General features: G+C 42.5%; 1 protein-coding gene across 1 annotated transcript; it reads left to right on the top strand.

Annotated features, from left to right (window-relative positions):
- The first annotated feature begins 57863 nt into the window (after positions 1-57863).
- HCRTR2 (hypocretin receptor 2) lies at positions 57864-251061 on the top strand. The gene is made up of 7 exons (XM_073589446.1): positions 57864-58329; positions 136738-136916; positions 188353-188596; positions 235322-235437; positions 240887-241110; positions 245667-245788; positions 250445-251061. The coding sequence occupies exons 1-7, from the start codon at positions 58113-58115 to the stop codon at positions 250669-250671; spliced, it is 1329 nt and encodes a 442-aa protein (XP_073445547.1). The 5' UTR covers positions 57864-58112; the 3' UTR covers positions 250672-251061.
- The last annotated feature ends 37297 nt before the right edge of the window (positions 251062-288358 follow it).

Raw genomic sequence — 288358 nt, 5'->3', positions numbered from 1 at the left:
GCAAAGCATTAGCCTGAGCAAGATGCTGGGACTGACATCTCTGCTAAGCAGGAACCTCTGCAGCTGAAGAAGAATGGGAGACTGCAGAGGACATGGCTTGAGATTCCCCCTGTGCAGTGGCAGGAACTCGACGCCTAACACTCACCTGCAGTGTAGTGTGCAATCTTCCAATTTCGCTGATATAGGCTGGGCAAGCAGTTCATCAACCTGGAAAGCCCTGAAGGCAAATATTTGTTTGGGATGTCTGTAAGCAGCTTTAGGGTAGTTAGGTGCCACCTGCAGGTCATTTTTCCTTACTGCAGGTTTATGAAAATTAATGTTTAAACTGTATTTTGTGATCAAATCGTGGATGTGTGGTTTGTTTGGCTATTTTCCTGCTGAAGGGGGCAAGTTTTCCCTTCAAATGGTGTATCATTTATGTGTGTGGGTGCAGTATGAACGGAGATACAAAGTAATCACCGAAGAACAGTGTTTAGAAATAATAGAATAGATTCAGTTCTATTTGACTAAATTTGCTCCTGTTTCTTTAGTTTTTATGCCACCCCACTATTTGAGTGAGTCTGCAAATTTTTTAACAGTTGCAATAAAGCTTTCTAAAAACATCTGGACTACAGTTGAGCAAACCTGTGAATGTCCGTGTTCGACTGGTTGGTGCAGCATTTTTTTTAAAAAAGTCAGCTTTTGGTCGCGAACGTGACCCGAACATGACCACAGACCCTGAACCCCATATACAGTAAATCAAATACAATTGCCCTGCATAAAAATGTGCAAAGGGAAATTACTTAAAGGGCTTATTTCACCATAGCAATCATGGTAAAATAGGAAGTAAACGAATAACATAAAAATGTTAACAGTGCCCCCACAGAGACTGAGGTTTCCTATATCTAATCCAGTAAAAAATATCACCCACAGAGCATTGGCAAGAGTATCCCCACAGAAGCAGATCACAAACTTCATCCCAAAAAAAACGGAGAACAGTACCTTCACAAAAGATGACTCAAATTTCGCCAACAGTGAAAAAGGAACAATACACTCTGTAGGGATTTGTACTCACTCAGCTGTGGTTGAGGTAGGCACAGGAAGTGGTATTGCTGAAATGTCCAGGCAAGTTTATTAAAACCCCTTTCTGACATCAGATGTACTATCCCGTCCATGTGCCTTGGGACTTACTGCCTATGGAAGGGATAGTATGTCATGTGCGATCGGCCGTGCTCACGGGGGGAGCGCAGCTGATCGCAGCCGGGTGACAGCTGATTCTCACAGCTGACACCCGGCATTAAGTGCCAGGAGCAATCATGGACCATTTGTGGCACTTGAACCCCAGAACATTCCGGGAGCTGGCAGAGGGGCTAACAGAAGAACTTTCCATGGTACCCAGATGTTGTCATGACATCCGAGTTACCAGAGCTGAGAGACTTCCTGTCATGCGCAGTGCATGCCATATAAGCGTTCAGCCTGCACAAAATGAGTGTCCCATAGTGGGACAAGTGTAAAAGTAAGAATTAAACTAATTTTTTTTTAATAATTGTAAAAATATTTTTTTTAAATAAGAAAAAATAATAATAAAAAATCAATATTTATTCCATCCATAAATAAATATTTGAATAAAAAATTCTAAAGAATAAAAGTACACATATTTAGTATCGCTGCCTCCGTAACTACCCGACCTATAAAACTGTCCCACTAGTTAACCTCTTTAGAGAACACCATTATAAAAAAAGGCAAAAATACAATGCTTTATCATCATACTGCGGAACAAAAAGTTGAATAACACGAGATCAAAAAGATGGATATAAATAAACGTGGTAAAACCTAATCTTGTCCTACAAAAAACAAGCTGCCATATAGCGCCATCACCGGAAAAATAAAAGTTATAGCTAGAGTAAAATGATCTAAAAATAGTTATTTTTATATAAAATAGTTTTTATTGCATAAAAGTGCCAAAACATAAAAAAATTATATAAATGAGGTTTCCCTGTCATCATACTGACCTGAAGAATAAAACTGCCTTATCAATTTTACCAATCGCAGAAAGGTATAAGCGCCCCCCAAAAGAAATTCATGAAGTGCTGGTTTTTGTTCATTCTGCCTCACAACAATTAGAATAAAAAGCGATTAAAAAATGTCATATGCCTGAAAATGGTACCAATAAAAACATCATCTCATCCCGCAAAAAACAAGACCTCACATGACTCTGGGGGCCAAAATATAGAAAAATTAAAGCTCTCAAAATATGGTGATGCAAAAACTATATTTTGCAGTAAAAAGCATCTTTTAGTGTGTGACAGCTGCCAAATATAAAAACCTGCTATAAAAACCTGCTATAAATAGTAATTCAAATCTCCCTTTATCACCCCCTTAGTTAGGGAAAAATCATAAAATAAAAAAATGTATTTATTTCCATTTTCCCATTAGGGTTGGGGTTAAGGTTAGGGTTGAGGCTAAAGTTAGGGTTGGGGATAGTGTTAGGGTTTAGGTTGGGGCTAAAGTTAGGGTTGTGGCTAAAGTTAGGGTTCAGTTTGGGGCTAAAGTTAGGGTTAAGGTTGGGATTAGGGTTAGGGTTGGGATCAGGGTTAGGTTGTGTTAGGGTTAGGTTTGTGGTTAGGGTTACGGTTAGGGTTGTGCTGGGGTTAGGGGTGTGTTGGGGTTAGGGTTGGGGTTAGATTTGGGGGGTTTCCACTGTTTAGGCACATCAGGGGCTCTCCAAATATGACATGGCGTCTGATCTCAATTCCAGCCAATAGTGCATTGAAAAAGTCAAACGATGCTCCATACTTAGGATAAATTGCACAACAACTTTTGGGGTCGAATTTCTCCCATTACTCTTGGGAAAGTAAAACATTGGGGGCGAAAATATCATTTTTGTGAAAAAAATATGATTTTTTATTTTAACGGCTCTACATTATAAACTTCTGTGAAGCACTTGGGAGTTCAAAGATAGGGGGTATACTTTCCAAAATTGTGTCACTTGTGGGGGGTTTCCACTGTTTAGGCATATCAGAAGCTCTCCAAACGCGACATGGCGTCCGATCTCAATTCCAGACAATTTTGCATTGAAAGGTCAAACAGAGCTCCTTCCCTTCCGAGCTTTACCGTGCACACAAACAGTGCTTTACCCCCACATATGGGGTATCCACATACTCAGGACAAATTGTACAACAACTCTGTGGGTCCAATTTCTCCTGTTACCCTTGGTAAAATAAAGCAAATTAGATCTGAAATAATTTTTTTGTGAAAAAAAAGTTAAATGTTCATTTTTTTTTTAAACATTCCGAAATTTCCTGTGAAGCACCTGAAGGATTAATAAACTTCTTGAATGTGGTTTTGAGCACCTTGATGGGTGCAGTTTTTAGAATGGTGTCACTTTTGGGTATTTTCTATCATATAGACCCCTCAAAGTGACTTCAAATGTAATGTGGTCCTTAAAAAAAATGGTGTTGTAAAATTGAGAAATCGCTGGTCAACTTTTAACCCTTATAACTTCCTAACAAAAAAAAAATTTGGTTCCAAAATTGTGCTTATGTAAAGTAGACATGTGGGCAATATTACTTATTAAGTATTTTGTGTTACCTATCGCTGTGATTTAAGGGCATGAAAATTCAAAGTTGAAAAACTGCAAAATTTTCAAAATTTTTGCCAAATTTCTGTTTTTTTCACAAATAAACGCAAGTCATAACAAAGAAATTTTACCACTATCATGAAATACAATATGTCATGAGAAAAAAGTGTCAGAATCACCAGGATTCATGGAAGTGTTCCAGAGTTATAACTTCATAAAAGGACAGTGGTCAGAATTGTAAAAATTGGCCTGGTCATTAACATGCAAACCACCCTTGGGGGTAAAGGGGTTAAACTTCATAAACCGTTCAAGATATTAAACAAAAGAATAGTCTTTTCCAGCACAAGTTGAAAACCTAAAGTAAAAAGTCCATACAATACAGTGGGTCTGCCTGCTCTGGATAGTGTCCCGTTCTTTAGATCTTAGCACAGACCAACACACAGGAGAGCCACACATCTCTGTGTCTAGACACAGAATGAGACACTAGGTCTTCACTTTATCTGCCAAACTATGCCTCTGGGGTAGGGCAGCCATCCCCCCATCTCTTATGACTGTTCATACACATACTACATGTGCTGGAGCATGATTCCGAGTGACACATCATTGCAGCTAATAACAAAGATGACACATATCTCCCCTCAAGGACCCATGGAGTGGCCATCTTACACCCCACATAGGATTATTAAAAATTTCAGCCTCAGAGCATGGGGAGCGATACCCCCACAGAAGATTTCAACAAATTTCAGGCTCAGAGTATGGGGAACATGGAGAAACCCCCACAGACACTGATTCAAATTTCACCCCAATAGGCAATGGGTTCCTGAAAATTTGTGCCTTAAAATGGTGGTAGTAAGGGGTAGGGTGCTGCAAAAGATGTATAAGAGCAGGACAATTGCCCTGGAAGTAAATGTGGATATGGAAATTACTTAAATAGGTTCCACTGTGAGGGGGTGAGCGAAGGTTCTTTCACACATCTACAAACAGGACATTGACTTAAAATAAAACAAAAAAAATAATCTTGAACAAGGAGGCCGAGATTCAAGTGGTGGTGGAGGTGGACGTGGTGATGTATGTGTAAGAGGCAAAGTAGGAGGTAGCCATCAAAGTTTTATTTTTTGCTATTTTGTTATTTTTTAAAATTTTTTAAAGGGGAACTAAAGGAAATAACAGAAAATAAAATACAAAACTAAACAATTATCTTGAACCAGGAGGCCGAGGTTCAATTAGAGGATGAGATAGACGTTGTCATGTAGGTTTAAAAGTCAAACTAGGTGTTATCCAACACTGTTTTAATTGGGGGGGTTTAGTTATTTTTTTTTTATTGTATTTTTTTAATTTATAAGGGAAACTAATTAAAATAAAAATTAAAAACAAAAACAAAGCATTATCTTGAACCAGGAGGCCATGGTCCAAGTGGAGGAAGAGGAGGAAATGGAGATGGATGTGTCAGAATGGGAGGAGGAGGTATCCCACACTTTTTTATTTTTTGCTGGAGGAGGCTCCAAAATTAAGCAAATAGAGTCTAGCAATGGCTTAGTGTGGCTGACATAGTTGTCTAGCCAACCAAAGTCACGGCGAAGTCCTTTGTGATCTGATTCATTTTAATAAATGTGTGATTGGCCACGTTGGCTGTGGACAGACGAATGCTCCTGTCTGTGATGACACCCCCTGCCGTGCCAAACACATGGTCTGACAGTACACTTGTGACAATACAGGACGTCACTTCCAAGGCATAAAGGGCAAGCTCAGTCCATGTGTCCAATTTGGAGAAAAAAGGTTGTTGTTCCAGCATCGGGTAAAATAATTCTTTCTTTATTTCAAATCCATTAAAACTTGCAAAAATTACAATGGTTGCATAGTTAAAGCGGGGGAGCAAGACACGTTTCGAACACTCACTTGCGTTTTTTATTACAGCTTGGCTACATAATCAAAAAAATGTACTAAAATACTAAAGATGTGCCAATGAAAACAGTTGGAAAAAGTCACATGACACAATTCTATCAATGAATACATTCATTAAGCAACAGGTGCATGAAAACAGTCAATAGAGATACATGGTTTCTCTTTTTAGATTAAAAACATTAGGGCTTCTTGAATCGAGATTAAAAATCCAATACGCTTCTTTTGTCAATAATTTGTGTTTAATATCTCCGCCTCTTGCATGTGGAAATAGTTTTTCTATACCTAAAACTTGCAAAGAAGACATGTCACGATTGTGCTCAATAATAAAATGTTTTGCCATAGCAGAAACATTTCTACTAGTATTATTTGTATTACTGTATTTTTCAGACTTTAAGATGCACTTTTGTTTCCCCCAAAGTGTGGGGAAAATGAGGGTGCGTTTTACAATCCGAATAGTGAAAAAAATAGGGGAAAAAAGTGAAAAAATCTTTCTTACTGAGGAGCTGGCGGCGGTTGTGGTGGCGGCTGCGGAGCAGCTCGGTAGAATGGCAGGGTCTCTGGTGGGGCAATGCAGCAGGCCTAGAGCTCAGGGTGTCGATACGGTTATTGGCGGTATGTGGCGACGTAGTGCAGGCCAGCACCATTTCACTTCCGGGATCAAAATGGCCGCCGAACCAGCGCATGCACACATGGAACTCTCGGTCACTGAACTCTTGATCTACGCATGAGCTGCAGTAGTTATGGCAAACAGCTGGCATCAGGCAGAATTCTGGGCTCTGCTGCACATGGAGACCTAAAGCAGAGGAGGGAGAGAAGCGTGATTCTCCTCCTCTGCAGTGATGGATATTGATTGACGGAGGGAACTGTTGCTGAGCTGCCTCCACCAATCCGATATCTATCCCTGCTCAATGTATAGTGTAGCACTTCTCATTTACATTAGTCTGAGATCCTTGGGTAAGGTGAGCACACAATGAAGGGAAGTTTTAATGGATTTTAAATAAAGAAATAATTATTTTACCAGATGCTGGAACAACAACCTTTTTTTTTTACCTTGAGCACATTATCTGGTGTGGATCCACCTGGTTCCATGAAAACTGGACTTTAAGTACTAGGTGAGCTGGCTTTCTTTTTACTATATGTGAGTCCAATTTGGAGACCAAAAAGCTAAATGCAGCAGACACATCGGTTATAATGGACAGCTACACTTTGATTATTTTGTGAAAATGCGGCATGCTAATGATATTGACCGTATTAGATGGTGGTACCAGATGTTGTGGCATGTGGAGATAGTGTTTCCTCATTTTGGTCATGCTAATCCTGCCTTCCAAGGGGTTGGCGGTGCCCCAGCTGCATTGATGACTTCCTTCTCTGCCTCTGCCATGTTCTTTCACTGAGACCCCGCTGTCAGATAGGAAGCCATCAGTAGTATCTCTATCAGTGTGTGCTAGTATTCACGCATTTTGTGATCCCTGTCCAAGGACGGAAGTAAGGATGGTATATTGTGCTTAAAGTAGGGATCCAATAGGGTGGCAACCCAGTAATCAGAGCTGGTAATAACACGGTCAAGTCGGCTGTTGTTGCGTAGGCACAGAAGCATGTATTGGTTCATGTCATAGGTGGCAGGCTGTGCAGAGTCAACAACAAATTGTTCTCTGTGGGAGGTACAGTGGGGCAAAAAAGTATTTAGTCAGTCAGCAATAGTGCAAGTTCCACCACTTAAAAAGATGAGAGGCGTCTGTAATTTACATCATAGGTAGACCTCAACTATGGGAGACAAACTGAGAAAAAAAATCCAGAAAATCACATTGTCTGTTTTTTTTTCATTTTATTTGCATATTATGGTGGAAAATAAGTATTTGGTCAGAAAGAAGCAATCAAGATTTCTGGCTCTCACAGACCTGTAACTTCTTCTTTAAGAGTCTCCTCTTTCCTCCACTCATTACCTGTAGTAATGGCACATGTTTAAACTTGTTATCAGTATAAAAAGACACCTGTGCACACCCTCAAACAGTCTGACTCCAAACTCCACTATGGTGAAGACCAAAGAGCTGTCAAAGGACACCAGAAACAAAATTGTAGCCCTGCACCAGGCTGGGAAGACTGAATCTGCAATAGCCAACCAGCTTGGAGTGAAGAAATCAACTGTGGGAGCAATAATTAGAAAATGGAAGACATACAAGACCACTGATAATCTCCCTCGATCTGGTGCTCCACGCAAAATCCCACCCCGTGGGGTCAGAATGATCACAAGAACGGTGAGCAAAAATCCCAGAACCACGCGGGGGGACCTAGTGAATGAACTGCAGAGAGCTGGGACCAATGTAACAAGGCCTACCATAAGTAACACACTACGCCACCATGGACTCAGATCCTGCAGTGCCAGACGTGTCCCACTGCTTAAGCCTGTACATGTCTGGGCCCATCTGAAGTTTGCTAGAGAGCATTTGGATGATCCAGAGGAGTTTTGGGAGAATGTCCTATGGTCTGATGAAACCAAACTGGAACTGTTTGGTAGAAACACAACTTGTCGTGTTTGGAGGAAAAAGAATACTGAGTTGCATCCATCAAACACCATACCTACTGTAAAGCATGGTGGTGGAAACATCATGCTTTGGGGCTGTTTCTCTGCAAAGGGGCCAGGACGACTGATCCGGGTACATGAAAGAATGAATGGGGCCATGTATCGTGAGATTTTGAGTGCAAACCTCCTTCCATCAGCAAGGGCATTGAAGATGAAACGTGGCTGGGTCTTTCAACATGACAATGATCCAAAGCACACCGCCAGGGCAACGAAGGAGTGGCTTCGTAAGAAGCATTTCAAGGTCCTGGAGTGGCCTAGCCAGTCTCCAGATCTCAACCCTATAGAAAACCTTTGGAGGGAGTTGAAAGTCCGTGTTGCCAAGCGAAAAGCCAAAAACATCACTGCTCTAGAGGAGATCTGCATGGAGGAATGGGCCAACACACCAACAACAGTGTGTGGCAACCTTGTGAAGACTTACAGAAAACGCTTGACCTCTGTCATTGCCAACAAAGGATATATCACAAAGTATTGAGATGAAATTTTGTTTCTGACCAAATACTTATTTTCCACCATAATATGCAAATAAAATGAAAAAAAAAACAGACAATGTGATTTTCTGGATTTTTTTTTCTGTTTGTCTCCCATAGTTGAGGTCTACCTATGATGTAAATTACAGACGCCTCTCATCTTTTTAAGTGGTGGAACTTGCACTATTGCTGACTGACTAAATACTTTTTTGCCCCACTGTATATGGTCTGGGTCTTCTGAATCTCCCCAGCTATGCTTGAATGATTCATGTGTGTAGAATGAAGTGCCACCTTGCTGGAAACAAGGTTCCTCAATGACCTTTGCAGCATATTCAAAGTGGAGTTCCACCTTGTTGTTACATTACATATGAGATGATGAGGCAGAAGGAAGATGTGACACTGCAACACAGACAGGCGAGCAGCAGAAGAGTGAGAACTCCTAAGGCGCGCACAAACTGCACACACTCTCAGCAGCAAATCAGACATATTTGAGTAGTTCTTCAGGAAGCTAAGTACCACCAAGAAAAGAACATGCTCAAGGCAAGTGATGTCAGTTTAACATGCAAGGCACATAGCTGCTACCAGATCTCGCCCATTATCGCAAGCCAGGCTTGAGGTTCATGAGCACCAACCACTCATCTGTATGTTGCATGATCTCCATCCTCAACTTCTGTGTATTGTGGGATATGTCCCCCAAACAAAAGAGTTTCAGAACAGCCTGTTGGCTTTACCTCATGGTGTGCTGAAATTGGTGGTGCAGGGCTCACTGTGACCGGATGAAAAGGTGGTGGAGGAAGCAGAGTAAGAACAATCCTCGGTGGTGGCATAACATTTGCTGGAACATCTTCCAACTCTGTCCCAGCTACAACTACAAAGACCCAGTGGGCAGTTATGGAGAAGTAACGTGCCTGCCCGTACTTACTGATCTACATATCTATTGCAACAATGACCTTGCCAGTGATGGCATTATGCGGTACACATCTTATCTAGTCAGAAATGTGTGTGTGCAGGGCAGCGATGACCCGCCTGACAAAGTATTGGTGGCTGGCAAAAATATCCTCCGGGACAGCCACTGACATCAGTTTTCTTTAAACTGGTCTCCACCCGATGGTATAGCAGCATTTCAAACCCCAGTAATTTAGAAATGCTCACATTCAAGCACATGGCTCAAGGATGTTTAACCTCTTAATGACCAGAGGTAATTTTGCTTTTGAATTTTCATTTTTTGCTCCCCTTCTTCAAACTCAAAGAGACATAACTTTTTTATTTTTTGGTCAAAATGGCCCTGTGAGGGCTTGTTTTTTGCTGGACAAGTTGTAATTTTGAACAAAACCATTGGTTTTACCATGCCTTTTACTCAACAACGGGAAAAAATCCAAGTGCCGTGAAATTGCAAAAAAGGTGCAATCCCACACTTGTTTTTTTTTTTCACCATGTTCACTAAATGCTAAAACTAAATATGCCATTAGGATTCACCATAGGTCTTTATGAGTCCATAGACAGCAAACATGTCTAGGTTATTTTTTATTTAAGTAGTGAAAAAAAAATTTCAACGTTTGTTAAAAAAAATTGTGCCATTTTCCGATACCTAACCCGTCTGTCCCACCATTGGTGAAAATACCGGAGAACAGAAACAGCACAAATTGATAATACTATAAAAACATATTTTTATTAATCAAATATTAAAAATGCCAAACATAAGAACAAACTGATGAAACCTCCATTGTGGAACACAGACAAGGCTATATATTCCCCTAAACACACAATTAGTATATGAATAAAGATATAATTTAGATGAAATTCATATGTATGGGGCAGAGGCATAGCTAAGGGTTTAGCTCAGGGGGGTGAAACATCTGAGTGGGCCCCTAACCAAGTAACCCTGATTACAACTATAGTGGCACACCCTAATTGTCGGCATAGGGAACCACTGCTGGTGACCATGGTATTGCTGAATATAAATCTCTGTAAAAAACACTGTTATTACTGCCATATGGTGCTAGATCCCACTACTACAGAACATACAGGAGATTACACTACAGTTATAAATAGTGACTTACCGCTGACATTTCTTTCTGATGGAATCGTTCACTTTTCCCATCTTTTCCATGTGGCCCAGACCGACATGACAACTTCTCCAGCCAGGACTTGGCTGCAGAGATTACAACAAAGACACATGATTTGTCACTTTTCCAGCACTGTTCCCATCTATTCCATGCCAGCACAACTTTCCTACTGATATTGCCACCTTTGACAGTCACAAAGCTTTGAGTGCCCCTATAACAATAGTGCTTCCTAAGTGCTTGCTTAACATTTAAAATGGTCCCGAGTCCCCAAAATGTACAGCTCCCCATACACAGTATGAGGGACCCACAGCTCCACTATACACAGTATATTTCCACTACAGCTCCCCTAAACACAGTATGAGTGGCCCACAGCTTCCCTCTCTTGTGTGACATGCACATAAGGAACTGTCTTGCACTACGTGCCCATGCTAGAAAGCGCCTGTCTTAATCCTGCTCATTTAGACGCTGTTCATGTGTTCAGGTTTTAAATACATTAGATAGAGACTGCTTCAATATGGGTTACCTTGGCGAGGTGGAGGAGCTTGGCATACATTTTTTTGAAAAAAAACGTATCAACTAAATACCCTGTATTTGTTATTACTTTTTATCAGCACTTGCTGATTACTGTCATATGTCTTACTGCAAGGTATTTTTGCACATTTGTCATTCTGTGCTCTTTGTTTGAGCTTCCATATATACAGTATTATGGGCCCCACATGTGCCCTATACACAGTATCATGGGTCCACAGCTCCTCTATGCACAGTATGAAGAGCTCAAAGCTGCCCTATACATAGTGGGAGGGGGTCCACAGCTCCTCTATGCACAGTATGATGGTCCCACTGCTCCCTCAAACACATTATAATGACCCCCACAGTAAAAGCCACACTATATAATGGCCTCCACACAGTCTAATGGCTCCCACAGTAGCCCCAATATTATATATTGGCCCTCACACTTTTTATGTTAGGCTCTAAAGTAGCCTCCACACTATATGATGACCTCTAAACTGTAGAATGGACCTCATATTAGTTCTCACACTGCATAATGGACCCACAGCAGTCCCCACACTTTATTTTGGCTCCCACACTATATGAGGGCCCCCTGAAACTTTATTCACATTGGACTAATTGGATTGTGAATATAATGCAATTCTTGTTACATTCCTCTCTTGAGTGCAGAGTTCTACTTATATTAAGATTTAATAATGGCCCATGAGTCACCCCATGTACAGTAATAGTGGTCCATGAGTCCCCCATGTACAGTAATAATGTCCCATGTGTCCCCCCATGTACAGTAATAATGTTCCATGAGTCCCCCTTGTATAGTAATAATAGCTCATAAGTCCCCCATGTACAGTAATAATGGTCCATGAGTCCCCTCATGTACAGTAATAATGGCCCATGAGTCCCCCATGTGCAGTAATAATGTCCCCTGAGTCCCCCCATGTATAGTAATAAGGTCCCATGAGTCCCCCCATATATAGTAATAATATCCCATGAGTCCCCCATGTACAGAAATAATGTCCCATGAGTCCCCCATGTACAATAATAATGTCACATGAGTCCCCCATGTATAGTAAAAATGTCCCATGAGTTCCCCCATGTACAGTAATAATGTCCCATGAGTCCCCCCTATGTACAGTAATAATGTCCCATGAGTCCCCCATGTACAGTAATAATGTCCCATGAGTCCCCCCATGTACAGTAATAATGCACGGAAAGGACGGTCCACCTCAAAAGGGTAAAATCCAAAACATTTTATTTAGATATCCATAAAATAGGTATGCAGAATACAAAAATGCATGAACCCGACCGGAAAACCAGAGGGAAGGTTGAGGAGACACTGTATGCGTTTCAAATGAAAAGTTCTTAAACTCAGTATAGCTCCAAGTGAAGGGGTGTGGGAATATAACTAGTACACACAGGTGGCACCAATTAACATGTGATGCACATTTAAAACCACCAAGTAAAATTAACACAATCAATAATGCAACATGAGTTCTTTCCGTAAATTCAATCCCGTAGTTGTTTTTCTCTATTTCCTCCACGAATGTGTTTCTTTACCTGTTCAATAGCAAAAACATTGAAAAACGACAAATCTCTTGTGTGACATAATAAAGTGTTTGGAAGCATTAGATATGCTGCACACCATAGGATTAATAACATCATAGATGTGTTCTCGGACACGTTCCTTTAATTTTTTAATGATGGAACCTACATATTTTAAATTGCATTGTTTGCATTCTATAATATACACTACATGATCTGTGTTACAATTCAAATAATCATTAATAAAAAAAACCTTATTGGTTAAACAATTAGAAAAAGACAGCGTTTTAGTCGAATGAGAACAGGTTTTACATGGAAGATGACCGCATCTGAAAAAACCCTTGGTTGCCAGCCAATTCTTTTTGGTGCACTTATTGGATCTAAGAAAACTGGGTAACAGAAAATTACCGAGTGTAGGACCCTTCTGGAAACAATTTGAATCCCATTTGCTAGAATTTTGTCCATAGTGTCATCACTTCTGAGTAAATTTAGACTGCGAGATACTATATCTGAGATGGACTTAAAAAAAAGTGCTATAAGTAAACACTAAAGCAGGGCTATTATTTTTAGACCTAGAATTAGATCCAGAATTAGATCTATTTCCTTCATTAGACAAAGATGCATCATGTGATCCTGGTTCAACATTTATAAGGGAATCACGCCTTTTTTTTCCACAATTTTGTGCGCTCTTTGGAGAGACCATTTGGGATAATTGCGATTCCTCAATCTATTCTGGATGCAGACACTTTCCTGTTCATAGGAGAGAGAATTACTGCAATTGCGTTTTGATTGAATAAACTCACCAACAGGAATTGATTTGATAGTGTGAATAGGGTGGAAACTGTCTGCATGCAGAATGTTGTGTCCTGCAGTTTTTTTTGGTAAGTGGATCTGGCAATAGTACAAGAAGGTATTCCTACTAAACACAGATCCAAAAAACACATAGTTTTACTGTCAAACGAAAACGTAAATTTTAAATTAAAAGGATTGAAAAAACAAAGATGGAAAGCGCACATAGGGTGTATCGTCTAGAAGAACCACAATAGCAAGCAAGCCCAATCAGTTAGACTCACCTGCTGAAGTTGTGTGAGTCACAACAAACTGGGAATCGCTCATAAAGGTCCCGTCGTCGCTGGTATCCCGCTGGTAGTGAATGAAACAAATCCAAAATGAAAAAAAATCCAAGGTGGAAAGAAAGAGCCGGGCTGAATAAACCGCGCTGACCAGAAAAAAACGCACCTTCGGCAGTCCATATAATAAAAAACGTCTTTAATAAGCCTACGCGTTTCGTGGCAAAACCAGCCACTTCATCAGGGCATAAAGAACAATCACAAATTCAGGATATAAATACAATCTCAAACTGTTTCAATACTCCTTTCTTTGACATCATTTCCTGTGGAAACGCCGATATATCATATAAAACCATGTATATAAATAAAAAATGCTTAAATATTGTGATTAAAATCCAATAACATTTCTATCAATATCATGGAAATATTATACACCAAAATAACAAAAAATATATATTATAAAATAAAATGCAAAAAAAATAAACTGGAACCCACCACTTCAGAACAACGCAAAAATGTAGTTGACATGTCTTAGCCCACTAGACAACACCAAATCCCGGTAGAATCTCTGAGATAACTTCCCAATCGTTTTACAGAGTTGTTCATAAACGAATCAACATAGGTGGCTAAATTAGAGGTTAATGAATTAATCCCTGCAATTGATTCCACTGATTGATAAGCAGAGTCTTATTTTTTTGGATCTCATTGTTCATGTAGACAATTCTGGAAAGGTTCTTACTAGTAATTATTTTAAAAAGGTTGATGCCAATGGCTATGTTCACTATAATAGTGGCCATTATAAGCCTTGGCTTAAAAATATTACCCACAACCAATATACTAGGATTAGAAAAAAATGCTCCTCAGATATAACCTTTGAGGAGGGGAGCAAAGTTTTATTAAATAGATTTCAAGAAAAAAATTATCCTTCTAGACTGATAAAAAGAGCATATAAATCAGCAAAAATTTGACTCAAAAGGATTTAATTTATTCTCGTAAGACTGATAGAGGTGTGGATAATTATGATGCAAATTTTATAAGCACTTTTTCTGTGCAGAATTCTTAGATTCATAACATATTGGAAAACCACTGGAAAATTGCTTTAAATTATCCAGTTCTGAATAAGGTGGTGGATCAGAAGCTGGGGTTGATTTTTAGGAGGGCTCCCACCATTAAGAATATTTTAGCCCCTAGTGTTATCTCCTCAAGGGATATTTTACTAAACAGCAGTATACCACATGAGAAAAAAGGCGCTTTTCAATGTAACAGGAAGGGCTGTCAGTGTTGTAGATCTATAATTGATTCTACTGATATATTTCACTCCCTTAGTTATCCCAGTGGGGAATTTAGGATCAGATATAGGATTACATGTATGACCAGTTTTGTCATCTATCTGATGCGATGCAACTGTGGGAATCAATATGTAGGTAGGACATCTCAACCATTACATAAGAGGATTAATTCCCATAGATTTAACATTCGGAAGGGATAGATGAAACATGGTTTGTCTCGTCATTGCGCAGTGTTCCATCAGGGTTCTGTGACTCTGACGGTGCTTCCCATAGATCATGTATCCAAATAGAATACAAAATTTAAAAAGAAAGGAAACTAATTGTATATAGAGATTAAATACACTCCAACCGATGGGTTTAAATGAAATTAGTGACCTTTTTTAGACACATTCTGGTGAAATAAAAAAATGAGTGGGGTATTTGTTAATTATATATGAGGACCTAAGGAGGTATGGGTATTTGGTGTTGTCTAGTGGGCCAAGACACATGAACTACATTTTTGAGTTGTTCTGAAGTGGTGGGTTCGAGTTTATTTTTTTGCATTTTATTTTATAATATATATTTTTTGTTATTTTGGTGTATAATATTTCCATGATATTGATTGAAATGTTATTGGATTTTAATCACAATATTTAAGCATTTTTTATTTATATACATGGTTTTATATGATATATGGGCGTTTCCACAGGAAATGATGTCAAAGAAAGGTGTATTGAAACAGTTTGTGATTGTATTTATATCCTGAATTTGTGATTGTTCTTTATGCCCTGATGAAGTGGCTGGTTTTGCCACAAAACGCGTAGGCTTATTAAAGACGTTTTTTATTATATGGACTGCCGAAGGTGCGCTTTTTTTTTCTGGTCAGTGCGGTTTATTCAGCCCAGCACTTTCTTTCCACCTTGGATTTTTTTCCACTTTGGATTTGTTTCAAATTAAAAGGATTAGAATTTAAATAATCCATGAGAAAATGTATGTGGTTCACGTCTCCCTTCCAGATTAACATGTCATCTCTAAATCTGGAATAATATTGAATAGAATCTGCAAAAGGATTAATAATGTTGTAAATGTACAGCTCCTCCCACCATGACATCACAAAGTTTGCAACAGAAGGGGAGAATTTCGCCCCCATGCAAGCACCTGAATTCTGTAAAAAAATGTGTTATTGAAAGAAAAATAATTGTGAGTAAGAAGAAAACTCAAAACCTCAAAATAAAATCAGAAAATTCATTTGTAAAATGACCTTATTTCTGTAAATGAAATTTAACAGCTGTTAAAGCCACATAATGAGGTATACTGGTGTACAATGCAGTTACTTCGCAACTAAGCCAGGACCAAGTTTTATCCCAAGTAATGTTGTCAAATAATTTCAGGAAATCACTGGAATCTTTTAAGAAACCAGGTGTGCATCGAACCAAAGATTGGAGAATAGAATCTAACCGTTGTCTCAGGTGTTCGCCCACAAAGCCGATCCCTGAGACAATGGGGCGCAGGGGAGGAGGAAAAATTTGTTTGTGTGTCTTTGGCAGGGCATGTAAAATAGGAATGATAGGTTTGGCTACAAAAAGAAAATCCGCTTGTTTAGAGGAAAGAAAACCTTTACAAACACCGGTATCAATGATAGCTTTTCAGTCCTGTAAAAAATGTGAAGTGGGGTCAAAATCCAGCTTAGAATAAATATCATCTTGCATCAATATATTATCAATGGCAGTTACATAATCAGTAGTGTTCATCAAAACCACTGATCCCCCCTTATCGGACATTTTGATGGTTAAGTCCGAATTCCCTTTCAGAATTTCAAGTGCTTCTTTTTCTGATGTAGACAAATTAGATTTAAAAGGGACAGAATGTTCTGCTAATTTTTTTATGTCCCTTTCGATATTTCCTTGGAAGCGGTCCATGGCTTCAGTGCGAGTATTCACTGGATAAAGCGAGGGATTTTTAATACATAAAGAAAATGACAAATTAATGGGTTCAGTGGTGTCCATAGTAGAATCCAAGTCTGTAAGATGTAACAAGCTACATTGTTCCTGGAAATTTTTATTTGAGAAAAAAAAATTTTCTGATAAAACATTGGAACAAAAAGAATTAGAGTCCTCGCATTCAAAAAAATATAAGATCTCTTATAAATTTGTTAATGTCCTTTAACGTTGAAAAGACATCTAATCGACAATGAGTAGGAATGAAATTCATACCACGAGAAAGAAGTTTGGTTTCTGCATCCGAAAGAACATATGAGGATAAATTGACCACATTCAATATTTGCTCTTGTTGGAACTTCTCAGTCTGCTTTTGAAAAAGACTGGCACTTCTGCAGTGTTTCCTCCCCACCCTCCTTGATCGTTTTTTGGATTGTGTCTGCGTGGTCGACGATAATAGTCAGACTGGGCCTGCGTACCAGTATTCCCACTATCATGATCCGATAATGAAGAAACATCCTGTAAATTATCTGTAGATACATCAGATGAATCCTGGTCAGAGGAGGAAAAGGTGACTTGTTTTTTCTGAGGAAAAAAAGTGCGGGTTCGTTTTTTCAAAATAGATTTGAGGAAAGAACCAGGTCTCTCCCATCTGCCGCATTCATAAATTTGATTATTTGCATAGTCGAATGCATCTCTGTTAAAATTTTTTCTTTTTTAGATTTAATACAGAATCCTCTAAAGATTGGACTTTAGTAATAACTAGCTGAAGAGCCCGGCGCTGCCCGGGCATAGTAACTAACTGTGGTTAGTTATAACAAATTATAATTATCCTCCATCCCATAGTCCTGTGCCCATATACCCATCATACATATCCACGATTCCATAGGCCCGTGCCCATATACCCATCAAACATATCCTCCATCCCATAGTCGAGTGCCCATATACCCATCACACATCCTCCATCCCATAGCCCCATGCCCATATACCCATCATACATATTCGCCATCCCATAGTCGAGTGCCTATAAACCTATCACACATCCTTCATCTCATAGTCCCATGCCCATATACCCATCATACATATCCTCCATCCCATAGTCCCGTGCCCATATACCCATCATACATATCCGCCATCCCATAGTCCCGTGCCCATATACCCGTCATACATATCCTCCATCCCATAGTCCAGTGCCCATATACCCATCACACATCCTCCATCCCATAGTCAACCATTATGACATCATAATGAGCGGTGGGGCTTGCAACCTATGATGACAACAGTGTCGCCATGGCAACCATTATGACATCATAATGAGGGGCGGGGCTTGATATACACACACTTTTTCCCCATTATGTAGATAGGGGCAAAATTGTTTGGTGAATTGGAACGCGTGGGGTAAAAATTACGCCTCACAACATAGCTTGACGTGTGACTGTGCCAAATTTTGTGGCTGTAGCTGCGACGGTGCGGATGCCAATCCCGGACATACACACACACATACACACACACATACATACATACACACACTTGAGCTTTATATATTAGATGTAAACTAATAATGTCCCATGAGTCCTGCCATGTACAGTAATAATGTCCCATGAGTCCCCCATGTACAGTAATAATGTCCCATGAGTCCCCCCATGTACAGTAATAATGTCCCATGAGTCCCCCCATGTACAGTAATAATGGCCCAAGTATTGGTGATGTGTACTGGTGGTCATGTGACCGCAGGTATACAACTTGCAGTCATGTGTCGACTACACTTTTTCGGCTTCTCTCAATTATTTTTAATTGAAAGAAGCCAAATGTATCTAGGTGGCTTGTGCAAATAGCATACATGAGCTTGCATGACTTGCTGATCGCACCAGATCAGACTCATGGCAGCAGGCGCACTGCACCTTGTCATGATATCGCAGTCTACAGTCACATAGATTGACTGCAGACTTTTATCCCAAGTCTGGACTACCCCTTTAAAGGTCTCCTGACATGTGATACAGGCTGCTCAAACCATGTACAGCATGTATCAGCACCGGCTGTAGTCTCTCACCAGGTATGAATATCACTGTAACGCTGTGGGGTTTGAGAGAAAAACATACTAATAGCTGAAGGGGAGCGAGCGGCGCTGTGCACTAGTCCTACAGACTAGGTCCCTGGCAGCTTCTCCTGCCCACTAACAGTGACTGACAAGTATCATCCTACGTGTGCATATAGCAGAGACTTGTCAGTCACTGTCAGTGGGTGGGAGAAGCTGCCGGACACCTGTCTGTAGGAGTAGTGCACAGCGCCGCTCGCCTCTGTCATGATCCAGTGTTGGATCTGGCGGTATTAAATGCATTAAGTGAACTTTTTTTCCTTTGGTTCCAAAGTGTGTCGTGATTGCCCCCGGTGGCCATTAGAATTATCACGTGGTGTCGTTCATTCTAAGTTGCCCGGTGGTGGGGAATGGTATCGCACCTTAGGTTTAGGTTAATGTTCACTTAATTATGGATCAGGTGTGACACCCTATAAAGGTGTGCTCAGGGTGTTCACTCACGGCCTGTGATAATGTCATGGTCACGTGTGTTATGGGTCCGCCTTGCGGCATCATCTGCGACCTGACACACGTGACCATGACAGCTCCCCAGCAATTAGTATGTTTTTCTCTGAAATGCCGCAGCTTTTGGGTAGGTGCACACAGTCAGTAATTGGCAGCGCTTTGGACACAGCACAAGGCCGCTGTGTCCAAAGTGATGAAGCCTATTGAAAGCACATGATTCCACATGTGATCATTGAACTGTGCGGAATCACCACATCCAATACCTTGTGGGGGGGGGATTTATTTTGCGGAGACTGAGCATCTCCATGAGATAAATTGACATGCAGCGGTCTGGAAAGACGTGCTGCATGTCCGTTTCCGTGGGTGATCCGCGGATGTCTCAGCATGCATAGTGGGCATGGGATATCCACTATGGCATAACATCTGGACGCTGCGGGTTGGATGCTGTGGATGTACACAGCATCAAACCAGCAGCATTTACTGACCGTGGGAGCATACACAGCTGGGACACTACAGCCACTGCTGATAGACACTGCACAAACCATGAGCGTCCTGTATCACTGGTCAGGAGAGGTTTAATAATGTTAATGTAGTAATAAGTCACTTACTGTTACATGCCATGATTACTGTATGGGGGCTTGTTATACTCACAGGCTGGGCTTATAATAAGACCCCGGCTGCAAGAATAATAAGCCCCCTACCTCCCCATCAGCCCCCCAAACAGCACATGTGCTGTAGTGCATGTAGTGCAAAACAGTAAACACTAATAATAATAACCTATTGGAAGCAGCAAACCTAAAAATCAATATTGAACATTTTTCTTGCCTTGCCACATGACTTAGAAAAAAAGCTAGAGCAGCATCTCAAGTTTTAGGGTGTTGCCCCTCCTCAGTGCAAAGCATTGGATCTGATTTGGCTGTATGAGAGGCCTCTGACTGGGATCTACCTGGTAACTTTTCTCATTACGGAGAGTGACATACATGAAATGTCAGCTTAAGTAGTTTCATAGGCCGTGCAATGCTCCTATTGTAATTTAAATATGCAAATTTTCTCTTCAGAGACGAAGAAGACAAAAACTTTAGTGTCACTATTGGAAGTAGCAATCCTAAAAGAGATAATTTACATATTTTTTCCAGAAGAGCATTGCATTTCCTATAAGCCTCCTTACTTGACATGTGAATCTCCATATGGATCTAAGGAGTAATGTTTCTCCTTGTGGAGAATGACTAGCCAGGCCTTGTGGAGAATGACAAGCCAGGCCTGGAATATCACAATGAGGAGACTTATAAGCCATGAGTGCTCATGTGGGAAATTAAATATGCAAATGGCCTCTTCAGAGAGGAAGAGGACAAGAACTCTAGTTTCACCTATTGGAAGTTGCAATCCTAAATGTCCATATTGACATTTAATGAGCCTTGCAATGTGACTCACACCAGAATCTTGATTTGAAGATTTGATTTTACTAAGTGTTCTGTCCTCACTAAATGAAGCAGAATTCATGTAGCTTATATAGGCAGCTAAACCGCTATACCGGGTCCAATAAGGAGACTGTAGTTGAATCTGTGCTTTATTGAACGTGATGGTATATTGGCGCGGTGAAACTACAAGCAAAACATATACATACACTCAGTCAATACAGGGTACATCAGAAATACATATTATGCATAGTACATATGTAATCAACATCTGCACTAATAGCTAACCAGGGGAAGGACTAATTAACCAGGTTAATATGAGACAGGAATTAGATACAGGAAGCATAAATACATAACAGTGATGCTATCACAAGGGGAGAAGAGAAATTAGATGCTTCCTGAATGCAGGCAGAAGGAAAATGGAGAACTGGAGGGAAATGGAGGCTGAACTAACCATAATCCTTTGCAAAGGCTACCAGGATGCATTGCAAGCTTACCAGAATGCACTGCAAAAGCTTACCAGAATGCACTGCAACGGAGGGAAAAAATACGAGCATCAAAAGTGAAAGTAAAATAACACAATAACACTGTGGTTATGACTCTGGTCACTAGAGGGAGCCAGAAGCAATAAAAACAATAGAATCTATGGAAAACTGAACATTCTATATATTCTCCAGTAAATCACTGTAAATATAAACAAGCAGACAGTCAAAGGTTATGAATAAGATGTTGGAGAGAGAACACTAAGTGAGAGGCTTAAGACTGGGATCTAATGGGAAAAGCTTTTCCTTGAAACTGCAAGGTACAGTAAATTTGAATCAAACTCGAATCTTCACAGATCCACCCTCTCATTTCTTTTTTTAATCAAAGTAATTTTTATTAAGATTTTCAATACAAAAAGGAAAAAAGAAAACAAAAACCCACAATAGAGGTACATAAACCTCTAACCCCAATCTCCCCTTCCCCCCAGTTTACAATCCCCAAACAAACAATGTTTATATGATAAAATTATACAGCTGATTACATATAGTGCTGCTCCCAAAATTGTTACAATCGTACAATGGAAGATTACAAAAGCAGGTTAATGTAAGTCTCAGTTAAAGAGCTAAATATCTGAAGTCGCCCGTTGCATGCCATACAAGATCGCAATATAATAATCTCTGTCGGAGTCAAATCTTGTTCCATCCCCATGCCATTGTATTAAGATAAACGCAAATGGAACCTGGTCAGTTCTCTTGATGCAAGACCAGAATGATCAATCCAACATGCCCATATTTTTTCAAATTTGAGAATAGAGTTTCCCTTGTGATAGATACCTTTTTCTAAATTGACTAGCCCGTTAATTTTGATTACATATTCTGCAATTGTGGGGGTTTAGTGGGAAATCCAGTGCTGGGCTATCAAATTTCTATCCATAAAAAGCATTCTAGATACGGCTAACTTCCCGACCTCTTCTGTTGGCAAGTCTTCTACATATCCTAAGATACATACAAAAGGGGTTCTGCTCAGTTCGACCGAATATACTCTATTAATTATCCCTATTACTCCTCTCCAGAACACTTCAAGATTTGTACAAGACCATAACATGTGCAGTAGGGTGGCTGTGTTTATTCAACACCTTGGACAAAGAGGATCGGGCCTAACTCCAATATCGACTAAAAACTTGGGAGTGCGATAGACTTGATGAATTACATATAAATGTGACAGACGATGGGCTTCTCCCAGTGAGGGACCGGGAACTCTTTCTAATATTTGTGACCATAAATTGTCCTCTATAGGACCAATATCTCGCTCCCACCTCTCCTTCGCACGTACAGGATGATTCAGAAGCACCAACTACAGTATGTTCCAATATAAATACGAAATCATTCCAGCTGTTCCTGTGGATTTTTCAATATGCTATATAATCTTATTCTGTTGTATGGATCTTCCTGCAGTGAGGCTTTTTGCTTGGTATGCACGTCTAATGTAAATACTTGTAAAATTCTGAATTCTGAATCCCAAATTCCATTTGTAAATAAGTAAAATCTCTAATTCTAACTCCCTCCAATATATGTTCAAATCTATGTATCCCTCTTCGGGCCCAACTTTCAAAACCCTCCAAGTGGCTAAGATTAGAACACCCTCTCATTTCTAATTATGAGCTTGTGATGATGTATGATGATAGCTGAATGAAAACTGAATTTATCATCCTTCTCTAAATAAATGAAGTAATTGTTCAATATCTCTTAGGAAATACAGTGTTACTGTGAATAGTGAAGGGAAAATATATAGCTGGAGCCAGTCATTGAGAACAAATAAGTCAATAGATGGCATTTTTATGGAGAGAATAACCTTGAGTAACTAGGTCCTGAAATATCTCAGCAAAGACAGGCTGTCAATCGAGTAAATGAAAGTAGTATGCTTTGCAAGCCAATAAAAATAATCATGTCTAAATCTTTGCTGAATGTGTGGGCTATCTATAAGATTAGCAATTTCATGAATGTCAGTGTTTAACTGTTGTTGAGCTGAGGAGCATCTTAAAGCAAGCCTGAAAATTTATTTAAGGTTGAATTAATTTAAATCCCATCATTTGCCTCCCATCTTGAACTTAAAGAGAGATGCTAACAATGTGTTGCCAAGAATGATATTGAACTTACATCAAGTGTAAGGCTGTGTGCACACGCTGCGGAAAAGGTGCGGATTCATCCGCGCGGATTTTGTACAATCCGCAGGTGAAACCGCAGGTCAAAAGACCTGCGGTTTTACCTGTGGATTGCTCTGCGGTTTTGCCCTGCGGTTTTTCATCTCCTCAATGGAGGAGATGGCAAACCGCAGGAGAATCCGCAGAAAGAATTGACATGTCAATTCTTTCTGTGGATTGAAAACCGCAGATAATCCGCGCGGAAAATTCCGCACCGTCTGCACTGCGGTTTTTGATTCCCATAGGGAATCATTGTACTGTACACCGCAGCAGAAACTGCTGCGGGTCCGCAGCGGCCAAAACCGCTGCGGAACCGCAGCAAAATCCGCAGCGTGTGCACACAGCCCCTTTTTTCATACACTACCATTGAAAAGCTTAGGGTCACTTAGAAATTTCCTTATTTTTTTTAAAGAAAAGCACAGTTTTTTCCAATGAAGCTAGCATTAAATGTTTCAGAAATACACTCTATACATTGTTAATGTGGTAAATAACTATTCTAGCTGCAAATGTCTGGTTTGTAATGCAATATCTTCAGAGGTGTATAGAGGCCCATTTCCTACAACCATCACTCCAGTGTTCTTATGGTACTTTGTGTTTGCTAACTGCGTAAGAAGGCTAATGGATGGCTAGAATACCCTTGAAAACCCTTGTGCAAGTATGTTATCACAGCTGAAAACAGTTTGGTTGATTAGAGCAGCTATAAACCTAAACCTTCCTTTGAGCTAGTTGAGAATCTGGAGCATTACATAGGTTGGTTCCATTAAACTCTCAAAATGGCCAGAAAAAAAGAACTTTAATGTGAAACTTGACAGTTTATTCTTGTTCTTAGAAATTAAGGCTATTCCCTCAGGAGCTCATCCGACTATTTATTTGGAAAGGTAAAAAAGCAAGAATATCTGCAGACTTGATGTACAAAAATAAAAAACATGGGGGCGCAGGACTGCCCAACATATACGCTTATTATCAGGCCTCGCTCATTAAACAGAGCTGGCACTGGTTTACTGAAAACATGACGCATCCAGCTTGGTATGGCTTGGAGAGAGATGCTAGTGATAGAGGTTCCATTCAAAAACTTTTCTTTCACTTCCTTCTGCAAAAGCCCAGTGCGAACTCATCTCATCCTATATTCCGGCCAATAATCTCAGCCTGGAGGGATCTCATTAAGCCGACTAAAAATATCAAAAAAGCAGAGCAAATCTTAAAGTTGCCTCTATCTTCATTGGCACTGATGGATGATCTCCCGATACCAGAGGTTTGGGGGAAATCTGGAATTAAAAGGGTGGGGGATGTTTTTAGTGGAGTGGAGTTCCTGAAATTCGGTGAGATCAGGGTTAAATATAATTTACCGTCATCTGAGCTAGTCTTTTACACCATGTTGAAAGACAGAATTTGGAAATTCAGAAAAGGGAAGACTTTGAATTATGAAATGCTATCTTCACTACTGTGCAACCTTAAAAATAAAAACCTCTGGAGTCTGCGTAATTTGTATAGATCTGTTGTCAAAGACCTAACGAGCCACAAAAACATATACATGAAGAGATAGGAGTCCGATTTTGGTGCTGATATCCGTCTCGAGAACTGGAACGATGCCATCAAAAACACTTACAATTCCAACATATCAATGGGTCTTCATGAGAGTTATTTCAAATTGTTAAATAGATGGTACTATACCCCGACGAGGTTATCGCATTTTAACACAGAGCTATCTTCCTTGTGCTGGAGAGATTGTGGACACCAAGGGAACCTCTACCATATTTTCTGGGGTTGTTCAAAAATCAAAAACCTCTGGCTTCAAGTCACACAGCACATTAACCTCATTGCTAAGGACTTCATAATTACACCCGAAAGAGCACTTCTTTCTTTAGACATGGAACAATTTGATGATTCGGTAAGACACATTATCATACACATCCTCTTAGTGACCAAGACCATGTTAGCACAATGGTGGAAGAAAGCAGAGGTTCCCAAGTTTTCAGACATACTTGACAAGATAGGCCAACACAGCGATTTAGAACGCAGATTTGCAATTAACAACAATCACATTCACAAATACTCAAAAAATGGAAGACCTGGAACAACAAATTTCATATCAACTAGACTTAACAAGAGGCACTATATTTTGAAGTTTAAACCTGGGCGCTTTAGTACGGGGAGCTGTATCTCCTTCCAAGAATGTTACCCCATAATAAGGATTGTCGATTTTTTTTCTTTTATGTTGTTATTCGATATATGTTATTCTATGCCTGTTTGTGGGTTCTCTAGTTTTTAATTTTTTTTTCCGTACCTGTACAAGGTTGTTTATTCCCCACTCCCTTCCCTCCCTTCCTACCTTCCTTTCCCTACCCTGTTTATTTCCAAAAAAAACAATAAAATTATTTGAAAACAGAAATTAAGGCTATTCCATGCAAGAAATTACCACGAAACTGAAGATTTCCTACAGCGGCGTATACTACTCGCCACAGAGGAGAGCACAAACAGGCTCTAACAAGAGTAGAAAGAGAAGTGGGAGGCCCCGCTGCACAACTGAGCAGCAAGACAAGTACATTAGAGTCTGTAGTTTGAGAAATTGACACCTCATAGGTCCTCAACTGGCAGCTTTATTAAATAGTACATGCAAAACGCCAGTGTCAATGTCTACAGTGAAGAGCCGACTCTTGGATGCTGGCCTTCAAGGCAGAGTGGCAAAGAAAAAGCCATATCTGAGACTGGCTAATAAAAGGTAAAGATTAATTTGGGCAAAAGAACACAGAAATTGGACAGAGGAAGATTGGAAAAAAGTGTTATGGACACACAAATATAAGTTTGAGGTGTTTGGATCACACAGAAGAACATTTGTGAGATGCAGAACAACTGAAAGATGCTGGAAGAGTGCCTGACGCCATCTGTCAAGCATGGTGGAGGTAATGTGATGGTCTGGGGTTGCTTTGCTGCTGTTAAAGTGAGATATTTGTTCAAGGTAAAAGAGATTATGAAAAAGGAGGACTATCACTCCATTTTGCAATGCCATGCCATACCCTGTGGACAGCGCTTGATTGGAGCCAATTTCATCCTACAACAGGACATTGACCCAATGCACACCTACAAATTATGCAAGAACTATTTAGGGAAGAAGCAGGCAGCTGGTGTTCTATCTGTAATGAAGTGGCCAGCGCAGTCACCAGATCTCAACCCCATTGAGCTGTTGTGGGAGCAGCTTGGCCGTATGGTATGCAAAAAGTGCCCATCAAGCCAAACCAACTTGTGGGAGGTGCTTCTGGAAGCATGAGGTGAAATTTCTCCAGATTACCTCAGCAAATTAACTGCTAGAATGCCAAAGATCTGCAATGCTGTAATTGCTGCAAAGGGAGGATTATTTGATGAAGGCAAAGTTTGAAGGAGAAATTTATTAGTTCAAATAAAAATCTTTTTTTCGAACCTAGTCAATGTCTGGACTAGATTTTAAATTCACTTGGCAACTCTTTTGATTAATAAAAGTATGAGTTTTCATGGAAAACACAAAATTGTCTGGGTGACCCCAAACTTTTGAAAGATAGTGTATGACATGCATGTATGGGGCAGGTGTATGCAGCAGTCTCTATGCAAACTACTAGAATCAACAAATGTGAACATGGACGTATACCACTGTCTAGTGCACAACATAAGAACCAAGATAACAATTGAGTTCATTTACAAATTCATATTTATTAATATATTTGAAATTAATGAACCAATTTTACATATAATTATATAAGGTGCCTCACAAAAAATGGAAAAAGTCCACTTAAGCACAAAAAATAGATAGAGTTTTTTTAAGGAAAATATCCCCCCTGAGGAAGGAATAGCGAAACGTGCGTTGGGGTGGGAGAGGACGCCACCAGCACTACAGCACTTTACTGGACCCCCGTGTACCACTGTGAATTTGATCTCCACATAGGTAATATGCAATATATTTCATTTGAACCATTTATAGGTTTCCAATAGATAGTCATATGGGGAATTTTGACTGAGGTATTTATACCTCTTCCCCTATGTATATGTCACATTAGAACATGAGTTCTGCTTTCACATATATTAAACGATTGCTATAGTGGGCACTTTGTAACTCTCATATGTTTTTCAATGGATTGTCATATGGGTTTCTGTGATTAAGGTATTTATACCTCCCCCCATATCTCTATGTTATATTGAAATACAAAGTTTTGTTTATACTTATGCCTGAATGATCATTATAGTGGGCACAGTGTAATTCTATCAGTGGTCCAAACTGGGATATTTTCCGTAAAAAAAAAACTCTATTTTTTGTGCTTAAGTGGCCTTTTTCCATTTTTTGTGAGGCACCTTATATAATTGCATGTAAAATTGGTTCATTAATTTTAAATATATTAATAAATATGAATTTTTAAACAAACTCAATTGTTATCTTGGTTCTTATGTTGGGCACTGGACAATGGTATATGTCCATGTTCACATTTGTTGATTCTAGTAGTTTGAAATTGAACCTTATATATATTGACTTTACTCATGTTGATATCAAATATATCAATATTGTCCTTAATTAATTACTAGGCTCTGGCACTTTCAAAATACATATACGTACTGAAACTATTTCGGACTTACATATACCCTTGTCGAAATAAATAAAGAGATCCAGAAAGAGTTAAAATATCATATTTATTAGATGCAATTAAATATAAATCACTAAAAACTGCCCAATAGGATGCGTAGTATGCCCAAATAACAATTACAGGTAGTTAAATTCAAAGCCACAAAAAATTATTTTCCCAGAAATACCAATTTATGAGATTACATATAGCGGTGACAAGATCTGCCAAATGCTCCCTATATCCATATTGTGCCGAAAAATAAAAATAGCCAAAACTGAATGAGCTTCAAAGCAGATCATAAATTACAAATTATATACCCATGGAGATATAGCGGCAACATGACTAGCCAGTCTAAGTCCACTAAACCCTCCTAATGAATAAACCGCTCCAATGTGAGAAGGAATATATAAGGAATAACAATACCTGAATAATATGGATACCGTGAACGATGGGCACCACAACCTCCTCCACCCCAACGCGCGTTTCGCATTAAGCTTCTTCCGGGGGCAAAACGCGAAGCTCATTCAGTTTTGGCTATTTTTATTTTTCGGCACAATATGGATATAGGGAGCATTTGGCAGATCTTGTCACCGCTATATGTAATCTCATAAATTGGTATTTCTGGGAAAATAATTTTTTGTGGCTTTGAATTTAACTACCTGTAATTGTTATTTGGGCATACTACGCCTCCTATTGGGCAGTTTTTAGTGATTTATATTTAATGGCATCTAATAAATATGATATTTTAACTCTTTCTGGATCTCTTTATTTATTTCGGCAAGGGTATATGTAAGTCCGAAATAGTTTCAGTACGTTCATGTTGATATCAGTCTCTATGCAAAGCATAGAACATCTTACTGTACATAGTGGATCAGATCAGTCTCTGACAATTGCATAAAAGTGGTTCAGTCCGGAATGATGGTGGTTGTTGGTGTACACAGTGCCTAGAATTTTTTAGTTTCCATGTTAAGGTGAATTAGTAGGCACTCACATGAGATATCACGACCAGTAAATATTACCATAGAGGTTGAAATCTGTTCATCTTCTTTCAAATGATAGCTATTTTTAATTATACAAACAATTGTGACAAACAAGTCTGACAGACAAATGTACCAATGGAAGGCAGTCATTGAAAAGTAATTTATGCCAAATGAAAAATATGCATCCCAGTGATAGTAGCCAAGACCAGGTAAAAAAAAAAGCAGAGATTAATTGACAATTTTTTATTTTAACTTAAGTCATTGTCATGTAGAACAAGAATGCTCACAGAAAATGCACATGCAACAAGTTATTTAGAAAACTGCTTAATAAAATCACTGATCTATTGCAGGGCAATATTTAATGTAATTAAAATTTAGATTTAGGGAAAAATATAGAAAGTGTAACTTAGATACAACAATATCTCTTGTTTAAGGTTATGCATAACTCAAAACGATGCATTGTAATTGACATGGAAAGAGGGAGGCATAACTAAAGAAGAATATAATGCTGTCTGCAGAACCTGGAGGGCAGAATCAGATTATCTAAAGCTGACAATGAATTAAGGCTTGCAAGAGACATCAAAAGCAATAATAAAGGATTTTGGGGATATGTCAAAAGTAAAAGAAAAGTCAAAGATGCTATAGGATTTCGACAGGATGAAAATGATGAAATGGTAAGACATGATGTTGAGAAGGCCGAACTTTTAAATTCCTATTTTGCATCTGTTTTCTCTCAGAAAGGAAATGTAACATCAACTATTCTTCACTATCCTATTAAGGGAATAGAAGAATCCAGGATAACTATAAACAGAAATATAGTGAGGAAACACTAAGCTAACCTAAATGAATTCAAGCCTCCAGGTCCAGATGAATGACACCCCAGAGTACTGAAGGAGATAGCAGAAGAAATTTTTGAACCGCTCTCCATAATCTTTGAAAATTCGTGGAGAATGGGAGAAGTCCCAGAAGACTGGAGAAGAGCAAATGTTGTTCCTATCTTCAAGAAGGGGAAGAAGGTGGACCCAGGCAACTATAGGCCAGTGAGTCTGACTTCTATACCAGGAAAGATCTTTGAACAAGTTATTAACCCCTTTCTGACATCAGACGTACTATCCCATCCATTGGACCCGGGCCCCTATGCCCATGAATGGGATAGTACGTCTGGCGTGATCAGCGGCGCCCACGTGGTGAGCGCCGCTGATAGCGGCCGGGTGTCAGCTGATTATCACAGCTGACACCCGGCACAATGTGTCGGGGCGGTCACGGACCACCCACGACACGTTAACCCCTTGCACACCACGATCAAACATGATCGCGGTGTACCGGGGGTTAAAGGGAAGCATCGGCAGGGAGGGGGCTCCCTCAATGCTTCCCTGAGCCCCCCACGGCAGCACAATGTGCAGCGCTGCTGCGGGGGGCTCCTTCCCTGCAGGCCCCTGAATCCAAGATGGCGACGTGGGCCTTCGGGGGCCTGCAAGGAGCTGACTTCCTCACTGCCTGCAAAGCGCAGGCATGAGGAAGTCTGCAGCAGTGCCTGTGACAGATTGCTGATCTGTCACAGTGATCTGTGATGTGACAGATCAGCGATCTGTCACAGGACAATGATGTCCCACCTGGGACTATGTAACAAAATTAAAAAAAAAGTGTTGAAATAATTTTATAAAAATCGCCAAATAAATTAGAAAAAAAAAAAATTCCCCCAATAAATCCATTTTTTGTAAATAAAAAAAAACAATAAAAGTACACATATTAGGTATTGCCAAGTCCGTAACGACCTGCCCTATAAAACTGTCCCATTAGTTAACTCCTTTAGCGAACCCCTTAAAAAATAAAAATAAAAAACGAAGCAAAAAATGATTTATTATCATACCGCCAAACAAAAAGTGCAATAACGCGCGATCAAAAAGACACATATAAATATCCATGGTACCGCTGAAAACATCATCTTGTCCCGCAAAAAACGAGCTGCCATACAGCATCATCAGCAAAAAAATAAAAAAGTTATAGCTTGCAGAATAAAGCAATGCAAAAATAATTATATTTTATATAAAATAGTTTTCATTGCATAAAACCGACAAAACATAAAAAAATGACCTAAATGAGGCTTCGATGTAACCATACTGACCCGAAGAATAAAACCTCTTTATCAATTTTACTGCACGCAGAACGGTGTAAACGCATCCTCCCCAAAAGAAATTCATGAAACGCTGTTTTTTGTTCATTCTGCGTCCCAAAAATCAGAATAAAAAGCGATCAAAAAAGGTCATGTGCCCGAAAATGGTACTAATAAAAACATCAACTCGTGCCACAAAAAATAAGACCTCACATGACTCGGTGGGTCAAAATGCGAAAAAATTATAGCTCTCAATATGTGGTGATGCAAAAACTATTTTTACAATAAAAAGCATCTTTTAGCGTATGACAGCTGCCAAACATAAAAACCCGCTATAAATAGTAAATCAAACCCCCCGTTATCACCCCCTTAGTTAGGGAAAAATAATAAAATTAAAAGAAAATGTATTTATTTCCATTTTCCCATTAGGGTTAGGGTTAGGGCTAGGGTTAGGGCTGAGATTAGGGTTAGGGGTGTGTTGGGTTTAGGGTTGGAGTTAGAATTGGGGGTTTCCACTGTTTGGGCACATCAGGGGCTCTCCAAATGCAACATGGCGTCTGATCTCAATTCCAGACAATTCTGAGTTGAAAAAGTCAAATGGTGCTCCTTCCCTTCCAAGCTCTGCCATGCGCCCAAACAGTGTTTTACCCCCACATGTAGGGTATCAGCCTACTCAGGACAAATTGCAAAACAATTTTTGGGGTCCAATTTCTCCTGTTACCCTTAGGAAAATAAAAAAATTGGGGGCAAAAATATCATTTTTGTGGAAAAAGATTAATTTTTTATTTTCACGCCCGGGCGTTATAAACTTCTGTGAAACACTTGGGGGTTCAAAGTGCTCACCACACATCTAGATAAGTTCCGTGGGGGGGTCTAGTGTCCAAAATGTGGACACTTGTGGGGAGTTTCAATAGTTTAGGTACATCAGGGGCTCTCCAAACACACATGACACCCGCAGACCATTCCATCAAAGTCTGCATTCCAAAACGTCACTACTTCCCTTCCGAACCCCGGCGTGTGCCCATACAATAGTTTTCTCCCACATATGGGGTATCAGTGTACTCAGGACAAATTGGACAACAACTTTTGGGGTTCAATTTCTCCTGTTACCCTTGGGAAAATAAAAAAATTGGGGACTAATTGATCATGTTTGTGGAAAAAATACGATTTTTTTATTTTCATGCCCGAGCATTATAAACTTCTGTGAAGCCCTTGGGGGTTCAAAGTGCTCACTGCACATCTAGATAAGTTCCTTAGGGGGTCTAGTTTCCAAAATGGGGTCAATTGTGGGGGGTTTCCACTGCTTAGGTACATTAGGGGCTCTCCAAAGGCAACATGACACCCACAGACCAATCCATCAAAGTCTGCATTCCAAAACGTCACTACTTCCCTTCCGAGCCCCGACGTGTGTCCATACAGTAGTTTTCTCCCACATATGGGGTGTCAGCGTACTCAGGACAAATTGGACAACGACTTTTGGGGTTCAATTTCTCCTGTTACCCGTGGGAAAATAAAAAAATTGGGGACTAATTGATCATGTTTGTGGAAAAAATACGATTTTTTTATTTTCATGCCCGGGCATTATAAACTTCTGTGAAGCCCTTGGGGGTTCAAAGTGTTCACCACACATCTAGGTAAGTTCTTTAGGGGGTCTAGTTTCCAAAATGGGGTCATTTGTTGGGGTTTCCACTGTTTAGGTATATTAGTGGCTCTCCAAAGGCAACATGACACCCGCAGACCATTCCATCAAAGTCTGCATTCCAAAACGTCACTACTTCCCTTCCGAGCCCCGACATGTGCCCATACAGTCGTTTTCTCCCATATATGGGGTATCAGCGTACTCAGGACAAATTGGATAACAACTTTTGGGGTCCAATTTCTCCTGTTACCCTTGGGAAAACAAAAAAATTGGGGACTAATTGATCATGTTTTTGGAAAAAATACAAATTTTTTTATTTTCACGCCCAGGCGTTATAAACTTCTGTGAAGCACTGGGGGGTTCAAAGTGCTCAACACACATCTAGATAAGTTCCTTGGGGGGTCTAGTTTTCAAAATGGGGTCATTTGTGGGGGGTTTCTACTGTTTTGTTACATCAGGGGTTTTCCAATCGCGACATGTTGTCCGATCTCAATTTCAGCTAAAAAGTCAAATGGCGCTGCTTCCCTTCCGAGCTCTGCCATGCGCCCAAATAGTGGTTTACCCCCACATGTGGGGTATCAGCGTACTCAGGACAAATTGCACAATAACTTTTAGGGTCCTGTTACCCTTGGAAAAATAAGAATTGAGGGTGAAAAGATCATTTTTGTGGAAAAAATATGATTTTTTAATTGTACGGCTGTATGTTATAAACTTCTGTGAAGCCCTTGGGGGTTCAAAGTTCTCACCACACATCTAGATAAGTTTCTTGGGGGGTCTAGTTTCCAAAATGGTGTCATTTGTGGGGGTTTCCACTGTTTTGGTACATCAGGGGTTTTCCAATCGCGAAATGATGTCCGATCTCAATTCCAGCCAAAAACGTCAAATGGCGCTGCTTCCCTTCCGAGCTCTGCCATGCGCCCAAATAGTGGTTTACCCCCACATGTGGGGTATCAGTGTACTCAGGACAAATTGCACAATAACTTTTAGGGTCCTGTTACCCTTGGGAAAATAAAAATTGTGGGGTGAAAAGATCATTTTTGTGGAAAAAATATGATTTTTTAATTGTACCGCTGTACATTATAAACTTCTGTGAAGCCCTTGTGGGTTCAAAGTTCTCACCACATATCTAGATAAGTTCCTTGGGGGGACTAGTTTCCAAAATGGGGTCACTTGTGGGGGGTTTCCACTGTTTAGGTACATCAGGGGCTCTCCAAACGTGACATGGCGTCTGATCTGAATTCCAGCCAATTTTGCATTGAAAAAGTCAAACGGCGCTCCTTCTCTTCTGAGCTCTGCCATGCGCCGAAACAGTGGTTCCCCCCCACATATCAGGTATCATCGCACTCAGGACAAATTGCACAATAACTTTTGCTGTCCAATTTCTCCTGTTACCCTTGGTAAAATAAAAAAAATTGAAGTATGGAATGGACAAGGCAACTGTTAGGTGGATTCATAACTGGCTTAGTGATCGGACCCAAAGAATGGTTGCAAATGGCTGCACATCCAGTTGGAAGAATGTCTCAAGTGGGGTACCCCGGGCTCTGTCCTGGGCCCTGTATTGTTCAATGTCTTTATCAACGATTTAGATGAAGGAATTGAGGGTAAATTGATTAAATTTGCTGATGACACAAAGCTAGGCGGGATAGCTAATACTGGAGAAGAGAGAGAGAGGATTCAAAAAGATATAAATAAACTGGAGCAGTGGGCAGCAACTAACAGAATGGTTTTTAACAGGGAAAAATGCAAAGTACTACTTCTGGGCAATAAAAATGAAAAAGCATATACAGAATGGGAGGAATAGGGCTAAGCAACACCATATGTGAAAAAGACTTGGGTATACTAATAGATTACAGACTGAATATGAGTCAACAGTGTGATGAAGCAGTAAAAAAGGCAAATGCAATTCTAGGATGTATTAACAGAAGCATTCAGTCTAGATCATGTGAGGTCATTATTGCCCTCTACTCCTCTTTGGTCAGACCTCATCCGGAATACTGTGTCCAGTTTTGGGCACCACATCTTAAAAAAGACATCAATAAACTGGAGCAAGTTCAGAAAAGAGCGACCAGAATGGTGACCGGTCTGCAAACCCTGTCTTATGAGGAAAGGTTGCACGATTTGGGAATGTTTAGCCTGCAAAAGAGAAGACTGAGAGGAGACTTAATAACTGTCTACAAATATCTCAAGGGCTGTCACATTGCAGAAGGATCATCTTTATTCACATTTGCACAAGGAATGACTAGAAGCAATTGGATGAAACTGAATGGGAGGAGACACAGATTAGATATCAGAAAAAAATTTTTGACAGTTAGAGTGATCAATGAGTGGAACAGTCTGCCACAAGAGGTGGTGAGTTCTCATTCAATAGAAGTCTTCAAACAGAGGCTGGACAGATATCTGTCTGGGATGATTTAGCGAATCCTGCTTTGAGCAGGGGGTTGGACCAGATGGCCCAGGAGGTCCCTTCCAACTCTACGATTCTATGATAATTGACAGGAAGGTAGTATTCTTTCTTGTCATTCAGAACGAAACATGTGACAGATGAAAGATGACTTTTCATTGTTTGTTTTATTGGAAAATGGAAGCACAATTCTGAACAAACACAGTTCCTTTACAACAGAAGGAAGCATGTCAAAAAGAACATGACTAGAAAAAGAAACATGCTTATTGGGATTACATGGCAGGAATAGCTTTATGAACTGACAATTTTTAATTTATCAACAACTTTAGAAGAAAAACTGTTTAAAGGGAATCTATCATCAGTTTTTTGGTAACTCATCTGAGACCAGCCTGATGTAGTCAAAGAAAAGTTGAATCCAATGATGTATCACTTAGCTTACTGGGTGGAGCCATTCTGACACAATCAGAGATTTTAGATTTAACAACGCAGCCAACACCTGGCTCTGTATATACAGTGTTTATAGGCAATGAGCTGCCTATCACAGGAGGGGGCGTTTCAGACCAGGAGCCACACTGTGACAGCAATGATAAGCTTACATCAGCATTTCACTAATCAACTAGATGTGTATTTCCTGAAGGAAGTACAGATAGTGCTTTGAAATGGTGACTGGGCTGCCCCTTTAAGAGAGACTTGCCTGCTGCCCCTGCAAGACTTTAAACTCAGGATCTGTTTTAACTGTGGGTGCCTATCAGGGGCCACTTTGGTCTCAGGGTCCGATTTGGTGGGTGGGGCCCCTCAGGGTCCAATTTGGTGGGCGGGGCCCCTCAGGGTCTGATTTGGTGGGCGGGGCCCCTCATGGTCCGATTTGGTGGGCGGGGCCCCTCAGGGTCTCATTTGGTGGGCGGGGCCCCTCAGGGTCTGATTTGGTTGGTGGGGCCCCTCAGGGTCCGATTTGGTGTGCGGGGCCACTCTGGGTTCAATTTGGTGGGTGGAGCCCCTCAGGGTCCGATTGGTGGGCGGGGCCCCTCAGGGTCCGATTTGGTGGGCGGGGCCACTCTGGGTCCGATTTGGAGGCCAGGGTGGCTCAGCCTGCGATTTGTAGGCCAGGGTCGATCAGCCTCCGATTTGGAGGCCGGGGTGGCTCAGTCTCCGATTTGGAGCCTGGGGTCACTCAGCTTTCGATTTGGCTCGCCGACCCTTTAAGACTCATTTCGGTGCCCCCTTGCCTTTAAGAATCACTTGGGCGCGTCGGCCCTTTAAGAGCCAGTTTGGCTCACTGGGCTTCTAAATCCACTTTGGAGCACATTCTCTCTCAGGGGCATGCGTCATGTGATAAAGCGAAACCCACAGCACAAATGCAAATCTAGCTTCAAGAGCTGATATTATGTGGCAGAAACTCTGTCCTGGAGAGGTCATGTATAGTTCGTAGAAGTTGGCATAGTAACTGGGTGTGCCGTAACGTATCAATGAGCTTAACTGCCATTTGAATCGCCTCAGGGCATGTTTTCCCTGTGGCAACATTTTCCCATTGAAATGCATTGAGGAAAATGTTTTTTCAAAAGCAAATTGGTGTCTGGCAAAATTACTATAGTTTTAAGCCACATTTCTATTTTCTACCATACCAAAAACTACATTTTTTTTAAGATAAAGTGATAGTAGTTTAGCAGTCCTGATTTGTGATGAGCGAACTTGAACTGTAAGGTTGAGAATTGGTACCGGACTCGAACACTGACTTTTATAAAGGTAGTGCAGCCAATCAACAAGATTTTAGGCTGTCTTTGAGTACTTCTAGCTCTTTCACAGCAATGCTAAGTAATGTTCTCATTCTATTTCTTGTGCGCTATTAATGTGGCTCTCTGTGCCACATGAGCCTCGTGTTGTGTGCCATATAAGCTTCGCGCTTTATGCCGCCTGAAAAGCCTGTTCCTGTGTGCCATAGCAGCATTGTGTAGACTGCCCTAAAATCCTGTTCCTGTGTGCCATAGCAGCAATGTTTAGTCTGCCCTAAAAGGATGTTCCTGTGTGCCACACCAGCATTGCCTTTACAATCTGTGCAATAAAAGCCTCATGGTCTGTGACTAGTGATGAGCGAGCACTAAACTGCTCGGGTGCTCATTGTTCGGATCGAGCAAATTGTAATACTCGGGTACTCAACCCGAGCAACGAGCCCAATGTTAGTCTATGGGAAATCCGAGCCCCCCCCCGGAGGTGTTTCTAGGGTATCAAAACATCAGAATTGTATGGGTACAGTGCACAAACGACATGGGAACATCATGGGGACTGCGCATAGGTGCATTTCTGACTCCTAGGATACAGCTGTGATCAATGTTGTCAAAGTGTGTCACCACTTTTACAGGCACACACAAACACACACAAGGACGAAACCAAAATGGATTTTACAGGTAAATATGTTAAGGGACATCCATTCCAGGGTAATAATTTGTATGTAAGGCAAAAGAAATAACCTCCCAAAAAATGCTCCTCCACCACTTTTGCTATGTTCTCATGTAGCGTTTTTGATGCATTTTTCAACGTTACCATTGCTTTCAACTAATACAAATGCATTTACTGGGAAATGTCATTGTAGCATTTAACACCCTTAGCTGGTCATATGGTGTGTGACACATCATCAGACACATCTTGTTTCATTTATGAAGGAGTGACTCTTAAAGTCACAAAGCCTATTTTTATAGAGGCATCAGTCAGCATTACTATTTTTAAAGGGCCATTATTAAACAGTGAGTCTCCTATAGAGTTATTGCCTACGCATTGAGTGTCTGAGCTGCCAAAAATTAGGATGCACCCCAATACCCCTTTCAACAGATGTACAGGAGGGCCTCCTGAAAAAATGTTCCCATTATAAGAAAGTGGGTCTCCTATAGTGTTTGCCTATACATTCAATGCAAGGACTGCCTTGCCCCAAAGTTACACGTACCCCAATAACCTTTGGAAAAGATGTCCTGGATGGCCACATAAATAAAAAGCTCCCATTATTTTTCATTTGCTACTGCCATACTGTTAGGGCCCCGTCACACATAGCGATCTTGCTAGTGAGATCGCTGCTGAGTCACAAGTTTTGTGACACAACAGCGATCTCATCAGCGAGATCGCTGTGTGTGACAGCGATCAGTGACCAGCCCCCCTGCCGGTATCGCTGATCGCTGCAGGAAAGCCCTGGACATTTCTTTGATCGCTGGTCTCCCGCTGGCCAGCACGCATCGCTTCGTGTGACAGGCGGGAGACCAGCGATCAGCTGGTAACTAATGTACACATTAGGTATCTAAGGGACGTGCGTCACTTAGAAACCTGATGTGTACCTTAGTTACCAGCACGCTGATGCATCAGCGCGCTGGTAACTAATGTACACTGCGACGCCGCGCGCTCAGCATCGCTGGTGCTGATTGCTCGTGAAGCTGTCTATTTGACAGCTCACCAGCGATCATGTAGCGACTCACCAGCGATCCTGACACGTTGATATCGTTGTCTGGGTCGCTGGTGAGTCGCTATGTGTGACGGGGCCTTTAGTCTATGCATTGAATGCAAGGCCCGCCCTGCCACAAAGTCACATGCACCTCAATAAGCCTTTGAAACCACCTACTGGGTGGCCACAGGAAAACCAAGTTCACATTATTCATTTTGTACTCCCATAGTGTTTGCTTATGAATTAAATGCAAGGTCTGGGCTGCCCCAAATTCACATGCACCACAAAATATCCTTTGAATCCACGTACTGGATGTCTACAGGAAAATAAGCAAGTCCCCAGTATTCTTTTGGTCATGCAAAACTGTTACCCTATGCATTGAATGCAAGGTCAGGCCTGCCCCAAAGTCACACGCACCCTAAAATATCCTTCGAAACCATGTACTGGATGGCCACAGGAAAAACAAGTTCACATTATTCATTTTGTACTCCCATAGTGTTTGCTTATGCATTGAATGCAAGGTCTAGCCTGCCCCAACGTCAAATGCACCCCAAAATATCCTTTGAAACTATGTACTGGATGGCCACAGGAAAAACAAGTTCACATTATTCATTTTGTACTCCCATAGTGTTTGCTTATGCATTGAATGCAAGGTCTTGCCTGCCCCAAAGTCATACACACCCCAAAATATCCTTTGAAACCACATACTGGATGTCCACAGGAAAAACAAGTTCACAGTATTATTTTGGTCCTGCCATACTGTTAGCCTATGCATTGAATACAAGGTCTGGCCTGCCCCAAAGTAACACGCACCATAATAATCCTTTCAACAGACGTACTTGAGGGCCTCATGACATAAATGTTCTCTTTAGAAGAAAGTGTGTCTCCCATAGTATTTGCCTATGTATTGAATGCAAGGCCTGACCTGCACAAAAGTTGCATGCCTCACAATAACCCTTGGAACAGACGTAGAAGTGGGCCTCCTGAAAACAATGTTCCTGTTATTAGGAAGTGGGTCTCCCATAGTGTTTGCCTATGCACTGAATGCAAGGTCTGCCAAAAATTTGGAGGCACTCCAAAGCCCCTTGAAAGAGACATGGAGCAAGGTCTCATAATCTTTTTTTCCCATTATAAAGGAGGGGGTCTCCTTTACTTGGAAGGCCCATACACTAAGTGTATGGGCTGACAAATATTTCCCACTGTGTAGTACATATTTTTAAAAATTTTGGAACGGGCATCTTAAAGACCCTTTCAACAAAGTAGACTGGCTGGAGCAGAACTAAACACAGTCACCTTCATGTTCTAATGGTGGTGGTCTGGTGGATGATGAGTACGAGGAGAAGGAGGAGGATGACACCAAATAGCCCAAATCAGGAAGCATATACCCATGTGTGGCTGTGAAGAGGTGCATGGAATGCACCTTCCAAAAAAGACACTGTATTGGAGGTTATGTTTTGCTGTTATCATTCGGTGGTGTAGAGAAGTATGGTCCTATCCAGCCCTGGTTCATTTTTATAAGAGTCAGCCTGTCTGCATTTTCAGTTGACAGGCGAATGCTCTTATTAGTTATAATTCCACCAGCGGCCAAAAAACCCGCTTTGACAAAACATTAGCAGCAGGACAGGCCAGGACCTCCAAGGTGTAGAAAGCCAGTTCATGCCACGTGTCCAGCTTGGATACTCAATAATTAAAAGGCACAGAGGAATCATGGAGGTAGCAAGGTACTCCCTCAGTATCTTTGCAAACATTCCATTCCTTGTGACATTACTCCACGCCTCTGGGCCAGGGCAATGGGAGGGTCTGGATGGCCTCATTCCGGGATTCTGGGAGGCTTCTTATAGCCTCATTGTGGGGGCCATTCCCTGTTGCTTATACTCTTACCCTTGGCTGAGTGTGTTTGACCCTGTTGTGCCTGTACCAGTGCTTTGTGCCTGTACTACATTACGTCTGTCTGGTTCTGATTTGGCTGTGTCCCTGTTACGGGTTTTGCCTGCCCCTTTTGTAATGTGCTGCCCTATCTGTGTATGACCCCTTGGCTACATCTTGACTACCCTCTGCCTGCTTTTCTTGTACTGCACTGCCCTCTCTGTGTATGACCCCTTGGCAATGTCCTGACTATCCGTTCTGTCTAATCCTTTGGTACTGTCATGCTATCTTGTGCTTTGACCCTGGCCTGATCTGGTTTATGTCCCTGTCTATTCCCCTTGGTAACTCTGTCCTGTAGTTACCCTTCTAGGAGTTTTCCTTCAGCTCCAAGCTCTCCGAAGCATAGGCCACACCCCAAGCAGTCAAGTGCTTCAGGTCCTGTTTGTCTGAAGCATGCATCTTCACCACTGCTGCCCCACTCCACAGGTATCTTTGGGCACAGTTTGTTTTACTCAGGACACTAGGACTGGCTCAGTCAGCAAGTGCAGTGCAGTGTTCCTGACAGTTGGACAGCCAAGGAGTACAGGCGAGAGAGACACAACTCCAATCCAGCACAGGCAGGGCAACACTGGCAAAGTTCTGGGAGAGTTTTTCTCATGTTTACCCTAGAACCACCTAATCCCAGAAACTCAGCAGACCATGACATCAACGAACTGTGATGTCTGTCGCCAGCATTTTCAGAAGGCAATTTTTTAATAATTCCGCAACAAGGGCCCTCTGGTACTGCACCATTTTAATAGACCTGTCTGCCTCTGGAAGAAGACATTGAAAGTTCTCTTTGTAGCATGGGTCTAGAAGTGCCACCAATCAGTAATGAGTGTCACTGTAAATGTTCATAATGCGAGGGTCACAGGAAAGGCAGCGCAGCATAAAGCATGCCAGACAGGTAACAGGCAAGTCTTCCATGTCCTCATCAACAGGACGACTGACCATGGTGTCCTCCTCTTCCCTATCCTCAAGCCATCCACGCTGAACAGACAGCAAGACAGATGTGCTTGTAGTACTGCACCATCTATAGCGCATGAAAGTATCTCCTGTTCTTCCTCCTCCTCAACCAATCTACATTGTGATGACATGAGGCTGGGCCGGGTATAATTACCCTGTATGCTTCCTTGCTTCATGTCCTCGTGTCTGCAATGCATTCTCTTTCATTGTGAGCAGAGAGCTTTTCAGAATGCAGAGATGCAAGATGGTGACGCTTATTATGGTGCCTTTGCCGCTCACCATCTTGGTGGAATCCTTAAAGTTTTGGAGGATGGTACATATGTATGACATCCATGTCCACTTCTGAGGTCTTATGTGTGGAGTCTGACCTGAATAACGATGGCCTTGTTGATGCTGGTAGTCAACAACTGCCCTCTCCTGCTCACAAATCCTTTCCAACATGTGCAGTGTAGAGTTCTAACGCGTGGGAACATCACACAGCAGTCATTGAGCCAGAAGCTGCAAACGCTGCTGAAGCATGGCAAGGGCGGGGGAAGCTGGAGTTGACTTTCTAAAATGGGCACACAGGTGGCGTACTTTAGCAAGCAGATCTGACAGATCTGGGCAGATTTGAGAAACCGTTGAACAACGAGGTTAAGAACATGGGTCAGGCATGGGACGTGTGTCAGTTCGTCTTGCCTCAGATCCGCCACGAGGTTCCGGCCATTGTCACACACTACCAGACCTGGCTGTAGGTTCAGCGGAGTCAGCCACACATCTACCTGCTCTTTCAGAGTTGTCCTCAACTCTTCAGCATTGTGCAATTTGTCACCTAAGCATATTAGCTTCAGTGCAACCTGCTGACGCTTGGCTGAGGCAGTGCTGCAATGCTTCCAGCTTGTGACTGATGTGCTCATTTCGGAGATGGAGGCTGAATAGGAGGATGAGGAGAAGGATGTGATGCAGGAGCTGTAGACTGTGGGGGCAACCCTAATTGACATAGGGCCTGCAATCCTCGGCGTTGGGAGGATGTGTTCCATTCCAAGGTCCATCTGGGTCCTGGCTTGCACTGTTAACATTTTTTTAATAATTCCGCAACAAGGGCCCTCTGGTACTGCACCATTTTAATAGACCTGTCTGCCTCTGGAAGAAGACATTGAAAGTTCTCCTTGTATGCTACAATAGTCTAGAAGTGCCACCAATCAGTAATGAGTGTCACCGTAAATGTTCATAATGCGAGGGTCACAGGAAGAGGCAGCGCAACATAAAGCATGCCAAACAGGTAACAGGCAAGTCTTCCATGTCCTCATCAACAGGACGACTGACCATGGTGTCCTCCTTTTCCCTATCCTCAAGCCATCCACGCTGAACAGACAGCAAGACAGATGTGCTTGTAGTACCATCTATAGCGCATGAAAGTATCTCCTGTTCTTCCTCCTCCTCAACCAATCCACATTGTGATGACATGAGGCTGGGCCAGGTATAATTACCCTGTATGCTTCCTTGCTTCATGTCCTCGTGTCTGCAATGCATTCTCTTTCATTGTGAGCAGAGAGCTTTTCAGAATGCAGAGATGCAAGATGGTGACGCTTATTATGGTGCCATTGCCGCTCACCATCTTGGTGGAATCCTTAAAGTTTTGGAGGATGGTACATATGTATGACATCCATGTCCACTCCTGAGGTCTTATGTGTGGAGTCTGACCTGAATAACGACGGCCTTGTGGATGCTGGTAGTCAACAACTGCCCTTTCCTGCTCACAAATCCATTCCAACATGTGCAGTGTAGAGTTATAACGCGTAGGAACATCACACAACAGTCATTGAGCCGGAAGCTGCAAACGCTGCTGAAGCATGGCAAGGGCAGGGGAAGCTGGAGCTGACTTTCTAAAATGGGCACACAGGTGGCATACTTTAACAAGCACATCTGGCAGATCTGGGTAGATTTGAGAAACCGTTGAACAACGAGGTTAAGGACATGGGCCAGGCATGGGACGTGTGTCAGTTCGCCTTGCCTCAGATCCGCCACGAGGTTCCGGCCATTGTCACACACTACCAGACCTGGCTGTAGGTTCAGCGGAGTCAGCCACACATCTACCTGCTCTTTCAGAGTTGTCCACAACTCTTCAGCTTTGTGCAATTTGTCACCTAAGCATATTAGCTTCAGTACAACCTGTTGATGCTTGGCTGAGGCAGTGCTGCAATGCTTCCAGCTTGTGACTGATGTGCTCATTTCGGAGATGGAGGCTGAATAGGAAGATCAGGAGGAGGATGAGATGCAGGAGCTGTAGACTGTGGGGGCAACCCTTATTGACATAGGGCCTGCAATCCTCGGCGTTGGGAGGACGTGTTCCATTCCAAGGTCCATCTGGGTCCTGGCTTGCACTGTTAACCCAGTGTGCCATCAGCGAGATATAGCATCCCTGCCCACAAGCAATTGTCCATGTGTCCGTAGTTAGGTGGACTTTCCCAGTAACAGCATTGTTCAGGGCATGGGTAATGTTGAGGGACACGTGCCTGTTTAATGCCAGGATGGTACACCGGGAGAAATAGTGGCAGCTGGGAACCTAGTACCTTGGGACGACAGCCGCCATCAGGTTGCGGAAAGCTTCCATCTCCACAAGCCTAAAAGGCAACATTTCTACTGCAAGCAGACAAGAAATGTGTGAATTTAGTACTGTAGCCTGTGGGGCATTGGCTGCGTATTTCTGCTTGCGTTCCAATGACTGGGGTATGGACAACTGAAGGCTGTGCTGGAACAAGGACGTGAACGTGCTTAATGCTGGTGGTAGTTGAGTGTGGGCAACAACAGGTCCAGGGCAGGAGGCATCTTTGCATGCACCAGTGACAAAGAATTGGCTTGCACACACAACAGTGGAAGAAGCAGTGTTTTCACCCACAGACACTGTTCCTGGAGCCTGTGGTTCGGCCCACAACTCTTGTGCTTTGCTGCCATGTGCCTGATCATGCTGGTGGTGGTCAGGCTGGTAGTTTTGTTGCCCCTGCTGATGCGGGCATGGAAGGTGGTGTAAATGGCCTGTTTGGGGTTATCGGCACAGTCTTTAAAAAAAACAACCAGACTTGGGAAGACCGAACAGTTGTACTGCCAACTTCCGTGTTGCTGGTGTTACGAGGAATGGTTGCCCACCTTCTGTGTGCGGCCAACGCACTGCTTCTTCCTGCCTGTTGGGGTGCTATGCCTCCCTCCCCCTGTGCGCTGCTGTCCTCACTCTGCATGTCCTCCTGCCCGGTTGGGTCAGTTACTATAGCATCCACTACTTTGGATTCCACTTCCGCACCCTGGTCCTCCTCCTAACTTGCTGGCAATTGTGTCTCATCATCGTCCACCTCTTGTGACATGTTCCCACCGTCGCCTTCAAGTGACCATGGCTGCTCAAATATTTGGGCAGTGCTACATGCGATCTCATCTTGCCCAGCTTCAAGTGGTCCCGGCGAGAGGCTCAAATCTATAAATGGAAAAGCAAACAGCTCTTCGCTCTTCAGAGTGTCCAGGTGTGGGATCAGTTGTCTCTGGGCACTTGGCATGGTGGGAAGAAGGAGGATCAGGGTGAGGAATATGTGGCCCAGACTCATAATTACTCAGACTTGACAGTGTGGAAGACAGGGTGGTGGAGGTGGTGGCAACCAACAACCGTTTCACACTGCTCTGGTTTCAATAGTGCTGTCCTGCTGTGGTCCCCTAGTAATTGGGTCAGGAAGGTCATGCGAGAAGACATGGGTGTTTGTTGTGGCAGACATTGGGCTTGGCCATGGCCTCGGTCTTGGCCTCTGCATGCAAATTCACCATCACATCCACTTCCTCATCCTTTGCCACGCACCTTGCCCATTTTAAATGGACTACAATATTTTCCATGTTCACTACAAATGGCTGAATTGGGAGCGAACTTGTATGTCATCCGTGGTGGGAAAACCACACTTTAAAATATGTGGACTGTAGGTAAAAATTTATTTTTGGTTAGCAGTGGTGTCAATAACTAGGGTAGGACACAGCAAAAACGGTAGAATGGAGGCCTGAAATGCCACAATTTGTATGCCACAGTTAGATCTGGCGTTTGACGGATATACCAGACTGTTGAATTTGTGGTCTGTATTTATACATTTTGAACCCCAAAATAGTGTATAGAAATAAGGTCACAAAGAGTAAATACACTGGAATGTAGCCCTGGAATGGCACAATATGTAGACCACAGATTAATATGTACCACTATCCTAAAGTACAATATGTCAAAAGAAAAAAATCTCATAATCACCAGGATACATTGAAGTGTTCCAGAGTTATTACTTCATAAAGTGATCAGAATTGTAAAAATTGGTCATTAAGGTGAAAACAGGCTTTGTCTCAAAGGGGTTAAAGGGCACTGTGCTGTAGTTGACTGGGGAAGATGGAAGTGTAGAGAAACAAGTTGTGGATGTAAAAAGTCATCATGATGTCTGGATGAGATGGAGAAGAAAATCAAGAGAATGACTACAATCAGAGAAGATGTCACCTATAAGATATATGGAAGTAAATGTTTTTCTGTCATAATGACAAGGTATCATCAGTATTTAGGTTCCTGTATGGTCTACAATGACAAAAAGACTGACTGGCGCTTTGAAGATAATATGAACAGTTACCAACTAGTAGTAGCTACCTCCATATACAATAAACAAAAACAGAGTTGCACTCTGTAGTGCTAAAGCACGCCAATGTGAAATATATGAAATATGAATAGCAATATGGCTTCTGAACACTAGGAAAAAATGAGACGCTAAGCACATAATTTGGCCAATTCATGCATGCCCATCAATCAACGGCAAGGTGGTCTCAAAACTGATGAGTCCTAACATATCTAATGCGAATACCTCTCTAAGACGGAAGTCTGAATTCCTTGGTAAATGTGAATACCTCGTTTTCAAGTCTGATTTTATGGGTAGGCAGGACCGTGCTACAATTAAAATCCACCACATGCTGAGGGGTGGAGTGCTTGGTCAGTAAGCTAATGTACAATGACAAAAAGACTGACTGGCACTTCCAAGCTAATGGGAACAGGTGCCAACTAGGAGTAGCTACCTCCATATACTATAAACAAAAAAAGAGTTGCACTCTATAGTACTAAAGCATGTCAATGTGAAATATATGAAATATGAATTGTGCCATCTGAATCTAAAGATTACTTTTTTTTATATTTATGTTAGGAACATTCATTATAAAATTAAGCACTGTAGCATGCTAAATCCTAAAAGACTCTGTAATATACTCACTGTCAGAATTTGTCTTAGCTTGCTGACAAAATCAGTCTTCGCATGACCAGTCATGCAATTTTCATACTTTAATACTTATTGTCACTTCTATTTTCCATTTTTCTATTGCGGTTTAAAACTCTCCTCATCTCGGCATGGTTGACATGTCACTTTCCTTCTTGGATCCCATACTTATGATCAAATTTCAACTAGCTTCTCTTCTTTCTTATCTAAAAGAAGCAGGGGATGAAGTTTTCATTGCACATTAAGAGACTTCAGAAGATAAGTTATTCAGCATGCGACTATAAGTTTGCAAATCGCATATGAGTGGTCACATACAGTAACAACTACTCAAACTACTCAATCTGTTTAAAGGATGAGGCACCAAACTGAAATTTTACTCAAAGAACAGTAAAATTTAGATTTGTCTCTTATGACACTAATGTTTTTTTGTCACACATAATGTCTCATTATCTTATACTTTCTTCTATTAATATTAAAACTGTTAATACACTACATTCTTCTAAACTACAGGGTGGGCCATTTATATGGATTCACCAGGGTGGGCCATTTATAAAGCTGGATTCAAAATGGCCAACTTCAAAATGGATGCCATGTTCACCACCCATCTTGAAAAGTTTTCCCCCTCCCATATACTAATGTGCCACAAACAGTTAGTTTATATCACCAACCATTCCCATTATATTTAGGTTTATCTATATAAATCGCCCACCCAGGTATATCCATATAAATGGCACACCCTATAGTTATGAGCAGTATGATCTCAGAGAGTTTGATGACCACTGGAGATGAGTGAATCTGAACAGTAATGTTTGTGGTGCGTACTGAACACCTAGTCTTCTTGCATGAACCCAGAATGCAAACTTCTCCAGGAAGTCCATGTTACTGTTTGAGTTTGGCACCTCGAACGCTGGCTGTTTACCACACTGTCATCTATGTGACAGCACAAAATATACCGGTAGGTCTGGTCAGTGGTAAGATCATTACCGCTGATCAGAGAGCAGCGATTCCCATGCTGTCAGATAACAGCATGAGCCAGCAACTGTGACCATCAGTAAAAAAGGGTACCATCAGTTACAGGCATAGACAGATGAAAGAGTACTGCTCTCATCAGCCTACGCCTGCTGTTGCTAATAACAACAAGAGCAGACACCACTGATGGGAGTATTCATTAGCCGGCGCCTGTGCTATAAATTAATGAATAAAAATGACGTGGGGTCGCTTCTATTTTTGATAGCCAGTGCAGGAAAACTGACAGCTGCAGGTTGCAACCCTCAGCTGTCAGCTTTATCATGGCTGGTTATCAAGAATAGAGGGGTCCCATGGCGTTTTTTAAATTATTTAAATAAATAATTAAAAAAAGACAATGTGGGGTCCCCTTTTTTTTACAAGCAGCCAAGCTAATGCAAACAGTTGGAGGCTGGTATTCTCAGACTGAAAAAGGGCCATGGATGTTACCTCCACCCAGCCCAAAAATAGCAGCCCACAGTCATCCCAGAAAAGGCGCATCTATTAGATTTGCCAATTCTGGAGCTTTGCCCAGCTCTTCCGACTTGCCCTAGTGTAGTGGATAGAGGTGTAATAGTTGTGGGGTTGAGTCATCTGTTTTATGGCGACTAACATCAAGTCCACAGGTTAGTTATGAAGAGGCATCTATAAGACGTTCCCATTACTAACTCCTTAGTTAGATTATTAAAAAAACACAGCCCAAATAAAATCCTTTAATTGAAATAATGACACAGACTCCATTATTTGAAATAAAAATTAATAAACACAGTAATACTCACGAATGGAGATTCAGTGGCGCTTGTGTATGAGTGTAATTCCAGCAGCAAACACTAAGACACCTGTCACAAGGGTGTCAAAGAAATAAGGTAAAATAACTCATAATATTAGTGTGCACTTGGAACACTCATAAAGAAGAGGGAAATCTAAATTAGGTGGTTATAGAAAAAAAACAAAAAAGAAAACCTCTTATAAGTGCTCTTTATGTAGCTGGATAATAGCGAGAAAATAGCAATTAGAAATAGACAATTGTAAGACCTCAGAAGAAGTGCTTAAGGGAAAAAAAAATATATATATATATATATAGATGCTGGTGGCAATCTACAGTATGTTCCAACCTGAACAATCATTAAAAACTAAAAAGGCATGAGTGAGGGTAAAGACCTGAAATCACTGAACAGGTTATACACTGCAGGGTACTTCTCCCTGATAGCAGCTTTAAAAAAAAAAAAAAGTCAAAGTCAGGTTTTTTTTTCTATAACCACCTAATTTAGATTTCCCTCTTCTTTATGAGTGTTCCAAGCGCACACTAATATTATGAGTTATTTTACAGTAATACTTACCTTTACACCTAATCCATTGAAACCCATGTCTCTTGGAAAAAACAAATAAAATAAGCAACCATAATATTCACTATTTTGCCTAATTCACTGAAGCCCATGTCACCGGTAAAATAAGAAAATAATAAACAATCATATGCCCATCTGTCCAAAGTGAAGAAAATCCATACTGTCCCATGACAATCCAGATTATTTGGAGAGCAGTCACATCAGTGAACACCCTCCTTGCAAGCTGGCTCACACTGAGACAGGAGTGTAATCAGTATTTTCTTTTAAGATCTCTATTTTCTTTAAAAACTTTCTGAGAAATACTTGCAGTAGCTTGCTTGACTGAGTCTGTGACTTTGGACCGACAAGAAGTTTCCCAGGCCTTTAAGTCCATGCTAAATTTCGAAGACAAACTGTTAAAAAACAGCAAAATTAAATTAATCGGAACGATCCGTTAAACACAAAAAAGCATAAACCTCCAGCATATCAGACATCAGCACAACCCAGGAGACATAGTCTCGAGATAAGAAGGCACATAAGTAAAATTAAAAAGTTCAATTTTTTTTTAAAAAAATTCTATTAAAATATATGATTATATAACAGGGATTTCCACTTGTAGCAAGTTGATAGAAACCAGATCATGGTACAGGTATAAACACTACAGTATAATATCACAACAACAATGTCCCAATGTAGATACAGTCATATGTTAAAGTTTGGGCACCCTTATTAATGTTAACCTTTTTTCTTTATAACAATTTTGGTTTTTGCAACAGCTATTTCAGTTTCATATATCTAATAACTGATGGACTCAGTTATATTTCTGGATTCAAATGAGGTTTATTGTACTAGCAGAAAATGTGAAATCTGCATTTAAACAAAATTTGACCGGTGCAAAAGTATGGGCACCCTTATCATTTTCTTGATTTGAACACTCCTAACTACTTTTTACTGACTTCCTGAAGCACTAAATTGGTTTTGTAACCTCATTGAGCTTTGAACTTCATAGCCAGGTGTATCAAATAATGAGAAAAGGTATTTAAGGTGGCCACTTGCAAGTAGTTCTCCTATTTGATTCTCCTATGACGAGTGGCATCATGGGCTCCTCAAAACAACTCTCAAATGATCTGAAAACAAAGATTATTCAAAATAGCTTTTCAGGGGAAGGATACAAAAAGTTGTCTCAGAGATTTAACCTGTCACTGTGCATCGGTCAACAATACAGTGCACTTTGCACAAGGAGAAGCTGTAAGGGAGAGTGATGCGAAAGAAGCCGTTTCTGCAAGCACGCCACAAACAGAGTCGCCTGAGGTATGCAAAAGCACATTTGGACAAGCCAGTTAAATTTTGGAAGAAGGTCCTGTGGACTGATGAAACCAAGATTGAGTTGTTTGGTCATACAAAAAGGCGTTATGCATGGAGGCTAAAAAACACAGCATTCCAAGAAAAACACTTGCTACCCACAGTAAAATTTGGTGGAGGTTCCATCATGCTTTGGGGCTGTGTGGCCAATGCCGGCACCGGGAATCTTGTTAAAGTTGAGGGTCGCATGGATTCAACTCAGTATCAGCAGATTCTTGACAATAATGTGCAAGAATCAGTGACGAAGTTGAAGTTACGCAGGGGATGGATATTTCAGCAAGACAATGATCCAAAACACCGCTCCAAATCTACTAAGGCATTCATGCAGAGGAACAATTACAGTGTTCTGGAATGGCCATCCCAGTCCCCAGACCTGAATATCATTGAACATCTGTGGGATGATTTGTTGTGTTCGGCGACCATCAAACTTAACTGAACTGGAATTGTTTTGTAAACAAGAATGGTCACAAATACCTTCATCCAGGAACTCATTAATAGCTATAGGAAGCGACTAGAGGCTGTTATTTTTGCAAAAGGAGGATCTGCAAAATATTAATGTCACTTTTATGCTGAGGTGCCCATACTTTTGCACCGGTCAAATTTTGTTAAAATGCAGATTGCACATTTTCTGTTAGTACAATAAACCTCATTTGAATCCAGAAATATAACTGAGTCCATCAGTTATTAGATATATGAAACTGAAATAGCTGTTGCAAAAGCCATAATTGGTATAAAGAAAAAAGGTTAACATTAATAGGAGTGCCCAAACTTTAACATATACATAACTGTATATTTACCAGTCAAATGAAATACTTGAAGGATCAAAAAGATATTAGAGTAGACTAAAGGTACTTAAACCAATATCCTCATGAATTACTACCAAGAAGTGTGTGTTCAAAATCTCTGCCTAGGACTATAGACACTGCTTTAATGTTTGTTCATCTAAGTGACTTTCTGATCAATGCTCCATTTTACTAATAGATTAACATAATATGTGTTTTATGGGCTAAATATACTCTTCATTGTCTTGGTTGGTGTTAGTTTTTTGAGTTTTTGCCTAATACGCACTACCGTTGTTGAATGGGGTTCTCCACTTGAGTTGTCATCTAAGTATGTCTCAAGGTACCCTACTATAAACTGGGCCCTCGCTTCAGCGGTCCATTTGAGATTTTGATACAGATAAATCATGGGGCCAACATGCTCAAACTGCCAAGCTATTTACAGATTCGCAATTCTTTTCATGTGTTTCTCCTCAAATCTGTTGTCCTTTCTTTAAAAGTAAAAACTTTTTCTTGTTAAAGGGAATCTGTCACCCGCTTTTTCGACTATCAGCTGCCGGAACTGTCATCGCGTTCCGGTCCGGCACCTCCCATCTTCTAACAGTGACAGAGTAAAGTACTGCAGTGCGCAGGCACCGGATCTCTCTGACCTTTCCCAGCACCTGCGCACTGCAGAACTCTGCTCTGCTCTCAACAGGGCAGAGCGGTGCACCTGCGCAGGAGCCACAACGGGAAGAAAAGAAGAGGACGTCACCATTAGAAGATGGGAGGTGCCGGACCGGACCGCGACACCCATCGGACCAAAACTGGACCCGGACTGCCCCTGTGTGAGTATAACCTAACTCGTTTTTCTTCTCTTTCAGGTTACATCGGGGGCTTATCTACAGCATTACAGAATGCTGTAGATAAGCCCCTGATGGAGGTGCTGGGAGCTGATAGATGAAAAATGGGGTAACAGATTCCATTTAATTGAAAGTGGTTTGGTCTTGAGGAGAGGCCCTGGGAGCCCAGGGATAACATCCATGCCCCTCTCCTCCTGGAGAGGTTTCTTAAGGATTTGAAGAAGAGGCGTAAAGGTGGGTGTAGTGGTGTACTGTAACTCTAGCATCTCTCCATCCTCTTCCCTGGCAGATATACTGATGCTCTCACTGCCACAGCCCCACACCTTCCTCTCCTCATTCTGGCATTCCTGCCATGTCTCTAGCATCTGTGCTCTCTGCCTCCCACCCTCAACAGAGACGTCGACATACTCTTCACCGCGGTCCCACACCCTATCCACATCCTTCTGTGGCTGCCCGGGGTCTGCGTGCTGTGTGCAGATTCCCAGGCACAGTGCTTAGGGTTTGCATGTGGTCTCAGTTTCTTAAAGGGACAACACATGCTGTCCTAAAGTGTCCCCAGCCAATGGTGGGGGAACACTTATTATTTAAGGCACCTCTACCACGTGGGAGGTGCCTCTGCCTCATTGCAAGTTTGTTTCTTGACAATATTGTTAGTTATCAGGTCCCAGTGCTCTTATCCCATATACATGCCTGCTTATCAGCTGTTGTTGCCAACCTGTATCACCCATGCCCACCTGCTTGTCTATCTGCCCATCCTGCTGCACCTGCCAGTGCTCATCTCTACATCTGTAGGACCTGTTGCACCTGCCAGGCACATCTCTACATCAGCTTGTCCCATTGCACCTGCCAGTGCTCATCTCTATGTCAGCCACTCCCACTTCACTTTCCAGCTCTCATCTCTGCGTCAGGTGGCCCTATCTGCATCCGTGATTCCTGTGTTCCTTCAGTGCCTGTCTGCATCTACCATACTTTCCATTGGGTTGTCCCAGCTACCCGTTTCTAGGGAGTCATCTGCCATCTACCCAAGGTTAGTCCTTGTGTAGTATCTGGTCTACCTCCTTGGTCTCTAGTATGTCACTGTGTATCTGAGGTCAGATTAGGTGAGGTTCTTAGTTCCACCCATCCAGGCTTTCCTTGGTCCATGGCACAGTGGTTCCCCCACTCAGCACGTCGCAAAAATCAAATGTCATAGGACATGCACTGATTGCACTACAAATTTAAAAGAGAGTAACTGTGGCCATGTATAGTGCAATATAAACAATAATAATACACTAAATATCAAAAAAAGTCTGCATTTGTAAGGCCCTTAGAAAGAGTCAGTCTGTTATCAGTCATGTATATTGGTACTTCTCGTGTTTTTTTCTTATTTCTTACAAATTTTCCAGGCAAGCAAAATCTGATAACAGGATTTCGAATTGTGGATGGTTGAGGGACATAGCAAAAAAATCAAATGGATTTTTCACCATAACTTCAGACTCCCAGGTGGGGGAGGGGTGAGGAAAAAGAACGCTATCAAAATGTCAGCTCTAGTATAACCAAGGAGTGCAGAAGAAATACAAGTAGATTAAAGGATCCTTTAGAGCAGCCAGAAGGTATATTACAGATATCAGCATAGTTTAAGTGTTTAGAAGACTCTGGGAATACACACATGCATGGTTCTCTAATTCTTCAGGATCCCAAATCGGAGTAAGACACCAAACAGGCTTCAGGACATGGACATTACAATACTGTAAGAGCACACTTAAATCAGGTATCAGAGCATGCAAATCTATAAGAGCAGAATCAACAATAAAAAGTTAGAAACAAAAAAACGGAGTTAAAACACACACTTTTTTAGGATGTATTGCTAAATGAGAGCAGTATGAAGATTCATAACTTCACAGAAAGGCACTAAAACCCACATTTTCATTAAGGCCCTGTGGGGCAAGTGTTCCTAGTCTGTAGATTGACTTGCTCTCTGTCTGGACCAGTATTCTCCCAAGATCGACCCCCTAACACCTATATTAATTTGATCTATAACTTTAATTTTAAGGCCAGATGAGTTGCTACTATGGTATAGCTTGAAGTGTTTAGGTAGAGTTTTGAGGATACTTATGTCTTCTATCGAAACACACTTTTTAATGTCCCCCACGTGTTCGCTCACTCATACTTTTATTTCACTTGCGGTTAGCCCCACATAGACCTTACCACAAGGTTAAAATAATCACTAAAGTTACCATTATCCAAATCATCTGGATCTTCATGGGAAAGTATGGATTATCTTCACATCGGACAAGTGAGGTATATGTTTGTTTATTATTTTCATTTTTTTCCACATGACATGGGCTTCAATGGATTAGGCATAAAGGTGAGTATGACTTTCATTTTTGCTTTTTATTTAAAAAAAGGAATCTGTGTCTTTATTTCAATTAAAGTATTTCATTCTGGCTGTGCTTTTTTATAATCTAACAATGGGGTTAGTAATGGGGCATCTTATTGATGCCTCTTCATTACTAACCTGTGGGCTTGATGTCAGCGGCCTTAAAGCAGCTGACATCAAACCCACAATTAATACCTCACTTGCCACCACACCAGGGTAAGTGGGAAGAGCCAGGCAAAGCGCCAGAATTGGCACATCAAATAAATGAGCCTTTTCTTGGGCGGATGTGGGCTGCTAATTTTTGGCTGGGTGGGGGCAATATCCATGGTCACTTACCTGTCTGAAAATACAAGCCCCCAACTGTTTGCTTTAGCTTGGCTGGTTGTAAAAAATGGCCATGATAAAACTGTTGTCAGTGACGCCAGGCGTAAGTTGATGAGAGTAATACAGACATCGGTCATTAGCCGATGTCTGTGACCAACAGTAACCCTTTTATTGCTGGTCACAGCTACTGGCTCATGATGTCATCTAACAGTGTGGGAAACAAAGATTTCTGACTGGCGGTAATGATCTTACCTCCAATCATGTCCTCAATACATCTGTTAAAGTAAAGATATTGTGGTCGGTCCAGGTAACTCATTCTGCAGTCAGTAATAGACACTGCTCTTGTTAATATGTCCCTCCTATCCATAAAGTGGTTGATTATGGACAAGTATGTGACCAGACCCATCCATCAGCTTTGTTGAATTTAAAAAGATCACACATGAAAGCTGGTTTTCTATTGGAGGAGACTGATGGACAGCTCTGGTTACATACTCCACTACCAGGTGTTATTGTATGGAAGGTAGAGCTGCACTAACAAGAGCAGGATAAGAAGTGGTCATGCCTATATAATAGTAAAGATCACAAAATCATGTCCTCAATACATCTGTTAAAGTAAAGATATTGTGGTTGGCCCAGGTAACTCATTCTGCAGTCAGTAATAGACAGTGTAATACAATGCACTGTAGGAGTGCGCTCTCTTGCCTGCTCGTCACTTCCCATCAGAGCCAGCAAGGGAGCACACTGTCACCGAACATTAAAAAGAATATTTCACAATAACAAGACATACTGAGTATATGTCAAAATTGCCAATTGACGCCTGCTCAGTAGAGCAGTGATAAGGCTAACTCCTGAAACAGATGTCACTGATGACTCTTCATTTCAGGGTGGGGTCAGAGCCTGTGGTAGTGATGTCCTGTTTTAATATCCCAGCTTTCACTGGGGGTTCTCAAACAAAGCATCATCAAAAAGGAAGTAAGTAAAAAGACTTAATAGATAAAGCAGTTAGAGAGAGTAGAGAGGGAATGATAGTCCCTCAGCCTATCTCCGGTTTATGAATGACAGATCAGTGCTGAGATTTCAGAAAAGATAGGTCATTCAAGCCTGGAGGAAGGAAGAGGGGCGGGGGAATCATAGACACGGAGGAGGAGACTTAGTACACACTCCAGCCCCTGGGCGCCAACATATACTGTAATTAGCAGAAAAATTCAAATGGTGATTAATGAAGAGAAACAAAGCGGATTTCTTCACCAAAGGTATCAATTTAATCTGTATTACAGTGACATTATAACCATGTTTTTACCTTACATTTAAAAATTGTACTGACAGGTTCTTTTTGGGTGCTAATCAGAATTATACTATTAAGTGGTCAGACTGCTTGTGTGCCAGTAGTGTGTGGTATAAGGCTAGGTTCACATTGCGTTAGAGCAGTCCGTTCAACGCATGCTTTAAATGGACTGCTCTAACGCAACTTCTTTTTATGATCGCGTTATGTGATCCTGATAGCGCAGATGCTTCATCTGTGCTAGCAGTGATGGACCCTCGGACGCTGCAGACCGCGTCCGAGGGTCCGTCACAGAATGACGGCACATCACTAACGCATGCCGATTATGGCATGTGTTATCGATGCGCTCATCTATTGCAGTCTATGCTAACGCATCCGTTACATAGCGTTAATGCCGCTATGTAACGGATGCGTTAAATGCAGCTGGGGAACTCAATGTGAACCCAGCCTTAGTCAAATCCACCAAAAAAGTATACACAAATATGAAAAAGAAAGAACACTCCAAATAGCAAGTGAACTTCTTTATCCTATGTCACACATATCAAGATCGACCACTTATACCATGGTAGAGATGCTTTGAGTGTAAGCCGTTCCGGAGTCTTGAGGAAAACCAATGGTAACTGTCACTTTCACATTGGTGAAGGGCACAGAAATATATTAATGATAAAATAAAGCATAAACTGAGAAGCAACAATAAACACAAACTTCAAGAGTTGCATAATAGACAGCTGATGTTTTTAACCTGTGGAACATTGCCCCCTGGAAGGAGGGATTATATTCTGTCCTGTAAAGTACACAAGTGCAGAGTGCGATCATGTGCTTGGTTTACATTGATGTAATTTAAAGATTATTATTATAGATATATGCAAACTTCTGCTTCTAAAGGCCTCTTTACATTTAGTGATGCTCCAGTGATCCCGACAACGATTCGACCCTGTCAGGATCGCTGGTGCATCACTAAATGGTCACTAGTGAGCTGCCACACAGGCAGATCTCACAGCGATGCAGCAGCGATACAACGGTCGTTACTTACCTTTCAGACATGGCGATCCTGACGTCCTCCCGTCCTCCCGTCCGTGTCCACGTGTCACTAGTCGGTGCCAGCAGGAAGCCCAGCAGGAAGCACCTGATGAGAAATGGAGCTGCACGATCTCACGCGATCAGCGACGGACAGCGGGGCAGGCGGTCGGAGGTAAGTATCACACATAGCGATATCGCTGCTGCGTCACCAAATCGGTGATGCTTTAGCGATATTGTTAGCGATATCGCTATGTGTAAAACCCCCTTAAGATTCCAAAGCTAATGAAAAAATGCAATTAATGATTTGTGCATATGTGCTTCATGTTGCCTTGTTGTCTTCAATGGATATAGAGACAGAGTACAAATGTCTTCTATATGTACTTGCTTTTGTTTCTCTGCTTGGAAACATTGTACCATGTCCTGCAGCTTTCAGCCTTAAATTATGTTATTATTCTTCACACAACCCCGCAAGATATAGGAATTAAACAAAAGAGGAATACAATTAGTGTGGACCTGTGCTAGAATTGCACATTAACCTCTTACCATTAATCATTATTCATTTCCTGCTAAGTTATGATGCAGAGAGCAAGAAAATGCATTTTGCAATGTCTGAATTGATAGGGGACGACCTCTTCCTACAGCTACTATAACATTTACATTGTATGGAAGGGGATGGGCTGGAGGCGCGAACGAGAGCTCCTGCACTTGGTGCCAGAGTAGCACTGACAAAGGAGAGAGCTTTTCTCTTCTCCCAACTGTGATTATTTCTTTTCATTTCCTGCAAGCAAACAGGGTACAATGTTCAGCAAATTAATGGCATGTGCACAGCTGGCTTAAGGGAAAAAGTTACTGTGTCTTTAACATATCAGAAAAACGCTTCGCAAGTCGTCTCCGGAACAGATTGGAACAGTTATAACTGGATGCTTTTGTTTGCACCTATATAAGTTGGGCAGTCCGCAGCAATTCATCCGTGCTTCATGTATTTTATCATCACGGATAAAGGTTACACACTTATAACTGGAAAAGCATGCCAGGAACAAAACTTGATGGATTTATCTATAGGAATTGGTCTGTTCATGATATAAATGTGACCCAGGAGCCACTTTTGAACCCATCTTCTGACTATGATGATGAGTTTCTGCGCTATCTCTGGAGGGAATATTTGCATCCTAAGCAATATGAATGGGTGCTAATTGCAGGGTACATTGCAGTATTCATTATTGCTCTGATTGGAAATATTTTAGGTAAGTGACCATACAAAGGATCCATTTCATAAGTGAATGGTACTGTATACTGTTTAATGGGCAATTAGTGTTACATTAAGGTGCATGTGGTGCATGACTCTTTAGCAATGTAACAATGTGCTCATAGCCGTCAGTGACTCTTTAGCAATGTAACAATGTGCTTCTTAATATTTATTCTTGTGACAGTAATGTTTGATTTCCCATGTATAGTAAGTAAAAATCAAAGCGTGCTGTAAAATGATATGTAAGTAAAAAGTCACCTTTGTACTGTACATCTTACATAATGGTTTCATAAATTGATTTTTAAAATATTGCTGATTGTATTTGTGAAGTTTATATTTTCTTACTATCAATGCAAATATGCAGTGGGTATCACTGTACATTACAGGTGTATCATTGCTTTCCTCCCCACATCATTTGGATCCATAATACTAATATACTCCAATCTAGCCCATTCTCCGAAAACGTGTTAAATAGTAAATTAAAACGTCTTATCCCATTCTAGAGGTTATATGTCAATTTAAATGCCCTTGATATACTGTCAGTCTGTAGATTGTCTCTACAAACTTGGTTATTATAATAATAGGGTTTCTAATCACTGTGTTATATGTGTATAAACCATTACTTACTAGAATGTATCACTATGTGATTGTCCGGTAGGTTTAATCTTACAGAAACGGTATACTATATTCAAATAATAACTGCATTTGGATTATATACTTGTTTGATTTACAGGATATATGGATATTTATAACAGCTTTTGGGTTCTTTAATTTTCAGCATAATTAAATGTAAATGGACTTCAATATTTGTTTAAGATGGAACTGTCTATGATTTTGTACTGCATGTGTCAATTTGACACGTGGGTTAATATGCAGCGGCTTACTTTTAATACATTCATGATAGTACAGGGCCATCTAGTGGACTTTTGATGCAACAAGTTTTTTAAAAAATATAATGTATTACACTATATAATTATTTTTTAGTTATTTTGTTTTAATGTATAAAGTTTTCATTAAACTTTAAATAAAATCAATAAATGCAAATAAATGACATAAAATGTAAATTACAGTACAGCTGACATTTCAAATAAAATAAACAAAAATTATACAAGTCAGAAAAAAGTATAAAGAAAGAATATGGAAAATTGATAGAAATGACACATATATTGCATTACAGAATAATACACTAAGTTCACTTAAAGAGGTATTTAAAAAGCCAAAAGCAGAAAAGTGTTCAGCACCACTGTGCCGCCTATACCCCCAATTGTTCCTATAGGGTTAACCACACTAAATAATGAACAAATAAAAGCCTCCAATACAACCACAGCAGGTGCTCAATCCATGTGAAAAAAACATGTAGGTAATCCACAGTGAGCAAGAAAATGAAGGATGGCACTCACCATGCAGTTTCAACTTGCTTCATTCAATGCTGTGCTGCTCAGGCACGGGAGACATGTGCAAGGTATGGACTATGGCTGTTTCGCACTTCAGCGCTTCAATGGGTCCTCATGTTTTTAAATTGCTTTCCTTATTTAGACAGTCTGAAGATAAGCAAGTTTGAAATTGACCTTTGATTTCTGTCTGCTGTGAATCTCCTCCAATTAAGGTACTGTCACACTTAGCGATGCACCAGCGATCCCGACCAGCGATATGACGCGGTCAGGATCGCTGGTACATCGCTAAGTGGTCGCTAGTGAGCTGCCACATAGGCAGATCTCACTAGCGACATCGCTGGGGACGGGGATCGCTACTTACCTGTCACACTAGGCGATCCTGTGTCCTCCCGCCCGGCTCCAGACGTCGCTCGTCGTCACAGCAGGAAGCGCTGCAGGAAGCTGACGACGAGAAACAGTCCTGAATGTTCTCGCGCAATCAGCGATAACTAGTGGGGGAGCCGGTCGTAGGTAAGTATCAGACATAGCGATATCGCTAGCAATATCGCTATAACGTCACTAGTTATAGCGATATTGCTAGCGATATCTCTTAGTGTGACAGGCCCTTTAGAGCTATTATCTTAGAGAGTGTATAGGTTGTTGACATTGAGATCGACAACCAAAACCTGGATGATAATGCTCAGCGGTTACATTCTAGGCTGAGGGGATAATCCTTGAGATTATAACCAGCTCTTTCCTTTTTTTTCTACACAGCAATTATCTGCTCACGACCCTCTCAATTCCTTTCAGTTTCTGACCAGCTGATGCTATCAGTCCTGCAATATCACCAGTCCCCAGCATCTGTCTCTTCTAGAGCAGTTCTTCTAATCAATGCTCCCTTGTTGAATAGCACTGTTATCTCTATTTGCAACTGTAAAGGCCCATTACACATAATGATTTCCCAGCAATCCCATCCGACATGGATGGGAACTCTGGGACATCGTTAGGCTGATCGCTGGTGAGCTGTCACATAGACAGCCCCTCCAGCGATCAGGACCAGCGAGCAAGCTGGTTTCTAATGTAAACATCGGGTATCAAAGAGCCGCGCGGCTGCTGGATACCCGCCGTTTACCTTGGAAACAAGCGTGTACGCCGGTATCAAAGGTAAACAGCGGGTATCCAAGAGCCTTGGCTCCTGGATACCCGATGTTTACATTAGAAACCAGCGTCCAGCGTCGCTGATCACTGGTCTCTCGCTGCCACACGCAGCGATGCGTGCTGGCCAGCGGTAGACCAGCGATCAAAAAATGTCCCAGGCCGATCGAGCGCAATCAGTGATACCCAGCAGGGGGGCTAGTGGCTGATCCCCGTCACACACAGCGATCTCGCTGGCGAGATCGCTGTGGTGTTACAAAATAAGCAAGCTCGCTAGCGAGATCGCTGTGTGTTACGGGGCCTTAAGAACAAGCACTGACAGACCAGCAGAAAAAACTGCCCACAACTGTCATTCAAAGATAAGTGCATGAACACATCCATCCCCAGAAACCACTTTTGTGGTGCTCAAGATATAACTTGATAATAAACCTTTACGGAAATGAATGTTCCACTTTCAACAAAGGGAACCTCAAACATTTGCAGTCATGTAAAATAAAAAAGCTAGATGATACTTTCTTACTCCAGGTCGAGTGCTGGTTCTCCACTGCCCTTTTGTCTGTGTTATGACTGCAAAGGCAATGTCTTAATTACAGCCCACATAACCACTTAAGTCAATCACTGAGCTCAGTAGTTCTGTTTAACTTAGTGATAGGCTGCATTAGTCATCTAAGCAATTAAATTGACATCACTGCTGCACCCAAAACATAAGGCCCCATCTCACATAGCAAGATTGTTAGCGAGATCACTGTTGCATCACCGATTTTGTCACGCAACAGCGATCTCGCCAGCGATCTCGCTACGTGTGACACATAGCGGCGACTGTATATATAAGAAAAAGGGCGCACTATTGATGTAGCAAATGGAGGGAGGTGTAAATTGGTAGTAAAAATATATGCTAAAAAGAGAGAGTGCTCTTTTTAGCACATAGCGGCGACCGGCCCCCCAACTGGATATCACTGATCGTGCTAGAATGTCCTGGGCCATTTTTTGATTGCTGGTGTCCCACTGACCAGCTTGCATCGCTACGTTTGACGCCGACGAGTAACCTCGTTGGCGACGCAGAACTCACGGACGCAGGCGGAAGTCATCAGAATAGCTGCTGTGTGACAAGGTATCAACGACCGCCGAGGTCGTTATATGGATCGCTGGATCATTGCTGCGTCGTTGAGTAGATCTGTCTGTTTAATCGCTTACTAGGAACCATTTAGCGATGCACCAGCAATCCTTATCAGGCCGCATCATTGTCGGGATCGCTGGTGCATCGCTTAGTGTAACGGTATCCATAGAGACCAAAGAAGAGAGGAGGGTCAATAAATTTGCCGCAGGAGACAAATATCTTGTTAGCAAGACTTTTTGGCTTGCTGACTTTGTCTCCACCTCACCATGTCTGTAGTTCTTGGTCAACACAAGAGCTATAAAATCCTTTTGAATCTTTATACCCTTACCACTAAGGATGTCTATGCCTTCAGACTGACTATATCTTGCCATTTTTTATATGCTTTTTATATTTCTATATCTAATACCTCTTAGTTTGTATATTTCACTAAAATGACTTAAAACATTCAATAGCCTCTTCAGAAATAGATCTCTAAAAGTAACTTTGACATTTACCAGAAAATCTGAGGACAGCTCATAGGTTTCATTATCTGCTTTTCGGGGAGAATATGTTAATTTCCTCTGTAGGCAGAGGTATAACTGGGAAATTGGTACAGGGGCAGGGGAACACATGTAAGGCTAATTTCACATTTGCATTTGGAGGCGCAGCGAACGCTCGCTGTGAAGCTCCGCCCCCTGCTGCAACTCCTCCAGTCAGCTCCGCCTATGGGCGCATGCCACTGAATGCGGCCTGCATACCCTATCTTTAGCATTGGGTATGCAGGCCATGCGCAGGTATGCTTTTGCCGCCGCGTGCATCCCTATGACGTGTGGCGGCCGCACTAAAATGCAACACGTTGCGTTTGATGCAGGTCGCCCCACTGTCAAAAGGACGCATTCAGCTGCAAAAGCATACCTGCACACGGCCTGCGCACCCAATGCTAAAGATAGGGTATGCAGGCCGCATGCAGCGGCATGGGCCCATAGGCGGAGCTGACCGGAGGAGGTGCGGCAGGGGGCAGAGCTTCACGGCGAGTGTCAGCTGCACCTCCAAATGCAAATGTGAAACCAGCCTAAGGGGGTCGACAAGTCAGATAACATGTTTTCAACTGTAGGGGTGCAACTCAATTATAGTAGATGAAATGGATACCTCAGTGCACAGCTATGCTATTACTGAAACATTATATGAAGACCAAGGTCAATATCACCACTATGCCATGGTAGATTTAGATGGTGCAGAGCAATTAATTGTTTACAATACAGAAAAATCTAATGACTTATAAGTAATGTTCTCACTGACTGGATTGTTCACTTTTTCCGCCATTTGAAACTCGCCCACACCACACTAAAAACTTCTTCCAACTGCACCTCATTTGAGTCATCACATTTCCTGCAATGTCTTCACATATTACCAATCTACACTCATTTTACATCTTGTGGCTACCTCCATTCTATGGAAATGGCAGCTGCTACTGATGAGATTCTATCTAGATAGAATGGAGAGGAGGAGGGAGGAGCTCTGTCTCTAGCTCCTCCCTTCTCCAGTCTTCATAGCAACTGCCATCTCCTATCTCAGTAATGGGAATGTGTGTCTTCACTGAATACAGATTTTACCTAAGAATTGAGAATTTTGATAATGACTGATCAATTTTGACAGAGAAAGAAGTAGATTTCTCTGTTGAGATATTTTATAAAGTTACTTATTTTCATGTCTACTATTGATATATAAAATAAAAATTAAAACAAAAGTTATGCTTTAACTAAAGCTGATTCATTAGGTGCAAATACTTAGATTTCTAATATCTTTGCAATGGAGTTGAAAAATTAAATGTAAGCAAAAATGTTTTATTCCACTCCTCAACCGCTGTTAGATCGTGTGTCAAGTTCAAAATGAAAAGAAATTAGTGAAAGGTTCATTTTAATATCATATAACGATGTGATCTATGGGTTGCCCTCCAATATTACAATGTGGTGGCCCTCACTAGATCAACCTTTACTTGCTTGTTTTTGGCTGCCACACAGTCTGATACACATTCATCAAAGAAGTGATGTGTTCACTAGGGTGACCGGATCTCATATGGGGGGAAAAAATGTCAGAATCTTGTTCGTCTGGACCCCACAAAACGATTCCCCTTTCCAGATATTGAGAGAGCCAAAATTTGAGCTCGATCAAACAACGTTAACCTGTGCCGCTCGTCGCTCAAAGTTTGAAAAAAATCCAAATTGAGGTATTTTAAGATTTAGGTATTTTGCATAGTCTGTTAGACTATAAAGAATGTGACAACAACATTGCAGAAATAGCCCTGACCAAATTTTCGAACCATTTGTGGTATTTGAATGCAGTGTTGGTGGGATTATCGTTTTTTGATCCCACCATTACAGACAATGAAAAGTTGTTAATGGCTAATAAATTGCTCAGTAGCACAGATGAACCATCAGAGCACGCTAACCTACATGAGTTGATAATTTTACATAGTTATCTAATCTATTCTAGAGCTTTTGTTAAAGTAGTTTTTGAAACGTCAGAATATAATGCTCGGCATTTGCTTACAACTTGCAGGACATATTGCTTTTGTTCTTCATCTTTTGTCAGAAGGTCGTTAAAGTCAGTTACTTCCTACCTCTTTTAATTTTTCTTTCCTAACTTTTGGATTTACAACCCTAGCGTGCTCTGATGGTTCATCTGTGCTACTGAGCAATTTATTAGCCATTAACAACTTTTCATTGTCTGTAATGGTGGGATCAAAAAACGATAATCCCACCAACTCTGCATTCAAATACCACAAATGGTTTGAAAATTTGGTCAGGGCTATTTCTGCAATGTTGTTGTCACATTCTTTATAGTCTAACAGACTATGCAAAATACCTAAATCTTAAAATACCTCAATTTGGATTTTTTCAAACTTTGAGCGGCACGGGTTAACGTCGTTTGATCGAGCTCAAATTTTGGCTATCTCAATATCTGGAAAGGGGAATCGTTTTGTGGGGTCCAGACGGACAAAATTCCGACATCGATTTTTTTGCGGTCACCCTAGTGTTCACTTACAAGAATTAAAATTCAGAATGGATGGAATTATGATAAATTAAAGATTGTCAGGCATTTTATTATATACATGTGACAAATTTGTTCAGATCTGGACACCATGGGTCAAATATGCTTACCCACATTTGCCTATCCTCCAAGTTGCCCTGACATCCTTTCATTTTATCATACAAGTCTTTGCTGCTCATTAGAATAATCCCCACCTTTTACTTTTTATTGCTTTCTTGTCTACATCCTCTCTTATTTTTGTCTACCCCCATTACATTTTGTTACAGGTAACTCAAGCACTGTTCATACAAAAACCCTTAGGGTAAGTGCACACGTAGTTTTTATGGTGTGCGGATTTTGCTGGAAAATCCGCAGGACAAAAGTCCTGCGGTTTATCTGCGGATTGGCCTGCGGTTTTGCCCTGCGGTTTCACACCTCATAATGATAAGGTGTGAAACCGGAGCGGAAACCGCACAAAGAATTGACATGCTGCAGATTGTAACCTGCAGCAAAACCGCACGGAAAAATCCGAAGCATGTGCACTGCATTTTTTTTCCCATAGGAAATAAAGGTACTGTACACGCAGCAGAATCTGCTGCGGACCCGCAGAGCCAAAACCGCTGCGGATCCGCAGCAGAATCCGCAGCGTGTGCACATACCCTTAATGAGCCATTTGGCTACAAATGGAAAAAAAAGTGTAATATTTGTTGGATTAGTTTTCTGTTACTACTTCTGATTCAGTTACATCAGACATCCCTCTACCCATGTTATATATTATGTTTTTTGACTATTGCCAATTTCAAACTGCATTTTAAATGTACCTTTTATAAAATCATGAAAAGGTATTGCATAAAAATGGATCCATGAGATCAGTCTATGAGACAAAGGACAAGTCCTATTCTCATCCATTTGCGAATCAGGATTGTTCATAAACCCTTTAGTGACAGAGTCAATTTTAACCTTAATGACCAGGCCAAATATAGGAAATCTATCCAGTGTCACTTCATGTCGTAATAGTTCTGGAACTCTTTAACATATCTCAGTGATTATAATATTGTTTTTACCTACTACATTGTACTATATGTGAGTGGTAAATTTAGGTCCATAAGTTTTGGCCATATCTATGTTGGAAAATTGGTAAAATTTTGAAAAATTCACAATTTTCAAACTTTATATTTTTATATCCTTAACCCCTTTATCCCTGATGGTGGTTTGCACGTTAATGACCAGGCCAATTTTTACAATTCTGACCACTGTTCCTTTATGAGGAAATAACTCTATAATGCTTCAATGGATCCCAGTGATTCTGAGAATTTTTTTTGTGACATATTGTTCATCATGATAGTGGTAAAATTTATTTGATATGACTTGCTTTTATTTGTGAAAAAAATGAAAACTTGGCAAAAATGTGGAAAATTTTGCAGTTTTCCAAATTTGAATTTTTATGCCCTTAAATCACAGAGCTATGACACACAAAATACTTAATAAGTAACATTTCCCACATGTCTATTTTACATCATCACAATTTTGGAACCAATTATTTTGTTAAGAAGTTATAAGGGTTAAAAGTTGACCAGCGATTTCTCATTTTTACACCATTTCTTTAGGGACTGCATCACATTTCAAGTCACTTTGAGGGGTCTATGTGATAGAAGATATCCAAAAGTGACACCATTCTAAAAACTGCACCCCTTAAGGTGCTCAAAACCACATTCAAGACATTTATTTACCCTTCAGGTGCTTCACAGGAATTTTTGGAATATGGAAAAAAATAACATTTAACTTTTTTTCACAAAAAGTTTACTTCAGATCCAAAATTATTAATTTTGACAAGGGTAAAATTTGTTGTGCAATTTCTCCTGAGCATGCCGATATCCCATATGAGGAAGAAAACCACTGTTTTGGCACACACCAGAGCATGGAAGGAAAGGAGCGCTATTTGACTTTTTGAATACAAAATTTGCTGTAACAATTGGAGGACGACATGTCACATTTGGAGAGCCTCTGATGTGCCTAAACAGTGAAAATCCTCAAGATGTGACACCATTTTGGAAACTAGATCCCACAGACGTGTGGTGAGCACATTGAACCTCAGGTGCTTCACAGAAGTTTATACCGTTGAGCCGAAAAAAATTAAAAAAAATCAAATTTACCCCACAAATATATTTTAGTCACAAAATATTGCATTTTCGTAAGAGTAAAAGGAGAAAATGCACCATACAATTTGTTTTGCAATTTCTCTTGAGTACGCCAACACCCCATATGTAGAGAAATACTACCTTTGTGGCACAGTGCAAAACTCAAGGGAAGAGGCGCCATATTGGAGTTCAGATTTTGATGGAATGGTTTGCGGATCCCATGTCACATTGGCAGAGTCCCTGAGGTGCCAGACCAACAGAAACACCCTATATGTGAACTTATTGTACAAACTACACTCCCCAATGAATTCATCTAAGGGTCCAGTGATCATATTAACACCACATGTCCCTTACAGAGTTTTATACCACTGAGCGGTGAAGAAAGAATAAATTACATTTTTACCACTAAAATTTTGTTTTAACCTCAAGTTTTTAATTTTTCTAAGGGCTAATAGGAATTTCTTTACAACAAACTGAAGTCTATTTTTCCTGAGTGTGGAAATACCCTACCTGTAATTGGGAAATATTTTTCAGGCACAGTGCAAAGCTTAGAATGCAAGAAGCGCCAGATTTTACTCTTATGGTTTGCAGGGTCAGGACCCACTTGGACACTGGGAAAGTCCATGAGGTGCAAGAACAGCAGAACCCCCATAAGTAACCCATTTTATAAACTACACCTCTCAATGAATTAATCTAGGGGTGCAGTGATCATATTGACACCACAGGTGTGTCACAGAATTTTATACCATTGGGCAGTGAAGACAAAATAACTACATTATTACCACCAAAATTTTGTTTTGGCCACAGATTTTACATTTTCACGCAAGTGGGTAAAATGCCACCAAAATTTGTCCCACAATTTCTACTAAATGTATAATGCCCCAAATGTGACTGTACAGTAAAACTTAGCCATACGGAGAGACTGGAGGAATGGAGCTCTATTTGCCTCCTGGAGTGCAGGTTTTCCTAGAACAGTTTGTGGACTCCAAATACAGAGCACCTAATTACTTGAAGAGCAGAATTTCTCTTCAAGTGACCCCATTTAGGAAACTATATCCCTTGGGGAATTTATCTGCAAAAGTCGTGACGATTTTGACTCCATGAATGCTGCCAAAGTGAAAATTGAAAACTGCCATTGTATGGAAAAGCACGCTGTCACCAGTACATTATGCACAACCCGTGCTTCTGGAGGCATGCGCCTGTAAGTTAGGCAGTTTCTTATCACTTCAGAAGTGCTAAACATGGATGTAAGATGTAGTTTAAGTACACTGTAGGGATCATAAGGGAGGGGGGCATTTGGATTTGGGATCAGAGAATTTTCTGAATTTCTTTTGGTGGGTGATGAGTAGTGTTGAGCATTCCGATACCGCAAGTATCGGGTATCGGCCGATACTTGCTGTATCGGAATTCCGATACCGACATCCGATATTTTTTCAATATCGGGCATCGGAATCGGAAGTTCAAAGTTGATTGACAGCCAAAATGACGTCATCATGATGCGCGGTGTGTGCGCATCATGATGCGCCATCATTTCGGGCCTTCTGGGGGTCTCTGCCGGCCTGCCGGGGGGCTGTGTGGACTGCCCGGGGTCTATACCGGCCTGCCGGGGGGCTGTGCCAGCCTGCCGGTGGTCTGTGCACCCTGTGGGGGACTGTACCGGCCTGCCGGGGGGCTGTGCTGATGTCCGGGGGTCTGTGCAAGCATTGTCCGATGGGACTACAAGTCCCATCTGGCGATGCCTGCTACCATGACAGTGATTGACACATTAGCCAATGATGGGACAGTAGTAGTCCCATCATCCGGCTAATGTGTTAAATGTTTAAAAAAAAAAAAAATACTACATACATACTACATGCATGCTACATACATACTACATGCTACATACATACCACATATATACTACATGCATGCTACATACATACTACATGCTACATGCATGCTACATACATACTACATGCTACATACATACTACATACATACTACATGCATGCTACATACATACTACATATCATCAAAATTCCCTGTCTCAAAATTCCCACACAGCTTTTACCATAAAGTGAGACTAGGGACTTTTTTTTTTAAGTGGCGGAGGAATACAGTGTGGAAGGATACCTACCTTCCGTCATTGGATTCCTGCAGCCCGTAGAGAGCGGCAGCATCAGCTGATGCTGCAGTTCTCTACCCAAGATCGTCGTGGGACACACTCGTGGACTGCTTCGGATCATGGGAGAGTATTTTTGTGGTTTGTTATGTTAATATTTATTCCGTAGACGACAATGGCTTCGGGGAACAATGTGACAAGTATTGGTAAGTATGTTACTCTATGTTATATGTACTGTATGTCTATGTATGTATTGTATGAATGTATTGTATGTAGCATGCATGTAGTATGTATGTAGCATGTATGTAGTATGTATGTAGTATATATGTGGTATGTATGTAGCATGTAGTATGTATGCAGCATGCATGTAGTATGTATGTAGTATGTATGTAGCATGTAGCATGTATGTAGCATGCATGTAGTATATATGTGGTATGTATGTAGCATGTAGTATGTATGTAGCATGCATGTAGTATGTATGTAGTATGTATGTAGCATGTAGTATGTATGTAGCATGCATGTAGTATATATGTAGTATGTATGTAGCATGTAGTATGTATGTAGCATGTAGTATGTATGTAGCATGCATGTAGTATATATGTAGTATGTATGTAGCATGTAGTATGTAGCATGCATGTAGCATGTAGTATGTATGTAGCATGCATGTAGTATGTATGTAGCATGCATGCAGTATGTATGTAGCATGCATGTAGTATATATGTAGTATGTATGTAGTATGTATGTAGTATATATGTAGCATGTAGTATGTATGTAGCATGCATGTAGTATGTATGCAGTATGTATGTAGCATGTAGTATGTATGTAGCATGCATGTAGTATATATGTAGTATGTATGTAGCATGTAGTATGTATGTAGCATGCATGTAGTATGTATGCAGCATGCATGCAGTATGTATGTAGCATGCATGTAGTATACATGTAGTATGTATGTAGTATATATGTAGCATGTAGTATGCATGTAGCATGCATGTAGTATGTATGTAGTATGTATGTAGCATGTAGTATGTATGTAGCATGCATGTAGTATATATGTAGTATGTATGTAGCATGTAGTATGTATGTAGCATGTAGTATGTATGTAGCATGCATGCAGTATGTATGTAGCATGCATGTAGTATGTATGTATGTAGCATGCATGTAGTATGTATGTAGCATGCATGCAGTATGTATGTAGCATGCATGTAGTATATATGTAGTATGTATGTAGTATGTATGTAGCATGTAGTATGTATGTAGTATGTATGTAGCATGTAGTATGTAGCATGTAGCATGTATGTAACATGCATGTAGTATATATGTAGTATGTATGTAGCATGTAGCATGTATGTAGCATGCATGTAGTATGTATGTAGCATGTAGTATGTATGTAGCATGCATGTAGTATATATGTACTATGTATGTAGCATGTAGTATGTATGTAGCATGCATGTAGTATGTATGTATGTAGTATTTTTTTTTTTTTTTAACATTTAACACATTAGCCGGATGATGGGACTACTACTGTCCCATCATTGGCTAATGTGTCAATCACTGTCATGGTAGCAGGCATCGCCCGATGGGACTTGTAGTCCCATCGGACGATGCCTGCACAGACCCCCGGAAATCAGCACAGCCCCCCGGCAGGCCGGCACAGCCCCCCGGCAGGCCGGTACAGACCCCCACAGGGTGCACAGACCCCGGGCAGTCCGCATAGCCCACCGGCAGGCCGGCACAGACCCCCGGCAGGCTGGCAGAGACCCCAGGAAGGCCCGTACAGACCCCCGAGAGGCTGTACAAGGGCAGGAAAGGGTTTTTCCAATTCCGATACCGGAAGTCTCATAGACTTGAATGGGACTTCCGGTATCGGCATCGGCGATACCGATACTTTTTTTAAAGATCGGCCGATCCATTCCGATCCGATATTTTGAAGTATCGGACGGTATCGCTCAACTCTAGTGATGAGCCATTTCCCTTTTCCAGAGCCTTTGTTCTACCAGTAACATGGAAGCCCCCTAAATTCTGTTAACAGATGACAAAATTGAGTGGGGACTTGCTTTTTTGTGGATTGAGTTGAAGCTTTTATTGGAAACATTTTATATTACATTTATGATCACATTTATACGGCGCTCTATGCTGACCACTTACTTAGGGATTTCCATCTAAATCTCCAAGTGACTTGATTCAGATGAAACCCCTGAGAGCCATTCATTATAATGAGGCAGCAGAGTTACTCTGGACTCTGTCTGGCCTCTGTTCAGCGGTGTCCTTCTTTTCAGAAGTGCACAAAACTGTAGCTGATGGTATATGCAATCCTGAAAAGACAGACACCGCCAGATTATAGGTAAGACAGCATCCACAGTGCCTCCATCTGCCTCATTATAGGTAATTTTCTGCCAAGGGATTCCATCTGAATCACTTATTTCAGAGATTTACATGGAAACTGTGGTGCAAGCGCTCAGCGCAGAACACAGGATAAATGTGCGTCAAGCCTTATTGCGATCTTTGGGAGGCAGAATGAAAGAATCAACAGCATGTGAAGAATTGGTTTTATTTATTTTTTACACTGTTCCTTAAGTAGTATAAGTGATTAGGGACTTAAAACTGCATGATGCAATTACAGCGATATCAGATTTATATCAGGTTTTAATGTTTGACTGCTGTCACACACTAAAGGATGCTTTTTATTGCAAAAAATAGTTTTTGCATCACCAGTTTTTGAGAGCTATAATTTTTCCATGTTTTGGCCCACAGAGTTACGTGAGGTCTTGTTTTATGCAGGAGGAGCTGATGTTTTTAGTGGTACCATTTTTAGGCACACAACATTTTTGATCACTTTATATTTTGAGTTTTTTGAGGCAGAATAAGCAAAAACCCAGCAATTCAGAAACTTCTTTTGGGGTGGAGGTTTATGCTGCTCTGTGTGTGGTAAAACTGATAAAGCAGTGTTATTCTTCAGGTCAGTACGATTACAGCGATAACTCATTTATATAATTTTTTTATGTTTTGGCGCTTTTATACAATAAAAACTATTATAAAGAAAAAATTATTATTTTTGCATCGTTTAGTTGTGAGAGCTCTAACTTTTTTATTTTTCTGCTGATGGAGCTGATTGAGGCTTGTTTTTTGCAGGACAAGATGACGCTTTCACAGGTACAATGATTTTTTATATCCATCATTTTGATCATGTTTTATTCCACTTTTTGTTTGGCAATATGATAAAGCATTGTTTTTTGCCTTTTTTATAGTGTTCACTAAAGGGGTTAACTAGTGGGACAGTTTTATACTTTGTCATACTATGGGACTAACATTTTTTGGTGACTGATTGCTACTACAGCATGGAAATGCAGCAGTATCCACATGCTGCAGAAACTGTCAGCTCTGCACTGACAGACAAACTTGCTGATCATGCTCTAGGCAAGATCAGCAAGTTTGCTAGGTCTGGTGACCTGGATGTCATCATGACGAAATTGGGTCACCATGGCAATGATCAGGACCTGTCATCATGCCACGTGGTCTCTAAATCAAAGGCATAAGGGCTGTCAGCACTCTGCCAGCTTCCGGAATGCTAGGATCATGTTCGATTGCATCATTTCAGGGGTTAAAGTGCTGGGAGCGGTCTGTGACTGCTCCTGGCACTTAGTGTTAGGTGTCAGATCGCGCGGCCATAATAATTCTTCCCTGGTCAAGTAGGCCCAGGGCACATGGACAGATTATTACGTCTGATGTCTGAAAAGGGTTAAACCAGTCAGTCATGATGTACTAAATAATTAATTAATAAAATTTACTATATGTCTACTTTACATCTGTATCTTTTTTCAAACTTCATTTTAATTTGTTAGGATGTTAGAAGGTTTAATATTTGAGCATCAATTTCTCATTTTTTCAAGAAACTTACAAAACCTGGTTCTTTAGGGACCCATTCAGATTTAAATGGACTTTGAGGGGTTTATGTATTGTGAACTATAGTCATATGAAAGCGGGGATGTATAAATGAACCAAAATACAAAAGGTATAAAATATATACAGATTTTTATTATTACATGTAAATTCAGATAATAAAATGTTAAAATATTAGTCCTCACAATGAAAATCAAAATTTAGCCGCAAGATGGCGCCATAATTAGTAAAAAGCACAATAATACACAGCGTGATGGTAACACAAAAAAAAATAATGAACGTGAATATATATAAAAATATCAACAATTGTGTATATATATATACAGAAATAAATCACCTTGTACAATAAGGTGCATAAGTTAGCAGAAATGTGCAATACAATCAACAATTGTGTAACATTAGCAACTGTGCAAAATAAGCAGTGAAAAAAAGTGGTGTGCACAATGTGCTACCAACTGCTCCTTTAAGGACATGTGTAACCATGTGAACACACTGCAATTGAAATGCAAATAAGCTGTGAAAGGGTCAATACCTACAATATAACAGTAAAAGAATCGTGTCCACAATGTGCTCACAACAGCTCCTTTGAGGGAGTGTGCAAATAAACAAGCAAAGTGCAGATAAAGTGCAATTAGGCTGTGGCAAGGACAATACCTACAAAGTGCTATGGTGCCTGGCTTCCCTATGTACGTTTCGGCGATGATTGCCTTCTTCCAGGGGAGTGTGCAGAGTGTCAGAGCTGCATCTATTTAAGTGTATGGCTGACCAATGAAAGGAATTGCTCACAGATGCAGATTGGCCGATTGGTCAGCCATACACTTAAATAGATGCAGCTCTGACACTCTGCACACTCCCCTGGAAGAAGACAATCATCGCCGTTGCCACAGTGACTATACACAATATCGCGATGTGTACTCCTCCCTATGATGAATCACCACCGGCGTCGCGTCCACCCCTGATGCTTTTGGGATAAATTACCCCCACGAACCCCCAGATTGATTATATCAATGCCATGGACATGTAGCAATGAACTATCACATCCATGTTCAAGTTTAAAATGCCGCAGTAGCTTCCTAAGTGTGGTTGGGTCATCATGACCGACTGCCGCCTGTATCCCTGTATACATGTTCACGAACCTGTGTCTTCAATTGACGTGTAGTCATACCAATGTATATTAGATTGCACGGACATAGTGCAAAATATACTACATAACGTGAAGAACAAGAAATACAACTTCTGATGTCAAAAATCCTGGTCCCTGATGAATTAAAAAATGTATTTGTTTGATCAATATTGGGGCAGGCGACACATCGGCCGCAAGGAGCACAACCACACCTAGGACAGCTTACATTTAGAAAACAAGATCTTGGTTCAGGCTGGTAATGACTATGGACTAACTAGTCCTTAAGATTCCGAGAGCGTCTGATAGTGACACTTGGTACTGGCGGGATAAGCTGATTAAGACTAGGGTCAGTTTGAAGTATGGGCCAAGCCCTTTGAAGACAACTTTTCATACGTGCAAAATGAGAATGGTAATTCACAATAAATCTTATTTTGTTATTAGGTTTCACCTCCTTCTTCTTATACAATAAAGACTGACGAGTAGACCATCTTGCACAATTATAGGCTCTCTTCATGGCCCGCCTGCTATACCCTCTTTCCAGGAACCTATCAGAAAGATCCTGGGCTTGTAGTGCAAAATCGTGATCATTAGAACAGATCCTGTGGAGACGCAGGAACTGTCCTACAGGGAATTCTATCCCTGTAGGACAGTTCCTGCGTCTCCACAGGATCTGTTCTAATGATCAATGGTTGGGGATGAGCTGAGGAAGCATGTAAGAGCATATTGGTAGATGTTTCCTTCCTGAAAATGCTAGTTTGAAGAATGTTGTCAGCATCCCTCCACACCGTAACATCGAGGAAGCTGACTTTAGTCACATCATGTTGATATGTGATGTGAATATTCATATAATTGGAATTAACCCCTTCCATAAATTTAGATAGCTGTAATGAATTCCCCTGCCAGACCAGGAATATGTCATCGATGTACCGCACCCAAAAGGGGATGCGGTCCATCGACAGACATTGGTCAGACAGGGGGAGGTCCCTCTCCCACAACCCCAGGAACAATTTGGCAAAGGATGCCCCCATCACTGTACCCTGGAGCTGCAGGTAGAAGGACCCCTTAAAAGTGAAAAAATTATGTGTCAGGGAGAACTCAAGCAATTCAAGGATCAAGGAAACAAATTCATCTGGTAAATTAGACATGTTGAGAAAGTATCTTGTGGCTGTCAATCCATCTGTGTGCCGAATGCTGGTGTACAGGAATTCAACATCACCTGTCACCAGCATAGTGTCACTACCAACATGAAGACCATCTACTAGTTTTAGGAACTCCCCCATGTCCAACAAAAATGAGGGCAAGCTCTCTACTAAGGGGTGTAACTTAGAGTCAACCCAACGATTGACTCTTTCCAAATAGCTACCTGAACCCGAGATGATAGGATGTCCCGGGGGGGCCTCAAGATTTTTATGTATTTTAGGTAACAGGTAGAATGTCGCGATGGTAGGTTCCTGTACCTGAAGTGCCGAAGCCAGCTCCATTGTGATAACACAGTTTTGAACTGTTAGGTTGAGGATTTTATTTAACTGTGTCACAAAGGATGCAAAGGGGTTAAACGTAAGACGCTTATAACAGGTTTTGTTATTTAGTTGTCTGAATGCCTCTTTCTCAAAAAGAGACTTAGGCCATATTACAATGCTTCCCCCCACATTTGATATTGATATCTGTGTGGACAAACAGCAGAACTTGGTAAGGAACGAGAACAATTTGAATTTTGGAATACAAATTTGTCTGAAATAGATAGCGGGCACCATATTCTATTTGCATGATCTCTAAAGGCGCTTAATCAGCAGTACCCCTCCATAAGTGGCATTTTGTAAACTACAAGTTTTATTCTGGGGTATAGTGAGCATTTTGAACTCACAGGCATTACACAGAATTTAATAACATTAGATCGTTAAATGGTCAATTTTTTTCATGAAAATGATGCTTTAGCCCCAAATGTATTACTTTTGCAAGAGGTAACATGAAAAAGTGGACTCAAATGTGTCATGTGTTATGTGTTCCATGTGTCAGAGCAAACTATCCTTTGACATTTGAATTAAATGAAATGCTATGGTGGGAGACTGAGGAGGTGTCTGCTGACACAGAGGCATAAAAAGCTAAACAGCAGTTTGCAAAAACGTATGTAAGTAAGCCAAAATTATTCTAGGAAAGCGCCTTGTGCATTGATGAGATCAATAAATAGCTTTTTGGTAAAGCACATCATTCTACTGTTTACCGAAAACAGAATGAGGTCTACAAAGAAAAGAACACAGTACCCTCAGTCAAATATGGTGACAGTTCAAAGATATTTTGGGGTTGATATGCTGCCTCTGGCTCTGGGTGCCTTTACTGTTTGCAAAGCATCATGAAATTTGAAGATTACCAAAGGATTTTGGGTCACAATGTAGTGCCCAGTGTCAGAAAGCTGGATTTGCATCCTAGCTAATGAGTCTTCCAGCTGGACAGTGACCCCAAACTTACTTCAAGAAGCATCAAGAAATGGATGAAAAGATAGTGTTTTACAGTTCTGTAATGGCCAGAACTTATCTGGATCTAAATCCCTTTGAACACTTGAGGAAAGATCTTAAAATTGCTGCTGGGAGAAGGCTCCCTTCAAATATGAGAGACCTTTAGCAGTTTGCAGAAGAGTGGTCCAAAATTCAAGTTGCGAGGCATAAGAAGCTTATTGTTATCAGGCTATAGGAAGAGATCAATGGCAGATATTTATTTGAGGATGAGGGTGCCAATAATTTTGCCCAGCCTATTTTGGGGGATTGTGTGAAAAGATGTCTAATTTTCATTTTTTTTTTCTGTAATTTTTATGTTGCTCCAATACACACAAATGAAATAAGCATGTGCATAGCAAGCATGTAATTGGAATAATTTTCTGGGAGAAATACTTCATTTTCTTGAACAATTTCAAAGCTGCCAACACTTTTGGCCATGACTGTATGTTTGTGCACTTGTGGGTTTTTATAGATTGTTGTATATGATAATTTCAGAACACAAACTGATGTAAAATGCAGTTTAGTATTTGAAGATAATGGTAAAGTGAAACTTTGTGCAATATGATTTTCCCACCAAGAACATTTTGATTGTTTTTGAAAGGAGGCTGAGTTATCTTTGCAATAGAAATCCACATGATCATTATTACATGCAGTCAGAAAATAATCCAGAACATGTTTTCCTCCAGGTACATCTTCTTCTCTACATAGGGGTTTTTATTCACAAATATGGATTTGCAAAACATCGGAAGAAATTTCTGTAATTTAATAGTAATTCATGTAAATAATACAGCCACCAAATAAAGCCACTATACTACCGTAGCAACAGATATAAGCACCATACAGGATATCAAGGCCAATTAAACCAACAATGCCAATATACAAAGGAAAAATAATAAAAATCTTTTCAGCAGGCCTTAACACACAAACAGCTTTGGCTTACTTCATTTTCTTTCCACTATTTTTTCCCCTCTACACAAACTCCATACTGCTACAACCATCCATATTACCGTTTACAGTAATCCTGCCCTCCCTACATCTCACACACAGTATTTGTTGTGAATGGTTAAAGGTATGCATTGAAAAGCAAGGACATTGGGGCACATGGCCTGAAGGAGCAGTGTGATGGTCACATTTTTCTGAAGTTCTGCCTGTTTGAGTCTGTAATAGAGATTTAAAGTAGAAAAAGAAGACCTGGAAGCAAACTTTCTTCTAGGAAGCCTTTAAAAACTTCCCTGGATCACTTTGGATCATTTTTGAGCCATTTGGCTTTCAATTATGCTTAATAATAGGAAAACAGAGGAGCCTGGTTCCCAGCAGACATCGCCGCTGAAGGAACACAGTTGCGCAAAAGTTATTTCTCCTCTCAAGTCTGAGACTCCTTCAAAGAGCTGTATTGACAGCTAAGAAAATGTGGTGCCACCTAACCAAGACCCAAGGGGTCCTCTGTCAGCTGTCTGGAAGAAAGAGCCATTACCTCAGAAGAAAAATCCTGTCACTGCAGGAGGAGCTGAAGACCCTGCAAATGTAAGAATGTAAGTAAAATTCCTTTACCTCAGTGCAGCTGCACTTGCACTGGGAGTGACACAGAGTGACTTGCTGGACTTTGCATGGGCGGCTCTGCTGTCTCTCACACCACAAGGAGTCCTCATCTCAGTGTTTGGAAAAGTTCCTGTTTCTGGAAAATTCCCTCAAGCAAAATCCCTCACACTGACACAGACTGCAGCAGATTCCCAAGTACATAGAGACACAGAGGCTATTACCAGGGCCAGATTATAGGAGCCATCATATAAAAAGTAGACACCCAAAGAGGCAACTATAGATATCGATTCCAATATATCCTTCATTATACATGAAGATCCCATTATGAGAAACAAAAGGAACAGTTTGGCTAGTAATAACAGCAATGCTAAAGGGGCTGCAGCATCTTTTCAGCCTGAGTCAGATGAGGACTATTCACCTAATTTAACCCCTTACAAACAACGCCCCAGACTGGACAATATGAGTGCACCCTTACAGACACCAAATCTAGTTAATAAGGACATATCTCATGCTAATTCAGTTTGCCAAAAAGGAAATCTGTCAGCATATGAGAAATATTTATCTGAATTCTTCACCTCTTCAATTCAACAATTCGACATTAATGTTAATAAAAGGTTTGATAACCTGCAAATTTAATTTGAGAAAAATGAACCAAAAAATAATTGCTACTGATATTAAAGTGGAAGTTGTTTCCTTAAAACAAAACTCTTTAGAAAAAGAATATACAACTCTTAAAGACAAAGGATCTACTCCACAAAACCCTCCCGTCATCTAATAATTTGGATTTGATAATCAACAGAGCACACAGGCTCCAGAAACCCAAGTTCCTACCAAAAGAAATCCAGAGAGATGTCATTCATTTTTTCCATACTAAAGATTGCTTGATTATCTAAGGAAATACAAAAATCTGCCTTCTCCATATGAAGCCATTAAAATGTATGCAGACTTTTAAAGGGAGACATTAAAATCCTTTGTAGAACTCACTATAAATCCTAAGACATAAAAACATGCCATATAAATGGTGTTTTCCTACAAAGTTAATCATTTTCATCAACAGAAAACCGTATTCGATTCAAGATTTAACAGAAGACCAGAAATTTCTAAAGGAACATAACAATTCAGGGAAAGAAAATAAACCTACAGTGGGGAAAAAAGTTTTTAGTAAGACACCAATTGTGCAAGTTCTCCCACTTAAAAAGATGAGAGAGGCCTGCAATTGACATCATAGGTAGACCACAACTATGAGCTAAAAACTCAAATTGGCATAATTGCTTTCCAAGAAACAAAACTATCATCTATTAATCCACCAACATTTTCTCATAAGAGTTTCCCTTATATTTTTAGATCCTCCTTAGCCAAAATGGCAGGACTGATAAACGCAATCAGAGATGCTGTCTCTTTTCAATTATTAGAGGAAATTACTGATACTAATGGCCGATTCCACATTCTTATCTGTGTAATCGATACGATCACTTCTACTCCAGGTTAATTTGCACGCTCCTCATCATGGGCAAATCACATTTCTAAACAAACTAATGAAAAAAGTCCAAAAACATCAGAAACAGGATTTAATTCATTATTGTGGGGAATTTTAATATTATTTCTGACCATGGAATGGATGCAACAGCCATACCCAGAGGTAAAATATTCACATTTAAATACTGGATCATCAAACAGAAACTGTTTGATGTGTTTAGATGTATGAATTCTTCATCTCAGGAATTTACATACTATTCTGACAGTCATCAAACTTTTTCGTGAATTGATTTTGTTTTAACCAATATCACTTCTCTTCAGAAATATAAGGACATCAACATAGGGAACATTTCATGGTCTTATCATGCACCAGTACATTTTTCAAAGAAATCAGTTGTCAATGGGAACAACTCTAGGATATGGAAGGAGGAAATAGAAAAAAAAACATTTTTTTTTTATTTCCAGGAAAATACTTCTCAAAATATTTCCCTTCTTTGTATTTAGAAAACCCACAAGGCATTTATTAGAGGTGTTCATATTCAGTTAAATGATCAACTCAAAAAACAAACTAGGGAAATTATTCAAAATATATCACAAAAGTAACAGAAGAAGGGAAAAGACAACAAATAAATCCCTCTGAAGAAACATATTCTAAAATTTTAAGAGCTTAAAACCACAACCTAACTGTAATGAAATTAACCAATTCGTCACTAATATTAGTCTTCCCCAACTCAATTTAGAACAAAATAATCAGCTACATTCTCCTTTTACCACATATAAAATAAGTTCAACAATCCATAAATTAAAGGAAAATAAGTCACTTAGCCCAGATAGGTTACCTAACGAATACTATAAGTTATTTAGTCAACATCTCTCATCTCCATTAACTTCCATGTTCAACCATGCAGTCAAGGAGACTTCTTTTCCCCAATAATCTCTCCAAGCCACTATAGCCGTGATTCCAAAACAAGGCAGCAATCCCTCATCGGTATCAAGTTATATGCCAATCTCATTGCTAAATTCAGCTATAAAGATCTATGCTAAAGTGATTGCCCAGAGACTGCTAAAAGTTCTTCCGGGGCATATACATTCAGACCAGGTTGGCTTTGTTAAAGGAAGGCAGGCATCTGATGGAATAACAAGAAGTTTGAATTTGCTATCATTATCCATAGAGGTGAAAAGAACCCCCTCAATTCTATTATCACTGGATGCCGAAAAGGCGTTTGACTGAATAAACTGGAACTACACATTTGCCACCCTTGAAAAATTTGAATTTAAACGGCAAATTTTAAGAGCCATCTCTGCTTTGTACTCCTTCTCATCAGAAAAAGTATCTGTTAATAGTAATTACTCTAATTACTTCTCCATATCTAACACTACTCAGCAATGGTGCCCATTATCAACATTACTCTTCACCTTGATAATGGAGCCTTTTGCTGAATCTATTAGGTCTAATCATGTAATAAGATGTATTGTTGCAAATTCTAGACAGCATTAAATAGGAATCTTTGCGTTTGATACACTAAATACCCTTTCAGATCCTATAAATTCATTACGAGCAGTTTCCTCAGTGTAAAGTCCTTTTCCTTGGTTTCTTATTATAAAATAAATATAAAGAAATAAAAAATACTGGGCTTTTTCATAGGTTCCAGCCTAAGGAAATTGCTGAAAAAGGAATTTCCTTATTCATAGGAACATTTTGTATTCCTTATTTGGGAATAGAAAAATATTCAGGATTGAGAGTCCTCAGTAGTTGATACCTTTTAATGGCTAACTGAAAAGATGGTAATACATTGCAAGCTTTCGAGACTACTCAGGTCTCTTCATCAGGCTAGACTAATACAAAATCTGAAGTCACATATTTATGCACAATACAGCCTAGAAAAAATGCAATAGATAAGACAAGTGACGTGAAGCAGAACTATCAATATGGGAGAGGGAGAAACATAAATATAAACATTGGACCAGTTCATAGATAAGGAGTCTGGATGTTTTATGGTCCTCTGATTGGGGTCTAGTTCTGTGTTGCCCCGCAAGGTTTTAAAAGGAAATTCCTTAATTGATTTAAAAAGACATAAATCCATGCGACACATTCATTCCAGCACTGAGAGTGTCAAAGTTCGTCATAAATTTGTACTCCCAAATTTATTTGGGAATAAAAATTACTAATCCAAGCTCTACAATGTTTTAGATGAAAATTTCCGTAATATTCAGAAATTCATACAAGATGACCTTGACAGCTTTGATAAATCCGATACATCTTGGTTAGGCAGGATCATTCTTTTTAAGATGATGATCCTTCCTAAGCTCCAATGCATATTTCGTACTAACCCCATCCAAATCCCTGACTATTGGATAAATAAACTGCATAAACAATTATCCAATTTTATATGGCAATTTAAACCCTTGAGGACCTCAAAACATTCACTGTTTAAACATATAGAAAAATGGTGGCATCAGCCTACCTTATACCTTATATGTCTACCATGCTTCTAATATCATTCTTCAAAGTAGATACTGGGCCCTTGAAGTTGACAAGCCTGGATAGACAGAACTTAAAAAAACTTCTAATAATAATTCCTCTTTATCATCATTTATCAATTTATTTACGTAATTATTATTTGATGAAATCTATTATCTCACTTTGGAAAAAGTTATATAGTAACTTAAAAACTTATAATTGTAACACTAATCCCAACAAACTGTTCTTCGCTTATACTGGGGTCTAAATAAGACTTGATTATAAACTTTCAGTCATTAAAGTTGCTATACAATCTTCCTGATAAAGAATTTTATAATTTTCTGGAGTTAAGAAAATATATTAGAAATAAATTATTTTTACCTTTGACCTTTTCAAAAGAAATTGACACTCTTTTAGAGTATTATATGAATAACTCAATTTGAAATATGAAGAATTTCTACTCAATTTTTGATACAGGAAAGATGTATATCTTTGTACTGTGTTAGCCAGTAGATAGAAAAATATTCAGGATTGAGAGTCCTCAGTAGTTGATACCTTTTAATGGCTAACTGAAAAGATGGTAATACATTGCAAGCTTTCGAGACTACTCAGGTCTCTTCATCAGGCTAGACTAATACAAAATCTGAAGTCACATATTTATGCACAATACAGCACAGAAAAAATGCAATAGATAAGACAAGTGACGTGAAGCAGAACTATCAATATGGGAGAGGGAGAAACATAAATATAAACATTGGACCAGTTCATAGATAAGGAGTTCGGATGTTTTATGGTCCTCTGATTGGGGTCTAGTTCTGTGTTGTGAAGCCCCCACGGTTTTAAAAGATAATTCCTTAATTGATGTAAAAAGACATAAATCCATGCGACACATTCATTCCAGCACTGAGAGCGTCAAAGTTCGTCATAAATTTGTACTCCCAAACTCGTCTCTCTCTCTGAGAATTGAAGTTACCTTTCAATACCAGTAATTTCATATCCACGCTGCTGTGATCAGGGATACAGAAATGTTTTGCCACAGGTAGATCCATTCTTTTTTCTCTTATTGTGTGACGATGAGCATTCATCCTTGTTCTAAGCTTTTGCCCTGTCTCCCCCACATACAGACCCCCAGTTGGACATTTAGTACAAATAATTAAGTACACCACATTAGATGTAATGCAGGTGAAAGTACCTGGGATCTTGTAGTCCTGATGTGAGTTGGGGATCTTTATCTTGTCCGTGGTCATTATAAATGGACAGGTTTTATATTTTTTCTGGTTGCAAGGAAAGGTTCCTGCAGCTGTTGGAGAGGACAGGGAGCTTCTGACAATGATGCTTCTTAAATTTGGGGGCTGCCTAAAACACAGCAGTGGGGGGTCTGGAAAAATGGATTTTAATCGGGCATCTTTTGGTAATAAAGGTTGTAATTTCTGTGCAGCTCCCCCATTTATAATGACCACGGACAAGATAAAGATCCCCAACTCACATCAGGACTACAAGATCCCAGGTACTTTCACCTGCATTACATCTAATGTGGTGTACTTAATTATTTGTACTAAATGTCCAACTGGGGGTCTGTATGTGGGGGAGACAGGGCAAAAGCTTAGAATAAGGATGATTGCTCATCGTCACACAATAAGAGAAAAACGAATGGATCTACCTGTGGCAAAACATTTCTGTTTCCCTGATCACAGCAACGTGGATATGAAATTACTGGTATTGAAAGGTAACTTCAATTCTCAGAGAGAGAGACGAGTTTGGGAGTACAAATTTATGACGAACTTTGACACTCTCAGTGCTGGAATGAATGTGTCGCATCGATTTATGTCTTTTTACATCAAATAAGGAATTTCCTTTTAAAACCGTGGGGGCTTCACAACACAGAACTAGACCCCAATCAGAGGACCATAAAACATCTGAACTCCTTATCTATGAACTGGTCCAATGTTTATATTTATGTTTCTCCCTCTCCCATATTGATAGTTCTGCTTCACGTCACTTGTCTTATCTATTGCATTTTTTCTAGGCTGTATTGTGCATAAATATGTGACTTCAGATTTTGTATTAGTCTAGCCTGATGAAGAGACCTGAGTAGTCTCGAAAGCTTGCAATGTGTTACCATCTTTTCAGTTAGCCATTAAAAGGTATCAACTACTGAGGACTCTCAATCCTGAATATTTTTCTACTCAATTTTTATCTCTGATGTCTCTATTCAAAAGCTGAATTATGTGTGGAGATGGGAAAAAGAGCTAAATAATAATTTCCTCCTAGATAAATGGGAAAAAGTGGTGGAACTAGCGTACAAATCTTCTATTAGCGCAAATTTATATGAAAATTATTTTAAAATTTATCTACGTGGTTCTATACTCCTGCTAGACTTAAAAACATTTCCTAATCAATCTGATTTATGCTGGAGTAATTGTGGTCAAATATGTAATCGTCCCATATTCTGGGAATGTCTCAAACTTTCGATACTTAGGAAAGATGTGTCTTTTCTATAGAATAAAATAAATGAGTCTCCTATCAAAATTTCTCCCCAAAATGGCTCTCCTTTTTCTGGAAGCAGATGACCTCCCTGAAAAAAGTTAGACACGTTTATTTACATATTTTTTTCAGTCATAAAAACTTTTATTGCATCAAAGTGGAAATCAATGGATATTCCCTCTATTTATGACATAATTGATATTATGTTCTCTCACATCTCCTTTGAAATGTCCTTAGCTTTAAGGAATATATCTTTCCCTAAATATAATTCCAAATGGTCCTTTTGTAATGTAATTTTTTCTCCAAGCAAGACAAGCCTCTTTATATGATGTCTTATTACTTTTCCAGAATTCTTTTAATCTATACTTTATTTTACGTTGTTTTTGCACTTAGTATGTTAATTATTGTGGTGCAACTATGTTAAGATGATCTTCATTTTCCTTCTCTCCTCTTCCTCTCTTACCCCTTTCCCCTTTTCCTTTGTTTGGTTGCCTTCCTTTCCCTTCATTGCTTTCCTTACCCATTATCCCTTATACTGTTTTACAGTATACTCCTTTACTTTACTCCTTTAATAAAAAGATTTTTGAGAAAAGCAAGGACATTTATTTACTACATTCACAAATCAACCAGGGGAATATTGTGAGGAAAACAATGCTAAATTCACTTTATTGAACTTACTCCTCTATAAAAATAAGAAAAGTTGGAGTTGTGAAATAGGTATGTAGAAAAAATGTATCTGACAATAGCAAAACTCTGAGAGCCCTGTCAAATTCAGGCAAGACACATGAAGGTGACTCAATGTTATGGACTAACCAGGGTTGGAGTAGTGGTATTGCAACCACTAGGGGCAGCACTGGCAGGTAGCGTAGTCAGGAATAGCCAGAGGTTGGAATATGGGTGCAGCAGTACAGTCTTGAGGATAAGCTACAGGTAGCATAATCAGTAATATCCAGAGGTTGGTACAAGCAGTAGCATAGTCTTGAGGATAAGCAGCAGGTGGAAATTGAGCTTGACTAAAGGCTGAGAGCTCAATAATCTTTCAAGGAAAGAAGTGCAATGCAAGATTTAAGTAGGGTGTTCAATCAGAAAATCACAGGATGGAGCTAATCAGAAACTAAGGGCAGAGACAATCAGGAACAACATAGATACAAATATATTGGTTAGTAAGGAACTGTTCAGCGAGCTGAATAGCTCAGAGGTAAGAGCTGCCTCCAAGTGCACAAGAGCTGCTGGGTTAGTGTCCTGACACCCAAACTGGAGTCAAAACATGTAAAAAAATTAGGAGCAGACAACAATAAAGTGTCATCAATTTCCTCAGAGTAGAATTAGTATAATGGGGCTCTGACACCCCTTTCACTACAGACCACCCACCAGATGGAGACCCAACTTGGAGTCTCCACTTTTTAAAAAATTGTTAGTAACATTATCAGTAGTAGAAACAGCAGTCACAGAAGCCATGACAAGGGTGTCAGACTGCAATAAATCAAGATCAGAGCAGCACAATAAATATTATTTTATCGCATAGTCTCCCCCTCCCACCGGCAGAGACACTTTTGCGTACTATGAGGGGCCCTGTGCCAGTGCCGTCGCCCATGAGTATGCCCCCCCACCAGCTCAAGGAACCTGCACTTTCATCTGCACCTTCCTCTTTGTCACCGTGTAAGGTGGTATAGTATGCGGGAAGGGGAACCTGAGTTTCCTCTGGGTCAGATTCTGGCTGTGTAGAGTGTGAGGGGAATGTAGTGGTCTGGGTCAATGTACCAGCAGAATCATCTAGCAGTGGCTGGGCATCAGTGCACTTGTGGCGAACCCAGGAGTACGGTCGCCACAGTGACATTACCTTCCTCCTAGGGAGTGTAATGTCATGCTTGGGAGCAACAAAGGTTCTCTCTAGCAGTTAAACCAACACACAGCACATTTCCCACTCCACGCCAGCAGGGAGACCTCTGAACATGACTGCTGAGGAGCTGCTCTCTGTGGTCGGGAGGAGGTAAGTTAGGCCATTCTGTTAAGGGAAGGGGAAGTGTGTGGACATGAGAAGGGGAGCTGGAGGATGAGCAGAGTTAAGGCTCACTTCTAGCTGGAGTGCATGGTCCGGATGCCGGTCTCCGAGTTTGTAGGGACACTGACGTTCCTGCAGCAGAATCCGGAGGAAGTAGCAGCTGTAAATGCTCTGTACCCAACTGAGGCTCGGAGGCCCCAACATCGACGTGTGTGAGCCAGAAGGAAAAGGCTACGACTGCCAGCCATACGAGAAAGTTCCAAAAGAGAGTCAACATGGGGAACTTTATTGAACTCAGCACTGCGAGTTCCTCAGATAAGCGCTAGAACGGAGGCCACACTACCTATCTGCAGAGAGAATAATCCAAATTGGCTTCCAGGCTGACCAACTCCTTCTCCATCTGTACTCTGGGTCCTGGACAGCACCTACCAAGTACAGGTAAAGGAACTGCATGACTGTGTCTGTCATCTTTCTCCTGCGCCTGGTGCACGGCTCTGCTACATCCTGCACTGCACACCATCTCCCAACTCTTTCATCTGCCCTGCAACTACGGGCCTACTTGTGCAGGTCTTCTACATCTTAGCTGCACAACAACATCTGTCCCACAGAAGCGACACTGCAGCGCTGGTCAATCTAATCAGAAACAGAGGTGGCGTCACGTATCATTCACCTATAAACGTAATTCACCCCTTTGCATGGACGCCCAGGGCCACGGAACGGGTCACCACCACCGTGACACATCCCTGTGAGACACCGGCCTGGTACCGATTAACCCCACTGCCCTGGCAGGCCACCCACACTCCATGTCAGATTCATCTTGGACTGGGGAATTGACGATTTGGCTTGATAACCCAGGCATGGTATCATAGAAAGAGCTACATGGACTAATGTGATGTGTGGCCTGCTGCCTCATTCAGTTTGTGTGGAGGTGCAGGACACAAGGAAAGGGGTTCTTCCTGACCAGGAGCCAGCACTTGACGACTCAGTGCTTGCATTTTTTGAAACTTCAGAAGAGGCGGGCATATTTGATGGAGTCTGTTTCAGCAATGTAAGCCAAAACCAGTTCCTCATGCTCTGCCTTTAAAAGCGGTTAACCTACTCCCAGAAAAGGTATCATTCCAGACTTTCCAGAGCCAGACCATGACGCAGGCTCAACACCTCCTGCCTTAGCTGCTATTGTGCTTTTGCCACTACCAGCAGATGCACCGCCACCATCATCACCAGCTGGCCCCCCCGCGCCCACCTCCGTGGCCTCTTCCACCAAACTTCAAAATTTTGCACAAAATAGACACAAAATAACATCAGATATATGGCACTGTATCAGAAATGTACAGCTCTATTAAGTCAAAGGATAATTGTCAATCTCCATTTAGATTCCATCAGTCACACAGAGACGCTCACAGGCTCAGTATGGATTAGACAAGAATATAAAAAGTAGACAAAGTGTACAGTATCATCAGATAACAGGTATATAAACATAGTTTAAACATTAACAATGTACGTCTGTATATCAGGAGTAGTGTTGAGCCACCACGCTAGTGTTTTGGTTCGTCACACAGGAGGCAAGTTCGTCGAATGTTCGTCGATCCCCAGTGAAAACAATGGCAGGCAAACACAAACACATACAAACACATAGAAAACAATTACAAAACACCTTAAAAGGTGTCCCAAAGCAGAGAAAATGCTCAGAAGACAAAAATTACATATGGAAAAGGGCAACTACATTTAGAAAAGAGGTGGAGGAGTAAAAGGAGGAGGTGGAGGAGACACAGATATAGGCTTGTCATTCCCTTATGAAGTCAAGAAAGGCTGGAATAAAAATGTAAAATACAAACCAAAAAAAAAAATTCTGAAATCGAACACGATCATATACTGTCGGACTTCCCACCCATAAATTATGCCAACTGGCGATCGGGCGAACCCTCGAACCTCCAAACAGCATCCATGAAGGCAAAGTGTTTGCTTTCCGGGGGCAGTATGATTGCAAAGCTGAACCTTAAAGGAATGTCCAAAAAAGGCACCACCAGGAGTGGAGCCTGCGGCTTAATTGGACTCCACCCGGGAAACCACAACCATGCCACCTCAAGAAAAGATGCACATATTGAAAGCTTTGTCAATTGTGTGTGTGGTGTGGTATGTCCGTTTGTAGTTGTGCTAGCAATTTGTCAGCTTTATTCCGTTAGCGAACGAGACTCCGGCATGCCCCCGCGGTACGCGTCAAGCTTACTAGAGGGATACGCGAGTCTCTGGCACTATCATGGTCTATCATGGCGTTACATGTCCGGGGCTGCATGCGCGCTACACTGAAAGGACCAGCTTTTGTCTCTTACAGGTGCAGATAACCAGCAGAACACCGTTAGTGATGGGGATCTGTGATTCCAATTATTCCCCGCGAACGATGATTTCCCAGTAAGTGCAGGTCAACCGCAATTCCTGAATTAGGCCTAACCGGCATTCCTGAAAAAATGCAAAAAATTACGTGTCCAAACCACAGTTGCTGTAGCTTGCTTAACAGCTCGGCAGCCGTTCTCAGGCCCAGTATGGATTCGACAAGATTCTAGAAAGTTGATAAAGGGTACAGTTTCACCGGGTAACACGTATATATGTAGCATAGTTTACACATTAAAAACCTATGTCTATAAATCAGGATGCAGGCTCAGACGGTCTCAGGCCCAGTATGGATTAGACGTGATTAGACAAAGGTGAGAAAGGGTACCGTATCACTGGATAACAGGTATGTATAGCATAGTTTACACATTAAAAACATATTTCTATATAACAGGAGGCAGGCTCAGACGGTCTCAGGCCCTGTATGGATTAGACTTGATTGGACAAAGGTGAGAAAGGGTACCGTATCACAGGATAACAGGTATGTATAGCATAGGTTACACATTAAAAACGTAGGTCTATATAACAGGAGGCAGGCTCAGACGGTCTCAGGCCCAGTATGGATTAGACGTGATTGGACAAAGGTGAGAAATGGTAACGTATCACCGGATTACAAGTATGTATAGCATAGTATACACATTAAAACCTATGTCTATAGATCAGGAGGCAGGCTCAGATGGTCTCAGGCCCAGTATGGATTTGACCAGCTTGTACAAAGTTGCGAAAGGGTACATTATCACTGGATAGCAGGTATATATAGCATAGTTTAAATATTTAAAATCTCCATGTTCTCAGTATGGATTAGACAACAATCTAAAAAGTAGAAAAAAGGAAATGTATTTGAAGCGTACACCAGTATACACTTTTGGTGGTATTTTTAAATCTTCATATATATTTCTGTCTCAGTAAGACAGTCCAGACTCTCCGCAATAGGAAATGAGATGCATACAATTACTGACATAAATTCTAGTGATTGCAGAAATCTAGGAATTCCTATTCACGGGATATACTTCCATCACAATTCTCAGAGGCGATGCAGACCCTCAATTAATTAGTGTGTGGAGACAGCGAAAACCTTTCTTTGTGAAGAAAGTGTTGCTGTATCGCAGTACCATTGGTCCCATCGCCATTACTTATATCCATATAATTTTGATCACAGGGAGAGATGTAAACATGGTGCTCACTGCCTATCATGCTCTGTCACGTAACTTTGGAGTGCAAAAGACAGAAGCCACAGGCCGTAGGCGATTCACTTGGATTGGCATGAGAGGGCACATTTAAAAATGTGCGCTGGAATGTCACACGTCTGTGGGTAGGAAAACTGTGAAAGCTGATGAGAAATCACCACTGCATCTCATTGTGAGTCAACGTCCATAAGAAATGGAAGCTATTGATCATCTGAAGCTAGATCCCGGCCAGCGGGACAGGGGATAGCTACGTTTTAACCATCATCTTCTATCAGTTCACCAAATTTGTAGTGGCAGTCCCAGTGAAGGATTTGACAGCCCAGACTACACAGCGGAGGAGCAGGGTGAAGGTAAACATTGCAAATGCTGGGGCCCTGCCCAAGCAAGGGGGGCCCAATCATGTGCGTCGGTAATTGCACTGGGCCCCTCACAGTACGGCGGTGTGTCTGATGGCGGGTGTGCACCCCCACCGTCAGAGGCACTTGATTGTACTATGAGGGACCCTGTGCCAGTGTCCGTGCCCAAGAGTCGGCCCACCCACCAGTCCAGGGCAACGGCACTCGCACAATTGCGTGCGCTAGGTGGTGACCCCGGCCATGGGGGGAGGAGGCAGCCCAGTTAGGGAGGTTTACAAAATGGCATATGTTGATGTGGGACATTCACCTGCTGCTAAAGGCGAAATTGGTCAAGTCCCAGGAAGAGGCAGACCAAAGAAAGCCATTTTTCTGTCAACCTATGTGTCATCAGGGGAAGGTGGGACAAAATCCTTGGAAACCCATGCATGGTTCATTTTAATGAAGGTTAGTACATCCACATTTTGTATCAACAGGCAGGTCCTTTTTTCTGTCAGGATTGATCCAGCAGCACTGAAGACTCTTTCCGATAGCACACTTGCAGCTGGGCAAGCGAGCTCCTGTAAGGCATATTGTGCCAATTCAGGCCAGGTGTCCAGTTTAGCTGCCCAATAGTCAAATGGGAATGACCTGTGAGGGAGAACATCGATATGGGAGGAAAAGTAGTTTGTAACCATAGTTGACAAGTGCTGTCTCCTGTCACTTTCAATTGATGCAGTATTACCAGTCGTGTGAGCAGGACTTGAAAAATCAGTCCACAACATGGTCATGAAACCCCTGTCTCCAACACCACTTCTGATGTGTGCACCACCAACACCTCTTCCAAGTTGCCCCCGGCCCCTATGGCTCGTGTGACAACCATCACCGCTGCTGTGTGCTGGGAATACCTCAACCAACCGGTTTACCAGAGTTGCTTGTTTGTTAGCCAATATTAGGTCAAGGTTCTCCTGGGGCATGATGTTTTGGAATTTGCCTTTATAGCATGGATCCAGGATGCTGGCCAACCAGTAGTCATCATCGTTCATCATTTTGGCAATGCGGGGGTCCTTTTTAGGATCTGCAAGGCATAATCTGACATGTGGGCCAATGTTCCCGGTGTCAATGATGCACTGCGAGTGCTGGTTGGAGGAGCACTTTCTGGCAAATCCACATCCCTCCAGTCATGCACAAACCCAGTACCAGACCTTGCCATGCCAACATTTTTTCTTGCCCCACGAGAAGCATCCTCCTCCCCTAAATAATCATCCCCATCATCATCCTCCTCCTCCTCTTTTTCCTTCACCTCGTCCACGACAGTTCCCTGAACAGACAATGGCTGACTGTCATCAAGGCTTCCCTCCTCCTCTTCCTCATCATCCTCGGCTGCAGACACCTGCTCCTTGATGTGCGTCAAAGTTTGCATGAGCAGACGCATAAGTGGGATGCTCATGCTTATGATGGCGTCATCTGCGCTTACCAGCCGTGTGCATTCCTCAAAACATTGAAGGACTTTACAGAGGTCTTTCAGCTTCGACCACTGCACACTTGTCAACTCCATGTCTGCCCTCAAAGTGCCTGCCCGTGTATCCTCCCACAAATGCATTACGGCCTGCCTTTGTTCGCACAGCCGCTCAACCATGTGCAGGGTGGAGTTCCACCTTGTTGCATCGTCGATAATTAGGCGGTGCTTGGGAAGGTGGAGCAATCGCTGCAGCTTCTGCATATGACTGGAGTGTACCGGCGACCGGCAGATGTGCGAGCACAGTCTTCGAACCTTATGGAGCAGGCCTGTTAACTCCGGGTAATTAGTGAGGATGCACTGCACCACCAGGTTCAAGGTGTGAGCCAAACAAGGTATGTGTCTGAGTTTTGAAAGGGCTATGGCTGCCACAAAATTCCGGCCGTTATCACTAACTACCTTGCCTGCCTCAAGATGTAGACTGCCCAGCCATGACTCAGTTTGTCGCTGAAAGTAGTCAGCCAGTACCTCCGCCGTGTGTCTGTCGCCCAAACACATCATCTGCAACACAGCCTGCTGACGCTTTCCACTAGCTGATCGATAGTGGGACACATCGTGTGCACTACTGTCAGCTGCGGATGCAGTGCTCGTGCAACTGCGCTCTGTGGACGAGCTTTCGCTTCTGGAGGCAGGTGGAACGCCTACAGCCAACTGTTTCCTATACCATGGGCTAGAGAGCACTGTGCCATCACAGCTGTCCCCTGTGGACCCTCCATCCACCACATTAACCCAGTGCACAGTGATGGACACGTAACGGCCCTGGCCATGCCTACTGGACCATGCATCAGTTGTGAGATGCACCTTTCCACTCACTGATTGCTTGAGTGCATGGACAATGCGGTCTTTCACATGAAGGTGGAGGGCTGGGATGGCTTTGCGAGAAAAGGAGTGGCGACTTTGTAGGTCATAGAGTGGTACTGCGTAGGCCATGAGTTTGCGGAAAGCTGCGCTTTCAACCAACCGATAGGGCATCATCTCTAACAAGATTAGTTTGGCAATGTGGGCGTTCAAACCCAGTGTACGCGGATGAGAGGATGAGTTCTTTCTTGTCCTACTCATAGTCTCTGGTAGGGTGAGCTGGACTTGAGAGCTGCATATGGTGGAACTAGCGGTGGACATGGCGGACTGAGAGAGGGTTGATGATGGTGATGGAGTTGGTGTTCTTTCTGATGGCCTAGATTCAGTCTTTCGTTGCAATAACAGTGTGATTCCCTGACTGATTTGCCCTTGTGACGACAACTCAACATTTGCTGCTGGTGGTGTGCTAACCGGTAGACTTACAGTGGGGGAAACAATGTAGCATTGCTGACTACCTTCTTTGGGAGCAGTAGCACATGTGGTACGTGAGTTTTGGTAGTCCGTCCACGCTGGCAAGTGCATGGTGGTTAAATGTCTTAGAATGCAACTGGTATTCAAATTTCTCAGATTTTTCCCACAGCTAAAGGTCTTTGCGCACTTCTTACAGATAACCTTTTCCTGATCATTAGGATTTTGTTCAAAAAAGTGCAACACTGCACTCTTCCTACTATGGAAGACATTTTGAGGCCTTGCACGCTGTGCTATTTTGACCGTCTGGCCAAGCTGTCCTGCAACTCTTTTGGTTTTTGTAACCCGTTTTTGGACTGCTCCGGGCCTGCCAGATAACAGCTGTTGCGATGTCGATGCCCGCTGCAGATGCTCCTCCTCCTCTTCTGAGCTATTGGCAGCGGCACCCTCTACCCCCAATGGATGCCAATCTGGGTCAACAACTGGGCCATCCATCACCTCCTCTTCAATGTCATGTGCACCTTCCTCTGTGTCACCGTGTATGGTGGTATAGTATGCTGGAAGGGGCACCTGAGTTTCATATGGGTCAGATTCTGGCTCAGTACACTGCGAGGACAATGTAGTGCTCTGAGTAAATGTACCAGCAGAATCATCTATCAGTGGCTGTGCATCAGTACACTCCATGTCAGATTCATCTTTGCCTGGATAATTCACGATTTGACTTGATAACCAAGACATAGTATGTGAAAACAGCTCCATGGAGTAATCTGTATTGTGGCCTGCCGCATCCTTCAATTTTGGTTGGGGTGAAAGACACAAGGAAAGGTGTGGTTCATGAACATGAGCCTCCAATGATGACTCAGTGCTTTTATTTTTTAAAACTTCAGAAGAGGAGGCGATAGAGCTGGAGGCTGAGTTAGCAATGTAAGCCAAAACTTGTTCTTGAAGCTCCGGCTTTAAAAGCGGTTTACCTACTGCCAGAAAAGGGAGCCTTCGAGGCCTTGTGGAGCCAGATGATGACGCAGGCTCAACACCTCCTGCATTAGGTGCTATTTTGCTTTTGCCACTACCAGCAGATCCACCACCAACACAAACACCATCATTATTAGCTGCCAACCCCCGCCCACTTCCACGGACTCTTCCTCCACACTTCCTCATTTTTGGGGAAAATGTACCCAAAAAACCACCAACTATATGGTACTGTAAAACAAGGTACAATGTGTATATAGTAGTGTGGAGAATTGGAATCTCTGTAGACATCAGAACACAGTTGGATTCTGTCAAGCCCTGTTTATTTTACACCACAATGTGACAGGCAGATTCTGGATGGTGTAATAAAGGTGGATAGTGGACTGTGGAGAATTGGAATCTCTGTAGACTTCAGGACACAGTTGGATTCTGTCAGGCCCTGTTTATTTTACACCGCAATGTGACAGGCAGATTCTGGATGTTGTAAGAAAGGTGGATAGAGGACTGTGGAGAATTGGAATCTCTCTACACTTCAGGACACAGTTGGATTCTGTCAGGCCCTGTGTCTAAAACACCGCAATGTGACCAGCAGAAATTGCCTAGTGTATGACAAACTACAAGGTGTATATAGAATTGGGCAGAATTGGAATCTTACAAACCTAGAGTCTATGTTTGTAAGAACGGACAAACTGCTCGGCTTTTCCTTACAGAGTCACACACTTAGCTTCAATTTGGCTGTGATAACAGCCGTTACACGGTACTAAGAGAGGAGCGTGCACGTACACCGCTGTACGGTGTATGTAAAATTGTCAAGCTCCGTGTTTTTGTATATGGACTGACACACGCTGTCCATTCTCCAAGATGGTGGTGACCGCTGCCTATGTCATCACGTTGCCCACAGTGTCTGTTCTTCCTGATTGGCTGAAAAAGGGCGCTAAAGCATCTTTTGAAACGCGACTTTGGCGCTAAAGTCGCCGACCTCGTGGCCGACCGAGCGCTAAGGTTGGGTTTCGTTTCATGAAACCCGACTTTGGCGAAAGTCGGCGACTTTTGAATTTTTCGACCCGTTTCGCTCAACTCTAGCCAACAGATTGCATTGGGTAACCAATTATTACAGAGATCACATATTGGGAGTCATGCAGAACCATCCACTGTGATCTTTGGAGCAAAGAGACCTCAGCTGGCCCCTATTGTCCAAACAATTACACGATTGGATGATGATCAACTGAGGAGGCCGCAGGCTGTTTACAATAATTATTTATTGGAAAACTAATAGTGAGAGTACGGCATATACACTTCCTGATTAGAATGCATGGAATATGTGTATATACCACCGTACGATCACTGCTAACTCCACGATAACCCCACACTGCTCACTGCCCTGACCAATCCTGCTATTAAATAAATAAATACAGGCCAATTGAATGCCATTGTTCTTTTGAGGGTCACACCATCAGGGTATTCCATCCCCTCTCCCTCAGAGTAGCAGTCATTTACCATCCCCCAGGCTTGCAGCCAAACTTCATGTCCTCGGAATTGCTAGCCCTAATAAAGTGGAACTTTAACAGCCCCACCGCCCCAACTGCATCCCAGCTTCTATCGCTACCCACTTCTCGTGGCCTCCCACAACTTTCAAACTCTGAGACACACAAAGATGGTAACACCCCTGATGTAGTGTTTATCCGGCTCTGTTCAATCTCCAACCTAGATAACTCACCTTTTACCCTTTCTACCCCATGAAACACTAACCACAACTTACACATTTTTAGGAGTTCCCGCAAAATACATCTGTTTAGGATGGCCTTCCCTAATCAAATTGTTTTTATATATAGAATATTGTCTACTTCTCTGAACATAATTCACCATCAAACTCAACTATACCCAAAAGCCTTTTGCAGGCTTTATCTAAATGTAAATAAGGACCTGTACATTGTGTCACCCCACGTCATAGTAGATTGTAAGCTCTGAAGAGCAGGGCTGTCATTATTTTTGCTTTCATTGTTTGATTATCGCTAACTTTGCAACTTATGACTGTTTTATATGAACTCCTGACTTATAAAGCTCTGCAGAGTATTTTTGCGCTATACAGTATAAATAAACATTATTATTGGCCTCTTTGGCCAACCTGGTTATGTCTTTTTGGGAATCAGAATTCATCTATTCTGTTTCCAATCCTTTTCTTGATCATATCCAATGGTATGGTAGATACATTGATGATACCCTAATTATATGGGATGGAGATGTATCCACCATACCAAGTTTTGTCCATTATCTCAATTCTAATAATTACAATATCAAGTTCACTTATAAATATGATCTTAGAAATATATCTTTTTTGGATTTGAATCTAACTGGAGTAGAGGGTCAGATTATACCTACAAAAACACATCACAAACCGCTTAGTGGGAATAATATATTACATGCCACAAGCAGCCACAATAGGCATGCTATTAAATCTATCCCAGTAGGGGAATACACTCGTATCCAATGAAATTGCAGTTCCAGCTGTGATTTAAAACAAGAATTTGATCTGGTCACTAATAAACTTAAAAATCGAAAGTATCCTCACTGGACTCTCAATAGAGCGCAAAAGATTGTTCAGCATAAAAACCGCAGTGAATTAATTACGACATCAGGCAGCCATAAAAAAGTGTCTAATATAGAGAAAAAACAATACATTTGTTTCCGATACAGCCCACAATTTTCGTGTATCAAAAAAATTATTAACAAATATTTACCAATTTTATATGAAGATGATAAATTGGCACAAATTCTCATGTCGGGTATTAACATAGTTTCCAGAAGAGCCCCATCGCTGGCTAATAGTCTTTCACCAAGTTTATTCCCTTCGGATCACAATAAAAAAACTCAAAAAAAATGGTTAACATGTATTGATTTCTACAAATGCGGTGCTAACAGTTGTAAAACATGTGAACATGCACATATTTCAAAGGAATTCAGTAACAGTGATAACACAGCAAAGTTTAAAGTCAAACACTATATTTACTGTAACTCCAAAAATATAGTATGCAAAATAGATTGTATCACATGTAATTTGTCTTATATTGGCTGCACGTCCAGAATTCTCAAAACACGGATCAAAGAGCACTTATATGACATTGGTAATACCAACAATTTCGGACGAAATATCTCAGCAGCAGCTAAACATTTCATGCTAGAAACACCTCATGTTTCCGAGTGCAGGGAATTGAACAGGTTAAATTACCATTTAGGGGGGGAGATGCTAGGCGGCATCTCCTAACCCGAGAAGCTTTTTGGATTTTCCAATTAAATACTAGATCTCCCAGTGGTCTTAATAAAAGGCATGATTTGATGTTACTTTGCTGTTGAACATGTATTCTCAGTGATTTTACTTAATTTTCTCTTTTCAGTCTTTTACTTTTTCACTTGTTTTTGTATGTGATATCTGTATATTTTCTTATTTGTTTGCAAAGGACCTTCTATCATGTATCACATGACTTTGCTGAGCTTTTCTATTGGTGAGTTTTGTCTATATAGATTCTTATGTATGGTGCTCAGTATGGCTTTGACAAAGACCGCACAGGTAGAAATGCATAGCCTCTGTCAGGCGTGTGGCTATCATGTGGAGAGTTCATTCATTCATTTGATTTTAACATGATTTAATAAAGAAGAAATTTTACGCAGCTGGAACTATCCAAAGAATCTTTTTCCATTATTGCATTGACGTCTGCCTGCAGGGAGTTCCGAGGTTCTGCGGTGGTTGCTGGTGAGCTGGCTGATTTTCTATATATACCTCAATCAGGCCCATCCTCAAAACCTCCTCCCTTGACCCATTCTTTATTTATAGCTATCGTCCCATATCACTTCTCTCCTATGCCTCAAAACTAGTTGAACAACACGCCCATTTTGAATTGTTCTTAAATGTATCCTTCTATCCTTCTGCTCCCTCTTTGACTGCTTACAATCTGGCTTCTGACAGCACCATTTCACTGAAACTGCCCTGTCTAAAGTCAACAATGACCTACTAACCGCCAAATCCAAGCGACCCTACTTTGTCCTCCTCCTGGACCTGTCATCTGCCTTTGACACAGGGGACCATTTCCTATTACTACAGACTCATCTCTTGGCATCACAGACATGGCCCTCTCTTGTATTTCCCCATACCTAACAGACAGGACATTCAGTGTCTCTCACTAACACATCACCTCCACATCTCGCACCCTACCTGTCAGTGCCACCAAGTATCAGATTTAGGACCCCTGCTCTACTCTATCTACACCTTGACCCTAGGACAACTCAGTGTCTCACAGCTTTCAGTATCACCTCTATGCTGATGACACACAGATATCACCTCCTTACTCACCAGAATCCCACTATGTCAATCCTCTATTTCATCTTTCCTCTTTGATAGGTTTCTAAAATTTAACATTGATAAACCGAATTAATCATCTTTCCACCATCTCATTTAACCCCCCAGAACTGACCTATCCATCAAAAGCAATGGCTTGACTATGATCTTTACATCAAATCTAATATCCAGGCCCTTTCCCCTTCCTGGCAAGTCCAAAACAAAAATATCTCTTGAATCCGCAGCTTCCTCAACCATGCACTAAATGCTGGGCTAGATCCTTATACCTTATGCATTGCTCCTGGCTGACTGGCTGACTGCTGGTGTTACTCTTACATTTTCTATCAATATTAGTCTATAAAACTGATATTTGTGTCTTCTGAGTGTGGCTGAATTAAAAAAAAATGGAGGTGTTGCATCAGGTATGAGATCTCATACCTCATTGAAAATTCAATTCAAAGCTGTTAATGCTGGGCCAGAGACTGATACCTCATTCATGGCCCATGGCTGACTGTCTCTATGACATAAACATTAAAAATATTTTACCAGTACAAAAATGGAAACTTAAAATCAGCAATATGATGCTGTCATTATACACAGTCAAAAGGACAGTGGCATTATTAATAAAGCAATATTACATCTGTGCACAAATTTAAATTCGTGGGATGGGTGGTCTCCATCATCAGGATCCAATGGGTTTCTCGGCTTAGATTTTTAATGTTTGTGGGTGTGGAAAATTTGAGCCATGTGATGGGGGTGTGTTTTTTTTTAATCCATGGTTAATTTAAAGCCCTGACTCACTGGTATAACACTAGGTTATGATTAAGGGGCATATTTAGCCTTGAAACCGGTAAACCGATGTCTGGGACCTCTCCTATCTCTGCCATTTTTTTCTGTCAGCTGTCCATGTTTTTATAAAAAGATTTTGGAATAAAGTTCATTGGAGTGCAACCTTTTGTTGCTGGATTTTTTTTTACTACTGATTAGATAGTTTAGATATCTAGTGTCATGTGTGGCTGTGAAGTCTACCTTCCAGCAGATTTTTTTTTGTGCCACAAACAAAGACAGTAGGACACATTTCATAGAAGTGTGCTGTGCACTGCTTATATTCTGCTCCATGTAGGAGTAGATCTTTCAAAATCTCATTTTTTTCAGTTGCTCAACATGACACAGCATGCCATATCCCACCTTGTCATGTAGTGGCAGTGAAATTGTTCTATGATTTGACCTGTTGCACAGTAGAAAAAATATTTTTATCAGTTGCTAACATGATTCAGCACGCCATATCTCACCTTGTTATTTAGTGGAGGTGAAATTGTTATATGTTCAGAGCTGTTGTACGTTAAAAAAAATATTTTTTGCAGTTGCTTGTGTGATTCAGCACACCACATCTCACTCTGTCATTTAGTGGCATTGAAATTTATCTTTCTGCACAACTGTTGCACACACACAAAAAAAAATCTATTGCAATACGTGATACAGCTGGCAATATCCCACCTTGTCATTTAGTGGTGGTGAAATTGTTCTGTGATTTGACCTGTTGCACAGTAAAAAAAAAAATTTTGGCAGCTGCTAACGTAATTCAGCAAGCCATATCTCTATAGCTAAACATGATACAGGCAGTCATATCCCACCTTGTCATAATGGCGATCAAATTATTCTGTGCGCAGAGCTGTTGCACAGTAATTTTTTTCTGTGACAAACATGATAAAGCAGGCTAGATCAGAGTTTGAAATTGTTTGGAGCATATCTTCTAATTTAAACAGGCCTCATCCACACTAAAAAAATCTTTCTTCTGTTACTAAAGGGCTTTAATAGGGGAGATCTCAGTTGGAAACTGTTTGGAGCATATAGTCTATGATATACAGGCCTCAGCCACACACAAAAAAGCATTTCTTCTGTTACTAACGTGATACAGTAGGGGAGATCTTAGTTTGAAATTGTTTGGAGCATATTTTCTTTGTCATACAGGCCTCATCCACACTGAAACAATTCTTTCTTCTGTTACTAACGTCATACAGTGGGGAAGATCTCATTTTTATAATTGTTTGGAGCATATCTTCTTTGATATACAGCCCTCATCCACACTGAGACAATTCTTTCTTCTGTGACTAACATGTTACAGTAGGGGAGATCTCAGTCTGAAATAGTTTGGAGCATATCTTCTTTGTTAAACAGGCCTCATCCACACTGAAACAATTATTTCTTCTGTTACTAAAGTCATACAGTAGAAGAGATCTCATTTTTCTAATTGGAGGAAATTTTCTTTGTTGTACAGGCCTCATTCACACTGAGACAATTCTTTCTTCTGTGACTAATGTGATAGAGTAGGGGAGATATCAGTATAAAGCTGTTTGGAGCATATCTATACAGGCCTCATCTAAACTGAAACAATTCTTTCTTCTGTGACTCACACGATTCAGCATGCCATATTTCATCTTGTCAATTAGTGCCGCTGAAATTCAGCTGTGTGCATAGCTGGTGCAGAGTAAAAAATCTAATTTTTTTTATTGCTAATAACGTGCTCCTGTCACACTATCTTAGCAACATGACTGTGAAAAAGCAAGGTTGTGGTGGAAGGGGGATTAGGTTCGGTGTTCAAGATGAACGTGGGGTATGTGGAAATGTTAGTGAAAGCACTAGTGAACCAACAAATGTCATGTCCTATACAAACACAACTGACATCTTTTGTTCCTGGACACACTACTCCACTACCTTTAATTGTCAGCTGCACAGCAATACACCTTATTAATAAGGCCAAGAAAGAGCATGTGCTCGAGTGGATGGCAAGCCCAGCTGCATGTGGCCTCTCCTCCTTTTCCTCCATCTCAACATCACACACAGTCAGGGTGAAATTCAGCCCTGGCATCTGAAATCACATACGCCCATGCTGTCCCCATCCCCAAGCATCAGATGGGATAAATTACCAATATTACCCTGCATGGAGGAAAGCAAGATTTACTACAAGACAAATATTTCTAATGATACCTCTGTCACAACTCTTAACAGTATGGGTGTCTAAAGAACACCGATTCTGTTAACAATGTAGCAGACAAGGTGGCCCACAACCAGACTGGCCCTTCTGACATTTGCCAGAATTGCCAGATTGCCAGTCCAGCCCTGCACCCAGTACAGTCCACAGAGGTGGCACCCCAATTACCCTTGCTTCCCCCGCATCACAACTCTCCAACCGCACAACTTACTGTTGGGAACCACAGATGAGTGAGTCTGCTGAGATATTCACACATTATATGCCTTAAAGCTTCACAGAGTCAAGAATAGAGATGAGCAAGCGTCGTCGGCTCCCTCCTTATTTGGCAAGCTATAGCTCATACTGAAGAAGCTGCATCGGGAACCTGGATACCTGGAGCACTCCCAATAATCAGCTGTTTGGCGCCGCATCTGCATGTGTCGCAGCTGTGTGATAGTCACAACACACAGGCTCTCCATGCTTGCATCCATTCGGTAAGCGCTATAGCTTGCCGAATAAGGAGTCAAGGCAAAAGATGAAATAATCTGCACCGATGCCAAACATTTCTTTAGCTTGGATCCGAGGCAGGACAAAATAGGGTCCAATCAGCAGACACCCATCACCAGATGTTAACCCCTGGGGAGAGGTGCTCCTGATGAGACTCAGATATCTGAAGCTTACACGGACTGTACTGTGCTGTCAGGCAGGAGGAGGAGGAGGGTTACTCTCAAGTCAAGGAATGTGATAACACAGAGGATGAGGTTGTAGATTGCACTTGGCACGAACACAGAATCATGCAGCTGAGTATGTCATCTGAGGAGGTGGAGGAAGACGAGGAGATTACATTGCGCTGCATGATGCAGACATGAAGTGATCCAGCCACGATGAGCGATGCATCCTCAGCAATATCCTTAATGCTACTTTGATGGTGTTTGCCACTAATTGTTTGAAATGGGAACACTCCTGGTTAGCTCTACATCTGCTTGGTTGGCTGTAGTGGAGGAAGTGTCGGTCCCTATTATACTATTTCTTCTCTGGTGAAATTGATATCACTTCGGTGGTGTCAGGCCCTAATTTTTTGAATCTTGAAGACTCCTGATTTGGTCTCCATCTGCTGGGTTAGCTGCACTGGAAGAGATGTCGCTCCCCATTATACTATTTCTACTCTGTGAAATTGATGCCACTTTGGTGGTGTCTGCCACTGGAAGAGATGTCGCTCCCCATTATACTATTTCTACTCTGTGAAATTGATGCCACTTTGGTGGTGTCTGCCACTATTTGTTGGAAATGTGAACATTCTTGGTTTGGTCTACATCTGCTGGCTTGGCTGTAGTGGAAGAGATGTCGCTCCACATTCTACTATTTCTGGTGAATTGATGTCACTTTGGTAGTGTTTGCACCTAATTATTTTAAATTTGAAGACTCCTGGTTGTGTCTCCATCTGCTGGGTTGGCTGTTATGGAAGATGTGTCTGTCCGTATTATACTATTTCTACTCTGGTGAAATTGGTGCAACTTTGGTGATGTTTGCCACTAATTGTTGGAAATGTGAACACTTCTGGTTGGGACTACATCTGCTGGTTTGGCTGTAGTAGACAAAGACTATAGGAGAGAAGAAGCGCATATAGGGTCTTATCCGATAATTTAAGAATCTGTTAATCAGAAAAATTGCTCACCTGGTGCCCCTTCGTTAGGCACAAAAACGTCAGCTGCCACAGATTCATGGGTCAGAGATTGACTATATCAGGAACCATATAAAAAGCTCACAAAATCATTATATGGCTTGGCTGTAGTGAAAGAGGTGTTGGTCCCTATTATACTATTTCCACTCTGGTGAAATTGATGCCGCTTTGATGGTGTCTGACACAAATTGTTGGACATGTGAACTCTTCTGGTTGGGTCTACGTCTGCTGGGTTGGCTTTAGTGGAAGAGATGTCGCTTCCCATAATACTATTTCTACTCTGGTGAAATTAGATCCACTTTGGTGGTGTCTGCCTCTAAATATTTTAAATTTGAAGACTCCTTCTTGGGTCTCCATCTGCTGTGTTGTCTTTAGTGGATGACATGTCCTTCCCTATTATACTATTTCTACTCTGGTGAAATTGATGCCGCTTTGTTGGTGTCTGCCACTAATTGTTGAAAATGTGAAGACTCCTAGTTGGGTCTACATCTGCTGGGTTGGCTGTAGTGTAAGAGATGTTGCTCCACATTATACTATTTCTATTCTGGTGAAATTGATGCCACTTTGGTAGTGTTTGCCCATAATTATTTTAAATTTGAAGACTACTGGTTGGGTCTCCTTCATGTGTGTTACCTGTAGCAGTAGATCTCTGAAATCGACAGGCCTCCACCCCCTGTAAGTCAAATCCCCATTTTACTATCCTTCCATTTTTCTGACAGTAGTAGTCTACGAAACTGATATTTATGCCACCTGAATGTGGCTGAGCATAAATGCAGGTTGAGCTGTTGTATGTGGTATCAGGGCTCCTAGCACAGCAGGCCTACACTGATGCCTCACCCACATCCTCATTGAAACTTCAATTCCAAGCTGTGAATGCTGGGCCATAAACTGATACCTCATGCATGGCCCTTGGCTGACTGCTTGTGTGCCATTAAAACAAGTTCTAATGTGGGTCAATTGATCAGTCAACTACCTATATTATTATTCTTACATTTTTCTATCAGTAGTAGTCTGTGAAATGATGTTTGGGCCATCTGAGTATGGCTAGAATAAAAAATGGAGATGTTGCATAAGGTTTGGCCCATGATTGACTGCTGCTGTGCTAGTTGCAAATTTCTACTGAGGATCAATTGATGCCACTTTTTATGGTGTCTGCCCTAATTTTAGCGGTTTGGGAACCTTTTTGTCATCCCTTAATGTGTTGTCTATGCATTTGGTTTTGCCTCCCATTAAATATAATGGCGTTTGGGTACATTCATCAAACCGTTCGGCGAACTGTTCGGCAACTGGAGGCAAATAGCACTCGGTCCCTCCCGAGTCTCTCTGTATTGCTAAGCAGTACTGTACAGCCACATAAGGGGGTATTGTCATGTTCAGTAGACATTGTGGGACAAATTATGGTGCCATTTTTACCCACTTATTGTGTGAAAATGTAAAATCTGGGGCTAAACAAAATTTTGGTGGTAAAATGGTAGTTATTTTTCCTTCACTGACCAATGGCATAAAATTCTGTGACACACCCATGGTGTCAATATGATCACTACACCCCTAGATTAATTCATTGAGAGGTGTAGTTTGTAAAATGGGGTCATATATGGGAGTTTCTACTGTTCTGGCAACTTAGGGGCCCTCCCAGTGGGGCATGGCACCTGTATACCATATAACACCAGTCTGCCCTGTGTATCACATAAGTATGTATCATACAAGTGTGATGCTCAGAATTAATCCAGAATGATGTCTACAGACTGTGCCCTGCCATCTTCCACCATCACACTCTAATCAGCATGTCCATTTATCTTTTCTCCCTACAGGTACGTAACCCAACTATCCACACAGACTTTTCTTACCTCTGCTGCTAGCATTCACTCGGTACATAAGCCAACTTTCCACAAAGTCTTTTCTTACCTCTGCTGCTAGCATTCACTTGGTACGTTTCAACTAACCCCTGCTTTACCCTAATATTATTTATGAGCTTGTTTACACTGCCTTGATCATATGCATCTGGCGCATTCTTCATTATCTGACCAAGATGAGCACAGACCACTCCTTTTTACTTCACACCTCAATGCACTACTTTCTAGCAAATATATTGCAGACCCTGAGTCTGCAAAGACTTCAGTCTGCCACATGTACCATACAAATGTGATGCTCCGAATTAATCCAGAATGAAACCAGAAGTGAACTAAAGGTAACTGGATACAGTTACTGTAAACAATGTTTCTGTTTGTTTTCACTCTCCCCCTTATAATCCTTCATTTTCTGATAACCCCCCTACTCCCTACACCTAGTAAGGAACTGTTCATCTCTCCCTGCATCCTCCCCATCCATCTCACCTCCTCCTCAGAACTGTTCCTCAGCATACAATCCTCTGTCTCCAAACACAGACAGCCCCCTCATGCAATATCCTGCTCCCACCTGCTAACACTTTCTCTGCTCATCCTCACTGCTGGTGATATCTCTCCAAATCCTGGTCCTCCTCACCACATTCCCACAGTCATTTCTACCTCCCATCCACGCTCTATCACAACTTTCCGTAACCTCTCTTACCTTATAAACATTCACCAAGCCCCTGCTTCCCCAGTCCCACTAACAGGAGCTTTATGGAATGCTCGCTCTGCCTGCAACAAACTTTCCTACATCCATCATCTTTTCATTACATACAAACTTTCCTTCCTCGCCATCACTAAAACCTGGCTCACCTCCTCTGGCAAAGCCTATCCTGCTGAACTTTTGTATGGTGGATTCCACCTTTCCCACACTCCCTGCCCCAGCAGCAAGCATGGCAGAGGAGTTGGTTTTCTCCTGTAAGATAACTGCTCCTTCACTCCAATCCCACTGCCACCCTCTGTTACTCACCTTTCCTTTGAGGTGCACTCTGTGCACATCAACTCCCCCTCCAACCTCCAACTGGCTGTTATTTACCACCCACCAGGGCTAGCCCCCACTTTCTTTGACCACTTACACCCCTCCCTACTACATTTCATTTCCACTGACATCCCCACTATCATGGGCGACATCAACATCCCCATTGACACTTCCCTCTCAACTGCCACTAAACTTCTATCTCTCACTTCCTCCTTCCGTCTCAATCAATGGTCTTCTGCAGCCACTCACAAAGATTCCACACACTGGACCTCATTTTTACCCGCCTCTACTCCCTATCTAACTTCTCTAACTCACCTCTACCTCTTTCTGACCACAACCTACTTAAATTCTTTTCCCTCTCCTCTCCAGATCCACAATCTCCACCCCACAAACTTGCATAACGTTGTAGAAATCTTAAAAACCTCAATCTAGACTCACTGCCTGAATTCCTCCTCCCTCTTACATAAGTTCCCTACACAATGTGTATGCTGCTTCCACTCTATATAACACCACAATAGCTGTAGCTTTGGAATCAATTGCCCCTCTCACACATACCAAAGCTCACAAAATCAACAGAGAGCCCTGGCACACCAGCCTGACCAAAGAACTGAGGCGGGCTTTCTGGGTTGCTGAGCGGAGATGGAAAAGATCACACTCCAACAAACATTTCATTGCATTCAAACAGTCCCTCACTACTTTCAAGGCCAAACTGGCTGCAGCAAAACAAACCTACTTCTCATCTCTCATATCCTCCCTGTCTCACAACACTAAACAGCTATTCAACACCTTCAATTCTCTCCTGTCCACCAGCACCTGCTCATCTCAGCTAAAGACTTTACCTCATTTTTCAAGCAGAAGATTGATAACATCATAGACAGTTTTGGTTGACAACCCCAGAGCCCTTTCTCCTCACTGCCCAGTCCTCCTCCTCCAAAACCAACTTCTCCACCATTACAGAAGATTGACTATCCACTCTACTCTCAAGATCACATCTCACCACCTGTGCACTTGATCCGATCCCATCCAACTTTATCCCAAACCTCACCACAGTCTTCATGCCAACCCTAATCCATCTCTTCAACCTATCACTAACAACTGGTGTTTTCCCCTTATGCTGCAAACATGCCTCAATCACACCTATCCTTAAAAAGCCCTCTCTTGATACATCCTCTGTATCTAGGTATCGCCCTATATCACTTCTCCCCTATGCTTCAATTTTACTGGAACAACACGTCCATCTTGAACTGTCCGCCCACCTCTCTTCTTGCTCCCTCTTTGACCGCTTACAATCTGGCTTCCGGCTGCACCACTCCACTGAAACTGAACTAAGGTCACCAATAATCTATTAACCGCCAAGGCCAAGCAACACTACTCTGTTCTCCTCCTCCTGGACCTGTCCTCTGCCTTTTACACAGTGGAACATTCCCTATTACTACAGACCCTCTCATCTCTTGACATCACAGATGTGGCCCTATCTTTGATCTTGTCATACCTAACAGACCAGACATTCAGCATCTCCCACTCGTACACCACCTGCTCACCTCGCCCCCTATCTTTCAAAGTCCCGCAAGGTTCGGTCCTAGGGCCACTGCTCTTCTCCATTTACTTCTTCAGCCTCGGACAGCTCATAGAATGTCAAGGTTTTCACTATCACCTCTATGCTGATGACACACAGACCTACATTTCTGGACCAGATATCACCTCCCTACTAACCAGAATCTCACAATGTCTGTCTGCTAATTCATCTTTCTTCCCAACTAGATTTCTAAAACTTAATATGGACAAAACAGAATTCATCATCTTTCCCCCATCTCACTCGACCCCCCAGTGGACCTATCTATTAAAGTAAATGGCTGCCCACTCTCCCCTGTCCCACAAGTTCGCTGTCTCGGGGTAATCCTTGACACTGATCTCTCTTTCAAATCACATATCCAAGCCCTTTCCTCTTCCTGCTGACTTCAACTCAAAAATATTTCATGGATCCGTACATTCCTCAACCAAGAATCTGCAAAAACCAATAATCCATGCCCTCATCATCTCCTGCCTTGACTACTGCAACCTCCTGCTCTGTAGCATCCCCTCCAACACTCTCACACCCCTCCAGTCTATTCTAAACTCTGATGCTCGACTCATCCATCTGTCCCGCCACTATTCTTTGGCCTCTCCCCTCTATCAATCCCTGCACTGGCTCCCCATCATCTAAAGACTCTAGTTCAAAACCCTAACCATGGCATACAAAGCCAATCACAACCTGTGTCCTCCATACATCTGTGAACTTGTCTCCCGGTACTTACCTACACGCAGACTCTGATCCTCACAAGATCTCCTTCTCTACTCCCCTCTTATCTCCTCTTCCCACAATCGCATAAAATATTTCTCCCACGCATCACCCCTACTCTGGATCTCTCTACCACAACATATCAGACTCTCACCTATCATGGAAACCTTCAAAAAGAACCTGAACACCTACCTCATCTGACAAGCCTACATCTTGCTGTAACCACCAATTGACCAAGCCACTGCACATCCAGTTCTACCCTTGCCTACTGTATCCTCACCTATCCCTGGTAGATTGTGAGCCCTCGCAGGCAGGGTCCTCTCTCCTCCTGTACCAGTCATGACTTGTATTGATTAATATTAGTTTTCTTATTTTTATTATGTATACCCCTTTTCACTTGTAAAGCGCCATGGAAAAAATGGCACTATAATAATAAATAATAATAATAACAGTAAAAATTGCACTATAGTATGGCACTCGTTCCCATCTGAGCTTTGCACTGGAAATGAAAAATATTTTCAAATTACATGTAGGATATTGGCAAACTCAAAAAAAATGTACCTCAGTTTGTTGTAAAAAAAATTTCCCATTAGTCCTTAGGCAAATTTAAAACTTGAGGCTAAAACAATAGTTTAGTGGTAAAAATGTAATTTATTCTTTCTTCACCACAAAATGATATAAAGTTCTTTGAGGCACATGGGGTGTCAAAATGATCACTGCACCTCTGGATGAATTAATTGAGGAGTGTAGTTTGTAAAATTAGTTCACATATGGGAGGGTTTCTGTTTTTCTGGCACCTCAGGAGCTCTGGCAAAGTGACATGGCATCATCAAACCATTCCAGTAAAATTTGAACTCCAATATGGCACCTCTTCCCTTCTGAGCTTTGCACTGTGCCTCAAAAGTAGTATTTCCTGTCATATGGGGTATCGTCAAAGTCAGGAGCATTGTATGGTGCATTTCCTTCTGTTACCCTGTGAAAATAAAAAAATTTGGGCTGAAATAGCATTATTGTCGGGAAAATGTGATTTTTTTATTTTCATGGCTTAACGTTATAAACTTCTGTGAAGCACCTGGGGGTTCAAAGTGCTCACCACACATCTACGTAAATACATTCCTTAGAGGTCTAATTTCTGAAATTAGTGCCAGTACACAATGTCCCTGAAGTATTTTGCTGTGTTCCAGGACATAGTGTACCGGCGCATGCGCAGTAAAGATTTTTGGCTTTGCCCGCAGTCGGGCAAAGCATACTGCGCGTGCGCGAAGCAAGATTGCTTTGCGTACGTGCGAACTATGGAGTAGAACTACTAGAATTCTGGAAAACATCGCGAACAGGGGCCATGGATGGGGTGGAGAAAAAAAGAAGGAACACCGCCCATCGGACCGGACACAGGCTATTTGCATAAGCCGCCAACTTCCAGTGACAGATTCCTTTTAATCAAATTTTGCGTTCAAAAAGTCAAATGACTCTCCTTCCCTTCTGAAGCCTGCTGTGCACCTAAACAGTAGTTTTCTCCCTGATATGGGGTATTGGCATACTTAGAAGAAATTGCACTACAATTTATATGGTGCAATTTTCCCCTGTTACCCTTATGAAAATGCAAAATTTGAGGCTAAAAAACATTTTTGGGAGGAAAATATGATTTTATTATTTTCACGGATCAACGTTATAATCTTCTGTGAAGCACCTGAGGGTTCAATCTGCTCACCACACATCTATATACATTACTTGTGGGGTCTAGTTTCCAAAATATCATCATTTGTGGGTGATTTTCACTGTTAGGTACTGTACATCAGGGGCTCTCCAAACATGGCATCTGCTAATTGTTCCAGCAAATTTTGCATTCAAAAAGCCAAATGGTGCTCCTTCCCTTCTAAGCTCTGCGCCAAAACAGCATTTTTTCCCAAATATTGGGCATCAGCATGCTCAGAATAAATTGCACAACAAATTTGGTTGTCAATTTTTTCCTGTTACCCTTGTGAAAATAAAAAAATTGGGTCTAAGTAATTTTTTTGTCAAAAAAAGTTAAATGATCATCTTTTTTACATTACAAAAATTTCTGTGAAGCACCTGAAGAGTTAATAAACTTCTTGAACGTGATTTTGAGCACAGATTTGTAAATTTTGTTGGAAAAAGGAGAAATCACTAGTCCACTTTTAACTCATAACTTCCTAACAAAAATACCTGTTTACAAAATTGTGTTGATGTAAAGTAGACATGTGGTAAATGGTATTTACAGTATTAACTATTTTTTGTATCTCTCTCATTTAAAGGCATAAGAATTAAAAATTTGAAAATTGCTAAATTTTCACCAAAATTTCCATTGTTTTCACAAATAAACGTAAGTCACATTGAATAGATTTTACCACTTTCATGAAGTACTATTTTACGAATAAACAATCTCAGTATCATTGGGATTTTTTGAAGTGTTCCAGAGTTATTACCTCATAAAGTGACACTGGTCAGAATTGTAAAAATTGGCCCGGTCATTCATTAACGTGCAAACCACCTTGGGGTGTAAAAGTGTTACATTTTGTTTTAAATTAAAATCTTGCTCTCACATGAAATATTGAGACACAGTTTTTTTATTTACTTTTTTACTTACATTGTATTCTTTTCATGGTAACTATGGATTTTTGAAAGTCAGAAGAACGTTTATAAGAACACTACAATTCTAAAACAGAATCTTGGTACATTCCAAACCAGGTATTTTCTAGGCAGGCCACTGCTATATTTACTTTTCTACCTGACATATTTTTATTTGTGGAATTTTATTTCCGAAGAAACTGTTATATGATGAGAAAGATGAAAATAAATATCCTATGTGCAGCAACTATATTCACTATTTACAATAGGTATAAAAGTCACAATTGCATTAGAAAGCATTCAGAACATTTTTCAGTATAATTTATGTCAATCTTTAGTGAATTGATGACATGTTTACATTGCATACAAAATAATTACACATTTCTAACAACAAACATTCTATCTTTCTGGTGTCATGGAAGGAGATAACACTAAATTTGCAAAATAAAGTTGAATTCATATTCCATTAAAAGAGAAATGTAGTTTCTTTTAAAACAATGAAATTCCTTGTCAGTTTTCTCTGACAGATCTATGTAATTTTGTGTCAAGGTGTGAATAACATTTCCTAGGACTTTTTATTATTTCCTGATGCATCTGTACCATTCCAGTGCATTAAGGACCAGAGAGACATTATTATTGCAATAACTGTAATTTACAAACTTAACAGCTAAACTAAAAAATAGTATCTTTACCTAACGAGTCTGTAACTACTATGCTGAAAGTCATTTTATGTCATTTATGAAATGGTAAAAAGGTGTACATTTTATTTTAGCACATTTCTACCTTAATTGGTAGTTTTCACACTACTCAATATTTTCTATAGGGCTGGTCAATTTATTTAACAGTGAAATGAACAACTTTTCACTTCATTTTGTTTTTATTCTATTTCAAAGGTGTTTATTAAAAGTGGAAAAATCAATTAGGTACAGATCTAACAAATATTCAATTGACTCAGATGCAACAGTACTGGGATAAAAAAGTATAATTCTACATCAAACTTATTATCAGTCAATGGCTTGTGCAATGTTGAAATATCTTAAGCCTCTGAAGTGAATTATCTTTCTGTTACAAGTTATCAAGATGGCGTACTATGAGTCACAGATGCGTAGCTAGGGTTTTGATTCAAGGGAGGGTGAAACTTCTGAGTGGGCCCCTAACGGGGTAACTTTGATTACAACTGGGTGACAAACCCTAATAGTGGATGTAGGAGAACCTCAGCAGATGACTGCGCTGTTGCTGAAAATCTCTATATAAAGACCAACATTGATATTACCTCTATATGGCTACTGAAGACACCAGTCCTACAGAAAATATATAAGATTACAGCACAGTTATAAATGGTGACTTACAGCTGACATTATTTCTGATGGACCCGTTCACTTTTCATGTCTTTTCTATCTGGCCAAGACCGACATGATAACTTCTTCCTGCCATGACTCAGCTGCAGAGATTACAAAAAAGACACATTTTACTTCTCATATTTTCAGCACTGTCACCATCTATTCCCAACCTGCACGAACTCCTTATCCTGCTACTACCCCAATGCTGAGCCGCTGCTGACGTATGTACTGTATCCTTATTACTGTACCTGCTGTGTGATTCTCTGTGCCCTCTAATTCTGAAGCAACCCTCTAAAATATAGTAATGCCGTGTGCAAGAGGCCTAGAAAACAGTGTGCACATTTTGTCCCCTAGAAAGTAATAATTCTCTGTGTGCCCCATTAACAGTCACAATAACCTGAGTTCCCCTATAACAAGTGCCCACTTTGCATTTAATAATGTCCCAAGTCTACCCTGTATATCTCTCCTACACACATTATGATGCTCTCATACACAGTATAGTGCCCCCTCACTGTATATATACTGACCTGTTAGTATCACCTAAACTGTTTGATGGCTCCAACACCATATGATGGCCCATCACTGTAATCTCCACACTGTATGATGGCCCCTTAGATAGCCTCCATATAGGATAATGCACCAGATAGTCCTTAATATAGTATAATGCACTCCCCATAGGCCTCCATATAGTATAATATAGTCCCCATAGGCATCCATATATCGTAATGCACAAGATGGTGCTCAATATAATATAATGCACTCCCCATAGGCCTTAATATAGTATAATGCACTCCCCATAGGCCTCCATATAGTATAATATAGTCCCCATAGGCATCCATATATCATAATGCACAAGATAGTCCTCAATATAATATAATGCACTCCCCATAGGCCTTCATATAGTATAATGTGCTTGCCATAGGGCTGCATATAGTATAATGCCCTCTCCATAGGCAGACGCTATATTGTATAATGCACTCTCCATAGGCAGACTCTATATAGTATAATGCACTCCCCATAGACAGACTCTATTTAGTATAATGTGCTCCACATAGGTAGACACTATATAGTATAACGCACTCCCCATAGGCAGACTCTATAATATAATGCACCTCCATAAGCAGACTCTACAGTATAAGGCACCCTCCATTGGCACAATCTATAGTATAATGCAGCCCCCCATAGGGAGATTCTATGGTATAATGCACCCCTAATAAGGAGACTCTATAGTATAATGCACCCCCATAGGCAGAATGCATAGTATAATGCAACCCCATAAGCAGAATCTACAGTATAATGCATTCTCCATAGGCAAACTATATAGTATAATGTACTCCCCATAGGCAGACTCTATAGTATAATGCACCCACCATAGACAGACTCTATAGTAAATTGCACTCCCCATAGGCAGACTTTATATAGTAAAATGCACCACCCATAGGGAGATTCTACAGTATAATGCACCCCCATAAGCAGACTGTATAGTATAATGTCAAAGTCACTGAAGAAAATCCAGCTTCTGGAGCACGGATAGCACCTGGGCAGGGTACAACATCCAATGAAGAAATCAGAAAAATGCTTCTCACAGATGATGTTCTAAAAAGTGCATTTTATTTTCCAAGGTACATGTAGCAAAGATTAAAATTGTGTGTTCACAAAAAAGAGAAAACAGGCCTGGCTGGTTATCAAAAATATAGGGGAACCTACACCATTTTTTTAAATTATTTATTTACATCACAGGAGCAGCTGATGATGGCTGGCTTCACACTACTGTAAAATACGGGCGAGTACTATGCGAGAAAACATCACAAAGCACTCGGCCCAGTGTTAATCTATGGGTCAGCTCACATCAGCGTTTATTTTTTGTCGTATTCGGTGTGCGTGTAAAATAGCAGCATGCTGCGATTGTCACCAAGACTCGTCCAACAGTCACCAAAGCAAGCCTATGGGTGCGAGAAAAAAATCTGCTCTCCAGAAGGTCTGCTGTAACACTGTGAAATACGGTTTCAAAGAGCATGTAAAGACAGGACATACAGTGAAGGAAATGACGATTTGATCCCTTGCTGATTTTGTAAGTTTGCCCACTGACAAAGACATGAACAGAATATAATTTTAAGGGTAGGTTAACGTTAACATTGCGAGATAAAATATCAGAAATAAAATCCAGAAAATCACATTGTATAAATTCTATAAATGTATTTTGCAGTGAGAAGTGTTTTATGTTTTGCAGTGTTTGATTCTCTACCAACCATTAAGAGTTCTGGCTCCTACACACCAGTTAGACGCTGCTAATCAGCTCGATACCTGCATTAAAGATAGCTGTCTTACATAGTCACCTTTATAAAAGACTACTGTCCACAGACTCAATAACTCAGTAAGACTCTAACCTCTACAACATGGGCAAGGCCAAACAGCTTTATAAGGTTGTCAGGAAGAAAATCATATCTGCACAAAGCTGGAATGGGCTACAAAACCATAAGTAAGACGTTGGTTGAGAAGGAAACAACTGTTGGTGCAATAGTAAGAAAATGGAAGACATACAAAATGACTGTCAATCGACATCGATCTGAGGCATCATGTAAAATCTCACCACATGGGGTATCCTTGTTCATGAGGAAGGTGAGAGATCAGCTGAAATTACAAGGGGTAACTTGTTAATGATCTCAAGGCAGCTGGGACCACAGTCACCAAGAAAACCATTGGCAACACATTACGCCGTAAAGGTTTAAAATCCTGCAGTGCCTGCAAGGTCCCTCTGCTCAGGAAGGCACATGTGCAGGCCCTTCTGATGTTTGCCAGTGAACACCTGGATGATGCTGTGGTCAGATGAGACAAAAATTAAGCTCTTTGACATTAATTCAACTCGCCGTATTTGGAGGAAAAAAATGCCTATGACCCAAAGAACACTGTCCCCACTGTCAAATGTCAATGGGAGAATGGATGGAGCCTCAGGCAAAACATTAAAAATGGGTCGTGGCTGGGTCTTCCAGCAAGGCAATGACCCAAAACATACAGCCAAAGCAACAAGGTAGTATCTCAAAAAGAAGCACATTAAGGTCATGGAGTGGCCTAGCCAGTCTCCAGACCTTACTCCGATAGAATACTCATGGAGGGAGTTGAAACTCTAAGTTGCCAAGCGACGGCCTCAAAATCTTAAAGATTTAGAGATGATTTACTAAGTGGAGTGGACCAAAATTCCTCCTGACATGTGCACAAATCTCATCATCAACTACAGAAAACATCTGACTGCTGTGCTTGCCAACAAGGGTTTTGCCACCAAATATTAAGCCTTGTTTGCCAGAGGGATCAAATACTTATTTCTCACTGCAAAATGCAAATACATTTATATAATTTATACAATGTGATTTTCTGGATTTTATTTTTGATATTCCATCTCTTAATGTTAAAATTAACCTACCCTTAAAATTATAGACTAATCATGTCTTTGTCAGTAGGCAAACTTAAAAAATCAGTAAGGGATCAAATAATTTTTTCCTTCATTGTAACTGGGAAAAGGAAGATTTTCTGATCATTTGAAGAGGAGAGAGAAAGAAAACTAATTGAGCTGTGCCTGTCTGATCAGCTGGGCCTGACAGAGGGTAAGGAAGACTTTAAGGTTACTGGAGTTTCCAGCCGCTGGGACACCGGGAGGCTGTGAACTAAGGTAACATTGGGTGTATATTTTATTGTACTTGTTAATAAATAAATGATAAAAATTAATATATGTAGTGCAGTGCCCCCTATTTTAACAACCAGCTGAGGAAAGCAGACAGCTGTGAGCTGGTGTGATTATTTTGGTAAGGGGCCAATATCCATAACGGTTCCCAGCCTATTAATAACAGCTGGTAGTTGTCTGTGTAGCTTTTACTGGTTATTAAAAATGGGGGACCCCTATTTTTAAAAACCAGCAACTGCTAAAGACAGCTGTGGGCTGATATTCATAGGCTTAAAAGAGGTCATGGATATTGGACCCTTCTCATTCTAATAACACCAGCTATTAGTCACCCAGGAAATGGTGCATCCATTAGATGCGCCAGTTCTGGTGCTTAGCCTTGGCTCTTCTCTCTGGCCCTGGTGCATTGGCAAGTGAGGTAATGGTTTGGGGATTGATGTCAGCTACAGTATGTAATGAGTTTTGACATCAATCTCAAGAGTTAGTAATTGGGAGGCATTTACAAGAAATCCATTACAAACCCCACAGTCAAATGTAATAAAAACACACTGAAAAGGCCTTTAATCGTACAAAATACTCCTCGACCCTTTTATTCATTTATTACCGTTTAAATATAAAATAATCCAAAGAGATCTGCCATAAATCTATTCCACTTCCAATAACAATCCCAGACTCTGCTACATCCGGAAGCGTATGAATCCGGCTGCAGTGAAGAGTGATGATGTCACTAAGGTTATTGCAGTTCACAGCCAATGAACGTTGGTAACTGTACTGATGCCACCACTTGTAGCATGAGAAATTTTTCATGTCATTAAGGTCTCCTAAGTTCATTGCGGCTGTTCTCACGCTGCGCAGCACCAATGTCAGACTGATGAATGACTGTGAATCCAGCACTTGGCTCTTTGGCACTCATCTGTCATCTAGAGCCTTTAAGGTTACCTGAGTTCTTCTGGCAGCTGTGAGACCTGGAAACCTTAAGTTAGCCTTTAAGGGAGACTTTAAGGACACTGGAGTTTCCAGCTGCTGGAAAACCTGGAAGCTTTGAACTAAGGTTACCTTGGATGTGTATTTTACTGTATTTTTTAATAAATGAATGAAAAAAATGACTTGGGGTCCCACCTATTTTTAATAAACAGCCAAATTAAAGCAGACAACTGCGGACTGGTGTTATTATTGTTGGAAGTAGACAATAAACATGAAGCTTCCCATGCTATTTCTATCAGGTCACAGTTGTCTGCATAGCATTTGCTGGTTTCTAAAACGGGGGGACTCCCCAAAAAATTACATTGTGATTTTTAACAACCAGCAAAGGCTAAATAAGCTAAGGGTTGATGTTGATGGACTGGAAAGGGGCCATGAAGTCACTTCTGGTCACAGCTGCTGGGAATTGCAGACCGCTGCAGGTTCCCACACTGTAACACAGGGGACAGAGTATGAGCCAGCAGCTATGACAAAAGTTTACCACTAGTTAGGAATCCGCAGATGACAACTACTCTCATCATTGTGTGCCTGGTCTCGCTGACAGCAGCGAGAGCAGATGGCGCTGATGAGAGTATTCACCAGCTGGCACCTCTGCATAGTAATAAATGTCAGTTACTGGGTTAGTAATGGGAGTGTATGATAGATGTGTCTCCATTAGTAATGAGGGAGTATGCTCGTCACTACTCGGTGCTCGCCCGAGCATCTCACTGCTCGAGATGCTCGGAGCTCACCGAGTATTTCTGAGGTTGGTTGGCGGGAGCTCAGGTCCCTGTCCGGCATGTTTGGCACTCTTTAGAGAGCCAATGTACATGCAAGGATTGTCTGCCACACACTGTAGTGCTGCAGCCATGTTGGTTGTGGCATTAGTGACTGGCTGGCCGCACTGCATCATCAGGTCTATATCAGGCCTGGCAGCGCCATGCTCATCTCCAAATTCTGCCATTTGTAGTGAACGTGGAAAATATTGTCCTCCATTTAAGACAGACAAGGCTCGTGGCAAGGGACGGGAAACTGGACGTGATAGTGATAGTGCATGCAGATCCTGAGGCTAAGGCTGTGGCCGTGGGCAAGCTGAAATTGTGCCACAACAAACACCCACATCTTGTCGCTCGACCTTCCTCTCCCAATTACTAGGGGACCACAGCAGCACACCACTATTGAACCAAGAGTAGCGTCAAAAGGTTGTTGGTTGGATAGCAGATAATGCTTCCAGTCACTTTGCCACCCCCATCACCACCCTGTCTTCCACACGACAAGTCTCAGTAGCTGTGAGTCTGGACCGCATATTCCTCACCCTGATTTTCCTTTCTCCCACCATGCCGAGTGCCTGGTGCCCGGAGACAACTGATCCCACACTTGGACACTCCATATATAGTTTCGGGCCTCTTGCCCGGTCCACTTGAAGCGGGGCAAGAGGAGATTGCATGTAGAGATGCCCAAATATTTGAGTAGCCACGGTCACACAAAGGCAATTGTGGGACAGTGGCACAAGAGGTGGACTATGATGAGACACAATTGCCAGAAAGTAAGAAGGAGGAACAGGGTGTAAAAGTGGAAGACTAGGTGGTGGATGATATAGTAACTGACCCAAGCTCGCAGGAGAACATGCAGAGCAAGGATAGCAGCACACAGGGGGAGGGAGGCGTAGCACCCCAAAAGGCAGGAAGCAGTGTAGTGGCCTCAGACAGAAAGCGGGCAACCGTTCCCCGTAACACCAACAAGACAGAAGTTGCTAGTCCAACTATTAGGTCTTCCCGAGTCAAGTTGCTTTTTAAAGACTCTGCCAATAACCTCAAAAATGCCATTTGCACCACTTGCCAGGTCATCATCAGCAGGGGTAGCAAAACTACCAGCCTGTCCACCACCAGCATGATCAGATACATGGCAGCAAAGCACCCGACTTTGTGAGGTGAACCCCAGGGTCCAGCACAGTGTCTACAGGTGACACCACTGCTTATTCTGCTGTTGTGCATGCAAGCCAATCCCCTGTCCATGGTGCAGGGGAAGATGCCTCCATCTCTTCACCCAATGTTGCACACACACAACTAGCCCCATAATCAATCACATCCACATCCTTGCCCCAGCACAGCGCTCAGTTGTCCGTACACCAGTCCTTGAAATGCAAGTGCAAATACGCAGCCAAGGCCCCACAGGCCACACTACTAAATTCACACAATTCACAACTGCTTTCACTCGAAATGTTGCCTTTTAGGGTCATGGAGAAGGAAGCTTTTCACAACCTGATGGCGGCAGCTGGCCCTCGGTACTCAGTCCCCAGCCACCACTTTCTCCCAGTGTGCCATCCCCTCATTACACAAGCACGTGTCCCACAATATTAGCTGTGCCCTCAGCAATGCAGTTACTGGGAAAGACCACCTAACCATGACCAAGTGGACTTGTGCTTGTGGGCAGGAACGGTACATCTCTCTGACAGCACACTGGGTTAACATAGTGGAAGCCGGGACCCAGTCAGATATTGGGATGGAACACGTCTTCCGGATGGCAAGGATTGCGGGCCCTACGTCAATCAGGGTTGCCCCCAAAGTCTACAGCTCCTGCACCTCCTCCTCATCTTCAGCTTCCATCTCCAAACTGACCACATCAGTCACAAGCTGGAAGCACTGGAGCATTGCCTCAGCCATGCGGCAACAGACTGTGCTGAAGCTAATATGCTTAGGTGACAAACCACACAATGCTGAAGTGTTGTGGATACCTCTGAAAGAGCAGGCAGATCTGTGGCTTACACTGCTGAACCTACTGCCAAGCGTGGTCACGTGTGACAATGGCCAGAAACTGGTGGTGTCTCTGAGGTGAGGCGAGCTCACACGGGTACCATGCCTGGCCCATGTGGTTAAGCGGTTTCTCAAAACCTACTCGGAGATGATGGATCTGTTTGTCAAAGTAGGCCACCCGTGTGCCCATTTTAGAAAATCAGCTACAGCTTCCGCGACCCTTGCCGTGCTTCAGCAGCATTTGCAGCTTCCGGCTGACCGACTGATGTGATGTCCCCACGCGTTGGAGCTCTACACTGCAGGTGTTGGAAAGGATTTGTGAGCAGAAGAGGGCAGTTGATATTCAGTTTAGACTTCACACATAAGACCTCAGGACAGACATGAATATCAGACATATGTACCAACCTGCAAAACTTTGAGGACTCCACCAAGATGGTGAGCGGTGATGGCGCCATATTTAGCGTCATCATCCTGCTTCTCTTTATTCTGAAATGCTCTCTGCTTACAATCAAAGATGATGTATTGTAGGTGGAGCACAATGAGATGGAGCAAAGAACCATACAGGGTAAATACATAAAGCCCAGCCTCATCTCATCCCAACATGGATTGGGTGACAATGAGGAAGAGGAGGAGGAGGAAGAACACAGGAGCTACTTTCATGTGCTATAGATGGTACTACCTGCACAATTGTCATACCATCTGTTCAGCATGGATGGCCTGAGAAAGTGTTACGATCATGGATGCAGTGTGGCTTACCAGCCAACGCTCCCACGTCGTCGAGCCATAACAATGACGGGGTATGCGTCTCAGGTGATCGTGGAATTTGAACCCCTTGACCACAGAGGGGGACCTGTGCCTACCCAGACTAGGGAGGGGTAGCATCCGGGGTCTGTGGCAGCTGAGCTAGTGGACAAGATGGCCATATGCAGAACTAAAAAGATAAAAGAAACCACAAAAGCGCGCCCATAGGGCTTTACCAGATATAATAAGTAAAAATAGAATTGTTCAGGGTACTCACCCTCAGAGGTTGTGTAATGCCACAACTACTAAATACGCTCAATCCCATATAATGAAGCTGCAGCAGGAGGGTGTAGACAGACAGCATCTGCTTCCGTTAATCAAAGAGAAGATCCCAAAAGGGAAAAAAAAAAAACACCTGGTTCCCGCGCTGCTATACTTCAACCCTCAAATGGAGGAATTCCAGTAGATTCTAGGAGTAGGTTCCAATATCAATGCTTTATTTCATAGTACATACAAAGACAACGCGTTTCGAGGTCCATTCCATGACCTCTTCCTCAGGTCGGATGTACACAATGTACAGGAATGTACATCCGACCTGAGGAAGAGGTCATGGAATGGACCTCGAAACGCGTTGTCTTTGTATGTACTATGAAATAAAGCATTGATATTGGAACCTACTCCTAGAATCTACTGGATTTTCTCCATTTGAGGGTTGAAGTATAGCAGCGTGGGAACCAGGTGTTTTTTTTTTTTTTCCCCTTTTGGGATCTTCTCTTTGATTATATGCAGAACTAAAAGACACCGCACAACTTCATTTATGAAGAAACATAAAGTTCACTTAAATAAAGCAAAAGACATCTAAACACCAGGTTCTGGATTACGCACATCAGGAAGGAAACAGATCTCAGGTTAACAGGGGAAGCAAGAGGTCATCACTGGTAGACGCAGTCCAGGGTCATCTGGCACGGGCATTCTAAGAGGATCTTTCACTTAGGTCTCAGGAGTGGCACAGGCACAGCAGGAGAACATCAGACACCGACCTCGGACTAGCTTCAGACGATGGCAAGAGGTCATCACGGGTTGATGCAGTCCAGGGACATCTGGCACGGGCATCCAGGAGGATCTCTCTCTTGGCCCACAGGAGAGGCACAGGCACAGCAGGAGAACATCAGACACCGACCTCAGGCAGACTTCAGTTGATGGCTAGGGTCATCATGGGTTGATGCAGTCCAGGGTTATCTGGCATGGGCATACTAGGATGGCCTCTCTCTCAGACCTCAGTAGTAGCACAGGTACAGCAGGAGAACATCAGACACCGACCTCGGACAGCCTTCATACAATGGCAGGAGTCATCACGGGTAAGACCCCAAAGTACCGGCAGGACATCAGAACATAAGCAAGACATGGATAGCACAGGTCCAGGAACGTTGGCACTACAGCATTAGGCATCAGCTGGTTAGGTCCAGGGCTCACTGATGGGACTGTCACCAGGGAACAGAGTTGGAGACTCCTGGAAACCACGGAGGAGAAATCCATCCAAAAACACAAGCGGGACCGACTCAAGAGCACAATTTGGACCACCAAAACCACGGACTGGACATCTGGACACAGGCTGGACATCGGAACACGGACTGAACATCGTAACATGGATGGGACATCGGAACCCGGATGGACATCAGGTCACAGGCAGGACATCATGACACTGACAGGACATCAGGATTCAGATAGGACATGAGGATATCAGGACTCAGGAAGGACATCAGGACTTGAGCCGGATATCAGGAGACCAGGGCACTAGCCAGACATCTAGACATCAGGTCTCAGGCAGGACATCTGGACATCAGGACATTAGAGCACCAAGCGGACATCAGGATATCAGGTCTAAGGCAGGACATCTGGACATCAGGGCTCCAGGCAGACATCAGGACATCAGGTCTCAGGCAGTACTCGGATCTCAGATAGAACATCAGAAAACTGGCATCAGACTCCAGACATCTGTCAGTGATCGACAGGCTCCGGACATCAGGCTGAGGACATCAGTCTCCGGACATGAGGCCGCAGTCATCAGGCTCTGGACTTCTGGCAGTGATCAGCAGGCTCTGGGCAACAGGCAGCGAAGGAAAGGATCCTGACATCTGACTCCGGACGTCAGGCACCGGACATCTTGGAGCGGTCGTCAGACACCGGACATCTAGCCGCGGTCATCAGGCTCCGGACAGGAGGCCACAGACATCAGGCTCCATACATCTGGCAGCGACCTAAAAAGGAACTCAAGCGGTCTGGTGCAAGCACCGCCAGACAGAACTGGAGTCGGCCAGGGATTGCAGCGGATAAGAAGCTGAGCACAGAGTAGCAGAAACTCAGCAGACACACCAGACTCCTTCTTCAAAGATGAACCCAGGTTGGATCACAGAAAGTCAGTTAGCAAAGAGTCACATTTACTGGGTACAGGGTTCAAGACACAGAAGGACTTCAGGAACATAACACAGCAGGAATCAGGACTAGGACTTCAGGAACATAACAGCAGGAATCAGGACTAGGACTTTGGTACCAACACATAAACAAGGCAAGTCCAGGAACTCAGACATCAGCTGTCCCAAAGCTGATAGCAGACTGAACAGAAACTGATCTGAGTACTCTGCCCCCAGAGCAGGTGGAAAACAGGCATCAGCTCACCTAGGACTGCAGGCAGGTAGAACAGCTGGTGAACACCAAACACACATAACAAGACTCAGAAACTTAATGCAAAGCTCTGGCAACGTCCCACAGGGCAAGGGAACTTTATATAGGAGCTACACCACAGCGATAGGCTAGGAGCAGCAATTCAAGCACACACCCATTCCTCATAAAAGCAGGGGAGGTGTGGCCGTGCGCACCCTAAGCACAGCCAGAAACAAATCAGCATAGCAAAGGACACCTGGCAGCGGCTGCAAGCCTAGAAACACATGGTAAATCATGCACAACTGCAGAGGACCTAGCAACCTGTGGGTGGCTTCCACAGCAGCAGCCAGGGACCGCACATGCGGGTGGTCATGCAGCGCAGTAGGGACACTCACACATGCACAGCTATGCAGCGGAGCAGGGAACCGAACAGCATCCATACAGGTAACTGACAACAGCATTCCAGCTCATTAGAGGGAAAGGAGCGAAGGGTTAAAGCAGAGATATGCAGAGTATCACCTGGTAAACAGAGTACAAACACAGCGGCGTTACAGAAAGCATAGAAAGTCATCCTCTTGGTGAGGACATGGAAGTCTTGCCTGTTAGCAGTCTGGCATGCATGGCTGAGTTTGTTACACTGCCTTTCCAGTAACTCTCGCATTCTCAAAATTTTGAGTGACAGTCATTACTGGTTGGTGACACTTCTAGATCCACGCTACAAGGAGGACTTTCTATCTCTTATATCCGAGGCAGACAGGTCTACTAAAATGGGGCAGTACCAGAGGGCCCTTGTTGTGGATTTGTTAAAAAAAATTCCCATTTGAAAATGCTGATGGCAGAGGTCACAGTTTGTTGGACAACCAATGAGTACACAACTTCATTCCAGCAGAGGCAGGGGAACACTGGCAAAGTTCTGGGAGAGTTTTCTCAGACCCTCCCCATCGCACAGGTACTGAGCCACAGGGTACTCTCACAAGGAGTGAAAAGTTTTGGAAGATGCTGAGGGAGTACCTTGCTGACCTTACCAACATCCTCCATGATTCTTCTGTGCCTTATAATTATTGGGTATCCAAGCTAGACACGTCACATGAACTGGCTCTCCATGCCTTGGAGTTCCTGGCCTGCCTGCCACTAGCATTTTGTGAGAGCAGATTTTTAGTGCTGCTAGTGGAATTTTAACTGATAAGCGCATCCGCCTGTCAAGCTGACTCTTATAAAAATGAACAAGGGCTGGATTGGGCCAGAATTCTCAACACCACCAAATGATAGCAGCGTAACATAAACTCAAATCCAGTGTCTTTTTTGGGAGAACTATTCCCATGCACCTCTTCACACCAACACATGGGTATACACTTCCTGATTTTGGCTATTTGCTGTTGTCCTCCTCCTTCCCCTCATCCTCAACCTCCACCACCATATCACCAGAGTGACCGTGGTCCATGATGCAACACCCACATAATTTTTTTAAAGGGTGTTTATGATGCCCATACCCAAAAAAATGGTTATACAGTATGTTGACATATACCCCAGGGGTAAATGTTTGTCAGCCCTTACACTTTCTGCATGGGCATTACAAGTATAGGACTCGCTCCTTTCTAATGTGAACCATTTTTCTGAGGCCCTCCTCAACGTCTTTTCCAAGGGACATTCGACTGCCTCCAAATTTTTGGCAGCCCTTACATTCACTGCATAGGCAAACACTATGGGAGACCCACTTCCTAACAATGGGAACATTTTTGTTCAGGAAGCCCTCCTCTACATCTCTTCAAAGGGGCATTGTAGTGGCTCTAAATTTTTGTCAGCCCTTGCGTTCACTGCATAGGCAAACACTATGGGAGACCCACTTCATAATGGGAACATTTTTTCATGAGGCCCTCCTCTACATCTCTTCAAAGGGGAATTGGAGTGGCTCTACATTTTTGACATCCCTTGCATGCACTGCATAGGCAAACACAAAGAGAGCCCCACTTCTTCATAAGGGGAACTTTTTTCTGAGGTCCTCCTCTACATCTCTTCCAAGGGGCATTGGAATGGATCTAAATATTTGGCAGCACTTGCATTCACTGCATAGGCAAACACAATGGGAAACCCACTTCCTAATAATGGGAACATTTTTTCTGGAGGCCCTCCTCTATGTATCTTCAAAGGGGCATTGTTGTGGCTCTAAATTTTTGGCAGTCCTTGCAATCACTGCATAGGCAAGCACTATGGGAGACCCACTTCCTAATAATGAGAACATTGTTTTCAGGAGGCCTTCCCTTACGTCTCTTCAAGGAGTATTGGGGTGCGTCTAAATTTTGGCCAGGCCTTGCATTTACTGCATAGGCAAAGAGTATGGGAGAACCACTTCCTAATAATAGGAGCATTGCTTTCAGGAGGCCCTCTTTTATGTGTCTTCAAAGGGGTATTGGGGCATTTCTAAATTTTTGGCATGCCTTGCATTCACTGCAAAGGCAAACAGTATGGGAGACCCACTTCTTAATAATGGGAACATTGTTTTCAGGAGTCTCTGCTGTACGTCTCTTCAAAGGGGTATTGGGATGCATCTAAATTTTGGCCAGGCCTTGCATTCACTGCACAGGCAAACAGTATGGGAGACCCACGTCCTAATAATGGGAACATTGTTTTGAGGAGGCCCTCTTGTATGTCTCTTCAAAGGGATATTGGTGTGCGTCTAAATTTTTGGCAGCTCTTGCATTCACTGCATAGCAAACAATATGGAAGAACTACTTCCTAATAATGGAAACATTGTTGTCAGGAGGCACTCTTGGATGTCTCTTCAAAGGGGTATTAGGGTGCGTCTAAATTTTGTCCAGGCCTTGCATTCACTGAATAGGCAAACACTATGGGAGAACCACTTCCTAATAATGGGAACATTTTTTCATGAGGCCCCCCGCTACGTTTCTTCAAAGTGGAATTGGAGTGGCTCTAAATGTTTGGCAGCCCTTGCATTCACTGCATAGGCAAACACTATGGGAGACCCACTTCCTAATAATGGGAACATTATTTTCAGGAGGCCATCCTCTATGTCTCTTCAAAGGGGCATTGTAGTGGCTCTAAATTTTTGGCAGCCCTTGCATTCCCTGCATAGGCAAACAGTATGGGAGAACCACTTCCTAATAATGAGAACATTGTTTTCAGAAGGCTCTCCTCTATGTCTCTTCTAAGGGGCATTGCTGTGGCTCTAATTTTTTGGCAGGACTTGCATTCGCTGCATAGGCAGAGAGTATGGGAAAACCACTTCCGAATAATGGGAACATTGTTTTCAGGAGACCCTCCTGTACGTCTCTTCAAAGCGGTATTTGGGTGCATCTACATTTTTGGCAGCTCTTACTTTCACTGCATAGGCAAACAGTATATGAGAACAAATTTCTAATAATGGGAACAATGTTTCCAGGAGGCCCTGCTGTACATCTCTTCAAAGGGGTATTAAGGTGCGTCCACATTTTTGACAGCTCTTGCATTCACAGCATAGGCAAACAGTATGGGAAAACCACTTCTTAATAATGGGAATATTGTTTTTAGGAGACCCTCCTGTTCTCTTCAAAGGGGTATTGGGGTGCGTCCAAATTTTGGGCAGCCCTGCCAGTCATTGCATACGCAGTAACAGTATAAGAGACCCATAATAATGGGAACAACAAATCATAGCTGGCTGATGGCTTTCTAAGAATAGTGAGGGCCGACTGCTGGCCCTTTAAGAATAGTAAAGACCACCTGATGGCCCTATAAAAATAGGCTTTGTGACTTTCAGAGTCCCTCCTTCATAAATGAAACAGGATGTGTCTGATGTGTCACACATAGGGATGAGCTTTCTGATATTGAAATATCGGAAATCGGCCCGATATTTGCGATATCGGAATTCCGATTTCCGATTCCGATATTTTTTTCACATCGGAAATCCCATAATCCTTCAGCCTCTGAGCGCTCCGTGGAGCCAATCAGGAGCTGAAGAATTGCTGACAACATTGTGTAACGCCCCTAAGCTTGGTAGGAGGCGTCCAAACTTGCTAGCTAGGGGCTGTGCTGCGATTGACTGATTGGATGGTGTGATCAGGCAGTATAAAAGGCTGCGCCTGCCATTTTAGCCTCACTCTACTGTGAAAGCAGATAGGGATAGGTTGCTGTTGGAGATAGGGAGAGATCTTGGATCTAATAGCGATACAAATTGTTTTTCAGTGACTGTAGCAGCCCCTGTGTGTTACAGAAGCAGTATTTTTCCTCACTGACCCCACTCAGTTTCATTTTTTGTGCTGTGCAGGCTCAGTGAGGTGCTTAGTGAGACAGTGCAGAGCACATTCACTGCATCTGCTGCAGCTCCTCTTGCTGCAGCACTGTGTGGTGCGTGTCTCAATGCCTTTTCACAGCCTTTTCTTTTCATCCCTTAAATCCCCTTCCCCTATTTTTTCCTAAAAGTGTAGCATCACCATCCAGTACATTTTGGTGAATGCTCTATAGGGATTTTTCAGTGAGGGGTCCCCCCCCCCAATCCCTTACCCCCATTTATCACTCAATTTTCGTGGTTCTCGGGTGCGCTTTGCACAGTTTAGTCACCTCCGCTGCGTAGACCGCCTGTGTGCTTTTTTTTGGGGAGTGCAGCACCCACTAGGTCAGTCTTTGTAGTCACATCAGACTGCAGAACCCCTAGTGCGGCCTGTTCTATCGCTCACCACCAAATTTTTCACCAGTACATTCACTCAGTGCCCCTATAAGTGTTACTTTACCTCACAGCATCTATTGAGGTTAAAGTTAAACACTATATAGGGATTGTACTGTGAGGGCCCAAACAACCTCTGTGGCTGGTGCCACACAGCACTTGGCCCAATCCCCGAGAATCCATTTTTTTTTTTTTGGTATCACAGCAGTGTCATTTACTACGCTGTGACATCCGACCGTAACGTGTACACCAACACCACAGACACACGTTACTTTGTATAGGCCACACTAGATTCAAATAAAGTGTAGCAGACACACCATCATACAGTGCCATTAGTGTTTCTTATACCTGTTTGTAGTCCTACTGGAATAAGCACACTAATCCCTAATTATTACTTTCTTGCTGTTCTGGATCCATCGATAGAGATGAAGAAGGCAGGGAGTAAGGGATGTCCCCGCTGCGGCCGCGGCAGAGGTGCATCAGCAGCTAGACATGGTGCACATCCAGAGCAAGCAGCAGACCCAAGTCAATCAGCACCTACTTTCACCCAGCAGGAGTCATTTATGTGCAGCTTGTTAGGAGCGCAGAGCCATAGGCTGATAAGAGAGGATCAAGTAGAAACCGTTGTTGGTTGGATGGCAGCTGAGGCATCCACCTCAATGAGCGCAGCATCCTCCCAGGACCTCTCCACCACATCGGGTCAGGCCACTGAAGAGCAGCACCCATCTGCTTCTTCACCACCCACTAAATTGCCCAGACATTCAGAGGGCCAGGAGCCAACCTTAATCCTCTTCTCAGAATCTGTTGGCTTCGAATCTGTGTGCCAGCCAGATAGAATTCCTGCAGCTGAAGAAGAGGTAGTGTGCACAGATGCGCAACCACTGTGTGCGTCTGAGGAAGAAGTGGAGGGTGGGCCAGTGCCCAGTGACCAGACCCCAGTCAGCAGATGATGATGAAACTCAGCTGCCAGTTTCTGCTGACGAAAGTGTATTGGATGACGAGGTCCTTGACCCATCATGGCATGCTGAGGGGCAGCAAGCAAGTGGGGATAGCTCAGAGGAAGAGCTTGCAGGTGTGGCGCAGCGTGGCCATCCACGTGGGAGAGGAAGAGGGGAAAAATTGGTTGTTGGCTTCCTCAACTTCAGCACCCGTTAGGAGCAGGGCTCTTTTAAAGAGCACAAGGGGTGCACCCAAGAGTTGTGGTGCATGGGCCTTTTTCGACCAAGTAGGAGATGACGTTACAGTAGTCATATGCAAGCTTTGTCGACAAACTGTGCGGAGAGGGAAGAACGTCAGCAACCTTAATACCACCAATATGTTGACGCATGTCAGGAAGAGGCACCCTGTGGAGTGGCAGCATCACACCCAAGATGATTCGCCATCTGCAGCTGGTCCCCCACCTTCCACCTCTTCTGCCACAGTGGCCACCTCTTCCTCCAGCTCGCAAACAGCTGCTCCCGCTTCCTCGCCAGAATGCCAGGGTGCATCTGCAGGCAGTGTTGTACGGCGGCACACTGTCTGTACTTCGTCAGCATCAGCATCCCAATCGCTGGCATCCTCATACTCCCAATCCAGTGTGCAGCCATCTGTCACACAGGTGTGGGGGAAAAGGTGCCCGTACTCGGCAAACCACCCACGAGCACAGGGCATGAATTCTCGCATGGACAAACTGCTTGCAGTGGAAACACTACCATTCTGGCTGGTGAGCAAGCCAGCCTTTATCAATATGTTGGGGTTTGCAATACCACAATAAAGCATTCCCAGCTGCTTCTACTTCAGCAGGCAAGCCATCCCCGCCCTGCAACAGCATGTGGAGCATAAAATTAAGCATGCGCTACAAAATTCAGTTAGTAGCAAGGTCCACCTGATCACCGACGCGTGGACCAGTCAGCATGGCCAGGGACACTACATTTCCATTACTGCCCATTGGGTAAATATAGTTGAGCCTGGAACTGAAGTAGACAGTGCAAGTATGCGGGTCCTGCCAACTCCACAGATTGCAGGAATCTCCTCCGTACAAATTGACTCCTCATCAGACTCGCCTGCACCCAGACGTACCACAACAACCGATTTCAGCACTGCATCGGCCAAACATCAACGGGCCATGTTGAAATTGGTTTATCTGGGTGATGTTAGCCACACCGCCACCGAGCTGTGGAACACGCTCAAGGAGCAGAGTGACATGTGGCTTGCGCTGCTCAACCTCCAGCCAGGTATGGTGGTGTGTGACAACGGCCGAAACCTGGTCGCGGCTCTGGGCCTAGGTTGTCTGACTCGCATTCCCTGCCTTGCCCATGTTCTAAACTTGGTGGTGCAGAGTTCCTTAGGAACTATACTGACCTTGAGGAGCTGCTGCACAGTCAGGTATGAGTGCTCTCATTTGCGGCGTTCAAGCATGGCTGCATCACGCCTTTCAGCCATGCAGCGCAGATTGGGCCTGTCCGAGCACTGCATCATTGTTAACTTCCCCACCAGGTGGAATTCAACTTTGCATATGCTGCGTAGGTTGTGTGAGCAGCAACCTGCAATTATGGAGTTGCAACTGCATCAGGCACAAAATAGGCGACACACATCTCAGCCCTCCCACTTTACAACCACAGAGTGGGCATCCATGAAGTACATATGCACCATTTTGAAGTGCTTCGAGGACTCCACTCTGATGGTGAGCGCCGATGCTGCCCTACTCAGCCTGACTATTCCCCTTATATGCCTTATAGAATCATCACTTAAAGGACTAAGGGATGAGGTTTCTCAGGAGTAGGAGGAGTATGATGAGACACTTGCATCAACCAGGCAATCTTCATCGGCCCGGTTGGTACAAAGCTCTGTGGGTGCCTCAAAAAGGTCCAGGCAGGACACGGCAAGCGAGGAGAATGAGGAGGACTATGAGGATGAGCCAGAGGAGGAAAGTACACAGCGCTCTACTAGTAGTCACCAGATAGAGCGTGGATGGGGTGATGCAGAGCAGCAAGAGCACATTCCTCCAGCTGGTGACATCGATGCATGGCCACTTGGCAGCCTTCAGCACATGAGTGACTTCATGCTGCAGTGTCTGAGAAACGACCCACGCGTGGCTCATATTCTCCACACAAATGACTACTGTTAGCCACCCTCTTAGATCCACATTACTGGGACAGCCTTCAAAGCCTAATTACACCATTGAACCGGGCTTGTAAAATGCAGGAGTACCAAGACCCACTGGTTAATTCACTCATGTACTCTTTTCCACCACATAGCAGTGATGCACGTGCACTAGCAGGCACCTCAGTGCGTCCTGGGCCCAGTGGAATCCATTCAGGAGCCGGTAGCAGAAGCAGTACATCTGCTAATGACAGGTTCAGTATACCCAAACTGTTCCAATGATTTCTGAACCCGCAAACAGTTCTGGCACCATCAGCACACAGTGCAACGCACTAGGAGGAAACATTACCTTGACACGGTGGCACAATACCTCTCCACCCCTGTCAGAGTGCATCTGCGCCCTTCAAGTTTTGGGTCTCCAAGTTGGATACATGGCCTGAGCTTAGCCAGTATGCTTTGGAGGTCCTGGCTTGTCCTGGTGCCAGTGTGATTTCCGAACGCGTCTTTAGTGCAGCTGGCAATGTACTAACAGACCAACGTACCAGACTATCGGCTGCAAATGTGGACCGGTTTACATTCGTAAAAATGATCCAGGCCTGGATTTCTGGTGACTTTAGCTGCCCTGGGCCAGAGTAGACAGGTTACATGCATGGTTGGTAGCAGTATGCATGCTCTGTCATGTGCCTATGTTGCACACAGCGTCTTCTGTTATGCCCATGCTCTGGCCTCTACTACCAACATCTAGTTGGTTCTGTGACTGACTCTTTCTCCTCATACTGTTTTCCATGGGCTCTAGTACCGCCAGCTAGGGCCCATTTCCGTGACTGCTGATTTCACAGCATGCCGTGTTTCTGGGCTCTAGTACCGCCAACTATTGCCCATTTCTGTGACTGCCACTTTCACAGTATGCCGTTGTTCTGGGCTCTAGTACCGCCAGCAAGTACCCATTTCCATGACTGCTGATTTCACAGCATGCTGTGTTTCTGTGCTCTAGTACCGCCAGCTAGTGCTCATTTCCGTGACTGCCACTTTCACAGCATGCTGTGTTTCTGGGCAACAGTACTGCCAGCTGTACCTCATTAGACCAAAGTGGAAAAGAAGGACGACAGATACCAAACACCTATAGGCAAAAGCACAAGAGACAGGATCCAGACACGCCAGCTCTTTCCTGGCAGTGAAGTGCGGACACAGGTGCCTCCTCCGAGGGGTAAACCGAGTTCCAGCATCGCCAGCTGGTTCTCAGGAGTGCCCAAGGGCATGGGTACGTCCTGCTCCAAACCGTGTTTCGACAACGCTCGCTGTTACACGGTTGTGTCCGCCGCACTGTTCCACACCCCTGCCGTACAACATTTCGGCTCAGTTTGCTGTTATCCGTGGTGTTGACAGTGTAGGAGCCCCCTACATGGACTCAGGGACCTGGCGCTCAAGGCTGGTCTCGACAGTGCCAGTAGGCCCTGCTCCTCCCCTGCTGCGACTGCTGAGTAAAGAAGACTGTGTCCGGGTTGCAGGGGCAAATGTGGCTCTTGCACCTTCTGCCGAGAAAACATTACTCTGGTAGAAGACCCAAGACCGGAAGACAGATGCAGAAGACCCAAGACAGGAAGACAGATGCAGAAGACCCAAGACAAGAAGACAGATGGAGATGTCCCCGGACTCCTGTCATTTTGCTCTTGAACTTGCATCTTTGTGGGGGTTTTCTGGGCTTCTTGGCAGTGCTTTTGGCTTATGTCACTACTACATTGTGGTAACCAGGCTACAGTAATGTCAGCTGTTACCCAGTACCTTCTGCTGCTTATCTGGGTTCCAGTAACGTCAGCTGGTTCTCAGAGTCAATGGCTTAGGTCCCTGCTTTGGGGTATCCGAGTTCCTGTAACGTCTGCTAGTCCTTGGCAGTGCATTCTGGCACAGGTACCTCCTGCTTAGTTAATGGGCTCCGGTAACATCAGCTGGTGCCCGTTAGTTCCATTGGCTCTTATGCTGATTTCTGCTGCCTATACGGGTTCCAGACTCACCAGCTGGTTCTCTCAAGTTCCTGTGCCTACTGTTACTTCTGCGTATTTCCTCTGGGTTTGGGACATTCTGCAACCAGCCAATAGCAGAATAACCATAGACGGAGGTTTAGGAAGCAGTAGGAGCAGATGTACATGAACCAAAAGCAGAATATCAATATGCAGAATTACTGAATAACAGCTATATAATCAGCAGAAGAAGACTAAGCATGGTTTAAAGGGAGTTTATCCGTTGCTCCACGTGGTGCTCCTGGAAACTCCCTGCAAAGCAAGGTGAGCTGAATGCGGACACATGTCAGTCAAAGGGCATATTGACACCACCACCGGCAGTTTTAATTTAATAATGTAAAATCCCTAACCCTAACTATCCCTTAACCCTTAACCCTACTAACCCTAAACCTAAGCCCTAACCCCTAACCCTAACCCTACTAATCCTAACCCTAACCCTACTAACCCTAACCCCTAACCCTACTAACCATAACCCCTAACCCTAACCCTACTAACCATAAGCATAACCCTGATCCTAACTAACAATAACCCCTTACCCTTAACCTAACCCTAACCCCTAACCCTTACCCTAACCCTTACCCTACTAACCATAAACCCTAACCCTACCCGAACTAATCCTAACCAAAGAAAAAACACAGCTGTTAAGAAGATGGCGACCAGTTTTTCTGCTACAGCTTTCGCTCTGTGCATTTTTCTAGTGATTTTTTTGCTCCTCTGCCTCTGAAAACTTCTTTCCCCATTATCCTGAGGTGTTTCCCCTCCATTTTATCCATTATGTATCACTATAGTGGTCATTTTGTAATTCCAATTTTTTTTCTCCCATTGACTTGCATTGATATCAGAAATCGGAAATTCCGATATCCGATATTTTCCAATATCGGAAATCGGAATTCCGATACGATATTGGGCAATATCGCTCATCCCTAGTCACACATAACATGGCCAGATAAGGTTGTAAAATGTTAAAATTACATTACCCAGTAAATGCATTTGTCTTGGTTGAAAGCAATGCTAAAGTTGAAAAACGCATCAAAACCGCTATGTGTGAACATAGCCCAAGATGTGGAGGAGCATTTTTGTTTTTGGTTATTTATTTTGCCTTATATACAAGTCTTTACCCTGGAAAGGATGTTCCTTAACTTATTTCTTAGGAAAATCCTTTTTTCGTTTTGTTTTTGTATGTTTTATTGTGAGTCTGTAAAAGTGGCGTAAGACTCTGACAACATTGTTCACAGCTGTGACTTGGGAGTCAGAAATGATTCCAGGGGTCTTCCCCATGCTATTCCCTTGCCATTTGAGCACTATTCCCATCGATTTCTGCAATTTCTAGTCCCTCTAAAGACCCCCAGAGGGGCTGCTGGAAAAATGCTCAAGTTTCCCATAGACTTCATTGTGAAGAGAAAGAAAAAATAGGATGGCACTCACCGTTCATGTGAATCAAATCACTTTATTTCACATACACAAGGCATAGGCACGGGAGCAATGTGCTGGAAGACGGACAACAGCCGTTTCACGCTCAATACGCTTCAACAGGTCCTGTGAGTGCCATCCTATGATGAACGGTGAGTGCCATCCTATTTTTTCTTTCTCTTCACAATGAAATGTTCTGTTTTTTTCAACATGGGATTGAGCACCCGTTCCAAGTGGGATTAAGGTGTTTTTTTATTAATGTGAAAAATATATGTGCAGACATCCAGGGTATTTTTCCACACAACGGTGCCGGATATCTATTTTCCCATAGACTTACATTGGTCTCGTTGCTCGGGTTGAGTACCCGAGCATTTCAATTTGCTCGACCCGAGCAATGAGCACCTGAGCATTTTAGTGCTCGCCCATCACTACTCTCCATTACTAACCTATGCATTTGATGTCAGCTGAGATTACAAAGCTGACATCAATTCCATAAACTATTACCCCTATTGCAACACAACCAGTGCAATTGAGAAGAGCTGAGGCTAAGCATCAGAATTGGGGCATTCGATGCATGCTCCATTTCTGGGGCTGCTGAGGGCTGCTACTTTTAGGCTGGGAGGGGCCAATATTCATGGCACTTCCCAGCCTATTAATATCATCCTGTAGCTGTTTGCCTTGCCATAGATTGTTATCAAAAATAGGGAAGAATTCACATCATTTTTTAGGGTTCCCCCTATATTTAATAGCCAGTTAAGGGAAATCAGACTGCTGTGGGATAACAGTAGGCTAGGTAGCTGCATGGATATTGGCCCTTCCCAGGCTAAAAATACCAACTCACAGCTGTCTGTTTTCCCTCGGCTGGTTTTAAAAATGAATGGGACCACATATCGCTTAGTATTATTTATTTACTGTCAGGCTGGTTCATGTGTTGCAGAGGCCAATCACAGCCATGCCATTACTTGACATAACTGTGATGGAGCTGGAAGTGCCCACAGTCCTAAAGCTTGTTGATTGGCTTTGCTGCAACCTTTCAAAAAGCTTTATTAGACTTCTGGACCCAAACAGGAAACTGGACACACAGTAAGTATTCTGTATTTGGGGTTCGGTACTGGATACTAGATGTCAGGTACGAATTTCAAACTTTCCAGTTCAGGTTTGCTTATCCCTAGTTTTAATCACTAACAGCTAACTATCTTTCACTATGAGTGGTTGTAAATATGAATAACCTAATCTACTATAGTGCTTTACACATTGGGTAAGTGACATAGATAATAAAAAGATTCATATTCATACTACATTTCTAATTGGAGGAATTTCATAGTATTGTTATTATCATACCTACTACATATTTGGATAGGATTATGGTGATAGGAATATCCCTTTAAGCATTTAAGCATAATTAACATAAGGAACAATATAAGGTTCCTGCAGTTGTCCAGTGGAGCACCACAGAAGAAAGAAAAAAGCCAAAGAAACTCAACTCAAATCCAGTGGCCGCATACTAGAAATATGAGGTCCACAAAGCACACCAAGATTGCTCACAAAACCATCTTCAAACAACAGGAGGAATACGGTTGTGGCTGCACAGCACAATATACACTTATACCCCTCAAACAGATGTTTCATCCAGTTCATACAAGTCTATGGTTTCCTTTGATTTCACTAGCTTCACACAACAGTCAATGGCCCTATATCTCTGGAATATTAGGAGTGAACATACTTATCTTCTAATGCACAAAAAGTGAATGCATTTGTGAGAGTGAAAGCATTCTCATATTCTACAGAAAAGACATCAATGCCTGTTGCATTAAACTTTGAAAGGAAACACCATACTTGATTAAGCTAGACAGAACATTTAGTTGAGGAGAACAAGTGTATAATGTGCTTAGCTATGTCTTTCCTTGCTGTGACCTAAAGGAATGGAGAGTATCTCTCATTTTTTTTTTGTTTTTGTTTATACGCTAACAGCAATCAAACATAGTGGTCTACCAAAATACTATGAAGACTTTGCTCACATTGACTCTCTCAACTCTGCATTTAATTGAAGCTATAACGAATCCTATCAAGTTATAATTTTGTCTGCAGTTCTCTTGAGGATTTGATAATTTTGACACCAGCAATACATGCTTTTGCTGTAAAAAAATATAAAATAAAAAAATCCAACAGAAATCTGTAATGCAAATGTAACCAAAGTATTTCCTATTCTTTTACCTATTACCTTTTTCCATTACGGTTAGTATAGCTGCTACTGAACTAAAGAAAGCAGTTATAAAAAATGACAATATATGACTTTATGTAATCTATTGGACTAATCATACAGTATTTATTTACCACTTTTATGTAATTTGCATTAAAATATGAATATATTTTTAGTTTGTGTTGCAGTTTGGAAGAATCATCACATGAGGACTGTCACCAACTATTTTATAGTCAACTTGTCACTTGCAGATGTGCTTGTTACTATCACTTGTCTTCCAGCAACATTGGTAGTTGACATAACCGAAACTTGGTTCTTTGGGAAAACTCTTTGCAAAGTAATTCCTTACTTTCAGGTACAGTCACCTTGTTGTTCTACAATGTGTTTATTTACCATAGCCTTCCACTAAAACATAATAATATATAAAAGGTGTTGAAAAGTACTCGGTACAAATCACCATGTTCAAGCTAGTTAAAGAAATATGATACTCTTGTCATTATGATCAGGAAATAATGCTGCAATAGTTATACTTTTATTCTAGATATGGTTTTATTATACTTAGGAATAAATGGAAAAGTTAATTAATTACAATGCATTCTATAGTAAAGCGTAATACTGCAAAGGAAACAATGCAAATCATGAATATTACATCAGCGTGTTTATTAGTGGGCACCCATGAACAATGTTGTATCCTCACATGCTTCGCCGTTTAAAGGAGAATTTATGACTGTTAGATAACAGTAAGAACGAGAAAGGACAGTTAAGTTCAGCATTATGGTACTTTTATTGTTCATTAGAAAAAAAAATCAATCGAGGGAATTTATGAAGTTTGGCATTCTTTATTCAAGACTTACGATAATAACAAGCATGCTAAAGAAAGATGTGCATAATTTGTCAAGAAGCAAATGCCTTGCAATAAGTCATGTACAACACTTGCAGTTGTGAGCACTAAAATCAAATTTAGACAAGCCATAAAGTTGTGCTATAATTATAAATGGGAAAACCTGAACAGTAAAGTTCAGGGTCCATATGGACCCCGTACATGGACTTCTCCACGAAGCTCATGTTACTGTTCAGATTTGGCACCCCAAATGCTGTTATCTGCATAAAAACACTGTCATATGCATGAAAGTGCAAGAAACACTGGCGGCTTTTATGGACGGTAAGATTATTACCACTGGGCAGAGCGCTGTAGCTCCCATAGTACTGATAACAGTGAGAGCACACGAGCACCTGAGCTATAAATAAATAAATAAAATGGAGTGGGGTCTGTTCCATTTTTAATAACCAGCATGACAAAACTGACAGCTGCGGGCTGCAACCCCCAGCTGTCAGCTTTATCATGGCTAATTATCAAGAATAAAGGTATCCTCATAACTTTTTAAAAAAGTATTTAAATAAATAATTTTAAAAAATGGTGTGGGGTCCCCCCCTACTTTTGACAACCAGCCAAGCTAAAGAAGACAGCTGGGGGCTAATTTCCTCAGGCTGTTAAGGAGCCATGGATTTTGGCCACACCATCCTAAAAATAACAGCCCATAGCCAATCCAAAAAAGGTGCATATATTAGATGCACCAATTCTGGCACTTTGACAGGCTTGTCCAACTTGCCCTGAGGCGGTGGCAAGTGTGGTTAATATTTTAGAGGTTGATGTCAGCTGTTTTATGGCCACTGGCATTAAGTCCAAAAGTTAGTAATGGAGAGGGGTCTATAAGACGTCTGTCCATTACTAATCCCATTGTCAGATTGTAAATAAACACAGAGCCAGAATAAAGTCCTTTATTTGAAATAAAATACACACTGTTTTACTTTTCTAATTAAAAATAACAAAGTTATACTCACCTTATGCCTATTCCATTGAAGCCCTTGTCCCCTGTAAAAAACAGAAAATAATAATCAACAATAATACTCACCTATCGCCCATTCCACTGAAGCCCCCTGGTCTTGTGTAAAAAAATACAAATAAAAAAACATATCCCTCATGTGTCTGACATACTGTCCCACACCATAATCCATTTCTGCGGTACATGGTTTTTAACCTGGATGGTGCCAAGATGCGACCCTTCAGGCTGACAACCATGGGAGAGTGATCTGCTGCAAATGCAGCATCAGTGACTAGCGGTGACATCATCAGGTTACCGCAGGTTACTGAGGCTACCATTCCATCTCACTTCACTGTACACCAGGTCCCTGAACTGTGGTGACTAGAGTTGAGCGATACCGTCCGATACTTCAAAGTATCGTATCGGATGGTATCGGCCGATCTTTAAAAAAAGTATCGGTATCGCCGATTCCGATACCGGAAGTCCCATTCAAGTCTATGGGACTTCCGGTATCGGAATAAGAAAAACCCTTTCCTGCCCTTGTACAGCCTCTCTGGGGTCTGTACGGGCCTTTCGGGGGGCTGTGCCGGCCTGCCAGGGGGTCTGTGCAGGCTCCGGTGGTCTGTGCCGGCCTGCCGGTGGTCTGTGCAGGCTCCGGGGGGCTGTGCCGGCCTGCCGGGGGGCTGTGCCGGCCTGCCGGGGGGCTGTGCCGGCCTGCCGGTGGTCTGTGCAGGCTCCGGGGGTCTGTGCAGGCATCGTCCGATGGGACTACAAGTCCCATCGGGCGATGCCTGCTACCATGACAGTGATTGACACATTAGCCAATGATGGGACAGTAGTAGTCCCATCATCCGGCTAATGTGTTAAATGTAAAAAAAAAAAAAAAAAAAAAAAAATTACATGCTACATACATACAACATGCATACTACATACATGCTACATTCATACTACATACTACATACATGCTACATTCATACTACATGCAACATACATACTACATATATACTACATGCATGCTACATACATACTGCATGCTACATACATACCACATATATACTACATACATACTACATGCATGCTACATGCATGCTACATGCTACATACATAACACATATATACTACATGCATGCTACATACATACTACATGCTACATACTACATATATACTACATGCATGCTACATACTACATGCTACATACATACTACATATATACTACATGCATGCTACATACATACTGCATGCTACATGCATGCTACATACATACTACATACATACTACATGCTACATACATACTACATATATACTACATACATACTACATACATACTACATGCATGCTACATGCATGCTACATACATACCACATACATAACACATATATACTACATGCATGCTACATACATACTACATGCTACATACATACCATATACATACTACATGCATGCTACATACATACTACATGCATGCTACATACATACTACATGCTACATACATACTACATATATACTACATGCATGCTACATACATACTACATGCTACATACATACTACATATATACTACATGCATGCTACATACATACTACATGCTACATACATACTACATATATACTACATGCATGCTACATACATACTGCATGCTACATGCATGCTACATACATACTACATACATACTACATGCTACATACATACCACATATATACTACATACATACAATACATTCATACAATACATACATAGACATACAGTACATATAACATAGAGTAACATACTTACCAATACTTGTCACATTGTTCCCCGAAGCCATTGTCTTTCCGGAATAAATATTAACATAACAAACCACAAAAATACTCACCCACGATCCGAAGCAGTCCACGAGTGTGTCCCACGACGATCTTGGGTAGAGAACTGCAGCATCAGCTGTTGCTGCCATTCTCTACGAGCTGCAGAAATCCAATGACGGAAGGTAGGTATCCTTCCACACTGTATTCCTCCGCCACTTAAAAAAAAAAAAAGTCCCTAGTCTCACTTTATGCCATTGCTGTGTGGGAAATTCCCACGCAGCAATGGCATAAAGTGAGACTAGGGACTTTTTTTTTTTTAAGTGGCGGAGGAATACAGTGCGGAAGGATACCTACCTTCCGTCATTGGATTCCTGCAGCCCGTAGAGAACGGCAGCATCATCTGATGCTGCAGTTCTCTACCCAAGATCGTTGTGGGACACACTCGTGGACTGCTTCGGATCGTGGGTGAGTATTTTTGTGGTTTGTTATGTTAATATTTATTCCGGAAAGACAATGGCTTCGGGGAACAATGTGACAAGTATTGGTAAGTATGTTACTCTATGTTATATGTACTGTATGTCTATGTATGTATTGTATGAATGTATTGTATGTATGTAGTATATATGTGGTATGTATGTAGCATGTAGTATGTATGTAGTATGTATGTAGCATGCATGTAGCATGTAGTATGTATGTAGCATGCATGTAGTATATATGTAGTATGTATGTAGCATGCATGTAGTATATATGTAGCATGTATGTAGTATGTATGTGGTATGTATGTAGCATGTAGTATGTATGTAGCATGCATGTAGTATATATGTAGTATGTATGTAGCATGTAGTATGTATGTAGTATGTATGTGGTATGTATGTAGCATGTAGTATGTATGTAGCATGCATGTAGTATATATGTAGTATGTAGTATGTATGTAGTATGTATGTGGTATGTATGTAGCATGTAGTATGTATGTAGCATGCATGTAGTATATATGTAGTATGTAGTATATATGTAGTATGTAGTATGTATGTAGTATGTATGTGGTATGTATGTAGCATGTAGTATGTATGTAGCATGCATGTAGCATGCATGTAGTATGTATGTAGCATGCATGTAGTATGTATGTAGCATGCATGTAGTATGTATGTAGCATGCAGTATGTATGTAGCATGTATGTAGTATGTATGTAGTATATATGTAGTATGTATGTAGCATGTAGTATGTATGTAGCATGTAGTATGTATGTAGCATGCATGTAGTATGTATGTAGCATGTATGTAGTATGTATGTAGTATATATGTAGTATGTATGTAGCATGTAGTATGTATGTAGCATGCATGTAGTATGTATGTAGTATTTTTTTTTTTTTTTTTTTAACATTTAACACATTAGCCGGATGATGGGACTACTACTGTCCCATCATTGGCTAATGTGTCAATCACTGTCATGGTAGCAGGCATCGCCCGATGGGACTTGTAGTCCCATCGGACGATGCTTGCACAGACCCCCGGACATCAGCACAGCCCCCCGGCAGGCCGGCACAGCTCCCCGGCAGGCCGGTACAGACCCCCACAGGGTGCACAGACCACCGGCAGGCCGGCACAGCCCCCCCGGCAGGCCGGCAGAGACCCCGGGCAGTCCACACAGCCCCCCGGCAGGCCGGCACAGCCCCCTGGCAGGCCGGCAGAGACCCCCGGAAGGCCTGAAATGACGGCGCATCATGATGCGCACACATCGCGCATCATGATGACGTCAGGCCGTCAATCAACTGAACTTCCGATTCCGATGCCGAATTCCGATATTGAAAAAATATCGGAAGTCGGTATCGGAATTCCGATACAGCAAGTATCGGCCGATACCCGATACTTGCGGTATCGGAATGCTCAACACTAGTGGTGACCTTAGCGAGATCACTGGTAGCATTATGAGAACAAGTCTCAATGTGCAGCGGTGACCTCAGCGAGTTCACCGCAGTTCACCTTGTGAAGTGAAATTTCAAGGCTATTTTCTTTACCTATTATAACTGGAAAGTTTGCTGGCATATAAATATATACCTAATTTATAATGTGCAAGGCATGCAGTAAGGGGCTGAGTCCATGGGCTAGGTGAAACTGTCAATGCAGAGGGAGCACAGCAAACATGCTCATCCACAACACCTATCTTCCTGTCCCACTTTACAGTTGGGCAGGAGACATCACTCTTTAAGCCAGAAAAGTGCAAAAAGATGTATATTGAATAGCAGATAATGCTTCTGGTATGTTTTCCAGCACCATCCTCTCTTCATCACGGTCCAGTGTCACTAGCCAAAAGTCTGAACAACATAATCCTCACCTTGATCCTTCTTCCTCTTACTGTGGCGAGTCCCAGGAGACAAGTGATCCTACACTCGGACACTCCAAGGAGCTCTTTACATTTCCATTTATTAATACTGGCCTCTCATCCTGCATTGTTTCAAGAGGAAAATGAGGAGCTTATGTATAGTGATGCCCAAATATTTGAGCAACCATGGTCAGAGGAAGATGATGGTGAAGAATGGCAATTAGTGCCTGAAGAGGTAGATGATGACTTTACTAGTCTAGGAGTCCTACTCCTTAAAAATAGGAAAACATGTTTTCTGAGGCCCTCCTCTATGTGCTTTCCAGCATGTATTGCAGTCCCTCCTTTTAATTTTTGGCAGCCCTTGTACTTAGTGCAGAGGCTTTAACGGTTTCGGAGTCCCACTCCTTAAATTTGTGAAAAAATGTTTTCTGAGGCCCTCACCTACATGTATTCTATGGTGTATTGCAGTTCTTCCTTCTTATTTTGAAAAATATTTGGACATAGTGCATAGGCTTTATGATTATAGGACTCTCACTACCTAATAATTTCAACAGAATGTGTATGAGGCCCTACTTAATGTCTAACACAGTTCATATTGGAGTCCCTCTTTCTTCTAATTTTTGGCAGTTCTTGCATAGTACTCATATATGTTATGAGTTTCAGGGTCCCTCATTCATAAAGTAAATAGGAAAACACACCACATGCCCAGTTAAGGAAGTAAAATGTTAAAATTACATGAGTTAAAATTTAATTACTCATCTGTTACGTGGTCTGTGGTACATTTCAGTATTATATAACAGTCCAAAAATGCATTGAAACATTTTTCTGTATTCAATTACTCATCCATATACTATTACTTGGTCTGTGGTCCATTTCAGTGTTATATAAAAGTCCAAAAAAGAGTTGAAATTTTTTTCTGTGCTCAATTACTCATCATATACTTTTACATGGTCTGTTTTAAATTTCAGCGTCATATACCACTCCCAAATAGTGTTGACACATTTTTCTGGATTAAATTACTAATCCATGTACAATTACATGCTATGTGGTTCATTTCGGTGTTATATAATACTACAAAAAAGCGTTCAACATTTTTTCTGAATTAAATTACTCATCAATCAGCAGGTAACTTTTTTTTAAACTAAAAATAAACTTGGTTTTAAGAGACCTAGCAATAAGAAAATGCATAAGGCGTGTGGCAAGGGACAGGGAAGTGGACGTGCTGATAATGATGCACTCATACTACGAGGACCTGGGGCAGGTTCGACTATGTCTGTTGCTGGAGCACAAGAAACATCCCATCCATCCAGGCCATCCACATAGGTTCCTGTCCCAGTTTGCATAGAGACATGGTACATCATTCTGAAGCCTGAGTAGTGGCAACAAGTGGTTGGATAGATAGCAGATAATGCTTCCAGCATGTTTGGCAGCACCATCCAGTCTTTCAGATGGTTCAGTCTCACCAGCCAACAGTCTAGATTACTATATTATCATATTGACCCTCCTTCCTCCCACCATGTTTAGTCTCAGGAGAATAGTGATCCCACACTAGGACATTTCTTGATTGCGGCCTTTCACCCTACATGTTCCAAGAGGGAAAGGAGGAGATGCAGTTTAGTGAAGCACAAATGTTAGAGTAGCCACAGCCACAAAAAAATTTCTCTGGGGATCGACAATTTCTGTCTAAGGAAGAAGATGATGATTAGACACAGTTGGTAAGTCAGGTTGTTGTTAAGTCACCAAGTCAGGAGGACCATGGTGAGCAGGTGGAAGACAAGGTGGTGGATGATGAAGTCACCTACCCAACCTGGGAATCTGGCAAGCAGAAGGAGGCCAGCAGTGCTGAGAGGGAGGGATCGGTAGAACTGAAACAGTCAGGAAGAGTTAGGTGTTCCTCAGTCTGGGAATTTTTTAAAGAAAGTTCTGACAGAAAGAAAAATGGTCATTTGCAACCAATGCCATGCCAAGATCAGCAGGGACCTGACCACTTTGAGCCTAACCACCACCAGCATGATCAGGCACATGTCAACTAAGCACCCGACTCGGTGGTCCAAACACCTGGGTCCATGATTGGTGCCATCTGGTGACACAACTGCATCGTCCCTTGTGCAGGGTGCTATCCAATCCCTTTCCAATGATACTGACACAGATACCTCACACCCTGAAACTATCCTTGCACATTCTGAGGGGCCATCATAAGGCACTTACAAAAAAATCATCCAACGACAAAATTTAAATGCCTATCCACCACCAGCATGATCAGTCACATGTCATCTAAGCACCCAACTCAATGGACTGGATGCATGGATCCACGATTGGTGCCAGCACTGCCAGCGGGTGACATAACCGCCTCTTCCCCTGTGCTAGGTGCTTCCAAGACCCCAGTCCATGACACTGGTGCAGCAGTCCCCACCCTACACCTGTTCTTGCACATTGGGATGCACCATCATCAGGGATTTCCAAATCCTTGCATAGGCAATGTTGTTCCGCGTTGCGACTAGCATCTTGTCTGAGAGGGGTTTTAGTGCTGCTGGGGGGTAAACAAATAAAGACAGAAACTGCTCACAGGCTCACTCTAGTATCAATAAACAAAGCCTGAATTAGACCCCACTTTTCCACACTACCAGATGACAGCAGCACATAAAGTGTTTTTAATATTCAAGATTTGAATAAGGCCCTCCAGTTATTGCCTTCAAGGGTGTATGGATGACCATTCCTTATACATTTTTCAGGCTTTGCACTTTGTCTAAAGCTTTTATGAGTGAAGGAATATAGGATTACATCAACTACACTTTAGAAATATTTGAATAAGGACCTACATTTGTTGCCTTTCAAAGAATGACAGCATGACTCCATATAATTTGTTCTTGGCTTTGTGTTTTCTGAAAAGTCTATATAAGTGTAGTACAGGAAAGATGCATATCTTTGTACCGTGTTAGCCATGTTAGCAAGCTTTCGAGACTACTCAGGTCTCTTCTTCAGGCTAGACTAATACAAAATCTGAAGAGTCACATATTTATGCACAATACAACACAGAAAAAATGCAATAGATAAGACAAGTGACGTGAAGCAGAACTATCAATATGGGAGAGGGAGAAACATAAATATTGGACCAGTTCATAGATAAGGAGTCTGGATGTTTTATAGTCCTCTGATTGGGGTCTCCTAATGTGTTGTGATGCCTCCACAAGGTCTTGAAATCAAATTTCTTAATTGATGTAAAAAGACATAAATCCATGCGATACATTCATTCCAGCACTGAGAGTGTGAAAGGTCGTCATAAATTTATACTCCCAAACACGTCTCTCTCTCTGAGATGTGAAGTTACCTTTCAATACCAGTAACTTCAGATTTTGTATTAGTCTAGCCTGAAGAAGAGACCTGAGTAGTCTCGAAAGCTTGCAATGTGTTAGCATCTTTTCAGTTAGCCATTAAAAATGTATCAACCACTGAGGACTCTCAATTCTGAATATTTTTCTATAAGTGTAGTAGTACGCTAACTACACTTTCAAAATAATTACGTTCCAATTTTTTCTCTGGATTCAATTAGTGATCCATACAGTTTAAAGTGGTTCTTGTTGCATTACAGTGGTATGTAAATCTCCAAAAAAGCTTTGAAAATGTTTTCTCGATTCAGTTACTCACCCATAGAGTATTACATGCTTTGTGGTGCATTTCTTTTATATAGAACACTCCAAGAAAGCATTAAAAATAGGTCTGGAATCAATTAGTCATAAATGTAGTACATGCTGCTTTTTGTGACATTTTGGTGTTATATAACACTACAAAAAAGCATTTAAAATTTGACTGGATTCAATTAGTCATTCATACAGTATTTGTTGATTTCTGTAAAATTTCAGTGGTACATAAGACTCCAAAAAGTGTTGAAAAAATTGCCTGTATTCAATTAGTCATCAATAAAATATTATGTGCTCTCAGTTACATTTCAGTGGTACATAAGACTTGAAGAAAAAGTTGAAAATTTGTCTATATTCAATTAGTCATCCATAGACTATTGGAGGCTATCTGTTACATTGGTGATACAGAAGTCTCTAAAAAAAAGCATTCAAAACTTTGCCTGTATTCAATTAGTTATCCATAGATTATTAGTTGCCTTCTGTTTCATTTCAGTAGTATGTAAGACTCCAAAAAAGTTTTAAAAAATTTGTCTGGATTCCCTAAGTCATCCATGTAGAATTTGGTGCTCTCTGTGACATTTCAGTGGTATATAAGACTCCAAAATGGTTGAAAATTTGTCTGGATTCAATTATTCATCTATAGAGTGGTACATAACACTTTAAACAAGTTTTAAAAACATTGTTGGTATTCAATTAGTCATCCATATATTGGTTTATGTCTTTATGTGACATTTTTGTGGTATGTAGGGCTCCAAAAAAGTATTTAAAAAGATTATCTCTATTCCACTACTCACTCATAAAGTATTACATGCTTTGTGGTACATTTCATTTCAGTTAGTCATCCAAGTAGTATTTTGTGCTTTCTGTGACAATTTGGTGGTATATAAGTCTCCCAAAAAGCATTTAAAAATGTGTTTAAATTTAATTAGTCATCCATACAGTACTTGGTGTTTTCTGTGACTTTTTGGTAGTATATAAAACTCCAAAAAACAGTGGAAAAACTTGTTCATATTAAACTGTTCATCCATAGAGTATTTTGTGCTCGCTGTCAAATTTTGGTGGTACCTAATACTCCAAAAAAGTGTTTAAAAATTTGTCTTCATTCAATTAGTCATTCATATAATATTTGGTGCTTTCTGTGACATTTCGGTAGTATATAAAACTCGAAAAAAGCATTGAAAAATTTGTCTGGATTCAATTAGTCATCCATTCAGTATTAGGTCCTTTAGTGTTTTGGTGGTATATAAGACTCCAAGAAAGTATTGAACAAGTCGTGGGTATTCAATTAGCATTTCATAGAGTACTAGGTGCTCACTGTTACTTTTCAAAGATACGCAAGACTTCAAAAAGGTGTTGAAAAATTTATCTGCATTCAATTAGTCATCATAGAGTGTTAGGTGCTTTCTGTAATATTTTGGTGGCATATAAACCTCCAACAAAGCATTGAAGATGCTGTAGGTATTCAATTTGTCATCCATAGATCATTAAGTGCTCACTGTTACATTTCAAAGGTGTGTAAAGCCCCCGTTACACACTGCGATATCGCTAGCAATATCGCTGTAAAGTCACCGATTTTGTGACGTTGCAGCGATATTGCTAGCGATATCGCTGCATGTGATACTTACCTCCGACCGGCTCCCCCGCTGGTTATCGCTGATCGCGCGAGAAGCTGCTGGATCATTTCTCGTCAGCCACTTCCTGCGGCGCTTCCTGCTGTGATGACGAGCGACGCGTGGAGCCGGGCGGGAGGACGCAGGATCGCCGTGTCTGACAGGTAAGTAGCGATCCCCGACCACTGCTATGTCGCTGGTGAGATCTGCCTGTGTGGCAGCTCACTAGCGACCACCTAGCGATGCACCAGCAATCCTGACCGCGTCATATCGCTGGTCGGGATCGCTGGTCCATCGACAGGTGTAACAGTACCCTAAGACTTCAAAAAAGAGTTAAAAATTTATCTGGATTCAATTAGTTATCCACAGAACATTAGATGCCCTCTGTTACATTTCATTGCTACATAAGAATCCAAAAAAGAGTTGAAAAATTAGTCTGTATTCAGTAAGTCATCCATATAGTATTTTGTGTTTTCTGTGACAATTTGGCAGTGTATAAGACTCCTAAAAAGCATTTTAAAATGTGTTTAAATTTAATTAGTCATCCAGACAGTATTTGGTGTTTTCCGTGACATTTTGGTAGTATATAAAACTCTAAAAAACAGTAGAAAAATTTGTCTTTATTAAATTAGTCATCCATAAAGTATTTTGTGCTCTCTGTCAAATTTTGGTGGTAACTAAGATGGCAAAAAAGTGTTTAAAAATTGTCTTCATTCAATTAGTCAATCATATAGTATTTGGTGCTTTCTGTGATATTTTGGTGATATATGAGACACAAAAAAAGCATTGAAAAATTTGTTTGGATTCAATTAGCTATCCATATAGTATTGAGTGCTTTCTGCAATGTTTTGGCGGTATATAAGACTCCAGAAAAGCATTGAAAAGTTTGTCTGTATTCAATTAGTCATACATATAGTATTAATAATAATAATATTTATTTCTATATATAGCGTTCACATATTCTGCAGCGCTTTACAGTTTTTGCACACATTATCAGTATTAGGTCCTTTAATGTTTTGATGGTATATACGACTCCTAGAAAGCATTGAAAAAGTTGTCTTTATTCAATTAGTATTTCACAGAACAGAGTACTAAGTGCTCGCTGTTACTTTTCAATGAAGCTTAAGAGTTCAAAAAGGTCTTGAAAAATTTGTCTGCATTCAATTAAGGTACTGTCACGCTTAGCGATGTACCAGCGATCCCGACCAGCGATATAACGCGGTACAACGCTAAGCGGTCGCTAGTGAGCTGCCACACAGGCAGATCTTACCAGCGACATCGCTGGGGACGGGGGTCGCTACTTACCTGTCACATCAGGCGATCCTGCGTCCTCCCGCCCGGCTTCACGCGTCGCTCGTCGTCACAGAAGGAAGCGCCGCAGGAAGCTGATGACGAGAAACAGTCCTGTACGTTCTCGTATGATCAGCGATAAGCAGCGGGGGAGCGGGTTGTAGGTAAGTATCACACACAGCGATATCGCTAGCAATATCGCTATAACGTCACAAGTTATAGCGATATTGCTAGCGATATCGCTTAGTGTGACAGTACCTTTAGTCATCATAGAGCATTAGGTGCTTTCTGTAATATTTTGGTGGTATATAAATCTCCAAGAAAGTGTTGAAAAAGTTATCTGTGTTCAATTAGTCATCCATAGAGAATTAGATGCTCATTGTTACGTTTCAATGGTAAGTAAGACTTCAAAAAACCATTGAAAAATGTGTTTTCATTGAATTAGTCATCACAGAGTATTAGTTGCCTCCTTCCTGTTATATTTTGGTGGTATATAAGACTCCCAAAAACATTGAAAAATTTGTCTGGATTCAATTAGTCACATATACAGTATTAGGTGCTTTCTGTAAAATGTTGGTAGTATATAAGTCTCAAAAAAAGTGTTAAAAAAGTTGTCTGTATTCAACAAGTCATCCACAGAGTATAAGGTACTCTGTTACATTTCGGTGGTACATAACACTCCAAAAAGTCTTGCAAAATTTCTCTAGATTTAATTACTCATCCATACATTATTACGTGATTTGTGTTAAATTTCGGTGGTGCATTACACTAAAAAAGTTTCAAAATTTTATGGATTCAGTTAGTCATTCATAAAGTTTAACATGGTTCTTGTTAACTTACAATGGTATATTACACTGATGAAAACCCTTCAAAAAGTTTTTGTTGATTAATTATTTATTCAAACAGTTTAACATGGTTCTGTTCAGGCACAGACCCAAACACGGACTTCTCCAGGAATAACAGCGAGAGAAACATCAGTGGCTCTGATCGGCAGTAAGATTATTACCAAGGGACAGAGAGCTGCGGTTCCCACACTGTCAGATGACAGTGTGAGCCAGCAGCTGTGACCGATGGTAGAAGTTTACCTCCAGTCACAGGTGTCTGCTAATGAGAGAGTACAACCTACGCCTGCTGTCTCTGTGAGAGCAAGCGCCGCTGATGAAAGTATTCATTAGCTGATGCCTGCGCTATAAATAAATAAATTTTAAAAAAATAATGTGTTGTCTGCTCTATTTTTGATAACCATCATGAAAAAACAGGCAGCTGCGGGCTGCAACCCTCAGCTGTCAGCTTTATCATGGCTGATTATCAAGAATAGAGGGGTCCTCATGCTGTGTTTCAATTATTTAAATAAATAATACAAAAAATGGCATGGAGTGCCACTCATTTTTGACAAAACCAACCAACCAAGCTAAAGCAGACAGCTGGGTCTGGTATTCTCAAACTGGGTAGGAGCCATGGATATTGCCCCAACCAGCCTAAAAATAACAGATACAACGCAAAAACACTTGGAGTATAATCCAAAAAAATATCGCCTCCTGATGAAGTGAGACACGAAACGTGCTTTGGGGTTGCTGGACTTCCACTGGCTTCTTGTAAGATTACTTTGCATACTTATGCCTCTTATACTGATAACCTTTTAATACGTCTCATGAGTCCCTGATTGTTTTTCCATGACCACTGGGTCTTTTCCTTTCACTATGCACTGAATAGTACTTTAAGTTTGCAGACAATGAATATAGTCCCATGCATACAAAATTTCTTTAGTACTTTTGATGTTTACATAGCACTTTAGTTTGCAGACAATGAATGCAGGTTTTTGCCTCTTATACTGACATCCTTTTAGTATGTCTCATGAGTCCCTGACTGTTTTACCATTTGGTCTTTTCCTCTCATTATGCACTAAATAGCACTTTAGTTTGCAGACAATGAATGCAGGTTTTTGCCTCTTATACTGACATCCCTTTAGTTACGTCTCTTGAATCCCTGACTGTTTGACTGTTTTTCCATGACCACTTGGTCTTTTCCTTTCATTATGCACTAAATAGCACTTTAGTTTGCAGACAATAAATGCAGGTTCATGCATATATAATCTGTTTAGTGCTTTTGGTGTTTATATATACATTCTTGTCACTTGGCACATTTATTTATTAAATTCACTTCATTCATATATGGGTCTCTTGTTACATTCAGGCATGACTAATCTGTGTTAATTTATGCACTTTATTTCTTGCAAGTCTTGGTTATATTTGTATTTATGCCTTTATGGTATTTACTTAATTTTTCCTATCTAATTATGGGCTTTGCGCATTATTTTCAGATACTTTGCTAGTGTTCAGTCCTTCTGTGTGCATTAGAAACCTCTGGTTTATTACTCATTTTGATGTTTTTTTCAATAAAAAATATTTTTTGGGATTATACTCCAAGTGTTTTTGCGTTGTATTTGCTAATTTTGGGTTCTCTGTCCAAATTTATTTTGTTTGTGGCCTATTTGTGTATATTAAGAATAACAGCCCTCAGCAACCCCCAGAAAAGCTACATCTATTAAATGCACCAATTCTGGCAATTTGCAAGGCTCTTCCCACTTGCCCTGTTGCAGTGGAAAGTGGGGTAATATTTGTGGGGTTGATGTCACCTTTGTACTGTCAGGTGACATTACGCTCAGAGGTTAGTAGTGGAGAAGCATCTATAAGACGCCTATCTGTTGTGAGTTCATTTTTCCCTTCACCATTGAGGTCTGATGAACTCCCTCCTCTGGTGAAGGAAGGTAGTGAGACTGATTACTAAACACCTGGCAGCTAGATGATAACTGGGTGGCTGGAATTGAGGACTGGATATAAGGCTGCCGACGCCCTTCTTCCTGGCTGGTGATTTTCCTGCTGGATTCTTGGAGACCAGTCTGATTCCTGCGTCTCAAAGCTAAGTATTTCTGCTCTGCTTTGTACTCTTCAGTTTTGTTTTTGTTTTGCCTTGTTTTTTGGGAGTTCTGCCATCCCCGGCCGGGGGTGAGCTGAATTCCATTTTTGTCTCTGATCTGTTGATCTTTTGCTCTGTTTTCAGAATATACCTGAGTGCTGATATAGTCTTTTGAAGCCTAGCGACTTCAGGGCCTGTTTTTCCTATCAGTAGGTTGGCTCATTTTGATAGGGTTTTTGCGGATGGCAGACAGCAGCTTTCCTATCCTGTCCTATGTAGTTAGCTTGGGCCCCATCATTTGCTCAACCTATCTTTCTATCTGTGTTAGTGTTTTCATCTTGCTTCACCGTCATTATATGTTGGGGGCTGCCTATTGCTTTGGGGTCTGCTCTGGGGCAGTTTAGTTTTTCCCCTTTCTGTCTTTAGGCTATGTAGCTCTCCGGCTGTGATTGAGGGGTCTAGGGCACCGTAGGGACCCCCCACGGCTACTGCTAGTTGTTGTGGATAGGTTCAGGGGTGTGCAATCCGATAGCTGCCAACCTCTCTGGTTTTTCTGGACTTAGCTGGTATTTTGTTTTTTCCTCCTTCGGTGACTCATCATAACACCTATCCATTACTTACCCCATAGTCATATTGTAACTAAAAAACAGCCAGAATAAAGTCATTTATTTGAAGTTAAAATTCACACCTTGTTTACAAATTTATTTAAAAATAAATGTATACTCCCATTACGCCCATTCAATTGAAGCCCCTGTCACCTGTAAAAAGCAGAAATAATAAACAACAAAAATACTCACCTTATGCCCATTCCAATGAAGCCATTGTCCCTTGTAAACATAGAAAATTAGTTAACAATCATATCCCTCACCTGTCCAAAGTGAATTTCTCCCACGCCGTAATCCATGTCTGTGATATGTGGCTTACAAACTGGATGGTGCCCTGATGCAACATTCCAGGCTGAAAACCATGAGAATGAGTTGCTGCGAGCATAACCTCAGTGGCTAGTGCTAATGACATAGAGGTTACAGCAGGTCACTGAGGCTGCATTTCCATACTTCACTGCAAACCAGCACAATGAACTGTGGTGACCTCAATGAGATGACTGTAAGCACCGTGCTCTTGGTGATCTCCTTGAGTTTACCAAAGTTCTTTGGGGCACTGACAATGAAGTGTGGGAGCACAGCTTCAATGACTGATGGTGAATTCTATATGGCTAGCTCCGACACAAGCTTTTTCCCATCTCTCTTACGTGGATGGGCTGAGGAGTTGAATAAGGAGGAAGACATGCAGGAGGAGATCGAGAGTCATCATCATGGTGGAGACAGGGAAGTGTTGACTGTAGGGAGCTTGACACATATGGCCGACTTTATGTACCGCTGCCTTTCCCATGACCCTTGAGTTACATTAATCTTGAACAAAAAAGAGTGCTGCTTATTCACCCTGCTAGAACCGTGCTACAAGGAGAGCCTTGCATCTTTCCTTCTTGAGGCAGAGTGGTCTTCTAAAATGGTGCTATAAAAACGATTATTCCCATCAGACAACGCTAGTGGCAGGGGCAAACTTCCTTGTCCAACAAAGGAGGAGAGGCGAGGGAGAAACACACCAGGTACAGCAGAGTCAGGGCTACACTGTCAAAGGCCTGCGGCCAATTTTATGACTCACTCCCAGCATCTAGGGCCTGATGATTGGGTATTTTTGACAAGGAGGGAAAAGTTTTTAAAGATTGTTAAGCATTACCTGCATACTTCTTAGTTCCTCTGTGACATTCATCTATTGGTTTTCCAAGCTGAACACTTGGCATGTGCTGTTCCTCTATGCCTTGGAGGTGTTGTTCTGCCCTGCTGTTAGTGTCTTGCCTGAGGGGGTTTTCAGTGCCGCCGGGGGTTAAAACAGACAGGCTTAATCTGATAAAATTGAACAAAGCTTGGATTAGCCCCAACTTTTACATACTAGAACAGATATCAACAGCACATAAAATATTTTTAATCTTCAAAATTTGAATGAGGCCCACCAGTTGTTGCTCTCAATGGTCTATGGATGACTGGATGATCCTAATTATAATTGTTTTCTGTCTTTGCAAATTGTGAAAAGTCTTTATCATTGTAGTAGTACATCAACTACATGTCAAGAACACCGCTCTGCACTTGCTCACTGAGCCAGTGCGCGTGTCCTGAGTAAGACAAACTGTGCTCTAAGATACCTGTGGAGTGGGCAGCAGCAGAGAAGGTGGGTGCTTCAGACCAGCAGGACCAGAAGCACGTGACTGCTGGGGGCATGGCCTAAACTCCAGAGAGCTAGGAGCTGCAGGAAAACTCTTAGAATGGTAACTGTGGGACAAAGTTACCAAGGGGCATAGACAGGGACATAAACAGATCATGCCGGGGTCAAAGCGCGAGATAGCACGGCAATACCAAAGGATTAGACAGAACGGATAGTCAGGACATAGCCAAGAAGTCAGAAACAAGAGAAACAGATATACAGTACAGAATCAACAGGCAAACTCACAACAGGGGACAGAACTGGGTCAGAACCATATAAGCAAGCTAGAAGACAACCAACAGGCACAGTCACACAGGGGTCAACACACTCGGCCAAAGGCAAAAGTATAACTGACAGGGATCGGAGTTTCCCAGGGCTATAAGAAGCTCTCCCTGAATGAAACAGAGGCCACAATAATTAAAGCCTGCACTGGGCTCAAGACATTAACCCCTGATGTGCAGGTCAAAACCTGCACTGGGATCATGACAGTACTCCCCTCTCAACGGGGGGCCTCTGGACCCCAGTCTTCCCCGGGTATTTGGCATGGAAAGCTCGAACCAGGCAATCTGCATGTACAGCGTGAGCAGGGACCTATGAGCGATCCTCTGGTCCATATCCCTTCCAGTGGACCAGGTACTGCAAGGAGCGGTGCACCCGCCGAGAGTCCACAATATGTCCGACCTCATACTCCAAGTGACCCTCCACCAACACTGGAGGAACAACAGATTTGGAGTCCTCCTTGACAGGCCCCACGGGTTTCAGCAGAGATTTAATGGATATTGGATATTTTTAAGGAGGCGGGGAGACGCAACCTATATGCAACTGGGTTGACGATCTCCATAATCTCGTATGGACCAATGAACTTTGGTCCCAGTTTAGCTGATGGTACCTTCATGTTGATGTTACGTGTGGAAAGCCAAACCTTCTCCCCCACCTGAAACATGTGTCCTTGGGCTCTCTTTTTATCAGCAAAATATTTGTACCTCCCCTGGGCCCTAGAGATATTACACTGGACTTCAGCCCAGAGGTTTTTTAACCGTTGAACGGACCCCTCTGCCCCTGGACAACCGGAATCCACCCGTGAAAACTCCCCAAAATGAGGATTAAACCCATAATTAATCAGGAATGGAGTCAGGTTGGTGGACTGACTCACCCGATTGTTAAAAGCGAATTCCGCCAATGGTAATGCATCACACCAATCCTCTTGTCCGGTGGAGGTCAGACACCTGAGAATTTGTTCCAGGGATTGATTGGTGCGTTCCATCTGACAATTACTCTCCAGGTGATATGCAGACGAGAAGGAGAGTGAGATGCCCAATTTCATACAGAATGCCCTCCAAAATTTGGCCACAAACTGCACACCTCTGTCAGACACCACATTCAGGGGTACCACATGCAATTGGACCACATGCTGCACAAACAACCTTAACAATGTTTCTGCTGAGGGTAATACTGCCAAGGGAATGAAATGGGCCTGTTTTGAAAACCTATCCACCACCACCCAGATCACGGTATTGCCCCTGAAAGGTGGAAGACCGGTAATAAAGTCCATGGAGAGATGAGTCCATGGCCTATCAGGAACCGGTAAAGGTAGGAGTTCCCCGCCGGACGGTAATGCGAACTTTGAAACGGGCACACACCACAAGCAGAAATTAATTTCTTGACATCGGACCCCAGTGAAGGCCACCAAAAAACCCTGGCTACTACCTCTCTAGTGGCCATGATACCGGGATGAGCACTCATCCTAGACTCATGAAACTCCTGCAGAAGTCTAGGCCGCAATAAATCTGGAACAAACAATTTATCCCCTGGCCTGGTTGCTGGAGCGAGGAACTGAGCCCTTAAAATTTCTTGTTCTAACTCTGATGAGACCCCCACCACTACCACTTCTGGGGGAAGAATGGAGGAAGGTGGCTCAGGGGGAGACACCGGGTCAAAACTTCTGGACAGGGCATCCGCTTTAACATTTTTGGACCCCGTTGAAAAGTAATGGAGAATTGAAATCATGAAAAAAGTGACCAATGGGCTTGTCTAGGAGTAAGCCTCTTAGCAGATTCAAGGTATGCCAAATTTTTGTGATCCGTGATAACAGTGATAGGGTGAGCCGCCCCTTCAAAAAAGGCCTCCATTCTTTGAATGCAAGCTTGACCGCAAGAAGTTCTCTATTGCCTACATCATAGTTTCTCTCAGCTGAAGAGAACTTCTTGGAGATGAAGGCACAGGGTTTGAGATTAGTAAGGGTGGCCGGACCCTGGGACAGCACAGCCCCCATCCCCACTTCAGAAGCATCCACCTCAACAATGAATGGTTTGGACGGGTCTGGTTGGACCAACACCGGGGCGAACATGAAACATTTCTTAGGAGCTGAGAAGGACTCCTTAGCGAGTACAGACCAATTTTTTACATCAGCCCCCTTCTGGGTAAGATCCATGAGTGGTTTAACCACTTGTGAGAAACCTTTAACGAGTCTCCGGTAATAGTTCGCAAATCCTAAGAAGCGCTGGAGCCCCTTGAGATCTCGAGGCTGAACCCAGTCAATGATCACCAGCACCTTCTTAGGATCCATATGAAACCCCTCACAGGACACAATCAGCCCCAAAAAAGACAGTTCCTGTACGAAAAATGAACACTTTTCCAATTTAACAAACAATTGGTTCTCCCTGAGTCTCTGGAGAACTGTCCGCAGGTGTTGCAAGTGAGACTGACTGTCCAGGGAATGCACCAAAATGTCAACCAAAAAATGATAAAACAACCTAGCAGGTCAGAAAACACAACATTGATAAAGTTCTGTAAAATAGCGGGTGCATTAGTTAACCCAAACAGCATTACCAGGTTTTCAAAGAGACCTTCTGATGTGAGGAATGCAGTTTTCCATTCGTCCCCTTCCCGAACCCTTATCAGATTGTAGGCCCACCGGAGATCTAACTTGGAGAACCATTGGGCCCCAGATAACTGGTTACATAAGTCTGGGATGAGGGGAAGCGGGTAAGTGTTCCTAAACGTTATGTTGTTAAGTTCCCGAAAGTCGAGGCACGGACACAAACCACCATCTTTCTTCTTCACAAAGAAGAATCCTGCTGCCACAGGTGACACAGAAGGCCTGATATGCCCATTGCTGAGACTCTCAGCTAGGTACTTCTTCATTGCTTGGGGCTCAGGCCTGGACAAATTGAACAACCGTGCTTTAGGTAACTTGGCTCTGGGTGCTAACTCAATGACACAATCGTAGGGTCTATGTGGTGGCAGCACCTCAGCCTCACTTTCGGAAAAAACGTCTTTGAAATCCTTCAGGTACTCCGGAATACCTTCCAGACCGACAGACGACATAGATACGGATTTAACAGAGTTAACAAGAGGTCCCAGGTTACAACATTTATCCTTGCATCCCAATTGAGTGATCTCCCCTGTTCCCCAATCAATGGTAGGATTATGGCATTGAAGCCAAGGCATCCCCAGTACCAGTCCTGCAGGCAAGTTATCTAACACAAGACAGCTTAGTTTTTCCACATGAGTGGAACCCACTTTTAAAGAAAAAAGTTCAGACCTGAAACAGATACCGTCATGGGTAAGAGGGGACGAGTCAATTGCCACAAGTTTAACAGGATCCTGAAGCCTGACTGTCCCTATCTTATTAAGAGTCATAATTCGGGTATCAATCAGATTCACAGCAGAACCACAGTCAACAAAAGCAGTAGTCTGAACAGGACCATCACCAAGTTCCAGTTCCACCTGAAGCATAATTTTTGCACGTGAGGAAAATTGTACCTGAAGGTCTGGGTAGCCTCCTCAACTACTACCCAGACCTAGTCGTTTCCCGCCATCTTGGAGGATGATGGACAGGAGAGGCAGTCCTTCTTCCAATGTCCAGATTCCCCACAATAGAAGCACAACTGCTTCTCCCGGCGGCGTCTTCTTTCCTTCTCCTTGCAGGTGACAGCGCTCACCTCCATAGCCACAGGAGGAGTCCGGGTCTTACCTCCACTGGAGAATAATGGTGTTTCAAGTTGCATAACACCTCTTGCAAGAAATCTCAGCTGCCCAATGTCTAAATTCAGAACAGAACCACTCGGCCGAGTGCTCCACCTGACATTCATCACCTTGTCCTCAGCCAAACGCACTCTATCCGGCTCATCGTAAATAAGCCCTAAGGCATCAAAAAACGCATCCACAGTCATTCTCTCAGGGGCAGAAGAGGAAAGAGAAAATGCCCAGGCATGTGGGGACCCCCTAAGCCAGCAAATGTATCTGGTAACTTAACCGGGGATTCGGGTGGGACTAAAATGACATCTCTATTCCCCACCTGCTGAAAGCCTGCGGAAAGCGCCTCCTGAACCGAGTCCGCAACCTGCCATTGGGACTGGGCCAGAGTTTGGTGTTCCAGACTTAGCTTGTGCAGCGACTGAGTCAAGCATTTCACCTGCTCAGAAAAAGCATGCATTGGGTCCATGCTGCAGAAGTGAGGAAAGAAAAAAAAAAGTTCACGGTCAGTTATAATGTCAAGAACACTGCACTGCACTTGCTCACTGAGCCAGTGCGCATGTCCTGAGTAAGACAAACTGTGCTCTAAGATACCTGTGGAGCGGGCAGCAGCACAGAAGATGCGTGCTTCAGACCAGCAGGACCTGAAGCACGTGACTGCTGGGGCCATGGCCTAAACTCCAGAGAGCTAGGAGCTGCAGGAAAACTCTTAGAATGGTAACTGTGGGACAAAGTTACCAAGGGGCATAGACAGGGACATAAACAGATCATGCCGGGGTCAAAGCGCGAGATAGCACGGCAATACCAAAGGATTAGACAGAACGGATAGTCAGGACATAGCCAAGAAGTCAGAAACAAGAGAAACAGATATACAGTACAGAATCAACAGGCAAACTCACAACAGGGGACAGAACTGGGTCAGAACCATATAAGCAAGCTAGAAGACAACCAACAGGCACAGTCACACAGGGGTCAACACACTCGGCCAAAGGCAAAAGTATAACTGACAGGGATCGGAGTTTCCCAGGGCTATAAGAAGCTCTCCCTGAATGAAACAGAGGCCACAATAATTAACTCCAGGTGTTCAGGTCAAAGCCTGCACTGGGCTCAAGACATTAACCCCTGACGTGCAGGTCAAAACCTGCACTGGGATCATGACATTACACTTTCAAAATATTATAATGAGGCCTTCTTAGTTGTTGCTTTCAAGGGTCTATGGATCACTGTATTAACCTCCTTATTCTTTTTTTTATTGCTTTTCACTTTGTTCAGAGCCTTTATGCGTATTGGAGCACATCAACTACACTTTCTTAATATTTTAGTTGTCACCTTCAAGGGTTTATGAATGTGCCTGTTGATAAGTTTTTCCTACCTTTGTACTGTGTGCAGAGCCTTTGTGAGTGTAAGAGTACATACTGTAAATAATACGTTGTTCACAATATTTGAATTAGATGCTACGGTTGGTGCCTTTAAGCGTGGATGATTGACACTGCTTATAATTTTCAGCAGTCTTTGGACTGTGCTGAATTTTTATGAGTGTAAGTGTACTACAACCATACTTATCCAATATGTCAAACTTAAGCACTAGGCAGACAACAAACCACTTGATGTTCTTTGTGACAATATGCCCTATCTGTTTCACTAATAATTGAGACCCCACTTTCAGCTCCTCTCTGTCCTGCCTAGCACTCCCAATCCCCTTTTAACTGGGGAAGACACTACCCTGGCTCTTAGAGAATGTTTTTTGTTGCAGCTGTGCTACCCCTGTACTGACATTGGATGGCATTCAAGTGCTGTCCAATTTTTTAATGGACTCGTTTATTTGCATTAACAATTTTGATCTGATGCTTGGATCAAAATCACACATATCTATGCAAAAAATATTGAAATATGAAGCTCGTGACTAGAGATGAGCAAACTTGTTCGGAAAACATTTTCCAATCTCAAATTTGGCACGAATGTAGCACAGTCAGACTGGTGTTCGGTTTCACAAGCATTTTTACTCAAAGTCGGCAAAATTCAGTCACAGTTCGGTAAATTATCGCATTTTATATTTTTTATTTATTAATTATTTTTATTTATTAATTTATTTTTTATTTTTTTGCTATTTAATTCATGTCTCTTGTGTTTTTGCATCTTATTATATTGTTTTATTTATCTTTTATTGTGAGTTAGCTAAAAACTGGATATTTCCTAACTGGTAAAGAATATTATTAGTGATTATGTGGTAACAATCACATGACTGGGATAGGATGTGATATATATGGTTGTTTTTTTGCACAAATATGTCTGATTTTTATCCAAGTGTCGGATCAAAATTGTTACCACAAATAAATGAGTCCAATAAAAAATTGGACAGCACTTGAATGCCATCCGGAGTTTGTATGTTCTCCCCGTGTTTGCGGGGGTTTCCTCCGGGCACTCCGGTTTCCTCCTACACTCCAAAGACATACTGATAGGGAATTTATATTGTGAGCCCTATCGGGGACAGTGATGAAAATGTGTGCAAAACTGTAAAGTGCTGCGGAATATGTTAGCGCTATATAAAAGATAAAGATTATTATTATTATTTTCCAGTGTCAGTACAGGGGTAGCAAAGCTGCACCAAGAAATATTCTCTAAAAGCAGGGTAGTGTCTGCCCCAGAATAAAGGGGGCTAGGAGTGCCAGACAGGCCAGAGAGCAGCTGATTTCCACTTAAAAATCATTAGGTATAACAGTGTTGTTCAGGCACACTATCTAAGAAAATAAATAGTGATTGTTCATTTAGTGACAGGTGGCTGACAGATGTGGGCCTAAAGTTGTGAACCAGCAGGGTACAAGAGTGGGAAAAAGCGAAGTCATGGTGGAAGGGGGAATAGGCTTGGTGTTCAAAGTGTACATGAGTTAAGGGGGTTTTACACATAGCGATATCGCTAGCGATATTGCTATAACGTCACCGATTTTGTGACGTTATAGCGATATCGCTAGCGATATCGCTATGTGTGATACTTACCTCCGACCCGCTCCCCCGCTGTCCATCGCTGATCGCGCGAGAATGGCTGGCTCCATTTCTCGTCGTCTGCTTCCTGCTGGGCTTCCTGCTGGCGCCGACGAGCAACGCGTGGAGGCGGGCGGGAGGACGTCAGGATCGCTGTGTGTGAAAGGTGAGTATCGTGCGCTGCATCGCTGCTGCATCGCTGTGAGGTCTGCCTGTGTGACAGCTCACTAGCGATCATTTAGCAATGCACCAGCGATCCTGACTGGGTCGGATCGCTGGTCGGATCGCTGGTGCATCGCTAAATGTAAAGGGGCCTTTAGGTGTTAATGTTAATGAAAGCTCAATTGAACAAACACCATCTTGTTCTAGCCAAAGACCATGGGTAACATCTGTTATTGGACGTGCTACTTAGCTCCCTTTCTGGACCATTCTGCAGACCTGCTCACACATTTTTTTCCATGGTCATCAGAGGTCTGTTCCGAAGATTCACAGAATCCACTAATGCCCCAAATATTTTCAAGTTGGATTCATTGCTGGACAAGGCAATGCATCCTCACCCCCAACCAGTCGATAGTTTGCAGAATGCAGAGGCAGCAAGGGTTGCCTAGCCAGGCCATTTTTTGAGACAAAAAAGTATGACCCAACTCACGTTATCTGCCAAATTTGCAAAAAAAAGCTCAGTAAATTGCAATATTATGACAAATACATGCATCAAGATGCCTTAATCTGGGAGTCTCACTGAGCTAAAATGCTAACTAGTGGGTCTCGCCAACCACCGCCCATCCCATTAGCCACATCTGCTGCTTCTTAATCCTCTGTCACTGTGCCAAAATTTCTCACACATGTCTACAGCCACAGAAACTCCACTTGTTTACCCCCTACAGTCAGGGTGAGTGATAGCCAGTCAGCTGTATTAGAAGTGGACATGTCTGATGTTTTTGTGTCACCTAGCACAATACATCTTTCTCAATCCACTATAACATATCCACCTGCACCTCACTCACACTCCAGCATTTTGTCCTGTTCTCTGAAAATATCTATGTCTGCCAGGGTGCATTTAACCACTGACACCTGGATGAGCAAACATTGGCAGGGGCATTGCATCTCACTGACTTGGCACTGGGTGACTCTGATAGCTGTGGGTGCAAGCCGTCAAGGGGCTGCTCCACAAGTCTTTGAATCCCCAAGACTTGTAGGACAAACCTCTATATCTAACAGTTCCTCCACTGCTACTGGCTTCTCCACCTCCTCTAGGGCTTCTACCTGTGCCCTCCACCTCTCACATAACCAGGCACGTGTTTCAACAGTGCAGATAGAATCCCACCCACCTTTGTACTGTGAAGCCATTGCTGACCGCAATCAGACAGTGTTAAAATGAATATTTATCTCCACCAAAAGAAACCGAAAGAACTGCACTAGAGCATTGCTTCAATCACAATTCAATGTGATGAATGATCCATTTAAACTGAATGAAACAGCATAGTTGTCCAATACGGGGTGCTCAGCAGTGAAAGTACATATTCATTCTTATTGTCTCAAAGAAGAAAAATGCAGCACTCACCATTTGGATTCAATATTCCAAAGTCTACATCCATTTTGTGTATTATCGCTTCACCGGGTCCAGTATGTCCTGGACCCGTTGAAGTGATAATATGCGAAATGGCAGTAGTCCATCTGCACGCTCCCTGCATGCCTCCCTAGCACACAAATCCTGTAGAAAGTCTTTTGTTGCATGAATGAAATAAAAAAGACTTTGGAATATTGAATCTAAATGGTGAGTGCATCATTTTTTTCTTCTTTGAGAAAATGAGTTAAAATGAATATGCCTTGGAGATTGCAGTCACACAGCTCAAGAGTCATGTTCTGCTATTTAGGCTGAGTTAGAGCAATGACTGTCTCCACTGAATCTGGAGCCAGGGAAGGCTGTGTGCAATAACGGTGCAAACCTGGTGGTGGCCCTATGCTGAGGCAACCTCACATATGTGTCTTGCATGGCTCACATTCTCAACCTGGTGGTAAAGCAATTTCTCCACCACTATCCCAACCTGGATGTACTGCAGCCGAAATAATGTTCCCAAGGGCTCACTTACAATGATCGCACCACGGAGGTTACTACTGCTGCTGATGTTACAAATAATTTTTTGAAATGTGGAGACTTCAAGTTGGATTTCCATCTGATGGGTTGCCTATGATGGAAGGTGTGTCATAGGCTTATTATAATATTTCTGTCTGTGGAAATTAATGCCACTTTATTGGTATGTGACAAATATTTTTTGAAATGTGAAGACTTCAAGTTGGGTCTCCATCTGGTGGCTTCCAGACAGTCAGGCATGCACTTACTTTCAGTCAACTACCTGTGTTACTTTCCTTACATTTTTCTACCAATATTACTGTATGAAATTGAAGTTTGTGCCATCTGAGTGTAGATGGAAGAAAATGGAGGTATTGCTTGGGGTATCAGGGCTTCCAGCTAAGAAGGCTTAAGTAGCTCCCTTAACCACCAGGTTCTCATTAGAACTTCAATTCCAAGCTGTAAATGATGGCCCCGTCCCTGATACCTCATGCATGGCCCATGGCTGACTGCTTCTGTACCATTTGTAAAATTCTACTGTGAGTCAATTGATTCCACTTTTCTTGGTGTCTGCCCCTAATTTGAGTTGTTTGGGAAGATTTTTGTCATCCTTTCTCCCCTCCAAAGTGTTGAGTATACGTTTGGTTTGGCCTCCCATTGAATTTAAATAGGCTCCAGTGTGTGTTCATCGAGCCATTCAGCAAATCAAACAATACTGAACCTTGAAATGTTAGCTCCTCTCTACTCATGACCATATTTGGCAGTAAAGCATATAAGGCATATTACTAGTCACAACACTGTGCCAACTTTTTATGGAAATCCCTCTACTGGGGTTGGCCATTTACCTTTATAATGAACCACCTGTATCCGCATCAGCATGCTAGCATTTTTTCATTTTTTTATTTAGAACACTACTGTATATTGTTGCAGTGCATATGGTGATTACTAGAGTTGAGCGACTTTGGTCGGATCGGGTTTCGTGAAACCCGAATGAAACAAAATAAGTTTCAGATGAAACTCATCCGACTAGAGCAAAAAAAGTCGGAGTTTCGTCCGACTTTTATTTCCCATTGACTTGCATTGGGGTCGGGTTTCGGACGAAACTCCGACTTTGTTTTGCTCTAGTCGGACGAGTTTCATCTGAAACTTATTTTGTTTCATTCGGGTTTCACGAAACCCGATCCGACCAAAGTCGCTCAACTCTAGATTACCACACCGCTATTTTTTATAGCTGGCTTTGAACATTTTAATAAATATACCTTGCTTTATTAGAGCTATATAATCAGATAATTTTGGACAGTAATATTTCTATTTGAGCATCTTTTATTATTGTCTGGCATTGGACATTAAAGCTCTTTTGGTTCTTCTGGATGAGCTGTTCCATAGAGAAATTATGTACTTTAGCCCATACAGAATTATGAATCCATAATTTTATGGACTTAAATGCATATAATATATGCAGTCAGCCTTAATGTTGCACAGTGGATAATCTAAGAAGAAAAGATGAGCAAATCAATTCACTTGACCTTGAGTGAACAACCTCATTCTTGGCAGATTCCTTGGGACATTTTCTGCCTTGTAGGCTTGACAAAACATTATTGTTGTGGAATAGCACATGCATAATATTACTCTGAGAATACTAATCGAAGAGATGATGGTAATGTCTCAGAACCCCCATCCAATTGCCACAGGTCAATAACAAGGATACTAGACCGAGGTCCTATAAATTGTCCTACTCATTTCTATAGAGAAGTTGTTTGGAAAACGTTTCCAAAAATTATTCATTTTGATGGCTTGCAGATGTTTGACATGCCGGTTGTTATACACCTCCATATACAGAATAAAAAATAACTGTTAAACAAGCAGTGTTCAACACATTATTCTTTTTCGAAGAACAGGTTTGGAAACTGAACAAATAATAGTTTGGCTTATTTTAACTTTCAAAAAATTATTAATTATGATCCTTTGTGGAGTAACAACAGGTAAAGTGAGTAAGCAAATTAGGAATGACCCAGACAGTATAGCCAATAAAGAAAAAATAGAAAGCATCTGTCTATGGCTCAGAAAGTATACTGTATCAGTTATTATAGTCAGGCTCTGACAATTAAAAAAAAATTGCAATAGCAGTGTTCATTAAAAAGTAGTGAAAGAAAGCGTGAGTTTTGGTTTTGGTGGGTAAAACAAGAGAATGTAGAAACCTCAGCTTAATTTGACTGGAATAGCAAAACATAAAAAGTTTTTGAGCAGCAAAAATAGTGCAATTAGTAAAATTTCCTGCCATTTGCACAAGGTCACTGAGTAGGAAACAAAGCATATCCTTATAATATACCTATTTGACTCCATTTTGCTATTACAATGAGCATCTAAAAGCATGGATATTTAATAGTTATGCCTTTGCTTGATTCTAACATTACCACTATCAGCACAAAAGCTGTCAGGCATGTATCTTGCCATGCATGCAATTATAATAGACTCTGTTAGGCTATGTGGGCAAGTTGAGTATTTGCTTGCTGACATTTCTGCAAGTTTTCTGCATCTCCTAGCAGGAAAAACGATGTGGCAAAAACGTGAGTTTTTGCTGGATTTTTGTATGTGATTTTTGCATACGTTTTTGTACAGCAATTAATGCTTTTTTTTAGCTACATAAAGATATTTAAAAAAGTTTTGTGATGGAATTTCTTGGTTGAACACCACCTTTTTCATGTTGATGCAGTGTGGCATCAGGGTAATGGGATTAGGACTTGGTGTCAGCAGCTGTCCTAGGCTTAGTAATGAAAAGGTGTCAGACCGACACCCTTATTACTAAGCCGATAAGTAAATACAAACACACACAAGCAAACACACACAAACCCACACACATATTGTCACTGGCCTGTGTAGGAGCATTAACAGAACAAATGTACATAGTCAGTAATCAAACAACAACTGTTAAGTTTAAAGAAAAAAAATGAAAACAAAATTGTGTGGGTTCCCGCGGAATTTTAATAACCAGCAGAGGGAAAGCCGATGGCTGAGGGCTGATGTTAATATTCTGGGAAGGAGCCAATAGCCATAAAAGTTCCCAGGCTATTGATATCAGCTCTCAGCTGTTTGCTTAGCCTCTACTGGCTAGTTTACAGAGGGACCCAAGAAAAAAATTGACATGGGGTCCCCCTATAAAATCTAATCAAAAAAGGCTATGCAGACAGCTGCGGGTTTATGATAATAGCCTAGGAAGGGGCCATTGATATTGGCCCCTCCAAGACTAAAAACATCAGCTCTCAGCTGCCCCAGAAAAGGTGCATCTATAAGATGCGCCAAATCTGGCGCTAAGCCTCGCTCTTCCCACTTGCCCTTTATTGGTGGCAAGTGAGGTTCATATTTGTGAGGTTGACGTTACCTTTGTACTGTCAGTTGACATCAAGACCACAGGTTAGTAATGGAGAGGTGCCTATCCATTAGTTATCCATCCGTAACCACATAGTGATATTGTATAAAAAACATAGACACCCAGAATAAATTCCTTTATTTGAAACAATGACAAAGACTCCTTTAATGAATCCTAATTAAAATATACTCACCGAACACCTAATCCACCAAAGGCAATGTCTCCAGCAACAAAAATAATAAACCACCATATCCCTCACCTGTCCCCAGTAAAGATGATCTATAATGTCTCATGACGATCCTGATGACTTTGAGAACAGTCACTGATGTGACTGCTCTCAAAGACAGCTGGAAATACACTGAAAGGAGGTAATCACTCCTGCAGTGTATCACTGAGCTGCCTAGAGAAGGTTCCCAAGTAGTGGTGCCATGAGAGATGAACTCTATCATGGCAGCTCAGTGATATACTGCGGGAGCGATTACCTCCTGTTTGTCGGGCTCATCATGCATGTGTTTTGACTGTCACACAGCCATGACACACGCAGCTGTGGCTCCGAACAGCTGATTTTCGGCAGTGTTCCAGGTATTCAGGGTACTGATGCAGCTATTAGGTAAGAGCTATAGCTATTCAGATAAGCTCTCATCTGAAGCTATTTGATCAACCCTAATGAGGAGCCATCCATCAGCTGTTTAATGCAGAGGAACAACTCTTCTGTTGTATGGGTTTTGTCGTCCATGTTCATAAATTGTAAAACAGCTTGACAGCACTTAAACTTACATGAGGACAAGTATTAGATGCACTATAGCTTTTAGAGACTGGTGATGTCCACAAAGAAGGATGTGGAGGCACAATACTGTTGGAACTACTGTAGTACCGATGTCCCACAGTGGAGGATTCAGCACCTGTCCTGGTGTAAAGTTGCATCGCTGCCACACAAAACATTGACCTAGTATGCTGTGGGAAACATGAATTCCCTGTCTATAATTGTTGCTTCGTACATTAATGGTAACAGTACACTTTACAGCTCAATGTCAAGTCCAAGGAGTGGCCCACATTCTACTGCATGATGGAACAAGGAATGTTATCCTTCTTCCAAACTGAGGACACAATTTAATTTACAGAAAGGCAGTGGAATATTCCAAGTGGTAAAGCATAAGTTAGAAAGAGCAGCAGATCTTTTAAAATTGGATCTATCTGCATTTGCAAAATTGTAATTTAAGGCAAATATTGCTTCAAACTGCCTAACTAAAAAGCCTCATGTGACTCTGGCTATGGACAAACAGATGGTAAATGCTTGTAATCAGCAGCCCATTTAAGCACACACAGCAGTTTCAGACTTTGTAGGCTACATACTGCATATTGTATAAAGATAATCATCCAAACATGAGAAGTAATGTTAAGGAAGTGAGGGGCCACAAGCCTCATAAAAATAGATGTGAACATACATAAGAAAAAATTTCAAGCCAAAACATGATTCCTACAAAATAAATGGTGTCACAAAATTTTATAATAAAAAGTACAAAACATGTCACTTTATTAAATAGCAAAAAATATGTATATCAGTACAATTTTATAAAGGATCAGGATAAGGAGAAGTGAGGGCTCAAATAGAAATGGATACAAATAGATACATTGTATAGAGGGGCTGCATCAGGTACTCAAAAATTGTGACCAAGTAATGGTAATTACAATATGAAAGAAGCGGGCGGCACCGCTGTTACCGTGCTTGGATCCGTGAGTCTCAGCAGGTGGTCAGCTTACATCCAGGATTCCCGGGTGCTTGACCTCGTAGCAGATCAATCTTATTTTCCAAGAAGAAAAAGGTCGCACTCTGTGGGCTAGTTGTGACTGTTTATTGACACATAATTACATGTCACGTCGGGGATGTGAAGAAAAGAGTGTCAAATGGCTGACAACGGCCGTTTCGCGCTACTCGAGTGCTTCCACATGTCACTTTATTAAATAGCAAAAAATATGTATATCAGTACAATTTTATAAAGGATCAGGATAAGGAGAAGTGAGGGCTCAAATAGAAATGGATACAAATAGATACATTGTATAGAGGGGCTGCATCAGGTACTCAAAAATTGTGACCAAGTAATGGTAATTACAATATGAAAGAAGCGGGCGGCACCGCTGTTACCGTGCTTGGATCCGTGAGTCTCAGCAGGTGGTCAGCTTACATCCAGGATTCCCGGGTGCTTGACCTCGTAGCAGATCAATCTTATTTTCCAAGAAGAAAAAGGTCGCACTCTGCGGGCTAGTTGTGACTGTTTATTGACACATAATTACATGTCACGTCGGGGATGTGAAGAAAAGAGTGTCAAATGGCTGACAACGGCCGTTTCGCGCTACTCGAGTGCTTCCACATGTCACTTTATTAAATAGCAAAAAATATGTATATCAGTACAATTTTATAAAGGATCAGGATAAGGAGAAGTGAGGGCTCAAATAGAAATGGATACAAATAGATACATTGTATAGAGGGGCTGCATCAGGTACTCAAAAATTGTGACCAAGTAATGGTAATAGTATTCAAAATTGTAACATGACAGTGCAAGAATAGAAAAAAGTGCAGTAAAGATTAGGGATGGGCGAATCCTAAATTACTCGGAATCGCTAGACTCTAACGAGTCCGAGTGCAGGACTCGCTACTCGTTGCGAGTCTAGCGAGTCCAATGTTAATTAATGGGGAAGCGAGTTTGCAGCGATTCCTCTGCTGCTGGACCCGGATTGACTGTCAAAAATGATCCTACAGTGATAGCGAGTTATCAAAACTCTGAATGCTCTCGGATTTAAACTCTGAAAGCAAAACTCGGATTTAAACTCTGAAAGCAAAACTCGGATTTAAACTCTGAAAGCAAAACTCGGATTTAAACTCTGAAAGCAGAAAGCATTGATCTGAGAATCTGAGTAGAATACAAAACGGACCAAAACTAGCATTGCCATTGATTTACTTTGGACTCGTTACTGTGCGAGTAATCGCTTGGAAACTCGCAGAGTACCGAGTCCTGCGAGTCCCCTACTACTCGCAGAGTAACGAGTCCTAACGAGTAGATTCGCCCATCCCTAGTAAATAATAATAATAATAATAAATTTTATTTTTATAGCGCCGACATATTCCGCAGCACTTTACATTTCAGAGGGGATTTGTACAGACAATAGACATTACAGCATAACAATAATCACATACAGTAGATTATAACAAATAACAAGAGGAGTGAGGGCCCTGCTCGCAAGCTTACAGTCTATGAGGAAAGAGGGAGACACGAAAGGTGGGTGGTAACAGTTGCTCTGATTGTATGGACCAGCCATAATGTTAAGTGTGTAACAGTACAGACACAGAGGGATAATGGATGCATAAAGCATGTGGGAACATGATGCTGGGAACCTGGTTATGGTAAAACTTTTGGCTCTGCCACACAGGGATAGGTTAGGTTAATGTGTTGAGGCGATAGGCCAGTCTGAATAAATGCGTTTTCAGGACACGCTTAAAATTGTGGGGATTGGGGACTAATCGTATTGACCTGGGAAGTGCATTCCAAAGAATTGGCGCCGCACGTGTAAAGTCTTGGAGACGGGAGTGGGAGGTTCTGACTATTGAGGATACTAACCTCAGGTCATCAGCAGAACGGAGGGCGCGGGTAGGGTGGTATACTGAAACAAGGGAGGAGATGTAGGGTGGTGCTGAGCCATGGAGGGCTTTGTGGGTGAGGGTAATAAGTTTATACTGAATTCTGGAGTGGATGGGTAGCCAGTGTAATGACTGGCACAAGGTAGAGGCATCGGTGTAACGATTGGCGAGGAATATGATCCTGGCTGCAGCATTCAAGACAGATTGGAGAGGGGAGAGTTTGGTAAGAGGGAGACCGATTAGAAGAGAGTTACAATAGTCGAGACGAGAATGAATAAGAGAAACAGTAAGAGTTTTTGCAGAGTCAAAAGTAAGAAAAGGTCGAATTCTAGAAATGTTTTTGAGGTGCAGATGACAAGAGCGAGCCAGTGATCGAATGTGGGGGGCAAAGGAAAGCTTGGAATCAAGTATGTCCCCAAGACAGCGGGCATGTTGCTGGGGAGTAATAGTGGAACCACACACAGAAATAGCAATGTCGGGTATAGGTACATTAGTAGCAGGAGGAAACACCAGGAGTTCAGTCTTTGACAGGTTCAGTTTCAGATATAGTGAGGACATGATATTAGACACAGCGTTTAGACAATCGCCAGTGTTTTCTAGAAAGGCTGGCGTGATGTCAGGAGAAGAAGCGTATAATTGGGTGTCATCAGCATAGAGATGGTACTGGAAACCAAATCTACTGATTGTTTGACCAATAGGGGCAGTGTACAAGGAGAAGAGGAGGGGGCCTAGAACCGATCCTTGAGGAACCCCAACAGTAAGGGGAAGGTGAGAGGAGGAGGAACCGGCAAAAGAAACAGTAAAGATATGTATATAGAAATCCACATTAATTTCAGTTGTTTACACAAAGGTATAGTAAAATTGATTTTTGGCTGTAGCATTTTCACACAGTTAGGTGCAAAGATTATCCCTATCTGTGGAGTTTCAAGAGCTTAGCACTTTGTTAAACAAAGAAGCAATAGGTTTTTACAAGCCATGCAAAAATTATCCCTTTAGATAGTGAGACAAAACTGGTGTGCTGTTTTAAATTTGAAGAAGCTATTGTCAACTAGGAGTGAAAAAGTCTCCTTTTTGGGGTTTTGCAACTGGTTTGCTAATTACAAAATGATTAGGCAATTACAAAGTTTTTTTATAAAATTGTCTAAAAATTATCCCCTTTTTTCTGGAGATCAATAGAATTGTACCATTTTGAACATGAAGAGGCTATTCTTTTTAAACTAGGAATGAAAAAGAGTCTGTATTTGGGGGTTCACAACTAGTTTGCTAATCACAAAATGACTAAGCTATAACAAAAATTTTTTATTAAGCCATCCAAAAATGATGCCCATTTTTGAGAGACATAATAGAAGCCCTGTTTTTAATGTAAAGAAGCTATGTCTTATTGTTACCAAGACTTTTAAAAACTAAATTCTATTTTGCAAAACCAAGGAAAAAACAATGTGTGTATATACCCTAATGAAAATAAATAAGTAAAAAAGCAAGTGCATTAAATAACATAGGGTACTTGGTAAACACTATTTTGATCAAAAAAGTATAAAGCTGTCCCACCACGGCAAGGTGTACCCATTTGAGACAGTAACTACACTAACGGTTAAAACCTACCTAGTGTGAATAGTGGCACAGTCTCTGGGTCCCAAATGGACACCCAGCTTCAGAGGGACTATATGTGAACTACACAGCTCAGTAGAAAGGAGGCCACACCCTATTTGTACTGAATACAAAAATGCTGAAGAAAAAACAAACAAACTGAACTGGAGTAGACTTCAATGACATGCATGATGTAAAAGCATGTTCACACTGGCCATAAAAGCAAGCAAAACCGAAGGAAAAAACAATGTGTGTATATACCCTAATGAAAATAAATAAGTATAAAAGCAAGTTCATTAAATAACATAGGGTACTTGGTAAACACTATTTTGATCAAAAAAGTATAAAGCTGTCCCACCACGGCAAGGTGTACCCATTTAAATTCTATTTTGGGAGCAGTTTTCATGTTTGTGTACCCTCAAGAGTGTACATTTCCCAGCCTTACTAGTACTGTCTAGCATTATGAAATACAGTGGGCAGTCAGGAGGTGCGTGCTTTGCGTACCTGTACAAAGGTTGCAGCTTGAGCAGCACAATTGAGAGTTAGAACAGGGCAGTCAAAGAGATATGTAGCAATTTAGCGCCTGGAACAGCTGCCACGGCAGCAGCAATACAGTATAACACTGTGAAACACAGTGAGAAGCTAGGACATGTGTAGCTGATGTGGCTATGCAGTGACTGCAGCAGGGGCAGCTTTTTTAGAATGTTAGCATGGGGTAGGCTAGGAGATGTTGTGGCATTTTAGTGCCAGCAATGACAGCCCAGGCAGCAGCAGTACTATTGTATAGGTGACATGATGGAGAATGAGTAGATGCCTGAATGAGTGTGGTGGTCCATTGGCACTGGTGGCAGCAAATGGTGTAGAAGACAGTGAATGAACAGTCATGCAAACAGCTAGATATATTGCCAATTTAAGCATTGGCACCAGCTGCCAGACCATGCAAATCTACACTGATCTATTCCTGATTAATTTTGACAAATGTTCAGTTTTCCATGCTTTTTGCAGATAACTTGGTCCTTTTAGGTATAATAAATCCACTGGAAGCACTAAATATCTTCTCTGACACAACACTGAAAAATGGATAAGACAGTACACACATACATATGCAAACTTACCAAGTTCTTTCTTCTGGTTCAATTTGCTAGCCAAAAGTCCATGAGGTTGATGCACATGATGTTTTCTTGAGAAAGGGCACAGTTTATGCAGTCTATGTACGACTGAATTTGCAGTTCAGCCAGTGTGTCTAGTTTTGCTGAAATGTGACAGTTTGTAGGAGAAATATCTTTTCCATCATATCAAGTATACTGCCGGAATTGTTGTTGCTCCTGACTCAGCTATTTGTTTTAGCCCTGATTCAGGCACAGGCAAGGAAACTTTGTGTCTACATGGATCACAAAGAGGTCTACTAGTTACTTATGCTGAAGGCAAGCATTTGTTATGGCAATTAACAAAGCTTAAGGGCCTGTCACACTAAGAGATATCGCTAGCAATATCGCTATAACTTGTGACGTTATAGTGATATTGCTAGCGATATCGCTGTGTCTGTTACTTACCTACGAACGGCTCCCCCCGCTGGTTATCGCTGATCGCGTGAGAACGTTCAGGACTGTTTCTCGTCGTCAGCTTCCTGCGATGCTTCCTGTGGAGAGACGAGCGACGAGCGTGGAGCCGGGCAGGAGGACGTCAGGATTGTCTAGTGTGACAGGTAAGTAGCGATCCCCGTCCCCAGCGATGTCGCTAGTGAGATCTGCCTGTGTGGCAGCTCACTAGCGACCACTTAGCGATGTACCAGCGATCCTGATCGCGTCATATCGCTGGTCGGGATCGCTGGTACATCGCTAAGTGTGACAGTACCTTAAGCCTTGTATTAAGCCAAATTAGATTCCCTTTCGGAAGCTGTAAAAAATGTCCCCATTTTGCTTTCATAGCAAGGGGCTAAAAGTGTGACTAATCAACAGTTATCACTTACATTCATGTTAACAATGTGCCTGCCCACCCATAAGCATTGCAGTATACAGCTTGCCATGCTCACTAGCTCTACTGTGAGTCTAGTTGTTCATGGTCATCATAGTCTTCATCATCATTTTCACTCTATCTGCATTGTCCCCTGTCTGCCCCAGGTCTATGTTCTCCTCCACAACCTTTGGCTGTTGATCATCATCTTCTTCCTTTTCCTCCTCCTCCAAATCCTGCTGCATGGGTCATTGATCTTGAGAGTCACCAACAGACATGGGGCAGTGTTGAAAGTTACAGTAGACAGCTAAAACAGGTACCAAAACACAAAATGAGTCTTTTACTATCAAAGCTGAAAAATAAAACACATGTGCCTTTATTGAATAGGATGGGACCAGAAAATCTAGGTAGATTCGGACCTGCAATGCAACTGGCCTCTATATTCAGGTGTTATGTGTATGCACCTAGTATTAGATGCATTTTTTCTTAACCAATGCACACACTTTGGTAGGTAAACAGTTTAAGTTTCAGGATTAGGAAGTTTTATACCACTATGGAGGTGCATTATAATATGGGGATGATTTATGCTATGAGGTGCATTATTTTATTATGGTGGTGAATTATACCAATATGTGGGTGCATTATACTATGAGGTGCATTATACTATGAAGTGCATTATACTACTATGGGGGTGCATTATACCACTATGGGGGTGTATTAAACCACTATGTGGGTGCATTATACTATGGAGTGCATTATACTATGAGGTGCATACTACCACTATGGGGGTGCATTATACCAATATGGGGGTGCATTATATCACTTTGGGGCTTCCATTATACTATGGGTCTGCATTATACTGCTATGGGGCTTCATTACACAGCTATGGGTCTGCATTATACTACTATGGGGGTGCATTATACTACTATAGGGCTACACTATACTACTATATATGACTATGAGATGCACTATACTATTATGGATGACTATGGGGCAGTATGGAGAGACATGAGGCAGAATGGGAGGACACGTGGGGTCCAGAATGTAGGATATAATTATTATGTCACTGTGCAGGGCAACACGGTCGCTTATTTTCTTCATCTGGGGTACTGTAGAGGTTGGGAAAAAATTGGGGAATGTAGTCTAGATAACTGTGTTATTTTCTGCAGAGACGGGTCCTGGCTGAAAGAAGTGATGGCGGTTTGAACTGGATGAAGAACAGCGATGATGAAGGACTTCAACTAGAGACATCACCGGTGAGTCAGTGTGTTACCTGTACCCTGAAACTATATACTGTATATTATATACAGAACTTGGGTGTATAATGTCACTAGTGATCACTGTATTACCTGTACACTGACACTATATACACAGCTGCTGTGTATAATGTCACTGCTGATCATTGTATTAGCTGTACACTGACACTATATACACAGCTGCTGTGTATAATGTCACTGGTGATCACTGTATTACCTGTACACTGGCACTATATACAGAGCTCCTGTGTATAATATCACTTGTGATAACTGTATTACCTGTACACTGACACTATATAGAGTTCCTGTGTATAATGCCACTGGTGATCACTTGTTTACCTGTGCTCTAGATAAATGTGTTATTTTCTGCAGAGAAGAGTTCTGGCTGGACGAAGTGATGGAGGTCTGATCTGGATGAAGAAGTAAATCGGAGATGAAGGACTTAAACTAGAGACATCACCAGTGATCACTGTAGTACCTGTACACTGACAATGTATACAGAGCTCCTGTGTATAATTTCACTGGTGATCCCTGTATTATCTGTACTCTATACACTGTATACAGAGCTCCTGTGTATAAAGTCACTGGTGATCACTGTATTATCTGTGAATTGGCACTATATACAGAGCTCCTATGTATAATGTCACCAGTGATCACTGCATTACCTATACACTGACACTATATACAGAGCTCCTGTGTATAATATCACTGGTGATAACTGTATTACCTGTACACAGACACTATATACAGAGGTCCTGTGTATGATGTCACTGGTGATCTCTGTATTACCTGTAAACTATAGACTATATACAGAGCTCTTGTGTATGTCACTGGTGATCACTGTATTATCTGTACATTATACACTATATACAGAGTGTATGTCACCAGAGATCACTGTATTACCTGTACACTGACACTATATACACAGCATTTGTGTATAATGTTACTGATTATCATTGTATTACGTGTATAATGACACTCCTGACATTATACACTGTGTAGTATATACAAAGCTCATGTGTATAATGGCACTTATGGTAAAATTAATATTGTGTTTGTAAGGTAGCGCTTGTCATTAAGGTAGGGGATACTTGCTAGGCAGCCGATAAATCAGGTCCAGCACAGGTTTCTCAACATTAACTCAGTCCATTTGGTTTATTATGCATTAAAGACCATCAAACAGCAACAGAAAGTTCATATCAAATCAGCATAGCGTCCATGACAGAGCTCCCCTCTTTTAACCCTGTGCTCACACAGGCTTTGTGATCTCTGGTACACAGGCTCTCTAGCCTCACAGTTATATCCACTTGCTGTCAGGGTTACCTCATAGCTTCTTCTCAGTGCAGACGTTCATTCCCTCTTCTGGGAACTCTCAGACACGTGCAGCCAGTATACACACAGGCACTCAGGAAGGCAGACCCGTCTTCCAGCGAGACCGTCCAAATGGACCAACTGGGTCCAAGCATTCACTCATGTGACCTACCCTGGCCACCTTATATGGTCTGTAGCCATGCCCACCGGATCACATAGCTATGACCTCATCACAGGCACTTCAAGCATTCATACACATATAATTTACTATGGCGTTCTAGACACCCGCCCCTTGGTGGGTTTGTAGGTGATTGATCCCACCCATCTCACCAATCACCTGAAGGCTTCTCCCTAATACATTGGCACGAAAGATCAGCTCTGCTGATCAGTACATAATCAAGCCTTCATCCCAAGGCCACCCACCTTGGGATACATAACGATCCTTTAGCACCCTGCTCCTGTTACCACTCTGGACATGGCTATCCATCCTGGGACACCCACACAGCGCCCCCTAGTGGACCCAGTGGTCACTACACCACATGTTCTTTTTATTAAAAGAGCTATCAGTCACTGCTGAAATTCTGCAGAAGAAATAGTTTCTCTCCTGAAACATATGTTGGCTGGAAATTGGCCGGACAAACCATTTTTTCCTCTGAAAATATCACATCTCCAACACCTTGATCTGGTTCCCAGTTCCTGTCCACGACACAATCATCATAATCCCTGATTCAGTTGATAGTCACCTCAGTATGAGGAATGTGCTCAGCTCCTTTTTCTATTCCGACTTTTACCTATAGATGATCCTTGACTCTGAATTTCACTAACATTTCGGTTGCCATATTGTCTCCCACCACTGCCAGGGTCATCACTACTAGCTCTACAAATACAGGTAATTAATTCAAGTCCTTTACCACCTTCTCCGCCATCACATCTAAGTTCAAGTGGTGACTGTACTCATCCAATGCATAAACTAAAATCTATCACTGTTGTGAAAGCCATGTAGTGAAAAACCAGGACACTACAAAATGGTATATACAATGAAAATGTTCTTTATTAACAATAATTAAAAACACATATCAAGAAAAGGTGCTGAATTAATGAAAAGAGGGATAAACCAGCCATAGGAAATCCACCAAAATATATATAGCCTAACCGCAATGGTAACAAATTTCACAAGACGAATGAATCAGCAAAATAAACTAATAAGTGACCAAAACATCCTCCCGAAGAAGCTGTGCGAAATGCGTATCGGGGCAGAGGGCTGTCCGGGGATCTCCACTCACCTGCCGCTGGTATGTTCATAGGCATTTACATGTAATTCTTTTTACAGCATTGCATCGACATGGGCCAGTATGTACTTGGGTATAAGTTGCTGCGCAGTCCTTCATACTTGTATGCCATTTTTGGCTCATGATTAAATTATATTGTAGGACGTTGTGGTCACTTATTAATATTTATTTTGCTGATTCATTATATAGTATCCCCAAGAATTATGGGGTTATCAAAATTTGGGGCATGTTTGTGAATAAATAAACTAAAATCTGTGGATTAGAAAATTAGAGGTCATAATACATGGCGATGTCAGTAATAAAATTTTAAGTTCACAATTGAAAAGATTAACTTTTATGTCAGCAAAGAAGGAAAATTGGCGAGAATACTGACTCAAACGGAGAATGTTATTGTCAGGGGTATATCAGCGAACTGTGACCAAGCTTAGTAATTTGATATGTAGTAAAAAGAAATAGTCTACGTCCTTTTCACTTATACGCTTACCAGAGGCAAAAGTGGCTAAATGTAACAGCTGTTTGTTACTAGTACAGCTGGTGCTGGTGCTGGTGTTGCTGCTTTTACTTGTGGCTCCTACATTCTTAGCACCAGTTGCCGTGGTATGTTTTTTTTTGACATTTCAATTTACGTCAAATTAGGTTTATATAATGTGTGAAAAAAACATCGGTAGTATAATTTGGGAGAAACCTGTCAATCAATAGGATCAATACAGGGAGAAGCTTGCTGACGACCTGTCTCAGACTATTCAACAGAGCCACATGGTCCGTGCCTGGCATTTCAATAATTATTTTGTCTGCAATACCCCAGCGTATGAGAATAAAATATTCCAGGCAGCAATCGCACAGTCGTTTTTGCTAATCGTGAATAACAACTTTATTATTTCCATAGATGCAGCTTAGGTCACAGAATCATGTAGTGCCATGAATGTTATATTAAAAGTATAGACTTTCCATTGCTACCAGACTTTTCTCTGGGTTGGACGAGGCAGATAGATCTTATAGAACTATAAACCACTATATTGGTTTAACTAAAAATATACAATAGCCTCATGTGTAAATTAGTTGTAAATCAGCTGATCTATACACAAAATAATTTACTCTAACTAAAGTAATTTTCAACAAAGGGAGAAGACATGTCAGGGATGTTCTTTATTTTATCTGTAGGGTTTATTACTGGCATAGTCAATTCCAATACCAGAAGATGAGGAACAAGGGCTTAGTTACAGCAATGGAACATAAAAAGGTAGGACATTTAATGTGTTTTAAGTATATATATCCTATTATATTTGCAATGTTACCAAGCTGAAGAAAGAGTAGTTAAAATATGATGAAACAAACATTCAAAATCATGACTCTTAAAATCAGACCAGAGTTAGGAAAAGTGTTTAACAGAAATAGAGCCCAAAATCCAATCAGTGGAACAACATCTTTTTAAACTTTTTCAACTGCTGACTATCCAATCAGCCTGATCTTGCTCCCTGCAGTATTAAGTGCCGGCCTTAGATCTGTAATTCATGGATTGCTCAAGTCCTGAAGAATGGGAGTGCAAAGTGAATTCTTGAGAAAACCTCTTTCACGTAGATTAAAATTATAAGATATTTTGCAAGTAGGAAAATCAGTACTTTTAAGCCCCCTTTACACACTGCGATATCGCTAGCAATATCGCTGTAAAGTCACCTGCATGTGATACTTACCTCCGACCCGCTCCCCCGCTGGTTATCGCTGATCGCGTAAGAAGCTCCTGGACCATTCCTCGTCGGCCACTTCCTGCTGGGCTTCCTGTGGCGCCGACGAGCGACGCGTGGAGCCGGGCGGGAGAACGCAGGATCGCTGCGTCTGACAGGTAAGTAGCGATCCCCGTCCCCAGTGATGTCACTAGTGAGATCTGCTTGTGTGGCAGCTCACTAGCGACCACCTAGCGATGCGCCAGCGTTCCTGACCGCATCATATCGCTGGTTGGGATCGCCGGTGCATCGCTAGGTGTAACGGTACCCTAAGACTGATCCATGTGAACAAATCTGTCCATTAATTAAAATTTATCAGTCTGTTTAGAAAAAAAATCACCTTTAAAGGATTTCAGATTATTTCTTGGTAGAAATACAATAGGGACATTTTTTTTTATATTTCCACTATGAGTAAAGTATATGCTAATAACATTAAATGAGCATTTACACACATTGGCCTCGAATCATCATTGTCTTTGCTCCTGTTTTTTTGTGTAGTTTTGTGCCTTTTTTTGGTTGCATCCATTTCAATGTTGTATTTCTTTTATAAGTTTATTTTATATATGATTGTGGGTCATCTGTGTGTTACCATGACAACCGGAGGTCTCCTGGAGACCTTAATGGCTGTCAGTGCCGTCTTTCTGTGAGCTCCACCCAGTGGTTGGCGCTCATAGCAAGTGAGTAATTCTACTACATAGAGGCAAACTGATCATCGCCTCTATGTAGCAGAGTCGATCGGACTATGGCAGCTTCTAGTCTCCCATGGAGACTATTGGAGCATGCCAAAAGACAAAAAAACCCAATGTTTTCAAAAATATAAAATAATTGAAAAATATAAAAGTTCAAATACCCTATACAAAATAAAACAATAAAAAAATCACACATACACATATTAGATATTGCCGCATTCTGAATAGCCCAATCTATCAATATAACAAAGCATTAATCCGATCGTTAAGTAATCGTAGTGAGAAAAAAGTCAAAATGCCAGAATTCCTTTTTTTTTTGGTCGTCATGATATTGAATTAAAATGCAAAGGAAGATCATATCTGCACCAGTATGATATCATTAAAACATCAGCTCAGCATGCAAAAAAATAAGCCCTCACCCAACCCGAGATCGTGAAAAATGGAGATGCTACGGGTATCTAAAAATTGCACAATTTTTTTTAACAAAATTTGGAATTTTTTCACCACTTTGATAAAAAGAACCTAGATATGTTTGGTGTCTATGAACTCATAATGACCTGGAGAATCATAATCGCAGGTCAGTATTAGCATTTAGTGAACCTAGCAAAAAAGCCAAACAAAAAGACATGTGTGAGATTGCACTTTATTTGCAATTTCACCACACTTGGATTTTTTTTTCCCATTTTTCCATTTTCTAGTACATGTCATGGTAAAACCAATAGTGTCTTTCAAAAGCACAACTTATTTCACAAAAAAATAAGCCCTCATATGGCCATATTGATGGAAAAATAAAAAAGTTATGGCTCTCGGAAGAAGGGGAGCAAAAAACGAAAACGCTAAACCAAAAAAAGCTGGGGTCATTAAGGGGTTAATGATGTATTAATGTGGAGAAATATAGGCAGATGCTTATCAATAGTGCAATACCATCCCGGAGGCATTTGTTTTTCTTCAAAGTTAAGGTACTGTCACACTAAGCGATATCGCTAGCAATATCGCTATAACTTGTGACGTTATAGCGATATTGCTAGCGACATCGCTATGTCTGATACTTACCTACAACCCACTCCCCCGCTGGTTATCGCTGATCACGCGAGAACGTTCAGGATCGCTTCTCGTCGTCAGCTTCCTGCGGCGCTTCCTGTGGAGAAACGAGCGACGCGCGTGGAGCCGGGCGGGAGCATGCAGGATCACCTAGTGTGACAGGTAAGTAGCGACCCTCGTCCCCAGCGATGTCGCTGGTGAGATCTGCCTGTGTGGCAACTTACTAGCGACCACTTAGCGATGTACCAGCGATCCTGACCACGTCATATCACTGGTCGGGATCGCTGGTACATCGCTAAGTGTGACAGTACCCTTATTCTGCACTAGGACAGCAACCCCAATCATGAAGTAAATGTCATTAAGAACTATCTTCAGAGTAGAGAAGAATGAGGAGCACTGGAAGTAATTATATGGCCCTCACAGAACCTTGATAGCAACATCATCGAGTCTGAGTGTGATTTTATGAAGAGACAGAAGGATTTGAGCAAATCTAAATTCAAAGAAGATCTAGTGTTTGCTCTGCAACATATTTGGAGCAACCCCTTGCCGAGTTTCTTCAAAAAATGTTTGCAAGTGTACCTAGAAAAATGTGTGTTTTGATGTTGTTTTGAACATAAAGGGTGGTTTATTAACTTGACATTTTATTAACTGATAAAATTAGGGTATTAATAAACCTATTTTTAAAGCATTCCTACACTGCAGAATTTTTTCTACACTTGCCTAAACCTTTTGCATAGCACTTTATATAAAATACAAGCAAGTACAATAAACATAAACTAACAATGACAGAAGTGGAACAGAGGAAGAGACAACTGTGCCTTCAATAGTTTACAATCTAAAAGATATTGTGTCATTTTCAAAGCCCTAGAGTTAGGTTCATCACGTGTACATATATATATATATATATATATATATATACTGTGGTGTAATGACCACTGTGTCCACGAGGGGGCGCTGTGTGGATGTCCCAAGAGTGTGAATGGTTGAAGAGCCATTATGTATCTCAAGGTGGGTGACCTTGAGATAGAGACATATGTATGTTTATGAATGCTATTGTAAAGTATATATGTCTGTGTGAAGGACCTGTGGTGAGGTCATAGTCATGTGACCCGGTGGGCGTGGCTATGGACCATATAATGTGGCCAGGTTAGGTCACATAGAGTGAATGCTGGGACCTGATTGGTCCAGTTTTTGGAAGGTCCCGTGAGGAGAAGGATCTCCTCACTAAGAGCAGCCTGTGGAGCGGCTGTGTGTGTAATGGCGGCCAGTATCTGAGAGTCCCTGAGGAGTGAGTGGACTTCTGCGGCCTGGAGAAACAGCCATATGGGAACCCTGACGTGGGTGAGATAACCCTGGGGCTAAATAGCCTGTATAATGGACGCTCTCCTGTAATGCTGTGTATATTGCTGCTGGAGGTTTATGAAGGATGAATAAACCTCATAGACTATGATTTGTTGGAAAATCCTGTGCCGGATGTGTTTTTCGATCGCTGCAAGCGAGAACCCCTTACTTACATGACAGCGCTACCTCACATATGGTGGAGAAAGCAAAGGGCAATATTGTAGCCTTGTTGCTAGGGGCAACGGAAAAGGACTGCAGATTCGGTTGCTGGGGGCAACGCTGAGCCAGGAGGGCTGACGGTGTTAAAGCCATGTGATGTGCTGACAGGAGTCAGTGGCAAAGACTTATAGGATACCTCTGCGGTAGAGAGGTCCGAGAACCTGCGCGGCCAGCAGGTGCCGGTCGGGAAAGAAGGAAAAAAAAAAAAAAAAAGTGTTTTACTGACCTGGGTCAGTGGTAAAGACTGTGTTCCTGGAGGGTTCAGTGAGCAAGGTCCTGGAGGGTCAGTGTTGGGAAGAGCCCTAGAGCACATGGTAGGACCTTGGACCTGGTGAGGCTTAAGTGTTGGGCAGTCTCAGGCCGAGACGGATGTCCTGAATAGCACCCGCTGAGCCCCTGGACCTGGTGAGGCCGGTGTGTTGGGAGACCCTGGGAGGAGGGTCGGCTCCCTGAATAGCACCCGGTGTGCCCTGTGTGGTATCGTTAAAAGACAAACTGTACTGTGTGAACTGTGGCCTAAGAGGTTCTGCAGGACGGACATGGGGAAATCCCAAAAGGGGGCGGTGACCCAAAAGGGGGCGGTGACCCAAAAGGGGGCGGTGACCCAAATTGGAATGGTAACCCAAAAGGGGGCGGTGACCCAAATTGGAGTGGTAACCCAAAAAGGGGTGGAGTCCCAAAAGGGGGCGGTGACCCAAATTGGAGTGGTAACCCAAAAAGGGGTGGAGTTACAAAAGGGGGCGGTGACCAAAATTGGGGTGGCAACCCAAAGCGGGGTGGTGGTCCAGAAAGGGGCCAAGTGTGAAGAAGTGACAGCACTGGGTGACTCAGTAGGTATGTCTGGAGTACCGCAGTGTATGTGCAGGTCTTTTTCAGAATGTGGAATATCCTTTCCAGGTAGTAATGATGGGCCACAGATGTGTACAGTGATGCTGCACCGGGAAGGAGCCTTTGGTCGGCTGGACTCAGAGAGTCAGGTGACTCTGACAGGAACTCCTCTCGTTTTCTCTCTGACCGAGAAAAACGTCAGGGTTCACTGTAAACACGGGGTCACGGTGAACTACGCAGTAGACACAGTAGTGTTTGAGGGGACCAAAGGTGGTGAGTGCCAAGGTAGAGGGATACCACGGGACTTAGTCTATGCCTGGGAGAGGGGCCGGGACTTTCTTTTGTTTGATGACATTTGGTCGGATGATGGAGATGCTTCGACTGTGGGGCCAGCGGACACTGAGACAGTGACGGCTCCTGACATGGACAGGTCAGAGGTAGAACTGACCAGAGGAAGAAGTACATCTGCCCAACTGACGGACCTGACGTCTCGTGATAAGACAGATGGTGGGCTGGGAGATGAGACTACTGGACTAGACACATTGGTGCTGGACGGTAACTGGAGGGTTCACTCGACTGGGGTGACTGACCCAGTGGTACCCTTTAACGATATAATTAAAGAGGTAGTGGTGCGACACGTGATGGACAAAAGAGAACAAGATCGTGAGATACAGCTGATAAAGGAGACTGTAACAGAACATGTCGAACGGGAGAGAGTCCTAAGGCAAGCAGCTGAGCACAGAGTGGATGAGCTGGAGAAGGAAGTCTCTGAGCTCAGAGGTCACCTGTCAGCGTGTAAAACCATGAACAAGACCCTGTTGGAAGATATGGAGGTGCTCAGAGAGGCCCAAGAGAAGCATCAACAGGAGATTCTCAGGAGAGAGGATGAGCGTCACTACCTGGCAGAGGAGAAAGATAAAGTTCTGCAAGAACTCAGTGGAGTAGTAAAAGGTCTTCTGCAGGAGAAGTGGAGGGGCGAAGACGTACAGCGGCCTTGCCCGACTGATAGCAAGGCAGAACTGCCAAAGCCCATCTTGGAAAAGGGTCCTGAAGACTGTAAATCTCAGGAAGATGGTGAGCCAAGAGCTGCACAAGACAGTCATCCGGTCATGACAGATATCTTGAGGGAAGTGTCCGTGGGGAACCCAGAGCCATCTGTCCAGGATGAGAGCAAGTCCACGACCTTCAAGGTTGTAATTGATGTACCAGAAGACATGCAAGAAGCCTGTGCTGAGGAAGGTGTGCATGAGGCTTTCAAAGAGGCGGTCAAAGCGTGTAAGGTGCACTGGGCACCTGAGACTCGGCAGTTGGTGATAGTATCAGCTAGGGAAAACACATCAAACCGAGTAGCTGTCCTGAAAGAGATGCATTTGCAGTGTCTACGTGTCAAACAATTGGTTAGGCGGAGTAATATGAAGGCTGCTCGACGCCTAGAGATGGCAAGAGAGGCTATGGATCAGTTGGGTTTGAGGAAAGATGTGGTTCCGGTACCCAAAGCTCTGATTGGGAGAATCATTGGAAGGTCCGGGAAGGTGATGCAGGACCTTGTGAATGTCTCCGGTGTGGTGAGGGTGAGGATCCCTCCTGATGACGAAGACCAGGTGTCTGGTGAAGTGGGAAGGATTCCCAAGATGGTGGTTGGCTCCATGGAAAGCCTGAGGAACTTTCAATTGCTCTTGGAGTATAGAGTGGGGTACCTGCAAGAGATTGAACAGTTGAAGCTGGACCGCCAGCGGATTAATAAAGAAGTGCGGAATACCAGGTGGCGGCCGCCTTCATACCAAGATGTAAGGACCCCAGGGGTACCGCCAAGAAGTGACATGGCAGATGGCCGAAGAATGTCAGCGAGTGGCAATTCGACAAACCGTACGAGGTTGAAGGGCTGTAGTTCCTGTGAGACGTTGACTGAGTCAGACTCGTGCCAGACAGCAGGATCGACTAAGACTTATGACCGCACCAACCGAGAGAGACGATCAATGAGAGAAAGATCAGGTGACAAGGGGCACTGTAACAGTGTGGTGACTAAACAGTGTCTGATGATGCAGACAGACCGTGACTGGAGGGTCAAAGACAATGACCGGTATTATGACCGCTGGGGGCGGGGGAGGCCTAATGTAGAGATGAGGCCGTATGACAAATGGAGACAGTTCTCTCGACCTGTGGGGCAAGGTGCAATACGTGCCCGGTCTCGAGACCCTGGTGTGATGTTGTGTGTTCAACCCCACAAGTTTGAACATAGGGGGGAGGTATGTGGTGTAATGACCACTGTGTCCACGAGGGGGCGCTGTGTGGATGTCCCAAGAGTGTGAATGGTTGAAGAGCCATTATGTATCTCAAGGTGGGTGACCTTGAGATAGAGACATATGTATGTTTATGAATGCTATTGTAAAGTATATATGTCTGTGTGAAGGACCTGTGGTGAGGTCATAGTCATGTGACCCGGTGGGCGTGGCTATGGACCATATAATGTGGCCAGGTTAGGTCACATAGAGTGAATGCTGGGACCTGATTGGTCCAGTTTTTGGAAGGTCCCGTGAGGAGAAGGATCTCCTCACTAACAGCAGCCTGTGGAGCGGCTGTGTGTGTAATGGCGGCCAGTATCTGAGAGTCCCTGAGGAGTGAGTGGACTTCTGCGGCCTGGAGAAACAGCCATATGGGAACCCTGACGTGGGTGAGATAACCCTGGGGCTAAATAGCCTGTATAATGGACGCTCTCCTGTAATGCTGTGTATATTGCTGCTGGAGGTTTATGAAGGATGAATAAACCTCATAGACTATGATTTGTTGGAAAATCCTGTGCCGGATGTGTTTTTCGATCGCTGCAAGCGAGAACCCGTTACTTACATGACAGCGCTACCTCACATTACATACAAACATACACCTTCTGATGCCTTTCTGTGTATAAAATGGTGAAAAAATATTAAATAAGTTTGGTTTTCATTATCAATTTCAACAATTCTTTCCTCATTATTTGCTTCAAGGGCAACACTTTTGCGCTTTATTCTTAGCTTTTTAGTGAAGAGCGTTCTTGGGTGTGTTTCACTCTATTAAACTACTTTAGCTATTTAGAGAGCATGAAAATAAGCAAGTTTGTTTTTTACTTGCTTTTTCTTCATTCTCTTGCAATGATAGCTTTTTTCTTTCATAGTGCACAGTTGGTTTCATGGCCACCAATACCTGTCCAGATGCTGATCGAGAGTGAACAGTAGCTACTTTCCAGGGCAGGGCTTACCTGTCAGCAGGTTTTTATACCTTTAAAATAATGTCATTTATGTAAGGTATCTTGTGGAAGTACTGCTATTATCAGGGGTTGAGGGCACGTCAACTACTGAAATTCCTGAAAGTTATAAGTTCAGGTCAATACTCTGCACTTGCAAGCTCATTTGTGTAAATATTCACAAACTGATTCCTAGAAAATGGAGGTGCAGACTTTTAATATAAAGATATGGGCATCTTCAACATTTCATATTCTTTCCATAGATAATGTTAGTTTAGGGCTAAAAAAAAAAAAGCCTCACAGGTTTTCTTCAACTCCTAATATTGCAGTCACCTCTCTCTAGCCCTTTGCTTTCTATACAGAAGTTAACGTATTTTTCAGACTATAAGACGCACCGGACCATAAGACGCACCCCAATTTTCAGAAGGAAAATAGGGAAAAAAATAATAATGTGTCAAATGGGGGTCCGTCTTACAGTCCGAATTCAGCTTACCTGAGAAGGGATCTGGCACAGGTTGAGGAGTAGTCACAGGGGTCATTCAGTGGTCCAGGCTCGTGCGGTGGCGGCTCTGTGCTGGGGCAGGTTGGTTGTGCTGGGGCAGCTGCGCTGGGGCTGGGGCAGGTGGGCTGTGCTGGGGCAGCTGTGCTAGGGCTGGGGCAGCTGTGCTGGGGCAGCTGTGCTGGGGCTGGGGCAGCTGTGCTGGGGCAGGTGGGCTGTGCTGAGCTCGGGGGACAAGATTCAATTCTTGGCAATGAGATCTCGTCCCCCGAGATCTCGGGACGAGATCTGAACCTGCGCATGCGCCGTCCCCGGACCGGCGGCCATCTTCCCGGTGTCCATGTTCCCAGAGGCCACCGCAACATAGCGGCGGCCAGCAAGGGATGTGCGGGGGCCTCCGGGCTGTGAGGAAATGCTGGCGGAGCCGCTGCCCCTGCAGCGGAGCACAGCCCGCTGCCACCACCGGACCGCAGAGCCCCGCCCGCTGCCACCACCGCACCGCAGAGCCCCGGAGGTTAGTATATTGTGACCATAAGACGCACCCCCCACTTTCCCCCAACATTTTGGGGGAAAATAGTGCATCTTATGGTCGGAAAAATACGGTAATTGCTTTTTGCATTCCACCTCTCACCTCTCATTTCTCTGCGAGTTATGCACTGTTGTGTATTTGTAAGTGGCTTTATCTACTAAGTCTGTGGTGAAATAATTGGGATTTTTCAATAAAGATTCCAGATATATTTTTTAGAAACATGTTGTTTTGGAAATTCTTGCTAATTTACACAGTAGTTTTTGTTTCTGTGACTTTGAATTTGTTGTACGTTGCAATCTTAGATAGTAATCTATTGCAACTTGTTTTTTAAAAGGCATTATCTTAATTTGATTTGAATTAACATAAATGTGATGTGTGATATGCTAGAATAAAAATACAGAGAAGTTTATCTAAAATAGAAACATAACTGACATGAAAAAGTTAAAAAACATGTATAGTAGGTTTAAAAAAATATCGGAATTGAGTTGCTACGTAGTGATTTCTGCACAATCACATACAGAAGAAAGTAAAATGTGTTAAAAAGCAAAGGCTTGAATTGACTGCAAGAGTTTTATGTTTTATGAAAATTATCATTCAAAATACCATAAGTTTTAATGACAGTTGTATAATTTTTGTATTTTTTTATAGACCGTGTCAGTTTCTGTGTCTGTGCTTACACTCAGTTGTATTGCCTTGGATAGATGGTACGCCATTTGCCATCCATTGATGTTTAAAAGTACTGCAAAGAGAGCAAGAAACAGTATTATCATCATATGGATTGTGTCCTGCGTTATTATGATCCCACAGGCAATCGTCATGGAGCGTAAAAGTGTGTTTCCAGATTTAGCCAATAAAACAGTATTATTCACTGTCTGTGATGAGCGCTGGGAAGGTGAGTGTCACAAATTATTCAGATTTTTTCTAATTGATCCATAGATTTTAAAATGTCTTTCTGTATTCATTTAACATCTTATGTATGAAGTTTTTAACTAATCCTTATTACTTATGTGACCTTATATACAGTACAGCAGGTGAAATAAGTATTCAACACATCATCAATTTTCTAAGTAAATATATTTGTAAAGGCGCTATTGACATGAAGTTCTCATCAGATGTCACTAACAACCCATCCAATCCAAACAGGCAAAGAAGTCAAACTATACACTGTGTTCCAAATTATTATGCAAATGATATTTCTCTCTGATTTTCCTAAATAGTCGGTACAAATGACAGTCAGTCTAATAAAAGTCATCACCCGTTAGAGTATACATCAAATTTTATTGAAGAAACCTCCCAATAATAACAGTATAATCTCCAAAATGAATAAAAACTCAAATTGCACTGTTCCAAATTATTATGCACAGTAGAATTTCTAAACATTTGATATGTTTTAAAGAACTGAAAATGCTAATTTGTGGAATTTGCAGCATTAGGAGGTCACATACACCGAACAAAAAAGCTATTTAACTCCAAAACATCCTAACAGGCCAAGTTACATGTTAACATAGGAACCCTTCTTTGATATCACCTTCACAATTCTTGCATCCTTTGAACTTGTGAATTTTTTGGAGAGTTTCTGCTTGTATTTCTTTGCATGAAGTCAGAATAGCCTCCCAGAGCTGCTGTTTTGATGTGAACTACTTTCCACCCTCATAGATCTTTCGCTTGATGATACTCCAAAGGTTGTCTATAGAGTTGAGGTCAGGGAAAGATGGTGGCCACACCATGAGTTTATCTCCTTTTAAGCCCATAGCAGTGAATGACTCAGAGGTCTTCTTTGCAGCATGACATGGTGCAGTGTCATGCATGAAGAGGATTTTGCTCCTGAAGGTACATTTCTGCTTTTTATACCATGGAAGACAGCGGTCAGTCAGAAACTCTATATACTTTGCAGAGGTCATTTTCACACCTTCAGAAATCTTAAAGAGCCCTACCAGCTGTTTCCCCATGATTCCGGCCCAAAACATGACTCCTCCACCTCTTTGCTGACGTCGCAGCATTGTTGGGACATGGTGGGCATCCACCAACCATCCACTACTCCATCCATCTGGACCATCCATTGTTGCTCGACACTCATCAGTAAACAAGACTGTTTAAAAATTAGTCTTCATGTATGTCTGGGCCCACTGCAACCATTTCTGCTTGTGAACACTGTTTAGGAGTGGCCGAATAGTAGGTTTATGCACCACAGCATGCCTTTGAAGGATCCTACACCTTGAGGTTCGAGGGACTCCAGAGGCACCAGCAGCTTTAAATATCTGTTTGCTGGTTTGTAATGGCTTTTTAGCAGCTGCTCTCTTAATCTGATGAACTTGCCTGGCAGAAACCTTCCTCATTCTGCCTTTAGCAGCACAAACATGTTTGTGCACAGAATCAACCACAAATCTCTTAACAGTACGATGATCACGTTTAAGTTTTTGGGAAATATCTAATGTTTTCATCTCATGACCAAGGCATTGCACTATTTGATGCTTTTCAGCAGCAGAGAGATCCGTTTTCTTTCCTAAATTCCTTGAAACCTGTGCCCTGCTTAATAATGTGGAACATCATTCTTAAGTAGTTTTCCTTTAATTGGGCTCACCTGGTAAACTAATTATCACAGGCGTTTGAGATTGATTTCAGTGATCCAAAGATCCCTGATACACAATAGCATCTATGAGTTTATTTGAAAAACAAAAAATTACATCTTTATGACACTTAAATCTAATTTGCATAATAATTTGGAATGCAGTGTAGATGTCCAGAAATTAAGATATGTGTAACAATGAAAAATTACTGAAATTTAATTAATACTTCGTACAAAAGCCTTTGTCGGTGATGACATCTTCAAGACACATCCTCTATGGAGAAAATAGCCGCATGCATTGCTTAGGTGTGATTTGTTCCATTCTTCAACACAAACACACTTCAAATCCTGAATGTTCCATGGGCTTCTCAGATGAACTCTGAACTTCCATGCATTTCCATTTGGATTCAGAGCAGGTGATTGACTGGGCCATTCTTGCACCTTTATTTTCTTTCTCTGAAACCAATTGAGAGTTTCATTGCCTGTGTGTATGGAATCATTGTCCTGCTGAAATGTCCACCCTCATTTCATTTTCCTACTGGTTGATGGCAGCAGATTTTTATAAAGCATGTCTCTGTACATTTGTCTATTAATTTTTCCTTCAATTATATGAAGGCTTCGAGTGCCATATGCTGAAAAACAGCCCTACACCATGATGTTCCCACATTTAAGCTTCACTGCTCGTAATGATGTTTTTAAGGATATAAGCAGTGACTTTAGGCCTCCAAAAATGGTGTGTATTATGGCATCTAAAGAGTTCAATTTTGGTCTCTTCTGACCATACTATATTCTCCCAGTATTTCACAGGCTTGTATAAGTGTTGTTAAGCAAACCTTAAACATGTTTGAACATACTTTTGTTGAGCAATGAAGTATTGCGTGGTAACTATGACCTCATGCCATAGAGGCTGAGTGCAATACTTGCATTGTTTTCTTTCAAACAATTGTACCTGCTGTACCGCTTTATCTGTTGTTCTTCACAGGTGGTCTTTGACTTTTCAGTCCTCTGTCTAAAATCTTGTGAGGAGCATCTGGTCATGACCGGTTTATGGTGAAATTATGTCTTTTCCACTTACAGATTAGTGCCCACTGGAACCTTCAGTAATTTAGAAATTCTTCTGTAACCAATGCCATCAGTATGTTTTGCAACAATAAGTTTGCAAAGGTCTTGAGACAGCTCACTGGTTTTACCTATCATGAGTAGAGTTGAGCGACTTTTGGTTTTTTAGGGTCGCGTTTCGTTTCGTGAAACCCGACTTTTCCAAAAGTCGGGTCGAGCAAAATCGTCCGATTATAGCGAAAAGTCGGGGTCGTCCCGAAACACGAAACCCAATGTAAGTCAATGGGGAATAAAAGTCGGCAGTGAGAGGAGGACAGGAAACACACCTACAGTGCCCATTTGAATGCCAAAAGCATCAATTCTTCTTACTTAAGCTTGTCAACCTTAATTAACTTCATAATACAAGTTACGCACTGAAAAATGGGGGTTATTTGGCTAAAGTTGTGGGGGGGTAGGGCTGGCTCCAGGTTTTCATGTGCCCTGGGCGAAAGAGCGCCCCTTTAACACATAATACCACAACTCATCATGCTCCGATACGGCAGAGAAATAGCGGTATAGTACAATGAAAAATACTTCACTTTTTACATCTCATGACGAGGCCCATCTATTTCTCCATACAGAATCATTGGTCCCATATAATGTTTGAAACAGTATATGATGAGCTCCACATAATGCTACAGTATATGTTGGTCCCCATGGATGAAGCTCCACTGTCTTATGGGCCCAAATAATGCTCCAAACATAATGGGCCCCATTTCTAATGCTCTAGTGTATAATGGGCCCTGTAAATGCTGCTCCAGTGTCTGATGTCCACCTTTGGAATGTTCCAGTGTATGGTGGGCCCCATCTATCATTCTCCAGAGTATAGTGCTCCCCAAAAATTGCTGTCCCAACATTGAAAACAATCAAATAAGTCTCTTCGCTAGGGAATCCCTGTACTTGTCTGGACTCCTCGTCGTCCCCATCTTCCATCTCACTGCACAGTATTTCAACTTTGCAAGTGCTGTGATCCTGAGCAAGCAGGGGGGGGGCCACTCGTTGGCGACGGCACTGGCACAGGGCCCCTGATAGTACGGTGGTGTGTCTGATGGCGGGTGGGCCGAACCTGCACTTTCATCTGCAGCTTCCTCTTTGTCACCGTGTAAGATGGAACTGTATATGGGAAGGGTAACCTGAGTTTCATCAGGGTCAGATTCAGGCCGTGTAGCGTGCGAGGGGAATGTAGTGGTCTGGGTCAATGTACCAGCAGATTCATCGAGCAGTGGCTGGGCATCAGTGCACTTGTGTCACCCCCAGGAGTACGGTTGCCACAGTGGCATTACCTTCTTCCTAGGGAGTGTGATGTCATGCTTGGGAGCAACGAAGGATCTCTCTAGCAGGTTAACTGATTGGGCGGCATTATTCCCACGAGTCATGACCCTCCAAACAGCGTTCATGAAGGCAAAGTGTTTGTTTTACGAGGGCAGTATGGTTGCAAAGCTGAACCTTAAAGGAATGTCCAGAAGGGCACCACCAGGAGTGGAGCCTACGGTTAAATTCGACTCCACCTGGGAAACCTCAACCATGCCAGCTACAGAACAGATGCACACATTGCAAGCTTAATTCCGTTAACGAACGAGACTACGTCATGCCCCACGGTCCGAGTCCGGCTTACTAGAGGGACACGTGAGGCTCTGGCACATGAGATTGGCCAATAACTGGTGTGTCATGCCATTACATGTCCGTGGCTGCATGTGCGCTACACTGAAAAGGCCAGCGTTTGTCGCTTACAGGTGCAGATAACCCGCTGATCAACGTTAGTGATGGGGATCACTGATGACAATTATTACCCACGAACAATGATTTCCCAGTAAGTGCAGGTCAACCGCAATTCCGGAATTAGGCCTAACCGTCATTCCTGAAAAAATGAAAAACTTTCGTGTGCAAACCACAGGTGCTGTCGTTCTCACGCCCAGTATGGATTGCACGTGATTGCACAAAGGTTAGAAAGGGTACTGTATCCCCGGATAACATGTATGGATAGCGTACACATTCAAAATATATGTCTATACATCAGGAGGCAGGCTCAGACGGTGTTAGGCCCAGTATGGATTGCACGTGATTGCACAAAGGTTAGAAAGGGTACCGTATCCCCGGATAACATGTATGGATAGCGTACACATTCAAAATATATGTCTATACATCAGGAGGCAGGCTCAGACGGTGTTAGGCCCAGTATTGATTGCACGTGATTGCACAAAGGTTAGAAAAGGTACCGTATCCCCGGATAACATGTATGGATAGCGTACACATTCAAAATATATGTCTGTACATCAGGAGGCAGGCTCAGACGGTGTTAGGCCCAGTATGGATTGCACGTGATTGCACAAAGGTTAGAAAGGGTACCGTATCCCCGGATAACATGTATGGATAGCGTACACATTCAAAATGTATGTCTATACATCAGGAGGCAGGCTCAGACGGTGTTAGGCCCAGTATGGATTGCACGTGATTGCACAAAGGTTAGAAAGGGTACCGTATCCCCGGATAACATGTATGGATAGCTTACACATTCAAAATATATGTCTGTACATCAGGAGGCAGGCTCAGATGGTGTCAGGCACAGTATGGATTTGACGGCCCAGATTACACAGCGGAGGAGCAGGGAGAGGTAAAGATTGCAAATGCTGGGGCCCTGCCCAAGCAAGGGGGGCCCACTCGTGCGCGTCGGTACTGGCACTGGGCCCCTCATAGTACGGCGGTGTGTCTGACGGCGGGTGTGCACCACCACCGTCAGAGACACTTGATTGCACTATGAGGGACCCTGTGCCAGTGCCCGCACCCAAGAGTCGGCCTACCCACCTGTCCAGGGCAACGGCACTCGCACGGTGTCGTGCGCTAGGTGGTGACCCCGGCCATGGGGGGGGAGGCAGCACAGTTAGGGAGTTTTAGAAAGTGGCATATGTTGATGTTGGACATTCAGCTGATGCAAAAGGCGAAATAGGTGAAGTACCAGGAAGAGGTGGACCAAAGCAAGCCATTTTTCTGTCACCCTATGTGTCATCAGGGGAAAGTGGGACAAAATCCTTGGAAACCCATGCATGGTTCATTTTAATGAAGGTTAGATCACCCACATTTTGGGTTGACAGACGGGTCCTTTTTTCTGTCAGGATTGATCCAGCTGCACTGAAGCCTCTTTCCGATAGCACACTTGCAGCTGGGCAAGCGAGCTCCTGTAAGGCATATTGGGCCAATTCAGGCCAGGTGTCCAGTTTAGCGGCCCAATAGTCAAAGGGGAATGACCTGTGTGGGAGAACATCGATATGGGAGGAAAAGTAGTTTGTAACCATAGTTGACAACTGCTGTCTCCTGTCACTTTCCATCGATGCAGTATTACCAGTTGTGTGAGCGGTATTTGAAAAATCAGTCCACAACATTGTCATGAAACCCCTGTCTCCAACGCCACTTCTGCTGTGTGCACCACGAACACCTCTGCCAAACTGCCCCCGGCCCGTACGGCTCGTGTGAGAACCATCACCGCTGCTGTGTGCTGGGAATGCCTCAAGCAACCGATTTACCAGAGTTGCTTGTTTATTAGCCAATATTAGGTCAAGGTTCTCCTGTGGCATGATGTTTTGTAATTTGCCTTTATAGCGTGGATCCAGGATGCTGGCCAACCAGTAGTCGTCATCGTTCATCATTTTGGCAATGCGGGGGTCCCTTTTTAGGATCTGCAAGGCATAATCTGACATGTGGGCCAATGTTCCCGGTGTCAATGATGCACTGCGAGTGCTGGTTGGAGGAGCACTTTCTGGCAAATCCACATCCCTCCAGTCACGCACAAACCCTGTACCAGACCTTGCCACGCCAACATTTTCACTTGCCCCACGAGATGCATCCTCCTCCCCTAAGTAATCATCCCCATCATCCTCCTCCTCCTCCTCTTCTTCCTCCACCTCGTCCAGGAGAGGTCCCTGAGCAGACAATGGCTGAATGTCATCAAGGATTCCCTCCTCCTCTTCCTCCTCATCAACATTGGCTGCAGACGCCTGCTCCTTAAGGTGCGTCAAAGTTTGCATGAGCAGACGCATAAGTGGGATACTCATGCTTAGGATGGCGTCATCTGCGCTTACCAGCCGTGTGCATTCCTCAAAACACTGAAGGACTTTACAGAGGTCTTTCAGCTTCGACCACTGCACACCTGTCAACTCCATGTCTGCTCTCAAAGTGCCTGGCCGTGTATCCTCCCACAAATGCATTATGGCCTGCCTCTGCTCGCACAGCCGCTCCACCATGTGCAGGGTGGAGTTCCACCTTGTTGCAATGTCGATAATGAGGCGGTGGTTGGGAAGGTGGAGCAATCGCTGCAGCTTCTGCATACGAACGGAGTGTACAGGCGACCGGCGGATGTGCGCGCACAGTTTTCGCACCTTCTGGAGCAGGGCTGTTAACTCCGGAAAATTTTTGAGGAAGCACTGCACCACCAGGTTCAAGGTGTGAGCCAAGCAAGGTATATGGCTGAGTTTTGAAAGGGCTATGGCTGCCACAAAATTACGGCCGTTATCACTAACTACCTTGCCTGCCTCAAGATGTACACTGCCCAGCCATGACTCAGTTTGTCGCTTCAAGTACTCGGCCAGCACCTCGGCGGTGTGTCTGTTGCCCAAACACATCATCTGCAACACAGCCTGCTGACCCTTTCCACTAGCTGCTCGATAGGGGGAAACATCGTGTGCAACAGTGGCAGCTGCAGATGGAGTGCTCGTACGACTGCACTCTGTGGACGAGCTTTCGCTTCTGGAGGAGGAGGAGGAGGGTCGAACGCCTACAGCCAACTGTTTCCTATACCGTGGGCTAGGCAGCACTGTCCCACCACCGCTGTCCCCTGTGGACCCTGCATCCACCACATTAACCCAGTGCGCAGTGATGGTCACGTAACGGCCCTGGCCATGCCGACTGGACCATGCATCAGTTGTGAGGTGCACCTTTCTGCTCACTGACTGCTTGAGTGCATGGACAATGCGGTCTTTCACAAGATGGTGGAGGGCTGGGATGGCTTTGCGAGAGAAGAAGTGGCGACTAAGTAGGTCATAGCGTGGTACTGCATATGCCATGAGTTCGCGGAAAGCTGTGCTTTCCACCAACTGAAAGGGCATCATCTCAAACGAGATTAGTTTGGCAATGTGGGCGTTCAAACCCAGAGTACGCGGATGAGAGACTGAGTACTTTCTTGACCTACTCATAGTGTCTGGGAGGGTGAGCTGGACTTGAGAGCTGCATATGGTGGAAGTAGCGGTGGACAGGGCGGACTGAGAGAGGGTTGATGATGGTGATGGAGTTGGTGTTCTTTCTGATGGCCTAGAATCAGTCTTTCGTTGATATAACAGTGGGATTCCCTGACTGCTGTGGCCTTGCAACGACACCTCAACATTTGCTGCTGTGCTAACTGGTGGGCTTACAGTGGGGGAAACAATGTAGCGTTGCTGACTACCTTCGTTGTGATCAGTTGCACATGTGGCACTTGAGGTTTGGTGTTGTGTCCACGCTTGCAAGTGCATGCTGGTTAAATGTCTAAGCATGCAACTGGTATTCAAATTTTTCAGATTTTTCCCTCGGCTAAAGGTCTTTGCGCACTTCTTACAGATAACCTTGGCCTGATCATGAGGATTTTGTTCAAAAAAGTGCCACACTGCACTCTTCCTACTTTGGCAGACATTTTGCGGCCTAGCACGCTGTGATCTTTTGACCCTCTGGACAAGCTGTCCAGCAACTCTTTTGATGTTTGGAACCTGTCTTTGGAGTGCTCCGGGCCTGCCAGATAACAGCTGTTGCGATGTCGATGTCTGCTGTGGATGCTCCTCATCTGAGCTATTGGAAGCAGCACCCTCTTCCCCCAATGGATGCCAATCTGGGTCAACAACTGGGTCATCCATCACCTCCTCTTCTATGTCATGTGCACCTTCCTCTGTGTCACCGTGTATGGTGGTATAGTGTGCGGGAAGGGGCACCTGAGTCTCATCAGGGTCATAATCTGGCTCTGTACACTGCGAGGACAATGTAGTGCTCTGAGTGAATGTACCAGCAGAATCATCCATCAGCGGCTGTGCATCAGTGCACTCCATGTCAGATTCATCTTGGCCTGGGTAATTCACCATTTGACTTGATAATCCAGGCATGGTATGTGAAAACAGCTCCATGGAGTAATCAGTAGTATGGCCTGCATCATCCTTCAATCTTGGTTGGGGTGAAGGACACAAGAAAAGGTGTGGTTCATGAACATGAGCCTCCAATGACGACTCAGTGCTTTTACTTTTTACAACTGAAGAAGAGGAGGCGATAGAGCTGGAGGCTGAGTCAGCAATGTAAGACAAAACTTTTTCCTGATGCTCTGGCTTTAAAAGCGTTTTGCCAACTCCTAGAAAACTAAGCGTTCGAGGCCTTATGTAGCCAGACGATGACGCAGGCTCAACACCTCCTGCATTCGGTCCTATTTTGCTCTTGCCACTACCATCAGATCCACCACCAACACCATCATTACCAGCTGCCAACCCCCGCCCAATTCCACGGCCTCTTCCACCAGCCTTCCTCATTTTTGGTAGAAATGTAGACAAAATCCAACAAACTATATAGTAATGTAAAACAAGGTACAAGGTGTCTATAGGACAGGGGAGATTTTGAATTTCTGCAGACACTTGTGGACACTGGACACTTTTGGATTGTGTGAGACCCAATGAATATCTGAGCGCTATGTGACAGGCTCGATGGCACAGCTGTGACAAAAGTGACAAGAGGATAAGGGAGATTTTGAATTTCTGCAGACACTTGTGGACACTGGACACTTTTGGATTGTGTGAGGCCCACTGATATCTGAGCGCTATGTCACAGGCTCGATGGCACAGCTGTGACAAAAGTGACGAGAGGATAAGGGAGATTTTGAATTTCTGCAGACACTTGTGGACACTGGACACTTTTGGATTGTGTGAGGCCCACTGATATCTGAGCGCTATGTGACAGGCTCGATGGCACAGCTGTGACAAAAGTGACGAGAGGATAAGGGAGATTTTGAATTTATGCAGACACTTGTGGACACTGGACACTTTTGGATTGTGTGAGGCCCACTGATATCTGAGCGCTATGTGACAGGCTCGATGGCACAGCTGTGACAAAAGTGACGAGAGGATAAGGGAGATTTTGAATTTCTGCACACACTTGTGGACACTGGACACTTTTGGATTGTGTGAGGCCCACTGATATCTGAGCGCTATGTGACAGGCTCGATGGCACAGCTGTGACAAAAGTGACGAGAGGATAAGGGAGATTTTGAATTTCTGCAGACACTTGTGGACACTGGACACTTTTGGATTGTGTGAGGCCCACTGATATCTGAGCGCTATGTCACAGGCTCGATGGCACAGCTGTGACAAAAGTGACGAGAGGATAAGGGAGATTTTGAATTTCTGCACACACTTGTGGACACTGGACACTTTTGGATTGTGTGAGGCCCACTGATATCTGAGCGCTATGTGACAGGCTCGATGGCACAGCTGTGACAAAAGTGATGAGAGGATAAGGGAGATTTTGAATTTCTGCAGACACTTGTGGACACTGGACACTTTTGGATTGTGTGAGGCCCACTGATATCTGAGCACTATGTCACAGGCTCGATGGCACAGCTGTGACAAAAGTGACGAGAGGATAAGGGAGATTTTGAATTTCTGCACACACTTGTGGACACTGGACACTTTTGGATTGTGTGAGGCTCACTGATATCTGAGTGCTATGTCACAGGCTCGATGGCACAACTGTGACAAAAGTGACAAGAGGATAAGGGAGATTTTGAATTTCTGCAGACACTTGTGGACACTGGACACTTTTGGATTGTGTGAGGCCCAATGAATATCTGAGCGCTGTGTCACAGGCTCGATGGCACAGCTGTGACAAAAGTGACGAGAGGATAAGGGAGATTTTGAATTTCTGCACACACTTGTGGACACTGGACACTTTTGGATTGTGTGAGGCCCACTGATATCTGAGCGCTATGTGACAGGCTCGATGGCACAGCTGTGACAAAAGTGACGAGAGGATAAGGGAGATTTTGAATATCTGCAGACTCTTGTGGACACTGGACACTTTTGGATTGTGTGAGGCCCACTGATATCTGAGCGCTATGTCACAGGCTCGATGGCACAGCTGTGACAAAAGTGACTAGAGGATAAGGGAGATTGGATTGCTTTTAAAAAAGCAGTTTGCAGAGCAGTGGGTAAACAGCAATGCCAGCCTGTCAGGAAGCCTTAAAAGGCAGCCCAACAACCAACACCACTGATACACCACAATATAGCCTCCCCTTGCACTGCACACACAGTGACTGGTGTGTTGTGCAGACCAAATCGCTAGCAGCAGAAGCAGTTTTTTTTTCTTCTCAGCAGGACAAAAAAAAAAATTTGGGATTGCTTTTAAAAAAGCAGTTTGCGGAGCAGTGGGTAAACAGCAATGCAGGAATGTCAGGAAGCCTTAGAAAGCAGCCCAACAACCAACACCACTGATACACCACTATATAGCCTCCCCTTGCACTGCACACACAATGACTGGTGTGTTGTACAGGCCAAATCGCTAGCAGCAGAAGCAGTTTTTTTTTCTTCTTCCCTGCCTAATGCTCTCCCTACAGAATCAGCAGCAACCTCTCCCTATGCTAAGATCGGCAGAAGTAAGATGGCGGTCGGCGTGCACGCCCTTTTATAAAGGAAAGACTAGAAGCAATGGGATGAAACTGAATGGGAGGAGACACAGATTAGATATTAGAAAAAACTTTTTGACAGTTAGAGTGATCAATGAGTGGAACAGGCTGCCACGAGAAGTGGTGAGTTCTCCTTCAATGGAAGTCTTCAAACAGAGGCTGGACAGACATCTGACTGGGATGATTTAGCGAATCCTGCTTTGAGCAGGGGGTTGGACCAGATGGCCCAGGAGGTCCCTTCCAACTCTACGATTCTATGATTCTATGATTCTATACCCCCTGTGACGCCCACCAAAGCAAGCCAATCACTTGCATGCCCTTCTGAAAGATGGTGGTGACCCGTGCCTATGTCATCACGTTGCCCACAGTGTCCGTGGATCCTGATTGGCTGAAAAAGAGCGCAAAACAAACTTTTGAAACGCGACTTTGGCGCGTAAGTCGCCGACCTCGTGGCCGACCTCATCCTAGGGTCGGGTTTCGTTTCATGAAACCCGACTTTGCCAAAAGTCGGCGACTTTTGAAATTTTTCGACCCGTTTCGCTCAACTCTAATCATGAGATGTTTCTTGTGTGGCAGTTTGGTAATGAGACACCTTTCTATAGGCTATCAGTTTAACAAGCTGATATTATTTTTCACTAAGTGGCAGGATTGCTTTCTAATTACTGATAGATTTCAGCTGGTGTCATGACTTTCCATGGTTTTTTTCACCTCTCTTTCTTCATGTCTTCATTACTTTTATTACTTGGGTCATTTTTCATTATTACTAGTGATGATCGCCATACATAAATTAGGCAAGAATATGGCACATTTGGATTCGTGATTGGAAACCCGAGCAAAATATTATAATATCGGTAAAAATCGGTAACATTCAAGTGGAGGAAAATATTTGTGTTGCCACAAAAATATATTCAGCACTTAAGCAACAATAATGGTATCATGAGCCCAACACTATGCACACAGCCACGCAATAATAGGAAAAGGGGGAAATACATGGAATGAAGGGGGAAGAAATAAAGAGATGTTATTAAACAGACGGAGTCCCATTAAGTAACCTCCTATATTAAGGACCTAATTATAGTGTCAGAGACAATGTATGTGACCTATTTCTCCCTTTTCCTATTATTGTGTGGCTGTGTGCATAGTGCTGGGCCTTCTTATGCCCTGTTTGTCCATAGTCATCTTCATGCTTGGCATAACATGCTTTGTGTGTGCGCTCTGCAAGACACCTCTGTTACGTGCGGGGCTCTGCGGGCTGAGTACACATGTGCCGACAACCGCCACTTACTATCTAGCCATTATTTCTTCTTGCACGTGCACGCTGGACACTATGCCCTTTCCATATAGGACCTGAGAATGCAGCACGCATGTGCCGCCAGCGGTATTTCCTATTGGTCTAAAACTAACATGTGACCAAGTTCACGGGGCTATTTGAAGGTCCTGTTCTAAGGTTATGTACATCCCATTGAGAAAGAGGCATGTTGCTGCCGCGAAATGCACGTCGGGGTGCACCACATCTCCGGATCCCCCTTTCTACCTCCTTCTGGTAAGCCTATGAGCCCATTATTTCACATATCGCACTTTATAATGGTTTAAGCTCAGGGCATTGTGCAATAGGATTTCTGATATGGGATTCATATTATTATAATTATGGATGCTTATGGATGCTTATCTTAGGCACTGTGAGATATTGAATTACTATTGTGGTGCCAGGTAAAATAAGCCCCCTCTTCTACATTCTTGTGTGGGTTCATATTGGAGGTATTTGAGTGGTTGGGAGCAGTGGTCGTTTGTATTATTCACTGGTATGAATTATTTGTTTGTCATGTGTTTTTCTATGAACTATGAATAACATATTTTTTACTAATTTTTGAACATTTGTTGGCTCCATTGTTCTCCTACATTTTTCTGTTCTTTGGAGCTGGTGTATTTGAACTTGGATATGATGACATGATTACATGCCACATCCTGGGTTTTTTCAATATGCATTTGGGATTTATTGCTCTACTTAAACTTTCTGATCTGTTGATATTACAGACTTGGCCCTTTGTTGGATCTCTTAATACCTAACAGACAGGGCATTCAGTGTCTCCCACTCACAAATTACCACCTCATCTCACTCCCTATGTGTCAGGTTCCACCAAGGTTCAGTTGTAGGACCGGGAACTATGCTTAGAGGGCACACTCGCATGCTCACCTCCCTCTTAAAAGGACCACCCGCATCAACCTAAGGTATTCCCAAACTATAGCAGGGTGTCACCTTCTATTTAAGGCTTCTCCTCCAATATGGAGGTGCCTGAGCTGTCTTGTTAGTTTGACCTGCATGCTTGCTAGTTGTCATGTTCCCCAAATCCATCTGTCTGCTTGTCTACCCTGTACTCGTCTGCTCATACCTGTCTTCTGTCCATCAGCTGGTCCAGATCGCACCTGCCAGCACCATCTGTCTGTCACATGGTCCATGCCACACCTGCCAGTGCTTTCCTGTTACTCAACCGGTCCCATCTGAACTCGTGGTTCCGCAGTCCCTACAGCACCTGATTGCATTTCTCATCCCTCCTTTGGGCCTTAGCAGCTTACCCGCTGTAGTGGGTCAGCTGCCACATTCTGTAGGTCAGCCAGGGAGTAGCACCTGGTGCCACCTCTTTGTTCGCAGTTTTCGCCTGCTGCCACTTGTCTGAGTAGGGATTTGGTAGGCCACCTAGATACGCCCCTTCCAGGCTTTTAGATGGGAATGGAACGGTGATTCCAGCACCTTGCCCGATACAGTCTCCATCTGCTGTGTTGGCTGTTGTGGAAGAGGTGTCGGTCCCAGCTATGCTAATTCTACTTTTTTGTAATTGATGACGTTCTGATGGTGTCTGCCACAAATTTTAGTACATGTGTAGACTCCTGGTTGGGTGTACTTCATGAGTGTTGCCTGTAGAAGTAGGCCTCTGAGAGTGTCAGGCCTCCACCCCCTTGAACTCAACTACCCGTGATACTATCCTTAAGTTTTTCTGACAATGGTAGTCTAGAAAACTGATATTTGTGCCACCTGAGTGTCACTCAGCATGAAAGCAGGTAGAGATGTTGCATGTGGTATCAGGGCTCCCAACAAAGAGGCCCTACACCGAACCTTGACCCACCTCATCTTACTGTGACGTTCAATTGAAACCTGTAAATGCTGTCCAAGACCCCAATACCTCATGACTGGCTGATTGCTGCAGTGCCATGCTAAAATCATCTGTACTGTGGGTGAATTGAGGTCACTTTCCTGGTGTCTGTCCCTCATTTGATGTATTTTGGCAGCATTTATGGCCTTTCTAAGGTGTTGTACATGCGTTTCTTTTTGCTTCCCATTGAGGTGAATGGCACTCGGTAATGTTCGGCGACAATTTAATTAGCGAATATTGAAAATTCGGCGAACATAATTCGAACCAAACATTGAAATATTCCATCATATCTAATTATTACACATAACTTAACTTCTGGACATCTATAGTTTGATTGCATTGCCTGTGTGGATTGGATGGGTTGTTACCGTTATTTGGTAAGAATTTCACATCAGTAGCACTTTTAGAAATATATTTACTTAGAAAATTGGGGAAGTGTTCAATAATTATTTCACCCGCTATGTGGGAAATCAATTTTTCATTGTCTGGTTCTAAAACTAAAGTATATTCTGCAAAAAGGTGTAATCAGTTCATTAGTGAGGATTTACTAAAACATACATAAGGATTTATAGTAGAAATTAGAGTCCCTTGCAACATTCCCAGTACTGGTAGAGGAGATTTGCTCTTGTTGATCGTTATAACTCAACATCCCACAATAGTTCAGGGTGTTCTTGAACACTGCATTCATCATATAAAACTATATATGTGTTGCAGCCATAGAATAGGAGTAAGAAAACTACAAGAAGCAAAATAAACATAAACCCTGCTGTAACTAAATAAGTAAAAAGTGCATTTAAATAACACAGGATTCTTAGCAATACTGGTTTTGATAAAAAAAAATAGCATAAACGCCATCCCATCATCGACAAGGTGACCCTCACAGGACGGTCCTATGCTGTCTAATATTAAAAACCTTACCATATGTCAGAGTTAACCTCAGTGTGTTAATAAGGGCAGACAAAGGACCGGGTCCCGACCTATGGATGGCAGTCTAGGGAAGATTTTAAATGTAAGTTACAGCTCAAGGGAGGGAGGCCACACCCCGGCTTGAACAAGCATAAGCATTATGGCCAAAGTGAACATGTGCTTATGTGCTGCATGTATACCAACTTAAACCAAGCTCAATTTTTGTGTTTTTTCTATAGAATAGGATTAGCCAAATGTCATCCACATAAGCATCTTTTGCCACGTGTTTGGCCAATATATAAGTCTCAACTGTACTGAGGAATAAGCAAAAGTATCTTTGTTTAATTTTTCTCTTTGCTTAACATATCCAAAGACATTTAGACTATGAATTTAGATTGTGAGATATATATTGTAATATTGTGATAATGTCTGAAAAGTGCTGTGAAACACAATATCTATATGTATTGTATTTTTTGGACTATACAACGTACCGGACCATGAGATGCACCCCTAATTTGGGCAAGGAAAATAGGAAAAAAAAAGATTTTTTTTTTATAAGATGGGGGTCCATCTTCCGAATTTAAGATATTTTACCTTGTAGGTGGTGGCTATGGAGCGGAGTTACGGGAGTCATGGTCCCTTTCTCAGGAAGCCGGCAAAGGCAGAAGTGGAGCAATACTGTGGGAATTGGGTGGGAGAAGGGGGTGCTTTAGCGGTACAATGCTGCATTCCCAGTGTCGGCAGTGAGGCAGAATGGAGTGCATTGCTTACCCAGAAGCCATTTTCCTGAATCAGTGGGTCGCAAGAGATGGTGCATGAGCAGACTAGGATCTCAGCCTGGCTCTGGTCTCCCTCGACTTCAGAAAAATGACCACAGGGAAAGCAATGCTCTGCCTTTCTGCTAATCCCGGGCCTGTTACAGCATCACACTGCTTCTGTTACTGCCTCCTGTGATACCGCTCCACCACCACCGCAACCACCCAGTAGGCTACATTTGGACTATAATTTGAGGGGGAAAAAGTGTGTCTTATAGTTGAAAAAATATGGTAGGCAAAATAAATAAAGCTGAATATTTCTGATGAATGTTTGGAGATACTCTTCAAATGTTCTTGCAAATTTTTATTCCTAAATGCAGTGTGAAACTAACAATAGAAAAGTAAGCAAGACTGAGAGGAATGTGTGATGTCTTGTCTAGAAATATTTCATTGCACAGTAGTCTTTGATATGGCACATAGCCTTTCATAGATGCGCCTATTATGTTTCTAGCGCTTATAGTCCATTGCTGGTACTGCGCTTGCGCATGAAATATCCGTACGTCATATGTTGTTTCAACGTTCCTTGGTTGTATCAACTATCTGTGTTTGCGTCTGCGCACTGAGAAGCGTTTGTCACATGTTCTCTACCCGGAAATAATCATGAGTCGCAGACTACCTCCCTATCCTTGGCGTACCTGCGCGTCCTGGTCTCTATTGCGGTTAATCAGGTATGTTGCCACAGTTGTTGTTTATACATTTTAATTACCTAACATATTTAAATTAGTGTTACAAATAGACTCTTCAGCCCCTGACGAAGCCACCTTGCGGTGGCGACACGCGTCGGGCACTCCACATGCTCCCCCCATGTAAGCTGTACTGTCTAAGGACTATGCAGGCAGGATCCAATCTTGGTCATTTTTCAGCTCATTGGTTTTCACCATGCTTTTGATACTTTGCACAGGTTGTTGAATCCTCCTATATCATTTCTGTATATTGTGCCCTATATTATCTGTATGGTTTCTTTTACTTGCATAGGCTTATCTTGACTATGGTATCTTAGGGATAAGATCCTTATATCTAGTATATCTTGGATTGTATATAATTTTTTACTATGTCCTACTTGGATGGAGGAATCTATTTATAGATTACTGTGATCTGAATATACATAGGAACCTTTGACAATTTATCATTTTTCAGGTGTACCATTGCAGACATATTTTGAGCCATTTTTTCATATATGCTTACTATTAGGGGTAAGTCTTGTTGGCTCTATTATGAGTCTGTGTGCTTTTTTGTGTAATTTTTTATGACTTTTAAATGTTTTTATTTGATTTTATCAAATAAAATTACCAATAAAATTTGTGATTTGTGCAGTGATCCCTGCGGTTGTTTGGTCGTAGCTTTTCTTTTCCTATTTCCTCAGTTCCGGTTTATACTGACTGCTGGTAGATCCGCAATTGTTATTTAGTGGTGCTCTCCTGAGTTTCTATTTCTATCTATGAATAGAAACTCGCCATCAATAACACAAAACTGTCACCCTGACTGCATATATAAATGATGTCTATCAATGATGTCACATACAGCAATGATTAGTAACATATATAGTCTGTAAGACTGAATAGTAAAATATAGTCAATAGGACTAAATAGTAAAAAAGAAACTATTTCACAAATTCCAATGACTGGGTGAAGGGGGGTAGATGATCCTGGATCACAGGCAATGCATCAGGCAACTCATGGGACAGACAATACCCTGTAAGTCCCTATGGGGCTAGTGGTAAACTATCCCGAAAATTCCTACCCTATACATGCCCTATACTCTCCCTCAAAGATTGTCTCCTGGCTACATTACAGGGAGCAGTCATCCCTGTGACACATACCTCCCATGGATTATGCGACCATTAGCCTCCTTACAAATACCACTGATAATCTCCCTCGATCTGGGTCTCCACGAAAGGTCTCATCCCGTGGGGTCAAAATGAGCACAAGAACGGTGAGCAAAAATCCCAGAACCATGCGGGGGGACCTAGTGAATGACCTGCATAGTGCTGCGACCACCATAAAAAAGGCTGTAACACACTATGCCGCCTGGGACTCAGATTCTGCATTGCCAGACGTGTCCCCTGCTTAAGCCAGTACATTTCCGGGCCCATCTGTAGTTTGCTAGAGAACATTTGGATTATCCAGAAGAGTATTTTGGAGAATGTCATATGGACTGATGAATCCAAAGTAGAAACAAAACTCGTGGTGTTTGGAGAAGACAGAATGCTGAGATGCATCCAAAGAACACCATACCTACTGTGAAGCATGGGGGTGGCAGCCTCATGCTTTGGTCCTGCTTCTCTACAAAGGGACCAGGACGACTGATCCATGTACATGAAAGAATGAATGGGGCCAAGTATCCTGAGATTTTGAGTGCAAACCTCCTTCCATCAGCAAGGGCATTGAAGATGAAATGTGGATGGGTCTTTCAGCATGATAATGGTCCCAAGCACACTGCCAGGGCAACGAAGGAGTGGCTTCGTAAGAAGCATATATCAAGGTCCTGGAGTGGCCTAGCCAGTCTCCAGATCTCAACCCCATAGAAAACCTTTGCAGGGATTTGAAAGTATGTGTTGCCGAGCGACAGGCCCAAAACCTCAGTGCTCTAGAGGAGATCTGCATGGAGGAATGGGCCAACATACCACCAACCGTGTGTGCCAACCTTGTGAAGACTTACAGAAAACGATTGACCTCTGTCACTGCCAACAAAGGATATATAACAAAATATTGAGATTAACTTTTGTTAATAACCAAATACTTATTTTCCAACATAATTTGCAAAATAAATCTTGCCAAATCAGACAAAGTGATTTTCTGGATTTGTTTTCTCATTTTGAGTCTCATAGTTGTGGTCTACAGATGATGTCAATTACAGGCTTCTTTAATTTTTTTTAAGTGGAAGAACTTGCAAAATTGGTGGCTGACTAAATACTTTTTTCCCACTGTGTATGGAGGCTGCTTATTGGAGTTTTAGAGTGATGCACTGCAAATGGAGGCTGTCTACAGGGACAGAGGAGCATGGACTGCAATGGAGGCTTTATACAGGGGCTGAGGAGTAATGCACTGCATATGGAAGCTGTATATAGAGTGACTAAAGTGCCATGTACTGCAGATGAAGGCTGTATACAAGGACTGAGCAGGGGGTAACTACAGAGGTCGCAGGATTACAACTGTGACGGGGCCAGGACTGCTTAGGGCCCGCCCAGCCAGAGACATACAGTGCTGTGCAAATTAATTGGGACAATGCATTTTTTTAAGTAAAATCGTAAGTTGGTTACCAGTCAGTGATTCAAACCAGTTTTAACTGCTTTGAGCAGGTGAGTGCCTCTTCAAAGCAGTTAAAACTGTTTTGAATCACTGACTGGTAACCAACTTACGATTTTACTTAAAAAAATGCTTTGTCCCAATTAATTTGCACAGCACTGTATCAGGGGGGCAGCCGGGGCATGTGCCCTGGGTGCAACTGGCAGGGGGGGTGCAGTCGGTCCACCTAATGCAGCGGTGCGCAGTCTCCCCGGCGGCTGCATTCTGCTGCTCCCGGACTGGGAGTCGACTGTTCGCGAGTACAATTGAAGCAATGACCGCCGGGTCAGAGCGATGCCAGCAGTGAGATCATGTCTTGTGATCACGCTACTGACATCACTCACAGGCGCTGCAGAGACGCAGTTGGGTGGTAAGTGCTCCAGTGGAGCTGAAGACACCGAATATTAAATGCATGGGGGATTTGATGTGTGGGTGGAGATTTGGGGGAAGATTTGTAGTGAGGATGGGGGGATTTATTGTGAGTGTGTGGAAATTTGGAGGCGGAGGTGGATTTAATGTGGGTGGGGACATTTGGAGGGGGATGGTGTGTTTAATGTGTGGGGGAGATTTGGAGTGGGGGGTGAGGTTGTTTAATGTGTGTGGGGATATTTGAATGGTGATGGGGTGTTTATTGTGGGTGGGGAGATTTGGAGGGGGATGGGGGTGTTTAATGTGTGGGGGGAGATTTGGAGTAGGGATGAGGAATTTAATGTGTGTTGGGAGATTTGGAGATGGGCTGGGGATTTAATGTGTGTGGGGAAATTTGGAGTGGGGATTGGAGAATTATTGTGTGGGGGGAAATTAGAGGACACAAAATGAGGAGCAAAGGGGAGATGCAGGGCATGTATGAGGAAACAGTACAGGGGAATGGGGGCATATATGAGTAACCACTACAGGAGAATGGGGGCATGTATGAGGAAACAGTATGGGGGAATAAGGGGCATGTATGAGTAAACAGTACCGGAGAATGGGGGCATGTATGAGGAAAGAGTATGGGGGAATGGGGGGCATGTACGTGGAAACAGCATGGCGGACATGTACGAGGAAACAGTTTGGGCATGTATGAGGAAACTGTACTGGGTAATGGGGGGCATGTGCGAGGAAACAGTATGGTGGAATGGGGCATGTACCCCCCGTTAAACACAGCGCACGGGCAGGCTGCAAGGCAAACACAGTTGACAATACAGGAACATACAAAATTTTTATATTGCATAATAAACATGTCTTATACTAAACTTCAGAATGTGGGAGGTACTGTTTCTTGAACGTTGCAAAGAATTTAACTGTCTATCCATATTTAAAGTTATGCTACCTAATTTAAAGTGCTATAGAAGCAAATTCATTATCAAAACACATTTTCTAGTGACACATTTCTTTTCTGTTATCTGTTACACTTTTCACTTTCTTAATGAGTGACAACCGTCAACACCTGGTTCGTCACCTGCAAACCTTTATTCAACTCTCACATCTTTATTCACGTATTGTAAAACATTCTCTATATTTCTTTCTCAATTGGACCCTATAAAATCTGTCATTAATACTGTTACTACACATTATCACTTTCTAGCTTCCTGTTCAAAAATACTAAGCATTATTCATAAGTGCAAAGAATAGACATTGGTCCAGCCACCATGTCTGGAAATATCCTTATAACGAGGTAGTCCTTGTTCAAGGGAAGGTTCCTATGTAAAACCAAGAGAAAGCACCTAAAGAGGTGCAAACTATTTACAATGACAGTTCCGGATCACTCAGCGTCCATGATCTCCACAGTTTCAGTATGCAAAACGCTGCCAATAAAACTGGGCAACAATGGGATCAACAAATAAGCATCATAATCAAAAATAGAAAAATATTAGAAAAAACAAGCACAATGGTGCAAATACCCTCCTGGGCAGCAAAGTTAGTTTACTGTAAGTTACTAGTGATGGTCCCCTCCTGGGGTTCTGGAAGCTGATTGCTTGGGCTGCTTCCAGGGGAGATGCTCTGGGTGCTCTCATCTTGTGATTGATTGCTTGCTAATCGCAGGTACTCTGCTTCCCAAAGGGTGAGATAGGGACCGGTCGGGGTAATCGAAAGGGCCATGGAGACATCGACTGCCTCGGTGGTTGTTGCGTCAGCAATTTCCAGGGGTACCTCTGCTGCGGTCAGCAGTTCAGCAGGTGTTGTCACCGGCGCCACTGGATCGTCCTCCTCCAGTTCCATCGGGACCTCCGTGATGGGCACCGTAGCCTGAGGCCACCGGCAAGGGTCGATCAGGCCATTCCGATTCATTGGTTCTACTCCCAACACCAAGGTCATGCCCGGAGCGGTAATCATACCTTGCGCTCCCTGCTGAGGCTCCGGTCCCGATGCGGGTGCAGGGTGGTGAGCAGCGGTGGCTGCAACTCCCGGAGTAGCCGGCGGGACAAGTCACAGCTGGATCCAGCCAGGGGCAAGGTAGGTTTCTGCCAAGGTCGTCAGCAGGGGCCCATGTGGCCGTGCCCGGTTCAGACGGGGCCGCGGTCCCAGTTCTCCATTCGGCTCCAAAACCCTCATGTACCTCCTCTGGGCAGGCCTTAACCAGTGACAATATCTGCCTTGAGGTGGCGACAGGTGCTGAAGAGGGTGTCTCAGCAGGCGTATACTCCGCAGGGGCGGCCTGGGGGCAAGTTGCTTTTCCTCCCCATGTTCTTCTGGCCTCTTTCCTCCTTCCATCATGGCATTCTGGCGTTCTTCCTCCTTCCCGAGCTGTTTTCCCGCCACTGGCTTCCGCTCCTCCTTCTGGTGGCGGCATCTTCTTCCAACTCCTCCATACCAAGCCAGTATACGAACCCCTCGGGGGGTGGGCCATGTTGCTGTCGCATAGAAGTTCTGACAGGGGAGGCCCAGGACAGTCCGCGCTCTTTTCTTAGGACCACCCATATTATCACGCCCTTCCTCACTGCACCGGCGGCCATTTTTTACATTCATTTCACAGTCTATCAAATTAGGTCTTCTGCACATTTCCAAAAGTTTTAAGTCCAACAGATCTCAGGCACACAGAACCCGATGGCATCGGGTCTCATCATCCTGTTCGTGACGCCAAAAATGGGTCGCCCTCCCAGGGCTGTGGGGTACTCGGCACCTGGCCCGATGAGCTTCAATAGGAGATGCCACTGCATCTGTGACAAAGCCCGTGGCCCTGGGCGCCCATTGTAAAAGTGGTTGTTTCAGTGTACTTATGGTGGTGAAAATTTATAAGTGATTTGTGATGCCACCTGTGGTGTTCGGCAATGAAGATGTAAGCCGACGCTGCAGACAGATCCTCTGGGACAGATGGTGTGGTGCAGCAATGATGTTATAGCCCTCCACAGGCAGGGCTGTAGTCCCAGGGCAGTGTAGGTGAAGTGACACTTAGATGGTGTAGCGTCGGGCACCAGGGATGTAGCAGTGCTGAGCGGGTTGGCGCAGGAATAAGTGGAGGACACCAGGGCATGTAGTTCCAAAGCTTTACTCACAGTCTGTTGTAAAAAACAGGTGCCTGCCTCCGTGCCATGTCCTCCGGGTCAGGGACTCAGTCAACCTCCTGGCCCGATGGAATACTCCTTTCCAACACTCCGACAACATGTACCTTTCTGAATGTCTCCTCTTATAGCACCTTTAGGTGAAGCACTCCCAGTACTGAGTTACACTGGAGTTCCTCCTGTCCGATGTTCTTATGAACTCTACTTGTACGGCAGACAGCTGTAGCCTGCTTCAGGAACTCTTTGCTACTAAGTCCTGGCTCACTATTATGTTGCTGTTGTGCCCCCAAGTCTTGTGTGGGAATAAAGTGGTCACTACTTCTATTCCTCCGGTGTCTGCTGCAGGACCATTAGTATCCGTACAACCTCGGGGACCGGGCCCCGGCCTTGCGCTTAGAAATTCTAGGGAGGGTTCTCTTCTAACCCAAGTCCTCTGTTGTCTTTTACTCCTCACTCTCTGTACTGATCTTCCTCTCTATGGAGAGTCAGGCTTCCAGTCTACGTTGCTCTCTCTCTCTCTTCCTTTCCTGTGCCAGCAGACCCAGGTCACTGGGATCTGATGCAGCACCTCCATTCATCTATCCCTCTATCTGGGGATCTTCTTCTCTCCAACTCTCTAACCAACTACTGACTCACTAATCCTAAACTCTTCCCGCTCTTTGTAATGTCATCTGATTCCACCCACCTCCCAGCACGTTTCGTGTTCCAAGCAGGGAGCCACCAATGAGTGCTTTGCTATACTCCAAGCAGGGAGCCGCCAAAGGTGCTTTGCTACACTACTTTGTGGTGTGGGGTGCAGGTGTTGGAGTGTGGTCAGGAGTCTCCACCTTACCTGGATGGTGGAATACCACACCTCAGGAGGAGGTGCAATACCTCTGTGGCGACTGAGCCTCAGGGGCGCCACAAATGTAGCATAAGAGGGACAATGTAGGGGTTATATTTTGTGCAGACATTTTAGTGAGGGGCAATTTTTTACTCAGGAGCATTATAATGACACTTCTATCTTTAAGGGTATCATATGGAGATTTTCTGCAAAAGAGTGGAGAAGATGGAAGTCTGCAGAGATGAACTGTGGATGAGAAAACTCATCATGGGTTCTGGACAAGATGAAGAAAAGAAGCAGAACGACTCTATATATCTATAAGGTACCTGGATGTAAATGTTATTTGTGATACTGACTAATTCCTATGCTTTTATTTATGTTAGGAGCATTAAGGGATTGTCCAGGTCTGTGATGAGTCTGCAGTCATTAATTTACATACATGCAGTCACGTGCCGACTAGACATGCTTGGCCTTACTCAATAAAAATAAATAGAGTAAGGCCATGCGCATCAAGTTGTAATGTGGCCAGAAGCATACAAATCACATACTTGTGCTGACATGACTGTCCATCGGCAAGGGAGAATCCTAAATGTGTGCAGTGCATTCGTTGTGAGAATTCAGAAGCCTGCAAACTCAGGATTCAGCTCTGTAGGTTCCAGAAGTCATCACATGGACACTTCACTCATATGCGATTTTCACACTTATGGTCCTGCGACAACGAGCTTCTCTTCCTGCTTCTCTCAGTTTTTCACTGATCATTGAAAGCATTAGGGAGAGCAGCTCATCGGTACATGACTATGTGTGCAAATTGCATGTGTGCTTGGGGGAGGCGCCAAACTGAATGTTTTCCCTGGGTGCTAGAAAAACTATATACACCTCTATTCCCAGTTCTGGGTGTTCATGTACTCCCTCACTCCAATTCCAAGCGCACTCCCGGCATTTGAAATCTGTGTGCTGTTTCTTCCTGGTATGACGTGTGTCCGCATCATTTTCGGTCCTGTGCATTGTGAGGGAGAATTGGGTGTACTGCTAGTTTCAGAATGTGCACTGCGCATACTCATGAGCTGAACGGTGCACCCAATACACTCCCACACTGCACTGGACCAGAAATGATGCGCTGCAGCGTCATATAAGAAAGACACAGCACACAGATGTCAAATGCCAGGAGTGTGCTTGGAATTGGAGCGAGGGAAAACATGAACGCCCAGAGTATCTGCACTTCTGAAGACATCACCCTAATAAGCATAGGGACAAGTAAGTTATAAAATAATTTTTCTCAGCAATTACAGGGAAGTATTCGGTCAGACTATACAATATTGCAACAAAACTATAGTGTGCGAAAAGAGTAGTGAAATGTGAATTTGGGTGGAAAATATTTTGGCAAGGGGGGCAATTTGAAAGTTCGTATCGGGGCCCATAGCTTTGTAGTTACACTATTGGAACTGAGGATCATGAATTGTATATGAAGGCTATATACAGGGGCAAAGGAGCGATGTACTGCATGTGGAGGCTGGATACAGAGAATAATGATCAATGTACTGCATATGGAAGCTGTACATAGAGGAGCTGAAGTGCCATGTTCTGTAGATGGAGGCTGTATACAGTGGCTGAGGAGCATGTACTACATATGGATGCTGTGTGCAGGTGCTAAGGAGCAATGTAGTGCATATGGAGGCTGCATACAGGACCTAAGGAGCAATGTCATGCAGATGGAGGCTGTATACAGGGGCTGAGGAGCAATGTAATGCAGATGGAGGCTGTATACAGGGGCTGAGGAGCAATGTACTGCAGATGGAGTCTGTATACAGGAAGTAAGGAGTGAGTTATTGCATATGGAGGCTGAATACAGGGGCTGAGAAAACGTAATGCATGTGGAGGCTATATGCAGTGGTTGAGGCGCATGTACTGCATATGGAGGCTGTATACAGGGGCTGAGGAGCAATGTGCTGCATATGGAGATTGTACAGGGTGGGCCATTTATATGGATACACCTAAATAAAATGGGAATGGTTGGTGACCCAGATCGGCACGCTGAATTTGCAGAATGGGCAAAACAAAAATTGGAACAGGACCCTCAGTTTACACAAAACATTATGTTCAGTGATGAGGCAAACTTTAGTGGGTGGGCCATTTATATGGATGCACCTAAATAAAATGGGAATTGTGACAGATTCCTTGCATAGGGTGTGTTGCATTGAAATCTGCTGCAATGACCCGGGTACTGCGTTCACCAGACATCAACACAATTTCTATCCGCTCCTCACGTGTTAACCTCTGCGACATGTCAATGGCTGTAAACAAAGAGAAACTTGGAAATAACTCATTTTTTTTCCCAAAATATTGATTTGTTTTGAATAAATTTGTGTGAATCTCAATACTGGAAAGCATATATTTACTTGGAAAACAAATATGGCGAGAAAGTATCCTGCTGACCATAAGAGCTTACACTCTCTACAGAAAAGAGAGAGAGTGAAATGACCCTGATGGTTATAATCTACAGAAGGAGACTTACCTAGTGCCTCTGGAGATGAAAAATGACTATGCCAGATAAATTGGGAACTGCTGATTTGTGATGACACCATTGCACAAGGTAGGATAATCCATAACATGCCATTTCTGCTGTGCATTATGGGAATGCCAGTGAGGCAATGCAAAATTACATAAATCTGCTCTCTGATGCTTCTCTGAATTTAAAAGTCCCAGAAATATGGACAATACTATGGACCATAATCTCAAAGATATTATCCATAGCAAAAAGAATCTATTTAATGATCACAGTAATAGTAATCTATAATGGCCACTAGATGGCACCCGAATGCAAATAGAACCAAATGCAAGTAAAGTATTGGGTCCTGTAACACAATAATAGAATGCATGTCATTTATAAAGTTAAGTGACACAATAATAAAGGAGATCACATAATGCCAAGTACAAAGTGACAAGTGCTTATCCACAAAGTGCCCTTTGCCTGTGTGTATCAAGAGCCCCAAATATCTGATGCATCAGCAGTGGGTGAAGTGGTGCCAGGAAAGTTTTTTTTCCTGCGAACCAGAAATTGAATCTCAGAATGTTCGCCATAATATTACCCCCATTAGTTTGAGTGTTCTGTGCAGAATGGTCTGACTCATAACAAAATGCATAATAATAATAATGATACTTTTTGGACCACTTTTTTATATTGAAAAAAAAACATGAAAAGTCTGTTAGTCCACTGCATTAATAAATACCAATTAGTGATAAACAAGCACTAAAATGCTCGGCTGCTCGTTGCTTGGGTCGAGAAAATTGTAATGCTTTGGTACTCGGACAGAACAACGGGCCCAATGTAAGTCTATGGGAGATCCAAGCCTTTAACCACGATCACCCAGGGGTCCTTTCAAGGTCTAAAAATGTCAGAAAATGATGGAAACACTGCTCAAATGATACACGAGCATCATGGCAACTGCCTCTGGAAGCATTTCTCACTACTAGGTCACAGTTCTAAACAATGTTGCCCGAGTTTCACGCCATTTTTTCAGGCGCACCAAAAAACCTACAAAAATGAAACCAAAATGGATTTTCCTAGGAAATATGTTAAGGAACATCCTTTCCATGTTAGTGACTTTTATATCTTTTATCTAAGCCAAAATAATTAACCCAAAACAAAAATGTTCCTCCACCACTTGGGCTATGTTCACACACAGCGTTATTGAGGCATTTTGCAACTTTTGCATTGCTTCCAACTAGAGATGAGCCACTTTGCCTTTTTTCAGGTCAAGTCGGGTTTCACGAAACCCGACTTTCGCAAAAGTCGGGTCGAACGAAATCGGCCGATTATCGTGAAAAGTCGAAGGCCGACTGAAACACGAAACCCAATGTGAGTCAATGGGGAAGAAAAGTCGGCAGTGAGTGGAGGACAGGAAACACACCTACAGTGCCTATTTTAATGCCAAAAACATCAATTCTTATTCCTTAAGCTTGTCAACCTTAATTTACTTTATAATAATAGTTAGGCATTGAAAACTGGGGGTTATTTGGCTAAAGTTGTGGGGGGGGGTAGTGCTGGCTCCAGGTTTTTGTGGGCCCAGGGCCAAAGAGTGTCACTGGGCTCCTTTAACACATGACAAAATTCATGATCCTTTGATACAGCAGAGAAATAGCGGTACAGTACAATGAAAAATACTTCAATTCTTACATCACATGACTGATATCCATTTTAAATTCTGCAATAACTCCAAAAACGGACAGTATATTACTCCATACAGTATTATGGCCACCGCATAGTGTGCCATACAGAGTAATGAGGCCCATATATTTATCCATACAGAATCATTGGTCCCATATAATGTTCGATACAGTATATGATGAGCTCCACATAATGCTACAGTATATGTTGTTCACCATGGATGAAGCTCCAGTGTCTTATGGGCCGAAATAATGCTCCATATATAATGGGTCCCATTTCTAATGCTCCAGTGTATAATGGACCCTGTAAATGCTGCTCCAGTGACTGATGTCCACCTTTGGAATGCTCCAGTGTATGGTGGGCCCCAGATATCATTCTCCAGAGTATCGTGTTCCCCAAAAATTGCTCCCAAACTTTAAAACAATTAAATAAGTCTCCTCGCTAGGGAATCCCTGTACTAGTCTGGACTACTCGTCGTCCCCATCGTCCATCTCTCTACACTTGGACTGTTTAGGCAGAGGGCGTACAGACGTTATGTCATCGCGCTCTTTGACTAGAATGTCACTGTCAGGAAAAGTGTTTGGTTTCCGGGGGAAGTATGGTTGCAAAGCTGAACCTTAAAGGAATGTCAAGAAGGGCACCACCAGGAGTGGAGCCTGCGGCTTAATTGGACTCAACACGGGCAACCTCATCAATGCCATTCACAAAAAAGCTGCACAGATTGCAAGCTTAATTCCGTTAATGAATGAGACTCAGGCATGCCCCTGTGGTCCGCGTCCTGCTTACTAGAGGGACATGTGAGGCTCTGGCACGCGAGATCGGCCAATAACAGTTCTGTTATGCCCTTACATGTCCGGGGATGCACGCGTGCTACAATGAAAGGACCAGCGTGTATCGCTTACAGGTGCGGATAACACTCTGAACCCCGTTAGTGATGGGGATCTGGGATTACAGAGACACTTGATTGCACTATGAGGGACCATGTGCCAGTGCCGGCGCCCAAGAATCGGCCCACCCACCTGTCCAGGGCAATGGCACTTGCACAGTTGTGTGCGCTAGGTGGTGACCCCGACCATGGGGGGGAGGCAGCCCAGCTAGGGAGGTTTAAAAAATGGCATATGTTGATGTTGGACATTCAGCAGCTGCAAATGGAGGAATTGGAGAAGTCCGATGAAGAGGACAAAAGCGAGCCATTTTTCTGGCAATCTATGTGTCATCAGGGGAAGGTGGGACAAAATCCTTTGAAACCCATGCATGGTTCATTTTAATGAAGGTTAGATCATCAACATTTTGGGTCGACAGACGGGTCCTTTTTTCTGTCAGGACTGAGCCAGCAGCACTGAAGACTCTTTTCGATAGCACACTAGCAGCAGGGCAAGCGAGCTCCTGTAAGGCATATTGTGCCAATTCAGGCCAGGCATCCAGTTTAGAGGCCCAATAGTCAAAGGGGAATGACCTGTGAGGGCGAACATCGATATGGGATGAGAAGTAGTTTGTAACCATAGTTGACAACTGCTGTCTCCTGTCACTATCAATCGATGCAGTATTACCAGTCATGTTAGCGGGACTTGAAAAATCAGTCCACAACATGGTCATGAAACCCCTGTCTCCAACGCCACTTCTGATGTGTGCACCACGAACACCTCTTCCATTTTGCCCCCTACGGCTCGTTGGAGAACCATCACCATTGCTGTGTGCTGGGAATGCCTCAAACAAACGGTTTACCAGAGTTGCTTGTTTGTTAGCCAATATTAGGTCAAGGATCTCCTGTGGCATGATGTTTTGGAATTTTCCTTTATAGCGTAGATCCAGGATGCTGGTCAACCAGTAGTCGCCATTGTTCATCATTTTGGCAATGCGGGGGTCCCTTTTTAGGATCTGCAAGGCATAATCTGACATGTGGGCCAATGTTCCCGGTGTCAATGATGCACTGCAAGTGCTGGTTGGAGGAGCACTTTCTGTCAAATCCACATCTCTCCAGTCACGCATAAACCCTGTACCAGACCTTGCCACGCTAACATTTTCTCTTGCCCCACGAGAAGCATCCTCCTCCCCTAAATAATCATCCCCATCATCATCCTCATCCTCCTCTTCCTCTTCTTCCTCCACCTCGTCCAGGAGAGGTCCCGGAGCAGACAATGGCTGACTGTCATCAAGGCTTCCCTCCTCCTCTTCCTCATCCTCCTCGGCTTCAGACGCCTGCTCCTCAATGTGCGTCAAAGTTTGCATGAGCAGACGCCTAAGTGGGATGCTCATGCTTATGATGGCGTCGTCTGCGCTTACCAGTCGTGTGCATTCCTCAAAACAATGAAGGACTTTACAGAGGTCTTTCAGCTTCGACCACTGCACACCCGACAACTCCATGTCTGACCTCAAAGTGCCTGGCCATGTATCCTCCCACAAATACATTACAGCCTGCCTCTGTTCGCACAGCCTCTCAACCATGTGCAGGGTGGAGTTCCACCTTGTTGCAACGTCGATAATTAGGCGGTGCTTGGGAAGTTGGAGCAATCGCTGCAGCTTCTGCATACGACTGGAGTGTACGAGCGACCGGCGGATGTGCGAGCACAGTCTTTGGACCTTCTGGAGCAGGCCTGTTAACTCCGGATAATTATTGAGAAGCACTGCACCACCAGGTTCAAGGTGTGAGCCAGGCAAGGTATGTGTCGGAGTTTTGAAAGGGCTATGGCTGCCACAAAATTCTGGCCATTATCACTAACTACCTTGCCTGCCTCAAGATGTACACTGCCCAGCCATGACTCAGTTTGTCGCTGCAAGTAATCGGCCAGTAACTCTGCGGTGTGTCTGTCGCCCAAACACATCATCTTCAACACAGTCTGCTGACGCTTACCACTAGCTGTTCAATAGTGGGACACCGAGTGTGCAACACTGGCAGCTGCGGATGGAGTGCTCGTGCGACTGTGCTCTGTGGACGAGCTTTCACTTCTGGAGGAGGAGGGTCGAACGCCTACAGCAAACTGTTTCCTATACCATGGGCTAGGCAGCACTGTCCCACCACCGCTGTCCCCTGTGGACCCTGCATCCACCACATTAACCCAGTGCGCAGTGATGGACACGTAATGGCCCTGGCCATGCCTACTGGACCATGCATCTGTTGTGAGGTGCACCTTTCAACTCACTGATTGCTTGAGTGCATGGACAATGCGGTCTTTCACATGAAGGTGGAGGGCTGGGATGGCTTTGCGAGAAAAGAAGTGCCAACTGGGTAGGTCATAGCGTGGCACTGCGTAGGCCATGAGTTCGCGGAAAGCTTCGCTTTCAACCAACCGGCAGGGCATCATCTCTAACTAGATTAGTTTGGCTATGTGAGCGTTCAAACACAGTGTACGCGGATGAGAGGATGAGTACTTTCTTGTCCTACTCATAGTCTCTGGTAGGGTGAGCTGGACTTGAGAGCTGCATATGGTGGAACTAGCGGTGGACATGGCGGACTGAGAGAGGGTTGGTGATGGTGATGGAGTTGGTGTTCTTTCTGATGGCCTAGATTCAGTCTTTTGTAGCAATAACATTGTGATTCCCTGACTGCTTTAGCCTTGCGACGACACCTCAACATTTGCTGCTGGTGGTGTGCTATCCAGTGGGCTTACAGTGGGGGAAAAGATGTAGCGTTGCTGACTACCTTCATTGGGAGCAGTTGCACATGTGGTACGTGAGGTTTGGTAGTCCGTCCACGCTTGCAAGAGCATGGTGGTTAAATGTCTAAGCATGCAACTGGTATTCAAATTTCTCAGATTTTTCCATCGGCTAAAGGTCTTTGCGCACTTCTTACAGATAACCTTTGCCTGATCATTAGGATTTTGTTCAAAAAAGTGCCACACTGCACTCTTCCTACCATGGAAGACATTTTGAGGCCTTGCATGCTGTGCTAATTTGACCGTCTGGCCTAGCTGTCCTGCATCTCTTTTGGTTTTTGTAACCCATTTTTGGACTGCCTTGGGCTGCCAGATAACAGCTGTTGTGATGTCGATGCCTGCTGCGGATGCTCCTCCTCTTCTGAGCTATTGGTAGCGGCACCCTCTTCCCCCAATGGATGCCAATTTGGGTCAACAACTGGGTCATCCATCACCTCCTCTTCAATGTCATGTGCACCTTCCTCTGTGTCACAATGTAAGGTGGTATAGTATATGGGAAAGGGCACCTGAGTTTCATCAGGGTCAGATTCTGGCTCAGTACACTGCGAGGACAATTTAGTGCTCTGAGTGAATGTACCAGAAGATAAATCTAGCAGTGGCTGTGCATCAGTGCACTCCATGTCAGATTCTTCTTGGACTGGGTAATTCACGATTTGACTTGCTAACCCAGGCATGGTATGTGAAAAGAGCTCCATGGAGTAATCTGTAGTGTTGCCTGCCGCATCCTTTACTTTTGGTAGGGGTGAAGGACACAAGGAAAGGTGTGGTTCCTGATATGAGCCTCCAATGACGACTCAGTGCTTTCATTTTTTGAAAGTTCAGAAGTGGAGGTGATAGAGCTGGAGGCTGCGTCAGCAATGTAAGCCAAAACTTGTTCCTGAAGCTCCGGCTTTAAAAGCGGTTTACCTACTCCCAGAAAAGGGAGCCTTCGAGGCCTTGTGGAGCCAGACGATGACACAGGCTCAACACCTCCTGCATTAGGTGCTAGTGTGCTTTTGCCACTACCAACAGATGCACCACCACCACCAACACCATCATTACCAGCTGGCAACCCCCATCCACTTCCACGGCCTCTTCCAACACACTTCCTCATTTTTGGGAAAATGTACCCAAAATACCACCAGTAATATGGTACTGTAAAACAAGGTATAAGGTGTATATAGTATTGGGGAGAATTTGAATCTCCCTACAGACTTGAGGACACTGAACTATTATCTCAGGCCCAGTGTAGATTACACCTCAATATAACAAGCTGAAATTGGATGTGTAAAAAATGTCTATATAGAACTGGGGAGAATTTGAATCTCCCTACAGACATGAGGACACTGAACTATTATCTCAGGCCCAGTGTAGATTACACCTCAATATAACAAGCTGAAATTGGATGGTGTAAAAAATGTCTATGTAGAGCTGGGGAGAATTTGAATCTCCCTACAGACATGAGGATACTGAACTATTATCTCAGGCCCAGTGTAGGTAACACCTCAATATAACAGTCTGAAATTGGATGGTGTATAAAATGTCTATATAGGACTGGGGAGAATTTGAATCTCACTACAGACTTGAGGAAACTGAACTATTATCTCAGGCCCAGTGTAGTTTACACCTCAATATAACAGGCTGAAATTGGATGGTGTATAAAATGTCTATATAGGACTGGGGAGAATTTGAATCTCCTTAGAGATTTTAGCAAGCTGACAATGATGCTCTCAGTCCCAAGTATGGCAGCAGGCAGCCTAATAAGCAGGACTGCTGCACACAAAAGTGTGGAAAAATGAACGCTTGGTAACTGGGCAAAAAAGAGGATGAAAAGAATTTTTGCTTCTAAAAAAGAATTTTGCACAGCAGTGTGCAAACAGCAATGCAGCTATCAGGGAGCCTTATAAGGCAGCCTAATAACCAACAGAGCTGATGCACCAAAATATAGCCTCCCCTTGCACTGCACACTAACTGGTGTGTTGTACAGGCAAAATCGCTAGCAGCAGAAGCAGTTTTGTATCTTCCCTGCCTAACGCTCTCCCTACAGAATCATCATCAGCAGCAGCTCTCCCTACTCTGAGATCGGCAGAAGTAAGATCGCGGTCGGCGTGCACGCCCTTTTATAGCCCCTGTGACACCACACAAAGCAAGCCAATCACTTGCATGCCCTTCTCAAAGATGGTGGTGACCGCTGCCTATGTCATCGCGTTTCCCACAGTGTGCGTCATCCATCATTGGCTGAAAAAGGGCGCTGGAAGCATCTTTTGAAATGCACCTTTGGCGCTCTGGTCTCCAGTCTCATGGCCGACCTCACGCTATGGTCGGGTTTCGTTTCATGAAACCTGACTTTTGCAAAAGTCAGCGACTTTTCAAATTGACCGACCCGTTTCGCTCAACTCTACTTTCAACCAATACAAATGCATTCACTTGGAAATGTCATTGTAACATTTAACAACCCTAGCTGGCCATGTGGTTTGTGACACATAAGCAGACACATCTTGTTTCATATATTAAGGAGAGACTCTTAAAGTCACAGAGCCTATTTTTACAGGGGCATCAGGCGGCATTAATCTTCTTAAAGGGCCATTATTAAACAGTGTGTCTCCTGTGCTGTTAACGCCAATGTAGTGAGTGGATGGGTTGCCAAGAATTAGGACGCACCCCAATACCCCTTTCACGAGAGGTACAGGAGGGCTTCCTGAAAAAATGTTGCATTGAGTGCAAGGCCTGCCCTGCCCCAAAATTACATGCACCCCGATAAGCTGTTCAAGCCACGTACTGGAAGGGCACAGGAAAATCCACTTTGCATTATTCATTTTGTACTCCCATACTCCTTTCTTATGCATTGACTGCAAGGCCTGTCCTGCTGCCAAGTCATATGCACTCCAATAAGCCTCTGAACCCAGGTACTGGATGGGCACAGGAAAATCCACTTCACATTATTCACTTTGTACTCCCATTCTGTTTTCTTATGCATTTACTGCAAGGCCTGCCCTGCTACCAAGTCATATGCGCCCCAATTACCCCAATGCCCCCTTGGAATAAACATGGAGGAGGACCTCATAAAAAAATATCCCATTACAAAGGAGCGGGTCTCCTAGACTTGAAATGCCCATTCACTAAGTGTATTGGCTGGCAAACATTTTGCCCTGTGGGGTACACCTCAACCTTTTTCATAACAAGTATTTTACGCCCCAGCATAACCACCCACCCTTGTTAAGAAACCGACACTGGCTGTAGCAGCATGGAACATGTTAACCCTGGTGATCTAGTGGCGGTGGATGATGAGACATGGAGGAAGCCCTGATTAAAAAATATGCCCAATTTAATGGAAGGGGTCTCGTAGACTTTTAATGCCCACACACTAAGTGTATGGGCTGAAAAACATTTCCCCTGTGGAGTACACCGCAACCTTTTTCATAACAAGTATTTTAGGCCCAGCATAACACCCACCCTTGCTAAGACACTGGCTGTAGCACTGTAGCAGCACAGAACACGTTAACCCTGTTGATGAAGTGGTGGTGGATGATGAGACGTGGAGGAAGGCCTGATTAAAAAATAGGCCCATTGTAAAGGAGCAAGTCACCTAAACATGTAATGCCCATACACTAAGTACACATTTTGCCCTGTGGGGTACACCTCAACCTTTTTCATATCAAGTATTTTACGCCCAGCATAACCACCCACCCTTGTTAAGAAACCGACACTGGCTGTAGCAGCACGGAACACGTTAACCCTGGTGATGAAGTGGTGGTGGATGATGAGACGTGGAGGAAGGCCTCATTAAAAAATAGGCCCATTGTAAAGGAGCAAGTCACCTAAACATGTAATGCCCATACGTGTATGGGCTTGCAAACATTTCCCCTGTGGGGTACACCTCAACCTTTTTCAGAACAAGTATTTTAAGCCCAGCATAACCACCCAACCTTGTTAAGAATACGACACTGGCTGTAGCAGCACTGAACACGTTACCCCTGATAATGTAATGGTGGTGGATGATGAGATGTGGAGGAATGCCTCATTTAAAAATAGGCCCAATTTAAAGGAGCGGGTCTCCTAGACTTGTAATGCCCATATGCTAAGTGTATGAGCTGAAAAGCATTTCCCCTTGGGGGGTACATATTTTTTTAAATTTGGTGAGAGGCATCATTACACCCTTGCCAAAAAATAGTGTGGCTGGAGTATGACGGAATAAGTTCACCCTGGTGATCGGGTGGTGGTGGATGGTGAGGATGAGGAGAAGAAGGAGGAGGAGGACTCCAAATAGCCAAAATCAGGTAGCATATACCCATGTGTGGGTGTGAAGAGGTGCATGGGAATACACCTCCCAAAAAGACACTACATTGGAGGTTATGTTTCGCTGTCATTATATGGTGTTGTCGAGAAGTCTGGCCCAATTCATTCCTTTTTTATTTTTATAAGAGTCAGCCTGTTTGCATTTTCCGTTGACAGGCGAATGCGCTTATCTGTGATAATTCTACCAGCGGCAATAAAAACTGCCCTGACAGAATGCTAGCGGCAGGGCAGGCCAGGACATCCAAGGTATAGAGAGCCAGTTCATACTACGTGTCCAGCTTAGATAATTAAAAGGCACAGAGGAATCACGAAGAACATTGGTACGGTCAGCAAGGTACTCCATCAGCATCTTAGAAAACATTCCATTCCTTGTGACATTACCCCGCGCCTCAGGGCCAGAATGACGGGAGGGTGTGAGAAAACTGTCCCAGAACCTTGCCAGTGTTCACTTGCCTCTGCTGGATTGGAGTTGAGTCTCTCTCGCCTGTACTCCTTGGTTGTCCAACAAAATGTTATGTCTGCAGCCAGCGTTTTGAGATGGGAATTTTTTTAATAATTCTGCAACAATGGTCCTCTGGTACTGCACCATTTTAGTAGACCTGTCTGCTACTGGAACAAGAGATTGAAAGTTCTCCTTGTAGCATGGGTCTAAAAGTGTCACTACCCAGTAGTGACTGTTACTCAATATTTTTACAATATGAGGGTCACGGGAAAGGCAGCACAACATAAAGTCAGCCATATGTGCCAGACAGGTAACAGGCAAGCCTTCCGTGTCCTCGCCAACAGGACTACTTCCTCCCTGTCCTCAGACCATCCACGCTGAACAGACGGTTTGCCAGTTGTGCTTGTACTACCATCTATAGTGCATGAAAGTAGCTCCTGTTCTTCCTCCTCCTCCTCTTCCTCATTGTCAACCAATCCACGTTGGGGGATGACATGAGGCTGGGCTGTGTGTAATCACCCTGTATGGTTCCTTGCTTCATGTCCTCATGCTTCACCTGCAATGCATACTATTTCATTGTGAGCAGAGAGCTTTTCAAAATGCAGATGAGCGGGATGGTGACGCTAATTATGGCATCATCACGGCTCACCATATTTGTGGACTCCTCAAGGTTTTGGAGGATGTTACATATGTCTGACATCCATGTCCACTCCTGAGGTCTTATGTTTGGAGTCAAACCTGAAGATCGATGGCCTTGTTGATGCTGGTATTTAACAACTGCCCTCTTCTGCTCACAAATCCTTTCCAACATATGCAGTGAAGAGTTCCAACACATGGGGACATCGCACACCAATCGGTGAGCCGGAATCTGCAGTCGCTGATGAAGCACAGCAAAAGCGGCTGAAGCTGTAGCTAACTTTCTAAAATGCACACAGGCGGCGTGCTTTCACCAGCAGATCCAGCAGCTCCGGGTAGCTTTTTAGAAAATGCTGAACAACAAGGTTAAGCACATGGGCCAGGCATGGCACATGTGTCAGTTTACCTCGCCTCAGAGCCGCCACCAGGTTCCTGCCAGTGTCACACACAACCATACCTGGCTAGAGATTCGGCGGTGTCAGCCACACATCTGCCTACTCTTTCAGAGCTGTCACAACTCTTCAGCATTTTGCGGTTTGTCACCTAAGCAAATTAGCTTCAACACCGCCTGTTGCCGCTTGGCTTTGGCAGTGCTGCAGTGCTTCCAGCTTGTGACTGATGTGCTCATTTCAGAGATGAAGGCTGAAAAGGAGAAGGAGGAGGTGCAGGAGCTATACACAGTGGGGGCAACCCTGATTGACATAGGGCCCACAATCCTTGTCATCGGGAGGATGTGTTCCATCCCAAGGTCTGACTGGGTCCCGGCTTCCACTATGTTAACCCAGTGTGCCATTAGCGAGATGTACCGTCCCTGTCCACAAGCACTTGTCCATGTGTCCATGGTTAGGTGTACTTTCCCAGTAACTGCATTGTTGAGGGCATGGGTAATGTTGTGGGACACGTGCTTATGTAATGCCGGGACGGCACAGTGGGAGAAATAGTGGCAGCTGGGACCAAGTACCTTGGGACAGCCGCCGCCATCAGGTTGCGGAAAACTTCTTTCTCCACGAGCCTAAAATGCAATATTTCGAGCGCAAGCAGACGAGAAATGTGTGAATTTAGTACTGTGGCCTGTGGGGCATTGGTTGCGTATTTCTGCTTACGTTCCAATGACTGGGGTATGGACAACTGAAGGCTGTGCTGGGACAAGGACGTGGACGTGCTCGATGATGGTGCTATTTGACTGTGGGCAATGGCAGGTGCAGGGCAGGAGGCTTCTTCACATACACCTTGGACAGGGGATTAGCTTGCATGCACAACACTGGAAGAAGAATTGGTGTCACCCTTAGACACTGTTCCTGGAGCCTGTGGTTGGGCCTACAAAGTCGGGTGCTTTGTCGCCATGTGCTTGATCATGCTGGTGGAGGAAAGGCTGGTAGTTTTGCTACCCCTGCTGATGCTGGCATGACAGGTGTTGCAAATGACCTGTTTGGGGTTATCGGCAGAGTCTTTAAAAAAATAACCAGACTTGGGAAGACCTAACAGTTGGACTGGCAACTTCCATCATGTTGGTGTTACAGGGACCGGTTGCACGCCTTCTGCCGGCAGCCACCACACTGCTTCTTCCTGCCTGAAGGGATGCAATGCCTCCCTCCCCCTGTGTGCTGCTGTACTCACTCTGCATGTCCTCCAGTCAGGTTTGGTCAGGTACTATATCATCCACCATCTCATCTCCCACTTCCGCATCCTGGTCCTCCTTTTGACTTTTCGGCAATTGTGTCTCATCATGGTCCACATCTTGTGAACGTGGCTGCTCAAATATTTGTGCATTGCTACATGGAATCTCATCTTGACCCGCTTTAAGTGGACCAGGCGAGAGGCATGAATCTACAAATGGAAAACTGAACAGTGTCCGAGTGTGGAATCAGTTGTCTCAGGGCACTCAGCATGGTGGGAGGAAGGAGGATCAAGGTGAGGAATATGTGGTCCAGATTCACGGCTACTCTGACTTGACCATGTGGAAGACAGGGTGCTGTGGTGGTGGATAAGTAACTGGAAGTATTATCCCCTATCCAACCAACAACCTTTTCACACTGCTCTGGCTTCATTAGTGTTGTCTTGCTTCGGACCCCAAGGACTTCAGACACTAAGGTCCAGCGAGATGTGGGTGTTTTTGGTGGCCCAATTTCAGCTTGCCCATGGCCTCTGCTTCGGCAAGTACTTTCACCATCACACCCACTTCTCCTTCCCTTGCCACGCGCTTTGCCCATTGTAAAGGGACTAGAATATTAACCACGCTCACTACAAATGGCTGAAATGGGAGCGAACTTGTATGTGATACGTGTGCGGGACAACCACACTTTAACCTATCTGGACCGTAGTTAAAAATGTTTTTTTGCTTATCAAATTTGCATCAATAAGTATGGTAACAGACAGCAAAACACTAGAATATGTAGGCCTAAAATGGCCAAATATTTTGCACAGATAAATGAGGCCTGTCACGGAGATACCACACTGCCAAATATGTGGCCTTTTTTTCCTTAAAAAGGCAAAATAGTGCTGTGTATAACTAGAGTGACAGACAGGAAAACACTGAAATACCTGCCTAAAATGGCTAAACTTGGAGCACACAGATATACGAGGCCTGCAATAAGATACCACACTGCCAAATATGTGGCCTGCATTTTTTTCTTTTTTATGCTAAGTAGTGCTTCATATAACTAGAATGACACACAGGAAAACATTGGAATGCTGACCTAAAATGGCAAAACTTGGATAATGCAGATATATGAGGCCTGGCACGGAGATACCACACTGCCAAATATGTGGCCTGTTTTTTTTTATGCAAAATAGTGCTGTATATAACTAGAGTGACAGACAGCAAAAAAAATGGAATTTAGGCCTAAAATGGCCAAATTTTTAGCACATGGATGAATGAGGCATGTCACAGATATACCACACTGTAAAATATATGGCCTGTATGTATTTTTGGGGGTTCAGCAAAATGGTGTCAGGAAATTGTGTAAGACACTCAAAAAAAATTCTACTCTACCATACCACATAAAAATAAAAGATTTCTCTGCGCAGTCAAAACTTATTTTTGGGAACCCTTTAAAATTGCTCGATTGCTGTGCTAGGAAAAGGATCTGGCTGTATTGTGCAGTGTAAAAAAGCAAATGGAGGAAAAAAGGGCTCTGGGTTGCTTTGCAATAAAATAATCTCTATTAGCCTGGCAAAAAAAAACTTCCTAGCCAATTAGACCTGGGGCTAGGTATATGCGGTCAATATATCCTATAAGTAGCAGCAGAAGCAGACAGTAATGGAATGGACCCTCTTGATGTATGCAATAATATCTATATATACATTGTGAGGTAGTGCTGTCATTCAGTTAGGGGATCCTCGCTAGGCAGCGAACAAAACACATCTGGCAACGTGTTTTCATAAACTCATAACAATCCAGGCGGTTTATTCAGCAGCATAAGCAACATAAATTCATATACAGCATAGTGTCCATTATAGCTTCACTCTGGTTATTCTTATATCACACAGGTCAAGCAAATGTCCATTACACAGGCTCTTCAGCCTCAGTGTTATCTCACCCATGTCAAGGTCACTCATGGTTCCTTCACCATCATGCGGCAGACATCCATTCCCTCCAGGGAATTACCAGGCACGTGCAGCCATGAACACAGCATTCACTTGCTGTCAGAAGGAAGCCCCATCTCACTCAGACAGGACCTTCCACACTGGACCAACCAGGTCCCAGCATTCAACCCCATGTGACCTACCCTGGCCACATTATATGGTCCATAGCCACGCCCACTGGGTCACATGACTCTGACCTCATCACAGGTCTTTCAAGCCTTTACACACTCTTTACAATAGTGCGTTAAACACACCACCTGCATGGGTTTATAGGTAACCAGGCCTGCCCATCTCTCTAGTTACCTGGAGACTTCTCCCTTACACATTGAAACAACACCTCAGCAGTATCACTGCTGATCAACACATAAGTCTCCATCCCAAAGCCACCCACTTTGAGATACATAACGGCCATTCAGTATTCTGCCATTCATCCTTTCTCCTGGGACATCCACACAGTGTCCCCTAGCGGACTCAGTGGTTACTACACCACAACACATACAGGTGCCTGCAGGCCTTGCACTGATATGTATAGAGCGACGTACAATCCGCTGCCTACCTAACACTGCAACCTATATATTCTGGAATTAGTCCTTAGGATTATTGGTTTAGCTGGATTTGAGTGCATTACAGTGCCTGGCAGACAATCCCTGCATGGTGATTGTCTGCCAGTCATGGGAAGACTGCCAAAATAGCTGGGTGGAGACCCAAGTTCCTGCCGAGTAATCCTGGAAATGCTCGGTGCTCGCCGAGTACACCGAGTATCGTGATATTCGTGCGAGTAAAGAGTAGTAGTGAGCATGTTCTCTCATCACTAATAATAATTGTTTACATCTGGGTTACCATCTGTTTTATGGTGTGGTAACTTTGGCACTACTAAGGCTTTGTTTGTGGTAAGGAGGCTAAAAAGACCTTAGATACAGTCCTAGAAAACCTTAGAGTGTTATGCAGATATTTTCAGGGCAATTGGAATAACTGAAAAACCCAAAGGTATGAACTGGGATATAAACTAAGCAACCTGCTCCTCTTCCTCTTCCTCAGCTTCCACCGCCTCTTTTTTACCCATTCCACGCTGAGCAGATGAGATGAGGCTTGGCTGGGGGATATCTCTTTGTCTCATGTTTTTCTCTATCTTCACCTGGTACGTATGCAAGCTTCAGCTTTAATTTTGGGCAACAACTTTTTTAGTAGGCACAGAAGTGGGATTATTGTGCTGAGTATGGCATCATCACCACTCACCATCTTTTTGGAGTCCTCAAAGTCTTGGACAACCGCACAAATGTCAAACATTCATGTCCACTCTTCAGTTGTTATGTGCAGAGGCTTACCAGAAAACTGGAGCTGATATTCAACAACTGGATTCTGCTGCTCAAAAAGCCTTGCCAGCATGTGCAGTGTGGAGTTCCAGCACATTGTGACTTGACTCACCAGTTGGTGAGCTGGCACTTACATTCGCTTCTGCAGCATTGCCAGTGTGGCAGCAGCTGTGGTTGACTTGACAAATGAGCACTGATGCAGCGCATCTTGACCAAAAGCTCAGCCAATTCTGGGTAGGTTCTCAGAAACTGCTGAACTATCAAGATGAGCACCTGGGCCAGTCATGATATTTGAGCTTGCCAAGCATCACAGGTGCCACTATGCTATTGCCATTATCACACACTACCTTGCCTGGTTGTAGCTTTAGCAGCAAGAGCCATCGATCTGTCTGGTCTGTTAAGGGCCAGTCACACTAAGAGATATCGCTAGCAATATCGCTATAACTAGTGACGTTATAGCGATATTGCTAGCGATATCTCTGTGTGTGATACTTACCTACGACCGGCTCCCCTGCTGGTTATCGCTGATCGCGCGAGAACGTTCAGGACTGTTTCTCGTCAGCTTCCTGCAGCGCTTCCTGCTGTGAAGACGAGCGACGCGTGGAGCCGGGCAGGAGGACGCAGGATCGCCGCGTCTGACAGGTAAGTAGCGATCCCCATCCCCAGCGATGTCGCTAGTGAGATCTGCCTGTGTGGCAGCTCACTAGCGGCCACTTAGCGATGTACCAGCGATCCTGACCGCGTCATATCGCTGGTCGGGATCGCTAGTACATCGCTAAGTGTGACAGTACCTTTAGTCATTTCAAAATCTCTGCCGTGTTGTGTGATTTGTCTATTAGACAAATTAGCTTCAGCAACCACCCAGGAATTCAGACTTCATATTCACATGTTAAGACCCAGCAGATTTGAGACTGCCTTGTCGTTGGCTGCTAGGCATGCATAAATTGGACAAATTATATGCTAAGCGTCTCATTTGTTTCCTAGTATCCATAGCAGTATTGCTATCCATATTTCATATTGACTTGCTCCCCCCTGTTCTCAGCGTCTGCGCGCACCATCACTTCCGTCTCTTACCGCATGCCTTATGCTTTTTCTAATTGCTAGGTTTCTAAAAACAAAGTTTTCTTTATTAATTGAAATTAAATTTTTTTAATGAAGCAAAAAAACGGTAAACTGTAGCAGGTCAAGCGGTTTTTACAAATTTTAAATCATTGTAATTTTACACAGAATACAGATGTCTAATTCAATCCAGAAAAAAAGTTAGCATATATTTAATTTAATTTATTATACCTCCATAATGTAACATAAAACATATAAAACTGTATGGACAACTTATTGAATTCATCGTAATGTAACAGTAACCACATTAAACTCTATGGATAACGTAAAACAATCCAAAATACATTTTTAAATGGATTTTGTAAGTTTACATACCACCGTAAAGTAATACTGTCATGGTCCAGTCCGGAGTTTATCTTCTGCTGTCTTCACTCCGAACTGGTCATGCGGGGGTTAATCTCCTCAGCCTCGTTCTGGAGCTAGCTGGGCTATTTAAATCCCTCACAGCCTGCTAACCAGTGTTAGTGATAGCTCAAGCTTGCAGTTTAGAGCCTCTGACCCTTGTACCCTGGTGATCCTCCTGCCTTTGACTGATATTCACGTGTATGACCCGGACTGATTTCTGACCCCGTCTCTTGATATTCGTCTCTGCTGTTACGCTCCCTCTCTGGCATCTGACCTCCTGGCTTGTACCCCGACCACGTATTTCGTCTCACGTTTTGGACCCCGTGCTCATGTTCTGGCTTTCTGACTCTCGGCTTTGGTATTTTGACTACGTGTATTGCTGCTCCTTCTGGGGCATCTGCTCCTGTTAGTTCCTGACTCGGTTCGTCTGACTATTCTCTCTCGTTACCTGTGGCACCTGTGCTGTTGCTCAGGGTTGCTGCACTTAGTGTATAACCTCTCTTCCCTCACCAGCTCCCCCTGGTGGAGGTTTCACTACAAATACCAACTATGTAATGTGGCACTAACCACTTTAAACTCTATGGATGACCAATTGAATCCAGAAAACAAAACATTTTTGAACGGATTTTTGGAGGTTTATACCCCACCGTAATACAACACTAACCATGTTAAACTCTATGGATGACTAATTGAATACAGAAAGATTTCTTTTATTTTTTTTGGATGTTGTTAGCACCGTAATGTAACACTAATCACTTTGCACTGTATGGATTACTAATTCAATCCAGAAGGATTTTTTGAACTATTTTTTGGAGGCTAATACCATCTTAATATAGCACTAAGCACGTTACACTGTGTGGATTACTAATTCAATCCAGAAAGATTTTTTGAAAGATTTTTTGGAGAGTAATACCACCATAATGTAATATTAAGTACATTACACTATATGGATGACAATACAGTCAATTTTTTTCACCCACCAAAAAAAATTTGGTCATGTGCATCAGCTATATATTTAGCAATGAACTGCAAAGCCCTGAGCCATGATTAGAGGAGACTGTATTCTTCCATTCTCCCTGCTCCTGCAACTGTACCAAGGCTAAATGAAGAATATATCTTATACAAACAGCAAAGCACAGGATTACCCCTTAAGAATGTTAGCATAATGGTTCCGCATCAGCATCTGTATCACCACTAGAGGACTCCGATTACGTAAACTGTGCACACAGGCCTGGATAACTGCTATTTCCATCCAATCACAACTGTCCCTGAGCTGTGAAATGGCGTCAGTGAGCCAAGCATAGTGGTGCCTGTCCTTTCATAACCTCTGATGATGTAATGCAGTCAGCCATTCACAGTAATGCTACTTTCAATACTGTTATGGAACTACAGTGGTTGGCAGGCAATCGTCGTATGCTTATTGGCTTTGTAACATGGGAATTCAAGCTTCAAATCTGAGCACCGGTCAATGCTTGTCAAGGGCCGAGCACATCCGAGCCTCCAGTTACTCGAGTGATATCTGAGTATCATGAAGCATGTTCGCTCATCCCTATCTCTAAAGTGTTCATGTAATGGGAAATCATTAAAGAGCAGTATGGCCTTTCAGAACATTTTCCAGTTGGACTTGAAATGCTTCTTGTATGCTATTAAATGAGTGCTATACAAGAACAAATCTGCCACCATTTAATTTTTAGTCACTTAATAATTTTACTACATTATCAACGTATTCTACAATTTAACAAATCAAGCACATTAGATGATTCATTGCACTTTGCAGCAATATATGATTCCTGAATAATTGTGGCAATTACTAGAATCATAAGCATGAAGACTGTAATGACAAAGTAATAATAATAATAATAATCTTCATTTTTATATAGCGCTAACATATTCCGCAGCGCTTTACAGTTTGCACACACATTATCATCACTGTCCCCGATGGGGCTCACAATCTAAATTCCCTATCAGTATGTCTTTAGAAGTACTTACAGTTGTTCTAAAATCTGTGAGCCAAGAATCTTTTATATGAAAGGGCATACTTTCAGTCTCTGAGAATATACATATCTAAAGTCATGTGAAAAACTAAGTACACCCTCATTGAATTATTTTGTTTGCAAATGAAAACAAGAAAAAAAACAATTAATCCCAGTTCATTAAGACTAGCATCTCATATGCCACTTTTAGTCATGGCCATGCAGGTGTTAGATGTGCTGATTTCATTAAGAGGTGCATGCCACTTAATGAATTTGATGCCACTTATTAGCGGCATGCATGTTGCCAGAAATGTTACTTCATTCAGGGACAATTCTTTCATACAATATGCAATAACTTTTGTTGAGTTTGAGGGGCAGCCATAGCCACATTCTGTCTGGCCCCAGGTCCTTTCCAGATATGCCCATTTTGGTAAAGCTACTTTAAACTGGTGTTTTGCACAATGCTGAGTTGCGCTAAAAAAATGGCAACCTTTCAAAGTGCTTTATGGCAGATTTATGTTAAAAACAGTTTTGAACTATGTCTTTTTTTCTTAGAAAGTCTTAAAATTAAATAAATACAACCTTATATTAACAAAAACACATGACAAGTTACACTGTGTCATTTTTGTTTAACAAAAAATAAAGCAAAACTCCAGTGAGACTCTTCATTAAGATTGTCTTTCGAAATGCAAATTATGCAAATTGTCTCTTCAGAGAGGAAGAGGACTAGAACTCTAGTGCCACCTATTGGAAGTAGCAAGCCTAAAAGTCAATGTTGACCCTTTAGCGAGCCTTGTTACATGACTTAGGATAAAAGCCAAGCCAGAATCTCAATTTGCAGGCACTGTGTTTCAGGGTACTGCCCCTCATCAGTGCAAAGTGTGAGATCTGGTTTGGCTGTGAGAGGCGTCTGACCAATATCCAAGAAGTATAATTTCTCCTTGCGGAGAATGACATACTAAGCATGTCGAGGTGAGGAGACTTAAAGCCGCAATGCTCCTCTGGGAAATATGCTAGTTATGCAAGTTTAGATAATTGACACAATGCTTCTTGGTTCAACTGTGCACTGCAATTTCTCTCAAAAAATATTATTGAATTGAAAAGGAAAGTCGCTATAGCACAGTGATTTTAGACAGTAATGATCACTATCGATGCTTTTTTAACACTTTTTTCAATCAGTTTGCATTGGCAACATTTATTGTATCTTTTATTTTTCAAAATGTACAAGTTCTTTGAAGATATCTTGGAGTACTATATCTTCTATTGCATATTAAGAAATATAACTATAATATTTTCTACTCTGCTCTATTTTAGGAGAAATTTACTCTAAAGTGTATCACATTTGCTTCTTCTTTATAACATACATGGTTCCATTGTGCCTGATGATTTTAGCCTATCTGCAAATTTTTAGGAAGCTGTGGTGCCGACAGGTACGTTTTTGTGAATCAGTGTTTATTTATCTGCATCTAAAATATAGTAAATTTAGAAATGCTGACTTTAATTCTTATACTTTAGTTACTAAAATATTTTATTAGATTTATCAGTTCAAAGCACAATTGGTTGACTTTGGAAAATGTTGTTTCCATGCTTTCGTTTATAGAGTTATTCTTAAGTTTGGAAGTTATCCTCTCTCTCTAGGAATGCAGTTGGGCACACAAATCATAAATAAATACCGCTATATCTGACCAAAGATGTCCCAAATGTCCTTGATGTGAAAAAAATCCAGAGACACTACAGGCCGTAGGAGCACGATTAGGCCATTCAGGCTTCTAGCAGTAGCAGTAATAACATACAACCTGCTATTGACATCTTGGCTCCTACTTTTGAAAAATGGCCATTCCACTGGTTGCATGACTTATCAAATGTATACTGAAAGTGAAATTGGATGTTAGATACCAATCCTAAGGTGAGATTGTGATGCAGGGTGGCATGATATAGGGAAGCCAGACTCTAGTAGATAACATTTAAGGTACACTAACAACTTCAAGCTAGATTGATTTAGTGGTGGAACCACTTATAAGGCCATTTCTCCAAAGTGTCTCAAGAGCTAATTTTCAACATGACAGCACTCAACCGTTTGTTGCACATGCTACTGTGAGCAGCCTGCATGGACAAACTATGCTAACATGACTTGCAGTGTCTCCTAACTTGTCCTACATTGACAACAACTGGGATATCATTGATGATTTGAATGCCGAAGTACATTCATCATGGGAGAACATTCCCTACTGTTAGGGTTGGCAGATTGCACAAAATAAAAATCAATAATAAAGTGCAATCGTAATCCAGGGTCCTTTGTGCAGAGATGTATAACTGCTGCTAGTGAATAATGGCGGGACCAAACAGCAAGCGATCAACTGAAATGAATTGTGATAAATGCCACCCAGTGTGAACAGAACTCAGAGTACCCAGCTCCATTACTGCACAGAGTGGTACTGTAAAAAGTAAGCAAAGTAGTAAACCCTGTTAAACTTCACAAGGAACTAGCGCATGGGTTGAGCTTGCTCTGCAAGTAGATTGTGCTAACCGCACATGGGTAATAAAGCAGATGCTGAGTCAAAGATGAGAACACATGGGACAACCCTATCGCTTCCCCAGAGAAGTAAAGCCTGAGGGTTGGGCATGCACTGTAACTCAACCGTGCTAACTGCCCACAAGAAAGACAGATGCTGACCAAGGAAAGTTACCCTGTCCTAACCCTACCTGCCTACATAGGTACTCTCAGGGACTAGAGCGACACACTCAAACATGCAGAGTGGTACAGTATCCACTCACATAAGCCACACATAATTGATACCAGCGCACCCATGTGCACCGCTGGGAGCCTTTTATACACTAGGCTCCACCCCAAACACTCACGCCCAGTCAGCCGAGACGTCACCCGCGGGCCAATCCCGAGCTTCCACCTCGGCAGAGCAGCAAACTTCCAACCACGAATGAGCAGGACATGCTCAGTCGGATGATCTCTGGACTTAAACTCCCAAGTGTCAGGCTGCACCTGCATTTTTCTGGTTACCATAGACTTGGCTGGGGAGCCAGCAGTAACCAAATGAATACCACGAGCCTGAGCAAGATGCTGGGACCGACGTCTGTACTGAGCAGCACTCGCAGCAGCCGTACCAGAATGGGAGACCAGAACACCAGGCAATGCTTGGGATCTATCCCGGGTAGCATGAGAATCCTGACGCCTAGCACCTACACAAGCATTAACCCATTCACCCTAAGGCGATTTTACACTTATTCCATTTTCATTTTTCTTCCACCCCTTCTTCCAAAAGCCATAATGTTTTTATTTTTTTGGCCACATAACAGGGCTTGTTATTTACATAAAGAGTTGTAATTTTGTATGACATCACTTATTTTATCATGTGGTTCTAAGTATGTTGAAATTGCAAGTGTAATTCAACAATTTTTGGGTTTTTTTTTTTATTTACCATGTTTATTAATTGGAAAACTGACCTAGAAATATGATTCTCCTGGTGAATACAGGTACGCAAATACCAAATATGTACAGTATATATATATTTTTTTATTAAGGTGGTGAAAAAAAATTCTGAAATTTGTATGAAAGAAAAAATTTTACTTTGGTCATTATATTCCAAGACCTGTAACGTTTTCATTTTTCTGACTATGAGGCAGTATGAGGGCTAGGTTTTTTTGTGCCCTGAGCTGACATTTTTACTGATATTATTTTGGGGTAGGTGCAATGTTTTGATCACCTTTTATTGCATTTTATTGCAATTTTGTCGCTGCCAAAAAAAAGTAATTCTGGCATTTTGATTTTATTTTCATTGCGCCATATACCAATCAGATTAATTTACATTATATTTTGATAGATCTGAATTTTACAAATGGAGTGATGCAAAATATGTGTATTGTTTTAAATCATTTTCTTTTTAATGGAGCAAAAGGGGGTGATTTGAATGTCTGTTATTACATTTTTAATTATTTTTTTAAAACTTTATTTTTACTCTTTAGTGCATTTAATAGTTCCCTTAGGAAACTTGAAGCTGCTTTAACCTGATTGCTTGTGCATCAGCACTGCTACGTATATATTGCTAAAATCACAATCTCCAATAAATGCCAGTGAGAAAAGATGTTGACTTGGCGTGTGAGCCCGCATCAAAATCAGGGACACAACTTTTGAATTGTGTGTATGTCAAAAGTCGTAAAGGTGCAAACCTATAAATATGACACACAGCCAATATTTCAAAAGAATAGTACAATTTATATTGATTACATTATTAAAATCAACAAGAAAAAAATATATAATATTATATAAATAATAAAGGGAAAAATGAAAAGGGAAGTCCTTATAAAATGCAATCACAGGGGCTGACTAATAAAATGCTTATCGATTAGATAAGATGTCAGAATGATATAACATATTAGCAAAACAGGCAATAAAGTTTTTTACAAAGTAGTATAGTATACAGTTGTGGCCAAAAGTATTGACACCCCTGCAATTCTGTCAGAAAATGCTCAGTTTCTTCCTGAAAATGATTGCAAACACAAATTCTTTGTTATTATTTTCATTTAATTTGTCTTAAATGAAAAAACACAAAAAAGAATTGTCCTAAAGCCAAATTGGATATAATTACACACCAAACATAAAAAGAGGGTGGACAAAAGTATTGGCACTGTTCGAAAAATTATGTGATGCTTCTCTAATTTGTGAAATTAACAGCACCTGTAACTTACCAGTGGCAACTAACAAGTGTTGACAATAACTAAATCACACTTGCAGCCAGTTGACATGGATTAAAGTTGACTCAACCTCTGTCCTGTGTCCTTGTGTGTACCACAATGAGCATGGAGAAAAGAAAGAAGACCAAAGAACTGTCTGAGGACTTGAGAAACCCAATTGTGAGGAAGCATGAGCAATCTCAAGGCTACAAGTCCATCTCCAAAGACCTGAATGTTCCTGTGTCTACCGTGCGCAGTGTCATCAAGAAGTTTAAAGCCCATGCCACTGTGGCTAACCTCCCTAGATGTGGACGGAAAAGAAAAATTGACAAGAGATTTCAACGCAAGATTGTGCGGATGTTGGATAAAGAACCTCGACTAAGATCCAAACAAGTTCAAGCTGCCCTGCAGTCCGAGGGTACAACAGTGTCAACCCGTACTATCTGTCGGCGTCTGAATGAAAAGGGACTGTATGGTAGGAGACCCAGGAAGACCCCACTTCTTACCCCGAGACATAAAAAAGCCAGGCTGGAGTTTGCCAAAACTTACCTGAAAAAGCCTAAAACATTTTGGAAGAATGTTCTCTGGTCTCTGGTCAGTAGAGCTTTTTGGGCAAAGGCATCAACATAGAGTTTACAGGAGAAAAAAGAGGCATTCAAAGAAAAGAACACGGTTCCTACAGTCAAACATGGCGGAGGTTCCCTGATGTTTTGGGGTTGCTTTGCTGCCTCTGGCACTGGACTGCTTGACCGTGTGCATGGCAATATGAAGTCTGAAGACTACCAACAAATTTTGCAGCATAATGTAGGGCCCAGTGGGAGAAAGCTGGGTCTCCCTCAGAGGTCATGGGTCTTCCAGCAGGACAATGACCCAAAACACACTTCAAAAAGCACTAGAAAATGGTTTGAGAGAAAGCACTGGAGACTTCTAAGGTGGCCAGCAATGAGTCCAGATCTGAATCCCATAGAACACCTGTGGAGAGATCTAAAAATGGCAGTTTGGAGAAGGCACCCTTCAAATATCAGGGACCTAGAGCAGTTTGCCAAAGAAGAATGGTCTAAAATTCCAGCAGAGCATTGTAAGAAACTCATTGATGGTTACCGGAAGCGGTTGGTCGCAGTTATTTTAGCTAAAGGTTGTGCAACCAAGTATTAGGCTGAGGGTGCCAATACTTTTGTCTGGCCCATTTTTGGAGTTTTGTGTGAAATGATCAATGTTTTGCTTTTTGCTTCATTCTCTTTTGTGTTTTTCATTTAAGACAAATTAAACGAAGAAAATAGTACCAAAGAATTTGTGATTGCAATCACTTTCAGGAAGAAACTGAGTATTATCTGACAGAATTGCAGGGATGTCAATACTTTTGTATTTGTATAGTTGTGTAAAATTGAATATAAAGTGACATGTGCAAGATCATTAAAGAAAATAAATGACCCAAAATTAAATAGAAATAATAAATAAAGTAATCTACTTTGAACAGCTAAGTGCCCTGGATAGCTACATGTATTTCTGACAGTGAAGCGCAGATATTGAATATATCAAGATGTTTTGAAATATTGTTCCATTTTTTCTTCATTTGCATACCATTTACTTGTCTATCAATCCTGTGAATTCCAGATTTCTACAAATTTTCCTTCTGAGTTGCGATGTTAATGTTAAGAACTGTATTTTATATATTTCTATAACAGATTTGTGTGTGTTGAATGAATAATTATCTTTTTTTAAAGTTTGCTCTAGTTAAATCAACCCTCCAGTTAAAAGTTATGAGGCTGCTTACTGTGAAACAAAAATAGTTTCTGCAGTCACATGGAGAACCTCTGTGAACTGCACCTCCCCAACATCTACTATGTCCCCTCCCCAACATCTACTGCTTCCCCTTTAGTGTCATAGACAGCTGACATGAATGCAGCACTGGTACTATTAGCACTGGTCCATCTTTTGAAATTGGAAATGTGGGAGGAATGGTTCAGACTTTTGCATTCACCTTGTGTGACTACAGCTACTTTTTTTGGTCCCATAGAAGGCAGCCTTAGCCCTTGGGTCCAGTAGCTATGACAGTAGCAAGGCACTTTATATGCTGTATATGCATTATGTATCTAGAGACAATTATTTTACTGGGCTGAAGGGTCATTTTAAGCCAATTACCTATTTTATTATGACAATAACTCTTAAATCTGGTAATTCCTTTCATGTCAGATTCCAGGAACTTCATCTATAGTTCAGAGGAAATGGAAACCATTGCAGTGTCCAATCCAATCAAAGGGGCAGGGACAACAGGCATTCAAACCTAGAATAAATGGTGTGGCTGCTGAAATAAAACAGATTCGTGCTAGGAGGAAGACTGCTCGCATGCTCATGGTGGTACTGCTGGTATTTTCGATATGTTATTTACCGATAAGTATCCTCAATATTCTGAAAAGGTGAAGTACTGTTTTTGTTATAATTTATTATTAGCATTATTATTCCTCAAATTTAGAGATGAGCGAATCCTTTGAAATTCAAACTTGCCAGCCTAACTAAATCTTTACAAAAATGTGATTTCTGGTGAATCAATGCACTGCAATTCAAAAGTACTTTGAAGTCTTAACTTAAAAGATGGGTATAACAGAGGTAATCTAGACTGTATCCAACTTTTTTATGCTTTTTAACATAAGCACAGCCTTAGTAATGTCAAGGTGACCATAACATATATGTCTAAAGGTACATTGATGGAAACGTTTGGTAACCAAATTCCTGTTGCTCACACACTAATATATTTCACAGCTCTGCTGTCAAAGCCTATTTGTACAGATTTTCTTAGTGTTTCATAGCTTTCTCTACCTATGTCTTTTGCTAAGATGTGAACTGTGATGACCTCTCACTGTTCAGATTCACCACAGGTTTATGATATTCTCTCCAAATTGACAGTGCTGTATATACAGTATCTACATATACATATATATACAGTACAGACCAAAAGTTTGGACACACGTTCTCATTCAAAGAGTTTTCTTTATTTTCATGACTATGAAAATTGTAGATTCACTCTGAAGGCATCAAAACTATGAATTAACACATGTGGAATTATATAATTAACAAAAAAGTGTAAAACAACTGAAAATACTGTATGTCTTATATTCTAGGTTCTTCAAAGTAGCCACCTTTTGCTTTGATTACTGCTTTGCACACTCTTGGCGTTCTCTTGATGAATTTCAAGAGGTAGTCACCGGAAATGGTTTTCACTTCACATGTGTGCCCTGACAGGTTTAATAAGTGGGATTTCTTGCCTTATGAATGTGGTTGGGACCATCAGTTGTGTTGTGCAGAAGTCTGGTGAATACACAGCTGATAGTCCTACTGAATAGACTGTCAGAATTTGTATTATGGCAAGAAAAAAGCAGCTAAGTAAAGAAAAAAGAGTGTCCATCATTACTTTAAGAAATGAAGGTCAGTCAGTCAGAAAAATTGGGAAACTTTAAAAGTGTCCCCAAGTGCAGTGACAAAAACCATCAAGCACTTCAAAGAAACTCGCTCACATAAGGACCGCCCCAGGAAAGGAAGACCAAGAGTCACCTCTGCTGCGGAGGATAAGTTCATCCAAGTCACCAGCCTCAGAAATCGCAGGTTAACAGCAGCTCAGATTAGAGACCAGGTCAATGCCACACAGAGTTCTAGCAGCAGACACATCTCTACAACAAATGTTAAGAGAAGACTTTGTGCAGCAGGCCTTCATGGTAAAATAGCTGCTAGGAAACCACTGCTAAGGACAGGCAACAAGCAGAAGAGACTTGTTTATTGGCTAAAGAACACAAGGAATGGACATTAGACCAGTGGAAATCTGTGCTTTGGTCTGATGAGTCCAAATTTGAGATCTTTGGTTCCAACCACTGTGTCTTTGTGCTTCGCAGAAAAGGTGAACAGATGAATTCTATATGCCTGGTTCCCACCGTGAAGCATGGAGGAGGAGGTGTGATGGTGTGGGGGTGCTTTGCTGGTGACACTGTTGGGGATTTATTCAAAATTGAAGGCATACTGAACCAGCATGGCTACCACAGCATCTTGCAGCGGCATGTTATTCCATCCGGTTTGCGTTTAGTTGGACCATCATTTATTTTTCAACAGGACAATGACCCCAAACACATCTCCAGGCTGTGTAAGGACTATTTGACCAAGAAGGAGAGTGATGGGGTGCTACGCCAGATGACCTGGCCTCCACAGTCACCAGACCTGAACCCAATCGAGATGGTTTGGGGTGAGCTGGACCGCAGAGTGAAGGCAAAAGGGCCAACAAGTGCTAAGCATCTCTGGGATCTCCTTCAAGACTGTTGGAAGACCATTTCCAGTGACTACCTCTTGAAGCTCATCAAGAGAATGCCAAGAGTGTGCAAAGTAGTAATCAAAGCAAAAGGTGGCTACTTTGAAGAACCTAGAATATAAGAAATATTTTCAGTTGTTTCACACTTTTTTGTTAATTATATAATTCCACATGTGTTAATTCATAGTTTTGATGCCTTCAGAGTGAATCTACAATTTTCATAGTCATGAAAATAAAGAAAACTCTTTGAATGAGAAGGTGTGTCCAAACTTTTGGTCTGTACTGTGTATATATATGATAATATAGCTGAATTGGAGAAGACAGGCAGCCTATTTTAAAAGTTATGTGAACTTCTCCAAATCACAAAATCACTACATTTAGCGGATTCTTAAACATTCTATGTAAGTCTGATCAAATTGATTCACTCATCTATACTCGAAATGTATAAGTTATTTTTAATTGTAACTTTATAATTTACTGTTGTATAAATGTTAGACTTGAAAAGATTGTAGATATTTTTACAAATCACAATCATTGTAGCCAAAAGTGAGGCATAAGCCATCTGTTTTCCCAGGGGTAATTCATTTCAGTCACTCTAGTGCAGCAATACAGCTGTGATTATTTTCATTCCTTTCTTTTATGCAAATAAGAAAGTATCAAATACAGTATTTTTGGTAATGAAGTAGTTAATTTTATTGTGGAGAAAGATTAGTTTTTAATTTTGTTTCCTTACAAAATTAAGAAATGTGGGTCTTTATTAGTTCCTCTCTACTTTAAAATTTGAGTTCATTACTTTTTATACTGGAAAATAAGGCATCAGAGTACAGGTATTTGTCCCTTTAGCTGTAAATACTAATTTCCTCATATCTTTTTTTTAAATTTAATTATCGCTTTTTATCATATATAGCATATTAAGCACTATCCATTAAAGTATAGCAATATACCTTCATTGTTTCATGATTAACTATATTGCGGACTATGGCCATTTTTGTTTTGCTAAAACAGTGTTCCCAAAACCGTGTCTCTCCAGCTGTTATAAAGCTACATCATTGATGATACCATTGTAGCCTACAACTTTAAGAGCATGATTGATATTGTATTTTTGCCACAACTGTAGAACCACAGATTGGGCTAAACTACTCTAGAATATGTGTGTAAAGTGAAGAAGATTTGGAACATCTCCTCTGAAGACCCTTAAATGTTTATTTTATGCAATTGGTCGTTTTTTATGTTTTATTCACCAGAAGGCTAAGTTTTCCTGTTACAGGGGTAAATGGGTGAACTATACAGCCAGCCAAGGGTTGGGAGCAGATAAATAGGGAATGAGAGTTAGCTCCTGGGTTTCAGGAGAGTTGGAGTTTAGCTACAGAAAAGGAGGACTTCTCTCAGTATTGAAACTGGTTTAGGTGTATATGAAAACAAGCAGACTCAAGAGGAGGTAATAGGATTCTGCAGTATCCAGCAACAGAGACAGCAGTTTTCCCCTCTCAGAAGTCAAATTAGGGCACCTGCAGCTAAGACTCTTAGGTACGGTTTTGCTAGTTTTAGCCAGACCTGGAGGTCAGCATGAAAGAAGATGGGGTCAGCCAGGCTGGAGCAAGTTAGTAAGGTGGTAGCTGGTGCAGCTCTCTTACATTGTTCACAGGAAGTTCAGCTAGGGTACAGTGGTCACAGAGAAACACAATGACGCATATGGCCCTGTGCTGTGAAATTGGAAGTCCTCAACTTATCCTCAACTTATCAATGCTCATCTTTCCAAAATAAAAAAAAATACCGTTGATTCAAATTTGTCTTGATATTTCAACCCATTTGAGAACCTGTGAAAAGTACTAAATAGGGTCTGTCCTAAGCATACTCCAATTCTTAGTTAGCAAGTGAAGTGCATGACAAAAGATGTCTTTTGGCTATAATATTTGCAAGGGGGTGGATACATTAGGCAGCAAGTGAAGCAACCAGAAGTTATTATTTTGAAGAGGGGAAAAAAGCAAGCATAATCCGCTAAATTTTGTTATTTAGACAATTCGGTTAAAATATTTCTAAAATGACAGGTCTTGTGGGAAGTTCTTGGTATGCACTGAACTGTACCTACCAAAAGTCTTCCAAGGAAGGACCACCAGTCAATTACCGACATAGTCATGGGTGGGTTGAACAGCCTAGACCACTTGGTGTGATACTAGAAATGAGTTATTGTAGCCACTGTAGCTGGAAAAGTTAATGTTAGTTATGATAGAAAGTTTTTAAAACATAAAGTGCATATGGATATTTTGGCTCTCATACTTAAAAAGGTTGCTCCTTTTCAATAAATTTCTCCCATGGCTGCATTTGCTGTAGATAAAAAAATTGTGTTGTACTCATATTCCCTGGGTCCACCAGCTTGTCTCCACTGCTGTTCCTACCATCTGTCATTGGCTGTAGAAGTGACACCTTGTCGATAGCACAAGTCTACAGGGTCTGTGAGAGTGATGTCAGCACTGCAGCTAATGCCAAACCCCACCAACAGAGGCCCAGATTTGCCAGTAGACCCAGGTACAGAGAGTACAACACAGTTTGTTTCTTTTTAGCAAACTATAGCCAGGGGAAATCTTGAATTTAAATTGAAAGGCAACCATTCCTTAATGAATTATTAAGACTATCCTTTTTTTCTGCTATAGTAATGTATGTTGTATTTTGTTTAATTTTTAGAGTATTTGGAATGTTTGCACAGACAAATGACAGGGAAACAGTTTACGCCTGGTTTACATTTTCTCATTGGCTGGTGTATGCTAATAGCGCAGCTAATCCAATAATTTACAACTTTCTTAGTGGTAAGTTTTTTGTGGCTTTTTGTTTCTTCTGAAAATGTACTAAAACCAATAGAATGAAAAAGTAAAAAGTGTTTTTGATTAAATTAATATTTTAAGTAAAGTGTTGACAGTCACCTGAAAGAATAATTAAAATAAAATAAGATTCTGCAGGTGAACACCTGGCTATGTGTCTCGTGCCCCGTCCTGTGTGACACAGCCAGCAGGCCGGTAACAAATACAACAGGACACGGCACGTGTAATTGTCAAGTGTGACGCGGCTCGCAGGCCGGTAACTAATACAACAAGACACAGGGGATAGGGAAACATTTACAACGGTGGGCCCTGCGATAGGGAACGGGGGATGTGGAGACCTCCTGCACTCCCCTGAGTCAGAGTCCCTAACACTCCTAACGTTCCCTATACAGGCTCCTCACCTGTCGCCGATCAGGATACCTGTCACTCTAGCATACCCTACACCTATTCCTTACTAGGGAGCTGGGTGGTGCAGGCACTGGCCCCACCGCTGTACTAACACCAACATGAGGAAAAGTGACAAACAGGGAAACACTTAGCTTTGCTCTGATGCACTTGCTCCTGGCAACAGAGTCCAACACCTGAGTGCATCTTCCTCCCACCGTGTCCAACACCTGGGTGCAGCTTTAGAGCAACAGCGTCCAACACCCGAGTGCCGCCTTGGAACAACAGAGTCCAGCACCTGAGTGCAGCTGTACAGCAGCAGTGTCTAGCACCTGAGTGCCACTGTCCAGCAACGGAGTCCAGCACCTGAGTGCAGCTTCCAGAAACCGAGTCCAGCAACTGAGTGCAGCTCTACACCATAGCTGCCACTCCACCAAGCTTTGCAAGAATTCTTCACTGAGACCATAGCTGCCACTCCACCATGCTTTACACGAACTCCTTGCTGACACCATAGCTGCCACTCCAGGACTCTGACTGACTGAGCTGTCCTGGACTCTGCTAAGCTCCTTCCTTCACCCAGGATGGTTGGAAAAGACCAACAATCAGTGAGAGCACATGACACACCTTTATAGTAAGCCAGAGGAATCACACCTGCTTCATTATCATGAGCAATGACACTTACCACCACCGGGGCAAACTAAACTGAAACTACAAAAGTGCAATGACCCTAATGGCCACCGGGGGGCAAAACTAGGAAAAAGACACCACTGTGTAATAACCCTTAATGGCCACCAGGGGCAAAACCAACCCTGAGCAAACAGCTCACAGAAAAAAAAGGTTACTTGTGTTTTTATCTGCCATGATCCAACATGGATCATGGCACTATGTCGATGGTGCCATCAGCAAAGATTTGGATTTCTGGATCACGGAGTGAATTAACTATACGATGGACTACTTGCTAGAGATGGGGTGCACCTTACGAAGACTGGAAAACATGTATTTGGAAGTCGCCTTGCTACACTCATGAGGAGAGCCTTAAACTAGAACAATGTGGGAAGGGAAGCAAAAGGCCAGAAAAAGCCATACACCTGACAAATGCTATTGAGAACTCTGCTATTAGAAGTGGAAAGGAAGAACAAAGACAAAAGAATCTAAATAATACAAATATTGGAGAAAGAGAAACCAATCGCAAACTAATAATTTTCTATTCTAATGCACAAAGCATGGGCAACAAACAAGGAGAATTGGAACTACTAACACAGGAAAAGAAATATGATATCATTGGAATCACTGAAACTTGGTGGGACAATACACATGATTGGAATGCAAGGCTAGAAGGATACAACTTATTTGCTAGAAACAGACTTGATAAACGAGGAGGAGGTGTTGCATTGTATGTTAGAAACACGTATATCTGCACAGAGCTTGAAGCTTCTGAGACTGGGAGTTCTGTGGAAACTGTTTGGGTAAGAATACAAGGACAGAACAATGGAAAGGACACCATTGTATGCTTTTACTACAGGCCGCCTGTGCAAGCTGAAGATATGGATGAACTCTTTATGCATCAAATGGCCTAGTTCTCCAAAAAATATGACATAGTTGTCATGGGAGATTTCAACTATCCTGAAATTTGTTGGGAATCTCTCTCAGGCAAAACTAACAGGTCAAGGAAATTCTTATCCTCTCTTGCTGACAACTTTATCTTCCAAAAGGTTGGGGAGAAAATAAGGGGATCTGCTACCTTGGATCGAATCCTTATAAACAGGGAGGAAATGGTTGAGGAGGTAAAAGTGGCTGGGATCCTAGGAGGTAGCGACCATGCTATTTTAGAAATTTGGATAACTAGACGAGGAAGACCTGTGAAGGCTCAGACGTCAAGGTTAGATTTCAGAAAGGCAGATTTTGAGGGATTCAGAGAGAGAATTGGAGGGATCCAATGGCTGGATATCCTTAAGGACAAAAATGTCCAGGAAGGATGGGAAATCTTGAAAAATGAAATTCTCAAAGCAAAATTGATAACAATTCCAAAAAGAGAGAAGCATTTAAGGAAACCAGGATGGATGAACACAGAACTTAAGCACATGCTTAAAAGGAAGAAAGAAATGTTTATAAAATGGAAAGAGGGAGGCATATCTAAAGAAGAATATAATGCTGTCTGCAGAACTTGCAGGGCACAAATCAGATTAACTAAAGCTGACAATGAATTGAGGCTTACAAGAGACGTCAAAAGCAATAATAAAGGATTTTGGGGATCAAAAGTAAAAGAAAAGTCAAAGATGCTATAAGATTTTTACAGGATGAAAATGATGAAATGGTAAGAAAGGCTGTTGAGAAGGCAGGACTTTTAAATTCCTATTTTGCATCTGTTTTCTCTCAGAAAGGAAATGTAACATCAACTGCTTTTCACTGTCCTATTAAGGGAATAGAAGAATCCAGGATATCTATAAAAAGAAATATAGTGAGGAAACACTTAGCTAACCTAAATGAATTCAAGTCTCCAGGTCCAGATGATGTCTTATGAGGAAAGGTTGCAGGATTTGGGAATGTTTAGCTTGCGGAAGAGAAGACTGAGAGAAGACTTAATAGCTGTCTACAAATATCTCAAGGGCTGTCACATTGTAGAAGGATCATCTTTATTCTCATTTGCACAAGGAAAGACTAGAAGCAATGGGATGAAACTGAATGGGAGGAGACACAGATTAGATATCAGAAAAAACTTTTTGACAGTTAGAGTGATCAATGAGTGGAACAGGCTGCCACGAGAGGTGGTGAGTTCTCCTTCAATAGAAGTCTTCAAACAGAGGCTGGACAGACATCTGTCTGGGATGATTTAGCGAATCCTGCTTTTGAGCAGGGGGTTGGACCGGATGGCCCAGGAGGTTCCTTCCAACTCTAGGATTCTATAATTCTAACCATTTTTGTGCTCTTTGTAAGCAGATTACAAAAAACAAGCATGATATTATAATTAAATTGCCATTTTAAACTGTTATTAGTATTATAGCAGCAATACCTTCACTGGATAACCATTTTTTTTTACTTAAAGCAGTATACTTCCCAAAATTTTTACTGACTAACAAGATACTGTATGGCTATTTTTTTTGTACACCAAGTTCAATACATTATTATTGAAAAGCCATCACATGAACTATTAATAATAATTTTAATGTAAAATTATGCAACCTCACACCAAACAAATGCACTTTGCAGCTATCACTGATTCATCTGAATCATAATTTTTGGAATCTGCAGGCAGTCCTTGGGTTACACACTGGATTCTAGATTTTGTAGATTTGCTCATAATCCAAATTTATGTTTAAGTTGGAACAGGTACAGAGCCTGTAAATAAATCAATACTCTGGTCATTGCTGACCTCTTAGACCACACTTCTGCTCTTTAACCATCATCTGGTCCTCTTTATTTCTCTACAGCACACTTTATCTCTGGCCCCATCACTACAGGCTAGGACTTCTGGCTGCTTCCAAGTTTTGGAGGTCACTGTGAGTTGTGATGTCATGATGTCAAAGCATGCGCCACAATCCTATGATGTGCAGTGGTCTTCAAGATTTGGTAGCATAAGGACATCCTGGTCTACAGAAAAGATGCCGGAGATGCAATGCACAATGTGGGAAAGAAGAGAACAAGGTTGTGGCAGCGAGAAGATGTGCAGTTAGAGCAGTGAGCATTAGTTGTTTTTTACCAAAACTCACCTCATATTCCGAATGCTAAGATTTAAATTTAATTTAATTTAAAAGCCAGTGAACTGTGTTATTAAAAGTGACATTTATTAATACAATGTCATAATCTGTTTTAATGGTGAAGTCATTTTGACATTACTAGGGCTCTGCTGGTGATAAATTTCTTGAAATGGGGTATATTCATTTCTGGGGTCCTCAGAGTAGAAAAATCATAATTCTGCAAATTTCATTTTTTGGCAAACTTGACTTTCAAAAGATTTGATCATCTCTATTGATAACCTTTACTGTAGGCAGTGAATGAAGGGTTATTTTCACATGGGAACCATGGGATCACTGTGCTCTCAACTATTGGGAGTACAAGTGGATGGATTCACAGTGTTAATAAATTTATCACCAATCCTGTGTGTAGATGGTACATTTTATTCATGGAACTATCCCTTTTCAATTAAGCATTAAGAAAATCTGTTACTTTTGCCAGAATTTTCAGCTTCTAACATCATAGGTGCAATCAACATCTTTAGACCCCTTTATAAAGCAATATTTAACATTGTTTTTATTTCTTTAGGTAAATTTAGGGAAGAATTCAAAGCAGCTTTTTCATGCTGTTGCCTTAGAGATAACAATAATCAAGATGAACATCTAACACGAGGAAGAGCCAGCACCGGAAGTAGAAAATCACTGACTACACAGATCAGCAACTTTGATAATGTTTCAAGAATCTCAGAAAATGTTGTCCTAACAAATATTAGCAGTCTGAACTCAAATGGTAATGGACAAACGCAAAACTGGTAGCATTTGAAATGAAGGAAATTCAGTATGTTGACATTTGACCTGGAAAATATACTGCTTTTACTTATAAAGTCATTGTTTTTATTATTTCTAAATGAATGTTAAAACACTAGAAGCCATAAAACTAAAATGTAGAGTTAATTTATGTAGCCAATAAAGAATGGCAATTCTATTAATAGAAAGCTTTAATGGAAACAGAATTAAAAATAACCTTTTACCAAATTGTTCATGTTAATCTGGACACACATTGTGATAGAATCTGCAGAGCAAAATAAAACTTTTTTTTTAATTCCGACTCTCTGTTCAAGACATACTAACAATCAGAGTATTTGGTCCCTAAACAGTTATTTTAAAGTCCGCATTACCAGAGAGATTTCACTCTGGGCATGAACTTCTTTTTCTAATACTGAGCATTCATAAGCAGGTAGCAACATATCAAGGAAAGTAAAACACGCTTATACAATAGCTTAGCCAATGCTTTGTGTGAGACAGTAAGCTCCAGCACATGTCGTCAACCTGCAGTGAGCCTACTCTAAGCTATTGTGGAGGAGTGCTCTTTTTTCCCCTGTGTGTTGCTACCTGCTTCTGATTGGTCAGCATCAGAAAAAGGAATATGTACACGCCCCCAGTGAAATCTCTCTGGTAATGGCAACTTAGACTTTACAAAAATTAACTGTTTAGGTGCCATATAATTTGATTGCTAATATCTGTACTATGACTAGGTAAAATAAAAATAATAAATACAATGTCGTATTCTGCGCTGTGGCACCAATTATGCCGTGTTTCCAGTTCAACATAAAAAATTTGGTGAACAGTCCTCTTTTAGAAAGTGGATAATGTGTATATATTGTATTACGATTTAACACTTACTGCTGCGCCAGTGATCATTTTACTCCAATTATGCCATAATTATGCCATAATCATTGTATATGACTTACACAATACATCTACTTTGCTGTTTACAAGACTATTTTTCAGCAAGGTATAATTAGTGAGTAACAATTTTTCTTGTAAGCTATCAAATTATGCTTAGTTCCTTTGCCATATGGCACCATGGCAAAATACTTGTCATTTTTTTTTATTAATCTGAATTAAATGGAAAAAAAATATATGCTTTAGAATTGTATAGAAGTTTTTAACTTAACTTTTGTAAGCTGTTCAAATTTCTTGATGAGCAGCATCAATACCTCAAACCTGGTGAACTAACACATCACAACTGGATCCTTAATTGTAATGCTACTACACAGGGTGGGCCATTTATATGGATACACCTAAATAAAATGGGAATGGTTGGTGACCCAGATTGGCACGCTGAATTTGCAGAATGGGCAAAACAAAAATTGGAACAGGACCCTCAGCTTACAAAGAACATTATGTTCAGTGATGAGGCAAACTTTTTTTGGTTGGGCTATTTATATGGATACACCTAAATAAAATGGGAAAGGTGACAGTTTTCTTGCGTAGGGAGTCTTGCATTGAAATCTGCTGCAATTACCCGGGTACTGCGTTCACCAGACATCAATACACTTTCTATCTGCTCCTCACGTGTTATCCTCTGTAACCTGTCAATGGCTGTAAACAAACAGAAACTTGTAAATAAGTCATGAAAGGATAAAGTTACGTTAAAACCAAGCACATCATTGTTTTTCTTGTGAAATTCTCAATGAGTTTGATGTGTCACATGACCTCTTCCCACTGAAAAAGTAAAGTTGGATCCAAAATGGCCAACTTCAAAATGGCCACCATGGTCACCACCCATCTTGAAAAGTTTTCTCCCTCCAATATACTAATGTGCCACAAGCAAGAAGTTGATATCACCAACTATTCCCACTTTATTTAGGTGTATCCATTTAAATGGCCCACCATGTACTTTAAATAATGGTGACATTGACAACATAAAATCTAGAAGTAAACTTTTTCATTTCTATTATACTGACAAAATTTCAAGGTCATTGATGCTTTAGGTCTTACATTTGTTACATTTTTCTCATGATCAAACTCAAGAATGGTTTAATCATTTTTAGAAAAGCCATCCATTTACTGTGTCACCTGGAGTTTTAAGAAAATAAGTCCTCTGTAATTTAAGGAAATGTTTGATGCCACTTACATGTATAAACCTAATAATAGGAAGCACTTTTAAAGAAAAATATTGCTAAATCTAAACACTTTTAAGGTTATGCCACTCAGGTTTAAGTACCATGATGTGATCAGAGTCATGTCTATGAAATTTGAACATTTTAAAGTATTAAGTGATTAGGAATTAACATAATGTTAAAGGTAAAAATAGAAAGGCTTCCTTTTTATGTGCGTTGAAAATTTGGTGTCATTAACCTGAGGACTAATTACTTTAATATTTATGAAAGAAAATGGTGTGAACATGTGTCAGACCTACTATTTGATGTCAATAGCTACTAAAACAAGGTATACTCTATTGATCTGTTTAGATGAAGGCAGAAGAAAGAGGTGCCAGGTTAAGGAAAGAGAGAGTACTTTATATTTCTCTGATACCTAGAATTTCACTTCAATAAATAATTTAATTTCGATATACTATATATAAAATACTCAATTGTTCGCAAAAGCAGAAAAGTACCTATATTTTTTCTGGACAACAGATAATGTGGTACTAGAGATGAGCAGTGTTAAGACAATAGTAACAAACAACAGAATTCCAGATATACTATGATTTTTTTTGTAATTACAGCAAGATATAAAAAAGGGCTGAGAGTTTAAATCACTTTCACATTTTATCTTTTCTCAGCTGCAGACCATTGTACATTTACAACTTATTTTCTTAAAATATGTGCATTTAGTAGGATGAGTGAATTAAATGGTATATTGTTGCATATATTTTATTCACAAATAATTTTTATACTATAACAATTTTACTATTACTTTCATATAAATATTTATTTTTAAATTATTATTATTATTATTATTACACTATCAGAATCATCTCTAGCATGGCCTGGGTAATTGGTGCTGAAATTTCTAGATTAAAATAATATTTACCATAAGGAAAGATGAAATTTAGATTTTCTTTTAGCAGACAACCCTTTTAGTTGTAAATGAAATAAAACATAAGCAACCTTTGCTATATGCTTGTGATTGATTAATAATGTAATAGAAGTGGGTCTTGCTTTGGATTTCCTTCTATGAATAAGGATAGCGATGTTCTACAAAATATCAGCTGCTCTAAAGGACTCAGCTTGTTTGTCCATTGCAAGAGAAGATAATTTATTTAGTAGGTACTATGTAAGTCTTAATAATGCCTACTCCCCTTGCAATGTTTGATGATGGATGGAGTCTCAGATATGACACTCCCATCATTAACTCATTAGGGCCGGCCTGTGATAGAAAGGAAAATATCCGAAGGGTAGTCAAAAGATTCAGGCTTAAGAATAGCATATATTATACTTTGGTTTAATGTTTATCAGCATCCTTTATTTTTTATTATCAACATTAACAAAAATGAATTGATCTTCATTTCTTCTACACTTGCATTGAAACTAGAGATGAAAGAATCCATTTGCACAACCTTGGTCCACAGTCCAGGTAAATGCTCTCTGGTTGCAGATAGGAGCTGTGCAAATTTCTTTACCTTCTGGAATCCCAGTCTTGGCTTACAATTAGCCTGGGTCGACCACACAAATTATGTCTCACCATGCCGGTAGATCAAATGCAGCACTAAAAGTACCTGGAACCTATGGAGAATCACGCAACTCTTCTCTGTGACCAGAGAGAATTAACTTGGACCATAGACCGCTGTTGCATGAAGGGATCTACTCATCTCCAGTGAAAACCTTAAGCAAAAAGAAAATATATCAACATTTAAATTTATTTATTTTTTAAAATGATATAACTATATAGGACTGGAAACATGTGAGATTTTATGTAGGTAATGTCAAAGGTAGGAGTCAAAGCAGATATCATTCTCTTCACATTCCACTTTCAACTTTTAACTTGTAATTATTCATATACTTTTTTTGGCAGTGTGGGATGTAGTTGTAATAAGCCAAACATGGAAATGGATGCTGAAGAAAGCAGGAGCCTCTCCCTTAAATATTTCCTTCTCTTTGGATCTACGTCTGTCGTTAATCAAAAAAGAGGCTATTAAAACTGTATTTGTGATTCCAGCCTTAGGATGACTTACAGTTACAGTTTTGTATTTAGCTAATGTAACTGCTAAGTGTTTCTTCTGTTTGGATTTTATGTTATATAAGAACACAAAATAGCAAGTATTTGTGAAGTGTAAAATACATTTTACATGGTTTTCTAAATATTTTAAAAATATAAATCTGAAAACTAATGTCATGCATTTGTATTCAGCCTCCCCTGAGTAAATACTTTGTAGGGTCACCTTTCGCTTCAATTACTGCTGAAAGTCTTTTGGGGTATGTCTCTACCAGCTTTGCACATCTAGAGGCTGAACTTTTTTTACATTTTTCCTTGTAAACTAGCTCTAGCTCAATGAGATTGGATGGAGGGCATCTGTGAACAGCAATTTTCAGCAATTTTCAAGTCTTTTCAAGAGATTCTCAATTGGATTTAGGTCTAGACTTTGATTGGGCCATTCAAAGACATGAATAAACTTTGATCTAAACCATTCCATTGTAGCTCTAGCAGTATGTTTAGGATCGTTGACCTTCTGGAAGGTGAACCAACAGCCCAGTCTCAAGTCCTTTGCAGCCTCTAAGGGGATTTCCTCCATGATTGCCTTGCATTTAGTTCCATCAATCTTCTCTTCAATTCTGCTCAGTTTTCCTGTCCATGCTGAAGAAAAATATACCCACAGTGTGATGCTGCCACAAGCATGTTGATGGTGGGGATGATAATGTCTTCAGGGTGATGTGCAGTGTTAGTTTTCCACCATACATAGCCTTTTGCATTTCGCCCAAAAAAGTTTTGCTTTGTTCTCATCTGACCAGAGAACCTTTTTCCAATTGATAGCTGTGTCCGTCCCAAACATGGCTTTTTGCAAACTGTAAATGAGACTTCCTATGTCTTGCTGTAAAAATGGCTTTAGTCTTGCTACTCTTCCATAAATGCCAGATTTGGGAGTATACTACCAATAGTAGTCCTGTGGACAGCTTCTCCTACTTGAGTGTGGATCTCTGCAGCTTCTCCAAAGTGACCATGACCCTTTTGCCTGCTTCTCTAAAAAGTACTCTCCTTGCTTGGAATGTAAGTCTAGATGGGCAGCCAGGTAGGTTTGCAGTTGTTACTTCCATTTTTGGATGATGGATTAAACAGTGCTCCATGAGATGTTCAGAGCTTGTGCTATTTTTTTTTTATAACCTAACCCTTCTTTACTATTTTACAGAACTTTATTCTTGACCTGTCTGCTCCTTCCTGTTTGATCCTTAATGTTCTCAAGCAAACTTCTAAAGTCTACACAGAACAGCTGTAGTTATACTGAGAATAAATTAAACACTGGTGGACTCAATTTATTAATTATGGGATGTCTGTAGGAAATTGGTCACTCAGGATTTTACATTGGGGAATCAGACTACAAGGGGTTGAATACAAATACATGTAACACATTTTTCAGAATTATATTTTTAATGTAATTAGAAAACCTTGTATTTTTTATTTTAAACTTCAGAACTTGATACTTTGTGTAGTAACATTGCATAAAATATCAATAAAATGCATTTAAGTTTGTGGATGTAATGTGAAAAAATGTGAAAAAGTCCAATGGGCATGAATACATTTTCAAGGCACTGTATTTACACTGAATGATCATCTTGAATGAACAATCTTAAAATTGCTCTTTTCATGATAATATTTCCGTGTAAATAGGGAGCCTAATGAAATTATTATTTGTGCAGTGCCAAAGATAATAGTTCTCGGTGATGCATGATCCTGTGTAAACAGGACTCACGCTGCTTAGAACAGTGGCAGTCTAAGAGCACTGAATAGTCTATGACTTTCAGTGCATATTGTTTACCGTGGTCTTCTTATGTTAACCACAATTAAATGACTGTCGATCAGTAAATGTTTACTGATCAGTGGTCATTTAATACCCCCAATCAGTCTGTGGAAACATACCCTAAAGGCCCTGTCACACACAGCGAGATCGCCAGCAAGATCGCTGATTTTGTGACGCCACAGTGATCTCACCAGCGACATTGCTGTGTGTGACATGTATCAGCGACCGGCCGCCCTGCCGGGTATCGCTGATTGCGCTCGAACTTCCTGGGCCATTTTTTGATTGTTGGTCTCCCGCTGGCCAGCGCGCATCACTGCGTGTGACAGCGAGAGACCAACCATCAGCGACGCTGGGAGCTGGTTTCCAATGTAAACAGCAGGTATCTAAGAGCCGCGCGGCTCTTAGATACCCGCTGTTTACCTTGGAGACCAGTGTGCACGCTGGTTTCCAGGGTAAACAGCAGGTATCTAAGAGTCACACGCCTCTTAGATACCCGCTGTTTACCTTGGATACCAGCTTGCTCGCTGGTCCTGATCGCTGGTGGGTCTCTCTGTGACAGCTCACCAGTGATCAGCTAACTATGTCTCAGCGATCCCATCCATGTTGGATCATTGGTGGGATCACTGGGACATTGATGTGTGTAACGGGGCCTTTAGTCGCTACAACAGCTCAAACTTTCATCACTCTTGAGTGTATAATAGATTATAGATAACGTACATAGAACTTAAGTAACTTGGTAAATACTTTTACATTTGAACTCATGTTGTAGTAATCCTCATTCACATTATGTATTATAATATAGAGCTGCATTCACAATTCTGCTGGCCATCATTGGACACAGCTGACACTCTTATTGAAAAACAACTCTATCAGCTAAAACAAGCTTCATGTCATGGCTCAACTTTGGGATGCAATCCAGTGACCTGATGCTTCGTGGTCAGTTCTTCTGTCTGTTGAGATAATGCTCTTTTCCTTCCCTGTCCAAATGCTTATTGTTCCTATTGTATTTATTATCCCCTCATTGTCTTTATTTCCCCTCTTCATTTACTCCCTTCCAGGTGTTTTCCATTTTTCGATTTTGGTTTCCCCTATCACAGTTTGGGTGGGGCTTTATTTGTTATCCATTCAGTAAACTTCCTTACTGGATTTACTTCAAAGTAGATTTGTGCTATGGAGTTCCAGCCCTTTAACTAAGGGATTTACCCTGCTAGACTTACAACTCTTATATTCTTGCTGTGTGTCTGTTTCTCCATCTTCCCAGGATCTTTTCCTTTTAGCACTTTAATGTGTTTAGAATGTTATTCTAGTTTCATTTCTTTTCTGGTTCTTCTTTCTATACTTTCTCTCCCCTTTTATGAACGTGTTTTAAGTTTCTCAACCTGGGTCTTCGTGTCCACCTGCACATGTTCCTCTCCCCTTGTTGGCAGTGTGTTGCCACCCTCTGGCTCCTCAGGAGGAACAATAAAGTCCCCGACGGTCTTTTAGGGAGTCAGGTCCAGTTTGGTGTTTTTAGTTGTGCAGCTAGGGATTGACAAGTCTGCACAGGGACCAGTTGGATGTAGATGCAGCTTCTCTGTGTAGTAAGTCTTTCTTACTCCCTTTACCCGTATGTGAGTGTGGTACGTGCACAACACTACAATAGTGTTATATTTTCTTTATATCTAATTACTGTGCATTGCCCTTCATAAAAAAAAATCAATTTCCTTGAAGTGAAATCATGTAAATTAACCCTTCACATGCAGTACAGTAATGTACTCTTGGAGATGGAATCTAAAACTTACAAAATTATGAAAGTAGCTATGGTTGTATAAAAAGGCTTAATATAAGGTATAGAATAACAATTGCAAAGTACTTATAAAGTTGCCTATTTACATAATTTGATATTTTCAGGGGACATAAGCGTACAGTAACTGTTATCTCCTGGCTTAAGCAAATTTATGACTCCAAGAAGTATAGTCCAATACCAGAATTCTCATTCTAACTGGCCTTCACTTTATTTTTTCTCATGAAGAATTCTCATGATGACTCCTAATCTATTTTCTCCTCTGCTCATCAAATATTAGGGCCAAATAAACAGTTAAAATATTCTTTAATGGATATTACTAGAGATGAGCGACTTTGCCTTTTTTCGGGTAGAGTTGGGTTTCATGAAACCCGACTTTCGCAAAAGTCGGGTAGAACGAAATCGGCCAATTATCGTGAAAAGTCGAAGGCCAACTGAATCACGAAACCCAATGCAAGTCGATGGGGAAGAAAAGTCGGCAGTGAGTGGAGGACAGGAAACACACCTACAGTACCCATTTTAATGCCAAAAACATCAATTCGTATTACTTAAGCTTGTCAACCTTAATTTACTTTATCATAATAGTTAGGCATTGAAAACTGGGGGTTATTTGGCTAAAGTTGTGGGGGGGAGTGCTGGCTCGAGATTTTCGTGGGTCCAGGGCCAAAGAGTGTCAATGGGCTCCTTTAACACATGACACAATTCATGATCCTCTGATACGGCAGAGAAGTAGTGGTATAGTACAATGAAAAATACTTCACTTCTTATATCACATGACTCATATCCATTTTAAATTAATAATAATAATAATAATTTTTATTTATATAGCGCCAACATATTCCGCAGCACTTTACAATTAAGCGGGGACATGTACAGACAATAAATTCAATACAAGTTAAGACAATTCAAACAGTGACATTAGGAGTGAGGTCCCTGCTCGCAAGCTTACAATCTACAAGGAAATGGGGGGACACAGTAGGTGAGAAATGCTTGTTAATTCAGGTCTGGCAATTATAATAGGGATTTTCATATAAAGCTGCATGATCCGGTCATCAGCCCGTGTGTTTAAGTGCAATAGACAAGTATCAAGTGCAGTTATCATGTGCATGAAGGGTGTGGAGACAGATGAATAGTAGGGTGCAGATTCAGAATAATATTTGGAAGGAGGGAACAGGGCAAAGTTAGCTTGCTGAGTAGTTGATGTGGTAGGCTTGTTTGAAGAGATGGGTTTTCAAAGCGCGCTTGAATAGGTCAGGGCTAGGTATCAGTCTGATCGTCTGGGGAAGTGCATTCCAGAGAGCTGGAGCAGCATGAGAGAAGTCTTGGAGACGGAGGTGCGAGGTTCAGATTACGGGGGATGTCAGTCTTAGGTCATTTGTAGAACGGAGGGCATGTGTAGGGCGATAGACAGAGATGAGAGAGGAGATATAAGGCGGTGCAGAACAGTGGAGAGCTTTGTGGGTGAGAGAGATGAGTTTATACTGGACCCTGTAGCGAATAGGTAGCCAGTGTAATGACTGGCACAAGATGGAGGCATCAGTGAAGCAGCTGGACAGAAATATGACCCTGGCTGCCGCATTCAAGATGGATTGGAGAGGAGAAAGTTTGGTAAGAGGGAGACCGATCAGAAGAGAGTTGCAGTAGTCCAGACGAGAATGAATAAGAGCGACAGTAAGAGTCTTAGCAGTTTCAAATGTGAGAAAAGGTCGGATTCTGGAGATGTTTTTAAGATGCAGGTGACAAGAGCGACTGAGTGATCGGATGTACGGAGTAAAGGAAAGTTCAGTGTCGAATATGACCCCAAGACAGCGGGCATGCTGCTTGGGAGTTATGGTTGAACCCTCCAGGGTTATTTCGATGTTAGGTAGAGTGAGGTTAGTAGAGGGGAGAAACACAAGAAGTTCAGTTTTAGAGAGATTTAGTTTCAGATAGAGGGAGGACATGATGCTAGAGACAGCAGACAGACAATCCTTGGTATTTTGAATTAGGGTAGGGGTGATGTCAGGGGAAGAAGTGTATAATTGGGTGTCATCAGCATAGAGATGATACTGGAACCCAAATCTGCTGATTGTTTGTCCAATAGGGGCAGTGTATAAAGAGAAGAGGAGGGGGCCTAGGACTGAGCCCTGCGGGACCCCGATAGTAAGGGGATGAGAAGAGGAAGAGGAGCCGGAAAAAGATACAGTGAAGGAGCGGTCAGAGAGGTAGGAGGAGAACCAGGAGAGGGCTGTGTCCTTGAGGCCTATAGAGCGGAGCATAGTGAGGAGGAGCTGGTGATCCACAGTGTCAAATGCGGCAGAGAGATCCAGGAGAATCAGCAGGGAGCAATGGCCTTTCGATTTAGCTGTTATTAAATCATTAGAGACTTTAGTGAGGGCAGTTTCAGTAGAGTGTAAAGAGCGGAAACCAGATTGTAAGGGGTCGAGAAGAGAGTTATCCGAGAGATAGCGGATTAGACGGGAGTGGACCAGGCGTTCCAGGAGTTTAGAGATGAAGGGAAGGTTAGAGACAGGTCTGTAGTTAGCAGTGCAGTTCTGGTCCAGGGATGGCTTTTTAAGTAAAGGGGTTATGATGGCATGTTTAAATGAGGAGGGAAAAATACCTGAAGAAAGAGAGAGGTTAAATATTTTAGTCAGGTGAGTGGTGACCACTGGTGAGAGAGACTGCAGGAGCTGTGAAGGAATAGGGTCACTGTTGCAGGTTGTAGGCCGAGCAGAAGCGAGGAGCTTGGAAACTTCTTCTTCTGAAACAGGCTCAAAGATATCTAGTGAGCTTGAGGTGCGGCAGGGAAGGGGATCCAGGCACTGAGGAGATAGGGCTGAGATATCCTGATGGATGTGGTTGATTTTTTCTAGGAAATAAGTGGCCAGATCCTCACCGCTGAGGTTGGTGATGGGGGCCTGTACTTTAGGTTTCAGGAGGGAGTTTAAGGTTTCAAAAAGTCATCTTGGGTTGTTGGATAGTGACGTGATGAGGGTGGTGAAGTAGGATTGTTTGGCCAGATGAAGGGCAGAGTTATAGGTTTTGAGCATGAACTTATAGTGGATGAAGTCTTCTGCTAAGAGAGATTTTCTCCACTGCCGCTCTGCACACCTCGAGCAGCGCTGAAGAAAGCGTGTTTGCGTTGTGTGCCAGGGCTGCCGTTGTCTGTGTCGGGTCTTTCTGCGTATAGAAGGTGCTGCTTCATCTAGGGCATTCTTCAGTGTATTATTGAAGTGTGACAATGCTATGTCTGGACAGGAGAGGGTGGAGATGGGGGCTAAAGATGTGTGGAGATTGTCCCAATGCTGTTGGGTATTAATGGTACGTGTATTCCGATAAGTGTGGTAAGTGGGGGTGTCCCGGGTGAGGAGACAATTCTTGACAGAGAAGGAAAGAAGGTTGTGGTCCGAGAGCGGGAGAGGTGAATTAGTAAAGTCGTGCAGCGAGCCGGGACTGGAGAAAACCAGGTCCAGAGTATTCCCGTCCTCATGTGTAGGAGAATTAGTAAACTGTGAGAGGCCGAATGAAGAAGTTAAATTCTCCAATAGCTCCAAAACCGGACAGTATATTACTCCATACAGTATTATGGCCACCGCATAGTGCACTATACAGAGTAATGAGGCCCATATATTTCTCCATACAGAATCATTGGTCCCATATAATGGTCGATACACTATATGATGAGCTCCACATAATGCTACAGTATATGCTGGTCCCCATGGATGAAGCTCCACTGTGTTATGGGCCCAAATAATGCTCCATATATAATGGGCCCCATTTCTAATGCTCCAGTGTATAAAGAGCCCTGTAAATGCTGCTCCAGTGTCTGATGTCCACCTTTGGAATGCTCCAGTGTATGGTGGGCCCCATATATCATTCTCCAGAGTATAGCGCTCCCCAAAAATTGCTCCCAACCTTTAAAACAATTAAATAAGTCTCCTCACTAGGGAAGCCCTGTACTAGTCTGGATTCCTCGTCATCCCCATCTTCCTTCTCTGCATTTGGACTGTTTAGGCAGAAGGCGTACAGACGTGATGTCATCGTGCTCTCTGACCAGAATGTCACTGTCAGGAAACGCGGAAGACATCACAGCGGTGGAGCAGGGAGAGGTAAGTATTTCAACTTTGCAAGTGCTGCGATCCTGAGCCAGCAGGGGGGGGCCACTCATGGGCGGTGGTACTGGCACAGGGCCCCTCATAGTACGCTGGTGTGTCTGAGGGCGGGTGTGCACCCCCACCATCAGAGACACTTGATTGTACTATGAGGGACCCTGTGCCAGTGCCGTCGCCCAAGAGTGGGCCCACCCACCTGTCCAGGGCAACGGCACTCGCATGAGTGTGTGCGCCAGGTGGTGACCCCGGCCCTGGGGGGAGGCAGCCCAGTTAGGGAGGTTGAAAAAATGGCATATGTTGATGTTGGACATTCAGCAGCTGAAAATGGAGGAATTGGAAAAGTCCGAGGAAGAGGAGGACAAAAGCGAGCTATTTTTCTGGCAACCTACGTGTCAGCAGGGGAAGGTGGGACAAAATCCTTTGAAACCCATGCATGGTTCATTTTAATAAAGGTTAGATCATCAACATTTTGGGTCAACAGATGGGTCCTTTTTTCTGTCAGGATTGATCCAGCAGCACTGAAGACTCTTTCGGATAGCACACTAGCAGCAGGGCAAGCGAGCTCCTGTAAGGCATATTGTACCAATTCAGGCCAGGTGTCCAGTTTACAGGCCCAATAGTCAAAGGGGAATGACCGGTGAGGGAGAACATCGATATGGGAGGAGAAGTACTTTGTAACCATAGTTGACAACTGCTGTCTCCTGTCACTTTCAATCGATGCAGTATTACCAGTCGTGTGAGCGGTACTTGAAAAATCAGTCCACAACATGGTCATGAAACCCCTGTGTCCAACGCCACTTCGGCTGTGTGCACCACGAACACCTCTTCCATGTTGCCCCCTACGGCTCGTGGGAGAACCATCACCGCCGCTGTGTGCTGGGAATGCCTCAAACAAACGGTTTACCAGAGTTGCTTGTTTGCTAGCCAATATTAGCTCTGGGTTCTCCTATGGCATGATGTTTTGGAGTTTGCCTTTATAGCGTGGATCCAGGAAACTGGCCAACCAGTAGTCGTCATCGTTCATCATTTTGGCAATGCAGGGGTCCCTTTTTAGGATGTGCAAGGCATAATCACACATGTGGGCCAATGTTCCAGGTGTCAATGATGCACTGCGAGTGCTGGGTGGAGGAGCACTTTCTGGCAAATCAACATCCCTCCAGTCACGCGCAAGCCCTGTACCAGACCTTGCCACGCCAACATTTTCTCTTGCCTCCTGAGAAGCATCCTCCTCCCCTAAATAACACAGGTCTGCAAGAAAAATTTTTCAAGAGCTGTTTTGGTTATTCCACATAACCTTTATGTTTTTGAGTGCGCTGAATCCGGAAATGACCTCCGTTTTGTCATAGGACATCACGTTTTCTGACAATATAAGTAACTATGTTAAATAAGACAATACCTCAAAATAAATGAAAATAGTCTCATAAAATTAATTTTTTATTACAAATGCTTCATGAAAATAATTTTTTTAGCTGCAATGAGCTCACCAACACACACTAAAATCGATTCTTCTTCCCTGTGAGGCTTCTCTTGGTACATTTACGCTTGTGAGTAGCATCTGTAGTGTCTCTCTGAAGCATCCAACAGTAGTCTGCCATCATTGTAATGCTCCATCTTCCATGGTATCTTCTTTCCATCTCTTTAATGTCCTGGTGGAATCGTTCACCTTGCTCTTCACTCACAGCTCCCAAATTTTCAGGAAAGTTGTCAAGGTGGGAATGGAGGAAATGCACTTTCAAACTCATCAGGCAACCTAAAGCTTGAAATTCGTCCGACAATTTTTTTGTAGTCAGGGTCTTCGATATTGCCTAAAAATTTCTCTACGACCTCTTTAAATGCAATCCACCCTTCTTTTTGAGGATGCGTCATGGTATTGATAAACTATTGTTCAGCTATAAGCCTTCTAATGTCTGGTCCGACGAACACACCTTCCTTCAATTTTGCCTCCAAGAGGCCTGGAAACTTGGTGACCAAGTATTTGAAGCATTCTTCATCTTTTTGAAGTGATTTTACGAATTGCTCCATCAATCCCAATTTGATTTGGAGAGGTGGTAGAAGAACTTTATGGGGAGGAACTAAAGTTTCTCGGAGGACATTTTTTTCACCAACTGTGAGCACCCTCGGCTGCCAATTCTTCTTGGTCCAGTTATTTTGTCGGTTTCGACTGTCCCATAGACACAGAAAGCAAATGTATTTGGTATACCCAGCTTGTTGCCCGAGTAGCATGCACAAGAGTTTCAAATCCCCGCACACTTGCCAACCGTGGTCTTCATATTTAAGTTTACGAAGAACCAATTCCAAGTTGTTGTAGGTTTCCTTGAGGTGTACGGAATGACCTACAGGGATGGAAGCATAAAAACCACTGTTGGAGTAAAACTGCTTTGAGACTTCTTTTTGAAGAATCTATAAAAAGACACCATTGCGCTGAATCATATTGGATTTTGAATTGACCCATCAAACCTTCGACATCGATGCAATAAACCAACTTATCTTCCTGGGCAAAGTAAGGAACGAACTCGTCTTCACGATGTCTGAACCATGAAAAAGACACTCCTGGCAACAATAAATTCTTGCTTTTGAGCCTTGATCCAAGTAACTCAGCGGCATCTTTGGGAAGATTGAAGTCTCTTACCAAATCATTCATCTCCTCCTGGGAAAACAATTTTGGTCTTGTATCAACTTCAAAGTCAGAACTTGATTCATCATCTGATTCAGGTATGACTCCACCTTCATCGGAGCTAGTTATCTCTTCCAAGGTAGCAGGGGCCTTGGGTACTGGTATATCTGTGCCATGGGGAATGGGACGAATTGCTGAGTGAATATTGGGGTATGAAATGGAATGCTTCCATTTTGAATTATACCCTTTCACATCGCATGAACAAAAGTAACAATCGTCACTATGGTTCTTTTGCTCTCGCCATACCATTGGAATCCCATAACAGAAAGCTTTTTTTCTTACCCTTGAACCAATTTCGGAGATCCTCAACACATCGTTTGCACACTTTATGAGGCACCCAAGCTTTATCTTGATCTCTAAGCTTTAGTCCGAAATATGCGAAGTATACTTTTTTCACAAAGTCTGTAATATTCAGCTGTTGCTTTAACACTGTATATTTACTACAAATGTAACAAACTGTCAGGCGAATTAATACACTTCCGCTGAGCTATGATGCTAATTTTGGGAAACACAGTTGAATATGACGAGCTGACACGAACTGAGATTAAAAACTGTGAACAGGCGAGAACCAAGATAAAACAATTGAAACAAGTCCGGGCATGTCAGAGCCTGCTCGTTCAGCTTGCAACATGTTGATGCTGGTTTCATTAGCTCACTCTGCAAGTTCTTTTCTTTGAAAGTTATATTTTTTTGGCATTTTATATCTTCAATGCATTGATGTGAATTAATTAATAGTAATTTTGACTTTCAAAACCCTAAGATAAAAAAACAAAAATTGAGAAAAATTTACTAAATTTGAAGAGAATTTTGCATTTTGTGGCAAATCCTGACGTCCAGGATTTTTTTCAATATTTTTTTCGTTTTCAGCACACCAAAATACATGGAAATTAGATGAAAATAATCAAACAGCTTTTTAGTCGCAGACCTGTGTAATCATCCCCATCATCCTCCTCCTCTTCCTCTTCTTCCTCCACCTCGTCCAGGAGAGTTCCCTGAGCAAACAATGGCTGATTGTCATCAAGGCTTCCCTCATCTTCTTCCTCCTCGGATGCAGACACCTGCTCCTTAATATGCGTCAAAGTTTGCATGAGCAGATGCATAAGTGGGATGCTCATGCTTATGATGGCGTCGTCTGCACTTACCAGCTGTATGCATTCCTCAAAACACTGAAAGACTTTACATAGGTCTTTCAGCTGCGACCACTGCACACCAGACAACTCCATGTCTGCCCTCAAACTGCCTGCCCGTGTATCCTCCCACAAATGCATTACAGCCTGCATCTGTTCGCACAGCCTCTGAACCATGTGCAGGGTGGAGTTCCACCTTGTTGCAACATCGATAATTAGGTGGTGCTTGGGAAGGTGGAGCAATCGCTGCAGCTTCTGCATATGACTGGAGTGTACGGGCGACCGGCGGATGTGCGAGCACAGTCTTCGCACCTTATTGAGCAGGCCTGTTAACTCTGTATAATTATTGAGGAAGCACTGCACCACCAGGTTCAAGGTGTGAGCCAGGCAAGGTATGTGTCTGAGTTTTGAAAGGGCTATGACTGCCACAAAATTACTCCCGTTATCACTAACTACCTTGCCTGCCTCAAGATGTAGACTGCCCAGCCAGGACTCCGTTTGTCGCTGCAAGTAGTCAGCCAGTACCTCCGCGGTGTGTCTGTTGTCGCCCAAACACATCATCTTCAACACAGCCTGCTGACGCTTACCACTAGCTGTTCGATAGTGGGGCACCTCGTGTGCAACACTGGCAGCTGCGGATGGCGTGCTCATGCGACTGTGCTCTGTGGACGAGCTTTCGCTTCTGGAGGAGGAAGAAGAGGGTCTAATGCCTACAGCCAACTGTTTTCTCTACCATTGGCTAGGCAGCACTGTCCCACCACCGCTGTCCCCTGTGGACCCTGCATCCACCACAATAACCCAGTGCGCAGTGATGGACACGTAACGGCCCTGGCCATGCCTACTGGACCATGCATCTGTTGTGAGGTGCACCTTTCCACTCACTGATTGCTTGAGTGCATGGACAATGCGGTCTTTCACATGCAGGTGGAGGGCTGGGATGGCTTTTTGAGAAAAGAAGTGCCAACTGGGTAGGTCATAGCGTGGTACTGCGTAGGCCATGAGCTCGCGGAAAGCTTCGCTTTCAACCAACCAGTAGGGCATCACCTCTAACGAGATTAGTTTGGCAATGTGGGCGTTCATACACAGTGTACGCGGATGAGAGGATGAGTACTTTCTTGTCCTACTGAGAGTCTCTGGTAGGATGAGCTGAACTTGAGAGCTGCATATGGTGGAACTAGCGGTGGACATGGCGGACTGAGAGAGGGTTGGTGATGTTGTTGGTGGTCTTGCTGATGGCCTAGATTCAGTGCTTCGTAGCAATAACATTGTGATTCCCTGACTGCTTTGGCCTTGTGACGACACCTCAACATTTGCTGCTGGTGGTGTGCTAACCGGTGGGCTTACAGTGGGGGAAGCGATGTAGCCTTGCTGACTACCTTCATTCGGAGCAGGTGCACATGCAGTACGTGAGATTTGGTAGTCCGTCCAAGCTTGCAAGTGCATGGTGGTTAAATGTCTAAGCATGCAACTGGTATTCAAATTTCTCAGATTTATCCCTCAGCTAAAGGTCCTCTTCTTACAGATAACCTTTGCCTGATCATTAGGATTTTATTCAAAAAAGTGCCACACTGCACTCTTCCTACTATGGAAGACATTTTGAGGCCTTGCACGCTGTGCTAATTTGACCGTCTGGCCTAGCTGTCCTGCAACTCTTTGGGTTTTTGTAAACCGTTTTTGGACTGCTACGGGCCTGCCAGACAACAGCTGTTGCAATGTCGATGCCTGCTGCGGATCCTCCTCCTCCTCTTCTGAGCTGTTGGCAGCGGCACCCTCTTCCCCCAATGGATGCCAATCTGGATCAACAACTGGGTCATCCATCACCTCCTCTTCAATTTCATGTGCACCTTCCTCTGTGTCTCCGTGTAAGGTGGTATAGTATGCGGGAAGGGGCACCTGATTTTCATCAGGGTCAGATTCTGGCTCAGTACACTGTGAGGACAATGTAGTGCTCTGAGTGAATGTACCAGCAGAAAAATCTAGCAGTGGCTGTGCATCAGTGCACTCCATGTCCGATTCATCTTAGACTGGGGAATTCACGATTTGACTTGATAACCCAGGCATGGTATGTGAAAAGAGCTCCATAGAGTAATCTGTAGTGTGGCCTGCCGCATCCTTCACTTTTGGTAGGGGTGAAGGACACAAGGAAAGGTGTTGTTCCTGACCAGGAGCCTCCACTGACGACTCAGTGCTTTTATTTTTTGAAACTTCAGAAGAGGAGGAGATAGAGCTGGAGGCTGTGTCAGCAATGTAAGCCAAAACTTATTCCTGAAGCTCCGGCTTTAAAAGCGGTTTACCTACTCCCAGAAAAGGGAGCCTTCGAGGCCTTGTGGAGCCAGATGATGATGCAGGCTCAACACCTCCTGCCTTAGGTGCTATTGTGCTTTTGCCACTGCCAGCAGATGCACCACTATCCCCACCACCATCAGAACCAGCTGGCAACCCCCACCCACTTCCACGGCCTCTTCCACCATACTTCCTCATTTTTGGAAAAATGTACCCAAAATACCACTAGCTGTATGGTACTGTAAAACAAGGTACAAGGTGTATATAGTATTGTGGAGAATTTGAATCTCCCTAGAGATTTTAGGAGGCTTAACTATTATCTCAGGCCCACTATAGATTACACCTCAATTTAACAGGCTGAAATTGGCTGGTGTATGACAAGGTACAAGGTGTATATAGTATTGGGGAGAATTTGAATCTCCCTAGAGATTTTTGGAGGCTGAACTATTATTTCAGGCCCACTATAGATTGCACCTCAATTTAACAGGTTGAAATTGGCTGGTGCATGACAAAGTACAAGGTGTATATAGTATTGGGGAGAATTGGAAGATCCCTAGAGATTTTAGGAGGCTGAACTATTATCTTAGGCCCATTATAGATTACACCTCAATTTAACAGGCTGAAATTGGCTGGTGTATGACAAAGTACAAGGTGTATATAGTATTGGGGAGAATTGGAAGCTCCCTAAAGATTTTAGGACGCTGAACTATTATCTTAGGCCCAATATAGATTACACCTCAATTTAACAGGCTGAAATTGGCTGGTGTATGACAAAGTACAAGGTATATAGTATTGGGGAGAATTGGAAGCTCCCTAGAGATTTTAGGAGGCTGAACTATTATCTCAGGGCCACTATAGATTACACCTCAATTTAACAGGCTGAAATTGGCTGGTGTATGACAAAGTACAAGGTGTATATAGTATTGGGGAGAATTTGGATCTCACTAGAGATTTGAGGAGGCTGACAATGATGCTCTCAGTCTAAGTATGGACGCAGGCAGCCTAATAAGCAGGACTGCTGCACACAAAAGTGTGGAAAAATGAACGTTTGGTAACTGTGTAGAAAAGAGGAAGAAAAGTATTTTTGCTTTTAAAAAAGCCGTTTGCACAGCAGTGTGCAAACAGCAATGCAGCTATCAGGGAGCCTTATACAGCAGCCTAATAACCAACAGAGCTGATGCACAAAAAATATAGCCTCCCCTGTCACTGCACACAAACTGTTGTGTTGTACAGTGGAAATCGCTAACAGCAGAAGCAGTTGTTTTGGTTCTTCTTCCCTGCCTAACACTCTCCCTTATTCAGAATCAGCAGCTGCAACCTCTCCCTAATTCTAATATCGGCAGAAGTAAGATGGCGGTCAGCGTGCACACCCTTTTATAGCCCCTGTGACACCACACAAAGCTAGCCAATCACTTAAATGCCCTTCTCAAAGATGGTGGTGACCGATGCCCATGTCATCGCGTTGCCCACAGTGTGCGTCCTCCATCATTGGCTGAAAAAGGGTGCTGGAAGCATCATTTGAAAAGCGACTTTGGTGCTCTGGTCGCCGACCTCGTGGCCGACCTCATGCTATGGTCGGGTTTCGTTTCATGAAACCCGACTTCAACTCTAGATATTACGAATTCCTTTTTACTGGAGCTTTCTTAAATGTCTGTCATTTCACCCAAAATAAGTTTATGGTTTTGATTACTGCACAGCCTACAGCAAGTTAAATCTGCTGTTGGTAAATATTTTAAAGTCTAATATGTCAAGGAACTGTTCCAATTTAAAATGTAACTTTTCATCCACTATTCATGAGTGAGTGGTTCCATATGTCAATTTTCTGCCAGCACTATAGGTCCAAGAACTTTATTTCTCTCACTTCCTAGCATTCACTGCTGATGCTATAGTCTCTCACTTACAACTCTATTTTGTTTGACAAATAGGAGAGCAAGCGCACAGAGATGATGACCTGCCGAAACTTCCTGTAATCTCCGTGTCTCTGCTGCTAGAGGCTAATTTTCAGTACTATGGAAATTTTTGGGGTATAGAAACATAATATTGGTAAAAAATTTACAACTTTTTTTAGCCATTGCAATCAGACGAACATAAGTTAATTGGAATGAAGGTAACAATTCAATACAAGCAAGTGAATATGTAAAATATTTGTATACATATAACAATATCATTTGTAAATGAATCCCCCTAGAGTCCAGTTAATCCAAGATTTCATCAGTACAGAACTCCATCTTTTTCTATTGTTAAAGTTGCTGTCTGGTTTTTTACAATTCCTACCTGAAAGACCCTCAAAAATGAGCTCATTATGCGTGTTTAGATTCCCAGAATACAGCAGTGACTTTGAAGATGTGGCCGCAAGTCGTTAGTTTTCTACAGCACCAACACAAGAGATTGTAAGAAATAACACAGGTCACTGTAATATCAATGTGCTAGCTAAAAGACTCAGGGACTGATACAGTAAAATAGCTCACTATTTGAATAATGTAAAGTTATGCAAAAATTTTGTGACTTGTTGTTTTCACACCTGATCCTGCCAACTTCACCAAAGTGGATAAAGCCTGAGCAGGACAAGGGTGTGGCAATGCCAGCCTGTCTATTTCATGACTAGACTTGACAAGCCTTCTTACATTGTGGTGAGGCACACGGGGCACGAGTCTCCTAAAGAGAATTAGTCAGCAGATTTTTCCTACCTTTTCTGAGAGCAACATGATGTCAGCAAAGAGTCTCCGATTCCAATGATATATCCCTTAGATTACTGGGTGAAGTCGTTCTGACACAATCCAGAGCTTTTAAATTTAGCATACAGCAGAGCTGAGAAAGATAACCTCGCCCACAGGAAACTCTGTATTTAAATTTTAATTAAACAGTGAGCTGTTTGTCAGAGAAGGAGGCGGAGTCAGATGTAGGTTCTGTAGTCCAGACAATGGTAATCGCCAGGTGATAAAACCTTCCATGTTAGTTAATTACACCACACAGCCTGACATGTGACATATCAATAAATTCAGAGTTTTAACCCCTAACTTATGCTGTTCTCAGATTACACAGCAAAAATCTGCTGACAGACTCCCTTTAAGACTGGCATGTACATGGGTTCTGAATTTACAAATAGTTTTTCCTTACAAGACAATGCTTTATACATATACTGTAGTATAATTGTGGTGGTCCCTCTGCTGTAGATGTTTTCTAAGATTATACTGCAGGTAGGATTTTATAATCAAATTTATTTCTACTACTTTATCACTGGATCCCTAGCTGATTTTTTTTAAGTGTACTATAATGAGAACAGCTTACTTTCATTGTAAAGGTTTTTTTTCCAAAAAATGCTACTCTTTAGCTTTATGTAAATCGCTTTTTTCTACTATTGAATACATTTTATGTGTTATATATAACAACAACTAGAACATGGGCTCATGTTGTAAGATTGTGTAAACATTGCAAGTGTGAAGGTAAGTGCACATGTTGCGGATTCGTCTGCGGATTTTTCCACACGGAATCTGCAGAATCGGCAGGTCAAAATGCCTGGGTTTTACCTGAGGGTTTACTGCAGATTTCTAGCAGATTTGGCATGCGTTTTTACACCTGTGGATTCCTAGAATGGAATATGTGTAAAAACCCTGCAGAATCCGCACAAAGAATTGACATGCTGTGGAAAATAAACCGCTGCGTTTCCGCGTGGATTTTTGCGCAGCGGTTTTTGTTTTCCATAGGATAACATGGTACTGTACATCCCTTGGAAAACTGCTGCAGATCCGCAGGGCCAAATCTGCTGCGGATCCGCAGACGAATCCACAACGTGTGCACACACTCTAAATGATTTAACTTGCAACTAAAAAGCAAATCATTGTTTAATATTCATTGAAAACACAGAACACAAAGAATTGTATGTTGCTACATCAGCATGCTTAAAATGTTCATTTATTTTTTCAATGCTAAGCAAATGCCTGTTTTTAAATATGCAAATGGATTGAAATAAAACATGCAATTTTATTTTCAAGATGTTATTTTGTGATTTTTCTAGTTTGTTTTATTTTTCATTTTTGAAAGTTTCTTTTTCTTTCCATTTTAGTAAGTTGATGTTTATATTTTGTGCTATGTAGAGCTCCAAATCAAAGCTGCATCTTAGTTAACCATTATCTATTTTCACAAACTGTTAAATACATGGGTCTAACAAGTTTTCATTGCACCCTTTTGGGCTTGTGCAGATGAGGGTATAGTCAGACTGCTGTCCATATGGAAGGTGGGCAACATATGAAGGACACACAGACAAATGCAAGGCAAACAATGTGATATTTCACAAGAATGTTTTTACACAGAGACTGATGATCAGCATTAAATAAAATTGATAGATGTACTACCTTGATCCTTACTTGAGATAAAACTCACCCTTAAGGGCTTATACTTAGGGATGAGCAAGTACTGAAGTATTCGGACTCGTTATACTCGTACCGAGTATACCTTAATACTTGGGTATTCAGTACGAATAGCGAGTCCAATGATAGTCACTGGAAAATACGAGAAATTGTCTGCTGGACCCTACAAAGCGGTCTGGGGGCTGAGGAAAAATCTAAAAAATGTGTAAATCTTAAAAAAATGTATGCTGTAAACAAATCTATATAACATGGGGGCACTTGGTCAGGGACTGCACGAGTGGTTTTGCACCACTGCTTCTCTAGAATGTACAAACACTATTTGAAGTCCTGTGGTTTTTTGCCGGAAGAGCAGGACTCGTACGTCACTTACTCAGTGCCAGTGATATATCAGAAGTGCCATAAGAGCGAGTGATGATGGAGGCGATCTTCTGACAGCTAAGTGTTAAGTGGTGTAAGGAGAGCAATCTGCCCTAGGGGCTGTGTTATGGTTAACGCAGGAAGAAGCCACCCATCATTATCTCAAGGGATTCACAATTATAAAGCTTGGACTAATGTCCTTGTTGTGCCACTGCCCAATGTGTAGGCATAGATATAGTGTCTTCAAAACATTAGCCCTAGGGGCTGTATCATGGTTGATGAAAAAAGCAAGGCAGGTCTGAAGGGCCAAACAATTATGATAAAGCCAGGACTACTAGCATAGAGGTGGCAGTGCCCAGTGTCCAGACATAGCAATAGTGTCTCCAAAAATTAGCCCAAGGGGCTGTATCATAGTTGGTGAAGGAAGCAAGACAGGTCTCAAGGGCCAAACAATAATGATGAAGCTAGGACTTCTAGCATAGAGGTGGCAGTGCCCAGTGTCCAGGCATAGCCATAGTGTCTCCAAAAATTAGCTCAAGGGGCTGTATCATAGTTGACAAAGGAAGCAAGACAGGTCTGATGGGCCAAACAATTATGTTGAAGCTAGGACTACTAGCATAGAGGTGGCAGTGCCCAGTGTCCAGGCATAGCCATAGAGTCTCCAAAAATTAGCCCAAGGGGCTGTATCATAGTTAATGAAGGAAGCAAGACAGGTCTGAAGGGCCAAACAATTATGATGAAGCTAGGCCTACTAGCATAGAGGTGGCAGTGCCCAGGGTCCAAGCATAGCCATAGTGTCTCCAAAAATTAGCCCAAGGGGCTGTATCATAGTTGATGAAGGAAGCAAGAAAGGTCTGAAGGGCCAAACAATTATGATGAAGCTAGGACTACTAGCATAGAGGTGGCAGTGCCCAGTGTCCAGGCATAGCCATAGAGTCTCCAAAAATTAGCTCAAGGGGCTGTATCATAGTTGATGAAGGAAGCAAGACAGGTCTGAAGGGCCAAACAATTATGATGAAGCTAGGGCTACTAGCATAGAGGTGGCAGTGCCCAGTGTCCAGGCATAGCCATAGTGTCTCCAAAAATTAGCCCAAGAGGCATGATACCATGGTTGATGAAGGAAGAAGGGTCTCACTCTCATCACAAGTGCCTCCAATGGGAAATATTAATTAACGTAACGTTGTTTTTAGCTTATTGACCATGAGGTACATGTGTCAGAAGCAGGTTTTGTAAACATGTGTAAGAAGAAGAAAAGGGGCTTGTATGGGAAGGGATGGATGTGATAAACAATTTAAAAAAAAAGTGTTGGGTGACTTTAGGTTGGGATACTGTCATCTGGAGGGCTTAAATACTGTTGTGAAATCCAGTCCTTGTTAAATTTTATCAGTCAGCCTGTCTGCATTCTCTGTAGTCAACCGTGTGCGTGTATCTATGATGATTGCCCAGCGGCACTGAAAACACGCTCTGACATCACACTAGCAGCAGGGCAGGCCAGCACCTCCAAGGCATAGAAGGAGAGGTCGGGGAAACTATGCAGCTTGGATTCCCAGTAATTAAACAGTACAGAAGTGTCAGGAAGGATGCAGGTATGGTCACTTAGATCGCCGTTGACCATCACGTTCAACTTCTTCATCCTCGACATTGCTACTGTTCCAGCTAGTCCTTGGTGGTGATCCGGTTTATTGAAGATGGCCCAGTTTGTGGACATTTTACCACCACCTCTTTTGGACCTGCTTGGCGTTTCTCTCCCCATTAATACATGCTGCTGCATAGAGCTGGTATCTCTGCTAGCAGTGGTGTCTGAGGGTGCTGTTGCCATCAAATGATCGACAACGGCCTTCTTGACGGATTCCATTGTGAAACCCCTTGGTGACTGCAACAGTAGCGAAGGAAATTTGTTCTTGTACTGTGGGTCTAGAAAGGTGGCCAACCAGTATAGGTTGCTATTGAAAATGTGGATTATGTGAGGGTCTTGGCACAGACAGTTAGATATGAAATGTGCCATGTGTGCCCAGCTGCAAGGAGGCAAATGTTCTGTGACCCCTGAAGGAGGAACAATACCCATCCTCTCCTCACACTGACTCTCCTCCTCCACCTCCTCCTCTTCAGCCCACCCATGCTGGACAGACATGAAGCTGGGGTTGGGATTCCCCTCTGTAGCATGAGGTGTCCCCTCGGTACCACTGAAAAAGAAGTCCTCTCTCTCCTCATTTTCATCATCATCTTCATCACCCAATGTTACCTGATGATATTGGCTGGGCTGGATAGGATCACCCATTGTGAAATCTTGCTCCATACCCAGCTGCTGGGCACGCAAAGATTCCATTTTTTGATTCTGCAGTGATTTTTTTAGCAGACATAGCAAAGGGATGGTTACACTGATAATAGCCTGATCACCGCTCACAAGCTTGGTGCAGTACTCAAAGTTGTCAAGCACCTCACAAATATCAGCTATCCACACCCACTTGACAGTTGTTATGTGTCTTGGCTGAGTCTCAGTGTTATGGGCATGTTTAAGCTGGTATTTAGAAAGTGCCCTCTGCTGCTCACTTACCCTTGCCAACATATTATATGTTGAGTTCCACCGTGTTGGCAGGTCACAAATGAGTCTGTGGTTTGGCAAATTAAATTGCTTTTGAAGCACTGCAAGACTGGCAACAGCGGTTGAGGAGTGGCGGAAATGGGTGCAAATATGGCGCACCTTCTCAAGTAGGTACGGCAAGTCATGGTATGTTTTTGTAAATTTCTGCACCACTAGGTTCAGCACGTGAGCCATGCATCGCACGTGTACCAGCTTCCCGAGCTTTAAAGCTGCCACCAGGTTACTCCCATTGTCGCAGACAACCAGACCAGGTTGGAGTTGCAGTGGGGAGAGCCACTGATTGGTCTGTTGTTTTATTCCTTGCCTCAGCTCTGCTGCAGTGTGTGTTGTTTCACCTAAGCCGATCAGCTTCAGCAGAGCATTTTGTCGCTTTGCCAATGCGCTGCTGCACAGCTTCCAACTTGGGAGTGATGTTGAAGGTAATTCAGCATAGGATGACGAGGTGGTGGAGGAGGAGGAAGAGGGGAGACTGGACATATAGGATGAGGCAGAAACCCTGATTGAGGTTGGGCCCGCTATTCGTGGCGTGGGTAGGATATGTTTCGATGGTCCAGTTTGAGACTTTGTCCCACCCTCCACCAAGTTGAGCCAGTGTGCTGTGACAGAGATGTATCATCCCTGGCCACAAGTACTTGTCCACGTGTCTGTTGTAAGATGGACCTTCCCGGTTACGGCATTGGTGAGAGCACGCTTTAGATTGTTTAAGATGTGCTGGTTTAACGCAGGGATGGCACAGCAGGAAAAATAGTGCCGGCTGGGAACCAAGTATCGTGGGGCAGCCACAGACAAAATATCACGTTGAGACTGTGTCCCCACAAGCCTAAATGGCAACATCTCCATGGCTAGCAACTTGGCAATGTGCATGTTCAGTATTTGTGCTTGTGGGTGCGTGGCTTGGTATTTACGCGTCCTTTCATACATCTGGGGCACAGACAATTGGATGCTTTCCTGGGACAAACAAGTGGATGAGCTTTTTGTTTCCTGTGTCTGTGCATTCACAGCTTGTGAGCAAGAGGTAAGATGATCACCTGATTCCTGCCCAGCAGATTGGTGAGGCCATATCACAGGCGACATGGCGGTGGTTTGACCAGCAGTCGCAGACACTGATTTGGTACCCTGTTGTTCAGCCCACCGACTAGGGTGCTTGGCTGCCATGTGTTTCCGCATACTGGTGGTGCTTTGGTTGCCTGTGCCCTGGCCTCTGCTCAGCTTCCTATGGCAGATGCTACAGATGACAACATTTGGTTCAGAAGGACTATCGGAAAAAAATTTCCAGATAGCGGCCGAACGCACCCTTGCCTTAACTTGGGGCACAGAGGGATTGCTCTTGGCAACAGTTGACACAGTTCACACTCTTCTCAAACCAGTAGCCCTTGGTGAGTTGGTTGGTGCTACGTATCCACCTTCATCCTCTGTGCTGCTGTGCTGGCTATGCTTGCCAACGGTCCAGGTTGGATCGGTGGTATCATCATCGACCACCAAGTCGTCCATGTCATCCTCCTTCCATGTTGATATTGGAGACTGGCCAGATGGCAACTGTAAACATAAGTGATTTATTGACAAAATATTTTAAAATTACACCAAATTTAGACAAGGTTGTGTAGAACAAGGCAGAGTGAGTTCCCAGCAACACAAGTAAAACCATGTAAACCAGGTACATATATTATTATAAGGTTTAAAGACCAGAGACAAATACCAAATAAATTAAATTATAATAACCATGTGGATTATAAAATTAATAAGGGTGCAAGACTGGACTAAATAGTATGGTAGCAGCAATATGACCAAATAATAATATAATACAAAAAGTGCAGCATGCCAAAGTGCTAAAAGTTTATAAATACATGTGTGTGTGCAGATCATGTAGCTAAAGAATGTCCAAAAAGCAAGGCACATGCAATGGAGTACAAAGTGCTGTAATAGCTGTGCAAAAATAGCTGCTGCTAAATGTTACCTGGTGGTGCTGCTGGGAGAGGGTCCCCCGTGCGCATTTCGCTAAAAACTGCATCTTCCAAGCGGGCATTCTGCAAAACCTTGTCTATATTTGGTGTAATTTTAAAATATTTTATCAATAAATCACGTATATTTTATTTTTGTCTGGCACTTCCCTTCTTTTGGGTTTATCATTATCTTTTGGAAGTTGACGTATTATATATATGGTCGTTCTTTGTTTTTCAGATGGCAACTGTGTGTCATCACCATCAGCCTCCACCTCTTCACCCGGTATATCACGTGGATGAAAGTGGCTTTCTTCTGGCCATGGGGTTTCAAAAATTTGGCTATCATCAACAGACATTACTCCCTCACGTTCCTCTTCAATGTTGTGCGGTGAGAGGCCAGAGGCAAAGCAAGGAAATGGATCAAACAGATCCTCGGAGTGACCAAGGTTGGGGTCAAATGTTTCCTTTGACTCCAGACCGGGTGAGGAACTAGGAACAGGTTGAGAATATGATGACCCCGCGTTATCTGTATGGACAGCAGACTGTTTTGTCATGAACGATTGGGTGCTGTTAGAACATTTCGTTGAGGCCTTATCAGCCATCCAAGACAGTATCTGCTCTTGTTCTTCTGGCTTCCAGGCCCATTTATGTTCCAGACAGGGAAATTTCACCAGGAACCTAGATACATCAACTTTCTTCGATCTCCCAGACTCTGTGCCTTGTTGGGCACCAACGACCCCACATCCACGTCCCTGTCCCTTCACAACAGCCTTTTTAGGAATTTTGGATTTTTCTGCCCTTAGTTGCAGATGGTCAGATGCAGATATTGGGGAACAAGGAGCAATTAGTGCTTTGTGGAAGGTAGCACTACAGCCTAGTACTGCTTTGTGTTTTACAAACAGCACCGCAGCAGCAGAAAAAAATTGCCCTGTGGTTTAAGGTGAGATTACGCACCCCAGTAACCACACAAGACAGCGGTGCTGCCACTAAAAATTTACCCTGAGGTTTAAGGCAAGAATATGCAGCCCAGACACCACACAAGATAGCAGTGCTGGCTGCGTGTTAGTTGTGCAGTACCGTGCGTGCTATTCGCTGTGAACACAGCACCGCAACAGCACAAAAAAACTGCCCTGAGGTTTAAGGCAAGAATACGCACCCCAGACACCACACAAGACAGCGGTGCTGGCTGCGTGTCAGTTGTGCAGTACCGTGCGTGCATGCTATTCACTGTGAACACAGCACCGAAACAGCACAAAAAACCTGCTCTGAGGTTTAAGGCAAGAATACGTACCCCAGACACCACACAAAACAGCGGTTCTGGCTGCGTGCCAGTTGTGCAGTACCGTGCATGCGTACTATTCGCTGTGAACACAGCACCGCAGCAGCACAAAAAACTGCAGTGAGGTTTAAGGCATGAATACACACCCCAGACATCACACAAGACAGCGGTGCTGGCTGCGTGTCAGTTGTGCAGTACCGTGCGTGCGTACTATTCGCTGTGAACACAGCACCGCAACAGCACAAAAAACTGCAGTGAGGTTTAAGACAAGAATACGCACCCCAGACACCACACAAGACAGCGGTGGTGGCTGCGTGTCAGTTGTGCAGTACCGTGCATGCGCACTATTCGCTGTGAACACAGCACCGCAACAGCACAAAAAAACTGCCCTGCAAAACTGAGCACCAAAACAGCTGGGAAAACTGTCACTACTCAGTCCCTGACCTTATACTTTCATTTCTGAAAAGGGCTTTTAAGTTTTACAGAGGATTTCTGGATGATTTGCGCCAAAAAACACAAATCTCCTAGCAGCTGCTCACACTCTCCCTACACCAGCTGTGTTCTGCATGCAATGTGCAGAAAATGGCGACGGCAGGGCTTAGTGCCAGGCTATGATGAGTCATAGCCTATGATGATGCTGGGCGGCCAGCCAATCATAGTAATGTCGCCCACAACCAAGAAGGGTGCGACATTACTGTGATTGGCAACTGCTGGGTGGGAGAACCGAATAGTGCGAGGCGCGTAGTGAAATACTCGCTATGTATCAAGTACAGCAAGTACCGCATTACTCGCCAAGTACCGAATACCCACAATTATGCTCGCTCATCTCTACTTATACTCACTTGCGAGAGACTCACACGATTCTCGTGCGAGTCTCTCGCATGAAAACCTGACACTGCCGCTGGCACTCAGACAAGAGCGTGCAGCTACATGTATTTCTATGCAGCCGCATGCTCTGGTCGGAGTGCCGGCGGCAATGCCAGGTTTTCATGTGAAAGACTCGCATGAGAATCATGCGAGTCTCTCGCAAGTGAGTATGAGCCCTTAGGGTAAGTTCACACTAGGCATTGTTTCAGCCTTTTTTCTGCAGTAAAACATGATCTCTTGGCAGGTAAAAAAGAATGTATACCATGGTTTTTCTTGCGTTTATTGCTTTGGTTTTTACTGTGTTTTTTCCTGCGGTTTTGGCATGCTAGATTTGCCTTTTGTACATGCTGATAAAGTTTATTGTTAAAAAAAGTGCTATTCTTTAGAATCAGGCTTTGGCACACAAAAAAGATCAAAACCTGATACCTGCGCTGGTAGTTGTTTTATGCAGCATTTTTCATCTGAGACTTTGCTTGCATTGTTAAACGCAGCTGAAAATTTACATTAAAAAAGCATAAAAAAACGGCAAAAACGTCTAGTTTGAACTTAGCCTATAAGTCAGTGGATGCATAGAAATTGGATCACATATTAGTTACAGATTTGGTAACAGTTGACAATATGAATAAAATAAATCATCTGTTTTTTATCATGAACACCAGGCAACTTTTTTTCATATGGCCATCTGAACATGGCCTTATAATGCTTGGAGCCTAGACTATTTGATACAAACCTCTATGTCTGCAACAAACGTTTGTTTTTTTTTTACCTTGAGAAATGTGTCGATCTTGTGCCAAAACATGTTGATCTTAGGCCACATGCACACATCCAGTATTTGGCGAGATTTTTACCCCAGTATTTGTAAGCCAAAACCAGGAGTGGGTGAAAAATGCAGAAGTGTTGCAAATGTTTGTACTATGATTTTCCTCTGACCGTTTCACTCCTGGTTTTGGCTTACAAATACTGGGGTAAAAAAAACTCACGAAATACTCAATATGTGCACATGACCTTAACAAAAACCTTAGCAGAAGTTTAAAGACTTCTCCTTTCCCTGAGCACAGCTCACTTAATGTGATTTTATCCATTCTGGTAAATCTACAATATAGACATAGTATAAGAAAGGTAGCAAGGCTTTTTCAGTACACAAAAGCTGCAAATGTTGATGCACACCATTTATTGCACGAAAAATTGTGACTTTTTGCAATTGCAATTTTTTTTGCTCCTCTTGCCCCTTTTAAAATGTGGGAGTGTTTAACCATGCATATTAAAGTGAACCCATATTTATGAATCATATTTTTTAAAAAATCACACAAAGTCAAAAACTCACTCCGGAAGTAAAACATATTTAGACAGAAGTATTACATTTACAAATTCACCACATATATCAAACATTGTTTGACATTTTAATAGATTTGGCAAAATTAAAAACAAGGTGACACAGGCAAAAGATTCCTCCCAAGATAACTCCCACCTATAATTCTGACTCTGGGACCTCGATTTCCAAATGAAATGCAAAATTTACTTTCATCTGAAAGCAACACCTTGGACCACTGAGCAATATTTCAGTGGTCCAAGGTGTTGCCTTCAGATGAAAGTAAATTTTGCAGAAACCAAAATATCATAGAAAAATAAATAAATACAACTATGTAAATTACATCCATGAGTATAACAAGAGGAATAGGGGACAAAATGTGTCAAATAGTGCACAAGTGATGAGGGATTGGAAAAACATGGGAAGGCAGAGGAAAACACATACCAGACTGCTCCTGAGTGGTCCATGAACATGCAGTCTAAAGGGATGTGGAAATAAGTATATAAGTATATACTTATATTGTACGATGAGAAAACACTGGACTCTCTTGAGGGAAGAGATTTATTTCTACTCCTAAGACAGGTACTCACCCTTGTCTACATTGTAATCAATGTAGCAATGTTCTAAAAGGTGACCACCAGAGTTGAGCGACTTTAGTCGGATCGGGTTTCATGAAACAAAATTTGTTTCAGATGAAACTGGTCCGACTAGGGCAAAAAAAGTTGGAGTTTCATCCGAAACCCGACCCCAATGCAAGTCAATGGGGAATAAAAGTCGGCATTGAGTGGATGAATGTCATCCGCTCAATGCCGACTTTTATTTCCCATTGACTTGCATTGGGGTCGGGTTTCGGACGAAACTCTGACTTTTTTTTTTCCCTAGTCGAACCAGTTTCATCTGAAACAAATTTTGTTTCATGAAACCCGATCCGACTAAAGTCACTCAACTCTAGTGACTACTTTTACCACCCACATTCGGGTAAATGCTACAAGATTAAGGACTATACTACCTACGACACATCATTTGTTGTTTATCTAATAAAATGTCCATGTGGTCTCCTTTACATTGGTGAGACCAGCCAACCCATTAAAGATCAAATACGCAAACATAAGTCTACTGTCAGATGTAAGAATACATTATTACCATTACCATTCCACTTTGTTACAGCCAGACACACTATCCCCCAGTTAAAATTTCAAATTATCGAGCATGTCCCTTTACCCAGGAGACGGGGTGACTGTGTCCAAACCTTAAAAAGAAGGGAGGCCTTTTGGATAAACGAACTTGAGACCTTATCCCCTAAGGGTCTCAACATGGTATACGATTTGTTGTCCTTTATTTAAGTGTTTTCCTAATTTGCATGTACCCTTTAATTCCTGCATTATTCATTAGAATGGTTTTAATGTTTAATCTGCATTCCATTTCTTCGGGTTTGTTTTTTGCCAATATTGTCTCAATACATACTTGTATATGATTTATATACTAATATATTGTCCTCTCTTTGCAAAGTCGTCTATATTGAATTGACGTCACGCAATTGTCACATCCTGATCCTCCGTGTCCTTGGACTTCCCTGCCCTTTTTTTCCCCATTGTTGTCCACCAACTGCCCTGGGTCCATCTCATATTTATTCCTATTTTCTTTCCTGTTCGTCAGATATGCCTTACACAGGTCAACACAAAACACCTCATTGTTTCAGCTACTATAGTCATGATGCTGCTAGGGTTAAATGATACACAACACACCCTGGTGACGTGCCTGACATGGAGCTCCGCCGTTAAACCCTTGTGGAACACAGACTCTGCTATGAGAAGCAAACAGTGCATCTTTTCCAATGACACACTTCCGGGCTGATCTGGGACGCTGGTCCCGCCCCCGGATTTCATAAACCATGTGAATCTGCACTTTGACTGCCCAGAAACCAGGTGTGGACGCCGTGTTACTGATTGGCAGGAAGAACCACTATTCACCACTGGTAAGGCACACTCCATTCTTTTGTACCTAATTCTCTTTATGGGTGTTTATGGGACCATACCAATCTCTCATACAAGCGTCCACACGAGTCTGTTTATCCATAGGGTCCTCCCACAGCACACTGACCATAACTTAACCTGTTATGAGCTTGTCTTACGCTGCTCTAGCAATTTAGTATACACATGTTTATATTTTATTCCAGGACAGATTGAGTCCGTGGACAGCACTTTGGAAATACCTGTCATTCTGGTTTAGCTGTCACAGTACATTAACATATAACAGGTTGGTCATTTAGGATGGGGATAAATTTATTTACCAATGTTCTCTTACCTGACAAGATTCCTTCATCACCCCATAAAATATCCCTATACATTCTTGGTATGCCCAGTAATCTTACCCAGCCGTCACAGGACCTTAATAAACAACAGGTTGGTCACACCACATGGCTTTCATATTCAAATTGCTGTCCCGTTGTCTGATAATAGTCCTTTTTCACCTTATAGAATAACCCTCCACAGCAGGGGTATTTTACCCTTTTAGGAGTCTATGATTCTCTCCATTTCAGTGTTATTTTACTTTCAGTATCTTTATCTTATTGATTTTATAGAACAAATGACCAATATGCCTCTAGGGACATATATTTATTTCCACATCCCTTTAGACACACGGACCACACAGGAGCAGTCTGGTATGTGTTTTCCTCTCCCTTCCCATGTTTTTCCAATCCCTCATCACTTATGCATTATTTGACACATGTTGTCGCCTATTCTTCTTGTTTTACTCATGGATGTAATTTACATAGTTGTATTTATTTATTTTTCTGTGATATTTTGGTTTCTGCAGTGTGTTGATGAAGGTTAGATGTATTGAAAGAAATGTTTACTGCCTTTGACTGCAAATAAAATCCTTTGTTTATTCTCAAGTTGAGTGCCAAAATGTACTTTATTATTGTTTTGGTGTGGGAATATATTTTTGAGCACTGACACGGCTGTGCCACGATATGCTTGATAGTTGGTTTATTCAGACATCATAAACCGCACCGTAGGCCACGTTGCACATCAAAGACCTACACATAGTCCATAGCACTTCATAATATACGGCTTTAGCTCGCAGTCACTAAACATGGCGGACATCTCACTTCATCCCATTACCGTGGGTGACCGCACGCAGAACAGTTCACTAGATTTCCCCCATCTCACTCTACCCCTCCACCAGACCTATCCATCAATGTCAATGGCTGCTAACTTTCCCCAGTTCCACATGCTCGGTGCCTCGGGGTGATCCTTGACTCTGTCCTCTCTTTCAAGCCACATATCCAAACCCTAGCCTCCCTCTGCCATCTCAAACTCAAAAATATTTCCAGGATTCGTGCATTCCTTGACCATGACTCCACAAAAACACTAGTGCATGCCCTTATCATCTCCTGCCTCGACTACTGCAACCTCCTACTCTCTGGCCTCCCCTCTAGCACTCTGGCACCACTCCAATCCATTCTACATTCTGCTGCCCGACTAAGCCACCTGTCTCCCCATTATTCCCCAGCCTCTCCCCTATGCCAAGCCCTTCATTGGCTTCCTATCGCCCAGAGGTTCCAGTTCAAAACCCTAACTATGACATACAAAGCCATCCACAACCTGTCTCCTCCATACATCTGTGACATGTTCTCCCGGTACTTACCCACATGCAGCTTTCAATCCTCTCAAGACCTCCTTCTCTACTCCCCTCTTATCTCTTCTTCCCACAAACGCATACAAGACTTCTCCCGTGCTTCCCCCATACTCTGGAATTCTCTACCCCATCACATCAGACTCTCGCCTATCATGGAAACCTTCAAAAAGAACCTGAAGACCCACTTCTTCCGACAAGCCTATAACCAGCAGTGATCCTCAGTCTACTGAACTGCTGCACAACCAGTTCTACCAGTGTATCCTCACCCATCCCCTGTAGACTGTGAGACCTTGCAGGCAGGGTCCTCTCTCCTTCTGTACTTATGTGTGTCTTGTATTGCTCATGTTTATTGTACTTGTCTATATTTGCCCCTTTTCACATGTAAAGCGCCATGGAATAAATGGTGCTATAAAAATGTATAATAATAATAATAATAATAATAATAATAAAATAATTAATAAACACCAACAGTCTATTCCAATGGCAGATACTTCTCTGCCGATATTATAACTCCCTTTCTGGAGTTACCTTCCTGGAGCTCCTGCTCCACACACTGACCTCCAGTCAGTCATGGTTCCCAGGGAAGCTGCCGAACTGGTATCACCATCCCACACAATGCCTTACTCACCAGGCCACCTGACAGTTCCAGACCCTCAGATGGACAGTAGCTTCCCCAACGCAGTGCTGTCACTGACTCTGCCAGTCCATGGTCTCACCCTGTGCTCTTCAGGAAGTCTGTCCCCTCCTGGGACATTCTAACACATGTACATTTCAGGACCTAAGAACACAGACCATATTACCAAAACCCTGGTCACAATATGTGAATATGTAGCTATGACCACCCCCATAGGTGGGCAGTGTATGTGTGGTTAGCCAGTCCCTCCTAGCTCTCCAACTAACCATGAAAGCCCCCTTATAAGTAAACAAACAAACACTTGTGGAAATACAATTCCCAGAGCAATAACATTTCGGGATTACAGCACAGGTTTCTTCTGTGAAACATACCAGTCATTTAGAATAGTAACGGTCACTGTTTCACCATCACAGTTACGCCTCCATGTGTACCCTGAGGAGCACATGCAGCACCCCCAAGCTGTAACAGAGGTCACTGCCTCACATACTTCCCCTCTGTTCAAACTTGTGGGGTTGAACACTTACTTGTCACAAACCAGGAGCCTCAAGACCAGGCACCCATGTCACCTTGCCCTACAAGTCGAGAGGGCCTTCTCAGTCGTCTTTGAGCATCATCTCCTGAGACGTAGTCCATCACTGTCAATTTGTTAAACCTTCCCTGCCCCCAGCGGTCTGTATGTAGGCATTGAGCTTTGGTCCTTAAGTCACAATCCAGCTGTGTGACCAGACCCCTTTTATTCTCCATGTTTCTCAAGTATGCCCCTTCACCCGACCTTTCTCTCCACAGCTGCCACCCACAGTTGGTGCGGTCATAAGCCCCACTTACAGTCAAGCCTACTGTCTGGTCTGAGTCTGACCCATCTTGTACATCACAGGGGCTACTGTCCAGGTCTCCTAGCCTCGTACTGAGAGTAGAACTGCCACTTGCAGATTCGGCCTCCTAGTCTTGCTGAATGTCTTTGGCTGTCAGCCATTCCATTATTTGAAGGGCCCCTTCTGTTCCCTTTACCTTAGGTTGAAGGCGGCCACCATCTTATATTCTGCAGCTGTTTATTAATCTGCAGTCAGTCCAGTCTTAGCTGCTCTATCTCCCTCAGGTATTTCACCCGATATTCAAGGAGCATTCACATGTTCCTAAGGCTTTCCACTGAGCCAACAACGATGAATAGGACCATCCCTTCTTCACCAGCTATCTGAACTTTGTCTTCAGCTGGAATCCTCACTCTTGCCACACCAGATCTATTCACAGTTTCCTGCATTACTTTCCCAAGTCTCCCAATGACTTTCCTCACCAAATTTCTGGGCACTTGAATGATATCTTCCTGAAAGCCCAGCAGACTTTGAGCTTCCCTCGCATGCTCCAACCGTTGAGCAGCTTCCTTATTCCTCACCAGGATCATCTTTTTCGTGAAGAGGGATTGTAGATGCATATCCCTCAGGATAGCCACCCTGTTATGAATGGGTCACTGAGGAGGAGAGCAGGCCCCGGCTAAGCCACAGAAAACCAGAGAGGTTTGTAACTAAGTGGATTGCAGACCCCTGATCCTATCCACACAAATAGCAGTAGCCATGGAGCGTACCTACGATGATCCTAGATGCCTCAGCACAGCTGGAGAGCTAACTAAGCCTGAAGCAAGAAAGGGGAAATCTAAACTGCCCCAGAGCAGACCCCAAAGGAATAGATATCTCCCAAACATATATTGTCGGTGGGACAAGATGAAAACACAAACGCAGGCAGGAAAATAGATGGAGCAAATGATGGGGCCCACACTGCTTAGACAGGACAGGAAAGGAAAGACACTGTCTGCAATCATGCAAAAAACCCTGCAAAAAGTCCAACATGTCTGATGCACAAAAACACTGAAGTCGCACAACTTCGCCCCACTATATCAGCACTCTGCTATATTCTGAAAGCAGAGCAAAAAGAGTCCAATCTAACAGGGGACAAAAAAAACTGGCACAAGCAGTAACATATGGGCGGTGATTCAGCACAGCCCCAGCCGGAGCTGGCTAACCCGCACAAAGCAGAGATAGACAAAACCAGATCAAATGCAAACAGAATAGCAAATGAACAACTTAGCTGAACATGCAGGGACACAGCTGGATACATCAGACCTCAGGAGGCACAGGAAGAAAATCACCAGCAGGGATAGAGGGAGTCGGCTGTCTTAAATCCCAGTCTGAAACCCAGATTTCCAATCTTCATCCTCATTATCAGGTGGCAAGTCTCTGTCAATCAGATCAGCTCCATTACCTCCAGTAACCACCAGAGGGAGCCCAGAAAGAGAACTCACAACCCCTCTGTCAATCTGACCAGCTCCACTACCTTCAGTAATAACCAGAGGGAGGCCAGAAAGCGAATTCATAACACCACCCGCTTCACTGTGACTTCCCTAGTCGACAGTATGATCAACTGCTGAGTCTCAGGAGCCCAGTGCACACTACACGCTTCTACCGCCTTTTCACATCAATGGTACATGCTTCTTGCATGTCTTTGGGTACCTCTATCATGAACTTAAAGAGCAAAGTCTCATTGTCTTCATGGACGGACAGCTCTTGTCAAGGACAGTTTCCAACAAGACATCTGCCACGACCGGGTGACTGTCTTGTTTTGCACTTAGTACACACTCTTCCTCAGGTTTACATCTTTACACACTTCAAGACCCCTTTGCAAGATGGGCATTTGCATCTCCACCTTGTTACTACTCTGGCACTGCTGCTGTAAGTCTGCAACCACCAACTTCTTCTCTTGCAGAAGACCTCCTAATGCTTCTCTGAGCACCTCCATATCTTTCAATATGGCC

This window comes from Dendrobates tinctorius, unplaced genomic scaffold, assembly GCF_039654945.1.
Source record: "Dendrobates tinctorius isolate UK_male_01 unplaced genomic scaffold, ASM3965494v1 ptg000107l, whole genome shotgun sequence".
Taxonomy (NCBI): domain Eukaryota; kingdom Metazoa; phylum Chordata; class Amphibia; order Anura; family Dendrobatidae; genus Dendrobates; species Dendrobates tinctorius.
The sequence above is the reverse complement of the archived record's forward strand: the minus strand, read 5'-3'. Positions and strand labels throughout refer to the sequence as shown.

Bases quoted from the DNA above. Each gene is read 5' to 3' on its own strand.
- HCRTR2 (XM_073589446.1), top strand. From the start codon at position 58,113: ATGCCAGGAACAAAACTTGATGGATTTATCTATAGGAATTGGTCTGTT. The intron at 58,330-136,737 runs GTAAGTGACCAT...ATATATTTTTAG, and splicing joins TCTGATTGGAAATATTTTAG to TTTGTGTTGCAGTTTGGAAG. The intron at 241,111-245,666 runs GTGAAGTACTGT...TTTAATTTTTAG, and splicing joins ATCCTCAATATTCTGAAAAG to AGTATTTGGAATGTTTGCAC.